The following is a 288,358-nucleotide window of genomic DNA, read 5'->3' on the forward strand; positions in this document are numbered from 1 at the left end:
TTCCATTCTAGTCCCAATAATCTTCTAGTTCTGATAGTGCTTGCCAGTCCTCCAAATGCTCTTATCCTGGATGGAATATTGTCTCAGATATAAGTCTTGGGTGGAAAACAATATCTTCAATGAATGTATTAATTATATATGTGTACATATATATATACACCCACACACAATATATATACATTTATTGGTGGAATGGAAAATAGTGCAACCACTAAGGAAAATGATGTGGAGGTTTCTCAAAAAATTAAAAATAGAACCACCTATAATTCAACAATCTCACTTCTGGGTATTTATCCTAAAGAATTGAAATCAGGCTCTCAAAGAGATATTTGTAGTCCTATTTTCACGACAGCATCATTCACAGTAGCCAAGATGTGGAAAAAACATAAATGTTCATCAGAGAATGAGTAGATAAAAAAAATGTGCTATGAATGTATTTGCACACATAGTAGAATATCATTCAGCCTTAAAAAAGAAGGAGGTCCTGCAATTTGCAATAACATGAGTGAACCTGAAGGACATTATGTTAAGTGAACTAAGCCAGTAACAGAAGGATCAATGCTGTGTGATATTACTCATAGGAGGTATCTAAAATAGTCAAAGTCATAAACCCAGAGAGTAGAATGGTGGGTACCAGGAGCTGGAGGGGAGGGAGAAATGAGAAATTGCTAATTGACAGGTATAAAGTTTTAATTATGCAAGATCAATAAGTTCTAGAGATCTGCTGTCCAACATAGCGTCTATAGTTAACAATACTGTATTTACACTTTAAAAGTTTGTTAAGAAAGTAGATCTCATGTTAAATGTTCTCACTAAAATAAATCAAATTAAATATATATATGTACACACACATATATATAAATTAACAAAGATTCTGAGCTCCAGTGATGATGTTACAGGACAGATCATTCACAACTGGCCCCAGATGCTTGAGAGATGGTGTCCTGGTAGTTGTGGTGAAGTTGTTATGGTACAAGATGATACCTCAGTTTCTTCTATCTGCTTTGAATAAACTAACAACTTGAGAAGGAGATGAAATCAGAGCCAGAATATAGAAAAGGTGGTTCTTCCTGGTCTCCACCCTAGTTTCTGAACTGGCAACAGGAAAGGAAGGGAATTTAAAGAGGAGGAAATCAAAATGCACACCACACAATTTTAAGTGCAATATTTTGTTTCTCAGTTGACTTTATGTTTTTTTAAATTTTGACATTTGGAGGTTCTAAAAGAATTTTAGCCTGCATCTGTACAGCTGAATAATATTATTTCAAAAGAATGTTTCACTCAAAAATTAAATGATGAACACCGAAGATTTCTCTAGCATCAATGGCAGAGGATATTTGCAGCTCGATTCTACCCGGACCTCTAATTTAGGGTCGTGAAGCCATGCTTTTATGATTCCTGGCAAGTGCAAATATTAAAATTCACATATTGGATGTTTCCATATTGAAATGGCGACCACAAGTCTTTTCTTATTCCATTCAAAACCACTTTGCATAGTCCAAACAGTTACTGATCCTCAGAGCACCCCGGTGAAAAAGGTAGTATTATGCTTTGGTTTCTAAATAGCCATATGAAAGTTTGTTAATTTGCCTACCAAAGGGAAAAGAAGTAGCAATTACAATAAGAGTCCAAAGTCCCAGGTGCTTTGATCAGACTTGAGACACCAACCACTATTTGCCAAATAAATTGACGTATTGAGTCTTACACTATCTAACCAATATGAGTTCTGGCTTTTCTAACGCTAAGTAATTTTAGTTTCCTCATTTCCCTTTGCTTTCCCTGCCTGGATCTCATGCTATAATTAGCCTCAGGGCTTGGGGAACTGGCTGGAAAGTTCAGTACCAACTCAGAATGTTTTCCATTATTTGACCAAACCTCGAATGCTGAACATTTCTAACATTCAAAGAGGGTTTGTTTAAGTTTTCCAGTTTTACCCTCCTGGTTTCAAATGCCACCAGAAGCAGAAAGGCCAAAACTCTGTAAGGAGAAACTATTCCAAACAAGCTTTCTGGCCCAAGGCAGGCCTGAAAGGATCCAGATGCATCAGAGAGGAGTGGCCACACTCCCGGGCGCCTGTCTAAATGGAATCTCTGGCCCCTGGAAGGTGTGGCTGTTACAAGGGGTGCAATCTAAGGGCGGGCCCCTTATTTTGGAGCAAAGCGAAGGGCATGGCATCCCAAGGCAGTGGTTAGAGAGTGGGGGCAGGTCCCCCTCTGGGGGGAGGACAGCCCGTGGCTGGACTGTGAGGCCACCTGCGGTGCTGCCTGCCATGTGGACACGTGGTGTGTGTCTGGAAGAACTCACAGGATTAATGTGTTTCCAAACAGCAAACTAGGTGAAAACTGAGAGTCCGATGCCCCTGGAGGAAAAAAGAGCCTTCTGTTTGCGCACACGTGGCCACCAGCGAGACAGATGGAGGGCATGGGGAGCCTCCTGCCTTGTGTGTCAGACCTCAAGCTGCAAACTTGGCCCGAACACGGCACTTGAGATGAGAGGTCCGAGTGACAATCCAAGAAAACGCCACCTTGGAGGACATGAGCCATGCCTCTTGTGGGTTTCTGCTGTCTAGAAACATCCAGGACTTAACGAAAGGATGCCAAGGCAACAAAATAGACAAGTTTCAGAAAACTCAAGGGGAAAAGACATCTCGAAGAATGTAAACAACTACCATATTATTCTTTCTTCACTGCATTCCAACATATGCAAGGCTTCCCACAGAGCAATTATCCTCAAACTGTAATGTGTGTAGGAATCACCTGGGGATCTTATAAAAGGATGGATTCTAATCCAGTAGTAGGCCTGGAGTGGATCCCAAGATGCTGGATCCTAACAAGTTCCTTGGTGATGTCAATGCTGCCCAGTCCACAATCCACGTGCAGAGGGCGAAGCAGTTCAAACTCTTCCATTTGAAACAATTATCATTAGCAGCTCTTTATATCATTAGTTAGCAGTCAGGTGATTGCTTTTTTTTCCTTTCTCTTTCCCTTTTGAAATCCCGTTTCCCCCACAGAACGATGCATCTTCATCTATGGAAAGTTAAGAAATAAATACTGAAACTCTTGTTTGCCTATGAAAAAAAGTCTGTGGACACTTCAGTTTAAATCGCAGTTTTATCTAAAGAAGCAGGAAACTTGTGCAAAAAAAAGGGGATATTCTGCTGACTGGGAACAGTCCTCGGAGTATTCAGGAGAGACCTTTAACAGCTGGGCCTCCAGGGCTCTCCAGTCATTTGGAACCATTGGTTTGCCGAGAGCAGGTTATATTCATTCCAGGGAGCTTTGATGTCTGTGTCCCAGCTTGAAAATCATCCCTGAGTTCATTGTCAGCATAGCATGGAAGTTTCCGAATAGCACCTCTGTTAGAAAATAAAGGTTTAGAAAACAATGCAAATCTGTGCTATACAGAGATAATTGGGCAGCATTGTCCTCCTGTGAATTTAGACTACATCTAATTTAAGTGGTCCATCTTTGCTTCCATTTTCTGGCCGGAGAATCTACTGTATAATGGACACGTGGGGTTCAGAGACACACATGATTACATGCAGTGATCATGTAATGAAAGCACCTACCAGAGAGTGTTTTCACTGGATTGCACTGCACACAGAAGTTTATACCTTAATTATAGTTATGCAATTATATGTCTTTCCACCTTTGCTGGTATTTTTAAAGGGCCATTAAAAAAAGACACCTGAGCATATTCTCCTTCCACCCCACCCCCAATAATGGCATTTGGAAGCTGCGGCAGGTCTGAATAAAGATGAAAACTGTCATTCAACTACTTGGCAAAGGTACAGTCCGCTGGGGTACAATTCCCAAACCAGCAGCCCCGGGTCTGAGTCACTTGCAGGAACTAGGACAGATGGTGTGGGTCAGTGCACAAACTTAAAGACTCCTAACCAGTTCTAGTTCAGATGGGATTAACTATCTCTCTAGGCGGCTCATTGGTGACAGGCGTGCCTTTTTGTCCTGGGCTCCTGGGGAAGTGGTAAAGCCGAGTTCACCAGCAGCTGGCTGAGACTCTGCTTATTGTCACGACCTGGAGGGTGCCCAGAAAAGCCCCAACTGTTGCCTCACCAGGCTGTGAAGTCACGCTGCGGCTGCCGTGGCAGTTGCCCCCACCGGGGAAGGCAGCTCAGAGCCGGCTCACAGGCCTTTGTACTCTGCCCCCTGGCGCCTCGTTGAAACCCCAGCTCTGAAAATGACAGCACATGGTGAGGTCTTGGCAAGCCCCAACCTTAGAGCAGCAGTCTTTAAATCCTCGTCTGTCCTATGAAGACACCACTGGGAGAAATGCACAGATAGCTATAGCTAGGATCCCAAAGAGAAGCCGAGAATCCAGGCAGTTAGCTGACACATCCAAACCCTCCCCCCAAGCCTCTGGACACCTAAAGGTAAAAGCATTCGGGGAGTTTCTAAAATGAAATATCCAGAGGATTAATCCACTTCGCCACTTGAATTGCTAAGTCATTATTAAGTCTGAGTCGACGGTGCAGTGGCAGCTGCATGTAACAGCCCTCAGCTCTTAGAACGTTTCCAAGGACTAGTAAGTGTAGAAGAGAAAAAAAAGAACCTGATTTGGGGTTTAACTCAGGCTTGACTTTATTAGGGAGTGTAATAGCACGGGAACATAATGTTATTACATTAACAAGGGATTTGCATTGAGAAGCAATAGGAAGCAGGCATTGCACTTAGATATTAATAAGCTTCATAAAAGAAATGCAGCCATTATTCTTTTAAACTTTAGCTAAGCGTCAACATATATATGCAAGCTAACTTCTCACAGGTCTAAGAGAAAGCAGTCTCTTGAGTTTCAATTCCTGCTTCAGTCAAAACAAGAGTCAGTAAAAATCATGTCTATTCGTTTTGAAAGACCCGTGCCACTGGAGGTAATATTGTCGTGGATCTTTGTGTGTGCAAAATTAAGCAGGGAAAAAATAAAACCGAGGGAATGTTCTAAGAGTTCAGACTTTCCAAAGTGCTCATCTTTGCAGCTTAGAATCCAGGGTTGACGTTTAGAGCTCATCATCACACAGGTTCTCTTGAGTGTGTGCATGGAAACTTCACGTGTACACCGTGCCGTGAAGGACGTAAGCAGAATGGAGCAAAGCAAATAAGTTAATTAATAAGGAAGGGAAAGTCTGAATTTCGGAACTACAAAAAGAATGACATTTTGTCAGCAGGCAAAACCAACGGGCAGAAAAAAGAATGGTTTGCCCACATGCAAAATTATCCTGTGTTTAGCCCCTCCAAACAGGATTGTCTTTCTAAGATAGAGGATGCGCTGTGTTATGTTCCTTAGTCAGCCTGGGAGAAGGGTTTTGCCCTCAGAGAAGTATCTCCTCTGGTCTCCCTATCTTTTGGGAATTCTTCTTAAGGTGCTCAAAGTGTAGTTTTACCTACAGGTTTCGATTAGCCTATTGATTTGAATTAAACTAGAGCAGTGGTCCCCAACCTTTTTGGCCCCAGGGACTGGTTTTTTCAGAAGATAATTTTTCCATGGATGGGAGTGTGAGGGGATGGTTTCGAGTTGATTCAAACACATAACATTTATTGTGCACTTTATTTTTCTATTATTATTACATTGGAATATATAATGAAATAAGTATACAACTCGCTGTAGGCTGGGCACCCCTGAACTAGAGAAAAGAAATGCCCCAAACCTCCATAGGTGAAAACAAAAATAAATAGTTGCAAAGTAATCACTGCTTTGTCCCAGTATACAGATACAGTCTTTGTCTTCCATTAGCTTCCTAATTGGAGAGAGAGAGAGAGAGAGAGAGTGTGTGTGTTAGGAGAGTACTATGATTTTATCTATTTACCGAAAGAGATACATACTAAAGATGTCCATTCAGGGGGAATAAAACCACATAATTTGGGTTTTATTAAAATGGTCTTTTTATTTCAAAATTAAAATGCTTTCCTTTTTCCAGGCTTTAAAACACCAGTAAGTTGTCAGCCCCTTTTAGGGTCAGACTCTCACCAAAACATTTCCTTTTATTTATTTTCCCTTTTACAGTTTCACTTATGCCATTACAGTCTTTACCAAGGACTGAGCTCTCCCAGAGCTGATGCCTGGCTTTTTAAATGATGGGATCCACATCCTGCCCGAGCAGCGGTTTGATGCCAGCGTTGAATTACTATTGAATAAGCAGCAATGAAATCTTTATCAAAATAATCAGTAGTTCCAAAAACCACAAGTAACAACAACAGGAGCCGAGTTGTACTAAATCAGCAAAGACCATTGAGATATAATAAGAGACTGAGTCACTTTTTTCTACATTCCCTTCTCTTGCAAACTCTCCTGGGCTATTTTCTTGCAGGGCCTGGGGGAGGGCAGGTGGAGGGAAGGAAGGGCATTGCTCAGAAAGAAAAAAAAAATTTGACATCACTGACGTCACGTGACCTGCAAGAGCCAATGGAGATGGGCTGTGGAAAGGGGAACAGTTAAATTTGTAATTTGGGTTGTGTGAAAACTTCTTTGGGCCTCATAAACAACCACAGAACCACAAGTTGGGTAGCCTGGCAGTGTCAGAAGTCTGAGCCTGGCATAGTGGTCAGCAGGCAGGACGAATCACACTGAATGCAAACCACAGGGTTTCGCAGAGTGGTAAGCATCAGCAACCCACAGCCAAGGCGCCGCTGCTTTTTTTTTTTTTTTTTTTTCCTTAATCTTTAACAATTTGAATATTTGTTTTCACTAAGGTACATTTTTTTTCCTAGGGCTTGGGTAGTCCCAGAGCTGTCCAGGGGGAAAAAGAGAGAGATGCAGGGCTGTGGGGGTGAAGCAAAAAACAGTGACCTTTCTTGGTTTTCGCTCCTAAGGTAAAAGAAATCATTGAGTCCCCCGCCTTCAGAAGAGGGTGCCTTTTCGGGAGGAAGCGATGGCTTCAGACAGCATATTTGAGTCATTTCCTTCGTACCCACAGTGCTTCATGAGAGGTGAGTACGCGCTGGTCTTTTAATGTCTCCTTTTGCTCAGCTTTGCATGCAATGAAATGGCAGCCTGGTCCCCCCCGGGTGCAGAGGTGCCCCGGTGCCTGCCGGCCCCCGTCTGCTCTGGGGGAGGAATTCACACTGAGGCGTATGATTACAAGGCGATTGGATTACTTATTCATCAGATGGCAGCTCTTCAGAAATGTTTTCATAAATACTCAGTTAAGCTGTTGGTGTGTTCGGTCGGTGCGTGAGAACCTTGTCAAGTCTTAGTAAGTTGTGCCGGTCTCGTTTAAAGACCTAGGGATCGTGAAGCTTGCACGAAGCTCCCTGGGTTTTATTTCGCAGCCCAGAGCGACTGTGTCTGAGTTGTCCTTAACTAAGCACGCTGTGTGGCCCAGAATGCAGCCTGCCCGGGGGCTCCGCAGACACATGCAGGGAGCCAGGAGGGCTGGTGCCAGCCAGCGTGGGGCAGGAGGCGGGGGCTCACGGCTACGCCTTCCACCGGCCGGGGACCTCAGGGCCAAAGTGGCCACCCAGCTCAGCGGTCTCCGAAAGGCAGAGCGTCCAGGGGCTGGGCAGACTTGGTTACTTTAAAATCATCAGGACGGGGCCGTGCTGTGTTTCTCCTTGTAGCCTCAAAGCAGAGAGGCGACTGGCATCTTTCAAGAGAGAAAAGCAAGCAAGTTGCAGCACACAGAGGGCCTTCTTGAAAAGAGTGATGAAGTTTCCTAAGTCGAGCATTCCCACGGCTTAAGTCATTAGATTGCACGCTTAGGATGGGAACGGCTAAGGTGGAAAACCTGTCTGCATTTTTGCAACCAGCGTCTTGAAATGTGCACAGCTGTGGTTGAGCCGTGAGCGTGTGAGTATGTGTGTGTGCATGTGTGTGTGCATGTGTGTTTTGTGTATCTTTAGTGGTAAAAGAGGGCTGTGCCTAAACAAACAAAAATAATAACATAAAAATGTCACAAAGGCATCGCAGTGTGTCAGGGTACGCACTTTGACCAATGCCCGCAAAGTGTGGCTTGCCGGCTTGGCAGAGCCGGGATGCAGGGCGATGCGATGGGGGAATAATTAATTTTCTGGCTACAAACGCTCTCCAGCACCCAAATAGTATCTGTGACTCATTATTTATTCCTACAGCCAAGTGAGCAGGGGAATGCAGAGGGCTTGCCAGCCACTTTGTCGCAACAAATGCTATTGTGAATGCACAGAGCTTCTGTGTTTCCGGGTCCCCAAAATTTAAAAATTTGACAAAGGTGTGTGTGTGCGCGCGTTCGGGGTCTCAAGGGAGGATTTAGGGAGAAGAGGAAGAAAGCGAGTCATTAACACCCATGCCCAGCTTTAAATTAAAGCGTTTTCAAGTGCTTCTTTCCTGGCAGCCGAGGGAATTTCAGTGAAGTTGAATCACGCGGACACGAGTGAGTCACTCAGCTCGCAGCGTCCTTGGGCTGGTGCAGCAGAGACACTGGCCGCTGGCGAGTGGCTGCAGACACTCCCCGCCTGCCTTTCCTCCCGGCTGCTAACAAGCAGAGGAAGCAGTATCTGTAGAATAACAGAAAAAAAAAATATCTTCCTGCCTTTACTCTGCTTTCAAATACCCGCTCCGAATGTTGATTATTTCCTATTTTATCAACTCAGGAAGGCAGATTCAGGAAATTTTTAAACATCCCACTGGCAGTAGCTTGGGTTTCAGCGTGCAGTGCTGGCCTTTGGAGCTGTCCTTACTGGCCAACAGCAAAGACAGTGAGGGGACAGGGTGACATGTGCAGACATCAGGAAGTAGAAGGAGCCCAGCCCCCAGCAGAGCCCCCTGGCTGCAGCCGACCTGCCCCCTGTTAGGAAGAAGCATCAGTTGGCTTTCACGGGGGCGGCCGGGGCTGCAGAGAGGGCCCTAGTTTGCAGCGAGACTCAGAAGAGCTCATCTGAAAAGGTTTTTCCACCCCTTCCCCTCAGTCAAAGGCACTCAGAGCCTTCTGGGACCTCAAACTGGACAGTAATAATATTGATATTTAATTTCAGAGGGCCACGTGACATTTGGCAATTTCCTGGTAGATGTCATCTAAATGATCCGTCCACATACAGGTTTCAATTGTCCAGATTAGCTGTCCACGCCCTTCGCCCAAGCCAGGGAGGTGGCAACATTTCCTTTCTCTTGGTACCGTTTGGACATTGCCTTAGAGCCCGATGCTAGAAGAATCACCATCCTCACCAGCAAATTGTCCCCACAGCCAGGCCACTGCAGTGGTCACTGTGGTCACTCTCACGACCTATAACTTATAGCATGTGTTCCCTCCCCAACTGGAACTGTGGGCTGGAGGGGAAGACACCATCTTGTTTTCTTCCTGGGATGGGGCTTTATCGGTGCACGCAATGCTCACAGAAGGAAGCCCGTAGTAACTCGGCGTTAGCCAGATACTCGTGTGCAAGTTGGAGGAGAAGAGGGGAGTGGAACCAAGAAAACCATTGTTCCCTTCCTGGTGAGTGGCAAGCCGGAGTCTGAGAGGCTGGTACTCGAAATGAATGTGGTCTACCACAGAGAACGCAGCCCTTTTTCTACCATACCACACCAGGTTCGTGTTTCATTTGCTCAGGGAGAAAAAAGGAAAGATAACGATTGAAATTCCCTGGAATGATCGCACGTGGTTTGCAACATAAAATTCTTGCCAAACCCAAACCGTGGTCCCCTTCAGAAGGTGCAAGGCGTTGGCAACAAGAACTGAGGCAAGCGTGGGGAGGAAAAACCTCCGCACGAACGTCTTTTTGCAAAATGCCTCAGGTAGCCTCGTTCTTAGAAGTGGCTTAGTGGTCTATGCAAAGCCTGAGCACTCACATGCCTCTGCGTTCCTAGAACCACAGGTAAAAATCTCAGCAGGGCTGACTCCTTGCTTGTCTTCTCTGAGGTTCGAGATGGCCCCGGCAGATGGAGTCTTTCAAAGGGAACCGGGGAACACGAGGCCGCACGTCTGAAATGGGCTTTTCTGTAAGCGCCGGCTCGCCAGTCTTTTCAGAAAAATATTTATTAAGACACTTCTGGCTTGACGGGAGACTTAAGATCACAGAAAGTTGAATCATAGATTCAACTCTCTGTGGCATGAGTCAAGGTGTGAAAGCTGTATTATTTTTCTAGTGCTGCCATAACAAAGTACCACAGACGGGGTGGCTCAAACAGAAATGTATTTTCTCACCGTTCTGGAGGCTGGATGTCTGAGATCAAGGTGCCAGCTCGACGGGTTTCTGGGGAGGCCTTTCTCCTTGGCATGTGGACAGCCACCTTCCCCCTGTGTCCCCCGATGGCCTGCCCTTTGCGCCTGTGTCCTAACCCCCTCTTCTTATAAGGACACCAGTCAGATGGCATTAGGGTCTACCCTGATGACCTCATTTTATTGTAATCGCCTCATTAAAAAACCTATGTCCAGACACAGTCACATATGAGTCTGGGTGGGGGTGAGGGACACATTTCAGCCCCTTACAGTGTGCCTTAGCAAATCTGACTTACCCGGGCCCACCAAGAAAACTGTGGGACAAGGCATCTCTCCTGGAAGTTGAAGAATCAGACCATAGTTCCTCCTTTGTGAGACTGAGTTTCACATCTGAAACTGTCCACGCATTTTGAAACTATGAAAAAAAAAAAGGTGTTAAAAACTATTTAAATCTATAATCATGCCTTTGCCATTTAGTCTCCTTGCGTGCTAAGAGGATTTTGAAAAATGACAAAGTCATTTTGAAATGTTTAAGTTTTAAAAGAGCCAAAAGCAGTTCCCCAAAGAAACCACGTCCTTGGCTCTGCCTCCAGGGGCAGGATTGTCCCCGTATTTCAGACTAGATTTACCCAGGGGGTCAATTTACTGGCTTTGCCAGTGGAGGTTGGGGAGGCCCGCAGGAGGCCCCCTGGCTGGTCACCCACCAAGCACGGGGACAAGGAGCAACCCGTAGCAGAAACACCTTCAGAAACAGCAGACAACCCAAGAAGCCTTTCAGAGCCTTTGGAAGCAAATGAGAATAGCAGGGAGGTTCCTCCGTTCTCTTGAAATGGGTCAGAAAGATGTGCTCAGAAAAGATGTGGCCCTTTACTGAGAAGGCGAGGCTGGCGGGGCACTGGGACCGAGGAGGCTGCAAGGCTGCTGCACTCGCGCAGCCTGTAAGAGAGAGCCCAGGGGCCCAAGGGTGCGAGCCCGGGGGTGTAGAAGAGCCCTCGGTGCTAGGAAAGGCAGTGGCAGGAGGTCTGAGTGTGGAGCATGCTCAGATGACACCGTGGTGGCCTTCTATTTCTTCTTCTGCTTTCTGGCTTTATCTAGCCAAATGGCATGGAGAGCTTCTCTCTTGACCGTCGGTTTCCTCACCTGCAAAGTAAGGACAGCAGTAGTCGCTATGGTTCAGGTAGCCGTGTGCACTGGATGGAATGATCTGTGCAAGGTGCTTGGCCCAGCCTTAAGGAGCAAACAGGAAATATTAACCGTGGCCACTGATAATTCAGTTCCCTACCACGGCAGTTGGTCAACCTCTGTCTGCTCTAGGAGGGGAGAGGTTGGGATGCTTTGGAGGACATCACAGGAGGCTCAGCAGGGAGGGTGACATGGGAGCCAGGGAGGAGGCCTGGGGGAGGGGAACAAAGAGAAGAGGGAAAGGTGTTCTGGGCCCAAGGGGCAGCCTGTGCAAAGGCCGAGCTACGGGGCCCCATAAGGGACATGCGAGGCAGGGAGTGAATCTGCCCACCTGATGGCTTTTCAGAGACAGGACAGCCCTCCTTTCCTCGTGAGCACCTGCAAACAGAAAAAGAGTGGCAGAAAAAGAGTGAGGAGCTTAACAGGTGGAACTTATTGGCGAACTGGGGCTGCCACACACGCGGAGTGTCAGGTCTGGACACACGGGGACAGCAGAGATGTCCCTCCTCGCTGAGAACTACTGCTGTAGCTTTATTTTCTCAAAGGTTCTTCTTGAAGAAAAAGCCATTTTGTCTGGGTTTTCTGGGGTGCCGGGACACTGCCGATTCCCTCACTTCCTAGATTTGTGATCACGCATTTTGTCAAAGCCCAAAAATGGAGGTGGCTTTTGTCGCCTGTCTAGTTGGGGACAGGCGGGGAGGCCCACACAGGAAACTCAAGCAAATTTTCAGTTTCTCAGGTAGCTTCCTAGTGACCTAGATGAGTCAATAAATGTCTTTCTGTCTCGTCTTAGTTCTGCAAAAGGGGCTAGTAATGTTCTAGATGAGCTCGCCTCCGAATTGCCAAGTTCCTGCTGGAAATCTGTGAATGCATCAGAGAAACACCATGAAACACATCGCCCATCTTCTTAGCTTAATAACACGAAGCAACTTCTTTGCAATACTTTATTTCCTGGTAGGAAATAGTTACCTTGCCATTTCTTACAGTATGCAAGGCTTCTTCCCACATTTTCTTAACTTTTATCCCCAAATCTCATTCTTTAGAGAAATCTTCAGAAGCTGCGCTGGTGCCTGGAAAGACATTAAAACCTGCAAAACACTTTTCCTACAACTCTTGTTCCTTAACCTGTCCTGTCCCTCCTCCTCGTGTGCCACCAGTCCCCTTCATCAGGCTTTTTGCTGAGAGAAACAAGCCTCAAGCCAACCCAAGATCATGTGTCTTTCTTGGCTGCCCCCTACCCCCAATACAATAAACACGATGCCCGTGAGTGGTAGAAAGGGGACATTTTCTTTAAGTTCTTTGCAGACCATGAACATGATCAAGGAGTGCTTTAAGAGAACCCAGGGTGGTTCCTGAACGCAAATCAGGCCGGGCGTGGTGGCTCCCGCCTGTAATCCTAGCACTCTGGGAGGCCAAGTCGGGCGGATCACTTGAGGTCAGGAGTTGGAAACCAGCCTGAGCAAGAGTGAGACCCCGTCTCTACTAAAAATAGAAATAAATTAATTGGCCAACTACAAATACATAGAAAAAAATTACCCAGGCATGGCGGTGCATGCCTGTAGTCCCAGCCACTTGGGAGGCTGAGGCAGGAGGATCGCTTGGGCCCAGGAGTTTGAGGTTGCTGTGAGCTAGGCTGATGCCATGGCACTCTAGCCCGGGAAACAGAGTGAGACTCTGTCTCAAAAATAAATAAATAAATAAATAAAATATACTGCTACCAGCAATGATAACGAAAAATAAATAAATAAATAAATAAATAAAATAAAACCACATGTCACCTTCAACGTGCTGGGAGAGTAAGCTCAGACACTCCTCTGATTGGTACAGCTTCACTCTTTGTTGGAGAGACGTATTCTTATACTCTCTAGCTTGCGGACTCTCTCCACCTCCTTCCCCTTTTTCTCTCTCTCTTCCCCCTGCTCACAATCAATGATGCCAGAGAAAGAGCAATAAACACTCAATCTGAAAGACGGCTGGAATTGTGCATTTTTAATGCAATGAAGAAAGATAGTTAAGCTCTTGGTCTGGTTTATCCATGAGAATTGTGCGTGGCTACCCATAAAGGAAAAGCTGACGGTGGTGGCTTAAGCAGACCCATATTGGTCTGGCAGCAGGACAGGGTTTCAGGAGGGAGCGGCCCAGGGCTGGTACTCCGGGACTCGGGGCATGCCTATGTTTTGGTCCCACTGTACTAAGCTCAGGTGGGACATGCACCTCTGATCTGTCCCAGCAGGAAGGACACTGGAGGCCTCATCCCTTCTTCGTGCAGGGCCTGGTATTTTTGTTCCGGCAGGGAAGCCCTTCTCTGCAAACTTCCACTTACCCGCCACTCAGGCCAGAACCGTGTCACAAGCCTCTGGCTGGAGGGAGCCTAGGACGACGGAGTTGCCGCTTTGCAGCCTGTGGAGTGGAGGGAAGCACTGGGGAAGGTGGCTAGGAGTGGCCGTCGCATCCACCAGACCTGTGACAAAGTCCGTTCCCGGGCAGGCTGTCCTTTCCCGGCCCTCTCCGGTATGTTTGTTTTCTGACCCCAGCTGTGCTCTGGAAATACATACGGAGAAACTCTGAGCTCTTCCTTCAAACCTTCTTAGAAATCGTGAATAGATGCTGAAAGTGGGTATGTAGCCTCAATTCACTGAAAGCACAGCAGACAGGAGATGGGTTGGCGTAGGGAGGGAGCTGGTTAAATGGACCCAAGGTCACACCTATTTTCAGAGTCACACCTAGTCTTTCACTATGTTGCAATGGACACAAGAGAAACAGGCAGCCCCGTATCTAAGGGAGCGTTGCCCACATCAGAGCTACCACGCCTGGCTGCGAGGTTGATGGACCTCTCAAGTAGCTATTGAAATAGTTTCTTTTCTTTTTTTTTTCTCTTCCTCACTCTTTTGAATTCTCAGAAGTCCATCACTCTAAACTGTAAGAAATTTTTTTTTTTATTTTTTAAGAGAATCTTTTTCTATAAAATTTCTTGAATAAAACTTCCTTTTAAATGGCCCTCTTTAAATGTACCTAAAAACAGGTAATGATTCTCTATCTAGGGTATGAACACTTATTCATACCTTGCATTTCTGCAAGTTACAGATTATTTTTGCTTTGTAATTACTGGCCCTGTCTTCTTCTCAGGGTGCAAATCCCTTTCTGAGAGAGTCAATGTGAAAGAAAGAAAAAAAAAAAAAAAGAAAGAAAGAAAGAGAGAGAGAAAGAAAAGTCTTTATTCAGTTTTAATAAGAAATACCGTAAACCTTTCATTTTGTTTTGCTGCGAGATCTGTGTTCATTTGGAGAATTGTCCATTTTGTACACAACACAGCTGCTCTCCCGTTCCATGGTCCTTATGCGTCTATTTTGGGGTCGACTTCTTTCTAAACAGTGAGTTACCTCCGACATTTTAGGGATCCCAAAGGGAAAAGGTCACCACAAATAGAAATCTCAGTTTGCTGGTTGGGCTTGCTCAATGTCTCTGCTGATTTCGAGACTGACGCTTCTTTGTGTAAATGCAAAGCCCGTGTTAAATTGATTCTAAGTCGAGGACTCAACTATTGAAACCACGTCCATTGGGAAGGAGAAATACGCATTTCTCAAATTTTGCAAAGCTTCTACTTTAGCTTCTTTGCCAGCCATCTGGCTTTTCCTCCTGGTCTCTTGGATGTCTTCTGTGGAGACTGTGACCAGAAACCTTGCTGGTCTTGTAAGGAGAATGAAATGAAAAAAATGTGAGCAATAAATCAAATATAGCCTGAGAGTAACACTGCAACGCAGCCTCTGGTACATCCTCTCGTTGGAGGTATATTGGTCTTGCTCAGCACTTATGTTCTTCTGAAAATGTGTAGGATTTCAGATTCTTTTCATTATTAGTTAGACCCCAAAGAAAGGTCTAGAAAATGTTGCAGCTGTCAGCTTGCCAGATAGGGGTATGTTAACAAGAGCCAACAGAAGTCAGTTAGAACTCTGAACACACTGCAGGCTAGTTCATGATCACATCTCATCGTGGGTGAATTTTTTAAGGGAGCCTAAAAGTGTTGTCAGAGTGGCTCTCATTGCTCAATGGAGGAACAATTTCCTTTTTCTACGCAAATTTGTATGACATATATAGCCTTTGACACTTCTTTTTTTATTACTGACTCAGAATGTGCACAAGTGCATTGGTCTGGGTGCCATTTCTTCCAGGAGCAGTTTTAACACCAACCACAGTTTGCTGCACTTTCTTACCCAGCTTCTGTTTGCACTTTGAACTCCGTGCACCAAGCCCCTCATCCACACCATCTGCAGCCTGCATCTGGGCAGCTTCATCCAACTCGCTAACAGTCACAGCTGAACTTGACATTTACCCACTTTGAAAGTATGTAATTTATAAAATCTGAAACCACATTTATGTATAAAACCCACTCGAGTGCCTGGAGGAAACATGAGGAAGGGGAAAATAGTTACGCCTTTCAGGAGCTTTCTCTATTATCTCAGCCCTTTTAATAATGTGTTGGGAATGGTGAAAATGAAATTATGTAGGCATACACAAGGATGAGCAGAAACTCTAGCTGCTGTTTTATTGAGTCTACTGTTTATAAAGATCAGAATGCCTTTTACTCCCCAAGTTCTAGAGGGGGGAAACCATGTTAGCGACCTTAAACAAATATTGGGACTGTGAAGGGTGTGAGTCATATAAAGAAGTATAAATGCCGACAATGGAAATTCTACTCAACTGTCAATCATTCCACACCATTACTTAAGATTTTTTTTTTTTTTAAAGGCTGTGCTTCCCATATGCTTCTCTCTAGATTGTGTTCAAACAAAGAAATAATTGTGTCACAGAGGCGGATGAATCTGTTTAAAAAACAAATAAACTATGAGACATATGAACTATGAGACATTGTCCCATATAACACTTTGTATGTTTCATGGATGTGTGTATACATGCTTTGTGTATATACATAGATATAGAGTTGTATATGGTTTCACTTGGCATCTGAGGATACATAACTATACATATGTAAATACAACTATATGTGCAACTATAAATATATATATATATATATATATATATTTTTTAAACTTCCAGAAAGAAAAATCAGCATATTTGGCTGGAGTGATTTTAGACATCTCTCTACCTTAGGGCACCAGAGAGATTCACTTGTGCAAGGTTTCACAGCTGATTAGTGCCTGAGTCAGAACCAGAAACTGAGTCTTCTTGACTTCTGTCTCCCAGAGCTCTGCAGATACTGAACTTAGGAGACTGATTCAATTCAGGAGTCCCAATAGTTAGCAGACACTTCTAATCCTCTGCAGTTACTCATTGCGTTGGTCAGACACCACAGCGCTTTGCAGGCTAGATCCTTTCACCACGTGGAACATTAAGTAGAGCAATGTGTATGAATCCCCAAGCCCTTAAGAACTTCCTTAGTCTGTATTAGGAATGCACTCACCTCCAGGAGCGTCTCCACCACCTGGAGCCCTTTGAATGTTCTCTCTTACCCACCAACCCAGCACCTCAGCTACGCACCCACCATGTGCCTGCCCGCCCCTCTCCTTAGGCAACTTTACAGTTAACCAGGTTTGTTTTGATGAGTATCTGCAGCAAAATCTGAACAACCACAACAGCAAATGTGCACGTCCACAAAGAGGGGTGCAGAAACAGTCTTGGCGGATGCTACCAGACCCCAGCTCTGGAAGAAACCTTGGGAAGTGGGAGAATGTCATCTTTTTAATAAAATTTGAACGCAGACTACAACTGCCTTCAGGAATAAATGTCCTCCCAGTACCCCTGATTCAAAGCTCAGAAGTGGACTCTCTCAGGAAAAATAAATGCCTCCCTCTCTCTCTTTCTATCTTTCTACACAACACAGAGAGGCCAGCATTCAAAATTCACCTGCCTTATGGAGTCCATTGGGACTTCCTCCCAGGATGGACTGAACTGGAGGAAGCTTTGTCTAGTGCAGCAGGAACTGCTGAGATTCTGCACATCAGTCATTGCCAGACTCCTGATCGTGCCACACATCAGTAAAATTCCATTCAGCATGCTCCACGTCTATGCACAGCCGTCTATATAAAAATTATATGCCTGTGCTCCTGCACTGATATAATTATAGCATACACATCATACAATAAAATACATGCCCCAAATAGAAATTAAAATGAGATTTAAAAAACACAAGTTATGATACTTTTTCTACCCTTCTATAGGCACCCCAATTGGAATCAGAAAATCCCCAGAAGCCTACAAATGTCACGTCTCCGCTTACCAGGACATGGCTTCTCTCTGCAGACCTTTATTTCTTCCCCCGGAGGCCTCAGTCCATGCTGCAGTGTAAACTCCACCCACCTCCAGAAGGACTCGGGTCTTCTTGACCACAGCATCCTCCTCTAGGAGCTGTCTTTGGTGGGAGCCCAGGAGGCAGACAGGCCTGAGCACAGAAGTGGGGTGGGAAGCAGGGATGGGCTTTGGAATCAGGTGGCTGGTCTCTCTCTGTCACCAGCATCCACTGCCTGCATGAACTTGAGCCGTTTACCCCACCTCCCGGAGCCCCAGGTTTCTTATCTGTTAATAAGGGGAGTGATTCCTACTTTGTGTGGTTGTCCAGAGGACTGGGAATACTCTATATAAAGCAGTGGACACATAAAGGAAGTCAATAAGTAAATGGTAGCTCCAAAAACACCACGGAGGGAGACGGGGTCAGGCAAGCAACCTCAGAACATGGCCCCGCCGCTGTTCCAGGAACCAGGCGTGTGTGAAGATGAAACATCGGGTCTACTCCCCTCACTGTGAGCAGTGCAGAAATGATCTTAGTGCTCCTTGGCAGAAGGTTGAGCTTACAGATATGAAAACTGATGCTAGCAACAGCTAGCATGTATTGAGCACGTGCTGCGTGCCTTTTCTTACCGTGGCACACTAACTCCTCAGCACAGCCGTGTGAGCAGGCGCTCTCATTGCTACTCCTACCGTGCTGAGGGAAGCGTGGCATGCTGAAGCCAGGTGATTTGCTTGCAGGTAGGCTGCTGGGAAAGCAGGGGGCCAGGTGGGCCAGGAAGAGGTGTTGCTGCTGCAGAGCCCGCCACCGACCTGTGGGGATAGGTGGATGTTCTGAATTTCTGTTTGGTACCAGAAAAAGCTAAGCCTTACAGAGTTAAAGACTTGCCCAAGCCACTGGACAGGGTGGGGCTGCTGGGTGGCTCCAAGCCCGGGCACTGTCCGCTGTCCTGGACTGCTTTCATGAGGCTGGATGCATTTGGTGGGCCCCACTGTTGATGTCAAGGCCTCCCTGCCCACTCATTTCATCCCCACCCTCCCATCAGAGGTGCCCCTAAGGGAGATATTCAGGTGGCTCCTGGGCAGCTCACAAAAAGGATGCTTCACTGAGCCAGGAGTGCTCAAACTGGTTCCCACAGTGGTGGTGAGATGCTTGTGGGGAGAGACCATTGCTGAAGCTTCTTCCCTACCGACCAGTTGTTTCTATTTATCAGTCTGAGAATTCATCAGGGGCAAGACTAGAGAGATATAAATTTGGCACTTCCCATGAAAAGCTCAAGGCAATGCTGGCCCCTAGGATCGTGCAAGGCTGACCCTGCACTTGCATGATCTTGAGACAGTGCCACCTTAAATGTGTGTCCCTGGGGCATCTCTTGTCCTGTCCTAGTCCAGGCTGTGGAACTTACATACAAAAGAACCCATAGAATGGTCCACCCAGTAGGCAGGGGCTGTTACCTGAGTTCACCTTCAGGAGTCTGAGGAGCCCCCAGGAGCCAGTGCTGTCAGCACCCTGTCCTCGACCCTGACCATGGCCCTGACCTTGACCATGGCCGTTGACCATGAACCTGAACCTGATTTTAACCCTGACCTAGGTCCTGACCCTGACACTGACCTTAACCCTGCCCCTGACCCTGACCCTGGCCCTGGCCCAGGTTTTCAGTGAGGCTCACACCAAATGCTCTACATTCACTTATTCCTGTGGTTAAAATGAAAATTCTCCCAGAAGCAGTTGACTCAGCTGTGACAGCAGGAAGCAGCCTGAGTCCTTCTTGTCAACAGGACCTTCATACCAGTAAGGACCGGTTTATAGTAAGAAATACACACACACAAACACACACACACACACACACACATTCTTACTGGTCGGCTTTTAAAATGGGTCTTTCTGTCTTTCTGCAGACAATTGTCATTTCAAAAGTCCACGTCACCTGTCCTCTGACATCATTACAAATCCTTTTTAAAAGTAGTTGGGTTTGAGGTTTTCTTCTTTTTTTCCCCCCCTTATTCATATAAAAGGCATTTCTCATATGATTATTCGACAATGAGTTACCGCACAGTCACAGAAAGTTCCTTCCTTTCTCCATGGGCTCCACGTGATGAAGGGCGCGGTAATTAATGGTTTTCTCCTCCCAACACATGGCGAGGTCCCTGCCGAGCGGCCGGCCTCTCGCTCTTGCTGTGCAAACATCTTAATGGGAACAGATTAAAGGGTGCACAAGCTAATAATTCTCTGCCATAAAAAATAATAAAATAATAAAGCCTCTTTGCAAAAGTCAAAGGCGTTGCTTTTCTTACATAAAGTGTGCAATTGACAGGAAAATAAAGATTCCATGGCATCCACTGGAGATTATATTCTGGGCATCCTTGTGATTAGAAAGTGCACTTCCGTCCTTCTTCCGGCTGAGTTAGCACTGTCTGTGCACACGCCAGGGTCTGGGGGCCAGCCGCTCCCTGGCCCTCTTCTGTCTCTTCTCGGGGGTCCTGGCCCCCAGGCCCACGCTGACAGGCTCACAGCAGCCTCCTCGGGGCCCCGGGCTTCCCACCATCTCATGTGAGGGGTTTTGCCATAACCACGTCAGTTTAGGGTCAGACACATCATTACTCAGAAGCAGCTGGAGTTGTTTTCAACAATCTCGTCTCTCCCACTTTTCCATTTCAAGCACACAGCCGAGCAACCTGCAGGTGAGCCCAGACACCCCCTGCCCCCTGCACCCCCGATGGTTCTCAGGGGGAGAGGGAGGACCCCTCGGTGACACCCGTGTCCTCGCTCTGCTCCGGCTGACTCACTACAGCTATGGGATGATTCGGTTACACTGTGGCTTGTAAATAACGAGGACAGCTAGCACTCACTCTCAAGGTGCCAGGCGCATCGCCTCTGTCATCTCTTTTAATCCAAACCCATATGATGGAGGCGCAGCTGCTAATCTCCCTTGGATAAAAAGAAAAAAAAGGAAATTGAGTGGAGACGGTTTACCAAAGCGGCCCGAGCCACGCAGCCTATAGGAGGCAGGACCCAGCTGGAGCCCGGGCTCTCCTTGGCTTACGGGCTCCCATCGGGCCTGGCCTGCGGCATGTTGGGGGTGGCGGTGGGGTCACTCTAGGGACAGCCCGTGGACTCCAAGCACCTGTGCTCACACGCCAGCTCTGCGCAGCCCCGCTGAGGCACGCTGGGCAGGCTGCTCACTGTGTTGTCCCTGCCTGGCCCCACCCATACAGATGGTGGTGGTGACGGAAACCTCATAGGATGGTTGTGAGTTATAAACACACAGAATGCCTCCTGACCGTGGTAAGCCTCTTGTTCATTTCATCTATCATCACGGGGGTTTCCTTTCCACCCTAATTTGTTCTTTTACTTAGAAACTGTTTCACTTGATTTTCCATGTTCTTTACGCATGGCACAGACCAAATCTAAAAGGTGAACCCTGAGTGTGTCATGCCAACGAGTGCATGATCGCCACGTGGATCCTTGCAGATTGGGTCTGTTCGCTCCTGGCAGCAAGTGGCCCATGCTTGGGATGGGGCGTGGAGTGTGGCAGAAAGAGCCCCAGGCTGAGCGGGGGTCTCGGCTCTGTCTGGCTGTGTGTACCCCAGCCCCGTAATCTTCCACGCCCACACCCCACCTGTGAAATGACAGGATGGGCACCTGCGATCTCCCAGCTCCCACGGTGTAAGTGAAAGGCATCGTTCAGGCTGAGGACTTGCCCCCCGCTAACACCGGACAGAGTTTCTCTACCCCATCACTGTTGACATCTGGAACCAGGTCATATTTTGTTGTAAGGGGACTGTCCTGTGTATTGTAGGGTGTTAAGTAGCACTGTTGACCTGCACCCAGTAGACACTAGTGGCAGCCCTACCGCCCTCTTTATGTCGTGACAACCAAAAATATCTCCAGACCTTGCCAGACGACCCTCGAGGGGACAAATCTGGGTGGCTTTCTGGAGAACCACAGCTCCAGAAAAGCCTCAGGAACCAATGCACTATCATTACTTCCCATTTATTTATGGACCAGGGAATGAAATGAGGTGGTGATTTTGACCTTCTTCAACACGTTAGGGTCCCACACACCTCGTCTGAACACCACCCCTCATGGTCCCCTAATGCCTGCTCGAGATGTCCACAAAAGCCGGCAGTCAGTGAGCAAGGGCCTGAAGCTAGGGCATTCAGCCACATCCCCGCAGCTGGGAAGCAGAAAGAAAAGGTGGCCGTGAATCTGGCATGCTAAGGATGACAACAGTATCAATACGATGCATGCTTTCTAGAGGAAGCCAGTCCTATGAACTGGGTCTTCTGTAGTATTTCTAGGGCAAAGGAGGAAAAATTAGAGATTTCTAGAACAACACTTCGAGATGGCTTGGGTTGATGTACACAATGACTAAAATTCAGAAGAGAAAGTCATGCCATAGGAAGCATTGTCAGAATGTTGAGTTTTGTTTAATAAACATTGACTATGGGCGGGCCCTGTTCTAAGTGCTTTAGAAGTAGGAACTCCTGCCATCTCTGTTACCTCCACAGTGGAGGACAATTAGTCTCTTCATTTCACGATAGGTGACCAGGGCACAGTGAGACCAGGTGATTCCTCCAGGATCACACACCTGGGAAATGGAGGGCTGGACACCACTAGCCTGGTTTTGGAGCCTGGGTGCTTGACCATGACGTTGTACATTTTCGCAAGAGATTGTCTTCTAGAAAGGGTGTGGCTGAGGCATTCTTGTCCTTTGGAAAAAATTTTAAATGAGTGATCTTGGTCCCTAATTACAGATGTCATGGGAAACAGGATGAGGACTGGGTGATAAAAGAGCCCTTAACCCTTTTTAAACTGCATTTGAAATGCAAAGTACTACAATTCTGAATCCTTCCCCTGCCTGATTTTGGGTAACTCATTTTCCTACTCTTTTCGTAATGGGAAACATCAGCATTTCTTTGATGAAGACTTTTAAAATCTAGGAGGAACATAGCCAGGAAGACCAGATGATGATAGATTTCAAGCACCTAGGTAGAAATAGTAGAAGATTTGGTCAAAGGTTTCAGAAATCTCAATGCATACTCAATTTAATTTTTCTACATGTTATTTTCGAATCTCCTCTGGAAGGTGAAATTTCTCCATGCTTCTTTGAACAACTTGAATATCTCCCAAAATGTCTGATAGCCTCCAATGACTCTCAGGACAGTGCTATTGAGTCAAGGAAAGTCACCGGGCAGGTTGTGAGAGCTGGGACCTGTGTCTGCATGGGGCGTTGAGGGCAAGAGAACAGACACGGCTGGACACACTCATCTGTGTTTGTTCCCTGAAGCAGTGGGACCACCAGAGTGATACTGATGATCAAGTCTTCCAGGATGCCCATTGGGAGCTAAGGCAGAGAGAGGGTCACCAAGTTAGGTGAGACTATTGCACTTCTGGCTGTGGTTTCTTCAGTTCATGTAGCTGCTTAAACACTTACCAAAACATAATTCAGGGTTTTCTGTTTATAAGTGTCTTCTCTCAGAGACTCTGAGCAATTTGAGAGAGGGGTCCACATGTTGTTTATCTCTTTATTTATAGCAGTTGGCAGGATGTGGGCTTTCAACAAATGTTGGAAGGCTAGAAAAATGAATGGATGGATGGATGGATGGATGGATGGATGGATGGATGGATGGATCTCCACTAGCTCTGTGCTTACTGTGTAGGCATAGAAACCCCAATAGGTATGAGCAGAAGAGGCCACAATGGTCTCCCCACCACACACACACACACACACACACACACACACACACAGAGCCAGGACAGGAAGCAAGTGACTGGGGCCTCAACCCAAACTTGATTCCCTTCTTAACTTCTGTGATCTGCTAAGGGTAAGAAGCAGTGATGGGAGGATATAAGAGCAGAAAGGAGCAAGCAACATGAGGCTGGTTCCATTTCTGTCCAAATGGTGTCAAGCTGCAAGTCTTGTAGGTGTCTCTTGTGGGAGGCTTGGCAAGTGGGCAAGGAGAAGCATGTGAGAAACACCAGTCAAGGGACTTATTTCTGTCCATGAGGTGATTGGTTTGTGCTTTAAATTGAATGTCTATGTAGAAAAATAAATGTCCATAACCATGAGTGTTCATAATCATAGGACTGATAAAGACGTCTCTTGGTCCATTTCCCATTGGGTCATTTCTAAGACATCAATCAAAGAATAACAGAAAGGATGCCCTCTGTTCCTCCAGTATCTGCTCAAGGAGACCTTTTTTTATGGAAAAACTCAACATTTATTTTTCCTCTGTAAAAAGGAAACTACTGGGAGAACAGAAGAGGTTGGGTAAATAACTTACAGTAGATTTGTCATTAAGTTCTCAGTCTCACCTAACTTGGTGACGTCTCAGGAAGCTGAGAGGGTACACGGACTGTCCCTCTGGGCTCCAGCCCCTCATGCCCTTTTTCCATATCTTTCAACCTAAGGGAAAATCTCCTTCAGTGAGATGTTTGGCAGGTGATGTCGCCCGTGTGTGTGTCCCCCTCCCATTTCAAGGCTCCCAGCATCTGTTGAACAACCCAGGGACCTGCTCCCAGCCACCTCTGCTCACTCCCCGAAGTTCCCCCTCAGCGAGGCCTGGCCCCCAGGCAGCCAGAAACACCCACCTGTGCCCATAGCCACATGCACATCTAGCATTGGGCCTCATCCTTTATCCCATTCAAGGATGTCCCTTAAGGGACCCTCTGCCCAAATAAATGTCTTCGTTTTTAAATTTTTTTATTGACAGATAGAATATTGTATGTATTTATAAGATACACCTTTTTTAGATTCTACATATAAGTGAGATCATGCAGTTTGTCCTCTGCCTGGCTTATTTATCTAGTGTAATGTGTTCCAAGTTCATCCATGTGGTAAATGACAGAACTTCTTTCCTTTTTAAGGCTGAACAATATTCCATTGTGTATACACACCATGTTTTCTTTATCCATTCATCTGTTGACGGATGTTGGGTCAACTCCTTGTCTTGGCTACCACGAAGAGTGCTGCAGTGCACATAAGATAGCTCTCCCCCAACATACTGATTTAGTTTCCTTTGGCTATATACCCAGAAATGGGATTTCTGGATCATACGTTAGTTCTGTTTTTAACGTTTTGAGGAACCTCCGTACTGTTTTCCATAACGGCTGAACTCATTTACATTCCTGCCGACAGTGTACAAGAGTTCCCTTTCGTTCACATTCTGCCCAACACTTGCTATCTCTTGACTTTTTGATAACAGCCATCCTAACAGGTGTGAGGTGATATCTCATGGTGGTTTTAATTTGCATTTCCCCGATGATCAGTGATGTTGATTATATTTGTAAATCTTCTTTTGAGAAATGTTTTTTCTGGTCCTCTGCCCATTTTAAAATCAGATTATTTGTTTTCTTGCTACCGAGCTGAGTTCCTTATGTATTTGGGGTATTAATCCCTTATCATATGTATGACTTACAAATATTTTCTCCTATTCTGTAGGTTGTTTCTTTATTCTACTGATTGTTTCCCTTGCTGTGCATGAGCTTTTTAGTTTGATACAATCCCATTTGTCTATTTTCGATGTTGCTGCCTGTGTTTTGGGGATCTATCTAAAAATCTTTGCCGAGATTCATGTCAAGAAGCTTTTCCCCTGTGTTTTCTGTTAGTAGTTTTACAGCTTCAGGCTTCACATTTACGTCTTTATTCCATTTGAGCTGACTTAATGCCTTCTTATCATTGCAATTTTCACACTTTCCCTTAAGATTTGGTCTCCTGGTTTCCTTTCCCATGGGCCTACTTGTTCAGTCTTCTTTTTATTTATTTAGACCAGGCATCCTCAAACTACGGCCCGCAAGCCACATGCCACCCACCGAGGACATTTATCCGATCCCCCGGGTGTTTTTGCCCCCACTGCCTGTCCTGCTTAGCAGCCGACTCTTCCCAGGCCCACAGTGCGCACTCTCCAATGGTCTGAGGGACAGTGAACTGGCCCCCTGTTTAAAAAGTTTGAGGACCCCTGATTTGGACCATATTTACTTATCTTGCCAGTTTAGTTTTTTTGTTATTACTTTTCTCTTCTTTTCCTTGCTTAGAATATCTTAGAATATCTGCTTGCTTAGAATATCTGCTTCTCACCTTAGAATATCTCATGCCAGTGGTTTTTAACTTGGGGGAGGAGGCAGTGTGTGGTGTAAGTGGGTGATCTGGCAATATCTAGAGACACTTGTAGCTGTGACAACCCAGGGGTGGGGGTGGGGGAGACCTTACTCACATCTAGTAAGTAGATGCCAAAGATGCTACTAAACGTGCTATGGACAGGATAGCCCTGCAACAAAGAATTATCAGGCCCAAAATGTGAATAGTGTCAAGGTTGAGAAATCCAACCTTGTACTATCAACAGAATTATGGCTGTAGAGACATGTTTCTGTCCTTTTTTCCACTCTTAGTGTTTTACTTTCTGAAAAGTGCCACCTCCCTCCCCCTGCAAAAAAAAAAAATTGGGGAAAGCGATTGTGCATGTCTTCAAAGCAGGGCACATGTACTGTCAAACAGTACAAACTGTAAACAGATAACCTGAAGGGTCTTAGAAATTAAGGTGGCTGTGATCACTTAGGGATCTTCAAGACCTTCCATGATCTAGTACCTATTGCAGGTATCTTAGCATTATAAATGGGGATCCTGATTGTTATATTATGTGGAAGAGAGAGCTATCACCTTAAAAATATGGTCTGAAGACTGTTGAAAGGATTTTGAGTATCAGAGGAAAAGGAAGAAGACAGATAGAAGACACAGAAGACAAGAGAACCCAACATCAAGAGTCAAGACTAGAGACAGCCATGAGAGACTCCAGATCAAAGGGCGGAAGTGGAGATAAGGAGAAGGCGGGAGAATTATAGGCTGCCCGAGCTGGTGAGGATGGGGACCAGATGACTGATAGGAATGTGCCCAAAGCCCAAGAAGGAAGAAATTCCTACAGAGGCCAGAAGATTCCCTAAGAGAGAAGCTAAACATTGGAGGGGAGCATGGTGGACCGGGAAGAGCAGTGGACTATGACTGTGACTACAGTGAGGGTATGTGAGGTGAGAAATAGCTGGGGCCACCAGGAAGTGTTTCTTTGGAACGCTTGGGCTTGGGTACAGGGCACTTGGGTTACTAGCACAGACTGTGTGCCTGGCTCTCCCAGGTGGTCTCCTCACATTATCCCACCTGCATGGGATATGCTGACTTCATCAATGAAACCACTGAGGCTCAGAGTTGAGAAACTAAAACAAGAATTTTGAAGCATAGAAAGGCCAAAGAAGAAAACCAAGGTTACATGGCCAATCATGCTAGCTGAGTCAGGATTAAAGCAGAGGTGTATTTATTGCTTTCCTCTAAACCATGTTAAGCTAACTCATTAATATACTACCATTCTTTTAACTTGCCTCACTATGTGTATTTTTCATTTGTCATTTCAGAATATTATGGTGGTACAAATGTTTCAGCTACACAAATTGATTTTGTACTGTTTGTGTCAAAGTTATAACTGTGCCCATCCCCCAGATAGTACCCGTGGTACCCATTAGGTGTGAATTTACCCAGCCTCCTCCTTCCCTCTCTCACCTGCTTGATTTCCAATGAATGTCATTTCCATATGTGTGCATCACAGTTGATCGATTAGTTCCAATTTAATGGTGACTACCTGTGGTGTCTGTTTTTCCATTCTTGTGATTCTTCAGTTAGAAGAATGGTCTCCAGCTCTATCCAGGTTAATACAAGAGGTGTTAGTTAACCATCTTTTATGGCTGAGTAGTACTCCATGGTATACGTATACCATATTTTATTAATCCACTCATGTATTGATGGGCACTTGGCTTGTTTCTGCATCTTTGCAATTGTGAATTGTGCTGCCATAAACATTTGAGTGCAGGTGTCTTTTTTTTATGGAATGCCTTTTTTTCCTTTGGGTAAATACCCAGTAGTGGGATTGCCGGATTAAATGGTAGTTCTACTTTCAGTTCCTTGATGTATCTCCATAATTAAATTTCCTCTACCTTGAGTTTGGAGTTGGCCATCTGAGCTGACCACCAACCAGGCAAAAAGGAAGGAAGGAGGCCAGGCAGAGCAGAAGCCATGGTGGGGAAGAGATGCAAGAGAGGGAAGAGATGGTGACTACTCAAGAGCTCCATCATTGGGTGGTGACAGTGAAGAGCAAACATCCACCGTTTGGTTCATAGGGTTGTTGATCTAGATTTCAAGTAGAACATAAACCATGTCTAACAAAAAGGAATTCCCTCTCCAATTCACACTGCAGAAAGATAAGCTGGGGGTCCACACTCCCTTCTCCCCACTTCCTCTGTGCTTGTCATGACCATGTAACCAGATTCTCATGACTCTCTCGCCTGCACCCCGTTTCCCTTCCCAGCTTCTTCTGCCCCGAGAGCCACAGAGAGTGTGCCTGCTTAATCACACTCCGCAAAGCATGTCAGTGATGAGCCGTCAGTGAATTTACCGCATGGTCCATGTATAAGTGATACTGTGTTAGAAATGGCCTGGAACACAAAGATGATATGGCATGAAGTGACCTTCAAGGAACTTACTGTCCACTTTAAGGAGGCAGAGCCCAAGCGTGAAAAATAGTCCCCAAATTGAGAATTGCGTAGCACTTCACCAGTACAAGAGCAGTCACATGCAGATCAGAAAAGCAATTGCTTGCTGAATGGGAAGCCGTGATCTCAGGAGGGGGTAGGGGGTAGGAGATGAAAACAGAAGTCATTTTATTCCAGGGCTGGGGAAGACAGAGGACATGAAATAAATGAGACAGCCAGTTTGGGGGCTACACAAAACACTAAAGGAGTTACTGCAGCTCACCAGTGAACGGCGGAATTGAAAGCTTTGAAGGCTGCGGTGAGAAGGGTGGTCTTGAAGCTGCAGAATAGGGAGTCCTAGACTTGGCAGCAAACAAGAATCCCCTGGGGTGTTTGTTAACATGCAGATTCCTGGCACCCAAGCTGAGAAACTAGGATGAGTCAGGTGGGGGCCCAAGAATCTGCATTTTAATAGTTCTGTAGCTCCTAGTCCTCCTAGCTTGAGAAAAATTTTGTGACAGGAAGTCTTTAACTGGTTTTGATGAAGTCAAAACGGAATCTTTATGAAATTTCAGGCCTGAGCAAAATTTAGCAAAACCTGTTACTAACAGCTGACAATTGGCACTGCCTCTGGAGAGACCTGCACAATCTAGATCAGGCATCCTCAAACTACGGCCCTCAGGCTACAAGCCGGCTGCCTAGCACATTTATCCGGCCCTCCGGGTGTTTTTGGCACCGCTGCCTGTCCTGCTTAGCAGCCAACTCCTCCCGGGCCCACAGTGGGCACTCACCAATGGTCTGAGGGACAGTGAACTGGCCCCCTGTTTAAAAAGTGTGATGACCCCTGATCTAGATGGTGAGTTCTGCAAGTTCAATCACGTACTACGGACATCCTAGGTAGTCTCTCAGTTCTCAGGTAACACTAACTGCTATTGAAATGTGACTCAAAATCATGCATTTTAAAGTGCATGCCTAAAGATCCCGCTGCAAGTCTGAGATCACACCGGGTCTAGAACACTCAAATACGGGCTCCGAATTCTGTACCATCACACAGAAACCATCCAGTTTCTGCAAAATGTGAACATGTGTGAGTTCCAACTGTGAGATGCAGATGTTTTCATTGCTTGGAAAGACCCTGGTTGGGCTGACGGGAGGGTTGGGGGTGGGGGGGGTTGTGCTTTTGTTTATTTGTGGCATGCCACCCCTCACCCACCATCTCCTGGCACAGAACCTAATTTAGGCTCTTCTAAATCCCTGAGGGTGTTCCCAGTTGAGACTTTCACATGCATCCCTTAACTGTTTCAAAGTTTCCTTCCCTCTGGAACATAAAGGAATTTCCTTCTCCATTAGCAGGGTGGCTGGTGTTAAACCAGGCTCTCGGGAATAAACACGGCTCAGCTTAAATATTTGCACTTCCATCCAGATTTACTCTAACGTGGCCTCTCCCAAAGCCCTTGTCATTCCAAGTGTGGTCTGTGGACCACCAGCGACAGCACCCCACCTAGGAACTTTGTTAGACGTGCAGAATCTCGGGCACCAGCCCAGACCTGCTGAATTATATAGTCTATATTTTCTTGAGCGCTGTGGGTGATTTGGGTGATTTTCACCCATATTAACATTTAAGGAGCACCGTCCTAAATCTCGCTCCTCCAACCAGGCCTTTCTGCCCCAGGGCGCTTGCAGAATGGAGCAGTGGAATCAGTTTCAGGGGGGCGGAGGGTTCACCCCTCCCCTCCCCTCCCCTCCCCTCCCCCCATTTCTCAATGTTCTCCCAGCGGCTGCACCTGCAGGGTTTTCACTTCTCTGGGAAACAGACCCCCGTCCTTGCCTCTAGGGTGGGGCCACCCTGCCTCTTTTCTCTCAAAGAGCCCGGGATGCTGACAGCCTCAGATGGAGGCATCCTGTTTGTCGAAAAATAAACCGGCAGTTAAAGCAGGGTTGCGAGAGCGAGAAAACCACAGGCCTGCGCGCCGCTGATAACGCGCGGCTGGCAGCTTTTGCAGAAGTTCCGTCGCGGCTGCAGCGCGGCGCACCAGGCCCGCGCCGCCTCCTTTCCTGTCCCCGCAGCTCCGTCCCCCGTTTCTGGCTGTTGCTCTCCGAGGAGTCGCTCTTTCAGTTACTTCACCCGCTGTTTTTTTCTAAAGGATCCCCTCGCTGGGATGGACCTCCCTCCCGGCAACTCCCCACGTGGATGCGAGCAGATCCTGGACCCTTTGGGGTGGGGTGGGGGCTGAAATTTATGAGCTGTCACGAAAATGACACAGTTTAGGAGAAGCTGAAGTAACTGAGGTCTATGCAATGCTTTGACCTGTTTTTAGGGGAAAAAAAAAAAAGAAAGAAACAACAAAAAGCAAATCCACGTGAGACCTGTCATGTCCAAGTCTGGAGTAAAAGGGACCCGAAACTCCAATATCCAGATTGTGTTCCGTCTTGGCCTGAGTTGCCCTGGCCTGATTCTATGCGGTGAATAACTAATGATCAATCTTTCCCTTTTGGGGGGTATTAAAAGCTCGTTCCCCATTTGCCTGTTATCAGATAAGCAAAGCAGATGAGAAGTCGGTGGGTAACCACAGGTACAACCACAATGTTCGCTGGAAACCAAAAGACTTGACCCTCCGAGGCGAAGGGTGTAATTGAGAATTAGCCTGAAAAGAGTTTTTGCACGAGCTGAAAACCTTAGTGTTCTCACGGCAGAAACACGACTTCTTTGAGCACTAAAAGGAACCCACACTACAAGGAAAGGGCATCTTGAGTTGCAGAAAAATGGCTCCTTTTGGGTTGACTGAGAGTCCCTACGGGAAGAGACGTAGGACTCTTCATGCATGTGTAACCATGCATGAAGGGGTCCCTGTCATTGCTGCAGCCCCTGCAGTCCTTTGAGCCACCCAGACGAAGGTCCTGTCACTGGAGTTTCAAATTTGCTTTTGTTAATCTTCTTTGTCCAAAACCATAAGACAGAAGCAGGCTGTACACATTCACTGATCTTTCTGCGTTTGTTACGAATAAGAATTCTAGATGAATAAGAACATACCTAATTTTCAAGGATTTGCAGAGAACCACATAATTTTCCCATTTCCACCCCTAGAAACATCACATTTGCTAACCTTCCTGTTGAGCAATTCCTGGCGGCAGTCACTCCGCACTCCCACTGGAGAGCCTGTCTGCGTGTCCCATGAACTTTCCCTCCTTTATCTCCCGGCCCTACTCTCTGAATTGTCTGCAAGTTATTCGTGTTTTCCTGCCAAAGGTGTCTTTGCTCGACTCAAATATATAGACACCCATCTATTTTGGCTACGCAGATATAGACCCTAATAATGAGTAACTCGATTTTACGGTGGCATAAAGGAATGAAAACTCAGGTCAAAGGATAGTTGATTCTTAGGGAAGGAGGAGAGGACTGGCCAAGGCCAAGGCTGGCGTGGGCCAGGAACGAATAGTCAGGTGCCCAGCCAGGTGGGGAATGTTGGCTGTCTCTTGAGACTGGCATAGGGCATGGAACACCCCGGGAGAGGAGATGAATCTGCTCAGGTTGAGAGCTTTGAATACACTCAAGCAGGAACCTCAATGTAGGTTCCTACGCTTTAGGGCAGGAATTTAACTTTAGTGGGCAACTGTCCAAACTGATGCATGGTTATTCCCATTATCTGATTTGCAGTCCTCGTAGAAATGCTCTAAATAGACTTCTTTCTCATTTAACAACTATCGTAAACAAATGAATACAAAGTTGTCTAAGCTGTGAATAGAAAATAAGAAACCTGATTTTTTTGCTGGTTTGTTTGTTGAGGCAGGCTCTGTCACCCAGGCTAGAGCGCAGTGGCATCATCATAGCTCACTGCAACCTCAAACTCCTGGGTTCAAGCAATCCTCACACCTCAGCCTCTTGAGTAGCTGAGTCTATAGGCACACGCTACCACACCCAGCTAATTTTTAATATTTTTATAGAGATGGGGTCTTGCTATGTTGCCCGGGCCAGGCTGGTCTTGAACTCCTGGTGTCAAGCAATCCTCTTGCCTTGGCCTCTCAAAGTGCTGGGATTACAGGCATGAGCCACCATGCCCAGTCTAATAAATCTATTTTTAACCATATATTTCAGAATTTACACATATATAATTGTAGTGTCCTTCAAAATAGTTCCTCCCCTATGATTGGGGTGGGAGGAACATTCCAACTGCACCATTATTATATTAAACATCTTCATATCTTCTGTTTTGAAATGACTTTTAAAGTCAGCTTATTGGTTAAACAAGTAAAATATCCTCCTGTTTTTATATTGCATTTCATTTTTGACTGAGATAAATATTACCTGGTTTCATTAGCCACCTTATTTATAACTAGATCTTCTGGCTGTTTCTAAAAACCAAATCCATCGCTTATGTTCCAGGCATTGTGGATATTATAGACAATATGCTCCACCCTATGAATTCCAGCTAGATACTAAGAATTTCAGCATCACTAGAAGAAGGTCAAGTTGCAAGGTGACTAGGTTGGAAGAGGCAATATTATCAGCCTATGACATCTTATATATGTGTTTAAAAAGCTGACTTCAAATTACAGTCATACCTTAAAAAGGAAAAAAAAAATCCTGATGCTGTAGTGATGCCGTAATGTAATACCTTTACAGCATGCACTTAACTATATAACATACTTTTTGAGAAGTTAAAAGGCTAAGACGAAGAAAGTAAATTAAAATTCCGTGAAGTCTTTTGGAGTTTGCTCAGAGATCACTTTCACCACCGACATGCTCTGGTTATTAGTAGCAGGCAGATAAATACATTGTGCTGCATTAGGGTATTGGTTAGGCTGCTGTCGCAGAGAGATTTCAAATTATCAAGGCTTAAACAAGATAGAAGTGTGTTTCTCTGTCTTATAGAAGTCTCGCCGCTGCCTTATTGTTCGACTACAGTTTGCAATGGTCTCTGTGCTCTTGGGACTACTTACGTCTCTGATCCCGAAAGGGTGGAAATGCTGAGGCATAAAGTGCGGCTGTAATTGGAACTAAGTGACCGGTGGTAATTGCTGGAATCCGTCAAGGCTCTCACTCCAGGCTTGGTGTCCTGGAGGGCTGGTTGTCACGCTCTCCCCAGCCCCGCGGGTTCAGGGCTAGGAAGGTGCGGCAGGCACTGTCCATTCCTGTCCCTTGACAACAGGTGCACTTCAGGTTCTCCCAGGCGGGCCCGGCTGGAGGACCAGTGCCTCCCTCCAAAGCAAGGCCAGGAAGGAGCCTCCTCTGCACCCCCTCGCTCTCTCCTTCCATGCCCGTGCCTGCACACCACCAGGGCAGCCTCTGCAACTCTCTTCAGTCTGTTCTAAGATAAGCCGCGTTCCTTTTCTCAATGTTGCTGTGAACCGTGGAACCACCAATTGGCTCCTTTAAGAAAATTTCTATTATATATGCCCCGTCTCAGCTGCCCATTAAGCGACATTCAGTCTGGATGGGACGATGCCCCCAGGAAACTGCTTCTGATGCTCAGGTTGCCTGTTGTATAGCATACTAACATGTAGTTCTTGCTGGCGTGTGTCTTAGAGACCATTGTCACCTGCTCCTGGAATCCTTGCCAGCCTCTTAAAGGGGAACTCCCACCCGTCTGGAAGCATCGAGAAAATGGCTCTGAGCTTCCTTCTACATCTGACTTCCTCCACCCTGTGGAAGGAGGGGCACGTCCTTATGGGTGAGATTGGGGAGCGTGTGGCATAGGTGCGCTCTCCTCTGTCCCTCTGTCCCCAGGAGGCCTGAGGCAGGGCCCACCTTCCAGATTCCTGTCCCCACCCCAGCTAAGCCCTGCTCTCAGGGCTCAGCAGGGGTGAGGCAGGTGCAGCCCCTGCAGCTGGCGGGGTGGTCTCTGCGGGGACTTCTCATGGTCCACACAAAGGTAGGGACTGGAAAAAACTCCATCTGGGCTTTTTCTACATCAAAACTAAGCCGTGTTCTCCAACTCATCTCTACAAGCAAAATGTTGATACTCTCCATTCGATTGCAGGGGTTTACTTCTCAGTTGCTTCAGAGCTTGACGTGGGGAAGACAGTAATGTTTAACTCCATGTATTTCCATAGTGTATGTGTGTGCACACACACAAACATGCATGATACCCACAGTGTCTACTGAACTTGCTGTGTTTGGAGTTTCTGTCATTATTGCTTATTTCACAAATAGCAAGCAAACAAATTTTCCCTGATAGCAAAAAAAAAAAAAAAAAAAAATCAGTGCCTAGAAAGTAAAAACCATCTCATTTATTGAGTTAGTTCATAACCATTTATGCTATGCCTGCTGTGTACCAGGCATTGTTCTAAATACTTTGCAGGTAATAACTGGAGTCATTCTCCAAACAGTCTCTACCTGGGAGATACAACTATTCGCCCCATTTTACAGATAAGAAAACTGAGGCACAGACTGGTGCCCAGGGTTATGGGGCCTGACCAAGACTGTCTCTGTGGCTCAGTTTCGCTTTGTTGGTCACAGAGAATGAGCATGCCTCAAAACCTAGGGACAGGGTGCCTACCTAGTGGGCATTGCCAAAATGGAATCTTCTTGTGAGGAAAGACTAAAGCCATACGTGCTCCTACCTTCCCAAAGTTGGTCCCCAGGTGCCTTGAAGGTGCCTTCCTGTCCCCAGCATGAAGGTAAGCCGGGGATGATGTGAAGCCCCGAATTCCACCAAGGGACCCCATTTCCCTTCTCCAAGGCCACTGAACCTTGGAAGAACTTTTCATAGATTTCCATAGAAGCAAATGGCTCTTCTAAAAGTTGTAAGTAAATTATATCTTAGTTAAGCAAGTTACTATTTTAAGGGCACTATTTAAGCACTTCACGAGCTTCATTTATTTAGTCACTTGTTTTTTTTTGTTTTTTTTTTAAATCAAGAATTTCACTTGCACCTCGGCACAGACCACAGAGATCCAGTCCTGGCTTAAATCTAAAACTGAGACACAGGGGAGAGGGGGCAAGAGATAGAAGTTGATGCAGCAGGTGACAGTGACATTTGCAGTTTCCCCTGCCCCATCCCTGCGTTTTCTCTGGTGCACGTGGGAGATCGTTTGCATAACCAAACCGCTCCAGGTGTCTGTGCCTGGCACTTTCTCCTCCCACTTCTCACCTCTGCTGGCTTTGCTTTCTGAATAAAAGAGCTCAGGAACATCACCTGGGGCCTCAGGGATTAGGACTAATTAAATCTGTCCTTAGTGAGGGCACACCAAACCGCTGTGTTTTCTCTATCCTAATGCTGTGGCCCAGGACTGCTGTCTACTCCACTGAAAGGGAAGAAATGTTCTAGGGATCATCCTTTGTGTTTCCAGGCCCCCTGGAGAGCAAGGTCAAGATCGGGAGGAAATGGTGAAGACTTTCTATAGAAAAGGGGCAAATTAATGCTATTTCTATTTTAAAAAACAAATCTAATTATAACTTCGAAGAATTTAGAGAATGATACTTTTTTCACTTCTTTCTTTGCTTTATATACAGTATCAATCATTTTGGGGGGAGGGACCCATGTCTTGTTTTGTTGTTTCCCATGTCTGAAATCCTTGAACTTGGGGAACCCTGGGGTCCAAGACGAATCCTGGTTTGCCTGAGACGGCGCAGACGGCCCATTTTCTGCACCACGGTTACCAAATTTGTCATAAATATGACAGCTTCCTGATAAGGGCCTTCCATTTCTACAGCCAAGCAGCCCTCTGCTAGAATATTCTGGGTGCAGGAGAAAGTTGTTGCTGCTTTTGTTCTGGCTACCTACCATCTTGGCTTCCTCGGGTTTGGGTTTATGATTAACCAGCCAGAAGGCTGACCCAGGTTGTCCCTTCCCTGGAAGGTTGTTTGAATAGGATCTTACTCATCTTCCTCGGGCGTGGAGCGTTCCGCATGATCCGTGTGAGCTGTAGAGACACAGTGTCAAGGAGCTTCACTGCATTTATTTGCTGCAATTACAGAACACCTTTCCTGAATATAGATAATCTCAAAATTTTTCCAAAGGACTTTGGAAAACACACATTGAATGATTTTAATAAATTATAATAAATTAAATAATATAAAGTAACAGCTTTATATTAAGCCTTTGCTAGATTGCTCCATGCACTGTCAGCATGATGCTAGGCTTCTTGCAGACACGAAACAAAGCTATGTAGCTTTTGTCCCCAAGAAGTTAAGGTATCTTTGGGGACAGAAGACATATACACGTGGGATAGTTGGGTAGCATCCTAAAAATGCCTGGGATTAAGCAGGACATGCAATAATATCACAGCCGCTCAGAGGACTGGCAGGTTAGATAGTGTTTGGAGCTATTAGAGAGGCCTGAGCTAAGTTAGGACTTAGCCATTAAGACAGAGAGCAGGGAAAAGTGTGCAGAAAAGGAGAACAGCAAATCCAAGGCAGGAAGTACTGAGAGTATACTTGAGTACAATGAGTTAATCACTTTGACTAAAGGGGAATGCCATGTTGGGAGGTAATGATGAGTTGGTTAGACCAATCTAAATTAGTCCAGGCCAGTCTAAGCCAGATGGTAGGACTTCATCCTGATGGCTGAAGTTGTTGTAGGGAAATTATTCCCTGCTTCCCTTCAACCCCAAAGAAAACCAAGCTGCTTTTTTTTCAAACAACTATTGCAGGCTGAGGGTCCTTGGAAAACCAGCCCCAGGCTAAGTCTTAGGGTTCCAAAAAGATTAAGATAAGCCCCATCCTGGTCTCATGCAGGTTTGCTACAGACAGTTGCGCAGGTTGGGCACTGCACAAAGGCACCCAGCTGAGGGGACAGTGAGGACTAAAATCCAGCCTGGGCTCCACTTCCCAAATCAAGGGTCCCAGCATGAGGTGTGACTGCCCAGAGGAAGAAGCCTGTTTTTCAAACAAAGGGATCATCCGCTCACCAAGCTGTGCAACCATGGAGCTGCGTGTGTCCAGAGTGCCTTATTTAATTCCCCCAAATTAAGTGATAATTCAGACAATATCAGATCACCTTAATAAATCAAATTACTTGGCAGGCCTACAGAGGAAAGGTTTCTCATGGAAGATTTGTAAGATGTATGTGTTAGTTTGCTAGGGCAACTAGGTGGGCTCAAACAACAGAAATCTGTTCTCTCCCAGTTCTGGAGGCCACAAGTGCAAGATCAAGATGTTGGCAGGAGGCCGGGCGCAGTGGCTCACATCTTTAATCCTAGTACTCTGGGAGGCCGAGGTGGGAGGATCACTCAAGGTCAGGAGTTCGAAACCAGTCTGAGCAAGAGTGAGACCCCATCTCTACTAAAAAATAGAAAGCAATTAATTGGCCAATTAAAATATATATATAAAAAAAATTAGCCGGGCATGGTGGCACATGCCTGTAGTCCCAGCTACTTGGGAGGCTGAGGCAGGAGGATCGCCTGAGCCCAGGAATTTGAGGTTGCTGTGAGCTAGGCTGACGCCACGGCACTCTAGCCCAGGCGACAAAGTGTGACTTTGTCTCAAAAAGAAAGGTGTTGGCAGGGTTGGTTCCTTCCGAGGGCCATGAGGGAAGGACCTGTCCCAGCCTTTCTCCTTGGCTTCTAGATGGTCATCTTCTCCCGGTGTCCTCACACAGTCTCCCCTCTGTCCCTGTCCGCCCAAACCTCCTCTTCTTACCACAACGTCAATCATATGGGATTAGGGCGCAACTATAGAACCTCATTTTAACTTGGTTACTTCTAGACATTTCCGAACTAGGTTTCATTCGGGGGTACTGGAGGTTGGAACTTCAACATATGAACTTTGGGGTGGGGTACAATTCAGCCAATGCCACACTATACTGTCCCTATGATTCCTTGATTTAACACACCTGTTATGGGTGCCCATTCACATGTGAGCCTCTAGGGTCCCCCCGTCCAGCCACCCTCCCCTTGCGCCCCCTTTGGAAGGGAAGCGGCCCCATGTGTGAGCACAGAAGTAGAAGCCAGCTCTGCACCTGTCACCCGAGTAAGCTCTTAGGGACAGGGGCTGCATCTTCATCATTGCGCAAAGGGAAAACTGGTTTCCAGGGTGTGATTTCAGAGTCCGGGTACCCTTTCTGTCCCCAAAGCTAGCAGTCCTTCCAAGCCAAGTGGACGGTTCCACGATTAAATCTCCATTCTTTAGCTAAAGACCTTTATTCCTCTCTGGAATAAAAGGCCGTTGGTCATTTGTACCCCGTGTGAACGTCCCGCGGATCATTTCCTGAAAGGCGGTTGTGATAAAAGGGAACAGGAGAACCCGGAGCTCTGAGAAAGCTGGAGAATACAGCCCACCGGGTGTTTCAGTCCCCAAAACGTAGACCCAAAGTGATATGCAGCAGGACAAACTTCAGGAACCCTGCCCTACACTGCTCGTTTTATAGATCAGCATCATCTGGCCCAGAGAGGCAAAGGAACTTGTCCAAAGTCACACAGGACAACAGGAAAACTAGACCTCAGGCGTCCTCATTTCCTTATTTCCAATTCAGTACCCTCGGAGCTTGTCACAACTGGCGCCGGCACCAGTTTTCCGATCGTTGCTGCGTGAATGCAAACGAGCCCAATCTTTCACTGAATCCTGGCGCTCCGGCCGACTGCAGACTGACAGTGTAATTGCCTTGCCCCTCTTCTTTCAGCCCTTTTATTCGCTCAGAGCAACCCGAGCACACCACGCTTTGTATTCTTCGGTCTTCACACACCAGGCAGGTTCCAGGAATTATTTACACGTGAAATCCGCGTATGCCGATGTGCTAGAGCATCCCCAAGACGTTGCTTGTTGACGTCTCTGATCTCGACTCTGGAAAGAAAGGCTGTGTCCCTCTCAAAGGCATGTCCTACCCTAAGGAAGGGAAGTCTGGGTGAGGAGAAGGCATGTCACGGTGGACAGGCGGGGATCACATCACGAGTGAGCCCAGCTTGATTGCAAGAGTGGCTGCCCGGTCCCCTTCGCCTCTCTTCCATTTAAATCCCCCGCCCCTGCCATCGCCTGCTCTCTCGCCCTCCCTCTGCCTTTTCTGGGCTTCCCCGGCTCATACCCGCGCCCAGGCCACGGTGACTCCGCTCACACACACAGGGCACACGCTGCAGGGCCCCCAGATTCTGGCACAACAGGCTCCTCACGCTGCTAACTTAGGACCCCTCTGCTGGGAAGGACCCGGGGGAGCCCCGGATGATGGCGCCTTGCATAAGTGGCAGGAGGTCCCTGGCTGCTTTATCAATACTGTCTGTGTCCTGGGAGGGAAGAAGGAGGAGGAGGAGGAGAAGGGAATGCAAATGTATGGATTTTACAATTTGCCTGAGTTCAAGAAAGGGAGAGGCTGCTGCTCTTTCCTCCTCCTGCACACACTCCCCTCGTCTTAGGATCCAGATCTTCAACCACGTCTGCAGCTGGCACATGGCAGGCAAAACGAACTCCCATGCGCCATTCCATACGCCTAATTCCCATAGAGGACCTGATTTGAACAGAAAACTTTACTCAAGCCCCAACCAACTGACTTTCCAAGGCTCTTTAGGAGAGAAGCTGTTTGTGAGAAGCTGAGAACTTCCTGCAATGCTTGTTCCACACGGGCCATTTCACCTTGTAGTCAGACCCCACGCGTGAGCAGAGCAGGCAGCCTTAAACGCAGTGCCGTGTTGCGTTGCAAACAGACAGCCGTGTGAGTGTAGTTAACTATACCCAGGGTCTGTCCTGGGCAAAACTGCAAAACATTGTTTCCACTGTGCCCAGCACCCCAGTTTTGTCTCTTTCCTATCAATGGGCTCAGCAGAGGTGTCCAAAGCTGTGTTTTGGGGACCAGGCTACTTGGGCACTTCTGAAGCCTGAACCACCATGCACTGAGGGTGCTACTGTAATCAAATAAAATGTGCATCAAAGGTAACCCAATACACATTCAATCATTTCTGTGACCGCGGCTGGGCTGCAGAGTGTGGGGTAAAATAGCTTATGCGTTGGAGTCATAAAGACCAAGGCTCAACTCTCTGCCCTATCCCTAACTAACTCTTGACCTTCAGTGACCTGTCCATCTCCCTGAGTCTCAGTTTTGTCATCTGTAAAATAGGGGCAACACTTAACCCCCAGGGATCTTGGGAAGTTAACGGGAAATGATGCACGTAATACACTCTTCTGGTCCGGGGCTTAGAACACAGTAGGTGCTCAATAGATGCACCTTCGCTTCCTCCTTCCTGTGCGATCCATCACTAGGGACACCTGGTAGGAAATTGACTTTTGCCCCGTCAGACTCTGTGATAAACTTCCTAGTGCTGGTTATGAGCACGTATGTGCGATGTTCACACCTTGCCCGACCCCAGGCCACGCTGCCGCCAGCTTTATACCTCATTGTTGGTGAGCAGGCAAATCCTTCTACTAGGGGGACACAGACGGTGTTGATAAAGCCCCCCATAATCCTTCCAGACCCACAGACCCCCCAGTAAACATTCTCTCATCTCATAAATATGCTTGAGAGCTTCTCATACCAAAAACAGGGGGGAAAGCTCAATACCTAAATATCCTCTCTTGACTTCCCGTAAGAATAACAGCAACAATGATTATCATTAGTATCGCAAGGTGCCTATTCTAAGCACTTCCCATATACTAAGTAGTAAAAATCCCCACAGCAACTGCTGAGTTAGGTGGAGCGATGATCCCTGTGTTGCAGGTGAGGAGACTGAAATGCAAAGGGACTCGGGGACCCGCCCGGGGTCTCGCAGCCTGGGGGGAGGAGGCAGAGCTGGTGCACGGCTCGGGCAGTCTGGCCTCAGAGTCCCTGTGCCGACCCGCTCCACGCTCCACGCTGCCGTCTTTCCTCCACCAGCTGCTTTCTCTCTTCGCTTCTCTGAACTTGCCGAGAGTGGGGTGCACGCGCTCCCTCGTTTCCTGGGTTCCTGCGGGACAGCTGTGCGGGTCGTGCTGCTGCGTGTGCCCTGCCACCCGGACCCCGGGGAAGTGGAAGGTGGGAGCCCAGGCTCTGAGGGAGAGATGCTCAGACAGTCACGACTGTGCAGCATCGGTCCCCCGAGGGGTCCCCACGGGAGCTGAGTGGTCTACGGCACCCGGAAGAGCAAAGGAGTCTCCTCACCTCAGCAGGGAGGGCTTGACCCCATTTGTGGCTGGAAAGCAGAGCCAGCCATATAAGGATGTCCTGACGGTGCCCATGCCAGAGGCTCTGATTTGCTAATGGTTGCTGTTATCAACTCACATATCGCAAAGCCCACTGGGCCAGTGGTTTCTAAGGGCTCCCCAGCCTGAACGTTTCAGGGTTCTGGGTTTTCAGTCCCACTGATGAGGAAAAAGCCTTTATCATACACGTTATGCTGGACCTTCCCGGGAACTCTTTGGTGGTAAACTAAGCAAGGATGATGAACTCTCTGTAGTCGAGGAAACTCACTGTTTTCATAACAGTGAGTTATGAAAAATGCCCAAGGCACAGAGATGACAGGCATTGAACCTGGACTAGAAGGGAGGTCACCTGACTTCCAATCAAGTGTGTATACCTCACTGCCTCCCCGCCCGAGCAGCTGCATCTCCTGAGCAGGATGTATCACAGGTATGGTTCAGTAGCTGGAGGAGATTGAAATATTGGACGGATTATGTATGGCACTCAACATGAAAACTGGACACTTAGATACCAGATGAAATTGTCCATTTCTTTAAAAAAAAATAAAAACAGTTAATCAAGGTTCGGCTCACTCTAGCTAATCAGTATATTGATTTTTAAAATACTGTTTACTTTCATTTCTTATTGCAAACGTTCATTGCAGAGATCTTGCAAAATCAGAAATGTTTAAAGATGAAGTTAACATTATCCCTAATACTAGTAATTATCCCAAATCTCCTGTTAACATTTTAAAGTCCCTTTTTCCACTATGTTTAAATGCACTTTTATTTGGCATTATGCCCAAAGTGCTGCTTAGTAAACTAATTTTATCCCTTTTAAAACGTTATGAATATTTTCAAGCCATTAAAAATTCTTCTAAACTATTACTATTGCTATATAAAACTATTATATTTACATGGATTTCCATAATGTAGTAATTTACTTGATTGTTGATAATTTAGGTTGTTTCTAACACTTCACTATAATAATTAATGTTACAATGAACATCTCTGAACGCAATCTTTGGGTGTATTTCTGACTATTGCCTTAGGATAAGTTCCTAGAAGTAGAAATGCTGTTTCAAACACTGTGAGCATTCTTAAGAGTTTTGATACTGACATATCGCCCCTCCTAGAAAGACTATACCAATTTACATTCCAACCCGCACTGCATGAAAGTGGCTACTTTTTCTTTACTCTTATCATCCCTGGATATAAACTTCATTTTTTTTTCTTTTCTCATTATAACTCATTTCCAATTTCATTATAAATTCATCTCAGAGGTAGCTTTCACCTCTCATTTCAGTGTCTCAGAGTCACTCTGTTACCCTGGTTCCTTACTGTTTGCAGGTGTACGAAAAGCATACAATGGATAAAATCAGTTGGCATTCAGTTAGAAACAAGACTTGCATGTGTATTTAAAGGTGCCCATGTGTTAGTCTTATTTAGATTAGATTTTATGAGATGCAAGTGCCAACCCTCAAATGTGACACCTTAGCCTGTCTCTGCTCTGGAATACAAGGGTAAAAATCCAGCTATATCTGTAGACCTCCAATATAATTTCATTTACTTACAAGACCAATGGCTTTAAAAAGGCAGGACATTTTAAAAAAGAAGGTAAACAATGTAGCTGTGTATATTGATACTGGGATAATATGTTTGCCAACATGTGATACCATGGACATTTGCATTCTTTAGTCATGGCAAGAACTGGGCTCAGCCAACTGTAGTCCATGGGCCAAGTCTGGCCCACCACCTGATTTTGTACAAAGGGTTTTATTGGAACACAGTCATGCCCACTTACTTAGGTATTATTTATGGCTGCTTTCTTGCTGCAAGAGAGTTGAGTGGTTTGGGTAGAGATCATACCCACAAAGCCTAAAATATTTCTTATCTGGCCTTTTACCATAAAAGTTTACTGATCTCTGATTTATATTCCACTTTGCAGTATCTAAAGGGTTTTCACTCTAAATACCTCCTTTTCTCTTTCCCATGCTGTTGTGAGAGAATGTGGACATTGTTATTCATCTCAATGTATAGATGTGCAAATGAATCTCTTCAAGGTTAAATTATTGTCCAAGGTCATGCTCAGCTTACATGAGGAGGAGCTGAAGTTTGAATTTCGATCCTTAGATATGAAATCTGTGATCTCATAGTTTCTAGATGCAAACGGCCACTATATTTTGCACCTTCTTTTGTCTCTCCTTACCAACTAGCATGTGCCATTTCCTTTCAAAATTGTCCTCATGGGCTCTTTTCTCTTTGGTAACGTATGTGTGGTCATGGTGATGATATATGTGAGTAGAGTTTATCCTATATCTAGGTCCATATAGAAATAAAACACATAGTTTAACAATTCTTTTTAACTGGATTACAATATATATTAAGAGACAGTCAACACTGCTAAAAGTAGATACTATTCAAGCCAATCTTTCTTCAATGATTCAGAGACCCGAAATATCTTCAGAAATATTTTTGAGGCATGTGAAAATCTATGAATTTCTCATGGCTCAGAATTATAGGTGTGGGAGACTATTCTGAATCCCCACCTTGTAATATCCCTTAAAAGTGATTTTTCACAAAAAAAATAATTCCCCACCATAAATGTATTAATATTCCACTTGCCCGGGCACGGTGGCTCACGCCTGTAATCCTAGCTCTTTGGGAGGCCGAGGCAGGCGGATTGTTTGAGCTCAGGAGTTCGAGACCAGCCTGAGCAAGAGCGAGACCCCGTCTCTACTATAAATAGAAAGAAATTAACTGGCCAACTAATATATATAGATAAAATTAGCCGGGCATGGTGGCTCATGCCTGTAGTCCCAGCTAGTTGGAAGGCTGAGGCAGGAGGATTGCTTGAGCCCAGGAGTTTGAGGTTGCTGTGAGCTAGGCTGATGCCACAGCACTCACTCTAGCCTGGGCAACAAAGTGAGACTCTGTCTCAAAAAAATATATATATTCCACTTGGTTTTCTCTCATAGTTGCAGAAAAGAAAAAAAAACATGGGCATTTGAGCTTCTGTACTGCTGGACCTGAAATGGGAATGGACTGGAAATCTCATCATTAACAACTAAAATCTAGAGTGAGGCGCTGAGACGCACGCACAGATAATAGATGCACGTGCCGACCAATGTTTTTTAACTTCACTGTTAAATGTGAACCTCACGTTAGATACGGGGGATTAAGCTAACGATCACATTTACTTTAGTAAACTATTTAAAAAAACAAAAAACAACACCCTAATTCAAAGTTTGTTTCTGACCAGCTCCCTCCTTAATCCGCTAGCACCTGCCAGAAGACATCCAATAACCCATTCTTTAGGTCCGAGGTAAACGTACAAAGGAGAAAGCCGTGCCTGGAAGGACTCGTGTTACAAGCCAGCTGCTTTCCAGAATCCGTTAAGCTTTAGGGTCCAGATCTCTTTTTGTGGCTTTCTACAGACTTTATTTGAACAGAGAAATTACGACAACGCCGCCCACATGAAAGCCACGCAAAGAAGCTAGTTGGGAGTAGAGAAGGTGCCCAAAATCTTACCTTGCTTTAAAACAAAATGGTAATTAGCAAGAATTCTCTTCTGCTTCACGGTGATTAATGCTCTTCTGCTTCCCATCACTGTCGAGGTGACGAAACGTGTCCATGACGGAGTCCCCCTGACAGTCGGCAGAGCTCTGGTCCCCAGGCAGTGGCTATCACGGGCGCTGAAACCTCGTCTGCCATGTTTTTATTAATGGAGGTTTATCACCTACCTTCCTCTGCTTCCTTTGACCAACACCGCGTTGTTTTAAGTTCTTCTTTTCTGTTTCAGCCCACCGAGGGATCCACCTAATCCCGATACATTAACACATGAGTTGACAGCAGGGAGCAATGCCTCATCCAGGGATGGAAACTCGATTTTATCCCAAGTGACAACTCTTAACAGATTAGTAGTAGCTGTCCCAGTGCCTTGAAGCTGGGGCTCGAGAAGGGGAGTTGCCAGGGTCAGATGGCCATGAGCACAGTGGGCTTGGGGTTGGGGAAAGGCCTGAGAAAGTAAAGGGTCTCTGCTATTCTGGGACTCCTTAATGGCCTGAGAGTGGCTCCTATGTAGGACTCTGTGAGTGAATGCATGTGTGTGTGTGTGTGTGCACGTGTGTGTACTCTAATCAGGACAATGTGACTGGCCAGCTCTTATGTTCACCTGTTGAGTCATTTAACAAATTTTATTAACCATAACTCTCTATCAAGTAGTGTCACAGAAGCTACGAATCGAAAGAAATGCAAAACGCAATCAGGTTTTTGATTGTCCTCTACACTGTCCTCTACAAAGGCCATGCCTTGATGTGACATGCAGAGTAAGAAGGTGCAGGATGCATGAGCCGTCGGGGCTTTGGACCTCTGTTTATTTAAGCAGTAAGGTAGAAGGGCTAGTGAAAAGGCACTGAACTGACAGGTTAAGCCCCCAGCAGTGGTCGTTACTGCCCCAGATCTATGGTTTTGGATATTGAAAACACAATAGTGTTTCTGAGGTTCGCGGGGTAGTATAATAATGCCTTGCTACTAATGTACGTGTAGGGGGGGAGCAGCTTGGAGCCAGAACTTTAGTATGGCTTCCATATACCTTCAAGCCAGAGATGAAGCAGTTTAATATCCCCAAACAAAATTCAGCTGTCACAAACTTCCATGCTTTCCCTGAAGAATTCTAACCTAGGACTTCGTTGCCAACGGCGTCCCTTTATGCAGCTCTGTGTAAACACTCAGGATAGACTTTCTTCTACAGCAGTGGTCCCCAGCCTTTGTGGCACCAGGAGCCGGTTTCATGGACGACAATTTTTCCACGGACCAGTGGCGGCAATGGTTTTGGGATGATTTAAGCGCATTACGTTTATTGTGCAGTCAAACCTCTCTGCTAATGATAATCTGTATTTGCAGCCGCTCCTCGGCGCTAGCATCACCGCCTCACTCCACCTCAGATGATCAGGCATTAGATTCTCATAAGGAGCATGCAACCTAGATCCCTCACATGTGCAGTTTATGACAGGGTTCGCGCTTCTGTGAGACTCTAATGCCGCTGCTGATCTGACGACAGGAGGCAGAGCTTATGCGATGATGCAAGCGATGGGGAGTGGCTGTAAATACAGATGAAGCTTTGCTCCCTCGCCTGCCACTCATCTCTCGCTGCATGGCCCCCACTTCCTAACAGGCCACAGACAGGTACCAGTCAGCAGCCCAGGGCATGGGGACCACAGATCTAGACTATTCATACCAGGGTGTGGTGTGGCTAACACAGCTTTAGCATAAACTGATAGGACTTTCAAACCTGGAAGTGCCATATGCTCATATGCCATATGTTCATATGCTCATTTTTGCACATGAGGAAATTAAAGCACAGAGATGTTAAGCTATTTGGTTCAAGATCTGTGTTCAATTTAAGTGTCAAAATTTTAATCTTATCTCCCAACAACAACAAAAAAAGGAACCTAGAAAGAGTCATCTTTTAAGCATTTGGCTGGCTTCCATGTTATTTACTTCATTCCACCTAAAACAGAGGCATCGTGTATCCCTGTTGTAGATGAAGGGGACAGGGATGAACAGAGCCAACACTGACCCGTCCAGGCCACACTGCATCCAGTGACAAGTGCCCATTGCTCCCTAGCTGGATGGCTCCATGGGAACCATCTCGGTCTCCATTTTTCAGCGATGCATGCTCAGGTGTCTGAGCTCATAGGTAAACACGTCAGGTCCCAGGAATATGACACAGTGTAACAAACACTAAAATTGCATTGACCAGAGTGTAATTGTTCTTTGAAGAATCAAACCAAACTTCATGGTCTTGTAGCACCTCAAGATCATCTTGGTGAACAGCTTGCAGTGAGTTTATACAAAAATGTTGATTCCTTCCTGGCGGATAGACTGCTAGAAAGCAGAGAGCACACGGAGCAGGCTTTATTGCCATCTTCAAAGTCACACAGCATTTTTACAACCCCAGGTTGGGCCCCTAAAGAACACGTGACCTGTAGAGAATTTTATCTGTACAACTATTTGTGACGTTTTAGGAATAAAATGCAACGCTGAAAGGTGCAAGCCCAGCGGAGTTGGCACAGGGTTAAAAGATGCAGCAGGGCTTCCCTCTTGAGAGATCAGGTTTCCCTTTGACACGGTTCTAAATTCTTTAGGGCCAACAGGGAGCCCACCGATAATTGCCTGTAATTCAACACACACACGACCAGCCCTCCCCAAAGCCAAGCAGCAGCCTCTCCATTACAGCTCTGGGCCTCCGTTTTTGTTGTGTGTGTATTTTTTTTCTTTTCTGTACTTATTTCCCTTTGAATCAGTAGCTCTTTTCATTCAAGGTCCTCTTGGACATCCTAATATAAGTGGAACTTGATCTTTCTCCAGAAGCCTTCCTTACTTGCACCCTCTAATGATCATTTCCTAATCGCTGTGGTTAGAAGCATGGAGCCCACCTCTGGGTATCCGTCCTATCTGTGGTGAAGGAGGAGAGGGTGGCAGTGGCAGAATAAACCGTGCTTGAGCATCATGTCCTGGGCTCCCCACTACTGCAGTTTGATCTTGACATTAAATATTCTTGCAGTGCACGTTCAACAAATATTGTGATGCAACATAATTAGGAGGTCTGCCTAAACAGACGTGCACCATCTGATTTTTCCCCTTTTCTTTTTAAATGCTATTGTGGTCTACCCCCTCCTCATCAGTCCTGAAGTAATTCTCCCAGCCCAAGCTGAGACAAGCCCTGGTGGCGATCCTTCCAAGAACATGCTAGGTGGACACTTGTCTTCGACTGGACTCACTCTCATGTATTGAGCACCTTCCAAGTGATGGTTGGAAATCGGTGCTAGTTGTTATAAAGGAGAGAGGGTCAAAAGATGCATAAATCACTACCAAATACTAAAGAAGTCCTCCCCTCGGTGAGAATGGAAACACTCACATACGTCAGGTTAACACAGAGCCAACCTGAATGTGCTCTCATGGCGCCGTGATGAGCGTGCTGCTGGACGTGGGAAAGGAATTTTCACTGTGGCCTCAAGTGGGATAGAAATCCCCAAAGCAGACAAGGGAGTGAAGCCGAACTCGGTGGCAAGAAGCACCACTGATCCAAGACTTAGAGGTAAGAGAGGACAGCAGTGGCTGTGGAAATAGCATGACCTAGAGCAGGTGGGGACGGGGTAGACAGGGCTGGTGAAAATAACAGGGAACAGGGCTGGACCCATGCAAGGGGGCTGAGCTCTAGAGACTCTGAGTGTCGTGATTAAGAGCTCAAACACAGTGGAGAGCCAGGGACAGGTTCCAAAGCTGGGACATGAAATAGTTCTGTGAGAGGTGATGGGAAGGTCTGGAATCCAGTGACTGAAAGGACCGTTATCCAGGGGGACCAGCACAGAAAGGAGACCACACGAGAAACAAGGGGGTGGGAGTGATGGGGTATATTTGAACATGCTGCATTTGGGTCCTTTTTGAACATCCAGAGGAAGGTACGGTGTGGAGAGAAGTCAGGGCAACAGGCAGGGATTGGGGAGTGGAGATCCAGCCAGCCCAGGGCATCATGGCAAAGCTCCTTTGGGGGTGGGTGTCAGGGAGGGCATTTTTCCCCAAAGTCTGGGAGAAAGCTTGGTAGCAACCCACAGCCTCTGTCCAGAGCACAGCTGTGTGTCCACGACCCACACAGGGCTCGGGCTCCGGGACAGCCCTGTCCCACAGAGCAGAACACAGGCCCACGTAGTAAATGTTCCGGGCTCCACAATCCAGTAAGTGCAAAGAAACGTGAGATTAATTTTAATAATATGTTTATTTAACCCAATATAGCGAGACATTGACATTTCAACATGTATTCTATATAGAAAGTATGGATGCTACGGTTTGCATTCTATTTTTTTCTGTTAAGTCTTTGAGATCTGCTATGTCTTTGACACAGGCCGTCTCAGTTCAGCCCAGCCCTTGTGAGCCACGTGCTTGTCAGCCGCATGCTTCTGTGGCTGCCATACTGGACAGTGCAGCTCAGGAAGCCACCTAAGGGACCTCATAGACAGGGCGACCACATCATTTGTCTTTCTCACCCCGGGGAACTTCCCAGCGTGGAGAGGGATGTGGCAGTGAACTGGGACGGTGCCAGGAAAGGCAGAGGGGCAGTAACCTACACACCTGCTCCTCTGTGAGCCCTCTTGTTCCTCACTACTGTCCCCCCGGCGCCTCCAGCCTGAGCCAGAAGGGCCCTGTCCAGGCGTGGAGTCAGGCCCTGCCCTCGGCCACTCTGCAGCACCCCCAGCCTGAGCCCTAGGATCAAAAGACTCGCTGATACTACTTCCCCATGCTCCTGTTCGCCACTCTGAAAAAGGAAATATTGATAACAACAGCATCAGTGAGCAGGTACTGAGCACCTCTTTTGTGCCTAGTGCTCTGCCCAGCACTTCCTAAGTATCAATGACAATATTGGCATTATTGCTACCCTCATGAGGTCCAGAGAGGTTAGGTTACTTGCCCAAGGTCACACAGCAGAACAGGAACTCAAATCCACGCCTGGCTCTAAACCTCTGAGCCATGTGGATCACTTTCCTCCACGTCTACTAGAGGAAGGGTGCTTTGGGGGACTTGAGAGAGAGAGAGCAGTGTGGCTTTATTTTGTTCACCAGATGGAGTGCCCTTCTCATTGTGCTTCCTGAAAAGGACATTTAGCTCGGTTTGCCTACTTGAGGTTTTCCTGGGGCAAAGCAGATTTTCAACAAAAACATTGAGGATGTTTAATTTTTAAATCTCCAATCTTCGACGTGTGGGGTTCCCTCTCTCAAAAGCAAGGCACCCAACAACTACAAAATACAGCACCTGACTGCAAAGCTGCGGTTCAGCTCCCCATCTCTTAAAAACCAGGTGGAATAACCGATGAGAACTTTTGTCTGCCTTGTCTTGGAGGATGATGTGAAACTGCAAGGAGCCTGCCAGAGATGGCATGAGAAGCTTACTCATTATCGGAGACCCCAGGGAGGCTCTTCCCAGCTGTGAAGATGCCCTCCAGCAAGATGTAATCCCAGGCGTCCCCGCTGGGGCCGGGTACTGGCTGCCACACAAGCCTGCCAAAGAAAGTAACTTTAAACGTGTCAGGGCCACGTGGCAGACCTGCAAGGGTAGCAGGAAAATCGCATAACAGTGCCACCCCATAACTCCCCAGTATTGGCATGAAATTCAAAGGCCACTTAAAAGGTACGAGACGGGTGGGAGCTCCCAGCCCAGCCGAACGCCGCGTTCCCGCTCCGTGCGGCACCTATGGCCGGGGAGGTGTCCAGCCGGCAGGTGCGGATGGCGCGCTTCGGGGAGTCCCACCCGCTAGAGGCCGAGCTTTTAAGAAGGAAGCTATGGAGGCAGCTAGCATCATGCGTGTCCTTTATGGGATGATTAGGTGCCAGGGACGAGGATGGACGTGTGGAGACTGTCTTTTAAGTAGTATAGTATGTCTGGAAAACCGAAGGTGCCTAGGTTTAAAAATAGAGACCATGTGGTGTGGAGTTGCATAGTGTAGATTAGTTAAATTATTGGTGGGGGTTCAGGGGGTGGGCACTGGTCTGATCTGACTCAAGAATGGAATTTAAATGTGCTGCTTTAGAGGACAGAAGAGGCTATTTCCTGGGACATAAAATGAGTCACACAGAATTCTAGTGGTGTTTATGGGACTGCAGACAAGCGGGAGGGGGGGGCAGTCATTAAAGAGTAAAATGCAGCCTCTCAGTCTCTCTCACTTTCTGTCTGCCTCTCTGTCTCTGTCTCTCTCATTTTCTGTCTGTCTCTCTGTCTCTCTCTCTCTCTCTCCTTTCCCTATCACTCTATCAAATGGGGTGAGCATGTTGCTATGAGGACAAAAATCTAACCCTAACAAAGAACATGATTTCTGGAGACCTCTCACAATCTATCTACCAAGACTGTAAGAGGTCTCTTGCAATCTCTCAACAATTCAGTGATGACAGCAGGTTTAGATGATTGTGCTACAGACAGGGAAAAAGCAGGAGTGAGAAATTGAAAGTGAAAAGCAGGATTTCCCAGTTCCATCTTAGGAAGAGCCCAACCAAAGTCCCTCTGTGATGGGGAAGTGAGACGGGTGTGCACACGGGCACTGTGTCCGAGTTGCGCTTTTGGAGGCCTGGGTCGTGGTCCAGGGCCAAGGGCAAGCTGGCATCCCAAGCCATCCTTCCAGGAGGCAGACAACAAATGAGGTCCTGAACTTCAAGCTGCCACTGTCATGAGCCTGAAAGTTGAATGTTTCCCTTTCCCCAGAGACATGATCCCATCACGTGGTCAAATCTGCAGATGCGGAAGCAATGGGATGAATTGGAAGTGGAATGGAATTAGGTGAGACCCCACTTCAAACAGTCCCAGATCCATCTGGGAAAATTAAATGATTGATGCAACAATGGACAAGGGGAGAAAAAACAAGGTCAAAGTTTCTGGGCTCCAGTGTGAGCTTTATCTGTGACTTCACTCTCCACACACCTTCAGCTGTGTCCTGAAATTGCCATGGTGTCCATGGAGCACAAATGGGGAGGTGTCTTCTTCATTCAGGGTCTTAGAGATGTGCCATGGCACTGAGGTCTACAACTCAGGGGCCTTGGCAGGAGCTACCCTTGCAGAGTACAGCTGAGGTCTTGTTAATCCATACAAAAGGGGAGTCTTTGGTTCTAGCCTCTGGGCCTCTTGTTTTCTAGGATTATTTGATACCATAAAATTCTGGCATAAGCCAAAGATACCTTGCCATCCCATGGAGTGTCACCATCATGGTCAAGTGTATATAAGTAGCCAATGACTGGCAGGCCTGGATAAATAACCACAATTCTGTATTTCTAAGTTCTCCCTTCTGTGTACCATGTCCTGAAGGAGTTATAATAACTTTCTCATACCTTCATTTTCTCAGCAGCAAATGGTAGTGAAAAAGGTTTTCTACTCTAAAGAAATCGTATATGGGTGGGATTACAGAATGTGTGTGGATTATTTTAAAAACATGTTGCATCAATAGGTAAATGCTGAGTTGGAAGTTACACACCTGTGCTCTACTCAAAGAATGTATTTAAAAGGAAAACTCTAAAGAGTATGTGTTTTATTTTCATTCCTTTTGCTCCATGAGTAAAGATGCTATTTTATCGGTGGGATCCCGGGGCTCACTTCAGGCACCCCAGTTTTTTCAGTCCCAGGGTAGGAAGTGCTCGTTTCTCATTGGGGGGAGGTAGCAGGCTCCTCTTCCTCAGTGAAGCAGCCATCCCCCTGAGAATGGAAATGCAGCAACTGAGCCTCGAAGAGGGCCCATCACTCTGTGTTGACCCTCAAGGTGAAGCCGTGGCGTTGTGGTGTTCTTCTGGAGATTTCATGGCTTCCTGAGGTCAGTGATGCAATTCAGGAGAATGTTCCCAAGATCTATTTAAAAGAAGACATGAATGAGTCACCTCTTTTAACAGACAGCTTTTCTCCTTCTTGTTCACTCATCATCATCAAAGAGAAAATCATAAGTTAAGTATGTGAAATGGTACATTTGTTTGGCATGTAATCGCGTCTACTTGTACTAAGTTTCCCACTTGTGGGAGTCTCCCGTTACCGTCCGTCCTCGTTACTCACCCGCAGGCCTCCCTGTTATTTTCCTACCAGCTGTCTGCTTGCTCCCTTGCTATCGAGACTTGCTCTCGCCCAGCCAAAGTCAAGTTCTTGGCACCCCACGCTCAGCAATAACTGCATCTCCATTCACACAGGGTCTGTTGCCATTGCAGATTAAGATGAATTAAGATACCCTGATGACTTTCTCAGACTGGGAAATGATTTCAGATGTATTGCAGTTCGGAGAACAGTGCACTGGAAGGAGAGTTGATGACTTGAAAACAGCCCAAAATAAACTTGCTTTGCAAATAGGAGGAAATATATGAACTCACCACTTCTTTGGATGCATAATGAAGTCTTGTGGTTCTTGCACCATCGTGTTTTGCCATAATGCTAAATTCTGTTAAGGAATTTAAGGCAAAAATCCCATTAGTGGTCACTTATCTGTCTTGTTTTGTTACAAAAATGATAGACGTGGCTGTATTTGTTTTTCTTGTATGTTTTATACTCATGCTTGCATTTGATAAGTATTTATCTTGAGTGCCTACTGTGTGCCTGACATGTTCTACGTGCTGGAAATATAGCAATAAACAAACAGATGAAAATCCCTGACCTCATGAAAATTATATTTCAGAGGGCAAGTCAAAAAATAAATAAGTAAAATCTTATATAGTGTGGGGAAATGATATTAAGAGCAATGGAGAAAAATAAGACAAATAAAGGGCACCTGGGTGTGCAAGGGTGGTGAGGGATGGCCACACTGGCAAGGTGACAGGTGACATGTGGCATCCTAACCTGAAGAAGGTGAGACATGGAGCCATGCAGATATGTGGCCCAAAAGCATGCCAGGCAGGATCAACAGCAAGTGCAAAAAGCAGTTAGAATTTTAGGATGGGTCTTATTTCTGTTTTAAAAAATGCCGTTGGGATTTTGATGGGGATTGCATTGAGTCCTTCGATTGCTTTGGGTGTTATGGCCATCTTAACAATAGTAAGCCTTGCAACCCATGAACATGAAATGTCTTTCCATTTATTTAGGAAAGTAAATGGAAAATCTTTTAATTTCTTTGAGTAATTTTTTATGGTGTTCAATGTACAAATCTTTTGCCTTCTTGGTTAAATTTATTCCTAAGTATTTTACTCTTTTTGATGCTATTGTAAATGGAATTGTTTTTAATTTCCTTTTTGGATTGTTCATTGCAAGTATATAGATACACACTTGTGTGTTAATTTTATATCCTGTAACTTTGCTGAATGAGATCTAACAGGCTTTTTTGTTAGGGGGCATTATTTAGGGTTTTCTACATATAAGATCATGGCCTCTGCAGAGTTAATCTACTCCTTGCTTTCCAATTTGGATGCTTTTCCTTTTTTCCTTACTTAGTTGCTCTGGCTAAAACTTCCAGTACTCTGTTGAATAAAAATGGCAAGAAGTAGGCATCCTTGTCGTATTCTTGGTCTTAGGGGGAAAGCATTCAGTAGTTCACCATTAGGGACAATGCTGGCTGTGGGTTTTTTATATACAGCCTTTATCATGTTGAAGGAGTTGCCTTCTATTCCTAATTTATTGAATGTTTGTTTGAGTGATGAAAATGTTTTGGAAACGGTTCGTGATAATGATTGCACAACCCCGTGAATGTAATTAGTGCCAAGGAACTGTATACTTAAAAATGCTTAAAATGTCAAGTCTTATTTCATATATATTTTATCATAACTCGAAAAAATTAATAACATAATAGACCCAAATCTACTGAATTGTACATTTTAAATAGGTGGATTGTATGGTGTGTGAGTTGTATCTCAATAAAGCTGTTTAAAAAAAAAAAAAAAAAACTTTTAAAAAATCCAAACAGGAGACTATTACATATGGAGATAGGACATGGGAGTGGTTTGGGGGGACAGCAAAGAGAGTGACCGTTTTGGAGGTAAAACCAGTATCAACCGATGGCAGGTTGGATGGGGGGCATGAATGAAAGAGAAGCGGCATGGAAGGGTCTGGTATTCTTTAGCATACGGAATCTGGAGGCTGTAGTTGCCATAGAGGACTGTGGGAGGAGGGGATCTCGGGGGAAAGACCAAGAGTCTGGGCGTAGCCACAGCTGAGGCTGCCTTTTGCTGTCTGCTGCCCTTTCCCCAGCCCTGCCTCGCACTGGCAGAAGAGGCCCGGGGACAACCTGGTAGTCAGCTGTCCCCTGCCTGCAGAGGGTCACTCCATCCCCGTCTCTCCTGGGACAGAACCCAAGGAGGCCACACCAAAAGGCAGTGACACGCCAGACAGTTGAGAGAGGTGACAAAGACTTTCCAAACATGGAGAGTAGCTATTGCTATTTATCCACGGGCGACGAGCACAACCCACTCAGCTGTGGGAACTTGCATCAGATAGCTAACTGTGCACCCTTACAGAACCTTGCATACAGCAGGTGTATGGTAAGTGTTTGCTGGTTGGTTGCGAAACTTCAGTTCCTGCTGAAACTCTTGTGATTATCTTCCCTGTAGTGGACTCAAGTTTCCTCTTTGGGAATCATTATGGTTCTACCTTGAGGCAATGATACCTTCCAGCCTTGCATTTTGAGGTGTTTCCGGAGCCTTGTATTGAAAGTCCTAACTTTGGACATCGTTTTCCTGTAATTATTTGAGTTACAATTAAAGAATCATTTGTGTAAGAGTCAACTATTATAAGTGCGCCTCCAACATCTTGTGTGAAAGCTCATCTCATTCCGCCCAGCGAAGATGAGGTTTGCCCTGGGTAGAGCCAGCTGAAACCATTTGGAAAAATTCACTTAGCTTTCCTCCAGCAGTTTCCTCATTCTATTGAATGATATCAGTGGTGAGTTACTTAGAAAACTCAGTCTGATGTGACGGTCACCTTTGTGTAAAGGAAGAAGACCAGGATCTGCCTGGTCTTATGCTTAATGTGAGAAGAGAGAGGGTGCTGGCTCTTCGAGTCATTTTCAATCTTCATGTGCTTCCCATGGGGTGAAGGCCTAACCACGTGTGGTCACAAAACCCAGTACTGAAACAGCCATGCCCTTTCATCTACATCCCCACATGCCGAACACTAGATTGTGTGTGTGTTTTTAATACTCTCTTCTAGGGAGTTCAGAACACACGTGTTCCTTTTAATTCCTACCACACCCTGAAATCTGCAAGCCAGAAAGACCATTCTGGAAGGAGTCTGGAAAAGCCAAGGGGAGGCTGGTGAGCAACAGCCCGAGACTCAGGAAGTGCAGGTCTCCCAGGTCAGCCCCTCACTCTCCCACACTCAGGCACTCCTCGACCTTGCTGTAGCTGGGTTTTGTCGCCCATAAAACACAGATAGCAACACTTGCAGAACAGACACTAAATGGAATGCACTTTGTGATCTTCAGAGAAAAGGCAGCCTGTTATCATATGCTAACAACGTGTTACTCTGGGGCGGGCCTGAAGCCATAGCCTCCCATTGCCACCGGAGTCGTTTCTGGAACCTCTGCCAGGACTAGCCTGATCACTCCAGCCTCCAAGCCCCGACTCTGGGTCCAGCTGGCATGACATAAAGGGCCACTCGGCCCAGCTGTTTGTGCCCTGCTCGCCCACGGCTGACGGCTACCACAACCCACCGGTTCAACCTGAGACTGGACCTGCGTACGTAGCCTTGAGGTCCTGCCTCAGGTCGAGTCTATCCAATCTCCCCGTGGGATGGAGCACTCATGGCTGGCTCCTTCCAAGAATGATTTTTTTTTTTTTTTTTGGAACACAGATTTCTTGATTGTACTTCATGGGTGGATTCTTAGTAGGGTAAGGGCATTTGTGGCTCATTTTGGTCTTAATCAAAAAGAAATTGATGAGATGAGCCAGGGTCTGAGCTTGCCTGTTCCTTCTTCACTTTGCAAAGTTGAGGCCCAGGGTGCTTAAAACGAAAGAAAGATCCTCTGGGGAGAAGGGCAGATGACGGAGGGGAGGGCCGGAGGGACGGAGGGAGCAAATGTTGCCAGGAACTGTCACTGTTATCTCTGAAAGTCACACGGTGGTCTCTGGACGTGGTGTGGTCCTTCTGAGGAAGCCACAGGGACATTCTCAGGGAAATGGGCTTGATGTCTGTGGCCCCCACCCAGGCTCCTTTTCCTAAGCCCCCTTCTTCTCCTCCATCCCTTCTGCCAGCCTCTCTTGCCTCCCCTTGACTGTTTCTAGAAAGGAAATCAGGGCAGCAAAGATATTAATATTAAAGGGCTCAAGCCTTTCCTGATGGACTCAAAGCTTAAAAGAGAAACACAGAAGAAGATGCAATGCTTACCCCAAAACAGAAATCTTGGGTGGTAGAAGTCTAGATGCTGCCACCAGTGCAAGGAGGGGGAGAGAGGCATGGGGGGCGTAGAGATGCTCCTAGGAAATCTGGTGACGGCTTGCTCAGCCCAAATGCAAGGCGGGGCCTGGCCCCCCCACGCCATGTTGCAGGACCCCTTCCCACGTGCGTCCCGAACCCGCAGAGCAGGCCGAAATGAAGCCTCCCAGATGCTGGGGGGCGGGGAGCGGTGAATGATGGTCTTGGGTTATGAAAACCATCTTAGAAAGTCTGCAGGGAAAGAACAGTGCCTGACAGCTCCCCGTCTGCACAGAGCTCCGAAGCAAGGGGAAATCAATTTGAAGATCAGCATGAAGAGTTTCAGATAGACACAGGGAAGAGTCTCCAGACAGAAAGAGCTGCTCAGCCCTGTAAGTCATGCCTGCCTGTGGTGCAAGCCCTTCTCTTTGAAGGGACAAGGATGGGTTCTATCATCTATGCAAGCAGATGATCAGCAAGATCCCTTGCAGGGCTGAGACAACCCCGTCATCTAATTTTAGCAATTCCTCTTGGCAAAGGAAGGGTTTCCCCCTTCCTCCGGCTATCTGCTGTTCCCCACACCATCTCCCACTGCGTCCTTTGATGTCGGGCTCTGTGGACTCCAGGCCAGATATGCCACAGGAAGAGACATGCTCAAAGCCATTACTCTGCCCTATCTCGCTAGAGCAATAAGAGGCCTATTATTTTTTTTTTTAATAGTGCAGTTGAGGCACTCAGTTTGAAATTAAATATGGGCTGTCAGGTTTGGGATTAAGACTCAGAGTCAAACGCTGTGTCTACAGCCATCCAATATTCTCTCTTTCTTTCTGGGCTAAGATGTTTAAACCACGATTTTATTTCAACTGTTAATTTAAAGATTTCATTCATATTTTTAACTCATTCTAAATGCACACAATTTAAGCCCATCTCATAATGACAGAAAGTGGCTGCAAGCCATGAGAATGTGTTTCTCATTGTGGAAACTACAAGTTAGTCATTTTCTTCTCCCAAGTAAATTTCTTCAGCTTGGCTAAGGGATTTAAAAAAAAAAAAAAGAAAGAAAGAAAGAAAGAAATCATAAGTTCCAAATTTGGTTTTCATCTCTAAAGTTAACCCTATGGAAAATGTGGCGATGTGTCTGAGTTTTGCAAAATATTGTGATAGAATCTACGTCCTATTGCTCAAGATCTAAACTCTTGTATTGGGGGGTGTAGGGTTTGAGGGGTGTATATGTGTGTGTGTGTGTGTGTGTGTGTGTGTGTGTATTAACTTCCTGGCCTCATAATGTACAGAAAAATGATTAGCTCAGGAGGCAAGCTGTACTGCAGACACGTCTAAGTTTTTAGATAATTTATGGTAACACTTTGGGCAATAAGGATCTTTATAAAACAAACTTTTTTTTCCACTTAACAGTTTCAATAAGAGGAGATTGGTTATGAAGTTAGTAGGAGAAAACAGCAGAAAGGGGGGAAGAGTTCAGTATTCTTTTTCAAGCTAGCTATTATTTAAGAAGTGTCAACACTGTTCCAGGAACTCTGCTTCTTGGGCCAAAGATTCCACCCTGGTCTTTGTCTTCCCTGCAGCGCCAGCACCTCGTGGGTTGACACGTCCCCAAGGTTTGAGAAAGGGACACAAAGGGTCAGACACATGACACAGCAGGAACTGAGGAGGGCACCCCTGCAGCTTTCTCTCTTCTAGCGGATGTCCCCCAGCCCCATGCTTACAACCTCCCTTTCTCTCCATTTCCCCTCCTGCACCAGATGCTAGGCTTTTCCCACTTTTCCTTCAATTTAACTCCCCTCCTCATGCCTCCTAAGCAGATTGTCACAGTTGAGCTCTGTCACTCAGCCGGATGATCTAAACAGAAGTCAAGCCTGGTTAAGTCAGGCCTGACCCCTGGGAGCGCTGAGGTCTGGTGGTGACTGGGAGAATTCCTGCCGGAGGAGGTGGCGAGTCCTTATCAATGGCGCCATGGTCCTCCCAAGTCTGAGATTCCACTCTTGCCCACACCTGCAGGCAGGCTGCACACATGGCAAGTGACACGTTCAGGTATTAGAAGACAGACCAGGAGCTTCAAGTAATTCTCAGCGTCCAAGATTCTGAAAAGAAGTCTCTGCTGAATGCGTGGCGGGGGTGTTGTAAAAGATAGAAACGCGGGATGCAAGAAACTAAGTGTGTGAAGACATCTTGCATATACACATACACGTATCTACATGTGCACATCCCAAGAGGCTGAGAAGAGACAGAGAAGACCCAAGACACCGTTCGTTCCTAAAGGGCCTTTGCTGTAAACTCCATGTGAATAGGGGACGACGATGAGTAAATTATAGCATCTAAAGATTTAAATCCCAAAATAGCACCCGGAAAGTAACTGTCTTCATTCCAACGAGGTCAAGTCTCAAACAGAGTTGCAAGACTTTTTTTTTTTTTCTTTTCTCTTCAATTAGGGAAAAGATGATTTTAATGCATTACTCATTCTATCACTTTTAATTTACCAAAACCAATGAGAAATTGGTTCCCAGCTCATTAAGTTCCACCCTTTGCGGTCAGAGCTGAAAGGGTTGGAGAGTTTGCCGGGAAGGGTGGAGCGTGGCGCGTAGGGCCCCTGGGGACACTCTGGCCTGCGAGGTGGGGCCTCCCTGGCCACTGGCCGTGCTCGGTAGCCAGTCCCCTGGAGCCAGTTCCCCGTCCCTGCCTCACCCAGGACGTCACAGCCTGCTTTGTGCCCACTGTTGACTTCGGCTACTGGTCAAGTTTCCTTTCCAGCCCCAGTGCCAGGGCCATCCGTGCCGAGCTGACTCATGCTGCCCTGGACTTCCTGCCGCCCCGTTCACCAGCTTGTCTGGAGCTACAAGACACTCGCCTGCAACGGCATTGCAATTCCCGGCAGGAAACCGAATTAACCACCCCAGAATTTGGCTGAGGTCTCCCAGGGTGTACGGGAACAGAGGTGCCCAGTCATATTTAGGCGGGAAGTTGATGCCTGTTTTCTTAGGTCAACTTACATATATTTACCAACTCTGTACATATGAGCTCCTGTGAGTGCATGAGCTTACAATACAGAGCCCTTCACTATGTCCTCATGAAGGGAAAAAGATAATCGACCATTTCCTCTTGATAGTTTACACTGGAGGTAAATATCTTATTCTTCCTCCAAGTTTATAAAATGTCTTCAAAGATGTTTGTTGTTTTTTTTTAATTTTCTTTAAGAAAAATGTGAATGGCAACGGTCAGGGAAATGTTCTTTCTGGAAGATCTGAGGCCACTTAATGACGCAATGATTGTCCAAGTTCAGGCCATGCCTGGCATTGCAACCTTTGTTTTCTCCTTCTCCTTTTGCTGGTGACCTTTCTTCTGCCGCTTAGCAGGGCTTTTGAAACAATTCGGCATATTGCCAGCCAGCTTAGAGGGAACATGACTTTCAACCAAAACCACTTACCTGACTTCAAAGGATATGAAAAAGTCAGCTTTTAAGAAAATTAGTGAGCGGGGCATCTCAATGAAGGATGTGGAAGAAATTAGACCATTGTGTTTATTCCAGGTCTTCCCCCCAACATTCTTTAGTGACATATCCGTGTGTGTGTGCGCGCGGACCCTGCTCTATCTCCTAATAACAGTGTTTTACCTAAGAAGGCAAATCAAGTAGAAACTCACTGCTGTTCATAGGAGCTCCGATGGTGCAGTCCTGATGGCCCCTAGAATTGCGTTCTTCTCCAAAATTGTTCTCTTAAAATAACGGTTTCTACTATCCCATCTCTAATGTGAGCCTATATTTTACATAATCCTATCCTATAGCTAAGGCACCGTGCTTGCACTTAAAATTATCCAGGTTTTCGAGTGATGTCACTAAGGCATCTATACTCGATTTGGAAAGTTTGCCTTTTGTTCTCCTGGGAGGTTTTAGAAGCTCCTGAAATTGGCTGCCTGTTTCTTTCTCGAAGCAGCCACCGTAGAAGTACGCCCAAGGCTGGTGGCATCGGCCAGCATTGAGGCATGCTGAGCACCCAGCCCCTCTCGTGGGTGCTTCCCAAAGGCCCCCAGTGCTTGCTCTTCCTGGCAGGGGAGGAGGGTGGCCCTTTCGGGGAACTCTCAACCCTGCTGCCAGCTCAGCCCGGGGAGCAGCCCTGGGGAGTCTCTGCTGCCCTCCCCGCCGAGGCCTGGCAGGCCACCTGCACGGTCATCCTTTTCATTGCTGGCCCGAGACAGAGACACTGGACTTGGATGGGCCCGTCTGGCCACGAGTTAGTCTTCCCTGCACAGCCCGGCCAGGCCAGCTCGAGGACATGCCTGGCCTGGCACAGAGACATTTGGGAGAGTCTGTGACCATCGGTACAGCCAAAGGGCATCACCGTTCCATTTGTGCGGTGTTGTTTTTAATGTAAAATGTTTAATTTTGTGAAACCTCATTATCTTTTGAGAAGGGAGTTTTTCTTCATATCCCGTATTGCTCTCTGAAATCATCACTTGTTTATGTATTGATTGATCTGTGGCCTGTCCCAGCGTGGTACCTATGAAGGGAAGAGTCCCTAAAGCAGGGGTCCTCAAACTTTTTAAACAGGGGGCCAGTTCACTGTCCCCCAGACCGTTGGAGGGCCGTTGGAGAGTGTGGTGCACATTCCACACATGCGCACTGTGGGCCCGGGACGAGTCGGCTGCTAAGCAGGACAGGCAGCGGCGGCAAAAACAACCGGCGGGCCGGATAAATGTCCTTGGCGGGCCACATGTGGTCCTCGGGCTGTAGTTTGAGGACCCCTGCCCTAAAGTGTGTGTGTGTGTTGGTCTCCGTGGCTCACGATAAAACAGCAGCAGAAAAATGAGTCTCGGCATCTCACACGCTTTCAACTAACACCCTGCCTCGGGTCTGCCTTTTATGACTAAGCCCATCACATTTGCTCATCTTTCCCTGCTGTGGCAAAGACCCACCATCGATTCTTTGTAACACGAAGACTATCACACACTGGCACACGTGTAGCTCTCACATTTGTGAGATTCCCTGCTCCTCTCTGAGGAAGCTTCTGGAAGAAACCACCTTGTCTACAAGCCCCCCATGGTGTGTAGGGTCTAGACCCTACTCGCATCACAAGCAAACTCACTATAGAGTTTCTGGTTCAAAACGGGATCTTCCTATTTTCCCCCGACCCGCTGCATGGACCCGTCTGAACTTTCCTGGTGGCCGGGGGTCACCTGACGAGCAGGGACAGAGAGAGCTGTCCTTCAGGTGAGGAGCAGCTCAGGAAAGCAGGAGAGGCAGAATCCTAGAGGCTCACATCCGTCTCAGAAAAATGAACCGTGGAGTCACAGGCGCTCAGAGAGGGAGGGGACCCAGTAATCGTGCACACAGCTCCCCTTTCCTGACCCGGATGTTCCATTTGTGCCATTTCATCCGATCCTTCTTACACCTTCTGAGCAGCCTCCCCAGTGGATGAGGACACTGAAGCAGAGAGAGGTTAAATTACTTGCTCCTTGGGGCTCACACAGTGATCTACCTTCTCCCCATTGCACAGATGTGGCCGGTGAGGCCCAGGGAGGCCACGGGGCCCACGGCAGGGGACACAGCACTGTCAGAGCTCGGCCCGAGGTCCCCCTTTGCACCATTGCTACGGCAGTGCTGTGGTGAGAGTGCTCACTAGACATTGCAGTTTTTATAACACGCAGACATTTAAATTATACCAGAACAAACACACCCATGGCCAGGCTTTCAAAGTTTTTCTAGAAGCTACTTTTGGTGGATTTGATGTGTTTAGACTGGGCTGGGTGGGGACGGTCCAGAGAGAAAGAACCATCCTCAGAGCTTCCCAAGTAAGCTGGAAGGAGGGAAACTGCATGGCCGCACCATGCCAGCTGCCAGAGGGAGGCGTGGTTTCAGAAGCCTGAGAAAGACCCTATCCTCCAAAAGTAACTTTCTCTTCTACTGACCTTCTGGCACAGCCTCATACCCTAAACCTCAGGCCTGAGCCACCTCTGAAAAAGCAACTCTCCCAGGAAGCATAAAACTATCAGTCATTTACACCTTAGTATGAACTGAGGGCTGCCCCAAGCAGGGTAGAGAGAGGCAGAGGTCAATATAAAGAGACCTGGGCGTACCAAAGGCAGGTGTTCTAGATCTCCCAACTTTGCCTGAAGCCGCACCTATTAGTATCATTTCAGTCGCCTTTGAGGATGTGGGGGCTCAGAATCTGCAAAGATGCCCCTAGTCTCCTCCCCAGGGGCCTGAGGCTTCCCTGCCCACTATCAGCAACTGGATCTGAATCCAACAACTACTGGCATTCAGCCAGTGTTCCTAAACAACCACACATGCAGGGCACCCACCGGGACAGGATTGTGGATGTGGGAGAAGGCCACCCCAGGGATCATCATGATAAGTTGACTCATCCACTGCCCAGCACTAAAGTTAGGGAGCGACACAATAGCCAAGATGTGGAATCAGCCTAGGTGTCCCACAACAGATGAATGAGTGAAGAAACCATGGAATATGTACTTAATGGAATACTATTCAGCCATGAAAAATAATGAAATCCCGTCTTTCACAGCAATTTGGAGGGGGCTGGAGCACATCATGTTAAGTGAAATAAACCAGGAATAGAAAGACAAATATTGCATGTTCTTACTCATATGCGGAAGCTATAAAAAGTGGATCTCATAGAAGTAAAAAGTAGAACAGAGGATTCTACAGGGTGGGGAGAAGGGAGTGGGGGAGATTTGTTAAAGGAAACAAAATTACAGCTAGGTAGGAGAAATAGTTCTGGTGTTCTACAGCACTGTAGGATGACTTTAGCTAACAATCATGTATTACAAAGTTTCCAAGAGCTAGAAGGAAGATATTGAAATGGTAAGTGTTTGAGATGATGGATATGTTAATTATCCTGATCCGATCACTGTATATTATATGTATCAAAACATCACTATGTACCCCATGAATATGTACAATTATTATCTGTCAATTTAAAATAAAAGTAAAATAAAATAGCCACTGATACCAGAAAAATAATAATAATAATAATAAAGTTAGGGGGTAAATAGAGAAGGACCAATGAAATGCGGGAGCAACAACAGAAATAACAAGCAAGAGTTCTCAGGGAGGGCTTCCTGGTGGAGGCAGCATCTCAGCAGGACCTCCGGGCTCAGGAGGAGTTTAGTAGATGGGGACAGGAAGGACAGGCCCTCGCAGGTGTAGAGGAGGAGCCAAGTCAAGTGCCCACAGTGCAGTTTTTGAAAGTCCCAGATGTTGCTGCCACACAGAGCAAAGCCGGGCCTGTCCCCTCCCCGGGATGCTCGCCGCCCTGGACCATGTGGGCTTGTGTCAGCAGGAACAGCCCCGGGAATGCTGGTGCAGGACCGGCCTGCCCTCCGGGGGTCCTGGAAGGTAAGGCAGTGCCAATCGCTCTCGGCAGCCGTGTTTCCCACTGGCTGTGTCCCAAGTCCTTTGCAGATGCAAACGGGGAAGGAGCAGTGCTGACCCCAGGGACGCCTGCAGCTGGGCTGTGTGACCTCCCTTAGCTGGCCCCTGACATGCAGGGAAACTGTGTAGTCCAGGGCACCCTGCGCCCACCCTTACATGTCCATATTTGGAGGATGCTTAGAAATTTACAGAGTGAATTCACAAACCGAATCTCCTCGGAGCCTTACAAAAACCTGCAAGGAAAGGGAGGGAGGCCAGCAGGAATCGCCTCATTCTACAGATGAGAAACCAACCTGAGGTTCTGAGAGTCTCCGTGACGTCAGGGCCGCCTGTGCACTAAGGGTGTGAGCCGTTCCTCTGCCCTGGAGCAAGTCTGCCTGCAAAGCCAGCATTTTCCAGGCTCTTGGAGAAATCCTTCTCTTTATTTTTTTTCTTTTCCTTTTCTGAGTGACTTGGGTCCTGCCGAATGCCTATTTCTGCAGAGAACTGTAGCCTTTTCTCATTTCGATGTCTTTGCTGCTCTCCTAGCTAGGGTAAGATGCTCTTTTCTCTCTCTCTCTCTTTGTTTTATGAGGATTTTTAGCAATGTCAGACTTCAAAGGAAGCCTCCTAACCATAAAGATCTCAAGCAGACTCACATTTGGGGCTCCTTCTGATTCCTGCATGAAAAGGACAGTAGTGCGAACACATGTCTCCTCTCCCCTCGAGGTTGAGCCTCTTTCAAGTGATTTAACAAAGCCCCCTCACTTTCTCTCTCGGGCCCTAAATTAGTATGTCAAGAATCACCAGCTGTCTCCCGGGCCAGGAAGCGAAGCTTTGGTGACTTCATTCGTCACCGCCGTCTCGAGACCCCTAATCTCCGCGCTCCCCGCCTCGTGTCAGCACTTTGCTCCCTCGAATGTCTGGCTTTCTTCACGAGCCGGCTAAATGCTCCCGTCCTCGCTAAGTCACCGAAGTCCTAGCCACAAGGCGGATGGAGCAAGATTTAATTGAATCTTTCAGCAATGATTCACAGAACAAAGCCTGACTGTCTGACCTGGAAACCACACAGTGGGGAGTTTAGAAACCGTCAGTGTAGTCAAAACAACATTCCTGGTCCAGCCCTTGATTGAAGTTCAAAGGGACAAAGATGTAAGTCAGGACGCTGTAATGGCAAGGGTGGCCCAAAGAAAGACACTTACCTGGCCATGAAGCCTCGTGGGGCTGCTCGAGCCTTTAAATCACGTCAGTTCCATCAGGACTGGCTCCAAGGGCAACGTGGCCTTTTGGGAGAAGCTTCCCAGCTAGGCAGTGAGGAGCTCAGATTAGAGTTAGGGGACCGCATTGGTTTCCTTGGGGCTTCCAGAACAAATTGCCACAAACTGGGTGGTTTAAAAGAACAGAAATTTATTCTCTCACAGTTCTAGAGGCCAGAAGTCCAAAATGAGGGTGTCAGCAGAACAGTGTTCCCTCTGAAGGCTCTAGGGGACAATCCTTCCTCGTCTCTTCCAGCATCTGGTGGCTCCCAGCAATCCCTGATGTTCCCTGGATCATAGCTGCATCACTCCCACCTCTGCCTCTGTCTTCACGTGGCGTCTCTCTCTGTGTCTTCTCTTCTTATAAGGACACTGATCGTTGAATTTAGCAGCCACCCTAACCTGGTATGACCTCATCTTAACAAATCACATCTGCAAAGACCTTACGTTCTAAAAAGGTCATATTCTGAGGTTCTGGGTAGACATGAACGTGAGGGAGACACTGCAGGAACCATGGCGCATTTGCTAAATCCCACACACCACCCCCACCCCCAGCCTGCAGAGGTAGTTATTCCTGTCCTCGGTTTTGAGAGCACCTCTACAGACTAAAATCTTGTTGTATGATGTTGAATCTTGACCTTTCCACTTTCACATTTGAGAAAACAGTGCCGACCTTTGACCCATAACCGGATGTGGTTTTATGGGAAGAGCAATGAAAGTTCCTGCAGAACAGTAGACAGCACTCAGGGACTTAAATGGTCAGTCGAAAGAGTCCAAAGAGTTATAGCCCAGATAGACCACCAGGCACTTTTCTCTAAAGCCATTTGTTACACCGGATGCCACAGTATTGGAGAAGGAAATATTGATTGCGGTAAAACAATGGCAATGGCATAATGTAGGATAATAACATATGAGTGAATGAAGTAGGTGTTTACCCCATTCATGGCAGTCCCTGTCTGTACGGGACAGAGGAAGATAAGCCCACCGAGGAATATTAAAGGAACCCCTCTAAGGTGCCTCAAGAACTCCACGCTTAACTTTTGGAGTAGGGTCCAGGACTGGGGTTGGGGTTTGCTTGGCCTTGAAATGTTCTAATGCTCACCATGGGCTAACAGATTTAAGAGCAAAAATGGCGTTGTCTGCAAGATCTCACATTCTGGAATGTTCCTCTAGCCACTGCTTCTACGCTTTCTCATCTACCATCTTCACTCCTGTATAATGTGCTTGCCATCTTCACAGTGACTCCAGATGCTTGTGTCCACTTTTGCTCCCTCAGCCGGTCAGCACCCTTGGATAATCTTTGCTCTGCCTTGATGGGCCTGGACCTAGACTAGGTCATTCCAAGGAGATCTCACTAGCAGCCTGTAACTCTCCTCTCCATCAACCTCATTTCAAAACACTGTGGTTTCATCTCTACTATAAATAGAAAGAAATTAATTGGCCAACTAATATATATAGAAAAAAAAATTAGCTGGACATGGTGGCCCATGCCTGTAGTCCCAGCTACTCGGGAGGCTGAAGCAGGAGGATCGCTTGAGCCCAGGAGTTTGAGGTTGCTGTGAGCTAGGCTGCTGCCATGGCACTCACTCTAGCCTGGGCAACAAAACGAGACTCTGTCTCAAAAAAAAAAAAAAAAAAAAACACTGTGGTTGGACCATGAGGGACCTTTCCATCTAATATTCACATTAAATACCTTCTATCTCTCCACGGAGTCTGAGTTCTTTACCTTTGGTAATTTATTCACTCAAGATGACCTCTAACTTTCTCTACTCTCACTCTAAGTCTTCTAAGTTTTATTGGAATCACAAAACCACTTCAACACAAATTTTTTTCATTCTAACCTGCACATTCCCTACTCAGTTTATCCCTGCTCTATCTTTGGGGGTTATTCCAGCCATGGCCGGGGCTGCCAGCAATGGGCTGACCCCATACTGGGCAGCCCCTGCTCTTGGGAGATCCTCTCACTCAGTGTTCCTGAGAAGAGCAGTGAGCATGAGGAAAGTGTCTGCTGACTTCCTTTAGTCCCAGGACATGGTCTATCTGCACCACGTGTCCTCTCGAAAATGGGTGCTGTGTTTGCCCCACTGCTTTGCAGAGACGCGGCACGTAACTGTGCTACACTAAACCCTCCTGCGTCCTCCAGAACTGCTCCATCGACGCTTCACTCCCTTCTTTTCCTTCTCTGCATTTCTGTCCTCTCCTCTCTTGTTCCCTCTCCACTGGCAAGGCATTTTTCTTGTCTTAAAATACTCTTCTTATTGACCCTGCTATTCCTGCGAGCTACCATCTTCATTCTCTTCTTCCTTTTGCCTCCACGTTCTCTGACATAGTGAGCCTCAGACCACGTTTCCTCTGCAACACCCCAAAGATTTGCAGCTTTTGCAATGGTCTTCTCCACGGGTAAGTTAAGCAGACTATGTGCAATTCTGGAATTCTTAGTAATTCCCTCCCTTTTTCCTGCCTTCATATGGGACACTCTGGTGCACAATGACATACTAAAATTGAGCCACTTTGCTAACTGATTTCATACTCCAGGGGCCTATGGTCTAAGCCATCTCATCCTTCAAAAACAAATTCTCCTACTCTTGGCCTTGCTTTTTCACACCATGATGTTCTCCTGTGTATATTATTGTTATTACTTTTTCCTGCTTCTTCTCTGGATACTTTTCCTTCTGTCTTACTCTATATACATCCAAGACCCTGTCCTAGACCCTCTTCTCTTTCTGGTCCACCCCTTCAGGTATCTCATTATCTTGTCTTAAACACCATAGGCCCATCCCTGATCTCTGGCCTTGTTTTCAGTCAACTTCTAAACACATCTATTAGGAAGCCCCTCGCCAAGGAACCTTGGAGCAAATGTGTCCCAAATGGAATGTATCATCTTCTTCTCAGACTTTCCAAATTCACTATTTCTGCAATGGCACCATTGGCCCCTTTGTCAGCAGGGCTAAACTTCAGATTTCATTTTGATGCCTCTACCCTTCACCCCCAAAGTCTTGTCTACTACACCTCCATAATATTTATGAACCCCAGCCCCAGCCATCCAAGAGCCAAGTTTGTTGTAGGTCCAGGACATGAGAAAGATTGTACGAGTGAGACAAGACTGGAAGAGGTTGTGTATCATTACTAGTTGTTGCAATTAGCATTTATTTGACACTCAGAACATGCTGTTAGATGTTTTGATAACTCAAGAGTCAGACATGTTGATAATAACTTATCAAAAAGTAAAAGCTGTGTATTATTGGTGGTAGTGGTAGTAATAAATTTATTTTAGCATTTAGTAGAGTAGTACTAAATTTAAGTAGCTTTTCTTCTACCCCTATTTGTAAAAGTCTATCAAGAGTTTTGGAGAAATAAGGACCATTGTCTCTGGAAACAATGACTCATTCAGGAGCTTAGCTTAGCTCTGCCTATGATTCACATCACCATTAGAGCTTCTAATGCTTAACCTTCCTAGAAGCCACAGTGAAAAACCAGACAGATGCCTGGGTATGATTTGGTGGGTCCAATGAGGACTTAATCCTCCAAAAATTCTACCTCATAAACTTGCTGGGCAACATCATATTTAATGCCTTCTCCCATGATGACTTACTGGACATCGTGGATGGTGAAAAGAAAACCACAGAGGATGAAGGACTAGGTGTCTGGAATGTTCATGAAGACTCACTTGGGAAACATCTGAGTGCCGTGGACTTCAGCAATAGACGAACTTGGCTTCAGATCTTGGTTCTGCCACCTATTGGTTGTGAGACCTTGGGGAAGGGTTTAACTTCTGAGTTCATCCCCGATGTTAAAAGTAGAGATCATAATATCACAATGCTTTAATTAGCTAGATTTTTTTAATCATAAAGAGAAAATTGACAACTAGGTAGGCTAAGAGTCTAGCGAATGGTAGTTTTCTCAACCCAATCTCTCTCTCTCTCCTATTTCTCTTTCTCTCTCTCTCTCTCTCTCTCCCCCCCCTCACACACACACACAAACACACACACACATACACTTCTGACTTCATAATTAATCATTGGACTGACCTTGGGACCCTAATAGGAGCTACCCCTCCATCTACAATAAACCTTCTTCATTTTACTTAATATGAGATGTAAATGGTGGTAGATTGGGTAAATTGTACTTAAAAGTCTGTCCCTAGAAGAGTTCTTTCTACCTAGTCTGTGGCAAAAGAGATTATTTAGATACTTGATAAGAAAGGAGATAGCAATTTGTAGTCATAATCATTTCAGGAAATAAGCACTGATACATAAGTAATAAAGAAAATGGAGAAAATGGGCCAATGTGCTTAATGACTTGTGGATAATATGAGGCGCCTTCAGTCTACATGGCTGCCTTCCACACTGGCAGGTACTAACGAATGTGCCTGGCTCCCTGGCAGCCAGCACTCCCCCTCACTACAGCTGCATGTTCTACAGCTGTTTGTTCTAAGACCCACCTTTCCAGGCTTTTGTCCAAGCAACAGCCCCAAATAAAGAAGAGAGATTTGATAGGGGGCTCCTGACTGCACTTATGGCAATGACCATGGATAACCACAAAAACAGGCCTCAGAACCATTTTGTTACTAAGGAAATAGACAAAGCCACTGTGAAACTTAAAGCCACATTATTATGGTACAAGGAGATTTTTTTAAAAAAACAAGTCATCAATAGGTCGTTTAGAACATTTATATGATCAAACCAAATGGGTTCAATTAATTATCAACTAAAATCTACTGTGAAAAATCTGTTATGCCTGTAACAGGAAAAATATTCTTCTGAATTCTGTGGGTCTTATGGACCCAAAACTTTGTAAGGTCCAGACGTTATTAAACCCGTAAATCATGAAGGATAGATAGCAAATCAACAATTAAATCTTCTTTAAGATTCTCAAACAAACTTCCAGGGAAAAATAAATCCATTCTTGGGAGAGCTAAATTGATCCATGTGAAATCTATTCCTTGGTGCCAGGGGATTCTAGAATAGGTCCATGGACTCATAGTGTTGCTTTTGTTTATTGTTTAAGAGGAAGCTAGAATATTACTGTGATAGATGTTCACATCCAATATCCAGTGGGAAATCAGAAGAGTATTGCCACACCTCAGTTATCCTAAGCAATAACAGATTTGCCATTAGGTGGACACCAGAATTAAATCTGTGGCCTGTGTTTCTACAGCCAGATCAGGACCCCAAGAGGAACCATCTGTTTCTCTCACATCAGCTTGGTGTGGAAGTCTAGGAGTTCAAAACTAACTCCCCCCAAAATGCCGCTAAAGCAGCTTTCTCCTATTTAGACCCTCAGCTACTGTTGATCTTAAGGGGGCCCTTCCACAAATTCCTCATCTTCTCCTTTGATATTTTAGCCTCTTAATCATTTTAGGTCAACAATCCCAAACTGACAGTTTTGCTGATAAAGTACCTTTATAATGATAGACTTGCTGTTTAAATTTCCGCCTACGTCTTCTCGAAGTTGGTGACCTCATTGTAGCTGCTTCTTCCAGTAGAAATGCTCACTTGTTAACCTCGAGTTATTTCTGGGCACAGCTGGAATAAAACAAATTGCTTTTTAAGCTTATGATTCCAGGTTCTGTGTCTTATTTTCCATTTCTTCTTGCCCGTTTTTCCATGTAAGTTTTATCTGCTACCTATAAACCATGCAAAACAAATTATTCCATTCAAATCGTTGGAAAAGGCTGCTGGCTGGCATAGAATCACGTCGTCTGATACATTTGCTCATTTTGAATTTCTGGAAGGGAAACCCTCCAGATGAGGAGACTTCACTTTCCATCACTAATGGGGAAAACCATTTCTCTCGAGATACGGGCGGTGGTTCTGAAAGAGAAAACTCAGCAGAAATAAAAATCCAAGCAACTGATCTTTAACTCCAGTGTCTTTCTTGAGTGATGTCGAGACTGATTCTGCCTGTGAGGTGGGAATAAAGAGAGATGTTGAAAAAAAGTATGGGGCCACACCATGAGTGCTAATTAAACACCACTCTTACAACTTGAGGCAATATACATGCCTTCCCAGGAAGAACCCCCAGCCCCATCTCTGCAGGGCTTGGCACGTTGCCTGCTATGTGTGAAGCCACCAAACTGGCGTGGCTTCTGCCCATTGGCCTGCATTGGTGGACAAATTGTATGGTCCCTTCCTTTGTGTCACTTTCTCTAGGTATTCACAAGATGCCTTATTTAGGGAAAAAAAAAAAAAAAAAACAGGGCTAAATGGTTTCAGAGAACTTAGTCCACTGTTTATACAAAGAGACTGAGACTTAGAGGGGTCTCTGCAGTGACAAAGCCGAGATCAAAGTCATAACAGCAGGTCTTTACAGAGCACTTTCTGTGAAGCCAGGCACTTAGACATAAGTGCTTTATGTATATTGACTCATTTAATCCTTCCACCAACCTTCCGGATAGGTGTCGTCACAATCCCATCTTACAGCAAGTGGCATGCTTCAGGCCACACACACCAGCTGGGGTGGAGCTGTGCTTGGGAGCAAGCACCCGGCTTCTAGAGTGGGGTGAGCTCAGCAAATCACACTCTGCTCTGTAGAACCAGCACTTCCGACTCTCAGTCCTAACCTCCATGGTATGTTGCTTTAAGATCAGGGGGAGAAAAGAGTTTGTTCATAAACATTTAGCCCAACTTTTCAAAGCTGATATTTTTATATTACCATAAACATCATCGAAGTACTAGCAAATGCACTTAAAAGCAGATATGGCTTAAACACAGATGTGAAATAGCTTTACCAGATAATACATATGTCTTTGGGGAAGATGATCAAAACACTGGGCAAAAGGAGCCGCACAGGTGACAGCCATTCGGAAAGGAAGGAAGCGCTATGGCCACCTCCACGTCGACTGGCTAAATGTTAGTCCGGTTGTTTCTGTACCAGCATTCTGTGTCAAGACCTGTCTGAACAAGACCGTAAGTCCCTCTGAACCACATATGTGCCTGCGTAATTCTCTTGTAGAGCAGCTGGTAAAACACCCTTGGAAGTATTATTCTTAATAAATATTGTTCGATGGTGATTATAGAGAATGCTTAGCACTGACTTCTGAGTTACCAACCTACTTTTGCAAAGAAAAATGCATTGGCCATAAGGGCTGTGACTAATAGAAAAGATTTAAGAAAGTTTACAGCATGCAACGCTTGGAGCCTAAGGGCTTGGAGCACATATCTAAGGGCAAAACCAAACCTAGAAAGAATCTTTCTCTCCTTCCATGGGCTGTGGGTCATAAGTGATATTTCAGAACCCAGGCATGGGAATATATGCAGCATCCTTGAACCCTGACAGTTCCCAATTAGCCATGCATGGCTACAAGCTTCAGGGCTCAGAGCCTGGGGGACAGAATGGAAATCTCAATGTGTCTTTACTCTCCCCTACTCTAGGGACAGCAGTCTGTCTCCTAAAAGATGCAAGAAGCCTACCTGGCCCCTGATGGACAAAGGTGTCCATGTTGTTGTGTTGTTGGTTTTTGTTTTTTTGTGTTTTTTTTTTTTTTTATTTGAGAACTCCGGCAAGAGAGATCCCAAGGTCACCTAAAAACTCCTCTTGCATCCAGGTGGCTTAGGAAAACATGACTCAATATCAGAAAAATAAGCCTTCAAGCAGACAGAGGTTTAAATAACACAACAGCCCACAGCTTATCAGAACTGGCAGGAACATCAGACTATTCCTCAATTACCCTCTACAGCTGTTCATAAATACTGGAATTTCCTTGCCCTGATCTGGCTCACAAAATGAGCAGCAAATGTTGAAAAGTTTAGTGCCTTTTAGCCAGCAGACACACAACTATGAAATATGCAAAGCTGTGGTAGACAAGTAAAAAAATAAAAAGAGAAAAAAAAAACTTTCCAATAAAGTAATGTTCTCCCAGTGACATCTTGTTATTCCAGTAAAAATAGATTCTTAGGTTTGACAGTATTTTTTTCCTGCTGAGAAAGTACAAACAATAACATCAAAATTAGGGTTTTTGTCATTATACTTGAGGAAGTAGGAAAGGAAGAAAAATTCATTTATTTTTGACTTGTAGAACAGCATTCTCATTCATTTACCCCATGAGGACCACCTGTTTTTGAGTTCTGTAGACAACTAAACTAGAAGGAGCTCCCTCCTACTCATCAATGGGAAGGACATTATCGTGGCAGGACTTTGTGACAGATTGCTCGTTTGCACATAAAGCATTTTTTATTAGATGAAAACACCGGACATTTTCCATGTTGCCTCATGGACCCATGGTGAACACTGGGAAGTAAATGGGGAAACAGCCACATCTCTTACACAGCTATGGGACACACACGGAGATGGTGGGTCAAAAATTGGGACAGCTTCTTAGTCTCCTCAGTGACAACCCACATATACAGATTTATGCCAAGTCATTCCAGTGTGTTTCCAAACTCCAAACGTCATTGTAGGAGCAACTTCTAAAGTATGTGCGAAGTTACACCTAATCCAATCCAGATAAATACCTGAGTGTCCCACTTCCGTGTGTGTGAGTTGTAATGACAGCTTAAATTATGTTTTCGGGTTGGATTTCTACCCTCTTCTCTGCTAACATAGGTGGCTATAGGTTAGAAAAGATGAGCCATTAGATTGGAGCTTTGACTGATAGGATGGTGTCTTAGAATGATTTGACCAAAGTCAAATTTTATAAAATTCTCCAACTGCTCAGTACCTAAACCCATAGCCCAGGCTCAATGAACCAAGATAATCCTCCAGCGACAGTTTTCCAGAGCTTTGGAAAGAAATGTGTTCTCCTCTAAATCATTGAAAGATCACTGAAATATAATAACACTCTCACCAATTATTATTATGTTGTCTCAAAATTCATCATTCTTCAGAATGACGAACGATTAATTGATCTTTAGGAAAAGTGGGGAATTCAACACCACACAGACTCCTGTTGTTTTTCCAATTTTTCATTTTCACTTTAAAGATGAAATGGATAATTTTGATTGACAAAACTGAAATTCACACTATAGCCATAGTCAGTAAGACAACACTACCACCGCTATATGCTCAGCTATCCTAATCTATTAATTTTATTGAGATCTCTCCAAGAGATATCCATATAGTTGGTTAAAATGAATATTTGCACAGCTGTCACTTAAAGGAAGGGGCATTCCCTGTATATGTGAGAAAGTTTGGAGAACCGGGGTAAATTCAAAACTTCAGAAGTATATTACATTGATGATCCCCCTCGTGTCGTTGTGTTTTGTGGGATCTACATCTAGCATCTTCCTGACTTTTTCTACTGACATCATTTGGCAGAGTGCACGGTAAAAAATAAAGATTATTTTACAGGGAGCATTAGCCAAAGGGAGGTGTAATCAACCAACGTGTGAATGACAATGATGCTCCAACAAGATTGCCTTTCCCAATAGTTCTCTATGTTCTCTGATCTTTGAATCTAATCTTTCATGTTGCATCCCTCAATTGTCAACCTATTGGTCTTGGAGATTGTATTGTCATCCCTTTGGTGATACGAATTTCACCAGATATTAGAGCTTCCATTGTGTCCACCAAAATGGCATGCCAAAGCAAGCTTGGGTGTATATTGTGCATTCCCAAGGAGGGTGATGTTGTGCCCAAGGGAATGAAAATCAGTTCTCACAGTTGAAGACCACCTTAGACCTCATAATGGCTTGTGACCCTCCAAAGCTCAATCTCAGCTGACAAAATCTTACTCCTTAATATTTTACTTCTCTTATTAAAGAGAATTTAAATTTAACTTTGTTTCTTCCCTGGGAGAATAGCAATTATGAAAAAAAGAGAACTCATATATTTGAGGAAATTTGTCAATTTGGCAAAGTAGACAGCTGACAGTATATTCATGCAAAATAGGTGCTAATAAATACTAACTTCAAACTTCAAGCAAGAGCTTAGTATTAATCTATAATTTCAAATACATCTCATTGTTGAGCACAGTGTGAAAATGATTAGTTTTTCTACAGTGATTTTTTTTAAAGAGGGCCAATTACTATATTTTAATCTTCCTCTGAATTTCCAATGAAACACAAATAAGTTTCAGACTTAAATCCAAGGCTTTTGCTTTCAATTTGTACTGATTTTATCAATCCTGATTCAAAAATATTTGATGGTTTTCTTCTGCAGATAGAATACAACTCATTGGCCATAAAACCAAAAGCCCTCATAACTTAGTCTTAATCTGTCTTTCCAAAATGAATGTCTTCAAAATGAGTTTATAAACTTTGCCTCCAACAAATAAACCTCTCCCTTCTCTGCTTTCATCCAACCTCTTTCACGAAGACTATTTTTCCCTTCCTCCCTTCCAACATCTATCTGTTCTTTAGTGTCTCCATGTCACTGCTTTTGCAAAGATTTTTTTTTTCAATCACTACCCCCCACCCCCATCCTGCCTTCCAAAACCAGAAGTTTCTCCTCTAAACTCACAAGCGCTTGATATTTGGACAACTCTTATGACATTTACCACTTTTCACCAATTACTACTATTTTAGGTACAGTTGTTCCTCAGTACCCAGGGCAATCCCTTCCAGTACCCTGCTCAGATACCAAAATCCACCCCTATATAAAGTGCTGTAGTATTTTCATATAACCTATGCACATACCCCATGTATTTTAAAACATCTCTAGATTACTTATAATACCTAATACAATGTAAATGCTATGTAAATAATTGTTATACTGTATTATTTAGGGAATAGTAACAAGAAAAAGAAAAAGTCCCTACGTGTTCAGTGCAGACAAAATCATCCTTTTTTCCCCTGAATATTTTCCAGCCGTGATTGGTTAAATCCACAGACATGGAACTCACAGATTATGGAGGGCCGACTGTGTGTATTTTAACTTCTTTGCCGATTTAAAACCTCTTGAAGGGACAAACTTTGGTCTGATTTCTAAGCAACAGAGCCTAATGGAGATAGCTAGAGAAAAGACCTTGGGGAGCAATATTTTCCTCTATCACTCATTAGCTAGATCTACCTGGTGTTACACTTGCTTGCCTTCCCTTTTAGTCTTCATGCAAGTTATCCAATCACTCTGAGTCTAGTTTCCTCCTCTGTATAATATTGTGATACAGTGTGAGCATTTGATAAGTCAAAATTTCCAGTAGTAGATGCTTGAAGCATATTAAATAAATTCGTGCATATTTGACATCAGAGTCTGTTGTTTAAAATGTTTTCCTCCAAAGTTTCAAAGTTTGGCTTGCAAAGACAGATTTGTGAATGGATATGTTAGAATAAACAAGAGCAAAATGGCCTTTGCTATTTTTGGGTGGTATTAATCATTCTCTTCCTTTAAAAAAAAAAGAAAAAAGTCCCAGGGAATTATCTAGTGTAGGGAAGGAGTGCGGGGAGAAAGCCCCCCAACGCTGGTGCTGTCTTCATCTGCACCAGATTTCATGCCCACCTCATTTAATCTGTTTTGCAGCCCCTCATCTGAACCCCAGATTTCAGGTTTGGGAAACAGAACCAAATGGAACATACAATGTAAAACAAGATCCAGCCACACATAGTCGGCTCTCTCTGGCTTCAAGTCAAAACGTGGCTGAACCACAAAGCTTCACCTGGTTTTGAGTAAAAACCACACCGAACCACCTTTTTTTTTTTCATGGTTTCAGTTTGAAAATGGGGTTTCATGCAGAGCTTGCCCTAGTTTCAGGAGAGTTCCTTGGCAGAGCACAGGCAAGTCTGTAGCCAACGTGGACCCTGCGTCTTCAGCACCCCAGGTCAGCCAGGTGACCACTTGCTAGTCTGCCCTCAGAAGGCCCGAGTGCGGAGCAGTCTTGCTCGTGTGATGATTAAGATGACAGAAAACTATCAGGCATATCGATAAGAAATGCAGCCAATGAGTTTATATCTTTGCATTTAGCTTTTACAAAAACAGAGAAGAAAATTTTTGAAAAGCAATGAATGTACAAAGCAGTGGGAGGAAGCAAAGTCTCATGTTCTATCTATGTACAGAGGCAAAGAGGAGATCTGGAACAATTGTTAGGATGACCCAGGCCCAAACTGCAAGTCATCAGAAACAGCGAGAGAATAAGGGCAAAGTGGGCTGTAACAGTACCCTGCCAGGAGGTGGGAAACAAGCTCAATTTTCCCCTCGCTGCTGTATTTAGACAAAGCCATGGTATCAGAGATGCATTCCTCCCTGGAGATTTGTAGTGGATTTGGTGTAGTTTATGTGCTATGCTGGCAATAGCAGAAAGGATTAAAATGTTCCTTAGAAGCTAACAGTGTCAGATGAGCCATTTGCCCCCAATGGCAATGACCCGTGGTAACAGGGCCTAACATAATGGACCTCCAAGCAGAGTTTTTCACAGCACAAAGGGAGAAAATTGTTCCCTTGGCAAATTAAACCAGTACTTGGGACGTACACGGGGATTTATAGGAGGGTTATAATAATGCACACATAGAAGAATGGATTGGATCTGTGTGTGATAAAACATTTATCACATCAATAGATGCAAATAGAACTAACTAGAAGAGAAAATAAACGGCTTGTAAAAAAAAACACTTATGTCTGTGTAGTCTCGTAACATTCACTTAGGAAAATTTCCCACACATGACAACACTGGATATAGGTCCTGGGGAAATGATATGACTTGTCCAATTCTGATCAGGAAGCCAGTAAGTCGCAGGGGTTTGACCTTCCCTCATTCAACTCCAACCACCAATAAAAATCGTCCTCAGCATAACTACATGGGTAGGGAGACAGACAATCCAATACACCGACCACTGCACTATAACGTCATGGGTGTCAGAGTGGAAACATCCTCTAGAGAGTTGAGGGCCAGGAACCAAACATTCCTACATCTGCCTCATGCCTTTGTATTAATACATATAAGCACGTAGGCCTGAAACCCAGGAGACAGTCACCAGGAGGCAGAGCTAAGGGGAAAGAGCCTTATCACGTGGTACCATCCAGTGAGCCAGGGAATCCATGCAAGAGACGGGCTCAGTTTGGAATATGTTGGTTTTTAGGAGCCCATGAAGTATGCAAGCAGAGCTGTCAACGTTCTCCGGAAATTTAGGTCTAAAATTCCAGGGAGAGTTCTCGGCTGGGGCTATGAATTCGAATCACTAGTGTGAAAGTAATAGGTTAATGACATCACCTATACTGAGAGAGAAGAGCGTCAAAGGGACCATCAGGGTCTGTGACCCACGGGTCCTATACGTGCAACAGGACAGCACAGGACTATCTTAGGAGCAGACGCCTGGCAAATGATGCCTTTAGTGAAGACTGCACTCCACCAACTCGAGTGGAGATTCTTGTCATTCTGCAGAGTGCATCAATGTGAAATCCCCAAACACTTTTTCCTTAAGAATAAAGTCATGGTTCACTTATCCATTGCAGCATATTGTCTATAACAAATAAACCTAACATACAAACACCTCATTTACGCAAGAGATTAATCAAAGGTGATGATGCTTTATTTTATGATAGGATTCACAATAGAATTCTATCAAATAGCAAATGCCTTTAGCAAGGGTAACATATGACTCATTTTACCAAGCACAAAACAAAAATCATGTTTAGCCACACTTTTTGGAAACATGAGACACGAGTTTGCTTTTGTTTATTTCCATGTGTTTGCTTCTTAGGGCAATGCATATTATGCATTTCTTTAGGTAGAGAACGAGCACGTGGACAAATGGGGCCAGCAGATACAATCAATTTTCATTTCCAAAGGTCCTTTGGCACAAAGCCTAGTAAAACTTCAATTTATTTAATTACCATAGAATTGGAAGATGTTTTTGCTCTAAAATATTGATATGAAGGCAGAAACCAAATAGACATTTCCCTAGATGAAAAGTATTAATTCCAAGCCCCCAGGGGTCAGTGTTGGACTCTTTAGTTCAATATTTTAAGAATGATCTGGAAGTCAGGGCAGTGGGCAGTGAAATGTCCAGTTTCTCTAGTAAAAATGAGCTGATGCAGGTGCCGTGTAAATAGAATGCAGAAAGACCTGGGTAGTGGGTATAAAAATGCCACATAAACTTAAAAGCTGGCCTGTCGGTGAGCTTAGAAGAAAGTGTTCTAAACCCTATTTTTGAAACGGTGGTCTCTAAGTGATCAGTGACACCTCTGCAAAGGATCACTGAAATGGTCCCAGAGATTGTTCTTCCAGTAGGGACATCAATGCAGTGCACTGCATCATCAGGGCAGGCCGCAGAAATCCTTTCTAAGGAGCTGGTGAACCGCACAATATGTTGTTATGCTTGTTCTGTAAAATATGTGGTGCTTGAGGTTTGATTGTTGCAACTCATGGGCTCCAGAGAAGAAGTGTTTCTGGCCCTTCTGAGCTGCCGGGGTTTACCTCTGTGTCTACCACCCTCTCATTGGCTGTGCTCTCCCTTCTGGTATTGCTATGTGAGTACCTGCCCCTTCAACCCAGTGAAAGACAGATAGGTACCTTCCCTTTGACAAAGACCTTGTTCACAGAACCTACACCATGCCTAACGGATGATGGAAGGATGGATGAGTAAGCTGGTGGATGGATGGATGGATGGATGGATGGGTGGATGGATGGATGATAAAAATTTTAAATGTGCCTAGAAGGTGATAAAAGTGATCAAGATAATAAGGTGCTTTCATAAGTTAAAATAAAAGAATTATTCTTTAAACTATAACAATTACGAGAAGGAGTTAAAACAAACAAAGTTCCAAATGTTTAGCCTTTTCCTAGGTTCTCCTTATCTACCTATTATCTAGAAATAAATTAAGGGAAATTAAGAAATTTGAAGTCACATGCTGCATCTTTTAAGCTCAAAATCTTGATTGACAGCTACAATGTGTTCTCATAAAACTTTCTTTGTTGAAAAGAACTGACCGAACATTATATTTCCTCACAGCTCTGGGGAACTTAACACTTTGTTAATAAGGCAATTCAAACAGCAGATGAGCACAGCGTAGTGTAAATACGCACATACTTACTCCACATGCTCCACACCAAGCCTCTCCAAGCCTCAGTTTCCTAATAGGTATGGTTGGGATAAATCTATAATACCTGCACAGATTTGTAATGTTATGATTAAAAAATTGTGATGATCAAATAAGCTAATATATGTAAAACCCTTAGTTTGTGAATAACTAGTAAATGCTGAGCCACTACTGAAATCCAAAATTATCTAACTCCAGAGACCTTTTTTTTTTCTTTTCCTTTTGAAATAATTCGAAGGTACAGGAAAGTTGCAAGAGCAATACAAAGAACCGCTGTATACTCTTCACCCAGATTGACCAATTGTTGGCATCTTGCTACATAAGCCAGTGGTTTTCATCAGTGTGCCAGGGGTCCATAAACGGACAAGAGCACGGTGCCCACCTCACAGGGTTATTATGGAGGGGGGGCAAATGAATTCACAGGTGCAAAGAATCAGATACATGCATTAAATAGCTGCAACAAAGCATAACAGGGACTCTATTAATAACTGACTTAGGAGCTCAGTAAAGATACAAAGGAGAAAATGAGTCTCTCCTCTAGGATGGAGGGAAGTGGGAGCTGAGAAGGCTCTGTGGAGAAGGGGACCTTTGAGGCCAAAGGTCAATCTTGAAACACACATCCGTCCAGGCTCAGAACAGAACACCAGGTGCCCATGTTCCGCCACATCTATCTTCTCCCGGGAAAAGGGCTGAATTTGAAAAATCTCAAAAGGATCTAAGCTGATTTAATTCGGAAAAGTGAGACTGGTGTGCCCAACCTAATTTTACCATCCTTAATGGAGTAAGGGTCATCGGTGGTGCTTCCAAAACTTGTTACTGTGGTGGGTAGAACATCCTTGCACCATATTTCCTTCTTGCAAACCCAGCCTTGAAGTAGAGGTTCAAATTTCCTAATGCTTTCATGATTCTGGGAAGTGGAAGGTGACCTCTCCAAAGCATCTGTTTCATTTGGCTGCACGAAGCCTTGTCAGAAGGTAGGAAAATGCGAACATCCCATCACCCCATGAACAAGCTCAGAGCATAGCAAGTGTGTTCTCAGAGGCAAGACGCAACTGCGGGAAGGAAGAGCCACACCTGCCACCCAGCCCTTCAAGAGCACGCACGACACATACACATGGCCACGGCAAGACACGTCAAAATACCCAGAACAGGACACAATCCATACCTTGTAAAACGTTCTGTATCCCATAAAAACAGCCCTCAAGATGATCAATTTTGCAAAGTAAGCGTGATACCAGCCTTTTGTCCTTCCTTCAGTTCTCATTCTACTTTTGACTTATTGGTGGCGGAAAGTTATAATTAGATTGTGCCTGGCCTTTTTTGCTTTAACTGACAAAGTGCCATAAATCCTGGACCTCATCCCTGAGTGCAGTCGCTTATGAATTTTGCTATTTTTTTCTTCAACATTGCACCATATGCGGACCCGGCTGAGAGGCACGGTTCCGTATTCCTGGCATGCAGGAGAGCCACTGAGAGATATCATATGGTCTCCTGGCAGAAGTACAAAGTGCCTCTTGCTGTTTGATCTACTGTCTTAAACTTAAATGCAAAATCTGATAATTGGGTTAGGCAGGAGAAGAAAATGAGCAGTAAAGTTCTTTTCATTTCCTTTTGCTATTTCTCCACGTTTCATCTCTTCTTCCTTTCTTCTCCTCTCCTTCTCTCAGCTCTATTTCCCCTTTTTTTAATCTCAGCCTCTGCAAGAGACAGGCTGCCCTGCAAGTAGCGAGGATTAGAAGAAGAGCTGGGCTTATGGCTGGAAAACCTGGGTTTTCCCAGCTGCCTCCGTCAGCTCCTTGCTGTGTGTGCAGATTTCTGTTCCATTAGCAACTGCACTGGGTAACTATCTTCAGCTTGCAAATGCCGAAGTCATGGCAGGTTTACTTGTTTAGAAATATTACTGCCTTTTCAGACATGGGTTTGTTTAATGTGAAAGGAATTCCTCCTAGTCTCCCTGGTCCGGGCCATTAAGCAGACAGAGGCTTGTACTTCAAAGGGCGCAAGAGATAAATGAAAACTGAACTTCCTCTTCACACAGAAGGAGCCTGTAATATGAAAAGCCTGACTTAGACCTCTCTGCTCCACAGTTTCTACATGGAGAGAGAGAACTTTTCGTTCTTGATTTCATCACTCCAAGACCGATTGCAGAATTGCCCATGTGGTTACTGAATTGTCTTAGCTGGATGTAAACCCAAAGATGGCGGCCTAAAATACACGAATTTAGCACTGAGGAGAGTACAAAGTTCAGAAATGACACAACTTTCTGTCAGCATCACTCTTTCAGATCACAGAGGGCAATTACTCACCCTCAGGTGAGTCACTAGAGTTTTCCGAAGGTCAGGCCACCCGCTCACTGTGACGGACGCTTCATGGACACCCTACCGTGGCGTTGGAATGTTCCAGAAACTCCTGAGGTTTGGGAAGGGGGTGCCTGGGAGCCAGGCTCACAGGCTCTCTTCATCTGCACCCCATACCAATATTGGTATAGACCAACCATTTAAACTCAGGATAAAAGAACATTCTAGACAGTCTTAGTCTTGAATTGAAAAGGAAGACAACAGGGAGGGCACCCGAGGAGCCAGTGAGACAGAGAAAGGAGTTTGCCTCAGGGAGGACGTGGGGTTAAGTAGCAAAGCCACCCTGCTCCGTGCCGGCCGCCCCACTCCCGGCTCCCAAATCGCTGCTTTTAGAGGGACCCGTGCCACATTCAGACTGTTCAGACACACGCCAACCCAACAGACCCTTTTAACCAGAACCTACATCTCTGAAGTTTCCCAGCACCCCACTCTGACTATCCCACACGGCCTTGCAGGTCTAAGGGACCCTGCGGAGGCCTCACCAGGCCAAAGTGACAGTGGCACCACAGCCCAGCCAAGAGGGTCTCAGCACCAGCTCCCTTCCCCAGGCCTGGACCTCGGAGACGCTGCAGCCTGCCTCCTGAGGACGTGCCGGCCCTTGGGAAGGCTGCAGGAGGCTGGGCCCAGGGCAGAGTGGCGGGGAGGGAATACAGCTGCCTGGAGATGTCATCTGTGTTCTTCCCAGACTTCTTAGTGCTGGCGGAGTGGGGCCGGGGAGGCGGCCACTGTTTCCCTAGTTGGCTTAGCCTTAGTGCCGCCATTTAGGAGGAGGCTTCAAGACTGGCTTGGATCTGATATGGAAAAGAAGATATTTCTTTGAAATGGGTGATGGATGGGAGCTGCCTTGGAAACAAAAGACTGTTGCTCTGGAAGAGCGTGGCGTGGTTTTGGCAGCTTTCGATTGCAGTCCTTCCATCAAATTTCCAGGACCCTACCAGGCAGGCCCCAGAGGGTCTCGGTGCTGGTATTAGTTAGTCACTCCTGCTCTTACAATCACATCCTGCCTCATTGTTTTATTTATTGTGATTTTGTGTCACTTCTCATCACTGTGGGGCTGGAGCACCCTTTGGTCTCTAAAACACTAAATCAGACCTTTTCAGCTTAACACCAGAAATGAGTCTCGGGTGTCTTGCTCACGCCTGCAAAAGGGCTGATTTGCGACAGCACCGGGCCCTGGTGCCTGGGCGTGTTCCGGGAGAGTCCAGCCTCCCCCAAGTTTGCAAGAGGGACTTCCTGCTGGCGAGGCTTACTCTCAATGGCCTGCAGAGGGCCATCGACTACTCCTTCCATCCAACCCAAAGCTTGATGGAAAAGCATCATTAAAAAAAAAAAAAATAGGTTTGTGAATTTGTTTTAATTGCATCCATCCCTAAGACTTTTTTCCAAGTTACTGCAGAAATTGTATAACTATCTGAATAATCTTGTTCAAATGTGCCCTCACTCTGGGGGTCCTGTGCCCTCCTTCCTTCCCCTCTTCCGGCATGTTTGAGTAAAGAGAACGATTTACAGTAATTGCAGTTTCCTTGTTTGTGGCCTCCATCGCCATAAAAAGTGAAAATCGAAGACTCTCGGGTGGAAATTAATTTAGAAACATTACTACAATTCTTGTATGGCATATGTAGCCATAATAGCAATTTCAGCGGGAAAGGCAAAAATAAATAGAAGGCAAATGACATTAATTTCCATTTGCAGCCAACCCATAATCGGATCAATTGCATGATCCTCGGGGAGAAAGTAAGTTGTCATTGATTTGTGGGGTGAAGCCCTCTTTGGACATCCCTGATGGAGCCAGACTCTTGCAGTGCCGCATCCTGAAACTAGCCGGGAGGGCTGGGGACCCCAGACCTTCCTCTGGACAGCAGAGTAGTTAGGCCAAAGCAGCCTCTTCTCCCTTCATTGACCACAGGGCTCTAGACAGTGGCTTAGCCCCTGGGGGCTCGATTTCCACATTTGCTAACTGAGGATAATAAAAATGCCCACCTCATAGGATTGGAAAGATTAAGCAAACTGATCCACATCATGCACTTAAAATGGTGCGAGGCACTGGGTAAACCCTTTAGAAATGGTAGCTTACTATTTATCACAATTGCTATTATTCTTTATTATCCATGATGCAATGGTAAAAGAACTAGATTTGTGCTTAAATAATGCAAATCAAAATTTAAGCTCTACTACTTTCTTGCCATGCATTCTTGGACACATTAATCGTGCTAAGGCTCAGTTTCCTCATCTGTAAAACAGGGCTAATATCTAATGTATATGAGCGTGTAGACAGAATCAAGTAAGGCATGGAAAAGTATTTTGTCACTGAATGTGAGGCCGCAGAACTAGCCTTTCTCCTGACGACATCACAGTTCCACTGGAGGAGACAGCTGTATCGTGGCCACCCTGGGACGTGGCCAGCCCAGGGCAAGCCTGGTCCCCATGCGCAGGAGTGAGGACGCTCACTTTCTGCAGGGCTTTCCTGAACTGTCAACCATGAGCCATGCAGGTGTCACCAGGCGTGACCCTCAGCAGTGTCCTCCTCAGCTTCCCTCTGTGGCTCTGGGGCCATGCGAGCCAGTGGCCAGGAAGGGGCTGGCTGCTTGATGGGGACATGCCCCCGGTTTCGAGAGCCCAGCCTCTCGGGACTCCCCAGCCCTGGTGCGCGAGTGCACTCTCTGTGTCTCAGATTTTCATCTGAAGAGCCCCGAAACGAGTGAGTATGACCACCAGGAATTCTAGAGAGGAAACGGGCTCCACAGAAAGTAAACAAGGACATGCAGTTCTTTATACAAATATTCCGAAAGTGCACTCCAAACATCCCTTTTATTTTTTTGTTGTGGATAGGAGAAGGGCTTTTTTCTTTTCCTTTTACTTGCTGTTTCTTTTGTTTTAAATTTCTTTCCTTTAGTTCTTTTCTCGTACTGCCTTGTTTCCCTGGAAGGTGTCTTCATAAAAACTGCAGTGTCTGGCCCTGCACAGTGGAAAAAGGGACTAGACCAGAGGCTGCAAGATCATCAGGATTGTATAAAAACACTCCAGATGATTTTTATTTTCATTTCCTGACCGGTCTGTTACTGCTTTCTGAGAATTTGGAAATGAAGTGTGGAATATGGGACACTCAGATCTGTGTGTGTGTCTGTATTCGTGCGCATGAGAGAGTGCGTATGCATGTGTGACGGTGTGCACGTGTGTGGGAGTGTGTATGTGCACATGTGAGTGCCCGTAAGGAAGTGTGTATGGGTGTGTGCACGAGCACATGTGTGTGTGGAAGGGTGCGTGCATATGGGTGTGAGCCTGTATGTGTGTACATATCCATACCTGCATTTGTGTGTGCAGATATGTAAGTGTGCATGTGCATGGAAGGGCGCCTGTGTGAGTGAACATGTGCATGTGTACAAGCACATGTGTGTGAGTGCTGTGTACATGTATGTGCCTGTGAGCCTTGTGTACGTGTGCACAAGCACATGTGTGTCACTGCTGTGTACATGCGTGTGCATGTGAGCATGTGTGTATGTGTGTACACGCACATGTGTGTGAGTACTAGGTACATGCATGTGAGCGTGAGCCTGTGTATACGTGTGCACAAGCTGAGAGCACTTTGGGTGCTGAGGCCGATTGTGCAGCCATCGTGCCCTCAGGGCGAGCCAGAAGGGGCCGTGGACACTTCGTGTTCAATGCATAGATGAGGAAGCTAAGGCCCCAAGAGGGACATAGCTCCGCTGGTCAAAAGCTGGTTTGTGGCAGACGCTGGATCACAAACCAGAATTTCTCTTCCTGCTTCCCTTTCCATCACGCTACCTTCCCTTACAAAGCCCCTTACCTCTGAGACACCCCACCTATGCGGCTGATTTCTCACCTGCCCGCCTCGACTCTGCTTCTCCCACACTGGCTCTGAGGACGTGCACTCTGGCCTAGAGGTGTCCGTCATCCTGGGTTAGTACTAACATTTCCTCATATGCCATGAAGCACTCGCCTTCCTACCTCGTTCTGAACTCCTTAGGGAAGAGAGCGTCGACGTGTTACCGCTACGATCACAGGTTCTGGGTCACCTGGTTGAGTTAGTTGGTTCTTCTCTGTTCCCCCAGCAGTTAGCACATCTCTCCCAGCGGGGCCAGACCTTTGTCACAGCGGGCTGTCATTTCCTCTCTCCGATCAGTCCTGTGAGTGCAGGGTAGGACCTGGAATGAATGAGTGAATGAATGAATGAATGAATGAATGAGTAGTAGTCCCAGTCTTCTATCTACATATATAAGCTTTGTTTATTTGAAATCGGGGAGAGCAGGCTCCTAGGCTCTGCAGAGCCGGAGAGCAGGGCTTGGGCGTGTTAGTGCTCCTGGTGTCTGACAGTCGTCCCCAAGTCGCTCCAAAGCCTTCGTTCTTGAGGAATCTGCTCTCCACAGTGACTGCGCTCCGAGTCCCCGCTCCCAGCATCGTGACGGAAACAGCCGTGCTGAATAACTGAATAACGCCTCCTTCATTCCCTGTCGAAATCCACATCTTGTCTGGCCTCTCGGTCTGCCGGTTCTGATATTTCTTGGGGGTGGCCTGGAGCTCAAAGGGCATGTCACATGGGGGAGAAATCAAGGCCAGCCCTGGTTGTCAAAGTTCCCCCAGTGCAGGCTTTTTTTTTTTTTTGTCCTCCTCCCATGGTTGGCAGTCCTGGCATTTTAGGGAGCGGAAGGATGGATGTGTAGCATCTGAGTGCAACCAGCTCGCATTGTATTGAGGGCGTTGAGGCCCAGTGAAGACCAGTTCTGAGCCGGTCAGTTGGCGGCTGAGCTAGGGCGAGCCCGCGATCCATCCGCCCTGGGCTTTCTCGGCCTCACTCGGCAGCTCTCCTGGTCTTAAAGCAAGGCCTCCGCTCTGCTGGAGCTTTAAAAGGCCACTGCTGTCCTGGAAAGGTTCTCTGCAGGTAGCGGGGAGGGTGTCATCTTCCATGTGGCCTCAGCACCTCTGCCCCAGTTGGCCATAAACACAGAGCAGTGGCTCGGGGCCCAGGGAAGCCAGGACTGGCTTTTGGAAACCGAAGAGAGGGCTTGTTCACACCCACGGTGCTTACTGGGCATTCCTTCTCTGCTGTGTCCTGGGCTCGGGACTGGACATACGAACCCACTGGGTCAGGGCCCTGCAGTCTAACCTGCCGACATAAAGCGTTCTGAGTGACAGAGCTTCTCAGCCTTGACTGTGCCTTAGAGCCACACGGGGAGCTTCTAGAATGTGCCAAGAGCAAAGTGCTGATGTCTCGTTGTGCATGTCCCATTCCTTCCCTCCGTTTGCTGCGGGCTCTCGTAGAGGGGACGGTAGGGCAGGCTTGTCATTTGACTGGCAAAGTACAAGAACCTATATTCAAAATCCGTCCCCGCAGCTGTGCTCGCCAAGGTTGTCCGGAGAGTGACAGCTGTCAGGCAGGAAAGTGGCAACTGTAGGTCAGGTCACTCGTTGGCTCCCCAGAAGGAACATCGTGTCTGCCATCTCTTAATCGCCCCTCGCAAGATGATAGCAGGGACAACGTGTGTGTCTGTGGCCGAGGAAGTGGAAATTTGCACGGTGCGTAAATCTGGATTTAGACCGCCCGGCCAAGATCCTCTGGCTTCACTTTTAAACCCAAGCAGAACCTCACAATGTCCGGCTTTCACAAAGAGAGAAAAGCACAAACACGCACAACAATTGCATCCATGGTTGAGCGATCTTAGGATTTAACGGAATAGAGGGGGGAAAAGCCCTGCCAGACTGTTGCAGATTTCTCTACGTCATTCCTTTTCTGGCTGTCTGATGACATTATCTCTCAAATCCTATCAAAAGAGAAGAGTTAACAGGAGAATTAAAACCAGAGGAAAAAAAAAATTTCTTTTGCTCAAACAGAACATCCTGTTTTGAGTTCTAAGAAAACTCTTAAGTTGCAGAGGGTTCTCAGCCTTTTGCCTCTGGCGAAACATCCTCTTCTTTCTGAATGTTTTAAAATGTTCAGCAGGAGCAAAAAGTGCATTGAACTTCTCAGACATCAAAAAAAAAATCTATAAATGAAAAAAAAATAGAATTTAAATAATGATTTCCGTTAAAAGGAATGCGAACTTTTAAATGCAGAGGAATGTATTCTGAGAGCACACCGGTTCGGAAACATAATTTACTGAAAAAGAGTCATCTTTCAACACCAAATGTGCCTGGTCCTCCCACTTCTTGCAGAACGTTTATTTGGAAAAGAATATTGTCTGTGCATCGTGACTGGAGTGGTGGCTCACTCTAGGAACGGTAATGACAGGCTGATTTAGGGTCGAGTATCGGTATTGATGAAACATATCAGGGGCTGCTGGTTGCCCTTAAGTCACCACCTCTGTCCTGCTAATGCAATTTTTCGGGAAAGTTGCAGGGACTTCAGAAGCTACCAGGAAGTGAAGTTCAGGTTATCAGAATCACTACATTTCAAAGTCTATTGTAGAAAATTTTACTGAGACTTTTCTTCATCTATCACAATTTATCCCTCTCTCAGGTGGTGAGTCAAAACATTTAGAAAACTTATGAATATCCTTGCTTTTTTAAAATGTATGAGATTTTGTGAAAATCTTGTCACTGACAAAGGGCTTCTTGTGGCAACCAAATCACAGCTCCTTACGCTGCAAGAGTGTTTGATCTGCACAGCTGCCTTCTAATTCCACCAAGGAGTTAGCCAAAGACAGGATTCCTGAATGAGAAGGGAACTTTGCAGGGAAGCTCCCCAGGGACACCCCTCACCTTCTCATGGTCACTCACCCCAAGACATTTATGAGGCTTTTGTCCCTTCTTCACTGAGCATCCTTCTCGCACCTTCTCCCAGTGTGCTCACAGACACGTTAAACACGAAGAGTCTGTTCATTTGGTCATACCCGGTAACTCAAATAACTCTTGGGATAAAAATTATACGTGGTTGACCATAAATAAACTCTCTCCTAGAGCTCAGCCACTTAGCAGGGCAATGACCAAGCACCAAAGAGCCCCCTATTGCTTCTCAAGATTGGGCAGGTCTTAGAATGTCTTTGACCTTGACCTTGACCTAGATGGACTCTATCCATGGGAGCCAGTTTACTGGTTCAGGTAACCTTGGCTGATGTAACGAAGAAACCCAAAAATCTAAATGGTCTGTAGCAATACAGTCCAAAACAGGTGTTCCTAATCGGATTCAGCAACTCAGGTTTCTCCTGTCTGCGGCTCTGCCATCTCCCAAAGGTGCCATGCTGGACTGCACCTGGCCTGCAGAGGAGAGCAAGGATGGAGGATGGTGCAAGGAAGGCTTTCAGGCCAGGCCTGAGATGTCCCCACTTCTGATCAGAGTCCGCTTGTCAGACTCAGCCAGCTTCTGCCTGTCTGTTGGGGAGACCGGGACATGTCTCCAGTCGTGGGCCCTGAAAGAACAGGAAATGGATTTGGTGAACTCATGGTTTTGTCTCTACCACATGCAGAGCAGCTTGCTACTGGAGACACCCAGAGTTTGCCCTGAGCTCCCCTCTTGTGACGGGTACCCTGATCTGTCGCCGGAGCCTTGCTTGTGTGACTGCACCCGGCTCCTGTCACTGCTGTTCTTGCGTTGAATGGGCTCCTAGCAAGGGGCAGCTTCCGCAGGAAGCCCAGGGTTGGCTTGGCAGCTCCAGCCCCGGCCAAGTCACTCCCCGATCCAAGCTGCTTCCCCGTCTCTACCCCCAGCCCCAGCCGAGCTTTCTGGGGTGCTCATGTTCCCAAAGAAATGAACTTCCCTACCACCGTTCATCCAAACCTGGGTCCTCCTACTCCTCCTTAGCTTTTCCTAAACATTCGTCTTCTTTAGTACATTGAGAAAGTCTTTTTATCTTCTCTCCCCTTGTCTTATTTTAAATGCATCTGTGGCGTGTCCATGGGCCTTAACTCTCTGTGTGTCTCTCTGGCTGCCTGAGGAATCTATAGTTTGTCTTCTTTACATTTATTAATGAACATCCTCACAACATTTATTGTGTGTCGGGCCCTGTTCTGAGTGCTCCGTATGAGCTCGTGTAATTCCCAGGAGCCTATGAGGAAGGTGCATTGTTCCCCCATTTCAAGGCTAAGGGAGCAAGGCCAGAGAGGTTAAGCACCTTGCCTGGGGTCACACAGCTGGTACTTCCTCCCATGCGGGTCCCAATTCTCTCTCCCTTTCCCCTGGCAATCCCATTCTAGACCTCACTGGAAAGACTTTGAGTCTTCAGAGCGGAAAGGAACATAAAGTCAAGTGCCTCGCTATGCTTCGTTGTACGAATGTTAACACCACGCCTTAGGCGGGGAAGGGGCTCACGCGCCGCCACACAGCTGGGTGCCGGCAGATGTCACCCCTAGGGTCCAGCGTCACCCCCCCTCTGTAGAAGGCACCATATCCGCTCTGCTCTGCTACGAATCAGCCTGTCAGAGAGCCTCTCACCTAACGTGAGGTGAACACATTGCAGTCCTTATAAATGCCCCAAACTCCTCTCTGTCTTTTGCAAACGATGTCCTGGGAGGAGTTTTTATTTCACCACCATCCTTTTGCAAGGACACGTTTAGTGGGAAACTCGTGCAGACAAGCCGACAGCAGGACACACTGCCCTGGGTGCCTTGGGGACACAAGGGTTGGATATTGGCGCTAGCATCCTGCCCCGCACCCCTCCCCACCCCCCCCAGAGAAGGCCACAGAGTCAACCACCCACACTCCATGTGCCGACAGGCAGACGCGCCAGCCTGGGGACGCCGGGTGGCCCTGAAAAGGTTAGAGATGTCCAGGGTGAGCAGCGTAAGCTCGTAACGCAACTGATAGCCAGGGGAGGGCGTGCCTCGTCCCGGGAGCTCCATGGCGATGATGTGAGAATGCCGTCGTGTGCGGGCCTAGAACGTGCATATCTGAATGGCCCACAGGTCTTCACTCCATAACGCTGTTTTCCTCAGATAATAGAAAAGGCTGAGGAAAGAGCCCAGGCCAAACTCGCAGTGGGCTGTTTCTGTCGCCGCACCCATGTGTCGCCGTGTTCCTCAGGCGCCGAGCTCTGACCCGGTCGCTGTCAGGAGGGAAGAGGTGCGCAGGTGGCCTCTGCCCAGAATCCCACGGCGCTTGGGAACGCGCGTCCCTGAGGGGGACTCCTTCCCATCCTCCCCCGGTGCCGCTATTTCGGCTCAAGGAAGCCTTCGCTTTCCAGACACGCACGAGGCCCTGGCTCGCCCCAGGTGAGGCCACCGTGTGTCGAACCCTTCCCAGTCCACAAGCCGCCCTGGCTCCTGGCTTCCTCTCACACACAGTTTATATTTCCTGCCCGTTTGTCCTTAATTTTCCAGGGAGTTGTGTGAGGTTCTGTAATTGGTAATTATTATATTTGGTGCCCAGTAATGCTTTTCATCTTCAAAGCAGTCAGCGAATATTAGCAAACACACCCACGGTGGCCAAGTCAGCGCTTCTCTCCCTGCTTGGCAGCCGGGTGCCAGGAGGCCCCGAGGACGCTGCCCAGCCACGGGTCAGGGCCAGCGAAACGTCCCGCGGCTCAGGGCCTCGGTGGCTGGCTTCTTGCTTCTGTCCCCTTTCCCTAGCGTCAGACCTACTTCTTTTGTGACATGCCACCCTTCAAACAAGAACAATATGGGTGCCTGCCCCAGGGACACACGCTGTGCTCTGTGGCCTGTGGCCCTGCCACGTGGAAACTGTTCGTTTATTTTCAAGCTCATTCTTCACAGCAAGCCTGGTGGGAATATTCGAGACTTGGGGGGCGGGGGGAGCAGCGGAGGGAAGCAAGTTTACCTCACAAATGGAAGCAATTGTGTAAGCTTTGGGGATTGAGCTATATGGTGTAGTAAGACGCCCTGCATATTCCGGTGCATGTGAGACAGAAGAGGAAGAGGAGGAGAATGAGGAGGAATGTGGGAGGGCGGACCCCAAAATGCTAGAAGCTCAGACAGATCCACTTTGCTCGGCGTCCTTGCGCCTTGGAACCCCAGCCCATGAGTGAGGTGGCCACCCATCCTGGCCTAAGAGCACAAAAACTCACAAAGTTGAGTCTAGGGCATGGCAGAAAAACACCATGTGTCAGGCCATTGGGTGACAAATTGGACTTTCTGAGAGATTGACGTTGCGTAGACAAAATGGCCCAGTAACTGTGTGGCTCTATCTCCGTGAAGGTGCAGACACAGAGTGGCCTTTGGAAGACCCAGAGGCCGCCTGGAGATCTCACAATAACAACTTCACCCAAAACCGATCATTGTTTATCTACTTACAGTCTTGTGCTGTGTGTTCACGATTTTCCTCCAGTTAATCTTTCAACTGAGAGACCTTTTTGACTTTGTATGTTCAGGAAAATCCTGCCAATTGAAAACATCCTAGCTAGAAAAGGTCTCTCTCTGCTTAGGTGGTAGCAGAATGCCCAACAAATGTCCCTGCAGTTAGGGCTGGAGGTCCTTCTCATCCCACCTCTGTTGGTTATTTTAGGGTTTAATGCTATGTCCAAACCCACATCTCACCCTCTCCCCTCAAAATAGGGAAAAAAAAAAAAAACATCTCCTGCTAAATTTCATTTCAGAAACAGGCAGGAATGTACTGTTTTGTTTTGACTATTAATTGACTTTATTTTTATACCTCTGCTCGCATATGTATGAGGGAAAAAAAAAAAAAAAGATGTTAGTTGAACTAAAAGAAATTTGAGCCAAACTTCTCTTGACAGTTAACCTGGTTGGAGTACAGTTGACTTCTTGCCTATTCCGGAAAAGCAACCAAATGTTCCCAGTAGCTCCTTAATGCAATTACTTGATTAGAGAAAGGCATTTCATTTCCTAACCGCTACAGGAATAAGCAATATAGCTGTCAATAATTTTTCAACAGAGCTTCAGGCACAGTGGCCACCATTCAACCACATTTGTATATCCTCATTAACGCATTTCCATCAATGCTTAAAAATTCACCTCTATGAAGCCTCGGAGTCTTAAGGGATTTAGGAGAGGGACCTTCTCCTTCGTTTGTTTTCAGGTTGTTACTCTGTGGCTGAAAACTCAGCCCATCACAGCGACTGACCTCAATCTTCCATTTAAGTCAAATCGGGTTACATTCAGTGTGCCTGCCCCTCTGGCTCCCTTTGAATCCTGGGAAAGAGTAACGCCATCTCCCATTTCACCCTTCGCATGCTTGCTCAGCTTTTCTGAATAAGTTAGAGTCTTCATCATGCTGTGGGCTAATGATAAAGATAATTGTACCCATTTAATGAGCACTTACCATGGGCCAGATACGGTGCTAAGCTGGTTGTTCATATTGTGTCATATAATCCTCACAACCCCTTAGGATGGTCCTTCTCAAACCTTAGCATGCGAGTCAACTTGGGGAGCATGTTAAAAAAACAGTCTTCCAAGCCTCTCCCCACCCCACTAACATCTGGGTCCAGGAGCGTCTGGATGGGCACCCGCTGATTTGCAATTTAACAGTCCTGAAGGTATTTCTGAAGCAGGTGTTTTGTGCAACCACACTTTGAAAAAAAAAAAAATACTGTCCTAGGAAGGAGGTACAACCATTATTCCCATTTTATAGATAAAAATCTGGGACTGAAGAGGTTAAGAAAACTTACCCAAAATCACCCAGTAGTCAAGCCAAGCCTATATTATGCCAACTCCAAATCCCAAGCTCCTAATCAAAGGCACACCGCCTCTCACTTATTTTTCTTGCCAGGGAGTAATGTCAAAATCATAGTAATTAATGCTTGCTGCCATTACAAATAACTCCCAAGTTCCAGTGTCCTCATACACTGAGGCTTCTTTCTGTCTCACACAAAGACCAATGCTTTGGGGCACCTCCTCTGCGGGCCTCTCTTCCAGGCAGTGATTCAGGGGCCCAGGCTGTTCCTGCCTTGTAGCTACATCATCGTGAATACAAGATCCAATGTCGCCACAGTGGCAGTGGGAGGGGAGAGAGCAGGATGATCACATGGGACACTCTTTGGTCTCAACCTGAAGGAGGTGTTAACACATCCCTACTTACGTCCCATTGACCAGAATCCAGTCAGTTGGCCCCAACCTAACCGGAAGGAAGGCTGAGGAAAAGGTGGGATCCCATGGATGGATATTTGGTGAGCACCAGAGGGAGAAGTGTGGAACTTGGCTCTCAGCTCCTGCAATTCCCCAGGTGTCATTAGCCCCTGGGGTTAGAGCCCTAATTCTTCACCCTCCTGCCTTTGAGGATGCACAATCCAGCGTGGTCCCTGCAATGAGACACTCCTGCCACAGGGAGTCAGGCGTAAAGGGGTCCCCTATAAACATTTCCCCCTCCTTTTCTCATCCTACCCCAGTCAAAGAAAGCCTTTTAACCAAGACCTAAAACTGTGAAACTGAACCTTATGTAAGTCATTTCCACTCACTTCTAGCCAAGTGTGTAAAGGAAGACTGCTCTTTCTATAGTTTAAAATATCACCACTAAAGTGATCTGTTTAAAGAAAGAGACTTGAATGCACCAATAGACAATATCCCAAGTGACACATACTGATTTGTGCTTTGGCTTAGATTTTGGCCCACAGAGGAAGTCCAATGGTCCATAACTGTCTGGTGGTCAATGCTTTGCTGAAAACTCCAAGAAAATCATTTCGAAAATATCGGTACCATTTGTCTCAACCACTACTTAAACTCAACTTCTTGGTCTCCAGGCTTTTGCTTACTGATTTCCTCTTCTACTTCTTATACTCCTCCATCCCAAGGGTGAGAAACCTTCTTGATACCTTCTTCTTAGCAGAATTAATTTCTTCTTTCTCTGGGATGCTTCCCCAATGGATTTGTGTTTTCATCAGATCAAATCACATTCAGACCATACCCTAGTGAGTTGTGGATTTGTCTTTCCTAAAAACCAATAAATGTATCTTGTTTAGATTTCCTGTATCCCATCAGTTAGAAATTACATTCAGAGATCAGAAGAAAGTAGTGACTTAAACAAGATGAAGGTTTATTTCTTTCACATGGTAATTTTAGATTCAAGTAGTCCAAGGCTGATCTGGGAAACCCCACCGTGTCATCAGGGGTCTAGCTAGAATCCTTATTTCTTTCTTCTCCATCATGCCTAACACTTGGCTTCCATTCACAATGATGCTTCATGGCCCAGGATGGCTGCTAGAGCTCAGGACATCATGTCCACATTCCAGTCAGAGGAAAAGGGAAAGAGGAGAGGGCCCTTTAAAAAGCTTCCCTGGGAGTCCCATCCAGAATGTATTCCCATGACTATCCCTAGCCACAAGGAAAGATGGGAAATGGCATTCCTGACTAAGCCTATCATTGTCCTCCACAAAATCTGGACTCTCTTTCTAAAGAAGAAGAGGAAGTGGATGTTAGGTACCAATTTTCACAAAACAGGCCCTTGTAAAAGCCTCTAGGATTGAATTAAATTCATGTGGGCAGCATAATAGTGCTACAAAATGTACATTTAAAAAAACCTCCCCAAAACAGAGACTCCTCGAATGAACTATCATAGCTCTAATCATGCCTAAAGTCAGCTCTATGTGCCATTCAGACTTTTAAAAATGGGAATAGCAATGGCCTTATGCTTTAGTGGGAAGGGCAGTTGGGTGACAGCAGGAATATCACCTACTCTTGAGTAGAAAGCCCTGTGATTACACCCCAGCTCTGTCAGCCAGAGCATGGGGGCTCTAATTACATAACCTCATAGAGACTCTATCTAAAAACTCGAGATAGAAAGACCTACCTCATGGTGAGAGGAGGTCATGCATGAGGAAGGAATGCAGTGATTCAGTATATACAAGGGACCTAACATGCCAGCTCGCAGGGTTTCCAGTAAACAGTAACTGTGATCAGAAATGAGAAGGCAGCTGCAGCCCCTGGGCATACTAAGCCTCCCAAACCTCAGTTTCTCTTTCTGTAAAGCGAGAACATTATGTTTTACCTTTCAGAGTGGTGATGATGAGGCATTTAAATGAAATCATTAAATGAGAGTCGTAGAAGTCATAATGTACTTGAAAACTTAATGATGAATTCACTCCTTCAGATAGTCTGTGTTGACTCTCTGACCCGTGCCAGACAGTATTGGATATGAATAAGAAGCACCAAGTAACACCAAACTGTGTTCTTGGGCACCCAGCATAATGACAGGCCAACTCCACACTTTAAAAAAGAAATTCTCCTATTCAAATAAATTACAGCTCGTTAGAAAGACACAAAAGAAATATCGTGCTTCTCAAATTTAAGTGACAAGGGCCACTTTAGTGGGGTTGTTGTCGTTCTTCCTCTTGCTGACTTTTAGAATCCATTATGGTGTGGCCTCAAAACATCTGAGCCGCCTGTGTGAACTGTCCCTTTGGCAGATGAGGGGATGAAGGATCCCCACCTGCAAGAACGTGCCTAGCAGTCGGTGACACTGTAAAACGCAAATGCCATGTCACTTGATTTCCAGGGGCTGTTGACAAATTGCTGCTAATGTCTTTTCTAAACTTCGTAATGAGCTATTAGAAAGCCAAGCAGCAAGTAGTACTGTAATCATTCACCAAATGTCAATAAAGGATTTATAAACAGAACTTTAATTATATTCTCTGGGATTCTGGAGGATGTCGGTGCTTCTCCTAAGCCATGATGAAAGTTAGCACAAAGACGGCCACCTGCAAGGACTGGAGTGGGAAATCTTGGGGGGGTCTGTCCACAGGTACTCTGCCTACTACAGTTCCTCTCTGAAATGCAACCAAACCATCACATACTTATATACATAATTAATTATGACTTAAGGGCTTCCTTAGAAGGGCTTTAATTTTTTTGCTTGTGGGCTATTCCTGTTAATCACACTTTTTGCTACACAGGACGAAACCACTTCCCAGTATTTCCTCAACGTGGCTTCCTTCTTATAATTTCTATCTATCTGATATTTATAATATAACTCGGAAGATAAAATGTGTGTTATGTATGCTAAACAACACCATGAGTTATGGGTGATGAAGGTTAAACGACCTCTGTAACAAGGCAGCTGTAAGGCCTTGGGGCAGTCCCTTAACTTTATATCTGTCTCCGCCCTTCACGCACAGGGGCTCAGACCAGATGATAATAATGTTTGCTTAGCTTTTGACAGTTTGCAAGGAGCTGTAACAATCATTTAATTTAATTTAAACTCAATTTGCTAAAAATCTCTAAGCCCCTTTCATGTTATAAAATCCTATGACCCTGTGATGTCATTTGAACAGTGACTCTGTAATTCTGAGCACAAGATGCCAAGGCCACTGTCACCCACTTTATGCAGTCAGTTCCAAGGGACACCCAGTTTGGCTTACCTGGAGGAACTAGAAACCCTTTGAAGAGGGGCCTTGTATAGTATTCATCTTTGTACCGCCCCGGGGCCTAGCATTTGCTTGCCAAAAAGGACACGACCAATAAACACTTGCTATCAGGTGGCTTAACAAGGATGAATGACGGGATTGAGGTTCCACTTGGGTGGGCTGTGGCAGGATGAGCATCTTCGGACAGGCTGTATCGGCCTTTCCTCGCTGGTGTGGTTGTCGAGCTCACTGCGGTTGTCCCCGGAGCCTGGGGCTTCCTTCTTGGTTCTGCTCTTAATTGACACGTTCACCTGGAGACGCCACGGCGGTGAGCAAAGTGCTCTTTCCCCCTTTCATTGGCTGGTCACAGTTTCAAAATGTCGCCTTCACCATTCCCAGGCCAACCAAAGCATTCAACCTGGCCCCGCTGGAGTGCTTTTCCACCGAAGTTTACATCTCTGCTTTTATTATGGAAAATTACATGTAAAAAAATAATAATAATAAAGTCAAATTCGCCTTAAGAAATTTACTTTACAGTTCAGTAGCTGAAGAGCATTGATTCAGTAAGACAGAGGTTACTGTTTTCAAATCCTGCCACTAGTAACAGTCCCCAGTAAACCCCAAAAGTGGGCTGATGGGAATATTTAAACTAACTGCTATACTGGTATTGGTTGTTTAACAAAAAGGACTTTGGGGTATCATTTAGTTCATTCTTCCACTTTTAGATCGAACTGAACTAAAATATCGCAAACATCTGCTCGTTCCTTTCTTCCCAATCTCCAGAGAAGTCTAGTTTAGCTGTCTGCGGGGATAGGGCAGGGAAGTAAGGTACAAATAAATGAACCTCCCCAGGCAAGAAATTCTGCATGTCCCCTTGTTTCGGCACCCTGGAGACAGGCAGGGAGCAGGCTGCTCTGCGCCACTCCAGCTGCCTGGGTAGGCCAGTCCCTGTCAATCACCCGTTCCCAGATCAGGGAAGCTGGTCACCACTCCTGCAAGACACGTCCCCTCCCGTGTTCCCGCAGCCCCAGCGCGAATGTCTGTGTGCCACTGCCCCGGCGCTTCGAGCTGGGCCTCGATAAAGTAAGCAGAGACTTTGGGCCTCTTCTGAGAAATTCTCCGCCCAGAGCCTGTTCCTCTCCAGAACTTTTTTTTTTTTTATTATTTCAGCATATTATGGGGGTACAGAGTTTAAGGTTTCAATAAATGCCCATTTCCCCCCCTCCCCCCAAAAGTCTGAGTCTCCATCATGACCATCCCCCAGATGGTGCACATCTCACTCATTATGTATGTATATACCCGCCCCCCTCCCCCCGCCCCCCTCCCACCTGCCCAATACCCTATTACTGTAGTACCTATGTGTCCACTTAGGTGCTACTCAGTTAATACCAGTTTGCTGGAGAATATACCTGGTGCTTGTTTTTCCATTCTTGGGATACTTCACTTAGTAGTATGGGTTCCAGCTCTAATCCTCTCCAGAACTTTTTAAACTGCTTTTGCGGCTGAGAGAATGAGTACGCACAAATGCAAGGCTCTCGCGAGAGGGGGAGCATCGGAGGACTGATGCTCTTCCGCAGGGTAATTAGGTCCAGTTTCTGTGGCTACCATGGAGGAGGTCTTGTTGCTGTTGTCATCTTGCCTTATAGTCCTCTTTTTAATTTATACTAAGCGATGATTTTTTTTTAAATGTACCCATTCTAAATCTAGAGCTGGAATACTAACCTTCATTTCAAAAGTGAAACCAAAAAAAAAAAAAGGATTTCTTTTAAATTAATGTCTAAGTGGGAGGGGGTGATGAGCTACAGGGGAGAGAGAAGAAACAGCACCCTGGAAACCTCACAGTGTGTACTGGGGCCCCCCATTGTGTACTGGGGTCCAGGGCTCTGGCGTGAGCAAGGGGGTGAAATGTCCTGGAGCCCTGAGTCCAGAGGTCTGCACAAGCTTCTTCACAGGGCAACGATTACTTTCCAAATGTTAGCAAAGCACCATGTTCTCTCTCCACGAGAACTTCCAGAAAGACCTCAGAGGACACGCTATAGGGAAAGCTTAGAACCTAAGAGTACATTTAGGGACTGCACAATGGTGAGGTCCCTTCAGACCACGGTGGGTCTCTCAGGGGAGTACAGGGAGAAAAATAAAGATGTTTGTGGAGGGAAAAATATTATTTGTATCATTTACCATGATAGATAGGGCTTCTATAAAAAAAAGTATTCATACTACCAGAGAAAATAGCTGTGGATTCCTGTCATACATGGGACACTTTTATGAACGCATCAGGAAAAAAGGAATTGACAAAAAAAAAAAAAGTGACATGGACAGCCTTAAAAGGATGAGATATTCCACTTACGGGAAATAAATGAAGTTTCAGCATATTCACTTCTATTTATATAAGTAATAAAGTTTGAGATCGTTTAGTCATTTATGGGAGAGTGTGCGTGTGGGCGTGTGTCTTTATTCTAAAGGCTGCCCTACCTAGAAGCCCTATAAAAAGTCATACATTGGAGCAGCAGATTGGTAAATAACACACATGTTTATACGGCGCACGTGTACCGTGATGTCAAAACATCTAAGGGTAATGGTGGCCAAATGAATCTGAAACTTCATCCCTCGATGTTTATTCAACCAGCATTTATTAAATCCCCGCTATAAACAAAGGGCTATGACAATGAATAAAATTTAGTCTCTAAACTCAAAAATGTGATCATTCATTTGGTGAGGTGACACACGTAAAACCAGGGAGAACAGTCACTGAGCCAGTGGAGGTGCAGATATGGTGCCATGCGTGATCAGAAGGTTAAAGAAAGGCCATGAAAGAGGACTTGGCCTTTAAGTTGGTCTTAAAGAATGAGCTCACTTGACCTAGGTGAGGAAAAGTGCTGATTACAGACTCGGAGGCCCAAGCGGGATGCAGATGGGTGAATTTGAAGGTGAAAGAGCTTGCCTTTTCTCTGGGGCTCAGATAGCATGTGATGGCCACATGTCGAGCCCTGTGGGGCTCACCAGTCCCTGTGATGAACAAGAAAGTCTGGAGACAGTCAGGATGTCACAGCCCACACTTGCTTCTGACTGCTACCCCATGTCTGTACATCCTCAGACTGCCCTGACCAGAAAGCTCTTGTACCCTCAGCTTGCAGAATGCATCCTTGTACCAGGATGGTGGCCAGGGTGACAGGGCCATGCTCAGACCTAGAAAACAAGGAAGAAAAGATTCTTGGGGAGAGTTTGTTTGGGGACATGTTGAGTTTCAAAACTCATCAAGAAGAGGTGAGGTGTCCAGCTCACAAGTGTAGACAGACATGGGGCTGGAGTTCAAGGAGAAGCCAGGTGTGGAGGGAGAGTTTGGGCAGTTCACATTAGTAGATACAATAGTTGACACCCAGGACATACCCAAGTTCAACAAGCAGGGTGCACACAGAGAGAAAAGAAAACCTTAAGGGATGCTTTCTGTAGGAGGCAAGAGCAAAGAAGGTGGGAGGAACTGTCAGGTAGGTGAAAAAAAGTCAGGCTAGGACTGCGTGCCGGCTACACCAAGGGTTGGGGGCATTTCAGGGAGGGTATATAGCATTGAGGGTGTTGCAGAGATGTCTGCGAGGGTAGAATTGAATCAGCAGCTGTTAACACTGGTGACATTTGAGAAAGCAATTTCAGGAGAACAGTGGGAGTAAAAAGCAGGTTCCTAGAGCTGGGGAGTGAGAGGAGGGTGAGAATTTGGAGGTGGAAAGTGAGGGTGCTCTTGTGGGGTGTGTGGCAGAGAAGTGGGCACGGAAGAATGCAGTCTCATAGGAGAGGTAGGTGGCAAGGCCAAGGGCAGCTGGGTGCTGCACCCGTTGGGCAAGCCCGAGCATGTTCGTGAGCACAGAGAGATGGACCTGCAGGCATCTGCGAGATGGAGGAATTGTCTTATTCTCGAAAAAGAAGAATTCTAGGATGCCTTTTGTCATGTTGTATGTGATTACGACGTTGTAGTCCATCTGCAACTATGGATGTGCACGTTTCATAGTTCATGTCCATGTGGTCAGTAAGTGTTCACCACAGTGTGGCTGGCACATCACCGATATTCAACAAATATTTTCTGGCAAATTCCACATCTTGATAATATCTATATTGGCATTCCCATCCTCAATGAAATGATTTATTTAACTGGGCTTATAGTAATGTCAGGCATCAAAAAGATAATTTAGATAGTAAGATTGAAAACAAAAGATTATACTCAAATATCATACATCATTTGCCAGGCTACATAAGCCATGCTTTGATGTTCTAACAACTCCTAATAAGTCAGGAGCCCTCTGTTAAACAAATAATTCATTGGGAGTGGAAGTATTAACGTTGAAACTGTTTGTCACTCACATAGTTAGCCATAAGCTGATTAATGAGCATTAGCCAAATTATTAGAGTTACAAATTTAATCTCAACAGTGCTCACTTACCACTGAAATTCCTGAAAATAAAATAATTACCTTTATATATATATATGGCCACAATATGATTCTGATGGCTAGTGCATTGTCTCGCCACATAAGTGCGGACCCAATTCCCCCCGGTCTGCCACTCACACGCAGCCTGTGCCTTCTGACTTAAGGGGAGACGACAGCCTCTCCATAAATTCCATTTGAACTGTGACAGCCAACTTTGCCAAATGACATTCATGCTGGAGGAAGCACTCACATCACACCAACCAACCCAGAACGATCCCACGCTTACCACTTATTCCCTGTGCTGGCATTCTTACATACACATATAGTAACCAATCAAAAAGGTCTTCCTGCCTGATTCTCAGAAGAGCTGCTGAAGAAAAAAAGATCTGAGTCTACACAGTTTTACCCGGATTCCTACGCAATTCAGGGGAATCCCTTATTTTTGTTCAATAAGTCTGAGACACTCAAAGAATGAGAAAAATTGCTGGGGGCTGTTGTAAGCCCATGAAATCATTTCCTAAATCTCCGTTTTTTCTTTCTATGCTATTAAAAAAGAAAAAGAAAAGGCTTGGTGGGGGGAGAGAAAGGGTATTACATGAGCAAATGCTCTGTGTAGGCAAATCTCTCCACACCTTGCACTGTCTCTGTCTCTGTCAAGTGACGATCAAGTGGTCCATTACATGTGTAGACAATGGATTTGGGAGGGTTACAAGTTTTCTCCCTGCAATTTTACAAGACCCGGTTGCTAATGTACTACAGGTAAAAAATCTCTATGTAATTTTTACTTGAGTGCATCAGAGCAAGCCCAAAGGCTCAATCTTATAAATTTCCAACCCCTTTGAGGGGTGGGAAAACAATAACACAGACAACCTACGGAAGATCACCTGGTCTACTAACTTTACCAGCACCAGGACTCCTGGCGCCATGTTCATTCCTCATGACCACATTGGCTTTCTATGATGACTTCTCTCTTTTGTATTAAGTAAAATGGATGTTGACTGGTTGGTCCCCTTATCCTCCTTCGGTGTGACAACTGAAAAACTGGCGATTTCATTTGAAGCGCTTTGCCGAGAAGATAGCAAAGAGGCGTTTTGTGCTCTGAGAATCCTTTGTTCTAGTTCCTGTGCGCTGGAACGAGCCTGCAGGCCATCGTGTGGTTCTTGTTGGACCCCAGATGGGTAAAGACTGCAAAGACTCAAGGGGGAGAAAGGTTCCTCAAGGCAGATTCTTTTCTGTTTTTAGTTCCTGGGCAGTTCTTTGTATTTTTCCACGCAGTGTGAAAAACACGATCATAAAACCCAGAACTGTAGAACAGTCAGAGTGAAATTAGTTTATTTTCGCTAAAGCATTTGTGGTTTTTTTCTTCAGAAGCTGATCTTGACGACATGACTGATTGGTCCCCATGGACCTGCTCCACTTATGCTTTCCGTACACCCCAAGTACCAGGAGATAGGCAGTAAGTGCCAACACAAGCAAAAGGGACATGTGTGTTAAAAGCTGACTCACTTTCTGCCCTAAATCCAAGTTGGGGAGGTGGTCCTAATCGCCTTACAGAACTTCAGGGTTCGCATTTGATGCGGGTATCTGGTCAGGGGAGGAGGAGGGAAACCTTTCTTCAACCTGACCAGAGGCTTCAAGCCTATTGGCTGTCTTGCTGTTTTTCTTCAGCCACAAAAAGTTGTGCCATTGCTAAGTGGAGCTGGCTCTGAAACCAGCATGATTTGCTACGTGGATAAATGCAGACTTAAGCGTGCCCGAGCGCAAGCAAGCAGGGGCCATCTGGTGTCATCTCTCCGCTGGAAAGAGTCCATTAACCCTAATTGTCCTCACCACCCTGCCTTGCAAATCCCTGCTCACCCTCCCATGTGGATGAATAGGATCTCTCATATTCAATTTGTGTCCGATCCTGGCATTTAATGCCATTTGTATTCATCAGACTAATGGAAATATCAATTAAGCACGATCAACACTAGCTCTCAGAGCAATAATGGACACTCGTACCTGAACTTAGAGCAGAGTGAAGGAAGGTGTCTTGAGGCATCTGGTGAGTGGTTGTCAAGTGACTATGAAACCTTCACAGTGGACCAATAAAGGGAAAAATATTTGCACAATTACATTTGTATGTTCTGGCCAGCCACAGTCATCAACATACAGGTCAATGAATATGCAATTTTTCCTTGAGTATGTTACAGCAAGTCCAAAAATACAGTCTGATAGCTCTTGGAAAACTGCGCTATAAATAACCTGTAGAAGATCATCTAGCCTAATAAATGAACCAACACTGGGACCTGGCCCCACATTCTATCCCTGTGAGCACAGAGGTCCACCCCAACATAGGCGGGTGCCTCAGGGAATGATTTTTAGATATCCCATTACCATAACATCTCTGGTATTTGAATCTCACTAATTCAACCCTGGGTTGGATTGAGCTTGGAGGGAAGCTCATAAAGTTTGAAGGTACTTTTTCTTCATTGTTTTCTAGTTTTCCTTGAGGAATCAGATCATATTTTACATGGTTCAAAGTGTCCTCCAAAAGAAAATCAACAGTTTAAGGAGTTTTCTGCATTACTGAGATGAAGTAGGCTTGCAAGCTTTAACTTGCTGCATATGTCTCTCATTAAATAATCCTCCAAACTTCAAAAAAAAAAAGAATAAAAAGAAATCATCATGTATAGCAAAACATCAAACAATAAAACTATTATCAGCCTTCCATGCCATTAAGAAATTAGATTCTATACATTAATCTTCCGGTTATCTGGCTTTAGTAAAATGACCTTCAAAGAGAATGCAGGTGAGAAGAGCTAAAACATTTTTTGCAGACTATATGGGCTGACATTTTAAGAGAGTTCTTTAGTAAGAGTCTTAACATGTCATACATGAGAAGACAAGAATTTTGAAAGACTGATTGGTAGATTATGTTAAGAATCACAAAGCAAAGCATGTTTCTTTGGTCCTATGTTTGTGTAGGTCTGTGTGTTTCATATTCAGGCTTTCTCTGTAGTGAAGTCAGACACCTTGCTCAGGATGTGTTGAACTGGGCAAAAATCTGAACCCATATGGAAAAGTAGATAGCTATTCGTTTAGGCAAAGGGATTTTATCTTGGAGGAGCTCCAGGAATTGCTGCAGGAATAAAGAGGTTGATATTCCAGAAGGAAAGTGTCTTAGAATACAGTCAGCATCAGAACCCAATAGCTTTCTCTTCTACCACAAACACCCTAGAGGCTTCAGAAAGCCAGATGGACTCTTAGATTGTTAGAATTAACATAGAAATTGTCATAATTCTGGATTAAGTTTTGTCAGAAGGATACTTTGGTTGTTCATACATCAATCAGATGAGTGAGGCCAGAGAAAGGGACAGAGTATCTCTCTCCCCAGACCTTTAGAATACAGGGACCTGCAGAAGGACCCTCCATACTCTACCCTCCAGTGGTGGCCACAATCCAACTATAGCACTGACAGGACTAGACATTTCCAGTTCTCTATGCCGATACTTTAATAGCAATGGGTCCTCACTTCCATCAAGAAGACAACCTAGGCCTGAATTTATTTGATTTCAAGTTGAAGGGGGCAAATATATTTTGGAAGAGCCAAAACCACAGATCAAACTTTTCTGAGTCCAGTGGAAGAGATGTCTGCTAATTATTACTCTAAATTTCTACACTTCCTTATGAAAGTTCTAGATATAGCACCATCTTACTTCCTTTGGAGAACAGAACAGTTCAAGGCTAAATGGGACTGGTTAATGGTGAGAATTCTACAGAGTTTAAAAGCCTTTTGCTCCTCGAAAAAAAAAAACTGAATATGGCTGACTTCATTTCTTCCTTCAACTCTGATTTAGGATTTAGAAAATACATTGGGTGTAAATTCTTTTTAATCTATCACTGGGTTAAAGTATGTATATGTGCATACATATAATAGCCTGTACTCATACTATAGGAACATGAGCATTGCACTATCAAAGGACTGAGAGTAAAAATCACAAAGATAATTATTCCTGCTATGTATACTTTACTATTTTCTGTGTGTTTGAAATTGGCTTGAGAAATTCTAGATTTTGATGACTAACATAAAACACATTTAACTGGGATATTAATGAACTAATAAGTACTTACAACTTGGTAGACCACACGCAATACTTTACTGTGGTCCAAGAATTCTGGGCTGGGGCTTATGTGAAGCTGCCATTATTAATTTGCTTCATAAATCATTAATGCTTCTCCTTCCCATTGACAGTTTCTATCCTACAAAATTCTCAGTAGCCACTCATTGGTATTAATTCTCAACCCTTGCCACCCATTGGGCATGCAAAGCAAAAGCAGTAGGAGTTGACTGTGTACCAGAAGCAGCTAACATTATTATTATTATTATCATTAGTTCTTGGACGCTGAAAAGAATCCAGAAAAGTTATGAGGTTAAAATGCTTCAGTCTCCTCATTGCAGATCATTAAATGGGCGGTGGCTGTTGATTTCCCTTTAAATTAAAAACAAAAGAAAATAGAAAGGGGAGAGTCATACTTGGTTATATGTTATGCAATGGTTGGGCTAACCCGAAAGGTCTTGTCTGGCAGGAAGAAAAAATAAAAATTAAAGAACCTGGAAACAAAGTGATGCAAAGATCACAGAATTTGAAATGTTCCAGAGTTTTCCAAACCACCCATGCAGAAGCTAGTTGAGGTCTAACATTTTCACTAACATGTGCAGCTCTGCTTGCACAAGCTATTGTTTTTGTAGATCTATTTAGACTCCCTGGGTAAAAAGTTTTAGGCACTGTCTAATTAGCTCCTGTTATGGGGGGAGGATTCTTGGTGCTTATGCTTCAAACTGTCCTGGGAGGCTGAGCACTGGGCTCAAGTACTAGTGTTTGTTAAGATATTCAAGACTGAGACTGGGGAGCCCTATTTATTCTCTCATTTTGACACAGCAAGTGTTCCTTGGTTTGCTGGGGCAAACCCTCTCTCAAGTGTTTTCTGCTATGCATGGGTAGCCTTCCCACATATCACACATGACCACTATGCTTTTCTCCAATGGAAGAATCAAAGTCTATTTTAACAGTAGGTAAAACCATTAACAAACAACATAGAAGCAAACTGACTGCATCAACAATTGGCAGTCCAATATACATGGCCATTTCTGCTTTGAAAATAACATTTGTTCATCTGATGTTATGGTCTACAAAACAGCTGTTAGAATAAGAAAGTGTATCTGTTGAGCCTAGCAAAGTATTAAATTATGTTTCTTCAGTTTTTTGTCCCCTGGAATAATTGGTTTATGGAAAACTCACTATTTGATACATTAGGATTCTCTAATGTAGAAAGCAACTATTAGTTATATCAAACACTTACTTGTTTTTACAAAGTATCAAATACTGGCATAATATGTTCCTGGACTGCTCATCTGATATTTTTATAAATTTCACCTGTGAAATTTTTGTGAAGAAAATATTTAAAATGTGAAATTTGCCTCTATATAAACTGAATCTAGAAAAATAGTCGTAAATATGAGTTTAACTTAGAAGGATCTTTGCCTGTGGAAGACTTAAGTCCTTTTGGCCCCAACACTTTGCCAGATGAGTAACAAAATCAAGATCATACTTTACCAACAGAATATTCTCAAGAGCCTCCTCTTTTCTTCTACTCTATGTGCAGGCAAAGATATAAAGAAGGATTATTATAAATGATAATATCAAGCACAAAGAATGTGTTGGGAAGAAAAAGAATGGCATTTGTTATAGGGATTTCATGAAGGGCCAAGTTTCCACTCTTATTTTTAAACAGTGTGCGTTCAGCATTTTGACAGATGTGGCATTTGGCAGGTGAGCAAGATCACCACATATAGGAAAGTATTAATTTCCAAGAATGAAGAAGAGCAATAGCAACAGCAAATGCAGAGCAGGAAAGAAACTGAGAGGAAGTAGGAAGTAAGTCCTTGCCACATAGGACCCTGAGCACGATGTCAGACCAAGAGAATTTATCTGGGCTTAAGAGAAGAAGGCAGTCATTCCAATTTTTCATTCTAATGACAACTAATTTAACCTACATTAGAAACTGGAATGGTTTCATTATATATTAAGTACTGAGAGAGAATTCACTTATTTTTCACTTGGATGGAGGTGACTTCTCCCAGTGACAGCAGACAAATATAAAAAGCTTAGTTCTCCCAGAAACACAATCGGCATGACGCTGCTCCAAAGCAAATCGTATGCAGTACAAATAGGCATTTAGTATCTCAATCTCTTTACGGTAACGTTGGGGCTTTTCGCTGTGACTGTTCTACAACTCAGAATTCATTAATTGCTCCTACGAATCAAAATGTAACCTTCAGAAGCCAAGAACCGCACTCAATGGCATCACACTGCGCACACAGTGACATGCAAGACTTATAGACGCCCCCGACGGCTCCTGTGCTAAGGTTCGGCATGTTTGGGGAAAACATGTAAAAGAAGAGATGATAAAATTCATTTCTCACGGGGACCTTTTGCATGACTATCAAATCTATATGAGTCATAGAAAAAGCAATCTTAGTAAAAGAAAGTTCAACCTCCCCTGGCATTTTCTACTGAAAAACTGGGAAAAGGCAGGTAACAGTTAGGATCACTGAGTCCGGGATTTTCTCCTCCTAAACCCAGGGAATAGAATTATTTCTTTTTCCTTTTTGTTTTGTCAGTAGGAAACCACATCCCCTCGTAGAATCAGACATGATGTAAGAGATGAACCCAGAATCCCCCATATTGAGCATCAAAAAGTTTTCCGATCCAAGTTTTCAGATTTTTTTTTTCCCAACTGAAGAAAACAGTTCCTTGCATATTTAGAGTCATCACAAATAAAAAGTGACTGTTCATGAGCCAGTCTTGCAAGGTGCTCGCTGGTTATTGAACTCACTCTAAATTTGAGTCTTGCCAAGGAGACAAAGCGTGGAAACTGAGGAACGAAAGAAAAACTAGTCAATTAAGTTATTGGGATGATTTCCGGGACATTATCCCCAGCTCCTATGAGTCACCAGGGGAGCTCCAGCTCAACAATAGATCATTGTGATTTTTTTTGGCCAACGGCCACAATGTTACAATGGCATGTTACCAGGTCCCATCTGTGTTTTTAAAATAGTACAGTAACAACAACAATAATAATAACTATAATTGTTTGAGTAATAAGAAAAGACTGCAGTCAGGACAGAATGTTGCATGAGTCAGTCCGGCAGAATAAATGATAACCTGGCCTTTGATTCAATGAATCTTTATTAGGTGACAAAGATTGGACCCATGTGTGCATAATCTTGCGTGCCTCAGGACAGGCCCTCTGTCTGAGCACGGAGCAAAGAGACATGGCACGCCTAGGTCAGTAGGACAATAGAACCCTTTGTCTCTCTCGCTTCTGTGAAGAATTTTTTTAAATACTTTTTTTTAAACCCAAACAGAAAATCCTTTTCAGTGTTTAAATCAAATTAACCCCTTTTCCTACTACACCGCCATAAAGAGTAGTCCGAGTAGGGTGAAAAAAAAAAAAAAAAAAAAAGAATTCTTCTCAATTGGCAAGTATTTACATAGAAATTACAGAAGATATTATATGTTCTGCTAAAAATCGGAGGCGAATGCTCTGAGAGCCTTAAAACAGAGTGGTTTCTTATCCACTCCGGCTGGCTGCCATCATGAGCAGCCTGTCCTAACGGGACCCGCCAGCCATGGTCCTGCGAGACATTCTATTTGTCAATATTTCTTGCCTCGATGAGAGTTTCTTTTTCTCTCTTTTGCACGAGCCAGTCTTCTTGCAAGCTCACCTCTGGGCAATCAGAGACGAAATGTCACACCTGCAGCAGACTCATACGTTTACGCAGTTAGCAGCTTTTTATCACAAATGCCTTCTACGTGGACGCCCATCCTGTTTCCATTTAAATTCGTGGACATCTGTTCCACAGGAGATGGGGCAGCTACCAAGCACTACTGTTAGATTTCTCGCCAGCAAGTCTCATTCCTTCATGTGGTTTCTGTTTTCTTCTTTAAACAGTTAATTATGTTTTATTCTTTCTTCTATAAAAGCTAAATTTAGCCAAGTTTTGTACTAATTTAAAACATTTTCTGGAAATGACAGAGTGCTGTTGTTGAACACACACACACACAGAGGCTGAATTCAAAATGGGTATCACAAATGAATATAAGGGGAAAATGAACACGGCAGCTTGTGTCTTGAAGTCTCAGATTTTATTTGATGCATGCGGACACATAGTGTTTGGGTCGTAAATCAATTCACAGTTGTTACTCACTTTGCCTTATGATCCAGAAAGGGGGCTTCTGGGAGGGGCGTCTCCTGGCTTTTCGTGCCGTCATGTTAGTCTCTTAGCGTGGACTGAAAGTAAACTCTGAATTCTGTATGTCGCTGGCTGTAGCTAAGGATAGCCATGTGTTATGTATAAACATTGGCAAATGCACTGTTGTATATACCAACTGCATTAGCCCATTTGCTGTTTATGGGGATATCTGTTATGTTTGCTTTTTAAGTTTTAATCAAAACATTAATATGAGGGAGAAAAACTAGAGCTCTCCTGGACATGCTCTATCCCAGTGGTTCTCATCTGGGAATGATTTGGGCCGGGAAGGGACATTTGGCGTTGTCCAAAGACATTTTCGGATATGACACCAGGAGAAGGGGGTGCTGCTTGTATCTAGTAGGCAAAGGTCAGGGATGTATCTAAACTTCCTGCAGGACTCAGTACAGCTCTCCAGGACAAAGACTCATCCAGCCCCGCCCTCCCAAAAAAATCTGTAGTTCCCAGGCTGAGAAACCCTACTTTAACCAGCTTACAAAAAAAGTCTCAACTTATTCACTGAGAGGCTAGTTCAATTATTATTATCATTCATAGCACTCATATTATTACCACCAATACTAAAATCCCTGAACCTGGAGTGCTGTTGAAGATGTTCTAAGTCATATTTTGCCATTTTATTTCCTTTATCCTTCTCATATTTCCATACTGCATATGTTTGTGAAGGTATTATCTGTGTAACCAATGAGAAACTAAGAGGCCAAGCGCTTGGCCTATATAATGTTTGAATACCAGAGTCAGGATTTAAACCGAGGTTCAAGTCCAACCCCGTCCCAGTTAGGAATAACCACTGCTGTGTTTCTGCCAGGAACAGTGAAGGCAGAGGAAGGACAGCCCACAGCTGTGACACCATTCCTTGGCTGTCTTTATGCTTCTCGAGAACACATCAACTAGAATCAGTTAACAAGAGAGTGACACGTTATTTTCATTATAGCAGTATATTTTGGTTTCTTCTCTAATCCCCTTTATTAATTTCACTCTTTTAAAAATGTCATTGGGTTAATAATTCATTAAGTGTAAAGAGGACACATTTTGAATCATCAAATGTAGAATGAAGACAAAGTATGAAAAAGAAAGACAGGGAGAGAGAGGGAAAATGAATACAGGACAGTTCAAAAAAATGGAAAGAGGCCAGGCATGGTGCCTCATGCCTACAATCCTAGCACTCTGAGAGGCCAAGACAGGAGGATCACTTGAAGTCAGGAGTTTGAGACCAGCCTGAGCAAGAGTGAGACCCTGTCTTTATTAAAAAAAAAAAAAAAAATCAATGGCGTGGTGGCATGCACCTGTAGTCCCAGCTACTAGAGAGACTGAGGCAGGAGGATCACTTGAACCCAGGAGTTTGAGGTTGCTGTGAGCTATGATGATGCCACCACACTTTACTCAGGGTGACAAAGAGAGACTCTGTCTCTAAAAAATTAGGAAGATAGGAAAATGCTGGGCGGCTGAAAGACTTCACCCTGTGAGGCCTCCTTCCAGAATAGTCAAGGTCCATCACAGTTTTGACCCACAGGTCCATCACTCCCTCCTCTGTCACTGCCAGACCTGCAGGGCCAGTGGTCACAAAGAGGGCCCTGTCCTTGCCTTTTCTTATTTAGGCCCCAAGTTCATTTGTTACCTCTCCCACTTCAGTCCGTCTTACATATGGCCAGGTTGGTTTTCTAAAATTTCAAATCTGATCATACTGCTGTCATGATCTAGACTCTTCCATAACTTGCCCCTGCCTAAGAAATTCTGTGCGAACTTCTCAAGTCCCTTTCAATGTGACCCCAACCGTCTTATGCTGCCCCATCTTACACTATCCTCTCCACATGTTTGATTCTCTATGCCAGAGATTGGGACTATCTCGTACACCTGCAACCACGTCTTCCCCTTTTGCCTGTTGCAGACATCAATAATTGATCACAGCACTCCTTCCTGCTGTGCTCAGTTGTGGTCTCAGAATTCTTCCCAAGCCAGTTCCAGTGAGTCAGAGTTAGGACTCCAGATGAACCTTATTTGGCCATCCCTCCTCTGGTCATCTCTTCCAAAAAAGAAACAGGGCCTAACATAGGTTCAGACTATTCAATTGTTGACATTAATTGTCAGAAAGAAAAAAAAAAGTCATGGTGATTAACTTTTCTTTCAAACACAAACAATCCTTAGCAAACAAAGGCATTGCCTTCCAGACACTTAGAAAAATAATAATATTATTGAAGGAATTTTAAAAGAGTGAGTCAACTGTAGGGTGCACAGGTGTGTAAGGACAACTACCACAACCCAGGTCAAAATTACTTTTGTACATTCCTCAGGATGCAGGGCAAATATCACACAGGACAACTCAGAAGGAAATTGGATAATCCTTATACTACACAATACGACCCACCTTATTCCAGCCCAAATGAGAAGTAGATGGCAGTGATGGGGCTTCTCTTGCCAATTCTAGCCAGCTCTGTTCAGCACCACTGAGACTTCTGTGAGCTCTAAGTCACTGAACGTGAATTGCCTGGCAGATTCAATCATGGCGCATTAGGGGACAGGGGCAGGAACTGTCATATTCTTTTAAAATTTTTAAAAATCAAGCAAGAAGTGAGTATGATCTTAGAATTGAGCAACTACCTCTAGATATGGTTCACTTGCAATTTTTTCCTTGTCTTTTCTCAAGTCTCAAAATTTCACCTCTGAAAAGAATTGGATGGAGTGAGATTTATATAAATATATATATATATATATATATATATATATATATATATATATATAATGTAAAATTTATCCTTACTTAAAGAATATATCATTCATCTTTAGATAAAAAAGAATTATGTCTTATACTTCTTCTGTATCTGCTATAAATATTACTACTTAAAAGGGGATATATGAATGTTTAAATATTAGGAAAGTTCCAGGATTTCCTAAGGTGACAGCAGTTCACAGACTACCTGGGTGGCACCTCTCAGATCTCTGAAGAACTTCCTGTGAGGAGTCCTGTCTGTGTGGGGGGTGCATGCATGTTTGGCGAAGGGCATAGAAAATGACAACAGAGTTACTTGAGTAGAGATGGCTAAAGTACAGCCTCTTGAGGGGCCTATAAGGTGGCTCTTAGCTTTATGTCTTGAAGAACTAATGTTATTCATGTCACTTGTTTTTCCTCAGATTAATAATATATTGGGTATTTTAAAAATTGTTTCCTCATTGATATTTTACCAAAACCAGCCCCAGTCTATCCACCAGTGGTCATTTTGTTCAACCAAAATGTACTCCCTCAAGGCATTGATCCAGGCACCTTGGGAACCATGAGACTTAATGGTAAGGTCCATGAAAAGTCAAAAATGTAGGAATCTGTCATAGATAAAGAGCAGAGAAATCAACATCCTCCCTAGGATCTGTCTTTCTCTGTCATTCCTTACCTACCACCACCACCACCCCAAAATATTTCTAGGAATAGATCTATTTCTAAAAGTTCAAATGGAATCAAATTACCAAAACTATGCTGGTAAACCCCTGGCCCCAGCTTTGTGCTTTTCCCTGAGATGGTTCATTCTATAGTGTTGCTATAGGAGTGTTTTATAAACCAAACCCCTAAATAAATACATCGTGATGAAATCAGACAGCTTGTTGAGAGTCCTGACATACATACGATTTTCCAAAGATGGGAATAATTTGCATTATTAGGTTTGCAAGGAAATCTGCTTCTCGTCTTCTATTTTTTTGGTGACAAGTTGCTTCAGGCTGATCTACAGAGTTGGGATAAATGGGACATGCCTAAATGCTTCCTACAGATTCAAGAATTCAGGGCAGAGAATAGGAACTTCTAAAGGGGATTTGTTCACAGAGATATCTAGAAAAATAAGAGAAATAAGCTTGCAAGACCCTAGGGGCCTTCTGAGCCACAGAACTTATCACTGTACTCCGTGGAGACGGTCTTTTTTAATGGGCTTGGCAATGAAGTAGAAATTGTCGTCATGGGACAACCATGGACACCAACCACAGCCATGAGCTCAAGAAAAAATATTACTACTTTGACCTGTCTATCAGATTCTTTCTCCCAAAAGGACATAGCTTTAGCCAAAAAAATCTTAAATGATTTTAATTAGCCTTCCAGTTGTAACTTGACCCTTTCAGAGATGAATATCAAGAAAAAGAAATTCGGCAAGAATGTTTTACTTAAAAATTCTTATTGGCAGTGTGGCCATTCAGTATGCATTCAGATTAAATAACTAGATATAAATCCAGAACTCTAGACTTTGTCCCCTAAGTCTAACTGTCCAATATGGTGGCCATTAGCTCCACGTGGCTATTGAGCACTTAAAATTTGGCTGTTGCAACTGAGAAACCAATTTGGAATGATACTAATTTAAATGCAAATTAACGCATGAGACTAATAGCTATTTATGGACATTGTCACCCTAGCACAGTGAGTAATTCTCTAATGTGGCTGATTACTGTAATCACTTGGAGAGTTTTTTTAAAAATACCAAAAGCTGGGTCCAACCCACAGGGATTCGGATTTAATTTGGTATGAGAAATAGCCTGAGCATTATGACTTTTAAAACCTTCCAGGTAACCATAATGTGCAGTGCATTTTGAGAACCACTGTTCTAGAAGACACGTTGCCAGAGCTAGCCGGCTAGCCCATCCATTGGCTATGGATGGATGAAAATTTCTGAATATTATCAATGCAATATACAGTTTGATTTTTGTCTCCAAAGCAAGCTCTTTTTCAGACAACATGTTTCAGACACCTACTATGTGACAGACACTCTGTTGAATCTATTTTAACAGCACCCTTAATGTGCTCTAAAATATCCATTATATGGGGTTACGCTCTTGTAAGCTGCTATCAATGTCAAGAGTAAATGGCAAACTCAAGCCAAGAGACCTTCACTGAATTCAGAGGCTGAATATACAAGTAAGTCATCTATAGTCAGAGGATGTGGAGTTGCCCCCCAAAACCACCCAAGGCACAGAGAAAAAGAGGCACATCTTGGGCATAGGTCCCTCACATGCCACCCGCCAGATTCTATCCGAGACAAAGCATAATGTCTGGAAAACTAGTTGGATCATATAGACCCCAAATGGAAAATCCAATTATCAAATGAACACCAGGTTGCCCTTCACTTGTGTGCCCCAAGAAATCACACATGCAGCTTGATGTGCAGTGCATTCTGTTACAGAGAGCATGGTAAGGGAAAAGGAGGCTGAAGCTCAGACTGTCATCATTAAATTCTCTAATGGGACTTCCCAAGCCTGACTCCTCTTCCTGCGTCAGAATCTTATAAGCTACAATTCTTTAATTGGCTCACTTTCTTTGTGAATTTTCTCCCTGCTCTTATAAAATAGGACACAAGCTTTCTGAAATGCTTGAATTCACACTTTTTTTTTTCCCACTCCTGGCTGAGCAACTCCTTGTGCAGGCAACTGGTTTCTCAGCACTAAAAGACTCATTGCAGGAACTGACCTTTGGACAGCACTCCTAGCCTAAGGAAAAGACTCGTGACCTCTGGGGAAAAGAAATGCAGTAAGAGAAACCACTCCAGAGCTGCCGAACCACCCTCTCCAGGCACTAGCTGCATCTCTTCCTAGCCTCGCATTTTTCTGTTGAGTGGCTTTGATCTTCTATACAAGGTGCTGAAGTCTTCAGGGAACTTCTGTTTCATCTGTGTGGCCAAGAGTAAAAGCTAAATGCTCCACACAAAGAATGATAAACAACTACCTGATTCTCCCTATGCTTAGGAAAGAAATCCTCTATTAAATCTTCAGTTCTTATTGCATTACATTAAATCCCACTTGGAGAGACTATTTCACATACCTTAACCTGATATGTTCAAAACACTGGCTAAAAAGCCTGCTTTATGAGAAGCCCCTAGGAGCTTTAGAAAAACCCAATTTGTGTTTGCTATGGATCAAAATGCTGACAGTTTTAATCAATCAATAATAAATATGTGCTGTCTTTTCATATTAGGCACTAAAGACATTTACCTGTTTAAAAATATATCTTTTATTATTAAAGGAATATGTGTTCATTTTTTTTTAAATGAGAAAATACAATTAAATCAAAAAGTTGATCAAAATATCACCATTTAGAGATAACTTCTGTTAACAGTTGTATGCATGCTCTGCCCTTATTTTTGCTTTTAATGACCATGGAGAGGCTAAGTTAAATGACAGAGAAGCACAGCTCTGCCATGGCCAAGTGAGGGGCACAGCTATGCACAGCATTGGCATTTGGGAAACACAGGCAACTCTACATTCTTCTGACTTTTGTAAACCCCCACCTCCACTTATGCACCTATTCAATCATCAATTAGTAAACACTGTTTGAACATCTTTCTGAGCTGTGCTATAACAATGCTAAAATATTTGTTCACTTTTCTGCCTCTAAGAAACTTATAATTTAGTTGGATGTATTAGTTTCCTAGGGCTGCAATAACAAACTGGGTGGCTTAAACCAACAGAGATTTATTGCCTCAGAATTCTAGAGGCCAGAAGGTCAAGATCAAAATGTGGACATGCCCATCTTCCCCTCAAACCCCTATGGGAGAATCTTTCCTTGCCTCTTCCCAGTTTCTGGTGGTTGCCAGCAATTCTTGACATTCCTTGGCTTGTAGCTACGTCACTTGAATCTCAGCATTTAACATTCAGTGGCTTCTCCCGATTGCCTGTGTCTTCCTGTGGCATTTTCCTTTTCTTATAACAAATACCAGTCATATGGGATCAGAGCCCACCATAATGATCTCATCTCTACTTGATTATAACTGCAAAAGACCCTATTTCCAAAATAAGATCACATTCACAAGTACCAGGAACTAGAATTTCAGCACATCTTTTGTGAGGGAACAATTCCATCTCCATAACACTAAAGAAGTAAAAAGTAAACTCATATGATCCAATGAGAGAATAATAAAAGATCTGTAAAATTAAGTTTTCAGATATATGACCCAAAGTACTAGTGCTATGGAAATTCACACAATTATCCTAAAGGATAACATAGTTTGGGAAGAGTTTATGGATTTCATTGCACTTGGGTGGGTCTCAGTGGAAGACATTAATGAGAGGTTATGGACTGAATTTTTTTCCCAAAAAAATTTATGTATTGGAGCCCTAACCCCCCAATATGATGATATTAGGAGGTGGGGCCTTTGGAAAGTAATTAGTCATGAACGCAATTAGTGCCCTTATAACAATATACACGAGAGCAATGACAAGGTGGCCGTATGCAAATCAGGAAGGAGGCCCTCACCAGAACTGAATCTGCCAGCACTTCGGTCTTGGACTTCCCAGCCTTCAAACATGTAGGAAGTAAACATTGGTTGTTAATGCCACCCAGTCCATGCTCATTTTTTGTAGCAGCCCAAGCTGACTGAGACAGGGAAGAAAAGGAAATTCCAGGGGAAAAGATAAAATTTAAACTCTTTTTCATAATAACCACGGTACTTTTTCATCTGCCTCCCAGCTTCCTCTGTGGTCTCACGCCCAAGGAGACTTTCTCATGATATTAACCACACAGGAGTCTCCCTAACACCTTCTTCTTCTGCACCCCTGCTCTAACTGGAATGTCTCCTCTTGTCACCACCAATACCACCACGGCCACAGACCAATTTCCTATTTGTCCTTCAACAAACTCAATCCTGATAGCACTAACTCTAGGAATTCTGTACCTTCCAAGAGCATTAGTCGCCAGGCACCTCATGCCACCACTACGCCTTGCAGATATTGACCATTGACCTGGTGTACCTTGGGGACAAGGACAGTGTCCCATTCATCTCCATATTCCCAGCACATATCCCAGAGCCTGGCATGTAGCAAGTGGTCACCAAAAGTTTACCGAAATGTGGCTGAACTGAATTGCTTTTGAAAAGGAAATGGGGAAATGAAGTTAACTGGGACCCAGCAAAGGGACGGGATCCCAAGATGGGTCGTGGCCAAGCCGCTGTGCAGAGAAGTGATTCATCAGAGAGGAGGGGGCGAAACACACCATGCAGAGTCACGGAGTGAGTAAAGACCCTGACTTGGAAACTGGCCTGACATGCTGGGAAAACACAAAAGAGTCGATATGAGAGGGAGCACTAGATTCAAGCGGAGGCAGCTGCTGATGTGCCCCAGCGTGCAAGGCCTCCAGGCACTGCGGACTGCAGAAGCTTGGGAGCAGGGCGATACGTTCAGATTGTGATATGAGAGACACAGCCCAGCAGCATCTTGCAGGGAAGATGGCAAAGAGGGAGTCGAGGCCAAAGGCAGGGGATACGCTAAGTAAACCCTAGAGACACCGGCAATGCAGAGGAGGGAAGGGATGTGAACCAGTGGATGGGGAGGAAGTAAAATCAACAGGGTTGCAATGGTGGGAAAGAAAACTTGAGATTTTGCATTTGAGTGATGGGTGGCAAAATTGCCGTTCAATAAATGGAGACTATAGGAAGAGCAGAAGGTGTGGGGTTTGGCCACACGTTCAGGTTGGCACTGTGTGCTTTGAACTCCCATGGGATGTCTAGGTTTTATAAAGTTAACAACTAGGCTATGGTTTTTAGGGTTTGTGTTTTGGGTATTTTTTTTTTTTTAGTAACAACTATAATTAGAATTTTGTTTGAAATCAAGTTCCGACTTCTTAGATGTGTGCCACGGGTTTTCACGACGTCACAACTTAAAAGTGTACATAACTGTCATCAGAGGGAGCCCAGCTCATCACTACTCAGTTTGTTCACAAATCCAGTTGTGAACTGGAAAGAAATGAAAACCACAAAGCTAACTGACAGTGACAGCTCACCTCTTAAAGAACACGATTTAAATATAGACATTTCATTTTCACTGTTGCACAAGATGAAAGGGAATCAACAGCCCCTGGGTGCATGATAATCTTCACTTTTCTTTCTGGGCACAGTGAGCTATACAGCCACCTGCCCTAACTGCCAAAAGTACGTTGTCCCGTAAGACTTAATCAAGAATCTCACTGTGTCATGCTAAGGAGAGAAAGTTGACCTTTAGGGTCTGACACATAAATAAGACATTGATAATGACCATCTGCAGTTTTGGGGGGGGATGGCATAGGGGGATATGTAGACTTCAGATCATGGCCCTGCCAATTACTAGCTATTTTCTTCCTCTACAAAATGGGATAATCATAGAACCTACATCTAAGGGTTGTAGTGAAGATTTAGACTGTCACTACAGGTGAAGTGCTTAGAATAGTGTCTGGCTTCGAATAAGCACTCAATCAATGGTAGATACTTGTTCAGTAAAAATGATTCTGATGTTTCCCATCTGGTAATGCCAGAAGATTCCAAGCAGCAGGGACTAAAATTTGGCAGCAATATCCTGTGGTTTTCTAGTGTCCAGTCTCTCCAGATGTCCCTTGTGCCATTGTGCCCCAAATGACAATGAGGAAGAGATGAGGGGACAGGAGACCCCACCAGGCCTTGCCAATGCGGGTGGGTCCCACAAGCACATGTTGCGACCTTACTTGCAAGCCATCTGGAAGGGTGCCTTGTATTCTCCAAATTCCCCCATGCTCTTCCATCAGTCTCTGTGATCCAGATCACTGTTTCTCTTTCTGGAATGTCCTTCACCCCTCCTCTCCTTTACCTTGTCAACCCCTCTTCCGAACATCAGAGTAACAGTATTTAAAAGCTATACAGTAATGTGCTTCTTACTAGGTGTGTGATCTTGGCCACATTAGCTAATCTCTCCACGCCTTAATTCTTTATCTATAATATAGGTACAATAAAGTACCAACCTCATAAAACCACAGAAAGAATTGCACAAAATAAGATATATGAAATTATTAGCCCAGGGGCGGCACATTGCACATGTTCCTCTTCAGATCTGGTCTCATCATGGCTGCAAAGCTCCCCCTGACAATCCAAGAAGGGCCGAGCCCAACCGCTCTCTTCTCCTTCCTGTCCCGCACACCCTGTGATGACGGCGGGCAGAGCCCCAGCCTGGAACCCCTGGCTTAGAGGTCTGTCTCCTCTGCTGGGGACACCTTCAACAGCACAGGAGGCACTCCTGCTACACCTGGAGTCCTCAGGCCCTGGTGCAGCCCAGTGGTTCACAGTGGGCACTCATCACATGTCTGCTGAGCAGATGAAGGAATCCATCTAAAGGGTCAAAAGCATCCAAGAAAAATTAATTAACGTAATCTTAGCCTGCCACAGATGTTCAAAAGGGTTTGATCCTAGTTGAGTCTGTCACATTCTAAATCTATTTATGTCAGTAGAGGGAATAGGAATGTTTCCATTTGTGCACTCATGTTCACAGTAGCGTTAGCCACACTAGCCAAAAGGCGGAAGCACCCAAGCCCAATGACAGATGAATGGATAAAGAAAACGTGGTATATACATACAATGGAATATTGCTTAGCCTCAAGAAAGAGGGGAGATTCTGACACAGGCTGCAATGTGGATGAACCTTGAGGTTCATCTGGTTTCTCTGTCTGAACCTAGACGGCCAGCTCTCCAGAGGAAGCATTTCTTGCATTCGATCCACTGCTCTAGTCCAAGCACCTAAAACGGTGCCTGGCACAAAGCACCGAGCCAGTTGCTACATTGAATAAACGGATGCTTAAATCTCCTCTCCACTATGTTTCAAAAATACTCTGACACGTTCCCTTCGCAGTTTGATTCACATCTAAAAAGGTTCATCTGAAATAGTCTTTTCCTAAGTCCTGCACATCTCGTTTCAGGCAAAACTCTGAATCTAATAATAATACTCAATTATCAAGCCTCAGTTACCAAAATACCTGCCACTTCCTGGCTCTAATTTTGTTTCAATTCTATAAGGAGACCACTCAATCGAAGAAGAAAGTATTTTTATCTCCATGCTAATTTGGTAAATCATTTTTTTTTTCCCCGGAAGAGTCAAGCTCTGCTGGGTGGAAGCCAGACAGGTGGTAGAGAACAAGCCACCGAGGACCGAGTAAAGGCCGCCGGACTCGCTGAGCAGAGGGCAGGCCGATGGTGCCTGGTGAAACCCACACACAGTGGGGACTTCCATACAAATTGGAGAAAATAGCGTAGTAGGTCAGCAGGTCAGAAAGTCAAAAACACTGGGCGGGTCCCTTATCTGTTCTCCAGTAGCAGGGCTCAGATGTAAAACGCAGTCTTAAATGAGTTTAGCTGCCTTGGTTCTTACTGGTCACTAGATCAGAGATCTCTTCTCTCCTAAGTCCCTTCTCTCCATGGTCAGACTGCACTCACCAACCCAAGCTAAGGATTAAAGTTTTGGTAGGAAGGGAAACAGTCTAGAAGGCTAGTTAAGAGCACGCACCCGGGAACCAAGTTGTCTGGGTTCAAGTCTTAGCTCTGCTACCTGCGTGACCTTGGGCAAGTTTAATAATCAACAACCATGGGCCTCAGTTTCCTCATCTATAAAATGTGCATAATAGTAATAACCATCTCACAGCACCTTGCCTTTCCTTGATGTGAAATGCAAGGAATTGATGTGTTAATTTGTAATGAATTGATATACTACAACAGTGTCTAGCATAGACTCATCATGATGATATAGCTGCAATTTCACATATATATATTTCATGCCTCTTGTCTCATGCAATTTATTCAATTTGTGAAAGATTTGCCCTCATGATTACAAAGCTATAACATGCCTTCCTGATAAAGAATAAAATCAAATGTGGTATATGTATACCATGGAGTACTATTCAGCTCTAAGAAACAATGGTGATATAGCACATCTTATATTTTCCTGGTTAGAGCTGGAACCCATATTACTAAGTGAAGTATCCCAAGAATGGAAAAACAAGCACCAGATATATTCTCCAGCAAACTGGTATTAACTGAGTAGCACCTAAGTGGACACATAGGTACTACAGTAATAGGGTATTGGGCAGGTGGGAGGGGGGAGGGGGGCGGGTATATACATACATAATGAGTGAGATGCACACCATCTAGGGGATGGTCATGATGGAGACTCAGACTTTTGGGGGGTGGGGGGGAATGGGCATTTATTGAAACCTTAAAATCTGTACCCCCATAATATGCCAAAATAAAAAAAAATTTGCATAGAAAAAAAAAAAAGAATAAAATCAAGGGCATCCATGAGAGCATAACATATAAGAGAAGCAAATTTTTAAAATAAAAATCTGATAAGCAATAGCTCCTTCCCTGGGCCCCTTGCACCTGGGGACAGCTGCTTCACTGAGCGCCAGCGCTAATCTGGCCATGCTGGTGCCACACCGCAGTTTTTCAGCTCAGGCCAGGGGCCTATTGTGGTGAACCTACGCTGAGAAGTCTCCGCAAGAGGTTTTCAAGGTGAGAGGTATTGTCATGCCACAGCATCCCTCATCTCATGAGCACCCCCCAAGGGAAGAACTCGGATTATCACACAGTGATTTCTAAGCTCAGCCTGACCTTAACATAGCATCATAACTTGGGTAAAAGCCAAGGACTTTATAACCATCTTTTATCCTTCTGTTTATGCGTCTGGGGTCCGGTCAAGCCATCTTACAAATTGATTCCAACTTCCAGCGATGATAATGGACTTGCCTTTCTTACCCGCCAAGCTCCGCATTCATTCCAGCACGTGTAGGAGGGCTGAACACGCTCTCGTTTGCTCTGTGCGTCTGCCCACCTTTCCATCCACCTTTCTCTTTAAGATATTTCTGCCAAAAACAAGAGAAATATCAAGGGATGCTATCATTTCATTAAATTTCTCACCTGGCAGAAATGTTCCTGACTTGATTTAGTATTACAACTTTGTCCAACAATTTCTCTTATTGTCTAATGATCAAATACTCATGCATTCAGAATTAGGGACGTGGAATGCTAATGTAGAGTTCTAGTTCTTTTAGTTCAACTGAAAGCCACCTGATGATTTGTAATGTTATTTGTTTGTTTGTTTTCCCAGTCCCCTGCTTACTCAGGCCCTCACAGGGACGTTCCCCAAATCCCCTACCTGGGCTAGGGGCTTCCGATCTCTGCCGTCTCATCCTTCTCACCGGTCCCTCTGGGTCTTCCTGAAGCATGACTGCTTAGGTGCTGCTCAAAATCCTTCTATGATGCCTGCCTGGCTTTGGGAAAGAAATCTCCAAACTCCCTAGCTATAGGCTTAGTTATAGGCCTTCTACTGTATGAGGACAGTATGGGCTCACAGTATGAGCTTCACTATTGACAGTCTTGAGTTTAGGTCCTGCCACTCACTGGCTACCTGAGCTTGGGGTATTACTGACCCTTCACGCACCTGCTATTTACAAAATCAGAATAATCATGGTGCCCTTCCCAAGGAGTTGCTGTGAGCGTACAATTAGATAACATGCATAAAGGACTGACTCAGGCCCTGGCATTTCAGTAGTGCCACCCCGTCATGGGGCTACCTCCCCTTCTAGCCTTGTGTCTTGCCTGTGCCCTCTCTCCCCAGGCTAGTGTGTGCTGCAGCTGCAACCGACATGTGCCCATTCCACGGCGTCCCTGTGCTATCCCTCTTCCTTGGCTTTGCTCATGTAATGTGAGCTATTTGAAATTCCTTTCCCAGGTTCTCTTGTCCAGACCCTACACTGCTTCCAGACTCAATCCACTCATCATCTCTTCCAAGCTCTCGCAGCCCTTCCATATGGGACTCATTTCTCCCCTTTCCTGTGCCCCAGTGACACTTGGCTTATACCTCCATGATCACATTCATTGCACTCTACATGGGACTGTCAGTATTTGGTGACCAATCTGCCACCCCTGGTAGACCGTGCATTTGTTAAGAGTTAGGGACCATGGCTTTACACATCACATTTTACTACCTGAAAATGCCCAGGTAGGACTTTGCAGGTGGGAAGTGCTTGCATTATTGAATCCATATTTTGTTGTTTTCTTCGAGAACTTTACAGGGTGCATTAATTATAAGGTAACAGAGATCACCTGCCTTTCTCCCACCCCTGAAACACAAACTTCTAGCTACTGAAATGCAGCTCTGCACTTAACAGGGAGCCAGGTGTCTGACACGCAACACGAATGCGCCACTTCAGTTCTGTTTCACTTGCTGTGTCAGAAAATCAATCAGTGACTTAGGCAAAATCTTGAGGCTTTCTTCCATCTCCAGAACCATGGTAAATAATTCATGTCTGTTTCTCCACTGCCCCCTCACAAAAGAAAAAAAAAATACTCTTCTATTCTTAACCTAAATAACTTTCAGAATATGCATTATTGAATCTGCCTTGGATCTCTTGTTACTATACTTTTAAAAAGTAAAGAAGCCAACCCATATCTCTGGGCAAAAGCTTTTCACTTCCAAAATGAGGAAGGTTGGCTACCAGCGTAGACTGTTGATATTCAACCCTTCAGACCCCCAAGGATACTGTTTTATACATATTTTTATAATTTTTAACGTTTGTTCTCTGTCTCAGCAAAATAACACTGACCTAGAAAGCTGGAATTCGCAAGTGTTAAAATTTGAAGATAATTCTGAAATGAGTCGCCCAAACATTATTGATCTCTTGCATTTATTTCTCTAGCCTGACTACACCTTCCACTTTGCCAGGAAACAACAAATATGGTAATAGACATGATTACAGTAATCATATGATTACCAATAAGAATATTGTATATTTATAACACATATGATGCTTCTTCACATAATTTTAAAGTTCCTTTCTGCTTTTAGACTCATAGAACAACCATTCTATGTAATTAAAGCAGGTACGATGAACATGGGTCTTTATGCCCATGTGGGTCTGGAACAGTAATGCAAACAGCTGTCAAAGGAATGTCACCCACCATGCTCAGTAGGACCAGACCAGTTTTGAACTTGGCTCTACCTATGAGGTGTTTCCTGCATCTCTTCTTCCTCTTAAAGGGTGCACTGCCTTCTCTCCATGTAGACAGCAATTCTTCCATTACATTTTCCTCCTCTGGGTCTCAAAATACTAAAAAGCAAAATAGCACAATATGTAAAGATTTTAAGGCTTTTAAACACTTCTTCCACATCTTTCTTCTGGCACTTTGCAATCAAAAATAGTTCAAGTCCCATTCATTAGGCAACTTCTAGGTAAGCACGGTCTAAAAGTTGTCTCATAGACTATTTCACTGAGTCCTCACAACAGTGCCATAATGGAGGAATCATTACTCCCGTTCTATAATTCAGGAAACTGAGAGGAAATAACCAGCCCAGGGTAAGGAACACAGCTGGGAATCCAGGCTTCAGGTCATAGTACCTCAAGTTCAAGTTCAAGTGGGCTTGGTCTGCCAGGTTTATGCTCAGATGGAAGGAAGTCCAACCATGGCAGCCTTCTCGAGCTTCAAACTGATTATGAGATAGACGAGAAGTGGGGCACATGCACATTGACGTGCCAGCTTAAAGCCAGGCTGCAGGAGGGGATCTGATGTGCAGTGATATGAGCTTCCCAAAGCCGGACTCACTGGCCTGTCTCGGCACAGCTGAACCCGCTCCAACCATGCCCCACGAAGACAAGAGACAGATGTCTGCTTCCTGCAGGCACTAGCCCCAGGGGAGGAGGAAGGAGGGGGCTGAGTTCCCCAAGCTGCCACTTCCTTCTCCCACACTCCCCAACTGACCACGTGAAGGGCAGAGAGGCCAAAGTGATAGTTCCCTGCACCCCGTGTGGCAGGAAACAGCCTCTGAATGGGGGAGAAATGCTGCTCCCCCTGAAATTTCCTGTAAGGACTTTTGTATTTTTGGGTACAGTAGGACTTGAACTATACACGGTGACTTCCTGGCAGGTACAATACCACCCTCATCCCAGAACTGTCACACAAATCCCTACAGAAGCCAAGATGTCAGGAAGTTTTTGTTTCCAACGCTCCACTGACTCGGGGCGTGACCTAGGGCAAGCCACTTAACTAATCTGTGTCTTAATGTCCCCATTAATAAAGTCTGCATTGTTGACGGGAATCCTCCCTGTGCATAATTCTTCTATCTCAGACATCAGTGAACAGACCTTGCAAACTCAGCTACACGAAGAGCCGGCCTACCAGGAGAAAGCCACTCCCGGCACAGAGCTGGTGTCTGCCTTCTTCCCAGAGTCCTTAGCGAGCGTGTTTTGATGGAGTTCCTCCTGTTTTACACTGAGAGAGAATTCCCTGGGCATAGCCCGGGAGACTTTAATCCGGAGTATTGACCGTGTTGAGTAACAGTAGGTTATTTCATGCCTCCCGACTGTTTGAAGTCTAAGCAGCTCCACACACTGGAACCTATATTTTACCCCATTGACAGCCCAGGAAAGGACATATGGTTTAGATTTTTAGACAACACTCCATGTAAAAAGCCTTTCCTTTTATAGAGGCATATTTTTAGAGTCTCCTAAGCTCAACTCTGGGCTGAATTTAATCCATGCAGCCCTCAGTCCAATCAAGAGCCCAGGCACAACTTTGTGTCAGGGTAGTACACTGTTAACTGATATGTCAGAAAATCAATTAATTACTTTTAAGAAGCAGTTGAGAGTATCCCTATGATGCTGCCACGTGAATTATTAAAGCACACGACGCAAAGGGCCCCTATGCCCGCCCCAGACTGAAACCCTGCGGCGTAGGCTGGTGCGAAATATACATTCCCAATCGAATCTTAATTGAAATTAGTGTAAGGCTGAAAGGGGGGAAAAAGCAAAGAGAAGGTGACAAGGCTTAAAGATGTGTGGTGCCTGGCAGATGCGGGTCCCCAAAGATGACACTCCTGTCCTGGGTTTGCCAACCTGTGCACTGTCTCTGCAGAAAATCCACTTCCTCTACGCTTCTCCAGCCATTTGGGGGACTGATGGGTTTCTTCTTTTCCCTGAGCCCTGCTCATCCCAGAGAAAGTTCCAGCAAAGCCACAGCTCCCTCCTTCCCCTGCCATTTCTAAACTAGACTAGGGCTGGTGAAGCCCACCCCTCCCCAGGTGGGGGCTTCTCCCCACACCCTGGTTTGCGTCGACCCGGAACGTTCCGCTCAGATCCAATCACTGCTCATCCACACGTAGCCTATGTGTCATCACACACGTCCGACATGTCTGGAAACGATTCCAGGGCTGCCCTGGAGTTTCAGCTCGGCATCAGATGTGTGTTCCCCACATGCATGCGGAGAGATCCCTTCCCACCCCGACCTAGCCTGCACCCCCAAAGCCTAGCACAGTGCGGAAATTGTCCTCTGTAGTTGTCAGAAGAGGGCAGGAGGCCAAGGCAAGGGGACAGGAGGGGACTATACAGATGAGTCTTCCTTGTGTTTCTTTGGTTTTGATTTGACCAGGAATGTTACCACCCAAATGAGAAAAACCATGTATTTGCATAACCAAAGCATGGGCAGCGACGTGTTAGGAAGAGGCCTCTCTCGTCTTGCTGGCCAGTGTGGTTATCACTGCGTCCGAAACTCAGATGTGGCCTGCGGTGGTTTCTTAGGTCATTGGCTGCATCAACCTGCAAAGCCCTCAAGCCACCAAGAGAGTCTCAAAACAGAGAGGAAGAGTAAAGGCTTCCTGGGTTCTAGCCCTACCGTGACTCAGTGACAACAGCAAGTAGCAAAAGGGAAATGTTTCTTTTCACCACTCAGTGCCTAGATATAGTTATGCCCTTTCTTGGAGATCTGAGCTGCCTCAGCGCACCGACAGGTGGAGGAGGTGGCAACTGGAGTTCATTGTCATTGGTTCACTTAGTCATTCATTCATTCACACATTCACTCACCTTTCTTGATGCTGGACAGGGAGCAGGACAAAGCCCCCCACACACACACTACATCCACTTGGACGATGGAGGCAGAGAACAAAAGAACAAACACAGACATGAAATAAGACAAAAGCAATGGTCATAATAAATCAGTGTGTGTGATGGGACACCAGTGATGTCACAGGGGCAGGGAGTGGGGCTACTTTAGCCATTACTTTAATAGATGATGCTGGAACAGCATTGAAGGGGGTCCAGGCAGAGGAAAGCATGTGCAAAGGTCCTGAGGCAGGAAAGGCTTAGTGTGTCTGAAGGCCAGACAGAGGCCATGGCAGAGCAAGAAGCTGAAGGACCCAGGTGCTCCCAGCTCGAGGGGACTGGCTGGGCCAGTGTATCTAGGGCTTAGAATTCTGAGTACCCTGGAAAGCCCTCAGAGAAGGCTCAGGTGGAGGAGAGACAGGATCCAATGTTCCTTGCTCTCTAGCTACTTGACTACAATGGGGCGAGAGCAGAACTGGAAGAACGGCCAGGGGCTACTGGAGTGCAGGGGGGGGCCCCGGCCCCTTGGCGGGTTGGCCGCAGAGACTGTTCCCATCTCTCCCCACCCAAACTCCAACCCTGAGCAGACTGCTGGCCACTCCTCTGTCCAGGTGTGGGCTGGAACATGACGGTCAGGTACCCAACCCTGACAGATCCCCCGTGGTGTAAGAACCCCTCCCAGGGGCGCCGTGTCCAAGGGTCTGGCACTAGGTTCTTCCTGTAATAGACATTTGGTGGCTGCTATTGTTAATATTGCCTTTACCCCTTGCACTATCCCCATAAGTATATTTCTCATGCTGATTTTCTGTTCAGCAAACATTTACTGTTCAGCTGAACCCACTTCTGTCCAGCAAACATTTACTGAGCACCTACTGTGTAACCCCTGGGTCCTGTACCACCACTAGGGGCAGCTTGATGAGCCCAAGTCAGGAAACGACCCCTCCCCCACCCAACCAGATAGCATCTGCTCCCCAGTGGACCCCAACAAATGCTTTCTGTGCCCTCTTTGCGGGCCTTGTTCTGAAGTGTTATGCCATATTTAAATAAAACGCCATCATGAGCACTGGGAGTCCCGACGGGCATGCGATTGGGGAGCAAGCCCACCCCAGGCACGGTGCCCACCCTGGTGGGGACTCGGGGGGGGGTGTCCACTCAGAGCACAGCGTCTGACCCCTGTCCAGCACCCAGAGAGGACTCTGCCTGGCACACTCAGGACAATGGCAGGGTTTCCTCCCTCGCCCTCGTGTCCAGGGCTAGAGAGGGAGAAGACAAAGGGTGAGGGCGGCCTTTGCCTCTGCTTTCAGTTTTCATCATTCAGTCCTTGATTTCAGAAAGACGGTTCATGTGTTCTTGGTTCCCAGAAGCCTACACGCATTCTCTACAAAAAAAAAAAAAAAAAAAAGTTCTGAAAATTGTCTCCATCGCTGAAGATTCAATCAGGAAATTACAAAAAGGAGAAAAATAGGACCTGGGAGAATCCTTAGTGCTCCGGTCAGTGGGGAGAAGTTGGGGACAACAAAAGAAGTGACAGCCCTTTGCTCACCTGCCGGACACCGGGGAGCCATGCGGTGACTCAGCCCTGCAAATGCCGACTCTGGTTGCCCCGGGGAAGAGGGTGCTGAACATGAACGTGGCCAGCCTTGCAGCTAGTGATCGCAGAGCCAGGTTATGCACATCTTAACGTTTTTAAAACTTGAACCCGTTGGCTTGTTTCAGTGGCCAAGCTGGCCTGCGGGAGTTCCTCCCACCACAAGACACCGCGGGGCAGCCTGTTGAAGACCTGGCAGGTAATAGAAAGAAAAGAAAAGAAGGAGAAGAAGGAGGAGGAGAAGGAGGAGATGACAATGAAGATATGATGTGAACAGAGGAAATTTGGTGAAAGAATCCAGAATCTTGAAGATCAATTTCGATCTTGCTCCTCTATACTTTGCGACAATGAAACCAGCTCATCTCTTCTCATGAAACATGGCCGTATTGGAGCCGGAGACCCAGGGGACCTGCCCAAGGCGAGTCCACCTGAAAAGGTCACCACCCTCCATACCTTCCCTCTGGAGAACGACAGGTCATGAAACAGAGCACCATGTGTTGTTGTTGTTGCTGTTGTTTAATTTTTAAGGAAAGGTGACATGGTGTCGCTAAGAGAGTGATTGTGTCTTTGCAGCAGCACGTGAGCTGCATTAAGAAGTTGGCTCCATACCCAGAGAAGGGAGGAGCACCACCTTCTTCATCCATCCCATCTCCTTTCTTCCCAGTCCTATTTTCACAGTCGCAGCGTAGCATTTGATGTGAGACGTGCAAACGAAAAAATGAAAAGGGAGGGATGAAGTTATAAACCTATCTAATGTGCTCCAGAGAGTCCATGTGTTTTCCACATTAAGAAGATGTAAGTCATAGAAGCAAGCATGAATTCCTCGTGCAAGGATTGACACTCAGCCCCAGAGATGATCACCCCATCCAGTGAGAGCAAAGCAGGAGTCTTATGGAGGCCCCAGCTATGGTCTGACCACAAACTGCAGAGGGGAGGGAACAGGCGGCCAGGTGTACTGCCAACGCAGGGAGCTCCGTGGATCAAACCCAAAGTCAGCCCCATCCACAGTGGGGTCTTTAATGCAATCCAAGACACACTGATCCTTAGCATTTTTGCACCACCCCAGGATTCAGGTTTAATTTGTGCAAAACCACGAGGCAGAAAATATTTGTATAGGACCATCTATTGCACTCTGCCCTAAAGATAAATAACAAGATTATATGTCTTTCCCCCCAACACACACACACACACACACACACATACACACACACACCAGCCCAAGCAGATACATTATAGCAGAGAGGTCCACGGCTCTGTTCCTCTTTCTTTAGAATTATAAGATAAGTCTTTTACATATCCTGAATCATTGGTCCCGTTCTATGTATATGCAAAAGAAGTTCAAAGGCTGACTTTGACAAAGGGCAGTTTTGGAGAAGGATGATAAACTATGTCTGATAAAACAAGCACAAAGGACTTTAGCAATAAAGACCTACAAATTGGGAAAGGGGGACTTGGGCAGCAGGGTGTGAAAGTGTGTTATCTACAGCTTCAGCTCTAGGAGATAGTGGCTGGGGGCAGGAGGCTTTATCTGGCCTTCACAAGAATAGAGATTGCACCTCCCCCAGCCCCTGTCTACAAAGCCCAGGAAACACCTTGCAGAGGAGTTGATGCAATATTTGCTATCCCAGCTCTCAGTGACAGTTAAAATAGTGTTACAACATAAAATTGAGCAACGACCTTGCTGTATCATCCAAGACTATGTTTTATAGCACTTCTCCCGCCCCAGAGAAACAAATAGGACATTTTGGGTGACACTTTTTGGTTCTCCCCCTACTTTCAATTTAGACCATTAAAAGGAGGAAACATCCCTTTCCAATACAGTTTTAAAATGCCTTCCTGATTGACATTTCAGGCAGGAGATTAGTAGTATTTACTCTTTGCGTACTTATTGCATTATTGCTTGAGAATTTGAAAGAATTCTTGGTATCTCCTCTTGGAGATGTGTTATTACTTAGTTTCTGTGACTTCGCTGGAGCTGGAGCTTAATTTATGTGATTGCAATCAGGAAACCACTTTGAAAGGGAAGAAATCAATTTAGCTTTTTATGAGTTGTAAATTTTCCATAAATAAAACTTCACAAGACCCTCCATTTTTTTTTTTTAAGAAGTAGCAAAACGAGCTGGCTAGTGGGATAGAACACTAATTTGTATAGGTCAGGGGGTCCTAGATTGGCCACTTTCAGGAGCTTGGAAAAGCCACTCATTTTTTAGAGCCTTCCTTTCCCTCTATAAAACAAATGGCTTGTGCAAAGTGTTTCCTAAGAATCTTTTCACCTCAAAAAGAAAATAATTCCATGCTCTTCCACAGAAGGATGGATCTTCAAAACAGCTTCACCCTGATTTATTTCATACTAATCAATTCTTCACCTTTGACGACCGTATTTAGCTTTTCTAAGTGCTTCCACAGTAAGGATTTAATATGGTCTTCCTGATAACTTTTTAAAACTGGCACGGTTTTAGATTTGGCAAAGGAAGAAACTGAGGCACAGAAAGGTTAGGAGACCTGTGGACAACCACAGGGAGCCACACACCAAGGCAAGTAACAAAATGAGTACTAAGAATAAAAAGACATTGTAAGCCAGAGGCTTTCAAACTTTTTTGAATGGTAAGCAGCAGTAAGAAGGAAATTATATGCCGTGACTCCGGGGGTTAATGTAGCAATCAAAAAAGAGCTTCAAGAAGCAGGACTTGCCCTTAATACCTGTGAAGCATTCTATTTTCCAGTTATTCTGTTGTTGTTTCTTCTTCCCTTTCTTTTATCTTTATTATTATTGTTAGTTAACAGCCAATTAATGGATGACAACAGTTTATAAGTCAGTGTTTAAACACTCTGCACGTGGCAGGACACCTCTGCTTTTGGCTAAGTTGGAAGTAGAGATCTACTTCTCCACGCCCCTTACCTGCAGGCGAATGTTGAGTGGGATCCTCCTGTCCTGGTTGTCCCTCTCCCCAAAGAGCCCTGCAAGGCTGTAGAGAAACGCTGTCCTTACAGTCAAGTTTTTCCCTAAAGGAGGCGCATGATGGCTTTGAATACACCATCCTGTCCTAATAAATAATGGATGCTAATGACAATATCAAGACACCTATTTGCATTGTACTCCCACTAAAGTCAGAAGGAGAATTGGGGCTGCTCCCTTAAAAGGGCATATGGCTCTCTAAATAAAGGGCTTTAATGCATTTTATATTTAAACCAGAAGGCCGTGGGCTCCAACCCAAATTGAGATGGGCTTTGCTCCTTAAGTACCATCCTGGAAAAGTCATTGAAATATTTAACCGTCTATCTGGGTTCTGTGTTCCTAAAGCAACTCATTTCCTTGAACTATACTCTAGAGCGGGCTGGCTTGCAAATCCTCTTTCACTGGGGAGGGGCTGCCCTTGAGAAGCAAAAGCAGGCCTTTTGGAAAGTCATTGTCTATGAAAGTTCTTCAATAAGGTATATGAAGAACCGAATTGTTTTTTTTAAAAATGCATGCCATCCAAAGATTGTCTACTCTGTTCACCAAGGGGGAGGTCACATTTTTACTTTCACTATTCCGTCTCTAGTCTCTATGTGGCCTTGGGGAAGTTGTTTAACCTCTTTAAACCTTACGAGATAATAGTTCCTAACTTAATGGTATTAGCAAGAGGAATAAATGAGATGATGTATGGAAAGCTTTTGCCACAATGTCTGAAGCACAGAGTAGTTTAGTAAATGTTAGAGACCACTATTATTCATCCACTGAAATTTTTCCAGATTAGCATAAATAAGCCTTTCACTTTTGAGAAATGAATTCCACAGCTTTCTCTGTTCTCAGCGACTAGGAACCCAGAGGCCAGACAATCCAGTCTCTTGTCTTTGAGAACCCCCAAACCTGTCGAAACCCACATAATCAAAATCCAATGCATCCATCAGCTGCTGTTCTGCTATCTAGGCTGTTCCTAGCATGATAAACTACTTCTTTAACTTACTACACCAATTGCATATATACATATTTGTTAGTTTGCTTTGCAAAAAACAGAAAACAACCATAGTTACTCCTGAAGATCTAGAAATTTGTCTCAAAGGGGGAATATAGCTTTTTTCAGGAATACCAAATCCTCTTCCCTTTTGTTCATAGCAAAACACCTGCAGCAGAGAGGAGATTCTGGTTTCATAGGTTGCTATTGAGGAATGACTTGAGGTATTTGTACTCTAAACTTCAACATTCCAAAATCTTAAAGATCAATAAAGAGAAGATTTTTTTTCTACAGAAATTTTAATTTTTAGATTCTGGGGGATAGTGAGTGAGCTACTTGATAAGTTTCAGATGATCCAGCATTTTCTAGATATCTATCTACATCTTTTTTTTTTTTTAGATCCAGATATTTTAAGCTTATTAAAAACCAAGAAAATATTCTACTTTTCCTGAATCCCCTTCTCTACAATATGAAGAATTAATGTGGGGTTTTTGCTTCAGTATAATTTCCTACCTCATGTCTGAATTTCCTAACTTTACTCACAAGGATTCTAGAACACTTTAAATATAAAGATGACAAGTTAACAGAATAACATTCTGATTAAAGAAGCTTTTGCTGTATTACCTTAAGGCAGTATCGTGTCTCTAAAGGAATGTCTTTTGGGGAGAGTATGATTAGTCAAACCTAGGTTTATCACCATCAGAAAAAATATATCATGCACAAAAGTGAAAATAAAGCTTGCATGTAACTTTATTTCCTTCTCATTCCTGGTAACAAAGGGGTTAACCTGAAGTCTAAATCCATTTCCACTCTAATTGGGAAGGATAGTGGGGAATCATTCCGGTAGCAAAATGAAAATTGCCAGCCTCTATGTGCCCGAGGCAGAAAGAAAAGAAATGAATTCTCTTGTGAGCATGCTTAGTGAGGGGGAAAAAATACCTACATCTTGCACTTCACTTCATGTCATCGTTCAATTTTCCAGTGTTAAATAATGATCTTCAGAGTAGTGCACGAAGCAAGGGACAGGGTTGTGCAGGCCTCCTAGAGGGAGTTGGCCAGGCATCGTTTCCGGGCACTGCTAGTCCATCATTCTGCTAAATCAGGAGCCCACTCAAATCGACAGCTCAGCCCCCACGTGCCAGGTGTGGTGTTTGCAGACTAAAAGTGGAGCCCCCATTGGCACATTTAGTAAAATTTCCTTCTTTACTCCTTAAAAGTCCACTTCATTATATGGTGCTTTGGTGAAAGAGAAGGCTAAACAAAAATACTTTTTCTTTTAGAAATTATACAATGTCTGTGTTAAGGAAAAAAGACTTGATCTAAAATATTTTCCTCTAAAAAGAGAGATAGATGCTCCCTAATTTGAGGACTTGACAATCACAGAACTTATTAAACTTAAATATTTTTTAAAAATTATTAAAATCCACATTTATGTAAAGATTTGCTGCAGTCCCCTCTTGAAAACTTACCCAAGAGTGCTGGATTAACCAATAATGCATTTGAAATTCTCCTCAAGATGGGTATCTTCATATGCATTTAAATTAAGGTAACTAGAAAAGAAGAAAAAAATGAGAGTGTGTTATTTACAGTCACTCAGTTGGTCAGTGGTTAAACTATGAATGAAGTAGGATTCATTTGGAGGCTCATCTGTGGTTGTGCGTGTTTGGGCAATCATCTATTCCTTTGCTCTGGCTATTTTTTTAAAACTACTTACTCTGCAAAAATATGTGATAACATTTTTCAAGTGTTGTCTGTATGCTTAAACATTTTTCATAAGTTTTGGATGATCTCTGTGTATTGTTTTCATTGCACAGATAAGTAAAAATCAAAATTCAACCATCAAGTAATATCTATTTTTTCAGATGTTTTTGTTTAATTTTATTAAAAATTCTTTTCCCTCTATCTTTCAAAAGGAGGTAAACTCTGTAGAAAATTAGCACCATTTATTTACTCAAAAAAAGGTAGCAAAATTTGCTTCATTTTTTAAGAAAATATTTAAATGGTAGCATTTTTTCTAAGTAAGTTGAAAGCAATCATGTCAGAAAGTTTATATCTGACTTAACTATTATTTGATTGAAAACTTGACAATGATGTTTTATGAGAAGTCTCCACAAAAATGTTTAATATTCCATTTCAGTGCATGGTGCATTATCCATAAAAATGACATTATTTCTTGAATATCAATTACATAATATTAATAATATAATCTGAAAATATGCAACCATCATAATGCATATTTCAGCAGTTTTATGAGATTTAGAAAATATAATTATGTAATTAGAGAAGAGAATTGTTACTGCTATTGTTACTGACTTTTTCTAGCTTTTTAAAATGCTGCAACATGAAATTTTAAAGCTTTTCTGGTGTATCGTAATTCCATGACCTCACAAGAAAGCAGGACAGTGAGAGTTTTAGCCCACAATTTCATATAAAAGTCTGTTTTCCAAATATGAAGATAACAGGATTAAAATGAAAGTATTTGCCTTCTTATCTGAGTGCCTATAAAATACTCTAAGGCCAATATTTGTCAAATTATTATTTAATTGACCAATAAAAATATTTGGGCAATTCCTTCACAGATTACCTACACTTCTTATTCTTGTTTCTTGCGTAGACTTATTTTCATAACAGATGGGTACTTTGGCATCCAAAATCTAGCTCAGTCTTCTGTGTTACCTTTCTAAGGAATTCTGCTATATTTATGGGAAATTTCTCTATAGTCTATATGAGATCATAAATAGGAAAATTTTTATTTCAGTGAAAAAAAGCACCAATTTGAGGTACTAACTGTTGTAACAATAATCATGAACCTTATAGGTGTTTATTCTAAAGGAATTAGACGATGGTGTACATCCGTCTTATTTTTAGGTTATTATTTCATAATACAATACATAGTGAAATCTCATTCATTGGGTGGACATGTTAAAAACAGAATTAATGAAAAGGTTGAATTTTAACCTTAGCCACTTGGCAATTCTATTTTAAAACCACGGCCTATTAAAAATAGAACTTCCAATTCTGTTTCACATTGCCTGTATTTAAAAACCCCTCAGATGAGTTTCATAGGAAACTAGTTATACCGGAAAGGAAAGGGACAAGAGGTGCTTTTGTAATAATGTTTCGGCAGAGCTCACAGAAACCAAAGCACTGTTTTATAGGCTGAGCCATCCTCGGCCGGTGAATGTTAAGTGGAAATGAACAATGCATGAGATTAACTTGTGGCTCGTTGGTGGCTGTAAAAATGCATTAGTGGTGTTGACAGTGGTTAGTGGGCCTTTGCAATTCAGTTATTGTCGCTGTGTACGTATGTTCTTCCGCCTTTGAGTCAATCAAGTGATGCTGTAATAAAAACGCTGAACTTTGCTTCGGGACAGCTCAGAGGGAAAACATGAGTCAAGAAAGATGTGGTATTTAATAGTTTTCACTAATAGGAGGTTAAAAACAGGACTCACTCAAGCACTAGCAGAATACAAGCAACATTGCAATTCAGGAGGAATTGTGTTTTGAGTGGTCACTACAGAACTGCACTGCCCCGTGTCGTAGCCTCTAGCCACAAGTGACTCTTGACCACTTGCAATGTGGCTAAACCAAATTGAGATGTGCTGCAAATGCAAAAAGACACACAGAGGCCGGGCGTGGTGGTCCACACCTGTAATCCTAGCACTCTGAGAGGCCGAGGCAGGAGGATGGCTCAAGGTCAGGAGTTAAAGGCCAGCCTGAGCAAGAGTGAGACCCCTTCTCTACTAAAAATAGAAAGAAAGTAGCTGGACAACTAAAAATATATAGAAAAAATTAGCCGAGCATGGTGGCACATGCCTGTAGTCCCAGCTACTCGGGAGGCTGAGGCAGAAGGATTGCATGAGCCCAGGAGTTTGAGGCTGCTGTGAGCTAGGCTGATGCCACAGCACTCTAGACCAGGCAACAGAGCAAGACTATATTTCCAAAAAAAACAAAAAACAAAAAACAAAAAAAAAACCCACACAGAATTTCAAAGACTTAGCACCAAAAAAAATAAAATAAAATAAAATATCTCATTCATAACTTTTGTATCAATTCCATGTTCAAATGGCAATGTTTTCAATAGATTGGGTTAAATAAAACCTATTATTAAAATTAATTTCACCTATCTCTTTTTACTTTTTTAATGCTGCTATCAGAAAATTTTAAATTACATATATGGCTCAAATTACATTTCTATTGGATGGTGCTGCTCTGGAATAAGAAAGAATACCCACAGGGTTTAAAGTCAACTTGTCAAAATCTGAAGTAGAAATTGGACTGGTAATATAAAGACGTGAGCCATCCTGAAAAGTGACTTATTAATAGCTAGCAGGTTACAACTGGGCACTCCAGAGGCAAGCTGCGTGGACTCAAAATGGACCAATTCCCAAATCTTAATGTTCTCATTTGCAAAGCGAAAGGGAGTCATGGACCACTCACTGCTAGAGGGTTAGATGGGATAACGAGAAGCACTCAGCTCGAGACCCGATAGCAGATGCGCTGGCGGCTTCCGTTACCATACTTGCTAGTAACGTCATGGCGACAGTCTGTTCTGGCCGCTATAACAAATTGCCACAGAGTGGGTGGCTTAAACAACAGACATTTATTTCTCACAGTTCTGGAGTGTGAGATCAGGGTGCCAGCAAGGCTGGGTTCCGCTGAGGGTCCTCCTCCTGGCTTGCACATGATTGCCTTCTTGCTATGTCCTCACGAGGCAGGGCGAGGGAGAAAGGGGGAGAGAAAGAAGGAAAGAGAGAGACACACACAGAGATCCGTCCATCTAGTCTCTTCTTATAAGGACACTAACCCCATCAGGAGGACCCCACCCTCATGACCTCGTCATAATCTAATCGCTTCCCAAATGCCTCACTCCTAATACCATCACATCGGGGATTAGGGCTTCAACATAGGAACTCCAGAAGGACACAAGCATTCAGTCCATAACATCATCTTACAAAGTCCAATCAGAGATAGTTCTGCTATCAGTTTGAAATGTTGGTTGCGAAATCCTTTTAGATGCTGCAGGCTAGTGTGTGCTGGACACGGTTTTTGCTAAAGCCCAGGCAGTATAGTGGGACCCTGCCCCCTCTGAGCGCAGACCACGGCACCGCAGCAGTAGCGGCATCTCTGGGTGCTTATTGGAAATGCAGGTTCTCGGTCCCTCCGCAGACCTGCTGAGTCGGAATCTGAGCCAATGAGACCCCCAGGGACTACTGACACACCTTCGATTTGTGCAGTGCTGCCTTGGGAATGTAAAGATGAGTAAAGCATCGCCTCACGAGCAAGGTGTTCAAAATCCAGGGGTTATGTGATTTGTGTGGGGTAAGAGTGAATCAGGAGAGAGTAAGACAATTATATGGTGGGCTTTAAGGGGGCCCATAAAAGATACCCCTGCTCCCCAAAGATCCAGAACTAACCGTGAGATAGAGGAAGGAGTCAAACAGAGATCAAAATAGCGGCTTTATTACTGACAGAGCATTTGGAGAACATGGCTTAGGTACATGGCTTCCTGCACTGAGCCCAGAAATAGGGAAACCTACTCACCAATGCATAGGCTGTGTCCCCCTTCCCCTCAAAAAAAAAAAAAAAAAAAAAAAACAGTAAGAGCAGGGGAAGGGCAGGCTCAGTGAACTAGTTTTCTATTGCTACCAAACTAGCAAATGACCAAACTTAGCAGGTTAAATAACACCCATTTATTAGCTCATAGTTCTTTAGGTCAGAAGTCCAGCAGGGCTCAACTGGATGCTCTGCTCAGGGTCTCACAAGCCAAAAATCAAGAGGTCGTCCAAGCTGAGCTGTTACTTGGAGGCTTTAGAGAGAAATCCACCTCCAAGCTCCCACAGGTGGTTGGCAGAATGTGGTTGTATATGGCTATAGGATGGTGGTCCTGTTTCCCTGTTGGCTATCAACCAGGGTCACCCTCAGTGTCTCAGCACTGCTCTCTCATTCTTGCAAGTGCCTGCTCCATCTCCCAGCCAACAATGCTGACTTGGATTCTGCCCTAGCCTGAGCAAACGCTCTGTTTTTAATGGTCTCCTATTTAGGCCCATCCGGATAATCTCCCCACTGGCTGACTCAAAGCCAACTGATTAGTAACCTTAATGACATACGAAAAAATCCCTTTTTTTTCTATGGGACATAACCAAAGCATGATATCTCATCATATTCACAGTGGCAGGGGTTAGGGTGGGAAATCTGGGGGGTTCCTTTTATGATCCTGCCTTCCACAACTGGTTTCTGCTTCCAGAGCTACTAACCAGGTAATTCAATCTTTCGTGGTGCAGGATGAATGAGGACATAAAAAGAGGTCAAGAGTTTAACGCTAAGGAATGTTGTTCCACATAGAAACCTGAAGCCCAGGAAGGAGCGGTTCCACCACCTCCCTCTTACCCACCCCACCCCCCAATAAATCCAAATAGCTCCAACACAAAGGGAGTTATATATAGTTCAAGAGTCAAGCAAGAGATGTGGGGACCATGAGGAAGCACATATTTGGCAGAGGGATCTGACCCCCCACAAGATAAGGACAGGGAGGGTGGCCCTTACTCCTCCAGGACTCTGCTAAACAGCTTGCACCAAATTCATGATGCACAGGGGGACATGGCCAGCAGAACTGTGGTATGGGAGTTTCATCAGGAAGCACTGTATAAAATTAGCGGGAACCCCTTTTTAAGAGACCTTTGCAAGAAATCTGCTGAGAGGTCATGAGAACCTGAACCGGAACGACGGCAACAGGCATGGGGAGAGGGATAAACAAGCAAAGAAACCAGAAAGAGGAATTGGCAACAAGTTGGTTGAAGTCAAAGATAAATTCATGGATCCAACCCTGGCAACTGGGAGAATGATGTTGCAGTGGAGAAAACACTGGTTTGAGGTAGGAGATGATGGGTTTGAGCTTCAGTATAACACACATTGTGCAATGTCCATTTTCCCAGTCTTTTCCATTTTACACACACACATGCACACACACAAACCCGCATACACACACCTATCAACATTGGTCTTTAACCCCCTCCTGCCACCCTGCCTGTTCCCTCCCTCCTCTGAAAACCTCCTACCTCTCTTTCCCTGCATCCTATCCACTTCCCAACTCTCCGCCCCATTTCTGCTGCTGCCTATTCTCTGATCTCCTCTGGCAAAGGCTCCCTGGCTCTCCCTGTAGACACATCCAAAGGAATCTTTTCAGTCCTTGTTCTCATGGCCCTTTGTTGGCCTTTGGGCCATGGCTTTCCTTCCTCTCCAAGCTCCCATCTTCCTTTGGCTTCTAAGACCCTCTTCTCTCCTCTTTCTCTTCCTAGCTCATGCTCCTTCATTGCTCCCTCTTCTCCTGCCCATCCTGGAATGATCTCAGGCCCTGTGGATGCTCTCTTCTCACGGGACCCAGTCTGCAGCTACCACGCTTATTCTGAGGATGTTCAACTCTCTACTCCTATGGGAGCCCTCGCCCCTGAATTCCTGTCTTTCCCACCAGCACTTCAGTTCTTTCTATACATCCAAACGCGAATCCCGATGTCTGTCTCCAAACCCACCCACTCTGGTTGTCTCTACTGTGACTAGTGGCCAGATCTGGGGAGACTGCTCCCCCTCCTCACCCTACTCCCCTTCCCCCTCCATTGCTTCTACCTTGATTCCGATCCTTGCAGTCCCTTGTCTGATGACTGCTGGGACTCCCTGCCCCTCAGCCCTCCAGTTCACCTACCCACCTTTGACAGACTTGTTTTTCTAAAATATGCATTAATTATGTTACTTTCCAGTTTCCAAGGCTTTGGTGCCTTCTCCTGGCCCCACCCTCACCTCTGTAAGCCCTTCCTCCAGCCCTCCGAATCACCTTAAAATCTACCCAGCCTCCAAGAGACAGATCAAATATCCCCTCTTCTAGGAAGGAAGTCTTTCCTGAGCCCAACAGGCAGTGCCAGCTCCTCTTCTTTCTAAGTCCCCTCCCACCGGCTCCCAGGCCCCTGCACATGTGTCCGTCACAGCCATGTTGCTTCTTTACTCGCATCTGTTTGTCCTTTGTCAGCAGCCAGCCCGGCACCCTGCCTGGCACATAGAAAGCACTAGAGGAATGCTGAAGGCAGGCAAGTCAAATACTTCCTATCTGAAAAAGTCTTAAAGATGAAAGTGAATGAGAGGAGGTAGGAAAGGTTACAACGCCAATGTATATCTGTATTATGAATTTAAAAGCCAGGTGGACCTTGACCTGCTCCCCAAACTCTGTGGGTGACCAGACGTGACTTTAGGATTTACTCCTAAAGATGTGAGATTTGCGTTTGCATGAAGAATTTCAGAGATATTTTCTGATGGAGACCGAGAGACAGGGGAGGATAAAAGTGAGTGATGAGATCAGAGTTAATTTTTCAGAACTCTGCAAAGAACACCCATAAAAATACACAGTGGTGATCAAGAAGGAGCACAGCTCATGGTGCATGTGGACCCCAATGTAGGGGTGTGTGTGTGTGTGTGTGTGTGTGTGTGTGTGTGTGTGTGTAGAGGTCAAGTGCAAAGTGATATTGGGCAAGTTTCCTAAACTTCCCAAGGGTGGGGTTTCTTACCTGTAAAATGGGGGTTATTACTGGTGGTGTTGGAAGGATTAAATCAGGCAAAGCGAATAAAAGCACTTTGGCCACTGCCTGGCGTATAATGGCATTTATGGGTAATGGAGGGTAGGAAGGAGGGAGAGAAAGAGAGAGCAAGCCCTGAAGGATGAGCTGACAGCCAGGTTCAGCTGTCACTGTCATGGGCACATTCAGCCTCTCCTCTGTCACAGGTCAGGTTGCCCTTCAAATCTCCATGGTGCTACCTCATCTACCCACCAGCTTCCCACCCTCCACCTCCTGCCCCTGCCCCAGTGTAATCTTGTTGGCTGTGTTCTCAAGGCCACTACTGATTGACACACAATAAACTAAGAAGGTTTTTAATAGCTAACGTGCACACTTTTCAAAATCCACTCACTTTTGCCTATGTTTTTAGGTTAAAAAAAAATCTTGACTTTTTCCTCCTAATTGCTTAAATATTAGGTGTGTAGGTAAACAAACCCTTGTTTTCCCACTTCAATACTCCAATTTCTCAGCCTCAGACATGGAAAAGCTCGGGGTCTCTGGAGAGAATTTCCAGGGTGTTTCGTTCTACTGGGTCTCTTTAGCATAAACTTGGCTGTCTAGTCAATCTTACTGTGGTGGATTCCCCACTCCCCCATGCCTGTGAAAACTGAGTGTACCTAACTTCAGGATACATTGATTATTTCTTACTTTATCATTCATAATTAGTGCAAATGATTCTTTCCCTGCCCTGTTCTTTTTATATAAAAAAATATCTTTATGGAGTCATTTTATGTACTTGTAAACCACAATCTTATTTTTTTTAAGGATGTTCCTTCGAGACTATACATATTTAATTCCTTTAACCTTTCATCATAGGGCAGTCCTTCAGAACCTCTTATTATCTTAGTTGCTCTTTTTGCTTTGGCAAAAATATAAGACTAAGGAGCTGCAAATCTTGTTCTCCTGCCTATTTAAATAGCATCTGGAAATCTAAAATAATTACCTCCTTTCTTATTTAAAAAAAATTTTTAAAGCCATATTATATGAATATTGTGGAGTGGAGTTCAAAGCTCTAGGTCTGCAACATTTGAAATGCTCAAATCCTGTTTTTGAAAACTAGTATTTCCTCTTTGTCACTCAGTGCTGACCATTACCAATAGCTAATGCTGATGGCTTTCAAATTCCTAAATTTATACATAGATATTCAAAGGAAAGAGAAACAGCTTCATATGACTTTGCTTAATGGGTTTACCCATAGCTGCACATACAGCAGTAGACAGTAAGTGATCTATATTTGGGAATTTTCGTATGATAAATTATTTCCAATAATAATTGATAGCATCTGTTATTGCAAGAATGAGTGGTTTTTGTAAATAATCTGCCCTCTCAGCAGAGAGAAGTAAAAGAAAGCAAGTAAGGGGAGAATATTTCTAAAATGTCTTATCATTGGAAGTAAATGATCATAAATGTTTGTGCATTAAGTTTGGGTTTGGTTTTAATTTCACTTTGAATTCTGATTCATTCTTACATCTTCCAAATGTATGTTTGAACTTCATTAAATAAATCACATTTGCATAACATATAGAGTTTAAAAGAGGTGATTCTATGATAGATAAAGATTCAATATTAGCAATTGATTGAAGGTACATAAAACCATGTTCATTTTTCATTTGATGATTTACTGTTTAACTATTTTTGTGTCAAAGCTATCTGCTATAAAAATCTAGTACTAAAAAGTGTGAGAAACAATGAGCTTGCAAAAAAATTAGGAGAAAATTTGTTTTTTAAATTTGCATTTATTGCAATTAGGATGAAAATTCACCAACTATCATTAAATTTGGTGTTTACTGTCAGTATATTCATACAACTATTTTTATTTTCCTACTTTCTATTATTTCAGAATATGTACTTGGAATGAATCCTTCTAGAGACATTCATGGCATGTTAGATTCCAAATTATATTTTTTATAAAGTATGTACATCCATACATGCATATATGATTTTTTATCTATGCATATCTCTATGTAACTTATGATTTAATTTAACCAAATAACTAAAAGCTGTTCTCCATATTGTAAGTGTTATATACCATATAAAATATTCCAGTGAAACCTTAAATGATACCTTCAGTTCTACATCATTTACCACAGGTGCATTCTGCTGTTATTAGATGACTCTACACAACTCTCTAAAAGAAAAAAAAAGAAAGAAAGCTAGCTTGGCTTCTTTCTGTTACCACCCAGTTTATTACCTTTGTTATAGCAGTGCTGATGCAAAAATTTTATGAGGGTAAAATGTTTACTAAACGTCCCTAAATTTAAAAAAAAAAAACTATGAATTTTAAAATTTTCTCAGTTTGCCACTTATGAGGTGCACAATTGATCTATGAAGTTAAAGTAAAATAATTGTACATTAACCACAGCATCTCATGGAAACAGTCCTAAGGAAGAAGGATGTAGTGAAAGAACTAAGGAATCTCGTCCCCATAGTAATTAGATTCCAAAAGTGATGTAATCTCAAAGCCATTTCAGAGGGAAAAAGTGATTAATTAAATTCCAATGTCCCAAACTGGACAGTGTGCATAGCAGGCTATTTGAACATACGTGTTACTCTACATTGAAATTGTTCTCTATCTCTGTGACATAAGTACCAACTGTAGCAATTTGGTCCAGAGCTATAGCAGGATACCTTCTCTATTTTTTTTTATTTAAATGATCATTTAAAATAGAAATAATTCTTTTAGAAATATCACATTTTTGGAAATGAAATTTTAGAAATATAACATTACTTACAAAGGCTAATTTTGATTTGAGAGAAGTGTTGAGATTCTAATCCCATCTTTGCGTTTCTTTTATTTTCGAGGGGATTTTGAAAGAGCAAAAAAAAAAAAAAAGTCAACTATTTCTCTTCTGAGATCACCTCTAGTTAATATTTACCTAAATTTATAGAAGAAAAACGTTAATAAACCATTACTGTTTTCCAGTGAAATTGTTATTTTTATTCCAACTAACCAAATATTACTTTTTAAATTCACTGTGGAAATTTACATTTTATTTTTATGAGCTATTTTCAAATCCCTCCACACTCTCCCCCCGCCCCACTAAAAACCACAAATTTGGGAGAATCTGTCACGCAGCATCCGCCCAACGTATCTCTTCGTTGTTATTTTTTATTTTGCGTTGTGACAAAAGTAAATTTTAGTGTCATTGCAGGGAAACACTGAGAGTGAACCTGGCGATGTTTCCTTTGCTTTCTCTCTTAGATAGGCAGAGGAAGGGAACTTCTATATAGTCGCTAAAATGCGCGCTCTCGGTGGAAAAGGCTTCCTCCCTTCGTAGACAGTGTTACTGGATTTTACAGCGTAAGCTCCTAAAAAGCTCTTCGGACTCAGGGGTTCCCTGGCCCCCTCAGCCTAGCCCCATGCTGCCTCTTGCCATTCATTTCGGTTCCTCAAAAGGAGGGCGCAGTGGTTTTTCTGTTTGTTTCTAGTTTTCAGGAGCGCACGGGCGCGGCGCACTTACTACCCGCGCGGCGGGGACGCAAGTGCCCGGTGGTCCTCTGCGGAGACAAGCAGCCAACGCTTCGGTTGCTTTTATCGCCGTCGGGCTTCGAGCGCATTTATCGGTTGGGACTCCTAGCTGAGCAGCGCCCACCACGCTGCCTTTTGAAGGCTTAACTTGGTGCATGCACTGTTGCCACTAACTTGCCTCGCTCAAAAAAGGGAACTTGACTCCCTCTGGGGACGACAGCAGGAGGGTCTGACTCGCAGCCCCTCGCAGGGGGTTCGGGATTTTAGGCAAGTGGCCCGAGCCCCAAAAAAGTCTCCTTTGACCTTTTTGAGGGGCAGGTTTCCAGAGTCAAGCTATTTCCCCCCGAGTCAAAGCCCACTTTTGCCTCCGCCACTCTCTCGTGCTCCATCCCCGTCCCCGGGGTTCCTCGGTGGCTTAGGGAGATGCACTGGAGCCTAGGCGAAAAGGTTTCACTCGCCCGGACCGCGCCCGGACAGCAGGCAGCGTCCAAGTCCGGGCGCAAAGACACGGTGGCCCGGGAGGGAGCGGCGGCGGGCCGGCGGGCACAGCGAGCCTTGGCATCACTTCGCCAAGGTGGAGAGTGAGTTAGAGACGTTTGGGATTTTCACATCTGAAACAGGGCTTCTTAAAAAAAAATCATTTTAAAGGAAAAACAGAGAAGTGTTCTTCCAGAGACCTCAGACCCCTTTAGAGAAAGAAACCTGCAGATGGGTGCTAGCGGCGTCCTGGGTTTGCAGGCGCGAAAGGAGCGAGGGGACCGGCCCAGCTCCGGAAGGCTGGAGGGAGCCGAGGCCGCGGGCCAGGGCGCGCCTTTACCCGGGGCTCCTGGGAACAGCGACAGCCCTGGGCGGGCCGACGGCGGTGCCCAGGCAAAAGGGCTTTTCCGACTCGGGCAGAGCCGAAGGTTCGCAACCAGGCCGGCCGCGCCGCCAGCTCCCGGCCTCGAGGGCGCGAAGTGGCGGCTCGAGTAGGCTCTGGCGACCGACTCTGGTTGGGGAACTCGGGTTCTTCCCGGAGCAAATGGAGGCCGCGAGGCAGGCCGGCAGAGCCCCGCGCCGTCGGGGGCGTTCCGGGCGCGCTGCGCCGCCGCCGGGTGCCCGGGACGGCCAGCGAGGGCGGCTGCTGCCCCCTGGCGTCTGCCCCGAGCGGCGGCCGCAGCGCCTCCCGACGCTCAGCACCGCCGGCCCGCCCGCCGACCGCGCCGGCCTGGGGCGAGGGAAGCAGCCTTGGCGCCCGGGAGAGGCGTCGGCGCCCGCCACGGCCCCCTCCCCCGCCGGGCCGCAGCGACGACGCCCGAGGGGAGTCTCGGCGCGGTGGCCTCCCGCACCCCAGCCGCGCGCCCACGGGGAAGGAGGCGGCGGGAGTGGGGCCCTCGGAGGGCCCCCTGCGCCCGCGAGCAGAAGCTCAGGGGCTCCGCGAAGCAGCCCTCGGTGGGGAGGGGGGAGGCCCCGGGGGCACACGGTGGCGTGGGGGAGAGGCCCCGGGGGAGGAAGGGCCGCGGGGAAGCGGCTGGGGCTCCGCGGGGGAGGGGTAGACTCGGCGGGGTGGGGTCGGGGCCGGGGCCGGGCCGGCCGGGGCGCTCTGAGGTCCGTGCAAATGCCCGCGGCGCCGCGAGGACGGGCGCAGGGGGAAGTTGCCGCCCGCGCGCAAAGCTGGGTTCGGCGCCGGGGCCGCTGGTGCGCGCGGGGGCGGGAAGGGGAGCCGGGGCCGCTTCCGGGGAGCCGGAGGGTGGACGCGGGGCTGGGCGAGCGGGGGCGGGCCGGGTGACGGGCTTTCTGCCTGCGGGGAGCCGACGCTCCGAGGGCCGCCGGGAGCCGATCGCATGCTTTCAACTTTCCCTCCAGTCGCCTGTCCCGCGGGGTCTTCTCCTTGCTAGGGAACTCCTCTGCTGACCGCTGGGCACACGCAGCCAGCGAGGCGCGCCGCACGGGCAAGCCGCGGCGGCGAAAAACACCAATTAAAGAAAACAAACCAAGAGACAATGCTAAAGGCACAAAAACCGTGTTGTGGAGCACCATCTGGCCTTATTAAAGGAATCAGTCCCACTTCGCCGCAGCTGCCAAGCGGGCCGCGGGGGCGCTCAGAGCCGCTCTCCCGCCCCCTCGCTGCCAAATCCCACCCCCGCCCTGGAAGCAGAGGCTTGGCCGTGGGCGGCCGCGCAGGGCCTGGGGCTGCCCGGGGGCTCGAGCCCGGGTCCCAAGAGCCCCACCGCGACCGCTGCGTCTCCAGGGCGCGCGGGGCGCCTCCCTCCAGTCGGTCTCCGGGCCCGGGCTCTCCTGGCGTGGCGCGCGGGCCCGGGCCTCCCGGCCAACCGGGCCTCTTTCTCCTCCTCTTCCCGGGTCTGCGGACCGTGGCCGCCAGCGGCGCCGCTGCACACTACAGGCCCGGGGCGGGCGGCAGGGTCGCGACAGGGCCCGGTCCGCACCCGGGCGGGGCCCTGGGCAAGGCGGTGCGTGTGTGCGCGTGGCCCCGCGTGGCTGCGGGAGCGCGGGCGGCGCGGGGGTGGCCGCGGCGGCCGCGGCCTCCCCGCCCGGGCTGCGTACAGTAGCGCGCGGCGGCGGGGGCGCGCGGGCCAATTCCAGGAGCCGGCGGCCGCGAGCCGCGCCCTGGCTGATACCGGAAAGGCCTGTGATTGGCCGGGGGCCGCCCCTATGCAAAAGAGCTGAGGGAATGGAATTCCTCGGGCCGGGTTTACAGTAAAAGCACGTTCATTTCCAGGCACTCCCATTCATAGAGCCAGCGGGCGCGGGCGGGACGGGCGCCCCGCGGCCGGACCCAGCCAGGGCACCACGCTGCCCGGCCCTGCGCCGGCAGGCACCTCTTCCCCGGGCTCCTGGAAACGCTAGAAGGAAGTCAACCTTTGCTGCTTCTCCTTGACCTGCGTTGGACCTTCCTTTTTTTTTTTTTTTCCTCTTTCTTACTTTTGAATTAACTGGCTTTTTGGCTGGATGTTTCAACTTCTTCCCTGGCTGTGAACTTTTCCCCGATTGTTTCCTTTTACAACTGCGGGAGAAAGTGCGCTGTGGTTCGAGGCAAGCCGTGAAGTTGCGTGTGCGTGGCAGTGTGTGCGTGCGTGTGTAACCCGAGCCGCCCGGTCTGTTTCAATCTGCGCTGCGGAGCCCCCCTCCCGCCCGCCCCCAGGCCCGCTCCACCTGCTGCGGTTACGCAGTGCTCGTGGGTACTTGTGGGAGCAGCTAACCGGCGGGCGCTGGGGCGACGTTGGAGGAAGATCGTCTGGCTGCTGCCGGAGCCGAGCCGGGGCTGACTCACCCAGCCGATGTAGACGGTGGCTGGCTTCCGAAGAGTGCGTGTTTGCGTGTGTGTGACTCCGCTGCGGCTCAACTCCCACCAAACCACAGGGGCGGCCACAAACTTAACCAACATCCCCAAACTCGAGTTCGCAGATGTGGAGAGCTGTACTCTGAGCATCAACTGGGACCTTTTTTTTTTTTTTCTCAAGATTAGCTGGAGATCTTTGAAAAGCTGAATTTTCTGGACTGAACATTTTGACAGAATTTATTGAGAGAACATGACAAGTACTTCTAGCCCAGCCCTGCTCCAGCTACTGAAGCTGATTTTCAAGGCTACCTAAAAAAAAAAATCTGCAGCGAACATTAATGGATTTCTGTTGTGTTTAAATTCTCTACAGATTGTATTGTAAATATTTTATGAAGTAGAGCATATGTATATATTTATATATACGTGCACATACATTAGTGGCACGACCTTTGGAAGTCGCAGCTCTTGCTTTTGAGGACCAAAGCCAGTTTTGCATGGTAAAAGTGGCGTTGCGTGTGGAAGGTACTCCGGTATTTTGTGTTGTGTTGGGACTTTAAACAAAACTCGCCCGCAAAAAAAAAAACCCCAAAAAAAACCTGACAGCCGATTAACTACCGGAACTTCCAAATCATACATATGCTGGTCGTTTTGCTCTCTGAATAAATATTTTAGGAAGTGTATGGAAGTTTTGCCTCCAAGAACTTTTGTGACAGCCAAAGACTGAACTTGAAACTCTCAAAGCAAGACTCGGAGAAGATAGTGTGGCTTTGGCACTTGACTTTGGATTCTGGTCGCCCACTTTTTGATGCACTAAGCGGTCGGTCGCTAGGAGCCCTGACCTGGGTCTAAGGCCGGCCGATTGGCACAACTTAGAACCTACCCCCCGCCGCCCCCCCGGACTGTTAGTAATTTAGTCTCCCCCCCCTCTCCAGCCCCCCACCCCCCGCAGTAATAAAGGCCCCTGAACTTGTATGTTGGTCTCCCGGGAGCTGCTTGCTGAAGATCCGCGCCCCCGTCGCCGTCTGGTAGGAGCTGTTTGCAGGGTCCTAACTCAATCGGCTTGTTGTGATGCGTATCCCCGTAGATGCCAGCACGAGCCGCCGCTTCACGCCGCCTTCCACCGCGCTGAGCCCGGGCAAGATGAGCGAGGCGCTGCCGCTGGGCGCCCCGGACGCCGGCGCCGCCCTGGCCGGCAAGCTGAGGAGCGGCGACCGCAGCATGGTGGAGGTGCTGGCCGACCACCCCGGCGAGCTGGTGCGCACCGACAGCCCCAACTTCCTCTGCTCCGTGCTGCCTACGCACTGGCGCTGCAACAAGACCCTGCCCATCGCTTTCAAGGTACTGGCCCGGAGGGGGCGGTGGGAGGCCAGGCGGAGGCCAGCCGAAAAGCCCGGGGCGACCCGGAGCGCAGCGGCTGGGCGGGCGCGGCCGGTGTTGCCCCCGAGCCGCTGGTCCATCTTCCTGCTCTCGGGATGCTGTGTTGCCATGGAGACCCTAGGGAGGGACCCACCTCAGCCTGCCAGGCTGCCTCCCGGGAGGGATGGACAAGTCAGGATGTCCCCGGGGACATCCACTGAGGGCCAGCCGGGCCCTCCCTGGCAGGGGTCTTAGCTTCGATACAAAGTAGGAAAAGTTACAAGCCAGCGGAGACAAGGCCATCTGCTTCCATACAGCCGCCCTCGCTTCTGGAGTAACACCCAAGCCTTTTTGTCTCCTTCAGAGGAAGGCGTCAGGAAATAAAAGAGATACTTTTATACCTTGAGGTCAGTGAAAATAAACTAACAAGGGAAACCGTCAGGAATTTTTTTTTTTTTTTTACCTTTTCTTTAAACGCCCTATAGGAATTAGCATGTCCAAAGTCCACGGCGGGCAGCGTAGTGAAGTTTGCAAAAGTTTTCTGAAGACTTTTGCGAGCTTCTAGCCTGCTCCTTCCTGCCAGAAGCTGCAAGTAGCGAATCCTGTTTCTTTCCCTGGAACCCTCCTGAACCTTATCGCCGACTCACCTCGATTAAGCCGGGGGCAGCGAGAGGTGACGAGGCTGTCCGTCTGCGGAGAGCCCCGAGGTCCGACCCCCGCGCCCTCCGGCCGGCCGAGGAGGGGCGGCGTGTCGCGGGCGACCTCAGCTGAGCGGCTGCGAAGGTCTCGGTTCCCTTTGCACCCCCATCGTCCCCTAGCTTTGAGCAGCCTTTAAAAACCTTGGCCTTCAACGGGTATATAAAAACAACCCCGGGTGTTTTTAAACAACCACCCTACTTCACTGGCAACAAGAAGTAGGAGTTTAATTTCTGCGGCGGGGATTCTGTTCTGTCTTTGGTGGGTTTTGAAAAGTGCAACTTTTTAAAAACTTTTTCAGCGCAGGTCATTTCCTGTTCATTGAAAGGGCTAATGAAGGCAGACGATTCAGACCGTAAAGATTGGCTACTCTTTAAAAAAAAAAAAAAAGAAATTTTGGCTAAATAATTGTCCCCTTTAAGGGGAGATTAATTTAATATAAGCTTTTTATAGTTCGAGGACTCAGCTGGGTCTTGATCTAATTACAGTGAATAATGTTCACTTTAAAAAAAAAGTACTGTCGGAGTTCTTTATTTTTAAGTTTTATAGACTTCCCAAGCTTACATTGTGATTTTTAAAACAAAACAAAATTTGCAGTTGCCTATGGTCTATAGAATTGCCTCCTTTTCCACTCAGTTTTCTGAAAGCAGTGTTTTGTTTTGTTTTGTTTTATAGTGAGGATAAGAATGAGAAGGGGAGCAGCCACTTGAGTCTTTTCCTTCCCTTCCAGCGGTTTATGTAGATTCCGTTGGGGAGCCCATTTCAATTTTAAATCATTCTAAGCCTTCGCATAAACAGAGGCAGCCCTGACTTCCTTGGCCCACCCATGGGAGAGGGGACCGCAGGGTGGGGCCTTGGGGTCAAGTTCAGATAAGAGCAGAGGGAAGACAGGCTGTTGATAGTCATCCCAAGGGCCCTTAAACAAACCAGGGAGCTAAGAGATTTGTGGCTTTCTTTGGTGGAGAATCAGGGTCTCTTCTGAACTTCCTCTGCCAGGGAACCCAGACCCAAATAGACCAAAACACTTAAGAATGAATCTTCAGGAGTTAGAGCGATGCAAAGTCTTGAGCCACCACGCAAAAGTATTTTGTTTCTTTTAAAAACATGAAAAAAATCATACAAATTGCTTTTATGAGCCATCAAGGAATTCTTTTTAGCAGAAATCATACTAACCATAGTTTCCTTTTAAAAATGACTTTTGACGATTCATTTTTTTTTTTTAAGATTAATTTGTTTTACTGAGTGTCAGTCTGTAGGTCACTAAAATCAAGGTGTAGATCTCTTGAAGAAAGTTCAAGTGGGTCTCTTGAGAACATACAGGGGGTAGGAAAGGACAGCAGAGAAATCAGACCACTTGATTCATATCTGTCACCACCCCCCAGTCCTCATAAAGAGAGGCCTTTTCCTCAAGGAGACCTGCTTGCTGAGTAACTGGGAGAGGAGACAAAATTTCCAGTGGGAGAACAAATGCAAATGTTAGGGATAAAAAGCAAGCTACACTTCAGACCCTGCCTGCATGGCAGATTGATTCACTGCGTCCATATTCCCACTCTATTATCCACCCACTCAACCACCTCCCAGGCAGTTTCTGCAGAAGTTATCACTTTAAAATTTGGATCTTAAATTTAAGCCTCGGTCTCTTTAGGAGGTTCATCAGTGAAGAAGTATTACACTCCCTATGTTAAAGCGAAGAAAGTGTGAAACAGTGACAAAGTGAGATAATATTAATGAAAGGAGCATTTAAGGGCTTCTTTGGGAGTCTTCTGAAATTCTGTATGGAAATTTAGTACGAACTAAAGGGAGATTTGAAATTATGAGTTTTGTTTAAAATAGACTAAAATCATCCAAATTGCTTATCTTGAACCCCAACCTGTTCTCTCTTCGCCCCTTCCTCCTGTGGAACACCTTCACTTTGCTGCGGGAGACAGACATATTTTGACTACTGAGAAAATCTTAAATTTGCTATGTGTTATCCAGTGTTTGCAGAAGCAGCCGTGCAGAGCTGTTTGGATGACTTAGGATATATTTTGTAATACTCTTAATATTACAGTTTGTTTAGGCCCTGGTACACCAGAGTCCAAAGTCATAAACATGCCTTCAGCAGGGAGGTTCAGAGGCCTTGGATGCTGCTGGTAATATTCGTTTTATATAAAAAAAAAATTGATGATAATAATAATAATGTTTCTGGCAGCAAGATCCTAGCTGTGCATTAAATGTCATCTCGGCTGAATTCTGTGTTCCACTCCACAGCCTTCTTTGAAACACTGAAAGATTAAGGGATTTGAAGTAAATGAATTGTAACTGTAATTTCAACCTAATTAGAATTGGTTTAAAATGTCAGTTTGAACTGTGAACAGGCTAGGCAAGAACAGTATTGGGAAGTCCATGTAGTATATAAGACAGTTGATATTTTGCCCAACTTCCTGATACTTTAAAAACAGAAAAGCAAAACAAAATATGAGATATCTTTGGCCAGCAAGTCCCTTCTTGTCTGTTTGGTCTGTGTTAAAATGTAAATGTTTGTGTTCCCTTACCTATTGTTTATAGCTTTTCATCCCAGTTGCTTCTTTTTTCTGTTTGAAGTTAGATATTTTTACATTCTCTTCACATTGCCCATCAATGGCAAAATCTGGATCAAATTACCAGACATGTTAGGTTGAAATGTAAAAAATAATTTTGAACCTAGCCTAAGTATGCTTGCTGACAATTGGATAATGTACATTATTAATGAAATTTCCCTAGATTTAATATTACCCTTTTCCCCATCCAAAAACAAAAACTAAATTCCTCAGAGGTCGATACCAGTAAATGATATATGAATGCCCAAATTATCTTTTTTGAGTCTTGCATTTTGAAAATAATTCTGCATTTTAAAAATAGAGAGAGTAGTGGGAGTTAAACTCCTAATTTTTGTATTCTTAAATACCAGCATCAACAACCTTTTCTTATTTAGCCACCATGGTAATTTTATTCTATGTTTGTTTCTACTTGGTGAAGAAGGTCTCATGAATTTGCCAAATTACTAATGAGGATGATATTGGAAAGATGAGAGGGGCGTAGACATGGAACTCTGTGACGGGAACAGCAGTAGGAGGAAGGTGGCTTAGAATACATTTTGGTAGTTATAAAACAAGATTTATTTATTTTAACCTTTTTACAGACTCAGTCCCAACAATGAGTTATTCAGTTTGAGAGCCACGTAGTCGATGCAGTCCCTTGTCTACTCAGTGAATGTTGAGTTAAAGTAGAGAAGCCTGGGCCACCACAGGGGATGGGGATGAGGAAGTAGAAATATGTGCTCAAGGAGGACATTTCAACACTGTGAGCTAATCTGACAGAGGGAAGTGAAAATAGTGAAAAAAATGGGAAAATTTCTAAGAGACTAAAAAAGAGCAGAATAAAGCAAGCACATTTTGTAGGAACAGAAGAAATTGGGAGCAATAATCAAACAACTCATAGGGGAGGTTTATTTCAATGATGTCTTTTGAAAATGAAAGGGAATTATCCTATTACTGCTCTTAATTAAATGGCAACAAACACACTTATAAATGGGAACTAAATACCTAATTAGAGGGTGCGTGGGGAATAAATAGCACAGTGTCTTAAAATCTCCTATATAGAAACATGTCCAGCAATTGGAATGAAAGGATTAAAAAGAGAGATAAAAGGCCCAGACTTTGACAGTGCACCTTGGATAAAATAGAGAAAAACGCCTACCTACTTCCATGAGGATAGAGGCTCCTGGGTGTATCTTAGGCTTGGAAGTATGTTCATCTCTCCTAGGGGGTTGGTTCATTTTCTCTGTCATGCTCCTAAGAACCCAAGCCCTGGAGGAGCTGTGATGAACAAAAACAAAATGTAGTCATCTGGAGAACACAGGGAAAGGGTCTTGACTAAACAGTGAAGATGGCAATTTGCAGAAACATGACTTTGCTATCATACAAGTGAGTCAGCTGCCGTCTTATTTACATATAGAAAAAGAGGACTGAAAATAATAGTACTATGAAAAATTATGTAACAATTATTAGGTAAAAATTGGGAGACAGAACGGAGGAAGGAAAAATAACAGGAAATTAAGGAATGGTTTACTGTCACTAATTCAAAAACAACAAAAAATGATTATATAATTGGAATGAATAATACAAATTTCACTACTGGCTAAGAAGGTCCCATGAAGCATGTGAGAAATGATAAGAATAAATAAAATGGGGGCATTTCAATTTGAAATTTTCTATGACTGCTTTGAAAAATGGAAACAATGGAAATATAGCCAATAATAAATGTCTAGACCAAGAAAATGGTTTCTAGAACGGTCAAATGATGGCCAAGAAATGGATACTGTTGCAGAAAGCATCTTCAGGGCATGCTCTTTAGAGCATTTTACCTTGAAATTCCTTTTTTTATTACCCAAGTATCAAAAATATTTATCCACCAGTTCTCTTCAATAGCCTTAAAAGAGCCATACTATTCAATTACATTAAAGGAATTCCTCATCCAGATCAGCTGGGTTCGCAGAAAAGCTCAGTCATCTATGAGGTTAACACATGTTAACCTTGCAGATGTAAAAATGCAACCCAAATTCGACCCCTGAGTTGAGGGGAGTGCATACAAGTGAGTGCCCGTTTTCTCTGAGGTCTGTTGATTTTGTGATTAGAAATAAACAAAAGGTATAATTCCGGTATTTTTTTTTTTCTGTGCACGCTGGAATGCACTGCTAGTGAAACTCAAGATCATGTAAGTGAGGAGGGGGTTCTCAAAGATGAACCACAGAGGGACAGTTTAATTTATTTAAGAATCGTCAGCAAAGATGGAGTTTAATTGTAGCAGACGTAAGTTTAAACACTGGATCCTGTTAGGCCTGTCAGTAGAGGTCTGGGCAAGTAAAAGATGGGTTAGGCTATAAACTTACAAACACAAGACGTTCTGTTTCTCAAACATGAGGAATTAAGAAGAGATAATTGTATTCATGAGGTGGCATAGCTTTTCAAAGTTCTTGCTACCATTAGTCTTGTTCCAACTGTACTTTTTGACCTTTTGTGGCTTTGTTAGGTGAATTTATTAAATGTTTCATTATTTGAAAATTTATATTTAAATTATGCATCCTGGCATAAAAAGTAAATCTTGCCACTAATAATTTTTCTGTTGTTTGCTGAAGTTATGATTCCTATTCCTTGGCAACCTAAAAAGTATAATTTAGTGTACATTTAATTTTAGAACAGTTATGACACAAACACATTACAAGTGTTGTGTGACATTCCTGATGTCTTCATTTGTCTTGTCTGGTGTGTAGGTGGTGGCTCTTGGGGACGTTCCTGATGGCACTCTGGTCACTGTGATGGCCGGCAACGATGAGAACTATTCCGCCGAGCTGAGAAATGCTACCGCGGCCATGAAGAACCAAGTCGCAAGATTCAATGACCTCAGGTTTGTCGGTCGAAGTGGAAGAGGTATGTGTCTGTCAAAACTGAACTTGAAACACATGTTCCATGGCAACAAACCCAAATTTCAAAACCTCTAGCGGTTTCTGTGATGGAATCCCTAGAAATGAAGTCTTTCTTAATGTTATTACTGCTACGCCAAGCTTTTTAAAAAAATACTTATTTAAAATTTAATATTTTTAGCAGAATCTAACTTTACAGTCTTGCTTTGCGTTACTGAATTGGTTTAAGACTGATTTGGAACATGCAAAACATGAATTGTGAATCTCAAAAAAAGTCCTCAGATTTTTATTTAAAATGTAAAAATGTAAAATTTGCCATAGTGGAAACCAAGATTATACAACAGGGGTTCTTTCTGATGATAATCAGAAATCTGTCTAATGGAAACCTTTAACTTATAATCTATGTGTTATCTGTGACAAATGACAGAGTTTCAAATGATCACTTCTAATAGTTATTAGAGATCTCTAGTGTATGATGTTGCAACACAGTTTTAAGCATGCTTACCTTTTTAGGATAAAATGTGAAGACATAGTGTTAGTAACATTGATAGCAGTATGACCTTCCTGTCAGTGGAAGGTCATATTTATTTCTTTTGAATCTCCTATTATTATTTGGGGCGGAGTGGTTAGGCTTGGTTAACATTTGAGGTGCTAATAATACTAGAGACTAGATTATCCAAGGATCTGTTTTTGCATCAGTTTTGTTCTATGTGTAGTATTATTTTTCTTTGCCTTTAACTCATTATCAAAATATTAGAGAATAGAATCTTGGCTCATTGTAATTTCCTCTGCTTTCCAATTATTTTCGAGTATCATGTTTTTTCTATATTGTAAGAACCTAAGTCATAATTTATAAACAGCAACAAGTCCTAGAAGTTTCATTGAAAGACATAAGATAGTTTTTCTTCAATCTCATTTTTGTGTAATAATATAGCACTGAATATAGTCTTATAAATAAGCTATTTTAAGTATAATAAAAAGATATAATAAATACCTAAATAATAGTAATACCTCTTGAGTTCAAATAAATAGAAGGTGCAACCAAAGAACATTTAAACATAAGAGTGATCATTTCTCTTTATAAATGCATATAAAAATATAAGAAAATTTCTGTTCTCAGGGAATTTGATTAGTCAGAGAAGGGAAGGAGGTAAATGTGTGTTGACTTTTTTGGCTATTTTGTTTGGTTTCCTAGCTGTCTGGAGCATTTTCATAATAGAATTGTAGCTGGAGAAAATAAGAAACATATAACATGATTGAAAATATGTGCTCAGAGTACTATGTTTAATAATAGGGTAAGGCAAAGAAAATTATATCCACTTATTGAAAGCATGAGTGACGCTATAAGATGTAAAAGCCTAAGTCATTAAATGGGTTCACTTGTTATATTAAAAGTCCCCACCTTTCTGTAAATGGAATTCTCATTATGATTCAGAGATGTGTGTTTAGAAAACATCTTGAAGGCTTTGGATGAGTAGCTGGCAGAGCGGGTGCGAAGCCAGTAAAAAACAGAGGCCCTGCAGCCGGGTCCATGGCCATCTGCCTGGCTAGCGAACACTCCTCATTCAGTTCCTGTGGATTTCTACTATTAGGAGTCCATAGCTGAGTATCATTTGGCTGCTTTTCCTGAGATAGTATTATCAACATAATATGCATCTGTGTGGGTCTATGTGTTAGGTTTTGGTTGTAAACGTTTTGAAAACTACTTAATGGTCCATGCCAGTGGCATTTCCTCCTGAGAAGTTCAGCAGTGGCTTTCTGGCAATACACAGTAAATCGGTGATCATGAAGAATGAGATTTTGAAAGCAGCGTGCTTTCTTTTCTGGCGTTGAGAGCTGGTCTCTCCCCTCTCATTGGCCATTTCTGTTTTGAGTGGGTGACTAATAGGTGCTTGTGTTTACTTGGGTAACAGTGAACTGTTTCCCCAAGGTGTGGATTGTTTGCGTTTGGCTGCCTGATTCGTGCCAGTGTGCCCTTGAGTTTGCATAAACCCCAAAACATAAAATAGCTGCCACCAAGGCTGGGCTGTCTTCTCATACCCTGGAATGAGAAAATTAATTGAAATGCCATAAATGGACAATGTTTGTTTTGAACTGGCTCTCCTTCCCACCTGTGATAATATGCAGTCGAAAACACAGGAACCCTAATTGAATGTTCGACTCAATTATGGTTACCGGGTATATTGTTAATCTTGAGTGATTTTTTTTTCCTTTTTTTTTTTATTTTTTTGGTCAAAGCTACAAAACAAAATGAGCTGTCAAGAGGCCTGGTTTGACCCTGTCTCGTAATTTCTCTCCATCGTCGTAAAATACAATTTGATTTTGCTCTTTCAAGTGTAAGTGTCAACATCAAAGCCTGCCAGATTTTTTTTTAATTTTTTTTTTTTTTTTGCAATTTGCTTCCCATTAGGAAGAGAGCAGATGATTCTCACTAATTTTGACAATTAGTCTTAATCTTCCTCACGGAATCTTATCCTTTAAAAGTTTCATTATGTTCTATTAAATGATTTCAAGACTATCTACTGTTTCATTTTTGTTTTTGAAAATGTGCCTGAAAATATACCCTTGGCGTTGACACGGCACACAGCGGCCCAAAAGGTCCTGGCTATGGGCTCATCCACACTTTCAATGCCAGCTTTGAATTCTGTCAAAATCCACTGGTCCATCCAATAGATTCTCAGAGAGGCCCTGTACTTGCTGCAAAAAGGAAAGGTGGAAAAGGAAGTTCCCTTTTCTTTACCCAGCTGCCAGTCCGTGGGGATCGTAAATCTTGCAGAAATTGCCAGAGGTTGAGCATGGAAGGGTTTTTCTCTGTGCTACAAAACTGATCTGTCTGGGCGCTGGCTGAGGTCCAGGCTCACAGCTCCTAACCTCAGGTTCAGCCCGCAACTGGGAAAACCTGCCCGTCCGGCTTTTAAGGGCCTTTCTGACTACACTGGCCCCTCTCTGCAGCCTGAACCTTCTCCCTTTTCTTCCATTCCCTCCTTTTTCTCCCTGGCAGTTTAATCTTGCTCAGGGCAGATCTCACCCTTGGAATGTTTCTCCCTTTGATTCAGTATCTCCATGTAAATTGACCTTTTCTTTACAATCGAAGAGGAGATAGAAGCTCCCAGGAGATGGGACAGTTAGGGACCTCATCTTAGGGAAGTCAGAGTGAACTCCAGAGGTTACACGAGCACACAGGTGGTTGTTCCGAACAATTCAAATTTTAACCACATGGTCTGGGACTATCTGTCACCTATAGAAAATCGAAGTTCTGAGTCAAAGGAATTCTCTTTGGTGAGATTAATTTGCTCAGCAGTTTACATCAGTTTATGCCCGCAGTTGGTGCAGGTGCTACTGATATTTTTAGAGTTCTAAGAAAGTATATCATGGCTTCAGCAGAGAGACATTTAAGAAATTTTAGCAATGAGCTCTGTGAGTGCCTCATCCCTGTTGGAGTATTTAATCGCTTGGGAAAAGAATCAATCAATCAGTGAATATAGTTACTTTATTTTAGAACCAAAGAAAAAAAATCTACTAGACCCTGTCACTAAGTACATCATACATGAATCTGCAAATTCCCTTCTCATTTTCTAAGAATATGATTTTTAGTCTTTTGGGAATATCATAGATAAGTTTTAAAATCCTTTGGAAGACTTTTCCCAAGGGGGAAAATAATGCACATGGGGACTCTCACACAAAGTTTCATGTACCATTTCCAGTTTTCAGGCTGCTGGAGCTCTTTTGTGTAACTTCCAGGGACCCACAGTCCCCAGGGCAAGAATCTGTGAGTTTGGAATTTTGCATTGACCATGGAGGGCCAGCCTAGGACTGCGCTGCACATTGTAGATACCTGGAAAATGAATGAATAGATGAATAAATGAGGTAGACATTTTATTGCACCCCATGCTGTTTTGGTAACACACCCGTTTTTATTATAGCCAAGACCTGGTTTGTATTATTAGGGAAGTGCATCGCATTCAAACTGCTTAGTCCAAGCCTTGGGACGGCCACCAGGGGTGCATACATTCTGTCATCGAAAGGACAGTGTCTTCTCTAGGAGGGTACGCGTCAGCTCCTGGCCGGGGACCGGCAGTGAGCATTCTACGCTAGCCCTGCGAGGCCAAGTGTTCTGTGGCCTGTCAGGATGGGGTTTAATTTCGTGGTGGCATTTGTGTTTACATTGACCTCCCTGGCAACTTTAATCTTGCCCACTGTCAAAATAGTACCCTTTCCCAACGCTTTTATAAAATGAAATTCCTTCAGCATGTTCTTGCTGTGGGTGTCTTTTCAGACATAATATTTATCCCGTCGCAATCTGGGTCAGTGCATATTTGTGTAGCGGTAGTTCTCTAAGGCATTTTCATTCTTAAGTTATTTTACGCTGTTTGGGAGAGAGCCTGGGGAGGTTACCTTTCAGATGAGTGGCAGACTGGTGGAGATGAAGAGAAGGTACATTCAGAAAAGGACAAACTGTGCTGGTATTCTACACAAAAGACATACATCTTTCTGCCGTGGTTACTACCGAGAGATGGTCTGAACAATTCACGATATTATTAGAGGATCCCAGTCATTCTCTGTTCAATCACAGATTCATGTAACAGGGGAAGGAAACATTTATCTGACAATCCCAGAGTTATTTCAGGGATAACGTTCACAATACAAGCTGGCAATCACACCTCCTAGTGAGAATACAAGGAGTTATGTTAAAAATCAAAACTCTCCCATTTTCCCTCTTTTTTCTCTATTGTCATTGATCTGCACTTTTAAGATAACATATATATACTGAAATCTGCTTTCAGATTTCAGTGTGAGCAAACAACAGATGAAAAAAGACCCAGCCTCTCAGCCAGCTTAGCAACCACTTCCTTTCAATGGGAGACCAAAAGCTTGCATCCATGATCTGACGTAGAATTCATCTCCAGAGATCAGGTTTCTCATTCTACTTCACATTTGCCAATAAAAGAGCAGCGACACTTTCTTCAAGCAAGTTGCTCCCTGCCCTGCTTAAAGCCTGGGGTGGCCGAGCCATGGCAAGGACCAAAGAGAAAAAAGCTTTCTTGAAAACTGCTTGTGCTTGCAACAAACTGTTTCACAATTTATCCCTTCATGGTTTTCTTGCTGATTTTATGAAGTGTCAGGCATTGCCGAGGGTGTCAGACAGGTTTTTTTTTTTAATTGAGGTTATTTGTATGAACAATATTTTACAGCTGATGGGCAGAAGCTGGGATTTTCTCCACCCACCCTTAGCCCTTCCTTGCCAGTCGGCTTGCATTCGGTGGAGGCCGCTCTTTTGGGTCGGGACAGAAGGCTATCAATCAGAAAGTGCCTCCGAGAGAAATAATGGTTGAGTGATTTTTAGAGCTTCCTGTTTCAGCAGCAGGCATTATAGACATAAACAGTGGTCCAGCCAACGGCTGCAACACTGCTCTGGTTCTAATAAATCAGTTTTGTATTTTCTTTTTGTGCTGGTTGGCGAGGGGCTAGAGAGGGTGGAGAAAACTGGTGTGTTTTCTGTTTCTGGTTGGTTGGGTTTTTTTTTTTTTTTTTACTTTTAAGGAAAAATTACTTGTTGAAAAGGAGAGATGGCATACTGTCTGCTGACTGTTTTCTTTCTGTTGATGATTATGAAACAAGTTCAGATCAGTAAGGGGATGTTTATGACTTAACTATGTACTGCCAATATGGAGAGGGTATGTGGTTTTTGAACGTGTTGGATTCTTAGCCAGTGGGTGAGTGTGTATGTGTGAGTGTGTGTGTGTGTGAGAGAGAGAGAGAGAGAGAGAGAGAGAGAGAGAGAGAGAGAGAATGTCCATACTTCCATTGAGAGACTTCTTGGACCCCGTTGTCTTTGAGGACTAAATTCATGCTACTAACATCTTCTCATCTGAAGCCCACATAAAACAGCAGAAATTAATAAGTGAGCAGCATGGATTTAATGAGCTACCTGTGAATACTTCCAAATGTGCCAGTTTTGTCAGCTCGCTGTCAGGGCATGGGGCACAAATTGCAACTCTTCAAAGTTTGTATTTATGAACCTGCGTTAGTAGACTTCAGGCGATGCCCACCCTCCGTCGTTGGTTGTGATGCGAGTCCTGCGTCCACCAGGGGTGTGTTTCTGTCTGCAGAGAACGGAGCCACTGATGGTCTGCATTTCGCACTGTGCTGACTCGGGACCCCGGCATGCTGCCCAGCCCCCTCTGCCTATATTAGGCAACACGTCCCAATCTGGAACTCCATTCGACGTCATCAGACTTGCTCCAGCGAGGGTGTGAGGTGTTTGAGGACCCATAAATTCTACAGCCATCCCAGTGACCTCCTTCGAGAGGCTCATGGCTATTCTGCTGCTAGATTCAAAAATGTGTTTCCTCCGATTTGCTCAGTGAGGAATCATTCATTTGAGAGCCATTTGAGCTGTGTTTTTTCTCAAAGAAGATGAAAGTAAATTTCCTGTTTATTTTTCAACTTAGATCAATCCCTGCTTCCACCTTCAATCAGTAAGAATCGATCAGTAAGAATGTCTGCACTGTGCAAACTGCAGAACTACCCCCCCTCCCCCATCACCTGACCCAAGGAAGAGCCTGTTGGGTTAATGGGAGGGGTGGCCAGCACCCTCAGGGGTGGTGTGTGGCCCTGTTCGAGTCACCTTATGCAAACAAAGGTGACTGCACAGGAATAGGGATGGTTTAATCACGGCTGGTCATCTGGGCGCTTATCAGACCTCAGCAGCCCAGGCAAGGAGAACCGGCTTTGTTTGGAAATGGAAACACTCCGGTTTGCTCAAGGCACTGGTTTTGGGTCTTCACAGATTTTTTTTTTTCCTTCATTCTGTCGGAAACCATTGTACGGAATATAGTCAGTATCAGTCATCTATCTATTATCTGTTATTATTGAAGAGTTAGTCTAAACTCATATGAGACTCCGCCTGTCTCTTTAAACGTCTGTCCAGTTCCTATAACAAATGTCCCGCCACTGGGCAGTTTCTAGTCAGTGTCTTATCTGTCTGTCTGCTTATTCATCCGCATGATATTCTCTCTCATTGGTTCCCAACTAAAGGCAATTTTGACCCCCAGGGGGACATTTGACGATTAATGCAGACCTTTCTGGTGTCGCAAGCTGGGCTGGTGGAGTGCTACTGGCATCTGGTGGGTAGAGGCCAGGGACCCGCCGAACGTCCTGCTGTGTACAGGACAGCCTCCCCCAACCAGGACCCAAATGCCAGTCCTGCCGAGATTGAGAAACCCTGACCTAGCTCCACCTGCAAAAAATCCTAAGTTGTAAAATGTCTCCCTTACCCTTCTTTTTTTTTTCTTAACACTTTCTGCCTCCCTATAAAATTTATTAAAAACTTACCTTAAAGAATTCACACAGAATAAAAAAATAAAATTAGAGGGCATCACTGAATATTAGACTTTTTTTTTTTTAAATGAAGTCAGCCCAGTGTTCTGTGTGCATAGAATTGCGCCATCTCTGCATATCTGCCAGCTGTGCCTGGTGTCCTGGGTCAGGTGCGTGTGGCGGCCGCAGGAGAGGCCGTGGTGAGGGTGTCCGGGCAGCAGGTGCAGCTCCCCACCGCAGGCGCAGGCCCACAGGGACCGCAGAAACCGTGAATGTCACACAGGTGCAGGTCCACAGGGACCGCAGAAACAATAAAACACTCCGCTAGATGCTCAGCGCTCTTTCCTGAACACTTCAGTTGAGTGGCCACTAGTCCACCGATCCGGGAATGTGAGTTGATGTCAGTGGACAGTGTCCACCTGAATTAAATAAGTAACAAAAGCAAGGTCCTGGTGTGTGTCACTGACAACTTCCAGACACCAAAAAGGGTCCAGTCCGCATATCTGAAGCCAGAATGGAGGCAATTCGAGGAAGGAGGGGAGCTTAAGGGACCAAGGCCCAGCTTGCCGGGCCATCTCTGAGTACGGCCCTGGCTTTGCAGGTACCACAGGCAGACAGGTGGCTGGGTTCTTCCGGAGCCTTCTCCCACTTGTCCCAACTTGTTATTATAGTTTTGCCATCACCCGTTTTCCATACTGAGATTCAGGGAAAGAGGATTTGAAAACAAAAGTCAGAACAAAGATTCCTCTAGGTGTTTCCCATTGCAAGTTGCATTCTGTGAGTAAGTTTGGCATTGCATTGTCTGTTTTTCTGTTTGCTCACTTGCTGTTATGCTACACGGAGACCCTCACTCCTAACTTTCCTGCCCCGTGTATACCTCTGCTTCCTTTAAGCTCTCCACGGTAGAGTGACAGCTCCCAGACTCGACATAGATCAGTCGTGTGGCAGATAATCTGTGACCAGGAAGAGTTAACTATGCAAACGGGAGGTCACAGACGCTGCCAGAGCAGGGACTGCACGGGCCCACACGCTGCAGGCGGTGTGCTCGGGATGAAGGTGGCTGGGGGATAAGCTCAAGTGTAGCTGTGGCATGCAAGAGGGGCACGTTGCCATGGGACTTGAGACCCAAGCACCCTGGAAAAGCAATGAAGACGTGCCCAGAAGCCCCCAGGAGGCAGACTGGCGAGAATTTTCTGATAACAAAAGACCCAGCCCTTAGCTAGAAGAGCTCCGTGCTGTATCATCAGCGACTAGGTGGCAGTGCCTAGGTGACACATGGTGGGCGTTCGTTAAGTGTCCGCAGATGAATGACCCTTCCTGGGCTGTCTCTTCTCTAGGCAGTGGAGCCCAGTGGTCAGTACACAGACTTTACTGGATTCTCCACCAAGAGGAAAGTGTCTCAACTTGGGCACTGTTGACATTTAGGGCCAGCTATTCTTTGCTGCAGGACTCTCCTGTACGTTGTTGAATGTTTAGCAACACCCCTGGCCTCTACCCACTGGCCGGCAGCACCCACCCTCCCAGTTGTGACAACCGGAAACGTCTGCAGACATTGCCAAATGTCCCCCGGGGGGAACACGGCCCCTGGTTAAGAACCACTGGCTTAGAGCCCTGTGTCTTTGAGCAAGTTCTTGATATGTCTGAGCCTGATTCTGCCTTTGTGCATGGGAAGAGGGGGCACAGGGAGGGTTGACTTACCCGAGATAAGACATAGGTTAGAGGTTATTGCTTTTTGTGGTAAGATCTGTTGCAGTGACACTAACTCCATGGAGTAGGTGGTGGGAACTCAGAATGCACGGCAAACAATAGCAAACAGCAACCACAACTACCGGGACCTGCTTCATTGTCTAAATGGATGAGTTTTCCAGGGACACAACCCTTATCCTTATTTCTCAGTCCCATAGAGTTCTGAGGTCACGAAAGGGTTATGTGTAGCAGGCACTGAGATTTCAGATTAGCAATGGAAGAAACGAAATTAAATATGTACTGTAATTTGAAGCACTGTTTTTCATGGGAAAAGAAGTTCTCCCAACTTAGCCTTTCCAACTCTTTTGTCCAAACATTAATGGCATGCAAATATTTATGATTCATACATGCCCTTTTTAATTCCCAATCGTATTTTAACAATAAACACTGCGTTTTAACAATGAAGCAGAATAATCCCTTTGTCCTGTCTCTGGGCTACGCAGGCTGGCAGCCGGCAGCATCACATTCTTCCCGAGCAGTAATTGCTGCCTCCACCCAGGTTGAAGGGAGTTTGCAGGAGTGCCACGGCGGCCTGCCTTGGACCGGACTTGAGGACAGCCTGGCTGTTCCACTGGAAGACATTCTTAAAGTTGCAGCTCAGCATTTTCATAAACTGCAAGTGAATGTCCACGCACATTTTGCTCTTTTGGCCACATGTTAACCTAGAATTGGTTAATCTGGCTGTTACTTGGAAAGGTATCTTGCTATGCTATTATCTTGCATTCTGAACTAATTCCTGGGCTCTGGATTACACTAAAGCCATTGTGTCCCATTTAATATTCCTCTGATTCATAATAACAACGTAGAAACACACACATCTATTTGTGACGATTCTGCAGGTCTTTGGAAGGTAGGGTGTCAGAAAATGAGTAGTGGGCACACTTACAGGACTTCCTTAGATGTGCTGGCCTCAGTCTCCCCATCTGCACAATAGACATAACAATGCCTTTCATTTACACCTCACCAGGTTGTTAGGACGATGATGTGTATGTAACAAGACTTAGGAAGAGGAGCTGTGACTCACCTCTGAATTATTCTTCCGTCTACAGCAAAGAAGGCAGCGTCTATCTCAGTCAATCAGAAAGTTAAGAATCGTGCCATTTCCCACTATCCACTCCTTGGTGGCAAGGGATGTATATTCCTTCTTCTTACTAAGGAGCTAGTAAAATGACAGTGCCTGAGCCACAGATGGAATCCATAAATATTCATAAACAAATACACACATAATAATAATATAATTACAAACGTCTGTTGGGCACTGGCCATGTGACGGGAGTATAGTATCAATTCTATTTTATTGTAACTATTTCTCCACTCCATACTCCTCCCCAAGGTCATTTACTGGAGGCATTTCATTCATTCATTCATTCATTCATTTTCATTCATTCATTCTTCAGGTACACATTGTGCACCTGCTTCATTCCAGGCGGTGGGCTAGCGGTGGCGACACAGAGCTCAGACGAAAAGAAGCCACAGCCTGTGGGGGCTGGCGAGGGGAGGCCAGTTAGACAGGCCACCCCTGTCCTGAGTGGGCAGTACGTGGTAAAGGACGGGTGCCGCAGCAGACACAGCGCAGTGGCGCATAACCTAGTGAAGGTTCAGAGGGACCAGTTGTCATCTCAGCTGAGACCTGCAGGTGACGAGAAGGGTGCCCAGGCAGAGCCGGCAGAGTGCCAGAGGAAAACACGACCTGTTGGAGCTGAGAGAGGCTCCTTCGGCCTGGCGGGGGGCCTTGGGGAGGGGTGGGGCGGGGAGTGCCTTGAACTCCACGCTGGGAATGCGGTCTGATCCTAATGCAGTGGAGAGCCGCCACCGGGTCAAGCAGGAAACAGATAACACCAGGTACAAATTGTAGAAAGATACTCAGATGGGTGGAGATGGGGGAATTTGGAGGTGCCAACCAAAAGGCTGTCCTGGATGGAAGAACAGGTTGGCAGGTGTGGCCTTGGCCTCAGGAGGGCTGTGAATTTTGAGCTGAGGGGCTTTTGGGCTAAAAACCTAATTCCCCAGCTGAGATACTGGGAAATGGTGATATCAATAAAAAAAAAAAAAGGAAAATTAGAAAGGGGCTGTGAAATCTGGGGAAAGGAAATGCAGAATTGCATGAGAGCATCCTGGAGCTTTGCGGGTTGGGCGATATTCCTCCTGAAGAACGAGGCTTGTCCCCCGTGGGTGCCTTCTGCAAGGCCCAGCGCCCCTGCCCTGCGGTTGAGCAGCCGAGCCTGGCACGCCCCAGTGCAGCGGAAGAGAGCCGAGCCTTCCAAGTGGGATTACGCGTCATAAAGAACCGGCTGTCAAACTGAAAGCACCTCAGTGATTCATTGATTCATTTATCAAACTTCTTTTTATTGCCTCCGAACAAAAGGTACAAAGATGAATAAAAGGCTGCTCCTGTCCTCAGACAACTCATTTTCTTAGAACATCTCCGGAGAAAATGCTTTGCAAGTCTTCATGCCTTCAGTTTTCTCCAAGTGAAACAGCTATTTTTCAAACACCCCGCCTTTCCAAACAAATGCTGTTTCTATGGAAAACCAAGGTTGGTATTTTAAGAACCTGATTTTCAATCTGACTTTTTTTTTTTTTTTTTTTTTTTAACAAGACAAGGTCTAGCTCTGTCGGCCAGGCTGTAGTGCAGTGGCACGATCACAGCTCACTGCAACCTTGAACTCTGGGATCAAGTGATCCCCCTCAAGGAGGATTATACGTGAACAGTGCCATGCCCAGCTACGTTTTTAATTTTTTGTAGATACAAGGTCTCGCTATATTGTCCAGTCTGGTCTTGAGCTCCTGGCCTCAAGCAATTCTCCCACTTTGGCCTCCCAAAGTGCTGGGATTATAGTTGTGAGCTACCAACCCCTTCCTCAACCAGACTTTGGAAGGTTGTCCTCATACCAATAGCGTGGGCCTTTGGTCTGCCTTTTGCCTATGTGGATGCTGGTACGATTATAGGTATCTACAAACACAGGGCACTTTGCACAGAAGTGCCCACGGTGCTCCCGCCATCTCAGTTCAATTCAATTCAGAGCTCCAGGAAATTATTGCAAGTTGAAGGATTTATACCTTGTTCAGAAATCCCCACATAAATTAATTATACAACTCCACTGTCAAAAATAGTGGCAAATGTTTGGGTAGGGAAATGGAAGAGGAGCAAAAGCATGAATTTTGGCTCTTCCAGTGGAAAAGTGAGAAATACAAATTAAAAATACTTTGTGAAAAATACTCCAAATGAGGATTCCTCCTGGAATCTGAGGGTACATTAATTTTATTAATACTACGTAGTTATTCAAGATCAAAATTAGGCCCGGAGCACTCTATGGCAAAAGGAGAAATCTCCCTGCAACATTTCAGAATCTTGTGGGATTTCCCGAATTTGCAAAGAGCAGAACTTGAGCCTTCATTGGCTCTCTTGGTTTTCAAAAGCTGCATTTTTTTTTCCCTTTTATTTTTCCTTTCTCACTCTTGGGTTTTTCAAGACCAGGAGGGAACACTCCTGGCTTTCCTGCAGCAAGGGAGTGAAAAATGTTGATTGCATTTCCTGAGGAGTATGACCCCCAGAGCAGAGGGATCCTTTGTGCGTGCAGCCTTCCTTTGCGTGACAAAGGGCAAGTTTCACATCCCCTGAAACTGCCCCCAAAAGGAGAAGAGGACTCACAGATCCAAACCTACCCTGTGGAGAGTGACAGAGGAGCCAAAGCAGGTGGACCGGCTCCCCACGAACGAACAAAGCCCAGGGAGGCACCGTCATGTCACCTCGGGAGTGACAGGTCACCCCTCAGACGCTGGCCGGTCTTAGGAGGACACTGCACTGCTGTGACGTGGCCCAGGGCCGAGCTTTCAAATAAGTTATTCCACACCTGAGGACGGGGAAAGGGTTTTGAGCCGAGCTGTATTCCTCCATCCCGCCCTTGGCGTTTTGGGGAGCCGTGCGCACGGTTGCAGCAATCCTGAGGTTTAGCCACTTGGCGACGTGGTGAGGAAGTGGAGTGTGTGCCGGGCCATGCAGAACTGCAGTGTCCAGCCGCGGTGGCTTTATTTGACCACAATCAGCTGTCAGAGTTGCCCTGGGGCCGTAAAAGTCAAGACTGATCAAGCCCGGACCTGGGGCCTCCTAGCCGCCCTGCCGGGGAGCAAGTGTCCCAGCAGACTCACCCGTGACTCTCTTCCCAACTAAATAAAGCAGCTAGTATTTTGCCCTGGCATTTGGGCGGACAGACTGGCGTCGGGGGAGACAGCACAGGTTTCCGAGAGGAGCGTTCAGCCTGGCTTATTTACGTGGCATATGGGCCCCGGTCACAGTTGTGCCTTACAGAAGTCGCCAACTGGTGGAGCAGGAGTGAACTTGAACTTAGAATTGCAAGTCGAACTCGGGCCTGGTAGCGGCTGCGTCACCTGCTGAACACTAACACACACACACACACACACACACACACACACGTCACTGGCCACATCCCCAGCTCCTGCGCAGAGTATCTGTCACAGCTCTGGGCTTTGTGGAATCACATCTATCACGTCTTTATTGATAACTTAACTTGACATTTACTGAGAGCTTCCTCTGTGCCCTGCTTTTATGTCCGTCATTTCACTTAACCTGCATAACAACCGCTATGCGGTGGAAGGGCTATTGAGACGTCAAGTATCTTGCCCGAGGTCACACAGCTAGCAAGTGGCAGAGCTAGGCTTTGAACATACATAGGTAGGTCTCCGTCCTGGGATTTTATAGTGAAGTTCTTATCCCTTGTTGCTGCCAAGCATAGGTCAAGGCCATCCTTCTCTCCCCTGTTGTTTCTTCCCACCTTTGTCCCCAGCCCCAGTGTCTGTGCTTCTGAGCGGTGGTCCTCCTGGAGCCCGGCCACTGCTCGGGGCTGCGGCTGCTGCGGTGGTCTGTTTCCAGGAGCAGGAAAAGGAAGGTCTCAGTGCTTCTCCCTTGCCTTGGCCCCTTCCCATGCAGGGCACCTGTGACCCCGTCGTGTGCCCCTTCTGTGCACTGGCCAAAGCTTCCACCGGCCTCACGGGCCAGGGCCTCCCTGCTGGGCAGGCTACAAACAGGGGAATGTTCCTTCTCCCTAGAGCAGCCCAGCCCTCCGGCCCCTGCGTTTCGTCCCGGAGAGCCAATTTGGGGGCTGTTGTTTCTTAGCCAATCTGTGTCCTCCTTGCCACGCTGGCCACGGCTTGCTGAGAAAAACACTTGAGAGCCTTTCATTCTCCACACCCACGTACTTAAAATACCAGGCCCGTAGGCCATTTTAATGAGGGGATTTGGCTATAACACGTGTGCCCTGGGGCACACGTCCCACTTCTGCAGGTGCCGGCCAGCGAGGGCTGAGTCCCGGCAGGGCCGGGCCAGAGGAGGGCGGGTGGAGGGCAGAGCCCCGGGGCCCGTCAGGTGTGCCCGTTGGCGAGCCAGGGCCCATTGTCATGAAGGGTGCCAGGGCTGGTGCAGGACGACAAAGGCAGCAGAGGGCAGGGCCGTCGTGTGGTGGAAGAATGCCCCATGCACGGTGAGGAAGAGCCAGCGCTCTGCCTATGAGATGATAAGCTAACGTGCTTCCGCCCCAAGCTGTAAGCGAGAGCCCATTGCGAGGGAGGGAGGGAGGCCACGACATCTCCTCTTCGGTGAGCCACGTGACTAGGGCCTGCCACCTAGTAGGTAGCGTTTGCTGGGCATGAACGACCTGTGGCTACACACCAAATGAAGGTGTAAAATAACAAGAATTGTGACTATGAGCAGCGACTTCACAGGTATTCACTTTGGTCGAAATCCATTCCTGATGAAGCAGGCTAGTCTGTGGTCAACCAGGAGGGCGTCATAAGCGCTCAACTGCCAGAAGCCCAGATTCAGCTCAGTAAGAAAATGCTTTTGAACTATTTACCTGGGTTTATAGTTGGCGGTCAAGTACAGCTTGTACAGGAGAGTCACTGGGACAGTCTTCACTTTTTTGGGCAGTGGGAGAGCACGGATAAAGTACCATGAGCCCAGATTCCTGGTGCTTGTGCCGCTGGGTTTGCAGGTAGAGATTTATGATCTCAGTGACAATATCAGGAAGAACAGTAAACATAAACCTCAGGGATCTGGGTTCTGTTATATATATGAGCTGTGTGACCATGGGAAAATTACTTAACCTCTCTGAGCCTTTGCTACCCACATTAATCAAGGACAATAAAATCTGTCTTGCTTATTTCATGAGATTATTGTGAGGACCAAATGAAACACTATATAGGAAAGTATTTTAAAAGTCCTAAGTTCTACACAGACATAAAAACACCAATATTAAGAATACAGTACTTCTTTGTTGTCCTTTAGGAAGTCGTGGACAGGGCGGTTGTAGGAGAGCCACCATAGGAGCGGGACTGTTTAAGAGCACAAAACACACGGGTGCCTGTAGAGCAGTTGTCTTGTGTGTAGCACCTTGACTGGACCTCTTGTGACATTTCGTATCTGTACTGGGTTCAATGTTGTTCCCTAAAATTTCATATCCGCCTAGAACCTCAGAATATGACCTTATTTAGAAATAGGGTCCTTAAAGACATAATCAAGTTGAGACAATGTCGGACTGGATTTGGGTGGGCCCCAGTCCAATGACTGATGTCCTTGGAGAGGGAGATTTGGAGGCAGAGGGGACCGCGGCTGGAGTCCGTGATGAGCTTGGGGTGCTGCAGCTGGGAGCCAGGGAGGGCCCAGGGGCGCTGGGACCCACCCAAAGCTGGAAGAGGTGAGGACGGGTCCTGCCTGGAGCCTTCAGAGGGAGTGTGGCCCTGCCGACACTTTGTTTTGGACTTCTGGCCTTCAAGAACTGCGAAAGACTCAATTTCTGTTGTTTTAAGCCACCCAGTCCTTGGTAATTTATGACGCAGCCCCAGGAAACCAGTACAGTATTTTTATGAGCTCTGAGATGCTGGAGTTGCCGGCAACAAGGGAAGCACACGAAGGCCCACACACCTACACGGCCACACACTCACACATGAGCTGGCCGCGTTCTCGGAAGACGAAAATCAGAGGGCTGAAAGTGACGTTGTGTGTGTCCCACTAGTCCCTCACTTTGCAGACGAGTAAACTCGGATCTGGAAAAGTAAAATCATTTGTACAAGATCTCAAAGCTTTTAACTCTCTTGCTGGAAGAGCCACCTGTCTCTCTGTCCCTTTCTCTCCTACACATACACCCCCAGACCTGTCAGGCCTGGGGCAATGTCATTATCCATTGCTGGTGTCTTCAAGGTCCTTTTTTTTTTCTCATTTTAATTCCCACTTTACCCTGGAGCTCCTTCTCCTTCTCACCCCTTCCCACCTTCCTGTGGGGGACACATGGGGGTTACAGGACAGGATCCCTGCCCTTGGGGAGACCAGCCCTATACAGCCACAATCCCGGTCAACCTGACATGCTAATTATTCAAAGGCAAAGAGTGACTTATGAGGCAGCTCCAACGGCCACCACGAAGCGACTGGTCATCAAGGAAGGCTGGCTGACAAACGAGTGCCTGCTGGGCCCCGGTCGTTGGAGGCAGGAGGACTCGAGCAAGGGGTGGCCTGGGTGCTAGAGGGAAAAAGACCCCAGAGTCACAATGCCATGGCTTATAGGGGAACTCAGAGGACATGGGCCAGGAGTCAGGCAGGTAGAAGAAAGGGAGCGAGTGAGAAATAACTCCAGACAGAGTTTTACTAGTGAGAAGACTCTAAAAGCTGGGACTCAATCTCGATGGTGCAGGTAATAACCCTTGTGGGTTCTTGACAAAGTGGGGGGGACAGCCTGACTTGTAGGACAGTGGTTTGCCAGCCAGGGAGTGGTCGCTTGCAGCTGCTCCAAGGCCACAGCTACCATCGCTCCTCCATCTGTCCTTGGAAAGCCAGCAGGTGAGCAGTGACGTGGGTGGCTGCCCTCGACACCTTCCTCCACATCACGTGCCCTTCTCGCAGGACCCAGCCAGGGCCTCTTCTGCCCGTTCCTCTGCTTCAGCCAGATGCAGGGGAGGACCCCACCTGGGTGTCGCCTGGTAACATCTGAAGGCTGTCCCAAAGGTGGCAGGTCCCTAAGTCTCATCTCTAGGTTCCGGGGAGACCTGGGAAAGGCGGATCTGGGCACAGGGCCCCCTGGCACCCTGGAGCTCTGCTCCTGGAACACCACTACCCAGACGACAACCTCAAAGCGTCACCTCCTCTGTTAGACAGGACAGCCGAGACCGCACCGGGCAAAAGCAGGCTTCCTCGATCCTCACTCGCTATTGTACTTTTTATCGCAGACTTTAACTTAGATAGGTTGCAAATCCCCGGGGATTATCCGGTGGAGGTTTTTCATGATTAGGAATTGTGCCTTGCTGTGGGCTACAGCTTATATCTTCATTGAGCATTTTTCCGTAGGCTTCCTTTATATTAAAACTACGTGGCAGTTGAAAATATTCTACTCTTTCTCACTTGGAGAAGAAAGATAATTTGAGTTTTAAAATGGTAAATGGCTTTTGGAGCAGATGAGACAGTGGATGAGCATGGTTTGTTTTCCTTTTGTGTATTTCTGATTTCGTTTCATGCTACATGATTCAGGGGAGAAACGGTGATAATTGAAGAATGACTGTATTAATATACTTAGTCAAACAGGGTTAAGACCCTGTTACCGAGCTGCAGGTAACAGAGAAGAGAAATAATGAAGCCAACACAACACACAACACATGCACACACCTTTGAATACCACGTGTTAGGTACTGTTTTGACAGTTTTACCCATTTCAACCCATTTAATCTCCCCAAGAACTCTATAAGGTAGGAAAAGGTGCATGTACCCACTTTCCAGGTAAGGACACTGAGGCACAGAGAGGTCCAGCAACTTGCCAAAGGTCAGCCCAGACACAGTTCAAACCCAGAGTCCATGCTCTGGACCTCTTGGCAAAGAAGAAGTGTTTTTAAATTATTAAACTTAGGCAGGGAAGATGCTCTCGCCTTTTGTAAGACATCTAAAATGTTTACATGGCACTTACGTGCGTATTTTTATTGCTAGTACTTCCTGAATCTCAGTCTATCAGTCCTATCTCCTTACATCCATTTGTTGACCATAAATTATGATCTGGCCAATCCTAGGAGTGCCTCTAATACCATCTGGCATTTCTAAATAGTATTTCAAATCACCCAGAATTAGTATTTTAAGAATACAGAGAGAATAATTCTAATGTCGCCTATTCTCAAACTTAGAAATTCTATCTTTTCTAATCCTCAGCGGTACCGAGCTGGAGGGGAGCGATGGACTTAGTTTCTTTCACTCCTCCTCGGGCTGCGTTGTAAATACTTGGGGGGCTGCAGGGGGCTGGGGGTGGAGAGCCGCCAATCTGACTCGATGGTTCCCTGGAGTCTTGAGCAGACAGAAAATAAATTCTACTCTTTCTTGAGCCCACGTTATTTATGAATGATTAAATTAAAGCCATATAACTATGCGAAGTGTCACACCTAGACTAATACCGTAAGTGTGCAGGATGTAAGGAAAGCCAAACTCAAAGGCGCATTGGAAAAACCAGGAGTTTGTGCTGAAGGACGGCCGTTTTTTCCAGTGTAGGTCTGGAAAGCTTAAATGAGTGATCGGTTACCCTGTGGCTGTATTTAGGCCATCTTGCTTCAGTCTTTCTTGTTCTCTTTTGTGTCTCAACAGGGAAGAGCTTCACTCTGACCATCACCGTCTTCACGAACCCACCACAAGTCGCCACCTACCACAGAGCCATCAAAATCACAGTGGATGGGCCCCGAGAACCTCGAAGTAAGTGGGGGCCCCTTGACAATGGAACATCTGCGGGGCTGGGACACTGAGGGGGGGGCAGGGACCGTGTCTTTAACCTCTGCACCTGCAGGGCAAAAAAAGTAGTTCAAGGTCAACACTCTTACTCCTCTTAAGGTTATTTCTGAGCATTGGACTCTTTCTGAAGCATCCTCTTAGACGGCGAAAGGAAATTAGGCCGACTCAAATGCATGCTAGAACCATTTCAGGGCTGCATGAGACTACGGGCTGCTTGTTCAAGAGGATCAGAAAAAAAAAAAAAAAAAAAAAAAACAGTAACTGGAAGATCGGCCAAGCACAGGGGCAGCCGAGGGTCAGAGTGGACCACTGAGGTCTGATAAGCATCCATGTTGGTCTTCAGTTAATTCATTAAGGCTGGAGATGAAAACTATGAAAATGACCCTTTTCTTTCTGTGGCACAGATCAAAATCTTATGACGGGACTGTTTCAGATAGAGAGTGGGAGGGTAGGAGAATGCCTGGGGAAAACCAGTAAATATAGAAAGTGGTACCAAAAAATAGCTCCTGTGAGGAAAGCTTTTAAAAAAGGAATGGGGTTGTTTAGTCTGCAGAAAAGATGTCTTCACAGTGACTTAATGACTATCTTTGAGTAAACACAAGAGTAATACTCTTTTCCAGAACCACACCCTTGCCCGGGATCTGAGGCCGGGCTGCAGTTCCAGGTCTGTGCAGCCGGCCGACCGGAGCCCCCGCCCAGCACCCTAACGCCTCCAAACCGTATGGGGTCCCTGGCGGAAAATTAATTTTCTCTCTTCTCGGAGTGAGGGATATCGTAAAACAGGGTTTTCTACTATCCCCGAAAGCTGAGATGAAAAGAGGTCAGGTCATAAAACAGAATGGTTAAGAATTGAGGCTCCAGGCACAAGCAAGTGGAGTTCTTAAGCCTTCACTGAGTTATAGAGCCTCTCTGAACCTCAGTCTCTTCTTCTGCAAAATGGACATAATAGTGAGAGCTTCTTTACAAGAGCAAATGAAATGATGCTATGTGCCTGGTGCGATGGAATGAGGTCAAGAAATGTTAGTGGTCCCAGATGGAGCATTCCTGTCTGTGGTTCTCAGCGTGGGGGTTCAGTGGGGGCTCTCAGGTAGCTCTCTACCAGCCATCCTGTGATCACTGCAGCTTGTAGCTGACTTCCCTGTGGTCCTGGCCACAACCCCATGGCGTCTCGATCACCTGCTAGAAGCATCCCCTGTGCAGCTTATAAACTCTCCCGATGCCCTGAATGGGTGGAGCCCAGCAGAGGACCACCGTGCCCACCAGGGACAGCCCCTTAGGTCGTGGTGTTCTTTGTCTGTCCCCTTGCTTCCATTTGCTATGCCTGGTCACTCCCTCCACTTCAGACCTCAGTTTCCCCAGAGGGCCCTCTCGGCTTTTTCTCTTTAAGCCCAGCAAGACTTTCTGACCAGGCCCAGACTTGAGCAACTCTGGGCCTTGGTGACCTCACCCAATTCCTCTTTATATGTGAAAAATCAGGCCACAGGCACAGGACCACAGGGCTCTAGGGGGTGACGGCGAGCACCTTCTAGGCTTCCAGAGCCAGAACGGCAAACCAGAGACTAATAGTGACCTGGCATTAAACAGAACATAAACACCAACGTGCCTTTGCTCTCCACAGAGGACCAAAGAGGAAGTCAGGCTTAAATTATAGCAAGGCGCAGGGCTGGGAGGAAGGCAGTTTTTAGGTGCAAGGAAGTCGACTTTGAGGGTAACTAAACTTAGAGACGGGCTCATTCAGGAGGCCGTAGAACCTCCATGTTTAGAAATAGAAGCAACAGCCCTGTCTTCGTTCAAATGCTGTTCTGCCCTAGGAAGAAGCTTCAACCAGGTGACCCCTGGGTACACCTTCTACTTCTCTTATTCTCTCATGCATTCAAAAGGCTGGGTTCTGCCTCACTGCCAGCATTTCCTGTAGCATTCAGAGAAATACCAAGGTGGTTGGGCTTCAGAAACTAAGTGGTGGCTGCTCTGACTTTTAAGAATTGGCAGTCACAGGGGAAAAATACGTCGACGTGATTGTAATGGCCTGCCTGTGTATACAGTTTTCTCTGCCCCTGCTGTTTTATAACTTAAGAAAACAGTCGTTATGGGGCAGGGCCCTTTGAGCAGACAGAAGAGATTTGGCTCCCAAGAGCCGCCCATTTTTATGCCGTCTTTCCTGCCAAATAGAATCGGGGGTCTAGGGAGAAATTAAAGGGGTAGCATAAGTACGATTTTATAGCCCCAGGTAGATAGTCTCACGTTTAACAAGGGACTTCTAGAAAAAAGTCAAACGCATACAGACTCCAGGGCGACTTGAGTAATGTTGACTTTTCTATTCACCCTTGAAGCCAGGGTGGGCCATCACGGCTAATTTTAGTATGCTGTTTTCTTCTTATTATTTGAACATCTTGACTCAAGGTGGGAACTTCTTTCTGGAGGAACTCTGCTCACAGCCACTTTCCACTGTGATGTAAAGGGAGAAAACTGCTTGTAATGCAGCCCCAAGTGGTCTCAAATCTCTGGATGAATAAGACCTCCCATTGTGGTGCCACGAATTCTGGGCAATTATGGCAAAATGGCATTGGAATGGCCAAGTCGAATCGTTTTGAAAAGTCCTCTTGTTTCATAGAATCAAAGAGTGCAAGAGCTAGGAGTGGCCTGAGAGAGCTTTCAGGATAATCACCGCACAGATAAGAGAAAGCAGCAGAAGGAAATGAAACAATTTTTCTAGGTTTAAAAGAAATAGTTGGTGAAGAAGCCAAAAATAGGATGAAGAGTTCCCAGTATCTATTCCTATACTCTTGTCCTCCATCTGCCTGTCCGTTCATCTGTTCATCTCTCTGTCTATACCATACCGTGTGCATAGTGTGTGTTGTAAGCTCTTTGACCTGACCTCAGAATCGTTGTGTTTAAAACGAGGAGCCAGGCCGGGCGCGATGGCTCACGCCTGTAATCCTAGCACTCTGGGAGGCCGAGATGGGAGGATTGCTCGAGGCCTTCAGGAGTTGGAAACCAGCCTGAGCAAGAGCGAGACACCATCTCTACTAAAAATAGAAACAAGTTAATTGGCCAACTAAAAATATATAGAAGAAATTTGCCAGGCATGGTGGTGCATGGCTATAGTCCCAGCTACAGAGGAGGCTGAGGCAGAAGGATCGCTTGAGCCCAGGAGTTTGAGGTTGCTGTGAGCTAGGCTGACACCACGGCACTCACTCTAGCCTGGGCAACAGAGTGAGACTCTGTCTCAAAAAAATAAATAAATTAAAATAAATAAACTGAGGAGCCGGCTTATGTGATTTTGCACATTTCCCAGCTCTAAGGTTGTCTAGCAAGGACAAATGGGAGTGCCTCATTTCAAGCATGGAGCCTTCGACTTGAAGCGTGCATGCAAGCTCAACTCACTCCACCTGCCATTTGGGTACTTAAGTCAAGCACTAAGAATAACAACCTGTGCCATAGCCCACCTGCTGGTTGTGCCCCTCTCCTCTTCCGTGGTGTTCAGTGGTGAAACTGTAGCACAAAGTGTATGCCAAAGAGAATGAAAAGTGTTTCTCATTGCTGACGGTGACTTGCTCTTTTATAGTAACTGAGCTGCCTGTTAAAAAGTCAAAATTGTTTTTTCCATATTCCATGGGATTTTTTGTTTTACATCTTAGACCAATATATAATTTATTAATTACTCAAAAGTTAGCTTTATCCTGGAGAAAGAGCACCATCAAAAGGTATTCTCTGCCCAGGATGGGTTCTTGCAAGCAGCAATGAGGGCTCTGTTTTCCGTTAGCAGACGGAGCACTTAGAAGCTTGTTAATATATTGAAAGAGTCTTCTCTTTAAGCATGAACAATATAGTGAAAGGATTTTTTTCAAGAAAAGGATATTTGAGAGTTGTTTTTATGTATTTTTTACATTTCTGAGATCTAATGAAAAACTCCCACTCTCAGCCCATGCGTCTGTAATTAGGTGTCTCTGTGCTAATAGTGAGACACAGAAGCGTATTCTCTGCAGATATGTCTCTAAATAACTCAAATTCATGCATCGGCTCAGTGCCATGGAAATAGACCTTTCGCTAAGGAGAGGTGGAGCAGAGTGAGCAGTTGGAACCCTGCTGACCGTCGGGGGTTCCCGGCCTGGTGCTGTGAATGGAGCAGATGTCCGTCACATCTGGAACACTGAGAAATATAATTAAAAATTAGATTTTTTAAAAGAGGTCAATTAAAACAAATATTGGCCATTTCTGGGACAACTTCTGTCCTTGGGTTAAAGGAATTCTTCACAGTGACTACGTTCTGCTGGAGCTTTTGAGGTTCACAGGCAGGGATGGAAAGAGGAGCCACTGCTTCAAGCCTCTAGAATGCTCTGTGGGGCACCAGGCTCCTCGCTGACTAATCTTTTTTTATAGGGAGTTACAGTTAAAACATGTCTCTTGAAGGGCCTAACTCTTCAGCTCCCAGGTGCTTTTTAAAGTACTTAGTTGAGATTATGTCACACGGATATAATTTTTCTCTTTCTTTAAGGTTTTAAAACCAATGAATATAATTTGCTTCCATGGTTTTAAATGTAGATAGTGAACCTATTTTGTACATAAATATGAGAAATGGGATCTTTGTATATGGAGAGTATGCCTCAAATGAAGAAGAAAAATGTGTGAAAGGTAAACTTATGGTGATAATACACCTAAAAATACTGCAAATGAAGATTGTCCAGAAAAGAGTGGGACAGGCTTCATAGTTATTGGTTGCTTCTATGATTAACACTTTGTTCTTTTTTAAAACCTTATTTTCTCTTAGTGATAAAAATACCTGATAATAACAATAACTAACGTTAGATGGTGTTAATTACTTGCCAAACACCTTCAAAGTACTTCAGACCTATTAATTTATATATAATCATTGAAAGAATGGATAAGGAAATTGAGGCAACAAAAAGTTGAGTACCTTGCTCAAGATCACAAAACTAGGAAGCCAGGATTTAAACCAAGCAGTCCAGATAATGGCATTTGGAGATGCCGATGTCCATTTTTAAGAACGGCACTAACTGCTATTTGAGCTCCATTGTGTTGTAATTTCTGTGATTTTTATTAGGAGAGTTTATCAGTAAAGTTCTGGCTCACATGCTATTCTTCCATAAAGCAGAGCCCTGTCCTTTGACATTTGTCATTTTTGTCCCGATAGGAGGGAATCGGCATTTTCCCCAGGCAGTACCCCCCCCCCGCACCCCCCCCCCCAGGGAAGTCCCCAGTGCATGGCCACCACCATGCTGGTCGCATGTGCCCGCAGTTGCTTCAGCATCTGTCACCAGGCTCTGCTTGGGGACCTGAACCAGGGGTGATGCTCCCTCCACTGTCGGCATGCAGGAAGGATGAATGACTCCCAGGACAGGTGCCTGAGTAGGGTTCCCCTTTAGCAAAGGTTTTCTGGAAGGCCCTGTGTGCACAGCCAGCAGCCTGCAGGAAGCATGAAAATACATGTCACTCTTTGCTCCCGAATGGTTATCAAAATGTCAGATGGTTTTACGGATCTGTGACCTTAGGATTGTAGTTACCAATCTACAATCACATCGTTCCCTGGGGATTGCTTCCAGCGTGTCTTCCAGGCCATGCACTATGATCTAGTTAATGCCTCTTTCCTTGGAGTCTTCAAATATCAGATTTAGACTTTAGTTCTTTCTAGATGAAATCCTGAGCCAGGAAGGAAAAAGGAAATAATTATTCCGTCCCTCCGATGCAATTAAGCAAGAGTGAGGCACAACAAGGTCACAGAGGAGGGAAGTTCTGCACATACTTACTTCCGTCCCCCTCCTCCCGTTCTGAAAGGTATTTCAGGCCAAGGTGGAAGTTCTGGGAAGCTTCCCCCTGGGACTTTAATTCCTTCTGTGCCGAGCTCCCGGCTACCTGAAGACTTAGCAAAGGTAGTTTTTAAAGTACTAATAATAATCATGCCTAAATGTGTCCAGTGCATTTTAGAATCTTTCTGCTTATAATTTTTAGTAGTATCAAACTAGACCAACAAGAAGAATTTTATGTGTGTAAGGATTTTCCTGACCCTCGAGTTGAGTCTGAGGTATGAAGGGGCCCCTAGGGCAAATGGGAACCTCAGGGGACCCTGCGGGACATGAGCTTCTGCCCCAGAAGCAGCAAGCACCCAGGTGACACAACTCTGGGGGAGCAGGGGCCAGTCCATGAATTCTTGGCAAATTTTCCTACCTTATACAGAAGCCACTGTGGTTTTTAAAGATGGCATTTGTATTGTTGTAGAAAGGAAGAAAAAAAAAAAACCTTTCTTCCAGGTACCATGAAAACCCAAAGAAATCACCTAGGTACTTTCTCAGTCTAATGTCGGGTGTGGAGAGGAGACAAGAAACATGGAATGAAATGTAACCCATTACTATAAATTTCTCTTTCCATCTGGACCATTGCAAAACTGTATCAATATTTTGAATGCCACACCAGTGAGGCCTAGATCTAAATTAATATGTCACAGTCCTTGTTAGAATTTCTTTTATAATGTGCTAAAGGAACAAAAAAAAGGATCTTGTCTGCATTTAGGATTCAGTTTCTTAATCTTAAAACACATGTAAAAAGGTTTCTGGATCCTGTACTCGGGGGCCTGGGTTTTCACACTGGCGCCACCGAGCCAGTGGGTGTGAACTTGGGCAATTATCTTAAATGCTTTAGTCCTCATTTTCCTCTTCTGTCCAAAGTAGGCAAGGGGTTGAGATAATCTCTAAATTAGTTCTCACTCAAAAGGGGTAACAGAATATTGTCAGCAAAACAGAGCCCCAGATCCCCACACACGGTGCCCCCCCCCACCAGAGGCCAGACCCTTCTTCCCTGGGCAGTGCCACCCTAAATCACATCGGCCCAATCCACATGCACTCAGGTCATGCCTCAGATAGATTTTGCTGTCAACTTTTGAAAGCGTTTTGCAATTTGTTTTCGAAATTCTCCGGCTATAGGTGGCCCTGATTTCTCTGCCATTGACATGTGGTCAAGACTAGGGTTGAGATCCCCATTTTGTCCCTTACTGTGTGTGCTAGTACCTGGGGTGGGGCTGGGGCTGGTCCAGCTGAGCCACTGTACAACAGAAACAGGGGTTGGGAGGCTGAATGCAGAGGCCTCTTCCATGGAACGCTTAGAACCAGGCCTGGCACATAATACGTGTCCGGAAGAGGTCTGCTAAGTATTTGCATCTAGTCTTGAAATCTTTTTGGAAATGAGAAAACTCCAAACAAAAAAGATCTGTGACTCCTAAGTTTAAAAATTCATGAAGTTCTGCTATAATGTTGCTTCTTTTTTTTTTTTTTACATTTAATTAAACATTTATAATTTTTGATTTTTCTCCCCCTAGTTTTCATTTTGTGTTCAGACCCCGTGAAATTTCTTTTCTGGCATATTTATGGGACCTTGGAACACCCTGGGCACTGTTCCTAAGTCCCTCGTGGGTAAATGGCCTTGCCCCCAAATGTTGCATTATGTGAAAAATTCAGGAAGAAAAATCATGTCTCAGTAACTTCGAAAGTTAGTGCTTGAGATCTAACACATGAGACTTTTCCAGTATACGTGTGGCAGGTCAAATGTGACATGAAATGAGGCGAGTCTCTTGGGGTCAGAATTCCTATATTCGGCTAATTGAAGCGTATCTCCTAAGGGTGCTGGGATCTCTGGCCGCGGCCAAGCTTTGCAGGTATAGAAACATGGTCAGCTACACTTTGAGTCTCCTAAACCGGCGTACGGCGCTGGAGACCCTCCCATGTGCGCATGCGCATGGTGGCTCGGTCAGCCGCCCGTGTTCTCTGGGGCCTGATGGAGCGCCCCCTCCTGGGCTGTGTGGGCCCCGTTGCTTTGGGTGCTTGTCCCATGAGGACAGGTGGGCCCACCGCTTGCTGGTGGATTGAGGTTGGCAGTCATAGCGTCACAGCACATTATATAACACGTCTGCTTCTCCGCTTTCGGTGAGATTTAGAGCTTTATTCATACCCTCGCCACTTTCCATCTTTCTTTTTGAAAAAAAAAAACTCTTCCTTGAGTTTTTCCCGGAGGCTTGGGTTTTTTCCTATAAGCCATGTAGCTAGGGAAGGCATTAGGAAGAATTTGATAAACTGGGTCTCAAAAAAAAAAACAAAAAAACTCCACCCCACCCTACACCACCAAAATAATAAAAATAAGAATTCCAGAAGTTTAGCTTAAATAAGGAAAAGCGCTCCCCCCCACACACACTAGGTCTGTGTTTAAGTTCATTTCAGCTAACTGGCAATTTCTGTGTTCTCCTGTTCCTTTCAATGTTCTTACCCTTTGAAATCAATTTTTGAAGAAGGTTTGCTTTTTTGCTATGAAAGTTTTAAAAGTTAACAACACGGAAAGGATAAATCAGGTGTAATCTATTATTGCATGTTATAGCTGTACTATCAGGCATATCACATTTGCTTGGATGTGAAATGTCTTTTTCACAGTATGATTTACATGTGGTACATTTTCACCAAGTTCCACATTGTAAGTTAGGCAGTATCAGTGGGAAAATTTGCTATAGCCAATAGCCAAGCATTTTGGACATACGTCCATGGGAATAAGAAAAGGTAAAAAGAAATTTAAGTATCCAAAGCAAAGAACTTTTCTGTTTGACTTTTCTAAAAGTAACACAATGGCATTAATCTGCCAGCTCCCTAAGCGCCTATAAAGTAAGTTAATGGCCATATATTAGTTTGGTACTTTCGTGATTTACATATACTCAGGTTCCATTAAAGCAAGTATTGACTAAAACCCAGACTGTCATTGAAATCTTTCAGCATACTTTCATACACTGAAATGCTGAACATCTTGTTTGTTTTTATTTTTGTTTGGGTTCACCATGGCTTAGAAGTCACCTTCTGATCGTTGAGATAAAGAGCAAACATTTGAAATGAGTGAGTTCTTAATCATATAAATTTATGGCTCTTTTGGATTTGTTCATGGTTTCACCTTATTTTCACTTACCTTTGAAGTGGTTTCATGATATTTCCAGTTCATTCATTTTAAAGAGCGAGGAGAGTACTTAGTACTCAGAGTCACATCCTTCACGCCTGACATTGCTTGTAGGGCACAGCTCAGAGTCCCAGAAGTGAGCCAGGGAGAGGAGTTTGGAGCCACCCAACCTGGCTTGAAGTCTGTTCTCTGCTACTTCCTAGCTGCGCATCAGTTTTCCCATCTGTAGAATGGGCTTCATGATCGCTACCTTGCGCATTAAATGAGATGGCCCCAGAGGCAGGCTGCAGCTTTGGCTGGCGGCCCAGGCTCCAGGGCCGGCTGCCTGATTCAACTTCCCCTCTCCTGGGTGATCAAATGAACCTCCCCCGAAGCTCAGCCTCCTCAGATATAAAACCAGGAAGGTGATATCTTTATCTTGGGGATTACTGAACAGATTGAATAAAACAACACACGTAGGAACATAGCACAGTGCTGGGCACAGGGGTGTTCCTTAAATATTCGCCACTATTAAGTACACGCTCTGGGCAGGCAGGTCCCTTTGCCTTGTACCAGAACTCTTACCAGGGGAAACACAGGAATTCTGGCCAAGTAGGGGCCAGATATTTGCCATTGCCAACTTACTTAAAGAAAGAAAAAAAAAATCCTGGCAGATTGGGCCCCAGGATACAGTACAATGAGGGCTTTTTTCTCTTTTTCCTCCCACCCTACCTATTATTAATTCCAAATACTCAGTCACTGGACTGGCTTCAACAAATGTATTCCTCATTGAAGCATAACCTTGTTAACCATATTGCCCTACTTCCTTGAGGGAAAAGTGATCTTTTGTCAAACAACTAAAGGTTTTATCAAAATATAATGCTTCTTAACTGAACATTAAGCACCTATGCTGTTGTGTGACTGTGAGGGCTCTTAGCATCTAGAAACTTCTCCTGAGTCATCATCTATAAGATGGGAATCATAATATGAGCTGTGTCTACTGCGTAGGGTTGTTTTGGATGTCTTGAAATAATATACAGTAAAGTGCTTGTTAAACAGCCTGTCAATTAGATAATAGAAATATAATAGATATATAATTAAGTAATTAAAAGAATAGAAAAATCTATTACTGCTTTGCGTGTAATATACAAAAATCTTAGGGATCTTAAATAAAATAATTGGTTTCTTAAAGGTAGATCTTTATCTCATCATGTTTTTTAAAATTGGTGAGAAGAAAATTGTAGAGAAAAATTAGCGGTATTTAAATTAGCCCCGCTGTGAACCCATAGTTTTATACTAAAATTTTACCTTTTTCCGTTAGAATATCTTAATATTTTCTTTGGCTACAACTAAATGCCCTGTTAAAATGTTGGAAACAAAAGGAGCAAACAGTTGAGAGTTGCGCTGTGTTTGAATATATGTGTTTCTTTTCTAAGACCGAATATATGTTTTTCCCTTAAAACTCTATTATTCCACTTTATTTCAACGAAATGCTCACTCACACAGGCAGCAGCCTTGGGAAGAGGCGAGAAACACGTGAGATTTGCTGAGTCCTTATTCCTTTCCCCCCTCGGGGCTTTTTATATACGCTGCTCGCCTGAGATTTCTGGATTCGGTTTCAGGGAGGTGAAATGTTACACGCTGAGCCGGAGTGCCAGTTTCCCAGGATGAGTCAAAAGACTGCAGCTGCTTGGAGGGAGGCGCTCGGGGCTCCTCGCTGTCCTGTTCATTTGCTGACAAGCCACTGGGAGCAGCTTCAGAGAAAGCCGTTCTATTCTTTGGGTGATTCAGACGCTCTCAAAATAAATAGGTAGCCGAGTACAGGGAGAAAGAACTGGAAACCACTGAAATTTGAGTCTGGAGGGCCGGCCGGGCTGTTCTCGGGAGCTGCTCTGGTGAACTCTAAAAGGAATCCTGAGCCCCGGGCAGCAGAGCAGCCAGCCCAGTGGAAAGACCGCCCGCCCTGCCAGTCGAGTCCTCACTCTGGCCCCGCCTGGCCCTGGGAAGCTGAGCAATCACATCTCCACTCAGACCCTCACTTTCCTCATGTACAGAAGGAGAGAGACAGGGATTTAGTGACGTTTAAGGTCCTTATCGGCTCCTTAAAGTATGATTTGATGTCTGTAGGGGCAACTTGTGCTTTCAAAGCATCGTCTTCTATCCTTGAGAAGGGGGGTGGGGCGTGGTTGGCCTGCCAGGCTGGGAGACTGGGAAGGTGGAGGAGGGGCAGGCGGAGGAAGGAGGACAGAGGGAGCATGGATCCCCGCACACCCAGGCCAGTTAAAGAGATGAATAAAGGTCCGCTGCAGAGAGACATGCCCTAAGCAGGGGAAATCATCCTAACTAGATTTCCCAGGAGTTTGGCAACATGTAAGAAGAAAAAAAAAAAAAGAGAGATCCTTGAAGCCACAAAGTGCTCAATTGTCCAGGCCCCAGCACGGCCAACTTCCCAAAGCTGGCCGGTCAGAGACCTCGGTGTTAATTCCTCGGCCAACTGAGAAGTGATGGTGTGAGTTGTGTTGACTTAATTGTTGGAGTGTTTCTGACTTTGCCTCCTCACAGTGTTCTGGGCTGTTCTTCATTACCTGCCCTACCTATCTTCACAATCTAGCCGCAAACAGCTTTGGTTGACCACACCACTTCCCTATTGAAAGTTAATACTGTTTGACTCATTCTGTGTTACTAACCTGAAGCCAAAGAAAACAAGGCAGAGAATAACCGGCTTGTATGGAGCTTGGAAAGCTCTCAGAGGCCCTGCCTTCAAAATGCTATACAGTAGCTTTACTATATCTCTCTGCTGCAGCTGCACAGAAAATGAAGGAAGCAGAAGTGGTTGGGAAAAAAAAAAAGAAAAATTGGGGGTAGGGAAGAGACAGCGAAGGGAGTGGGGCGGGGCCGCTCTCAGGCCGGGCAGAGGCCCAGCGCGAGTGCCGCAGTTCAGGAAGGTTCTCACCGAGCCCAGACCTTGTGCTGACACACCAGGACATTCACACAGAACAGGGACTGTTGGTGGAGTTAAAAGGAGAGAAAAGTTCAGAACTCTGCTGTTGTATGCGTAACAGAGAGGAGCTGGGGGGGGCTGGACGGGCCAGGCCAGCCTGCCTGGTAGGCAGAGCCCATAGCATTCAGATCTGGAACGTGCTGGGGAGGGAGAATGTTATCGGGATTTGCTAGGAAAGCATGGAGGCCCTGGGCGGCCTTCTCTTCCTTCATTCCCTAACTGGCTCGGGCAAGGTCACGGGGTGGGTGTTGGGGGCACTTGTGTCTTGGAATAAATAGAATTTCCCCTTGCAACATCACCAGGCAGACAGGGGGGCCAGCATTCTCAGCTCCACGCTGTGGCTCTTTGGGACTCCAGGCAAATAGCCGCTGGCCCATTCAGGTAACTGGTGGAAGAGTTTCCCCTCCCCCAGGCACCCCTCCCCCGTTGGCGGCTGCTGCTAGCGAGTGTGGACAGCAGTGGATAAAAGTTAGCCTGACGCATGAATGAAGTTGTCATCCCCCAAACAGCGTTACAGTTTCTTCTCTGGACAGTGTGAGGGAAGGCCACTGGCCCATTAAAAACAACAACTAGTTAGTCTTGGCTTGCTCACTAGTGAGTGCTCAGGAGCTGGGCCTGGCCAGGGCCCACTGTCTTTTCATACCAGCCAGGGCCTGCTCAGCCATCTGTCCTAGGGCTTGGTGAGGCCAGCCTGGAACGTCGCTGGCATTTATGAGGAGAGAGTGGGCAGACCCAGGTGCCGTCCCCCTGCTTCTGGGAAGGCCCCTGGGATCCAGTGGGCAGAGGCTGCAGAAAGGAGAGAATTCCCTTGCCCGTGTTTGGAAGCACAGAGGAGGGGCGCCCCTCCGGCATGCTGCTGGGGAGCACCCCACAGTACATCGGGGGGGAGAGGGGCGCTCAGTCACCCAGTCATCCCTTCGTTCCTGTGCTCATCCAGCATTTATCGGGCCGTCACCCAACCTTGGAAGGGCCCGCAGTGTGCCTCGGTCCTGCTGGCTAGGCACTCCGCCGACTCTCACCCTACACACCGTCCTCCCCGTAGGGCGCCCCGCGAGGGGCCACTGGGATCAGCAGATCCGTGTCCCTGGCAGTCACCACTCTCAGGTTACTTTAGTTACCCTCTAACCGGAGGGTTTCCCTGGGACAATGCCTACCCCAGGGAGGGTGGGTCATGCTTGCAATGACAGGCTAGTCGAGGATGAAGAATCTTGAACTTGGAGTCTTCTGCACCCCTCTTGAGACGCTGTCTCCAGCGCCCCCACAGAGGGTTGCTGTGGTCAAGAGGAGAAGCCACCAGGCAGGTCCCTGCCCTGAGCTGCAGTTACCTCCTTGGTCACCAGACTAGAGACCGGCAGTAACCAATGGCAACAGTGGTGGCCAAGTTTGACTGGCCTGCTTTCAGGGCGGTCCAGGTCTCCACGAGCTCGCGTGAGTGGGCTAAAAACTCACCTGCTCGTGACTGTGAGTCTTGAACTCGGGGAATGGAATTCTGTTTTTATTTTTGTCCCTTAAGTCTTGGGGGTGTGGTGTGGGGTGGGGGACTCTGTGTGGGTCTTCGTCCCGAAGCTGCGTTGAGTTGAGTTGTTGACCTTTCTCGGCCTCCTTATTTACTGTTGCTCTCTGCACCTGTCCTTTTATGCTTGTCTCCAGTGGTTGTGTCTTAGCCCAGCCGTCCTCAACGTCTTTGGCACCAAGCACTGGTTTCACGGAAGACAGTTTTTCCACGGCGGGGGAGGGGGGAGGTGGAGCTCAGGTGGTGACTCAAGGCATGGGGACCGTAGGATGAAGCTTCACTCGCCAGCCCACCACTCACCTTTTTCTGTGTGCCACACCCGGGTTCCTAAGTTTCATGGAAGACAATTTTCCATGGACGGTGGGGGGGGGGGGGTGGCGGTGGCGCTTTGAGGTCCCTAACAGGCCACGGACCGGTACCAGTCCACCAGTCCATGGCCCAGGGGTTGGGAATCAGGGTTTTAGCCCATGTCTTAGGGGCAATCAGAGGACACTTTGTATGTAGGTGTGTGTGTTTGAGTGTATGTATGTGTGATGGATTTATCTGTGTGTCTCTATGTGTGTGTATGAGTGTATGTGTACATGTTTGATGCATTTATCTGTGTTTCTGCATGTCTGTGTGTGTATGAGTGTATGTATGTATGTGTGATGGATTTATCTGTGTGTGTGTGTTTGTGAAGGTAACTCACTACAAAGAAACCACAGAAGCTGCACTCCGCTTCACTTACGTTGGGATTCTATGCTCAACTAAGCACAAGGGCCTTTTATCCATTCTTTTTTTTAACTTTTAGTATGATAAAAGAAAAAACAGAGAAGATGAGTTTTGCTGGCTGATTTAACTGCCAATGAGACAATTCTCCGTGAATCTTCACATGCTCATTTATAATATTTTTCCTCAATAAGCAGTTTTTCTACAGTTACATTTCAGCTGAAAACTTTGGTCCCAAATTCCTTTGCCCCAAGTGAATTCTGTTTTCCCACAACCTAGTGGAGGGCGGGTGGACGGCACCAATCATGAAGGTCGTAAGTCTTCCTTCCTTCCTTCAGTCGGTCAGTCAGTTATTTGGGCAACATTTAGTGACCCTACTGTGTTCCAGGTGTTCTTACAGGTGCAGGAGAGATGGTGGTGCAGAAAAGGTACAAAAGGGCCATCCTCATAGACTGCACAATCCAGGGGGTACACACAGTGCATAGGTGACATTTATGTGTATGGTGGAGAAAACCAAAGCTGAAGGGCTAGGGATTGGCTGGATAGAGAAGAGTTTGCAACTTAAAAAGGGTCTCTGGGTATTCTTCAGGGAGAGGATGACATTTGGGCAAATACTTGAAGGGTGAGAAGGATCAGGTCCACAGGAATCTAAGGGAAAAGAGTGTTCTGGGCAGAGGAAACAGCAAGTGCAAAGGCCCTGAGGCAGTGAGTGATACAGGAGCAATAGCAAGGTGGCCAGTGTGGCAGGAGGAAAGAGGGGAGTTCAAACTGTCTGCCTTCTAGTTTCAAGTTGGATTACTCCAACAAGAACTGGTTGAGTAATCATGGCAGATGTAATTGCCGTGAATGTTCTTAGAGCCCCTCAGAATAATCCGTCTTAGTCCCTTAATTCCAGGCTTCCAGATAAGGAGGCTGAGCGATGAAGAGACTTGCTCTTGTCCAAAGCAAAGTTTGTTAGAAAATCAGACTTGAAACGGAGAATTCTTCTCGCCCAGACTGGCAGTCACCTTTCTCTGGTGCCGTGTCCTTTCTCTAGAAGGGAGAAGGATTATGGCATCTGCATTAACACCCTGATCCCTGGGCACTAAGAGGTCTTATCTGCTACGTTTCTGGAATGGAATAATAGGTTCCACGTAACCCTTTCCTGCCAGTCCCCAAAGCCCTTCCACAGATGGCGGGAGCTACTTCTGCTTGATTTCAAAGAGGAGGCCATCCGTCAGAGCATGGCCCCGGCTCTCGCCCCAAGCCATGCACAAACTGGGAACGGAACTGAAGTTGTACAGGCAGACAGTGCAAAAGTTAAAGTGTTCTCTTATCCCTGTGATCTACTGATCTAAAACTGTGTAGCATGGTGTGCCTCTCTGTTCACTTTGGCTTCACAGAAATTTGTATTTGAGGGTGTGTGTTTTCAGACCTGCCCTCTTCCTCGAACTGGCTGTGTGAGACTGAGTAAATGACATAACCTCTCTGACCCTCACTTCCCACACTTCAGCCTTAAAAATGAAGGCTGATTGCTCTGGCCCTCCTCCAGTTCTGAAGCACTCCAACCCTGTGTTATTCTCTTCGATTAAGGATATGAAAAAAAGTTGGGGGGGGTGGGGAGCAGAGAGTGTGGCTACCCATATTTATACAACATTGGATAATATATAAGCATGCATATATAATATGTATTATAATATTTACTAGATCTATATATTATTATATATTTTGCATTGCATTATATGTTTGTGTATGATATATAAATTATATATGATATTAAATAATATTTTCCAACATTAAATTGGCTAGCAGATGGTTAGGTGAGCAGTTACAAAGGTTTATTTCACCACCTGCAAGGGGCTTCCAGGAAGGATCACCTTCACATTCATTACCATCGCTTTAAAATCCTAATGACCCTGGAACCTAGAGGTTAGACATTTATACCAGGAAAAGGGAGCTGTTCTCTACACACAGCGATTTCTTTGTCATAGTTATAAAACAGTAGCAAATCGAAGGAAGAAAAGCCCATGTTTTTATATCGAGATCCAAGTAGCTAGTATCAGGATGACTGGCAAACATCTTCTGAAATACAGATATCCTTTTAAAAGTGAATATGTGAAATTCATGTATTGATTTAGAAGAACCTCAATTTTATATACATATATACACTGAGAGATATATCTTTTTGGTATTATCATTTTGCATAGGTTTCTGTCAGCTGCTCATGATGGCAATGCTTTGAGTATATGCCTCCTGAATTTTTCTGCTGAGACTCTATAAAGAAAACTAGTAAACTCATATCAGAAACATGAACTAACATGTTGTTGACTTCCAGAGAATTCTTTACTCTCCCTAGTCAAAATTTTCTAAGAAAAGGTGGCAATTTAACTTTTATCTGTTTCCTTAAATGGAAGATCATATACTATATTTAAGTTGCTTACAGCCACAGATCACAATGGTGTCTTGAAAAAGACAGTTCAGTTATCAATGACATATGCATGCCTGCTCAGTCTAGTTATTGCAGCAGTAAAGTGAAGGCTGGTCTCATTATCCATTACAAAATGTCACAACATTCAGGATACCCTAATAGGAAGCCATCTCAGGAAACAGGAATGTCTTTGGAATGAAGTAAAATTTAACAAATGGCATTATTTCCCCTTTTTTAGGATTTATATAACTGTATACATTAATAAAATCCCAACCAAGCACTTATTTCAAAAAAATGAGAAAATACTAGAAAAATTTAGGACCCTTTTCAGTTCTGCTTAAGAGTTCATTAAGCTATCCCAGTATGAAATCAAGGTAGCCCACTATTTTAAGCACCACCCTGTAAACATTCACAATTGATTTCTAATATGCTCAAAATGCCAGGCTGCCAACATGCAGATGTTCAGGCCGCTCGGTAATTCTACCAGAAGGTTTGATTCAGGCTTGAATTCCCTGTTGCCCTCCAGAACCCAGGACTCAGTAAGAAAGAAGAAAAGTGAATTCGAATGTGGCCATTTTCCATAATCCTCTATTTAAAATTCAGGGGGAAATGGACGTTTTAATTGAACACAGATACAGGAAACTGGAGACATATAAAGCATTCATTTTCCCCAGCTTGAAAGTTTATATCGGAAGTTCCTATATATTTCATGCAAAATATTGCTATTTGGCACGTGAAATCTGATGGTTTCAGAAAAGAAGAATGAGGTGTTCCTTTGACCTGGTTTATAAATGCATCTTAACCACACCTTGAATATGATAATGCTTCTCATTTCCCCTGTGCCTTGGTGTTACAGCTAGCCAGCACCGCTGTGAGCATGGGGCCAGGACCCTACAGAGGCAGTAACAGTCCTGAGGGACTGTTCCCGCTCCCAGGAACACGCGTGGGGAGAGTGTGGAATGAACCGTCGCAATCCTCCGACATTAAACTCAGCCCGAGACTCTCAAGGCTTAGGAGGCAGCTTAGAGTGGAGAGTTGTTTTCTCGGAGAGTGATGCCCGGGCATTCCTGCTAAAGCAGACAATCATCAGTTAATCTCTGTAGATGACTACAGAGACTGTTGGGTTTTGGCAGGTGTCAGCTGGTACAGAAATTGCTCACATGTGAAAACTTTTTTTAAGCAGGGGGTAATGAGAGGGGCTAATTCAAAAACCCAGTAATCTCATGGCCACAGGAGTGGCTTGCCTGAAATGACTTATCCCTGCTCCGTTTCTCAGTGGCACGTGTCCCCACACTTGGTGGCTGAGGCAGGCACAACGGATGACAGCCCTCTGGCCGTAGACTCCACCATGCCCGATGCCATGTATTCAGAATGACCTTGTACCCATCATTGCCCTGGCTCACCACTGTTCTTGACACGGTGTTTTCTAAAAATGCCACTGGATGCCCAAGGAATGTGAAGTTTTAAAATGGGTACAGAACTTGCTGGAAGCCTTTGTGACTGGCATTCTTTCCTGAGTCAGCAGAACTCTCTAGAATCATTTTCCCTGCCTCCTTCTTTCCTTGACTTCTAATGCCAGGCATCAGGCTGTGGCGAGCATTTAAAGGGCTGACTTCTTATGTTCTGGATGGGTTTTAAGTTGGAATTGTTTGCTTTTCTGCAAGAAAACTTCAGATTTTTCACTTTGGTCATCAGGAAGCCAAAGCTCTATCACAAAGATGAGAGGAGGGAGGAGCGAAGGAGCGAAGCTAAAGCATCCTTCCAGACACTGAATTAAAACCATGATTGACCAACAGATTGTTCTAGAAAAAAAGCCATGTTTGTACTTTTGAGGGATGACGGGTTGCTCGGGAACCTGGCCCCACAGCCTTTCGTCCACAAAGCTGGTGCTTAAAATACTGAGCCCATAAGAGGCCTCTCGAATGTGTGCAGGACCTGCGTGACTCAGGGTGTTTGCGTTCGAGTCGGGTGTTGTGGGCTGGAGCGCTGAATCAGAGTCCAGATTTGCCTTGGTGACACATGAAAAGAGGGAGCGTTGCATTTGAACTGCACAAATATTATGCTTAAGTATTTTTCCTCATTTTGGAGCCAAACAGGTCTTGTTAATGATAAAATCACTGCAATATAGTGGGCCCTTTTTCTGGTCTGGAATTTGAGACAGTGTTAACTGTGCCAAGGGGCCGGGCGGCAGGAAGAAACAGCAAGCCACGGAGATCTGGAGCCATGAGACAAGTCATACGATTTAATTTTACAATTGTAGCCAGTGGGAGCTGGGCTGACATGCACTTCCCCCGGGCCGCGCCTACCCGGGGCTGGCCGGAGTGGAATCGAGGGGTCCTCTTTCTAGTCTCGGCTCCGGCCAGGGCATGTGAAAGGGCGCTTTTGGGGGCCTCAAGCGGGCTGCTTCTCCAAGGTGGCCTTGAGGCTACTTGCCTCAGTCAGGGTCTCTGCTCACATCTCAAGGGTAAGGAAGCAGCAGGCGGCGTTTCTCTCTAAAGGAGGAAATGAATGGCCCAGGCCCGCTGTAGAGACATCTCTGCCTAGGAGCCTCAGCTCTGCTTGACAGGGCTGTGTCTAGTTTGAAGACACTTTGGGCTGGGCGTGGTGGCTGACGCCTGTAACCCCAACACTTACGGGAGGCTGAGTTGGGAGGATCACTTGAGCCCAGGAGTTTAAGACCAGCCTGGGCAACATAGCGAGGCCCCATCAACACAAAAAATAAGAAAAAGTAGCCGAGTGTGGTCATGCACGCCTGTAGTCCCTGCTGCTTGGGAGGCTGAGACAAAAGGATGGCTTGAGCCCTGGAGTTCCAGGCTATAGCGAACTATGATCGCACCTCTGCACTCCAGGCTGGACAATAGAGTGAGATCCCATCTCTAAAAAAAAAAAAACACTTTGATGAGGGATTAAGGGAGAAAACTGCAGGTCCATGTCCCACGTGAGTGGCCCTGCTTGCTGCTTCCCGGTGACCGTGTTTTTGGTGAGGAGCAGGGTGAGGACACTTACCGTCTGCGAAGACAATGAGGGCCCCCACCTGCCCATCCTCATCCCTGAGCCCTGGGGAGTTTGGCCAGCCCGGCTGCGGCTCCCTCCGGGCTCCCGTGGGTGGCCCAGCCTGCCGGGAATATCGGACAAGGCCCAGGCTGCGCCTTTCTGTGGGCTCCCCCGCACCGGTGTACCTGGGGAGCTGGTTTCAGGGAAGAAACATATCTGCAGAAAGCTTGTGAGCAGAGGGACAGGGTGAGGGGCTGCCGGTGCCTGCGAGTAGCAGGAAGTGCGGCCTCCCTGGGGGCTGTGGGTTCGCGGCCACACCTCACTTCCTGTTGGAGGTGCCTGCTGCCAAGCTCCAGGCCCGCTTTGCTGCCGCTAAAACCTGCCGGTGGTTGGCTTTGCAGTAAGGAGCAGCCGTTCTGATGCCACTGGGAGAGACCTTTCCTGACTGCCACTGCTCAGCCCGAGTGGCCAAGTGCCAACAGTTGATGCTCCTCTTTCCCTCCCGCCATCACCACGGTCACCGGCGATCCCACTTCATTCCACCCAGGGGAGGTGGATGCAGAGGGTTGGGGTGGGTGCCGGGGCCCAGACTCTGGGAGCACCCAGTGGCCAGTGTGGTGAAAGGAGCTCCAGCCAGCTCAGGGGACAGCCCCCAAGTTCCCACTGGCAGCCGGCCCAGTGGGCCGATCTCTAGCGAGTCCATGTTGGGGGCAAGGGGAGAGGGAGGGGACAGACAAGAGCACCCCCAATTTTAGAAAACCCACAATACATTTTCTGATCTCTTCCCTCCCTTCCTCCCCACCTCCCTCCCTGCCTCCCCGCCCCCTCCCCTCCCTGCCCCGCTCCCCACAATAGGACATCGGCAGAAACTAGATGATCAGACCAAGCCTGGGAGCTTGTCCTTTTCCGAGCGGCTCAGTGAACTGGAGCAGCTGCGGCGCACAGCCATGAGGGCCAGCCCACACCACCCAGCCCCCACGCCCAACCCTCGCGCCTCCATTAGCCACTCCACTGCCTTTAACCCTCAGCCTCAGAGTCAGATGCAGGGTAAGTACCGGACGGAGTCCCCTCCCACCTGGCCCTCGCCTGGGCCGCCACCCCCAGCTAGGCCCCACGTGCAGGGCCCACCCAGGCCAACCGTGGTCTGCCCCTGATGCTCAGAGAGGTCCCCAGACCAGCAGCACCGCCTGGGAGCTTGCTAGAAATGCAGAGTCTCGGGCCCCGCCCCCGACCTGCCAAGCCAGATCTGCACTAGAACAGGATCCCTGGATATGGGTGTCCACGTGTGGGGATAGCCCTCTCCTGGATTCCTGAATATTTTAAGAGTCAGCTTTGGCTATGCTGTGCTATTTCTTTACCCATGAGGCTTGAACACACACACACACACACACACGCGCGCACACACACGCGCACACACACACATGCACACGCGCGCGCACACACGTACGTCGGGCAAGGTGAAGGTGGGGATGTTTTCAAGTTCTTGTCTCCAGATCACTTGTGAGCTTTGTATCTAATACATGTTTTGTTTTGTTTTAAATTAAGAAATAGTAGATGCCATCACATCAAGGGTATTATTTGCAAATCGATAAAGAGCACGAGTCCCCCCTCCCATGGGGCTAGCTGGCAATGGCAAAAACACTAAGATGCAATAATTGCCTAAGACCCACTGTGCCAGGTTAGATAATACGAAAGTTCATTTACACTGTAGAGGCACTGGCGTCAACGGCTGTTGGCTCTGTGATACCATTTCAACCATCCGAAACGCAGTCTCTTCTCTGTGCCGTGTAGGACACAGCTGTATATGACATGGTCACAGTAATATTCCTTTCTCAAAGTAGCAGGCTTGTTAAACTCAAAGGAAAAGATACACAACACATCTGGAGAGAGGGGCGGGTGGCCAGCAGCGGATATGGGGCCTCTTTGCCCCTCTTGGACAACACAAATTAGCTTCCCCACCCAGGCATTTTCTGTATGTGAGTCGTACTGTGGGATGTATGAGTGTCGTCTGTTGTCTGTTTCTGGGCCAATAGCTCTCTTTTGGGGTTCACACACGTGGGGCTCTCAAAAGGCATTGCTGCCATCTTCCACAGCATGACAGCCCATGCCATTAGCTCTCCCAGTTATGTTTCTGGGGGCGGTTCTTTTATTTGAGTGGAAAATTCCCAAAGAAATCTTCCCATAAGATGCTATGCACACAGCTGTTACGTGGCCGATCTGCAGAGCAGCCCTTGTGTAAACAAACAGGAATGAAAGCTTGATGTTTTAGGGGGCTGCCTCTCATCTGTAGTCATATCTTAGGTGCATTTAGGAAGAGGTCCCTTGAAATCATCGGTTTCCTGCTGCTTAATAATCGTTAATAATTATTTAAGATATGCCAGTTGATTTTTAGAAATTCCAAAATGCAAGTGTATTTGGTAAATTAGGTCAAACCGTGTATGAAGGGTGAGGTGGGCTTGCCGTGAAACGATGCTTTTCTTCTAAAGAGAATAAAACTCTCAAGGAGATTCTTCCGTCTTGTGTTTAAGGTCATTTAAATTAAATCATGTCATCTTCAGGACTCTGTGTGTAAAATCAAAGGGAAGACTTATGTTTTCTTATTCTTTCTTTGCTTACCTGTTTATACTACTAAGGTGATGAAGGTGTTTGCCTTCTGGTATTGGAACCAAAAATATTAAATATTTTTAAAGGCAGTGGGAAATTTAACCACAGAGGGGCAAATTGAAATGGTCGCCATTGAGTCTGCTTTGTTTCAGACAGTTTTGGTGAGGAGTGAATCTAATCTGATTTCCCTCTTCATCAGATATGCTTCTTTACGAGAGAGAGAGAGAGAGAGAGAGAGAGAGAGAGAGAGAGAGAGAGAGGAGAGAGGTGTCATGTTGAATTCTTGTCTTTAGCGGCTCTCAAGCATTGGTGTGGATCATGTCATGGGCATTCTTCAGCTTTTTGGAGTATTACATGCTTTGCAGAGTATCAGGTTTAATACCAAGAATCACCCCCTTTCTTGTTCCTTTTAAAAACTTTTTACTTCTGCAACATCTAAGAAATCATAACTCGCTTTTTAGAGTGCCCTAGGGGCTCAGTTGCTACTCTAAAGAATGTGTTAACTATATTGTTGATGTTCTTTCTTTCCAGAATATGAATTTGATATTCAGTACTTCACTTGTAAAACTGTAGGAATAACTGTTTAAAAATAAGTATCCAGAATGTTTTCATGTGAAACTACTTTTCCTTTTTCATTCTTTTTTTCCTATGAGAAAGTGCTATTTTATTCTAGTCATGTTTTGAGTGGAGTCTTGGGCTCCCCCCCCCAACCCCCGTTGAAATTAGAAAGTTAACAGGCATAATGTGAAAGGCTCTTGCAGCCAAAACTTTCATTTTGTTCTTGACATGTAGGAAAATGGTTATTTTCCAGGCTTAGCCCTAAAGCTTCTGTGTTATACTTAAGAAAATACTTTAAGAAATGAAACACATAAACAGCATGTGTTTATGGCTCTCTTTGAAATAGCAGCAGTAGTTTTAAGAAAAATATCCTAAAAGTAGTTAGAGCAGTTCTACAACGATGCCATATAGGCATGTGAATGTTTTTCAGCTTTACAGAAATGGCAGTAACTGGGGGCTCAGAGAGCTCGCCAGGGTTTCCATAGAGGCTAAAGAACTCTGCTTTGCTAGGGCTTCATTGGAATGGCTATGCCAGCCCCTCTAACTCTGTCAGCAGGAAATCACATAATATAAAATAGCACCTAGCTTATCTAGAATCAGATGTGCTTGACAATCACTCCAAATAGACATCTCAAATTATCTGAAGCAGGGTAGAGATCTGCAGGGAAGCATGTTGCCATGCCTCCAAACCACTGTTTATTTGTTGAGGTTTTAACTATGAAAGCACTGAGGTTAATTTCAACTTCCTATTTTACCAGGTCTCAAAATTGCATAGAAAGCCATTTTTGTCATGGCAACATGTTTATGCAAGTCAAGACATCCTCATTAACTTCTCCAGTTGCCGTTTTAAATTCTTTTATATTTCTTTTCAAAGATGGAAAGGGGGAAGATTCTAGAGCCGGTGGTACCAATGCCTGTTTGGTCACAACTCCCAGTTAGAGATGGCTTCAGGCAACCTGAGCATGTAATTTTAAGAATTCGACTCCGGATTTACCAAATATGACAAATCACGCTTGTGGTGGCATAACTTCCTCCTTTCTGGGAAGACGGGGATACAGTGATACCTGCTGGTGCAGAAAACTGTGAAACCCAGATAAACTAGGAGGTCAGCTTTGTTGTGCTTATGTGTGTGTTGGTTGCTGTGAACACCTAGGTGTAAGGTTTAACTTTTTAATTGGATCAGTTGAGTTATATTTTGGCATGGATCAGACCTTCTGTATATATTATTCTGTTCCCCAAACAATTCTGTGGTATGGTTTATTGACAGAGAAGTCGAACCTCAGAGTTTAAAAATTGCCCAGCATCTGCAAGATTGTAAGTGATGAACTTGGACTGAAACCCAGACCTTTCTGGCTACAAAGCCAGTGTAGGCGACAGGTTCTCCAGGGTTTGCACTCTCGGGTCAGAGATCGATCAGTTTCAGGGCTGACCAGTATCGAGAAGAATCCCAGTTGCCAAAGGAGAGATGGGAGAAGTGTTGGCTGGTCACTCATTTGGCAGTTCTGTATTGAATGTGTTCTATTATGATTAGATGTTGATAATGATGTTATAATAACAGCCTTTGGAGCCAGGCTCTGTGTTGGGAACCTTAATAAACTGTCTCCTTTTGAAATACACACATTTGTTTTTAAAGATGGGGAGAAAAGAAAACTTAGACTGGAGATTCATTAATCTCTAAGCATGGGTGAAAGAGGAATGTATGTGCAGAGAGAGGGCTTCCCAGCCATCCTCTGTTTACTTTACTGGGGCTACCACCCTCCTACATGTAAGAGTCTCTCTTACAGGGTCCACTGGGACCAAGCCTTTCTTGGTATTCAAACCCAGTCAACATCTGATCCGTTTTTCGCAGTTTGGGTACTTTGCTTTGAGTTCTGTATGGCCAAGAAGGGCCACTGACCTACAAATCATCTCCTGATTTTTAGTATTACAAATACTTTTTTCTTGCTAGTTATTTTCCCAAAAGTTAAAGTTACTTTGGAAATCCCATATTCTGGTGCTACTGTCTGTGAAACTCTTGAGACACTGAACCAACTTTGTTTGTCAGTTGGACCTGATGACCTCTATCAGTCTGATTCTCTCTTTATTAGCTGGATAAGCAAAAGAAAGAGAATATTCCCACCATCTGGAAGGAGGAGAAGGAGATAAATCCCCTTTCCAGGCTTGGGAGTAAAATATTCAACTGCATGGTATTGCTTCTCTCTCTCTCTCTCTCTCTTTCACTCCCACCCACCCCCACTTCCTTCCTTCCTCCTCTAGCAATTCTAGAACTTTAGAAACAAAAGGGGTAGGGACTGTACCTTGAAAGTGGAGGCTACAGTCATACCAGAAATTCTCACATGTAAATCTATAAATGGTCATTTAATGGTTACACAAAGCAAAATATTCAGGGTGCTGGAAATCAACTTGTAAGGCGTGTTATAAACATGGAAGGTGGATGATTTTATTTAAATATAACTCTTACCTAGGTGTAGTAGGGTATGAGAGCCATTCAGGGTCTACAGCATTAGAATCTTACCTTGAAACCAAGGCTGAGTCAGGTGTTCCCATGAATAAATAGGGAGGGAGGGAGGGAGGGAGGGAGGGAGGGAGGGAGGGAGGGAGGGAGGGAGGGAGAGACAGTGTGTAGGGCAAGGCCAGCGGGATGAATGTGGAGTCCAGAGGGCTCTGTTGGTGTGTGGGGTGTGAGCTGCCCCTCTCCCAAGTGGGCAGAGATGTTACAAGTTAATAGAATTAGAAGTACTCAGAGAACTCAGTTCCTGTTTTCTGTGTTTTTAGCTGGTGCAACATAAACTATAAGCGTAAGGAAAGTTTGAAAAGCTAAGTAACTGCGTTGTAGACATTCAGAAAAGAAGAAGGATGGGATAAAGCTATGCTTTGTTTTCTTCTTTAAGACTCCTAAGGCCCTTGCAGCCAGGTGTGCCCATGCCCTCCCTTTGTTTCTTGAGTGTGAGGCTGACCCAGTCTGCCGTCCCTGCTTTCTGGTCACTCAGCTGAGTTACTTCACGGTGCTTAGAGTGGCAGCCAGACCATATATTTATTCTGTGTACTCTGTTTATGGATAGGCACAGTTACCAACGCAGTGCTCCCTTGAGCAGCACTATGCAAATACCTGGGAGGTATTTACAAGCACCCTTGTAGCTAACTACTTAATTGAGCAGCCCTTCAAAGGAGCCACCAATGTCACAGCTGTCAGCACCCTAGTAACCATGAACTGCATTTTAGTGGGGCTTCATTTTCAGCCCAAACACTTTCACAGACATCATTTTAGGGGATTAGACCATATTTTCAGAAGCATGTTGTTAGTACCTTATGGACATCCTTTCTAATCAGAAAAGAAAAAAAGGCTTCACTTTGGGCTTGATGGGTTTTTTTTTTTTTTTTTAGAGGCAGGGTCTTACCCTATCCCCCCAGGCTGGACTGCAGTGGCCTGATCATAGCTCACTGCAGCCTCAAAGTCTTGGGCTCAAGTGATCCTCCTGCCTTAGCCTGCCGAGTAGCTGGGACTACAGGTGTGTGCGACCACACCAGCCTAATGTTTCTTATTTTTTATGAAGATGGGGTTTCACTATATTGCTCAGGCTGATCTCAAACTCCTAGGCTCAAGTGATCCTCCTACCTTGGCCTTGCAAAGTGCTGGGATTACAGATGTGAGCCACTGCACCTGGCCATAGGGCTTGATCTTAATGATAAAATATTCCTTCCATGGACTGCATATAGACTGCATATGTTTTGAACTTTACCCTCATGCTTGTAAATCTATAGGCCAGCATACACAGCATTAAAAGGTTTCATTCAGAAGAGCAATAGTTTTTAACAAAGACATAGCTGGAACACTTATTTGATATCGATGACTAAATGGCATGAGAGCTCAGCTGTGAATCTAATGGTCAAGAGAGATAGCAAAGCATATTGGCTAAGAAAGAATGAGGGATCAACAGACAGACTGTTACTGTCCAAAACTGGCCTCCACCACATATACTATACCCCATCAGACTTTTGGCAAGTTACTTAACCTATTAAAGCCTTGGTTTTCCCATCTGCAAACTAAGAGTAATATTTATGCTTGCAGATCCTACGAACATTGTTAAATACACAGCAGTGCATGTTAGAGCCAGCCTATGGTTAATACTCAATAACTGTTAGTATTATAATAATCATCAACAATACCAAGTTGTCATAGTCCATTTTATGTTGCTATAACAGAATACCATAGATTGGTAATGTATGAAGCAGGGGTCCTCAAACTTTTTAAACAGGGGGCCAGTTCACTGTCCCCCAGACCATTGGAGGGCCGTTGGAGAGTGCAGCACACATTCCATACATGTGCACTATGGGCCCGGGATGAGTCGGCTGCTAAGCAGGACAGGCAGCGGCAGCAAAAACACCCAGCAGGCCAGATAAATGTCCTAGGTGGGCCGCGTTTGGCCCACGGGCAGTATTTTGAGGACGCCTGGTATAAAGAAAAGAACTTTATTCAGCTCTTGGTTCTGAAGGCTGGGAAGTCCAAGAGCATGGCACCAGCATCTGGTGAGAGTCATCCCATAGCTGATAGGTGGAGGGCCAAAAGAATGTACTCTTCGAAAAGGATCACTTTTCGAACAAAGCCACTCCCAGGTTAACTAACTCATTCTCTCAATAACAGCATTAACTCATTCCTGAAGGTGGAGCCTCATGACCCAATCACCTCCCAAAGGCCCCACTTCTCAATACCATCATGACAGCAACCAGGTCTCCCACACATGAACTTTTAGGGGACATTCAACCCATGGCATTCCACCCCTGGCCCCCAAAATTCATGTCCTTCTCACTTTCAAAATACATTCACTCCATTCCAGTAGTCCCCAAAGTCTTAACTTATTCCAGCACCAATTCAAAAGTGTGAAGTCCAAAGTCTCACTTAAACTGGACATGCGTGAGACTCAAGGCACAATTCATCCCAAAGCAAATTCCTCCAGCTATGAGGCTATGAAATCAGAAGAAGTTATCTACTTTCAAAATACAATGGTGGGACAGACACAGAATAGACATTCCCCTTCCAAAATGGAGAAGCAAGCAAGAAAAGAAGGGTAACTGATCTGGATTAAGTTCAAAACCCAACAGGGAAAACAGTATTAAGTCTTGCAGCTAGAGAATAATCCCCATTGGCTCCATGTGCCACCTCCTGGATACACTGGGGCTGGGCTTAGGCCCCAAGTCCTGGGAAGCCTTGCCCCTATAGCTCCGCTGGGCTTAGACCATGCTTCAGCTCTCTCAGGTTTGAGTCTTGTGCCTGAAGCATTCCCAGGCTAAAGTTGCACGCCGGTGACTCTATAATTCTGGAGTCTCAGGCATAGCTCCACTTCCACGTCTCCACTAGGCATAGCCCCCATGGGGCCACTCTGTGGCAGCCTTGACCTCATATTTCTGCTCACTATTGCCCTAGTAATTGCTCTCTGTGGCCGCTCTGCCCTGTGGCCAGTCTCTGCCTGGGCTTCCAGGTGCTCTGCTGCATCTTTTTCAATCTAGGTGGAGGAAGTCATGCTTCTACAACTTTTGCATTATGCATGCCTGCAGAAATAGCATCACAAGGATGCCACCAAGAGATACCATTTGTATCCTTTGGAGTGGTGTCCCAAGCTATACCTGTGCCCCCTTGAGCCACAGCTGGGTGGCTGAGGGTCATGGCAGTGGGATGCAGGAAGCAGACCCAAAATGTCCCTGGGCAGTGAGCCATGGAGGGTGGGCCAGGACTATACTCTGAAATTATGCTACCATCCTAGAGCTCTGGGCCTGTGATGGGAGGGGCAGTCTTGAAGTTCTTTGAAATGCCTTTGGGGTCTTTCTCTCATTGTCTGGATGAAGAGAACCTGGCTTCCTTCCATTCATATTAATCTCTTTAGCAAATGATTGCTTGGTCACACCCTTAGTATACTTTCCCAAACATGCCAGGCTGTGAATTTTCTAAATCTTTCCATTCTGTTTCTCTTTTAATTGTAAGTTTCATATTGAAGTCATCTTTTACTCTTGCATCTCACTGTATGTGGTTAAAAGTAGCCACACGACAGCCTGAACACTTGGCTGCTTAGAGATTTCTTCCACCAGATAGTCCACCACTCATAAATTGTGCATTCCATAGTCCTAGGACATGGACACAATTTTATCAAGCTCTTTGTGACATTGTATTATTATAAATATGGCCTTTACTCCAGTTTCCAATACCTTGTTTCTCATTTCCATCTGAAACCTCATCAGAATGGCTTTTATTGTCCATATTTTTACCTGCATTATTGTCACAACCACTTAAGTAATAACAAAGACTATTCAAACTTTTCCTGGTTTTGGGATCTTCTTTTGAGCCCTCACTAGAATTGCCCTTAAAGGCAATTCCAGATTTTCCCAGCCTCTGCCCATTACCCAGTTCCAAAGCCACTTAAACGATTTTAGGTGTTTTTTGTAGCAGTAACCTCTCTTCTTGGTACCAATTTTCTGTCTTAGTCCATTTTCTGTTGCTATAATGGAATCCCTGAGTGTGGGTAGTTTAGAAAGAAACTAAATTTATTTCTTACAGTTCCATAGGCTGGGAAGTCCAAGCGCATGGTGCCAGCATCTGGTGGGGGCCTTCTTCCTACATTATCCCATGGTGGAAAGCAAGGATGGCAAGAGTACGCATGCAAGAGAGCTTGCTTTTATAATAAAACAATTCCAAAGATAACTCCAAAGCCACTCCCCTGATAACAGCATTAATCTATTTATGAGGGCAGAGTCTACATGACCTATTCGCCCTTCAAAGGCCCCACCCCTCAACACTGTCAAAATGGCAACCTAGATTCCAACACATGAACTTTTGGGGGACACAGTCAAACCACAGCAGAAGTGTACTAGTTTCCTGTTGCTACTGTAATAAATTACTACAAACTTAGTGGCTAAAACAACAGAAATTTATTCTGTTGTAGTTCTGGAGGCCAAAAGTCCAAAATCAAGGTGTCGGCAGGGCCATGCTCCCTCTGAAGGCTTTAGTGAGGATCCTGCCTTGTCTTTTCCAACCGTTGGTGGCATGCTTTGGCTTGCGGCTGTATCACTCCAAGCTCTTCTTCCCTCTTTACATAGCCTTCTCCTCTGTGGTCATCTCCTCTGTCCATCTGAGGATATATGTTATTGGATTTAGACTCCACTAAGATAATCCGTGATGATCTCAGGATCCTTCACTTAACTATAGCTGCAAAAGCCCTAAGGTCACATTGACAGTTCTAGGGTTAGGACATGGAGATATCTTTCCTAGAGCCACCATTCAACTCTCTATGTCAAGGTACAAAGAATAGGGGACATAATAAGGCCATTAGTCAAAGACATCAGATGAGTCCAGCAATAACCTTCCCAAGTTCATGTCACAGAACAAACACGGCTGACAGGTAAATGGAAACTCAACACCTCATACACCACTGCCCCAATCATGTCTTCTGGCTATTTGCAGCTCAGATCATCGTTTGTTGGAACTGGGTATTTTTGTTTCCCAGCCAGGAGAATGTATGATATTTTTTTTTTCTAGATAAGATATTTCTTAATATTTTCTTAATGTGCAGATGGCCTAGACAGGGATGGAGAAAGGCAGCTGTTCCCTGTGTCCAGGGAGCAATGCCAGATGAGGAGACTGAAGGCCTGGGTGCCTCTTGCCATAGCCTTCAAAAATCTCCTGACAGCATAGCTGGTAGTAAGCACGGGAACAGAAGATGACACAAAGACCAAAGCCAGCCAGTTGGGACGGACTCAAGAATTTGACCTCCTGAAGCCAGGCGTATCCCTGTTGTTTTGAAGCAAGCTGCCTTTTTTAAAAGTGGCTTTATTGCAGGGCATTTTGACCACACATCCATTTTGAAAGGATGGTGATTAACTTTGCATATCTCATTATCCTGAATTTACAAATCACCTGAAGATAGCCTTTCAAATTTGGATATTTAAAAAAGAAACTTTAATCGCAATCATGAGGTAGTATCTAAGTTTACCAGAAGTTTGTACTGAGAGAAGAACAAACAATATATGTTGGTATAAAAAACAGATCTGCTTAGAAAGCTACTCCTTGTGTTTTCTTGTCAGGCGCAGTTCTCCAAACTGAGTTGGTTTTACTCATTTGCACTATTTTCCCGCAGATGATGGAACAGAAATGCGGGCCCACTCTAATTCAGTTATTTTAGGGCTCTTTAAAATCCAACATTTGCGATTTACATTTTGCTGAGGAACTATAATGACTTTGGTCTTTCCTTATTTTCCTCTGGCCCTCAGAACCCCCCAGCCTGACTTTTTGGGGAGAATGGGCACAGGCAGTGGGCTTCACCTCCCTCAAGTGACAATAATCACCTCAGTGCCTATTTGTACCATATGTTCACATTTCCCTTTCAAAGCCTTAGCCCCACATGGAATTTCTTCTTATGGAACAACTGCCTTCCAAGCAGTAGAACAGCCCAATTGTTTTGGAGATTTTAAAAATACCAATTGCAAAACTCCTGTAAATAAAATCTTTGCTGACAGACCCTGTTTCTTTTCATAGACTTTGCTTCGATAATCTCTTTCTGGCAGAACATTTTATGTTTTGATGTTAGAGATTCAGTTACCAACCACAGTAAATAAAACAAAACAATAATTTTAAAAAGTATAGGATTCATCCTAAAAACAAACATTGGCCAATCATGTTTATTTTTTGTCTCTCTGTGCACTCCTGAGAATCAATAGGAAAAGCAGGGACTTCGTATCCAATAGGAAAAGCAGGGACTTCGTATTCTGATTAGCAAGCTATGGGAAGTCTTCAGGTTGAGTTTTAGCAAGTTCAGACTCTTCTAAATGGCATGGAATAGAACATCTACTGTTTAAAAAATATAAGCATTTTAAAGAGAAAACCACCATGGCACTAAATCTTTGAATGAGCCATGGGTAAAGGTTGGGCAGAAAAGAGAGCCACTTCCTCTGGACAGGGGATGAAGTGCCACAGTCCTGGGCACCATCATTATTTCACACCGCCTCAGAGTCATGTTTAGGGTTTAGAACTTTCAAAATATATTTTCAAGACTTTGAAAAGCAGCTTCCAATTCTGATCTCCATAGAGCCTACCATAGGAGTTAACTAACCCTTTTAGAAAGGGGATTCCCCTTCTAGAGGTGAAACGCCCCACTTTTCCTCCTGTAAGGAATTGGTGTAGACAAAGGGAAGAGGAGACAGTAACTTGAACATACGTGTCTCATGTCACCCAACAGGTATGGGCTGGCACAAACCTGAGCTTGAAAACACACCTTGAGCTGAAATGGTGCTCATTTCTTCCCACCATCTTGGGTCTTCCACCCAATCTGAATTGGGTCACTGAATCTGAGCCTCCATAAATCAACATGATCGGTTCTGTTTAACAAGATTTGGGCCACTTTAAGGGCCAGCCCAGTTCCTCTGGGAGTATGGAGCAGGATGCACTAGGATCCTTGGGTGATCCCCAGGGAAGGTCCATGAGTCAGGTCCCTGAAGAGCCTGGGCAAGTCAATGCTCCCTTGGGTGTTAGCAGCCGCCTGTCTGGGACAGTTAAGTCTCTCAACTCTGTAAATTGCTGGGTCCTGCTATGGAAGAAGTCTTTTTACCTTACAGCTTTATGTGTTCAACCTGCGTCATTCCAAGGCCAGATCCAAGACCTAGAGAGCTCATGCTACGCCAGTTCCTCCTTGCATCATTGGAAGAGAGCTGCATACATATACTTGCTTTGGGATTTTGAAAAGAACATCTTGAGATAAAAAGACAGGGAGAAAATAATGTGACTAGCGATTGCACTTCTTGGAGTTGCAGGTCACACAAAGGAAGCGAACATGGTTGTTTTATTAAATCTCATAGGATTATTGCCCTGTTGTGGCCACTCTCACTCCATTAGTGCATCTCTCTGCACATATCAGATGGCAAATTATATAATGATAAAGTTATTAAAATATCTGTAAAAGTCAGCACAAGCTCAAGGGCTCAACTCGGCCTTTCTGCCCGTTAAGTGGTTTGTTTAGATCTCTTGTCTCAAGGTCTGTTGATCTTCATCTGTATTTTGTTGTAAATTTCCCGCTATGGGGAACAACCATAATTGCCTGAGTTTGAAGCCGTGCTTCTGTTGGTTGTCCAACAAGGCTGGTATCTTAAGGACAAATGTAGAAGCTTTTGAAGTGTGATACTCCTATGAATCGCTACCTGCCGCCTCCCATTTTAAAACTACAGCATTTGTTTGTGGTTGTGTCTATACCTGGGTTGTCCTTAGAGCAGTCACAGCAGCTAGATTATGGCAGGGACATTGCCGGATTCACACATTTACCAAAGGCAGTAGTAAAATAATAATAGCTCACATTTATAGAATGAACTGATGTTGTTCGTACATTGAATCCCTACCAGTGTCACCCATAGGTGTGCTTGGCGAACTTGGGGACAGCACTGCCCAGAAAGTCCTGCCTGCCATGCCTGTTCTGTCTTCACGTGACCCGGCACTGTGTTCTTTACCAACAGGACCCAGGCCCTGCGCCTATCCTGGAAGCGATTAACCGGGTGGTATTAAATACTAACATTTTTGTAAATGTGGGCACTGCAGCTCCCACCCTTGACATTCTCAGGGAAACCAGCAGGGATACCCCAGAGTCCCTCATTTTTGCTGCTCTGATTAAAAGGCTATTTTGGAAGGAGGGTTCGTATTTTTGCTGTGTGATCAAGCTTTGAGAGGCTCCGAGCCACCATATGTTGCTAAATGAGAGAAGTCATTGCCCAGACGTGGATCTGTTTAATTTAATATGATTTTCCACAAATTACAAAGCATGACTTTTAAATTGAATTTGTGCAAAATTACAGATGGCCAATTCAGGTGGAAGGGAAGGGAAATCTTGTTACTCCTATTCCAGAATCTCTTCCCGATTTCCTCATTTGATTCTTTCACGCCTTGGGGTGGGGGAGGGGAATGCATTAGTGGGTCTATAAGGAATTTCTCTTATTTCCAAACTTTCTCCTCGGTCATTCCCGGCTCCCTTAGAGGAAGACACAGCAGCCTGGAGATGTCAAGACAGAAGCCAGTGCCTGTGTCCATCCCTGCCCCCAGCCAGGATAGAGCTCTTCTTCCCACTTCATCATCAGAAGGGACTCAGCACACATACAAGGAAGGCAGAATGTGGGTCTATGATACTAACGCTAAGATGTATGTGCAGGATTATGGATATGGGCTTTGGAGTTCAAATCCCAGACTGGCCACTTTCCACTTAGGTGACCTTGCAGGAATCAGTAGGTCCCCTGTGCCACTGTTCCCCACCTGTAAAATGGGCATAATAACAATAATACCCGACTTAATGGATAGTTATGAGAATTAAAGGAGTTAATGTGCATAAAACACTCAATGCCCAGTGCACAGTGAGCATTGTGTATATTTTTATTATTACTTCACAAAGTCATTGAAAGGATTGAGATATATTTTTATCAAATATTCAGCATGGAGCCTGGTACACTTTAAATACTTAATAAATGGTGAGTGTTATTATTTTCACCGTTGCTGCTGTTAATGTGCTCTTACTGGTGGTGGTGGTGGTGTGTCACCAGGGTGTCGCACGTCTGTCCTCTCCTTTGAGCCACACAGCTACTCTGCGACAATTAGCTTTACCGGCTCCTTATTTGTTCCTCAGGAGTGATTATTGCCTGGGGTGGATCAGGGTAGTGGTGGTTTTAGTGGCGGGTTTGATTCAAGTTGTTTCCTTGGGTAAACTCAAACGGGGGCACCCGTCACCACTGCTCCACGAGACCCAATGGTGAACTGCCACAGCTGAAAGGGACCTGAAGCTTCTTCCTTCAAAGCCCTGTGTTGACTCATGAGACAGCCAGGCCAGGGAGTTTCCGCAATCTGCACAGTAGAGGCAGACCTGAAATCCAAGTCTTGGATTGTATCATTCATTTGACACTTGACCATGCTCCGCCTTACGTTGCCTCTCTAGAAAGTCACTGTCTCCTCAGTGACGTGACAGCCCCACGGTAGGATTCTGTATCATATGCTTCTTTTGTGTCTCCATTTTTTAAATGTTGAATTTCATGCTAAGGAGAAGGGATTTTTAAAGCAAGCAAAGACATACTATCCTTCTTAAAACCATCCCGCATCCTCCTCTGTCCCACCGAGCACCTCCAGCCCTGCTCCCTGCGGGGAAACAAACAGCTGCAGTGAGGTTGACAGGTCACTTCCTGACCACAGGGCCCACGTGGGCAGCAGACGGGGATGAACCCTGACCCCGCCCATTACTTGCATGAATTGGACACATTCAGCAAATGTGAATAGTCAGCCTCTTCGGAGTTTTTAATGAAGCAGCTACAAAAGGATCTCTTTGAACCAAGTTTCACCTTCCTGTGTGATTTTAAGTAAATACCTCCCAGTGCCGACTCCGCCCACAAGCCCGGCCTTTAAGCCTGCTTGGGGCTGTGGCTCGGGCTGTCGCGCCAGGAGTAGGACAGCAAACAGGTGTGTGAGTGTGACGGGGCAGAGCTCGGGAGCCACAACTGTGGGAACTTGAGGCGGCTTTGGCAGGCCAAGACTGGGAAGAGTCAGAGGCTAGTGCTGAGTGACAGTCCCTCGTCCCAGTGTCCCAGTTCAGGACGCAACTGCCAACATCATGCCATTTGCTCCGTAAAGAGTGCACGGCCATGACAGTGATGAGCTAGGACCAGATAAAGGTGTCCCTGTGACAGCCACATCTTCGTCCTTGAATTCAGAGTCAGGGTCATGAACGGCAGGGCCAGAAGCTGCCCTGGAATGTCACAGGAATTTGCAGAGATCAATGCCTTTCTCTCAGAGGCACCAGAGAGGAGGCTCCTGCATTGATGGGTGGCTTCTGGGCTCCCTTCCTTCACTAACACGTGGTGACTCCGTAATCCTCTCCCCTGCATGGAATGGATTGAGTTGCTCGGGAGACACGGGGACTGGAGCACCGCACCGCCTAGCTAGGCCGCCGTCGCCATCGCCATGTCCCATAGCACGCGCTTCTCGGTTTGTCATGACTGCGCTCTTGGGGGTTCCGGGCTTGCCTTAGCAGTGTGAGAACAGATAAGAGGAGGAGACCCCTGAAAAGGAATGCTGTGAATGGCCCTTTCTTGCTCTTGCTCAGAGAAATGGGTCCACTTGGAAACAGCATTTGGTGGGGTTACGAACTTTCTCCTTGGGCAGTTCTTACCGGTGACTTTGAACTTCTGCCCGTTAGAGATGGGTGAATTCTAGAAAGCTAGACCAGAATGAGGTGGCCAGCCACCTCCTGAGATAGGTGAGTGACTACAAGCCCAGAAAGGCTAAGTGACACAGACACCGGCCGCATGCAACCGCTCGGCTTCCCTCTGCCCCCCTCCCCAGCATGAACACGTTCCTAGTATTTGGATGTAGCGATGTGAACCGTCCCGAGCAGTCGCTTCAAAACAGCACTTAGGCAAAAGAGGGGCTGTCGGAACAAGATAGGGCAAACACCGGTGTGCCTCTGCGGCTGCCCCACCCAGTTTCTCATCTTTATATTACAAAAAAAAAAAAAAAAAAAAAAGGTCTCAAATAACCCAAACAGGCAGGGTCTGATCTGCAGACAGTCTGCAGGCATCTGCCCAAGAAGCTGCCGGTCGGCTGGTCCATCCTCCCCTGATTTATGTTGTGTGTGTTAAGCCTTAAATTGTTGAGTCTCTGGCTGGCTGCAGTGGTATTACTGGAGGGCTGGTGCATGTTTTCAGCTCAAAGAGCTGGCTCTGGTACTGGAGGTGTTGGCCCCAAATCAAGTCCAATCTCACACCTGTCTGAGACAATGAGGGCCTTGTTAGACACATCGCTAGCCGGGGAGGCTCAGGCTGCTTGTTTTTCACATTCAGAACCAGGAGGAGAGGGGTCTGGGAGAAGCCAAGGGGAGGCTTGGGAAATGCTGGGGTCGGCTGCCCTTTCCTCTTCCTTCTCCCTCCTCCCTGCCCACCCCCCATTTTATAAACTTTTCCTTATTTTTGGAAATCACAAAACAAACAGTATCAACAGTGGCCCTCTTATGAAGGAGAATTTCCTGCTGCAAAACAAGGAGCTCGTGGCCTGTTGTAGAATGAATTCCCAGTCAACACGGGGCAGAGCGGATCAGTGCAGAAGTTGGGGGAACAGGCAGGGGTATAGCCCCACCCCACCCCAGCACCGAAACTTGAGGCCTTTGCGCACTGCCGGGGTCTGTCTGCGAGAGGTTTGCTCTTGTTTTTCCCTCCATTGCTGACATTTCAGTGACTGTAGCCGAAAGCAGAGGGGAACTTTTCCTAGTGCTGTATTATTCACTGATGAAACTGCAAACGTCTGTCCCCGTTCGGCAGGCTTGTCCCTTGTGAGCAACAGAGAGAACAGAGCTGGCCACCAACCTCTCTGTGTAGGCCCTTGCAAATCCAGCTCTCCAGAGGCGCTGATGCGAGGCAGCCACTGGGCAGGAGCTGTTCTGGGCCCAGGCTGCACCCCCCAAGGCTAATGGCTGTGAGGGATCATTATTCAGTCAGAGCCCCCCACAACCCTGAAATGACTTAGGACCATTTATAGGACTATTCACAGGACACCACGTGGATGCCCGTGGGGTAACAGTCAAGAAAAGAGCTTCCCAGAGTTATAAAATCCACCCTTTTACTGCAAGGCCCCACAGAAGGGAGCCCATGTCAGAGAGCCGGGTGTAGCTGCCCTGTCTTTGGGGGTTGGGGGATACGGTCCCAGCTCCCTTCGCAGAAGGGCAGGCTCTTACCTGAGCTGCGAGGCAGGTGCCAGCAGTCACTCCACTCTGCCTGTTCTCAAACTAGAAACGGGCAGCCCCGTCCTTCTCACCCATAAACAACTTATCTAAGCACTAAGCCCCATTGCTGACTCATAACTTCAGCCTCAGAGACGCAACAGGGAAAATGCGTATGCTGTTGATTCCATTTGAGACCGAGGACTTATCAGAGTTGAAGTTGGGCCCGTCTGTTTTTCACAGCGCACGTTGCTTTAACTCAGCCACCCTTGCATCTCTGTATGTCAGCTTTGGTCCATGCCGGTTGCCTATCCAGAAAGCCCCTTCCCATCATCCCCTCCACCTTCCCGATCCTGCCATTCTTCCGGGCAGCTCATCTGCCCCGTGGCCTTCAGAACATCTTTGTCCCCACCAAGGCCCAGACTGACTCCCCCTTCAGACTCCTGGACCGCTCTGTCAGCGGGTGTCCCTTCGGCATCTCCCCGAGCACTGCCCTCTGTCGTTACCCATAAGCTGCGTGTTTGGGTGCTGCTTTGCCAGCTGTCACGGGTGACAGTCCCTCTGTGCTGCAAGAGAATCCAAACTCAACCAGCAGCTGATGAGACTCGCCCAGGCAGGCAACACTGAACGTGCCCCGAGGCCCCGCACTCTCCTCCCCGCCGCACATTGGGGCTCTGAGCTCAGCGAGTCAGAAGGGGCGTCCCAGGTGGGCAGGAACTCCCTCTCCTCCTCCAGACCGCAGCCTAGGTCTTCAGAGGAAGGTGTGAGCATGAGTTGTTGAGGATTTTTCCTGCTGTCAGGACAGCAGGTCACAACTGTCCTTTTGTAGTTTTAAATCCAATGTCCTGCCCTAAATGATTTCCTTCCTTCCAAAGCACCAACTCTCAGGGCCCTTTGGATTCTTACTTTCCTCATTCTTCCTTTCTCCACCTGCCACACCTGGGATGTGGCAGGTGGAAGGGGACAGAGGAGCCCGTGGATCATACCACCCACCCCTCCCTGGGCTCTTTCCCCTGGGGGTTGTGACAAGAAGGAACATGGGAAGTCTGCAAGCTCCTCCACTTTCTGACCCCCACCACCCTCTGCAGCCTTCTGTTAGCTAACGCTAGTGCATTCCCTTCTCTTCGGTTCCCTCCCCCAGGCCAAACTCTGTCTCCCCTCTTTCCTTCTCTCTTCCTTCCTGCTCAGCCTCCCCTGGGGCAGTCTTCCAAATACCTGAACCTGGTTTGCACATTTAATTAGAGATCTCGACCCCTAAGTAAGAACATGTTATTTACCCACTATTCCCTTGGAATCCCACCCCAACCTCACTGCGAGCTCCTTCCCTGATGTCCAGGCCCTGTGTTCCTACCTTCTCTAAAAGTACTCCTGGATTTTTCCAGCACTTTCCAAACTCATCATTCCAAGTTCACTCTTTGCTCTGCTGTCCTGTCCCCCTGCCTTCCCAACCCTCATCACAGCCTCTTTCCCAAACCAACCCTCTGCCTGGCTGGGGGGCTTCAGGACCCCCACCCCCAGCCCTGAAGCGTCTCACTGCCCCCCTGCACTCTCTGCCACCTTCACACCAACTATGGAAGCCAGGGAACCTTCCTCACCCTCCCCCCACCATTCTCCTTCGCAAGTCACATTTTAGTTTTCAGCCGGGTGGATGTAGAATCATTCCAGCCCATCTGTGTCACCCACTGCTCGCTGTCTGGAAAGAGTAACAAAACGTGGACCCACTGAGGGAAGACTGTTGTCACTCTCCTTGTCAGCCTTCCCTTTGCGCATTCTCTGTCTCTCCTCCCCATACCTCAGAAACCTCTTTTGTTCCAGTCCAGGGGAAAGTACTTTGGAGGTGCTGTTCAGACTGGTTTGCTTTTTTTTTTCCCCAAAGAAGACGGGAAGTTCCTGTTTTTTGGAAAGGTTGTTCATTTCCAAAGACGTTTCAGAGCCAATCAGCTACAGGATAATTTCTGGCTGCATTTTTTTCGGGGTGGTACACAATGCAAAAAAAAAAAAAAACCACACAAATCAATGAGAGAGATAGTCAGTGAACACAAAGGGAGATGTTATAATAGGCTTTTGTTGGTACTTGCATTTTCTTGTTGAAAAACAGAGCAAAGACCCTGAGGTGCTGAGGTGCGGACAGAAGCCTGATGTTATCAGGGCCCAGAAATCCTGCCCGGAGTCCAGTGGCAGGCGGGATCCAGAACTCGAAACGGAGGCAACTGGCCCTGCTCAGTACAAACGGTGCTTTTAGTCTTTCATAAACAGCCTGTGCCCCAGGGCTCAAATCCTTCAAAAATTTGCCTAGGTAATTGCGTCTCACTGCTGTCTGGCGAAGGCTCATCACTCTAATCTGGAAGTTCAGACAGCCAGGCCACAGCTACGAGACCGGAGAGGAGCGAGCCTGTGAATTTAATCCACTTGAAAGACAGACTAATACGAGTGCGGCTAACTCATTATTTTAAGTGACGTGAGCAGAAAAGGGGATGGGGCTTTCCATAAAAGCGTTTAAAATCAGCACATTGCAGCCACTTGGCAGTTTAAGGCCATTAGACGAAAAGGCGTAAGCAGGGAGACTGCGCGGTCCCTGTAGCTGGGGGAGGGGGCGGGGGAGGTGAGACAGAATGGTAACACCCTCTCCAAGTCTGACTTTGGGTTATTCATGAATTTCCGGCAACAGATCCTAGCTTTTATCTGAGACCTGAGGCTGTTTTGAATTACTTTCGGGGCGGGAAGGAGACACAAATGGAGTCAGCCCCGCAAAGCTCCGAGAGCTGGAAGCAGGCAAAGGTCCTCCTATGCAGCACCCATCTGGGCAGTGTGTTTTCCAATTTCTTCTACCTTTTTTTGAGGTTTAGATCAGTCTTTCTGTTTTGTCAGCATATGGTACTAGATTGAGGGGAAGAGAATATTCTCTAATCATCACATAGTAAAAACAGGAGTCTACAAAGAGCCAGAGGTCTGTCCCTTCCCTGTCACTAACCAGCCGTGGGAACAGAGGGAGTCTCTTCACCCCTTCTGCACCTCAGCTTTCCGAGACTGGGCTGGCACGGCTGTCTGGGAGGCTGTTTCTGCTTTATCATTCCATGAGATGTTGGAATGAAACCTTAGAAATGTTGACAGCGATTTGCATCATTATCTAGTTACATGTGACTCATGCCCGGGAAGCTAGGGAGAGGCAAGTGCTAGCCTGTCCCTTCCCAGGTGGCAAAGCTGAAGGTCAGCTCAGGAGTGATCTTGTTGGTCGTTCACACCTGCAGCTCACCCAGCTCCACGTCTGGGTGCCAGGCTGTGAGACTGTGAGAAAGGAGTCGTCTTAAACCCTGACATGGAGATGACAGAGTTCTCCCTGGGTGCACGATGACTGTAGCCACTCAGGGGTTCGCACAAGGGCTCCAGAAGGTGCCTACCTCATTCTCTGTCTCTTTGCACCCCTCAGTTCTCTTTGTACTCCACCCAGGGCACACTGCTATGCTAAGTTCCTCTGAGTCTGAAGGCATCTCTGGAAGTCACATTTTGGGGACTGAAACCACTGTGGTGGTTGTGTGCTTTCCCTGCGCCAGGTCTCCCTTGACACTTTAGGGCACTCTTGAGATTCGGAGCCGGGTCAGTCTCTGCCACAGAGGCCATCCTGTGCGCTATAAGATGTTAAGCAGTATCCCTGGCCTCCCCGACCTCAGCCGTGACAACCAAAAATGTCTCCAGACATTGCCAGGAGTCCCCTGGAGGAGAGATCACTCCTGTTTGATGACTGCTGGTTTAGACCAATTGGGAAATTCACAGGGATTAAGTCAACACACACAGGAATTGAGACAACCTGTCTCAGTTGTGTGTTACTTGAATGTCTATACTTGGTAGTAAATCAATTTTGACTCTTAACTTCTTTAGGTCCCTAGCATCCTGTTCTCCAATGGGTCTTTTTTGGAGCAAGAATTTCATAATTGTCTGCTATCTCACCCTCTAGATTTAATTTTCTTAAAATTCTTCCATTTTAGTCCAAGTCACTGAGAACGTATTGCTTCTATGAGAAAGGCTCCCTTGACCTTGTAAATCAAAGCAGTCCTCTGGAGGGAGGTTTTCCAGTGCTGGGCTCAGTATCATCTTTCTCAGGGTGACCTCATCTATTAAAGTATGAAGGTTGTATTTGAAATGCCATTTACTTTCTCTAAGTCAATAAATGAAGCTGTGGATCTTTAGATCATCAGAGGTCTGCTTATTACCAAGAGTTTTTGTGTGTGTGTGTCATTTTTTTTTTTTTTAATCGAGATCTGTGCTGGAGTTTAAAAGAATTCTGGCAGATTTCCATTTGCCTTTCTGAATCAGAGTTTAGGGTGATATTCCTCTGCGAGTGTAGATTGCCCCTAGATGAATCTGACTTTATTAGTTTATGTCCTTTGTTCAGAGCACCAGGGATGAGCTTGTGAAAGCACAAATGGCTCTTATCTTCAAAGGTCTCCTTTATGCTACAAACTTCACCTCACCAACCTGTGTTATTAATCTATTGCAATCCCGATTAGTTCACGTCAAGGTCAGTTCTTTGGGGCCTGCAAAACGACTGCAAACTTAAGTGAACAAATTCCTCCTGTACAGATCTCACATGAAGGTGGGGGAGAAGACTGTGGCAGAGAAACTTAAAAGAAATAGGGAGGAGTCTGATAGCACAGGAGACATCCACAGTGATTCCCCTTGGCTCAAAGGCCAAAGAAATCCAATTATTCCAAAGAATTCAAAACTTGCCACTCAACGAGGGTACAGTTTAGACTCTTCCTCACTCTTTCTTGATTGCAAATATTAATATCTAAGTAACTTAGCAGTTTTTTAAAAAATGAAGTGTATAAGAGCTATTTCTTAGGGGCTTTTTCTGTATGGAGAAGCATTGAGTTTAAGTATGATAAACACTACTCCTTGGGAAATACGTCTATGCAAAATAAGCCAGAGCTGGTGGGTGTGCAGGGCATGATGTTTTAGGAATGAAGGCTGATGCTGCCCTCATGGTGGCCTCTCCTGCTGTCTGTCTGAGGCTACCTGCAGAGCAGACAGTATATGTGTTAATGGCATGTGTCCAGTTGGGGAGAAAGGCCCCTCCTCATGTGAAACGAATATACTTCCCGGATGTATCATTATTTCTAGCAGAGCAGAGGGAGGAATAAAAGGACCAATTGGCGTGGCAAGGCCCTGGTAAAGGAGAAAGTCACTGTTCTGCACATTCGGAGATTTCCCCCTTGTTTTATAAAGTCCAGAGGTGTTGAAGGTGAACGGATGGCCAGAATCACACAGTGCCACTCCTTTCCCAGGCAGGCACTGGATTTCCCAGACTCCTCTGAGAGACAGGATAAGAGATTGCGTGCAGTGGCCAGGCTAGGAGTGTGCAGAAGAGGGCACAGAGCGTCCCTACCTACAGTTGTCTGAGGTTCCAGCTTCCCAGCTCTTGCTGCAGGGAATCCTAGGTGTCGAGGCCCGAAGAGTGGGAAAGGAAAACCAGAAGGTGAAGAGGGTGCAGGTAGGAAAAGAAGAGTTGTGCCGAGACAGTGCGGGTCAGGAGGGCTGCGTGAGAAAAACTGGAGGAGATGGGAAGCAGGCACTTGACCGCCAGCAAGCATGTATCAAAGGGGGCTAAGCTTCAGCTTGGGGGATTACTTCCCTTTGTCAGAGTATTCTTCTTCGAGTTGGAAGCATGGAATGGAAGCTCTTAAAGAACGGTCACCATGCAACATGAGTCACACCTAATAAGACAAAGAACAATGAATCTTCGATTTGCAAAAGGCGGCTTTTGGATTCTGCGTCATGTCTGGCACTGTGCAACTCTGCTGTGTGCCATGATGCAGTTGCGTTGTGCAGAGCGGCCTAGGTGCTCCCTCTGAAGGAGGCTGGTGCTCAGCGGAAGGGCTTATCGTTCGTCTTAGCAGGGTATGTGCTACCCTGCTGGAACCACACGCTTAGAGATCGTGAGACCACGGTTTGCATTTCGGAACTCTGGCTGTCTGAGGAAGGTCTCATTCTCAGTGGCGCTTGGGAGCTGAGCCTCTCCTTCCTCTGTCACATGGAGCACCGGCCAGCTGAGCAAGCGGTGCTGTCCAGACACCGTCATCCTTTGCTGAGAGGGCAGGGGAGAGAAGACTGTTTCTTGTCTCCAAGGTGCCAGGTACTGCACTGACAATGCCTGGGCTCAGGGTCACATTTCAGCCTCCCAGTAACCTAAAGGGCAGCTGCAATAACCTCTCCTCACTTGGGGGGAAACTGAGTCTCCAAGGGGTTGAGTCAGTTACCTCCGCACACAGTGAGTGAGAGGCTGAACAAGGTCTCTGTCCTAAATGTCTCAGACTTGCAAAACCAGGCCCTTACTGTATCCTTGCTCGAGCCCTTTTGGCTCCTTGGGGGACAACTACACGGGGAGCTTCTCAAATCCTGGAAATGTTTGGGGCCAACACGAACCAAATCATCTTTATGTTAAGTATCTTTTACATCCTCTTTCCATACTCTCTAGATCGTCTTGTCTTGCATTCTCTTTTTTCCCCCATTCACGTGAGCTTTTCTGCTCCTTTTATTATTAATAGAATTCCATGCTTCAGAGTTGGCTGCCTAAAACTAGACTTTCTGGCATTAAATTCAATAAGGATGCATTAGGGCCTGTGGCACGTGGGAGAAGATGACAGAGAAGACTGCTCTATGGGCCTCAAGCCATTCTAGAGTCTTTCAAAAAGTTCTAACATTTTACAAAATCACAAAAATGCTGAAGTGAAAACTAGGATTGCAGCTAGGAGAACACACACACAGAGCTGTGGTCAGGTTGGCAGGGAGGGTGCCCGGGGGCAGCACTCGGGCACAGAGGGCTGGGGGCTGCAGAGGTGGGTGGGGTAGCACCCAGAAGAGGCGCAGGCTGCAAAATGCTACGCCAGATATCTGCTGGGGCCCAGATCTTGTTCTGAGCTGGATTCGAGGATCCTATTCTCCAATACTGACAACTCGTGGGGAAGGGAGTTCATCATTTTAAAGCCACTGCAGTCCCAAAGATAACGTCACTTGTTTTTTTTTCTTGCTTGCTGCCACCCTGATGGATTACAAGGACCCTGGCAGAGTCTCAGCCACATTAGTTAATACAATCTGCCCAGGGGACAGCTCTTTCTGTATCTGTCTAACCAGAGAGGTCACTGGTGCCTCTGGCAAGCCCTCGTCAGCACACAGTGGAGGTGGCCAGCCCGGACCACAAGTTGGCTCTGCTGGTCTCTCACCCTAGGCCATCTAAGCAAAGACCGTCATGGGATGTTCTTGAGAAAATTCAGTTTCTTCAGCGGCGTGCCATCCTGGGAGATGCTGTGCCCCTCCCACTGGAGGAGTCAGTAATGTGTCATATTACAGTGAGGGTCCTCATTCTCCACCAAGGGTCCAGTCCCACAATCGGGGCATCCTGAGATGTCCCAGCCCTCCACACGGTATTTCTGGCTCATCTTTTTTCATGGAACTAAGAAAGAGGGCAAAGGTGCTGGCGAAAGAGTGGTTGAGAACAGGAAGTCATCTTTACCTTCCACGCGCAGAAAGTGGGACATGTAGAAAGTCCTTACGGCAAAGGTGTCTGCAGTGGATGTTTATTTAACAAAGTACAGAGACATAATCTGTCTGCAAGGGAGGACGCCGCAGAGACCAGAAGGTGCTTTCTGTTCCCTCAGAACTGTGGTCCCTCTAGCCCACGTGCACCGAAGGCCACTCTCCCTGCACCACAGGGGCGCAAAGCCAACAGAGAAAGAGACAGGTTATCAAACGCCCATCTTTTCTAGAAGCTAGCGACTTATCCCTGAACCCTTCCTCAGAGAGAACTCGGCCCAAATACAGAGACCTTTTCCAGACGCGTCTCAGACTGATCTGGCCGAGGGGAGCGGCCTGGTGGGAAGGGTTGAACTGTTTCCCCTGGGAACTGTCTGGCAGCCCTAATGAGGAATAGCACTTTGCATTTATAGAGAGCCTTTCATCTGTGGATCTCAAAGCTGCTCCACAAACATTAATTAACTCTCACACCTGTGAGGCAGGTGAGTCTGGTCACCCCCATTTTCAGAGAAGAGGAAGCAGAGGTTTGAGAGGAAAAGGACTCTGGGGTGAACCACCCGGGATGGGGGCGGCCCTGATGTTAGGAACCGGTGTTTGGATTCGCAGGGCCCTGACCACAAAGCCACAAAGCCTGCCCTGCCGGGTGAGGAATACGAGTCCCAGAAGCACGGGGTGATGGAGCCGTGGCCACACAGCTCCCTTCTTCCCTCCCGTAGGCAGACTGCCACCTCTCAGGCCTGCAGGTCCGAAGCAAAGACCAGCTCCCTCAAAACCCTGGAGGCCTTTAAAACTCAGCAAACCCAGGCAAGCCTCTGTCCCGGCTTGGTCTGAATGCTTCTCTTCAAAGTCATTGCTGGAACAATGAATGCATCTGAGCTGCACATGACTAACCAAGATGTCTGCAGCCAGCCAGAGACAAACGGTTGGCAAATCCCCGAGCTCTTTCACAATCTCCCCTTTTTTTCCGGACCCAGGGCTGGTGCTGACTGACTCACGTTATCATGGGATTTCCGTGCTATAGCAGCAGTGTGCTAACCCAGTGTCTGCTACCTGGGGCTACTCGGAGGTGACTGCTATTCTCACATGTGCTGTATTGCAGTTGTAACTGTAAGAGGCCAGAGGAAACGTTGCTTCTCAAAAACAGCAGAACTTTCAGGAAAATGTCTCCCACGGTCCACTCCAGGGGCTGTGAGAGTTGACATCACATAACTCTGAACGTAGCTGGGAAGCATCTGGGGCACCCCTTTTATTTGTACATGAGTCCAGATCCTTCTTCCCAGGGGTTCCAGACGGGGAGATGTAAACCACCACTGGGGCTCGCCCTAACACATCACCTTGGAAACTGACTCACATCTCTGAGTCCTGAGTCACATCCTGTTGTGTGTTCTGAGGCATCCAAGAGGGCATCACACCAGCTACCCATGACTGAGGTGAACTTGGAGGGAACCCTGGGAACTTCCCTGCCTTCTTCCAAGCTGAAAAAGGAAAAAAAAATTCATCTAGGGAAAAAACCATGGCTGCCCCTAGGGTTTATATGTTCACCAAGCAGGTCTGGCTTTTTCAAAAATAGATGTTCAAGCTCCGTGGCATATGTGACTGTCTATTATTTATGTTTAAATGGTTCTGACAAGTGAATGAAAGACCGGGTCTTTTAAAGGTATCAGCCAAATAGCTGAGGAAAGGAAGGGCTTTTAACTGTGACAACCAAGCACCAGAGCCCCTCAACCCTCTCCAGGCCCAGGCTGAGGGAAGGCGGCATGGCTCAAGGGGTGCTGTTGGTAACCCCGGTTTTGAGGACGGGTGTTAACATAACCATAGAGATGGGTGGTCAGAGTTAAGACCAGGAAGTGTCTCTACCCTTCCTCTCCTGTGCCCTGAGAGGAACATGAAGACAAAGCAGGACGTTTCAAACTTTTCAAAGAACAAGATTTTGGTTTCATTGATTTTTCTCTATTATTTTCCTGTATTCAATTTCATTGACCTCCATTCATTTTTATTATTTATTTTCACCTGCTTGCTTTAGGTCTATATTGCTTTTTTCTCTAGTTTCCTAAGGTAAAAGCTTGGATTACAAATTCTGGGTCTTTCTTTTCTAATATATGCATCCAGTGCTATAAATGTCCCTCTAGGCACTGCTTTTGCTGCACCCCATGAATTGCAGTAAGTTGTATTTTCATTTTCGTGTAGTCCAAAATACTTTCTCTTGAGACTTCTTATTCAACCCACGTGTTATATAAAAGTATGCTGTTTAGTCTCCAAATATGTGAGGACTTTCCAGCTATCTTTCTGTTACTGGTTTCTTGTTTAAATCCATGTGGCCTGAGAAAATACTCCGCATGATTTCTATACTTTTAAGTATGTTAAGCTGTGTTTTGTGGCTCAGAATGTGGCCTAGCTTGGCGAATGTTCCCTGTGAATGTAGGAATGCGTATTTGGCTGTTGTTGGATGGAATATTCTACAGATTTTAGATCATATTGATTGGTGGTGCTATTCAGGTCAACTATGTCCTCTCTGCTTGCTTGATGTAGCAATTATTGAAGCACGGGTATTGAAGTTTCTAACTAACATAGTATAGTTTGTCTATTTCTCCTTGTAGTTCTAACAGTTTTCAACTCATGTTTTCTGACATTCTGTTGTTGGGTAGACACATGTTAAGGATTATTTCTTAGAGAAATGACTCCCATTATTATCATGTAATTCTTCTCTTTGTCCCTGAAAATGTTCTTTCTTCTGAAGTTAGCTTTGTATAAAATTAATATAGCTACTCTGGCATTCTTTTGATTAGTGTTAGCATGGTGTATCTTTCTCCATCCCTTTACTTTAAACCTATCTGCATCTTTAGAGTGGGTCCCTTGTAGACAACATGTAGTTGGGTCTTGTTTTTAAACCACTCTGATACTCCCTCTTTAAATTGGTGCATTTAGACCATTCATATTTAAATTATTGATACAACTGGACTAGTCTCTACCAATTATAACTTTTAGATTTGTTGCACCTGGTCCTTTTTTCCCCCCTCTTTATCTGTTTTCCTTAGGTTTAATTGAATATTTTATATTATTCCATTTTTATCTTCCCTGTTAACATAGCAATCATACTTTTTAAAAAACATTTTAAGTGGTTGCCCTAGAGTTTGAAAAATATATGTATAATACATGTATAACTAATCTAAATCCACCATCAAATAATACTATACCACTTCTTCCTTCCTGTCTCTGTCATTATTGTCATTCATTTCATTTATCCACATGCCCTACCACCCGATACATTGTTACTATTATCACTATAAACCAGGAGTCCTCAAACTTTTTAAACAGGGGGCCAGTTCACTGTCCCTCAGACCATTGGAGGGCCGTTGGAGAGTGGGGCGCACATTCCACACATGCGCACTGTGGGCCTGGGACGAGTCAGCTGCTAAGCAGGACAGGCAGCGGCAGCAAAAACACCCGGCAGGCCAGATAAATGTCCTCAGTGGCCGCATATGGCCCGTGGGCTGTAGTTTGAGGACCCCTGCCATAAACAGACAGTTATCTTTCACATCAGTTAAGAATAAGACAGGCATGGTGGTTCAAGCCTATAATCCCAGCTACTCGAGATGCTGAGGTGGGAAGATCAATTGAGCCCAGGAGTTCAAGGCTGCAGTGAGCTATGATGGCACCACTACACTCCAGCCAGGGTGACAGAGTAAGATCCTGTCTCTAAAACAAAACAAGAAAAAGAATAAGAAAAATAAAATTTTATTTTACCTTAATTTATTCTAATGCTCTTCCTTTATATACTTCCAACATTTCTTACAGGGCAAGTCTGCTGGCTATGAATTATTTCAGTTTTATTTGTCAAAGAATGTCTTTATTTCTCCTTCACATTTGAAGGATAATTTTGCTGGATAATTTGCTGGAACTCTAGGTTGGTGGCTTTTTTCTTTCCACACTTTACTCTCTTTTTGTTTGCATGGTTTCTGAAGAGAAATCTGACATAATTCTTATCTTTGTTTCTACATAGGTATGGTGTTGGGTTCCCCCCCCCCCTTTAACTTCTTTCAACATTTTTTCTTCTCTTTGGTTTTCTGCAGTTTGAATATGATATGCCTAGCTATAGATTTGGTATTTACCTTGCTTGGTGTTCTCTGAGCTTCCTGGACTGGTGGTTTGCTGCTGTCTGTCATTAATTTTGGAAAATTCTCAGCTGTTAACACTTTGAATATCTCTTCCCCTCTGTTTTCTCTCCTCCTTCTGGCATTCCAATTATGCATATGTCATACCTGTCTCACAATTCTTGGGTGTTCTGATTTTTTCTTTTGTTTTTCTCTTTACCTTTCAGTTTGGGAAGTTTCTATTGTCATGTCTTCAAGTTCACTGATTCCTTCCTCAGCCACGTCCTGTCTATTGACAAGCCCAAAAAAGGCATTCCTCATTTCCGTAGAGTGCTTTTTGTTTTTAGAATTTCTTTCCAAGTCTCAGAATTTCCATCTCCCTGATTACATTGCCCATCTGTTCTTGCATGTTGTCTTCTTTTTCCTCTAGAGCCTTTAACATATTAATCATAGTTGAATTCCCTGTCTGGTAATTCCAAAATTTGTGTCACATCTGAGTCTGGTTCTGATGCTTGCTTTATCTCTTCAGACTGTGTTGTTTCTTGCTTTTCCCTTGTAATTTTTTGTTGAAAGCTGGACATCATATGGTAGGTGATAGGAACTAAAGCAAATAAGCCTTTGGTGTGAGTTATTATGATCATCTAACTAGGAGTTTGCTGTAGGTGCCAGAGACTTCAAATTCCTCTAGTGTTCTTGTTCTTGTTTGGGCTTCTCTACAAACTCCTCCTTAAATAGTCTATGCCTTGAAGCTGTTTCAGCTCTAACCCACTGTTATTATATTGCATCCCAGGAGAATCTGGTGGACTTCCTGAATAAAAAAAACCCCACAAAAGTACTCCTGCCCAACAAGACTGTAGCCCCAAGGAGATTCTTACTCTCACACTAGTCTATACTCAGCAGCCAGCAATTTGACAAAATCACCGTGAAGTGTTCCCCTCAGTTTACGGATTCAGCAGCTTCTGCCCCCAGGAAGCAGACCTCACTGTGATTGCATTTGCCTGCCCCTCAAGATTTGGGGGTGGCACATTGCCCTAAACTTCAGTTCTCTTGTGGACTCAAGAAAAGTCATGGATTATTTCAGTTTCTTCAGCTTTTTGTTGTTGTAAAGAGAAGAATGATGACTCCCTCGCTTTTTAGATTGTGGAGTTGAAACTGGAAAGCAGCAGGACATTGTGACATGAATTATCTAATAGGGTCATTGTTTTCTCTGGAGACATTTTAATATTGTTACATCGAAAGATAAAAGCACTCTACTTTCTTATCAAGCGATATATGTCGTGTATACATCTGAGCTCAGCGCTAACCTCAACCCGCCTTATCCCTAACTTCCCATTTCAAATGGAAGGGAATGGTGCTCAAGAATGTAGAAAGGGGGCTTTATTTCACCTATTAATTGATCCAAAAGTTGAAAATAACCCATCACAAAATAGTCTTGGTAAAGTGGCTGCACCAAAACATCATTTGCCCTGGAAAACATAGGAAGAAAGGCTCAAATTTAAATTTTCGAATCCAGTGTATTCTTTAATGGAACTTTGAATTGGCTGAGAGATATTGAATTCTTGCCTTCTCCATCCTTATCCCAAACTTCCATTTTCTCTTCCCCTTTACCATTTTATTTATTTATTTATTTATTTATTTATTTATTTATTTTTGAGATAGAGTCTCACTCTGTTGCCTGGGCTAGAGTGCCGTGGCATCAGCCTAGCTCACAGCAACCTCAAACTCCTGGGCTCAAGCAATCCTCCTGCCTCAGCCTCCCAAGTAGCTGAGACTACAGGCATGCACCACCATGCCCGGCTAATTTTTCTATATATTTTTAGTTGTCCAGCTAATTTCTTTCTATTTTTTTAGTAGAGATGAGGTCTCACTCTTGCTCAGGCTGGTTTTGAACTCCTGACCTTGAACAATCCTCCCACCTCAGCCTCCTAGAGTGCTAGGATTACAGACATGGGCCACTGCACCCAGCCCCCTTTACCATTTAATCTCGTGAGCCCAGCTCCTCTCCAGTCTGAAGAGTATGGCTATCAAGCCTTAGCTGTGAGTAAAATAATACCTAAGCCTCATCTGGAGCAGGTGTGTGTGGTCTTACCAATAAAACATCAGAGGAGTCCCTTGGCATGGATTTCTTTTCCCTTTTAGTAACATAATCATAAAAATTACTCAGACTTACTGAGCATTTACTATAGCCAGAAATTGTGATACTTCATTTACATATAGCTTATATTACTTATTCCTCACTATTACTCTTTGAAGTCAGAAAACTAGGGATCAGAGAAAATAGTGATTTTAATAATAAGGTTATACACTTTGTGGTGAAAGCAAGATGCAAACTGAAATCTGTCTGTGACTTAAGTTTGATGCTTTCCTTAGTCTGATCCTCTCGGAGGCAGAACACAAGCATGTAATAGATACCACTAGGGCTCTTGTTTCTACCTTGGGGACAGTTGTTGGCAAGTCCAAATTAGGCAGCTCATCTAGAAGTTAGCCCGGATACAGCCCTAGGTCCCCCAGTAGCTGTAACTCCCAGAAGGCAGAAACCTTCCATTCACTAGTGAGTAGGGCTTATACTAATAAATATGTGTGTTCACATATTTATTATGTGGCCCTAGTAAAGCGAAAATGTTTGTTGGAAAAAAAATGAATGAATGAACAAGCAAATAACTTCATGCACCTATGAATGAATAAATCCATGAATGAAGCAACACTCAGTATAGTAATTTATGCAACAGGAAGAAGCCTTTCTAAGCGTCACACAGTCCTAGGATCTTTACTGACTGATGTTAAGTTCCAGTAGGGCAGGGACCATACTGATGTTATTCATCCCTTTGTTAACAGGGACGTGGTACATGCCTGGCACATAGTAAATGTTCCAAACTTTTGTTCTTTTTGATGCACTGACTTATCAGAGGCAACTCCTTCCAGAACAAATGGCCCTGTGCTCTGGAGAATGACTGACAGTGGCTCTCTTCCTTAGCCTGTGGTCTTTTCTGGATAACTCCCCTTATCCCTCCCTACTTCCTCTTCCCAGAATACACATATTTATTATTACAAACACCATTCTTCACCCCATACACCACACCTGACTCTTCCCTGACTCTGCTTAACATACAAGTAACATACAAGGTAGGCAAAGAAATACTGGGTAGGACCTATTTGAATTATTATAGAATCCTGTCCTGTCACCATTGGAACAAATTTAGAGATCATAAGCTTTCAGAGATGAAAATAAGAAAGGGTCACCTAGTAGCTACCCACACAGACAGGCTCAGAGCCCACCTCTCCTGCCTATCAGCCTACAGGGTGGCCCACAGCACTGCCACTCTATACTTGCCTTCGTGCGTTCATGCTGGCCCCATCAGGCCAAAGATGGTAACTGAGTATTAAACCCAGAAGGCATCATTACTGGGCCTTTTTTGTTTGTTTTTTTTTTTATTAATAATACACGTAGAAGGAGAAAACATCCAAAACCCAACACGAGAGGCTCACCATCACCACCTTCTGGCCCACCACTGGCTATGAACCCAAGCACAGATCCCTGGTCAAATGAATGAAAACTGATAAGGAGGTGGGTGAGCTTCCGGATTTTGGTGCCATCTCCACCCCCAGCCCGCACCCCTACTCCAGCACCTGGAAAGCTAAGTTATGGTGTGAAGTAAGAAGATTTGAATCTATAACCCTGTGTTTAAAAAAAAGCTCATAGAACTTGGACTTTAATCATAAAGATCATTTTACCAAAGCATATTTTTAAAAGGCTGTGAAACATTATGCAACGTTTGCATGGTTTAATTATGAGTTTAGAAAAGCCTAGCACAACTTTTTCCCTACAGTAAAACATGACAGAGCATGAATCATGGCATAATACTTTATGCTTAGTGTGGTTTTAGACATGGGGTTAGGGGTGCTAGGCTATCTACACAACAAGGCATGAATTACACCGCAATTCACAGCCCGGAGGGCTTTATGACAATTATAAAACCTTTTTTGTTTGCTTTTTAAATGGTTAAAATATTTGAGTACTATATATTCACTTAGTAAATGTGTGTATCTAGGACATAAACATGTCTTATAGAAACTGAGTATATGATTTTTTTTTCACTTGGAGCAAAATACTTGAAGTAGCAAGGGAATACTAAACAGTCTGATATTTCTGTTTCCCTTCAGTTATTGAAAACACTGTCGGTTGTAAGATTATTCAGGATCTTCGGCTTGAAGTTGAACGTATTTTAACTCTTTTGAGTTTAAAATGGACCAGCTCTCTTACTCGTTGCCATCTCTTTAAATCCTCTAAAATTTGGAATGAAATGAAGACTTTTTAAATATTAGATTTCAAAGATACCAAGTTAAAATATTTGCCTCGAAACTGTCAGGTTTTTCAAACTTAAGAATTCAGTTATTTTCAAGAAAAAAAAAAAAAGGAAAAGAAATGGATCAGTATGAGTTTGGGAGGCTGTTAGGAGAAGACTGGGGAGGAAGACTGGGGTCTCCAAATGTCTGATTCTGTTGTCCACTGTGGCAATTTCAAAGAGGTAAACAGAAAAGGCAAACTTTAACTGCTGGAAATAAAAATCCCCTGGAAAGAGCAGATGTGAATATTTTATAATGAGTAGGAATGGCTCGTTTCTTTATGTCATAGCTTATACAAAACCTACACCCCGTATTTTTCTAAAGAAGCCTGCTGTTCCTAGATTGTTACTCCCAGGATCATGAAGCTCTGGCTGTGAATACCCTTGGGAGTTATGGTAGTTTGCTGTTATCTTTGTCCACAGGGAAAGTGGGACACAAAGAAAAAATTAATGTTTAACTCTAAAGAAGTATATAACTGTCTGGTGGTAGGACAGTGTCCGATTCAAATTTGCTCATACATTCTGCCTTAGAGGTGGTTTGCCCCCTTCTTTTTCACCTGCAAACATCGTGATGTTTTTGAAAACTAAGACTCCTCCAAATGCTGGAGTCAAATGTACAAAATTCATTTTGTCTACATCTTTTGAAGTCGGATTTTTGTCTTCTCGATCCGAGGCCTCCTATAAGGGCAATCTATAAAATACTTGCTCAAAAATCTGCCCTTTAGAAGTTGCAAACTTGAAGTTTTGAAAAGGAGCAGGAGGCCTGGGTTGATAAAGCCAGCTCTACTGCTGGGTTTCTGAACAAAGCGTTAGACCTCATCACCAGTTTCCCAACCAGACCTTCTGTCCGTCATCCTTGGAAGAGAATTCACCTAAGTAGAAACATTTACAAACCCAAGGAATATTTTTGCCAAAGGTATATATAAAAAAAAATCCCAAAACTCTACATTCTTTCTGCTTACTGAGTACAGATAGACAGGTGATCACTTGAATTTATAAAATGTTTCTGATGATAATTATAATGATTAGTAAAGCTGAAATAGTCTTAGCAGTCAGATTATACTTGGTACCATCAAGAATTATACTTCAACAATTTGAACATTAACATTTCTACCATGAAAGCATAATCCACATCTCTCAAAATTAGTGTGATTAAATAAAATCTTTGGAAGGAATGATTATCAGATGAAAATCTCCAAGAATCAAACATAAACAATATTTCAATATCTCTGGGGGAGAAACCATCCAACAAAGACAGGTATTTAGAGTTAAGTAGGCTTATTAAACACTTGTCAATAGGCTACGTACAAGTATAACATATTTTAACAAAGGTTACTAATTTCTTATTAAAACACTTTTTATTTTTTAAATCCCAACCCATCATACATATAATTTACCTCCCTGATTCTCTGCAGATACAAGGCAGATCCAGCCATCCCCACCATGGTCCTATGATCAATCCTACCAGTACCTGGGATCAATCGCCTCTCCTTCCGTGCACCCAGCAACACCCATCTCACCTGGACGTGCCAGTGGCATGACAACCCTTTCTGCAGAACTTTCCAGTCGACTCTCAAGTAAGGCGCTTAAAAACACATTCTTTGCAGCTGAGCTGAAGTGGAAGGTTCGGGAGACTAGAGGAGATGCATGAAGGAATTGACACAACATTTTTAATTGAATAAAACATGGTTTTAAAGACAGGCCACCTACCTCTACAGCCCATGCCCATGCCCATGCCCTGATTTATTTGTTTATTTATTTTTACATTCAGAGGCAGAGATTATGGATGTGGAGGCAGAAATGGCTTGGAGAAGTTGATTCCTTAGGCATTTGGGGGGTTGCTCACATTTGGCAGGAAAGGCTGGTAGCTGAAGGGTTAATAATATAAAAGCCAAAGTAGTCAGCTTCTAGGACTGTTATTCCAACTGACTTCTGGACTGATGTGACTGGTCCATCTGGTGGTGGTGAGTTTTCACAGATCTTGTAAACAGCACACTGGGGTATGTGTGGAATGGGAAGCCAATACACTTGTCCCTTGGTATCCATGGAGGATTGGTTCCAGGATCCCCCCCTGATACCAAAACCCACTGCCGCTCAAGTCCCTCAAATAAAATGGTATATTTGTATATCACATCAGCACATCCTCCTATATACTTTAAATCATCTCTAGATTACTGATAATACGTTATATGGCATAAAATACTATGTAAATACTTGTTATACTATATTGTTTGGGGAATAATGACAAGAAAAAAGTCTGTACATGTTTAGTACATATACGACCATCCTTTTTTTAAAAAAAATATTTTCGATCCGCAGTTTCTAAATCCATGGATACAGAGGGCCAACCATATACCCTAAATTTCCAACTAAGAGCTATTCATACTGAGGTTAGAGGAACAGTGTCAAAAGCTCAGGTGTCATGGTTAGCATAATTGTTGTTAATACGAGCTCATTAAATATTAGTCATTTAACCTATGGGCCCTTTGGGCTTGGCACTGCCTTTGCTCATGGGCAGGGAAATCGGAGTTACAGAGAAAAATTCCTTTGTTGAAGGCAGAAGAATCTTACTGTTTGCGGCTTTGAAATTGGAGCTAGCCAAAACTGTGAAAACACTTCAGAGAACTCCAGCATTACATGCCTGCAAACACACTTGCATGTGTGTTGGGGGAAGGGAGATAGGTTTTGCTTTTCAGCTCTTGGGATCAGATTATAGCAGATTAGGGGGCAGTCAAAGGGGCAAAGAAGTCATGTCTGCCATATTTAAATGTTGTATAATGTTGTTTTTTTCCAGACACTTGTGATTACTTGAGGTTTCACCAGAGGCCTTAGCTGCTGCTTAGAGCTTCACAGAATGCCTTCCCAGAGCTGCTCACTATTGACACTTTGGGCCCAATAATTCTTTGTTATGGGAGTCTGTCCTGTTGCAGAATATTCCTGTTGCATTGCAGAATATTTAGCAGCATCCTGGCCTCTAGATGCCAGCAGCACGCTCCCCTTCCCCCCATGTGACAAACAAAATTGTCTCCAGACATTGCCAGATGTCCCCTGAGGGGCAAAACTGCCCCCAGTTGGGAACCAATGCCTTCCAGTATTCTTGGGTGCTATAGTAAAATAGGAAAGCCAACCTAGGTGCTCAGTTTTCACATTATTTTTGAACATTAATGCCAACATTTTCATGGTACCTCCTAGTTAAGGAGTTGAGAGAGTAGCACAGGGATTATGGCATCAGTTCATCTTATGGTTTCTAGAAGCTTGTCCCTCAGGAAGAAAGTCTGAATCCAAAGGCCTTTGCCAGCTTTTACTGATTCTTCTTAGTGGCACTGCTCTGCCCACTTGCTGTGGTCTACACCTGAAACTATTACTGTTCTCCTTGGAAATGTCCCTGCAGTAGGTCTGTCCCTTGGAATTTACTACATAAGTCTTTTGACTTGGTCACCACCCAAAATCGGCACCTTGTAGTCCAAGAACTGCAGGGGCCAGCTCCTCCAGCTGACCAGTGTTCAGATTAAGGGTGATTTTTTTAAAAGGAATGAGTAACATGTGTACTCCAAAATCCCATATCACAGTTACACTTTTGAATAGCCTGGACTTCAATCACCTAAGTAGTAAGGAAGGATGTTTTATGGCATGGGAGTGTGAAGTAGATAAAAACCATGTCCCATTTCAGCACCCAAGAATGATCCTCTGCTGTCTTGGAGGGAGGACCAGAGAATTCCAGATGAGCTTTCACCAGTGGCAGAGAACAGCACGGGAGACTGCTCTTCAACTTGGCAGAACTCCCTCTGAGAAATCAAGCCTGGAGCACAGGCCTGAAAAGTGTTGTCATAAACCTGGGGGCAGGAGGGGGTTGGGATACATGAAAGGAAAGTGGCTGCCTGGCCGACAGCTTTGAGAACCTGACACTGCTCTATGGCTGCTTTACCTTTTAATCCGACTGCCTGCCGACAGCTCTATGTGCTGCCCCTCTCCCTGCCCCCAGCCCCACCTGGGTTTCCTTCTGCACTGGGGACTTGGACTCTGTGTCTCTCTCTTTCTATCCTTTGCAGACAGACTCCACACCTTGTCTGAAAAGAGTTGTCATCTGGAGGTTTACTTTTCTTTTTTTTTTTCTTTTTTAAAAAAATTAATGTTTAGCTGCCAACCTGGGCGACAGACAGCATGCATTAATCTGAGTCATGCAAAGGATCCTTTTAAGGCAGCCATTATCTGCTCAGGTTGTTTAATCCTTTTGGGGCAGTGGGAGGGCCCTGGAGTGGGGCTACTTTCATTCATGTCAAGCTGTAAAGTGAAGACTTGAGCTGTCATTGCAAATATTTAGCCCCATCAATGGGGAAACATTTCCAACCAAAATACCTGAATCTCCTAATCCCCAGATTTCCTACTCTTAAAAAACTCCCTATGAATATCAAGGGTCCCCACCTCTGCCCATACTGCTACTGAATAAGGGGACACCAGGCCAGCCAAAAGGATAGATAAGCTCTGGGCAGATGGGTGAATCGTCCGTGACTGATGGGTCTTAATAAAAGATGTCAGACAAGAACTAAAAATGAAAACCAACATTTGAATAGATCATTTGAATCTGAGCATATCTAGGGGGCCTAAGTTGTTTTATTATCAAAATGTGTATTAAAAAAAAGATAATTTGAGCAAATGGATGATCTTTTTTAGTATGATGTTGTTCATGTGTAGAGAGAATAATCACAGGCAATATTTCGGATCTTTCAAATGTTCTGTCCACAAGTGAAAGAACTATTTTCCCCCGACAGCTAAGACCATAACATCATTCCAGTACTTACGCCCATGACAAATCATGGACTCACTCCGGATTCCTGTAACTTGGTACCATCACCACATTACCATGTAGTAGTTGGAACGGACTGGCAGAGCATGTCCAGACACTGCTGTGAAACAGGGTGACCTTTCATTCATTTTCCACTGGATTCACCTTTTTGTCTCAGGGCAAATGAAGCAAGAGGAATAATGGGCAGAGTCATTTATTTGTGTCCAAAGGATTGCATCAGATGACAACAAATTGATTTTATTTGCCTAATGCTTTTCCTCCTACCTCAGCTTCTCCCTAGACCATATAAATCTAACTGGAAAAATGAAGTAAAGCTTCCTGTTAACTCTCAAATATGTCACAGCTCTCCATGTAAGCAATAACAAGTGACACAGGGCTTGCTCACAGATGGCTCCAGCGAGCGGGCAGGGATGAACCCTGTGGAATGAGGTGTGGCCTGGCTTGAGAGTGAGCTAGAGAGTGGCCAAGGAAGGGCAGCCCCAGAACCACTGTCAGTTTACAACTTTTTCCCTGCCCACATGTCTGACTTGCTTTGAAAATATTAACAGGAATGTTTGTTTGAAAGTCAGACTCCTGGTTTCCTCATTAGTGGAGGGATTTGCTACAGACTTCGGCTGTTTCTATAAACTTTAATTACCTCTCTGATGAGGAGTATATCCCCTCTCACATTCACCCCAAATGTACAGAGGAATTCAGTTTTACAAAATGTGCCAGAGCAATAAAAGACAATTAGAAGGAGGGAGGGGTAAGGGGGGGTAGGGAGGGAGAGGGAGAGAGAGGGAAGGGGGGGGAGAGAGAGAGAGAGAGAGAGAGAGAGAGAGAGAGAGAGAGAGAGAGAGAGAGAATACCACACTAGCAGCTCTCCCTGCTGGAATAATAGGCCTGAAATATGAGGAAGTTGATCAACTGCTGATGCCTTCCAAAAACAGATTAATCCACCCTGGTAGCTTTCCTTTCACAGCAAGCTTTTGGATCCATCAAGTTTCTCTTTTGGCCAGAACTCAAAAGGACACAGGCCACATGCCATCTGAGCTTAAGAGTTATTTTGTATGTCGATTTGAGAACTTCAAATTTTAAAACATTTAATACGTGCTTCTGCTGTTTGTTGCTATCTTTGGATTTGCTGATGAAAAGATTATATAGTCCTAGCCTGGTCATTTAATGAATAATTCTGAGGAACTAAAATCACCCCAGGACACCATCCTACATCTACAGTGGTGGTTTTCAGACAGGGGTGACTTTCCTCCCCTCACCCCAACCCTCAGAATATTTGGCAATGTCTGGAGACTTTTCTTTTTTGGTTGTCACATGGGGTAAGGGGGATGCTACTGGCATCTAGTGGGTAAAGGCCAGAGGTGCTCCCAAACATCCTGCAATGCACAGAACTGTTCCCATACCACCCCAACAAATGATTATCTGGCCCAAAATGTCAATAGCGTCACTGTTATGAAACTCTGATCTACAGAACACAGGGTACCTTTCCTGGCACCCAAACTCTCTAGGAGTTCCCAAAGGCAGCCTATAGGTAAGAAAAATACAGGAGGCAGTGAACCACAGGATAGCCAAAGCCAGTTTGTGAAACTGTAAATGCACAATCCTAACAAAATGATGCATGATCATAACAAAATAAAGGCAAAGCTTTGTCATTCCTGATAAAATTTCAACATGTGCAAAAAATGGAGTAGATAAATCAAGGCCCTACATCCATTTGTGTTAACAAACCAGTGAAGCACATATTAGAGAATGCCAGCAGAAACTGATTCTGTTTTGTTTCTAAAAATGTGTGACTAGTCTGACAGCAGATATGGGAAAAGAGAAGAGTAGCAATGTTATTCACTGACATTCACTCAATAGTGACTGCTATGCCATTCATTAGGAAATTACCAACATTTTTAACTATTGTTCAAGCCTAAAAAATGGCAATTTTCTATGATTCAACCTAAATATTATGTGCAAAATATTTTGTTAGAATACAATATAACATATTGTATATATTGTATGAAAAGTAACATTACACTAGTAATTATATGTTAATAAATTATCATGTTACTATCACAGATTATGTTATTAATATGTTGATTAAATAGAGGTTCAGCAAACTTTTTTCTATAAAGGGCCAGAGAATAAATATTTTATGTTTTATGTACCCTATGATCTCTGTCATGACCACTCAACTTTACAGTGGTAGCACAGAAGCAGCCATAGACAATACATAAAATAATGAGTCTGAGTTTCTATGTATAGACACTTAAATTTGAATTCCCTACAATTTTCACATCACAAAATATTCTTTGGATTTTTTTTCAACCATTTAAAAAAATTAAAACACATCCTTAACTCCTGGGACATGCAAAAATTGGTGGCAGCCAGATTTGTTTGGCAAGCTGCAGTTTGCTAACTCTGGGATTATATGAATATTTGATTTATAGTATACATATTATAGTATAACTATGCATTTATCTATACTATACATACTGTACAATATCATTTCATATATTGTATGTCATATTACATTAACTGCTATCTTATGTTACTATCTTTTTTCTTTTTTTTTTTTTTTTGAGACAGAGTCTCACTCTGTTGCCCAGGCTAGAGTGAGTGCCATGGCTTCAGCCTAGCTCACTGCAAACTCAAACTCCTGGGCTCAAGCAATCCTTCTGCCTCAGCCTCCCGAGTAGCTGGGACTACAGGCATGTGCCACCATGCCCGGCTAATTTTATATATATATATTAGTTGGCCAATTAATTTCTTTCTATTTATGGTAGAGACAGGGTCTCGCTCTTGCTCAGGCTGGTTTCCAACTTCTGACCTCGAGCAATCTGCCCGCCTCAGCCTCCCAGAGTGCTTGGATTACAGGTGTGAGCCACCGCGCCCGGCCTATGTTACTGCCTTATATTACTGCATCATGCCTTCCTCCTGAGCAGGAGCGTCTGGGTAGTCCCCCATCTTTGCCAGTGATAGTATTCTGGATAGATGCCCGTCTTCCGGGGCAGCGGCATTCTGGGTAGACCCCAGTCTTCCGGGGCAGCGGCATTCTGGGTAGCCCTCATCTCCTGAGGCGGGAGCATTCTGGGGTGGAAGCACGCGCTTCCCGACTCCTTACTGACGGGGATTTTTTTTTCTCACCCACCCCGCAGCCGCGCCAGACCTGACGGCCTTCGGCGACCCGCGCCAGTTCCCCGCGCTGCCCTCCATCTCAGACCCTCGCATGCACTACCCCGGCGCCTTCACCTACTCCCCGACGCCCGTCACCTCGGGCATCGGCATCGGCATGTCGGCCATGAGCTCGGCCACGCGCTACCACACGTACCTGCCGCCGCCTTACCCCGGCTCGTCGCAGGCGCAGGGCGGCCCCTTCCAGGCCAGCTCGCCCTACCTGTACTACGGCGCCTCGGCCGGCTCCTACCAGTTCTCCATGGTGGGCGGCGAGCGCTCGCCGCCGCGCATCCTGCCGCCCTGCACCAACGCCTCCACGGGCTCGGCGCTGCTCAACCCCAGCCTCCCGAACCAGAGCGACGTGGTGGAGGCCGAGGGCAGCCACAGCAACTCGCCCACCAACATGGCGCCCGCCGCGCGCCTCGAGGAGGCCGTGTGGCGGCCCTACTGAGGGGCGGCGCGGGGCCTCGCCCGGCAGCAGCGGCGTCTTCGTCCGACGGGCCGGCCCTTGCCGCCTGACGTCGTGGAAGAGCCTCCTTCGCCCGCCTGCCGGGCCGAGCCGTCTGTTACCGAGAAGCCCCCCTGGGCCCGGCCGCGGGGCGAGCGCGCCTGCCGTCCTGCCCGGGATCTCGCACCCGGCCGGCCTCGGGCAGCCTCCTGCGCCTCCGAAGCCCGTGCAGTTCGCTATCGCTGTTGGCCCGTCGCAGATTTTTCGAACCTGACGCAACTTGAGGGTGTCCGCTAACCACCACCATGTGGACACGTTGTAAAAAGCAAACAGGAAGATTCCCAGAGGGAAACTGTGAATGCTTCTGATTTAGCAATGCTGTGAATAAAAGAAAGATTTTATACCCTTGACTTCACTTTTTAACCAAGTTGTTTATTCCAAAGAGTGTGGAATTTGAGTTGGGGGGGAAATGCAACTCATCCTGTTTGGCATCTAATTCTTATTTTTTTAATTTTTCTTTTCCGCACCTTATAAATTGCAAAATGCATATTTGCATTTGGGTGGTTTTTATTTTTATATATCTATATAAATTTGAGCTTGCTTCTTTCTTGCTTTGACAGTTGAAAGAAATATGATTCCCTTTTCTGTAAGTTTTATTTAACTTTTGGACTTTTGTGTAGTTGTTTTTTTTGAGAAACATCTACAGCTTTGGGTCATTTTTAACTACTGTATTCCCACAAGGAATCCCTAGATATTTATGTATCTTGATGTTCAGACATTTACTATTGTGTTGATACTTTTTTAATTATTTAAATGTACTTATATTAAGGAGAAAAATATCAAGTACTACATTTTGTTTTGTTTTTTGATAGTAGCCAAAGTTAAATGTATCACATTGAAGAAGGCTGGAAAAAAATGATGGTTAATGTGATCACTTGGTTATCTAGAAGTATTGTTTACATTAAACTCCCTTTCATGTTAAACAAGTTGGTAGCTAATGCAGCAATGTTTTTAACAGGATTTTTTAGGCACTGAGGGTCACTCAGAGGATCAAAAGTATGGAATTTTCTGCCAGGCTCAACAAAGAGTCTCATATCTGGCTCCCTCTGTTCAGAGAAGGTCAAATCTGGTCCCAAAGGGTTCAGACAGGTGCCAATGATTACACCTTTGGAGAGGATTTAATTTCTGCCTAGGGATTTGCTCACTCCATGGCCTTCTGATAATTTCACATAGGCTTTACAACAGCACACATCCAAAGTAAACTGTGTGGAAAGGTATCATTTACATAAAAAGCAAATGAATGAATTTAGGGGCCCACCAGAAGCAGGCCTGGAGCAGCCAATTCTCTCAGTATGCCTCAGTGGAGTCACTTGGGAGAACATCATCCTACCTGTGCAGGACCCCAATCCATGCTGCTCACTCACCACCATCTTTGTGTTGCTTTCACCAGGCTGAGACCCTACCCTGTGGGGTGTGTGCACTTTCACCTGTGCACCAGCATGACAGGAAAGATTCGTGTCACTGCTGTCCATGGCTACGATTCAAAGGTATCCAATGTCACTGTAAATTTTATGGCACTATTTTTATTGGAGGATTTGGTCAGAATGCAGTTGTTGTACAACTCATAAATACTAACTGCTGATTTTGACATATGTGTGCTCAAAATGATCTGGTTGTTATTTAATGTACCTCTTAAAATTAGTTGAAACAATTTCAGATCAACTCTGAAGAGTATTTGAAAGCAGGACTTCAGAACAGTGTTTGATTTTTATTTTATAAATTTAAGCATTCAAATTAGACAAATCTTTGGCTGCAGGCAGCAAAACAGCTGGACTTATTTAAAACAACTTGTTTTTTAGTTTTCTTATATATATATTGATTATTTGTTTTACACAGATGCAGTAGCACTTTGGTAAGAGTTAAAGAATAAAGCAGCTTGTGTTGTCAGGTCGTTCTTATATAGGGAAGAGCTATAGTAGATCTTGGAGAAACTCAGAATATATTCATTTTCATTTGAGACATAGCTCCCTCCACAGTTCAGTTTCATACATTATTCCATATTACATTTTTGCAGCTGGATTACCATCAAATGTCAGAAAACTTAAAAATTTAATTTCTGAAAAGGATCATTAGCCCATTTCCCCCAAAATGAACTTAAATGTTCTTTTCAGCACACGTTGCCATATCTGACCTGAGAAAATGCTGGGGGAAAATGAAGGAAAACACTTAACATTTTTCAGTTCAATTCTGGTACATAAAGATAATCCCACTCAAAACCAGCCTACCACCCCCACAAGGGGAATCAGATAATCTCTCACATTGAACCTTCACTCTTAAAGCTGTGTATGGGTAGGGCTGGTCACTTTGTTGTGGACTCACTGGTTTGGTCATTCAGAGCTTCACAGACTCTTACCAGCATATATAGTATTTAATTTTTTCAGAAAAAAAAATCAAACCTTAGTTATTTTGGAGATAGGTTTCAACTCTTTTTTTTTTTTTTTTTTTCCTGAGGCATTGCCTCCATTGCCTTCAGGTGAATGAAGGTGTCTTTTTAGTCATTGCCTTCAGGTATAGTAAGGTATTAGTGAGACACTTAAAGCCAATCCTGTGATAATCGGATGTATCTGGGAGCTTTGGTTCAGGACAAGAAAGATTGAATAAGCTATTTCTACTGCTTATTCATGCCCTTATTTGCGATTTCAACATGGACACATATTTCAGTTCTTTCTGTTTTTCTCAATATCTGAAAATAAATTTCTCCCTCGCTGCCCCCCAGTATCTCTTTCTCTCTCCTCTCCCTCCTCCATACCCCCACTTCCATTCCCTCCTCCACTCTCCCACATTCTCTTAAGGAGATAGCACACACCCCCATCCCAGTACCAAATGTCCACAACACAAGGAGATCCAGTTCTTCTCCCTTTACATAAAGGAACATGGTGAGTCAGCCTTCTCCTGTTTATGGGTTTCTTCCAGCAGAACAGAGACATTGCCAACCATTTTGGATCTGCTTGCTGTCCAAATGCAGCAACAAAAACCTTCCTGGGCAAATTACAATAGTGAGTAAATCGCCTTTCTGCTGCCTAGGGTTTCCATGTAGACAAACAGAAATGCTCTGATTAGAAAGGAAATGAATGGTTTCACTCAAATGCCCTGCAATTTAGGATTGCAGATTTCTGTCTTGAAATGCCTGTTTCCTTGGGACATTCCGTCCTGGTGATTTTTTATTTTTGGTGGTTTTTATTTCTGGGGGCAATGACATGTTTGGGGGTCTTTTATACATGAAAATTGGTTTGTCAATAATCTCAGAAAACTTTTTTTTACATCTGAACAAAATGCTTTTTTGTTTACCCTAACATATACATTTGTTTGGGTTTTTTGTTTGTTGGGAATTTTTTCCTCCCTTTTAGCCAGGTCAGTATTGATAAGGCTGATCATTTGGCTATTTTTTTCCTTCCAGAAGAGTTGCATCAACAAAGTTAATTGTATTTATGTATGTAAATAGATTTTAAGCTTCATTATAAAATATTGTTAATGCCTATAATAACTTTTTTCAATTTTTTGTGTGTGTTTCTAAGGACATTTCCTTATGTTTGCTACATACTGTAGAAAAAAATGCTTCTTTTTACTTTGTTTATTTTAGACTTAAACACAAGCTACTTACTCATTTTTGTAAACAGCTAATAGCATGGTTCCAATTTTTTTTTTTAAAGTTCACTTTTTGTTCTAGGAGAAATGAATGTGCAAAAACCAAAAAGAATTGTTGGTTATTTGTGTTATTCTGGATGTGTAAAAATCAATGGAAAAAATAAACTTCCAAATTGACAATGAAATGACAATATAACCCATCTATCCAAAAAGCAACAGGAAATGTAGTCATGATTAAACAAGCCCCCACCTAGCGTCTATTTGTGTGGCAATTATTAGATCTGGTCACGAAGCATCCTGAAAATTTCTGTGTGGGTTTCATTCTCTCCGGTAATAACGTATCAAACACCTCCTGAGGGGAACTGTCAAGCTCAGGTTTTAAACCAGATAATATTAAGAGAATATTCCAGAACCGCACCCCCCACCCATCTCCAGGGTGTTTCCGGACAGCACAGGAGAGCAGGCAGTCCACTGTGCATAGCTGGGGCTTCCCCTCTTCCGGGAGCAGTCACCGTGCCCAGCCTGTGCAGGGCAGCTGGACTGCTGCTGCCCAGGAGCCATTGCAGCCTTACTTTCTTTGTACCACAGTTTCTTCTGTAAATCCAATGTTATAACTAGTGTGAACCGCAAATAAACAGCTTGACAAGTACGTACACAATATCCAATTGGTTTTGTCTTTCTCTGAGCTGGAGGCTTGGGAAGCCAAGGGAAGCCCATTGCAACACACTATGAAGATACCTCCAACAAACAGCATCAAGCCACAGCTGTGCCCTCACCCCCAGGCCTTCCGGCACACCCTGGCTTCCAAAGGCACAGTGGCCAGAAAAGGCCCAGGCTCCCTGGGGCCGCTGCTTTGCATATCAAGGAGCACTGAAGCATGCTTTAATGCTTGTTTAAAAAAAAAAAAAAAAAAAATTTTTTTAAAGGAAAAAAGAAACTAAAATGAATTACATGGGATTAGCAAACACAAAGTGGAGCTGGTATATATTCACTCTGGGGACGTTCACTCTCATCTGCCTTCATTTCTGTCATTTACAGGAGTCAGGCTTGGGTAGTGGTTGGGAGTTTCATAAAAGAAATTCTTCCCTCACCACTACTCCTATGCAAAGTATTATTAGTACTTCAGTCTCAAGACTCTGTGTGACCCAAGTCACCTTCCCGCCAAGACACACCGTCTAAAGCTTTTCCCACTTCTGTCACTGCCATTTCACGGGCCCTCATGACTAATCTTCAGTGGTCTGCAGGGAGACCACGGACAATGTCAGGAGCCAAAACAAGTGGGGTCGGCAAGGGAGGATCTGACCCAGGAAGTAATGGCCAATGAGCAGAGGTGGGAATGGCGGTAGGTCAGGTTGTGGATGGTCACAGCCACGCACCAGGAACAAGAAAACAGAAACTCACCAGGTAGATGATTAATTGCCACTGTCCGGAGCAGTTTTTCAAAGCAAGCTTTAATGTCAGCGAGATTATCTACCTTCTGAAGAGGTCAGAGTATTTCAGAGAAGAAATCTAGGCCTGAAGAAGAAAATAACAACAAGCATTTACACTTTGATGTTCACCTGATCATCACCTGGCTGAAGTAGTAGTTGTCATAGGTCTCCTCCGAAAAGTTATCCTCTTACTTGCCCCCTTTTTGTACTGTCCTCTTTGGAAGGAAGTCACTGTGCACAGCCCACATTAAAGAAATGGGGAGTTCCACTCTCCCTCCCTTTAGGAGGCAGGAGTCCTTGGCTGAGAGCACTAGGAGAGCCCCCACCAGCAGGCATCGTGCTGTGTGGGCTACAGAAACCTGGTGGCCAGGGGCTCTCCCTGCTCCAGAGGGGACAGGCAACTCCTTCCCCTGCGACAGTGCACCAGTACCTGGCCCCCATCCCTCCAGCCGAGAGAATCCAAAAGGTCAGAAGGCTCAGGGTTCCAAAAGCAGCTCATGTTGCCCAGTCACTGTGGGCCCAGTAGCTCTCTTTGTACCCAAGGCCAGTCTTTCTTCCTCATCCCAAATGATATGGATAAAGTCCTCACCGAGTATCAGAATGCAGCTCTAGACTCCAAGAAATCACCACCATTCTTTTTCTCACAGGTTCAGCATAGCTAGCTGAGCTTTACCTCATGACCTCACAGAATTCCCCACATCTTGGTTCAAAATGAGCCCAGCCTGTGTTCACGACCACACTTATCTTGGCTCTCCAAATCCTAGAGCCCAGAATCTTAAGGGAACTCAGAAGTGAATAAATGCAACCCTCCCTCAGATGTATAAATACCTCTACCACCCCTTAGGTGTTCTCAGCAGAGAGCTTTGCCTCCTTCCTGACTGATACGATAGAACTAAGTTCCCATGTTAATTTTGTGGGGGTTTTTTTCCAGAGAGAGAGGAGATGCCACGGAATGTGTTTACTGCCTTAGCGGGAGGAGTGTTAGTTGTGTGCCAAATTTTAATATTGGTAATTAAATTTTGCATACCTCAAATTCTCCCTCTAGTTTCAATTTCATTCATGCTGTTGTAAGGATTAATTAATGTTTTGTAAGTGTTTTGAAGATGAAAACTCTTACATGCATACAAAGTATGATTATTTGTTATTACAAATAATTGCATATAGCCACTTTTTTCCCTCTCACCTCGGTGATTCTGTGAGGGTTTCTGCAGTCAGTTAAAAACAGCGGTATCTCTCTTACAAAATGGCTGCCTTTTGTCAAAAGCTTATTCTTGTAGTCATTCATCTATTGATTCATTTATTCATCCAACACTTGTGGAGTGATGGACACTGGGGAACTGAGGTGCTCACACACAGTCCATGAACCAGGCAGACAGACAAGGCCAACTTCATGGGACACGCTCTTACGAGGGCCCCACACTTAGTGTATTGTCTGCTGTCTCCATTGTGACATTCTTCATAACTTCTTTAAAAAGGGGCCCCACATTTTCATTTTGCACAAGGCCCACAAATTATGTAGACAGTCTTAAGAGGTAGGTAAAAAGACCACCAAAGTATAGCATGTGGGATCGTAACATAGGTGTAAAAACTCCAGAAAGGTGCTAATGAAACTCCACCTAACAAAGTTGGGGAAGACTATAATGAATAGGTGACATTTGCTTTCAAAAGACAGAGAGGAGCTGTTGTGCAGAGAAAGGAGAAGTGCAGTCTGTCTAGATGGAAGGAAGGCCTGAACCAGTAACACACACTGTTTCCTAGAAATCATGGTAAGATGACCAGGTTGACATTGAGGCTGCAGCTCTTTGCATATGCACTTGGGGAGAAATGTACGAAAATGTTAGGAAATGCAAATGAAGAAACACTGCACCTAATGAAGCAGAGAATAATTTTATCTGATGGGTAACAAAGGGATAGTTCTCAGAGCTATTTCTGTCTCCAATGTTATGTGTACACAGTTATATATGCCCACAACACTCACATGTACACACACACACACACAGCACTGTTAGGTCAGCTACGTACAGCACCAGGCTAATAAGGACAAGGTCCTCTGAGCCACTGAATGCACTGGATTAAAATATCATGGGAATGAAATTCTGAGTCCAAATTCCTGTGAAAGCCTACCAACTTTGCTCTAAGTCATAGTCCCAAATTGCTTCCCAGCCCCAGGCTGCTGTCTCTCAACCACAAAGCAAAACAGTACTAGAAGTGCCTGCAACCCCAGACAGTAGACTTGGAAATATTGAAATCTGGAAATATTCCTGCATGTGATCATCACTGTGTCAAAAGGGATAGAGGGACAAAGTTGCTGGTACAGGTCGAATTGTGCCCTCCCCCAATTCATATGTTGAAGTTCTGACCCCCAGATCCTCAGAATATGACCTAATTTGGAAATAAGTTTGTTGCAGATATAATTAGGTAAGATGAGATCATAATGTAGTAGGGTGGACTGTTATCCTTATAAAAAAAAAAAAGAAGAAATTTGGACACAAAAGCAGGCACGTAGAGAGAATGACACGTGAAGATAAAGACAGAGATTGGAGTGATGCGTCTATAAGTCAAGGAGCGCCAAAGGTTGCCAGCAATCCTTCAGAAGCTCACGAAGAGGCCAGGAACAGATTCTCCCTCAGAGCCCTTGGAAGGAACCAACCCTGCCAGCACCTTGAGCTCAGACTTCTGGCCTCCAGAACTGTGAGACAATAAATTCCTGTTATATAAGCTACCCAGTTTGCAGTACCTTGTTAGGGCAGTCTTAGCAAACTAATACAGTCACAGACACGGGAGGGTCCAGATTTTCTCCTAAGAGACTCTGGACAGTGGCGTGGGAGCCCCACCTGCTTCCTGCCTCTGCTGCTGCCCCACACCTCACCTCTGCATTATCCCCCTGCACGGAATGGGTACAGCAGGTGCCATCGTTGATGTGAGTGTTCGAGCATCATGTTTGTCATCGATTTTATTTCCCCAAGAAAGGTCCCGGGAAGGGGCGTGATCCCAACACTCCCCTCTCAAGCATTCACGGTGGATTATCCACTGGTGATTCAGCAGAGTTTAATCCTGTTTGGCTTGCCTTTGTCACCCAGCACCGCTCCGCCGTCAACCCCTGTGCACTCAGGGAATGCCAATGAAATACCATGTTAGCTAAGCAAAACATAAGTAGTAGCGTAAATTTGCTAAGAGGAAAAAATCATAAACTACGTTGGAAAGAAAAGGGGGAATTATTCCAGAATTGTGCATAATTTTCTCACTTAGTACAAATATAATCGACTAGCCCCTGAGTATGTTCCCTCCAAGTTGCCATAATAAGAGTTTGCAATGAAACCTTCTAAGCTGTGGGGATCGTAAAGCCTAAGAGAATGAGTCCTGAGACCAAGTTGTACCTCCACCACAGCTGGCTGGCATTCTTTGGGCTAATTACAAAACATCTTTGTGTTTCACGTTCCCAATCTGTAAAACTGGGATAATGTGTTTATTGTGGGGTTCTTTGACCAGTGCCTCTCACGGTATAAGTGCTCTAAAAATGTAAGCTATTGTTATTCATTAATTCATGCGACAGCTATCTGTTGAGTGCTTTCTATCTGCCCATTACTGGAAATTCCAAAGTGAGGAAGACCCAGACTATGCCCTTGAATAACTCACACTCTCCCCAAGTCCAACTTCCAGAGAAAAGAGCCACTTCTCTGGAGGGCAGGACCTAATAAGCACTGTGAGGCCCTGGCCTGTGAGCAGGCTGGAAAAATACGAGGTTCAGACATCCACGTAAGATGTGCGTGTGCCGATTGAGTGCAGCTGCTCTGTCACCAATGGGGAAGTCACCCACTATAGGTGGGACAGCCAAAGCATGCAACAGAAAGTGACTACATTCAGTGCTGGGAGTCCCACACAGCAGACCCAGCTAAGCGAACTTCTATCCATTTATCCAGGAAGTATCCGTGGTGTCTGCTCTGGGCCAGGCACCATGCCAGCCACGGGAGACACAGCAATAAACCACACACAGAATCCTTTCCCTCCCGATGTGGATGCAGACCCTAAGCACATTAATACGTAATATATCGTATGTTGGATGGTATAGGCAATTCCTAGGACTTCTGTAGCAAAGTGCCATCAATTTTGGTGGCTTAAAACAACAGAAATGTACTGTCCCACAGCTATGGAGACTAGAAATTTAAAATCAAGGTGTCAGCAAAGTTGATTCCTTCTGAGAGAATATGTATTCCAGCCCCTTCTCCTTCTCTAGCAATGCTTTGTGTTCCTTGCCGCTGCGGTATAAACGTGCCCCCAAAATTTATATGTTGAAACCTAATCACCGATATGATGGTGTGAAGAGGTGGGGCTGTTAGGAGGTGATTAAGTCGTGAGAGTGAAGCCCTCATGAATGGGATGAGTGCCTTATAAAAGGTGGGAGGGGACTAGCTAGGCCCCTTTGAGCCCTTTCATCCTTTCTGCCATGAAAAAACAGGGTGGTCCCCCCTCTGGAGGACACAGCAATAAGACACCATCTTGAGTACAGAGACTAGACCCCCATCAGACACCAACCCTGCTGCCTTGATCTTGCATGTTCCAGTCTCCAAAACTATGAGAAAATAAATTTCTGTTGTTTATAATGACCCAGTCTCAGATATCTTGTTATAGCAGCACAAACAGACTAAGACACTTGCCTTAACACATCACTTCCATCTTTGCCTCCTTAATTTAGGCATTCTCCACTGGGTGTCTCAGTGTCCACATTTCTCTGTTCCTGTAAGGACAGTCATTGGATTGGGCCCACCCTAATCCAGTATCTTACCTAGGTTATATCTACAAAGACCCTATTTCCACACAAGGTCATATTCACAGGTACTAGGAGTTAGGACTTGAGCATATCTTTTAGGAGACACATTCAGCCCACAAAAAGGTGGGGATATGGCTGTGGAGGGTAGGGGATGTGGGGCACACCAGGAATAGAGTGTGAGGGTCCAGGGAAGGCCTCCCTGTGGAGATACTTAAAGGATGTGGAAGACTGATCCATTTTAGACAAAGGCAACAGCGAGTGTAAAAGCCCCAAGGCAGGAGCTTGCTTGAAGGCCAGTGAGGCTGGAGTGGAAGGAGATGGCATCATAGAGGTAGCCAGGATGAGTCACATAGAGCTGCTGTTGTAGGACTTTGACTTTTCTTCTGAGTTGGTGAGTTTTGAGCAGAGGAGTGACATAACCTAACCTACTGAGAAGTCGCTAGTCTACAAGGCATCTTAGCACACATTGCAAGAGTACCCCTTCTTCCAAGTGGATGCAACCCTGGAGCAAAGTGCACAACCTAGTGAGCGAAGTGGGGCTAAGTTTCAGTTCTACTCACCCACCAGAAGCTCCAGGTAGGAGACTAGTGAAGTAGAGGAGATAAGAAGTGTTTGGATTCTGAATCTATTTTGAAAGTAGAGCCGATAGGATGTGCTGATGGATTCAATATGGTGTGTGAGAAAGAAAGGGTTTGGGCCTGAGCAACCAGAAAAATGAAATAGCTATTCTTTGAGATGAAATTCGGGGAGGAGCAGGCTTATCTAGGGACCCTAGTCTGATGGTGGGGCAGAGGGAGGGGAGACTGAACTAAATGCTCTTTCAGATTTCTTTCAGATCCAACTATGGAGAATCCACCCAGGTGGAAACTGTGGTAGCTGAAAACCAAATTGTTCCACGCTTTCTGGGAATGCCATTTGAAAGCTACATATGTGGTTTTAATAGGAAAGCAGTATCTCGTCTTCCAACAAGTATTATCTAAACTGAGCCCTTTGCAAAGCCAGGAGGAACCTGACCTTTCCTCCCATTTTCTCCTCATTGTCCATGTTGACAGGTGAGGCATTTCCTCTTCCTTCATTCTCATTGCCCGGGGGGCAGGCAGACCCACAGGAGTGGCCTGAGTGTTGGCTTCACCTTCTCCCTGCACCAGCTGGCACCCAAAAATGAAGGGAGGATTTCACTAAGCCTATATATGCTTTGATTTTGATAATCAAACAGAATGCCCTATACATTAAACCTGCATATACAATAGGATTTGTATAGCTGAAATGCCTGTGTCTTCCTCCCATTAATGAACTTTAGAGAGGCAAAAATTGCTAGGTGTTTACCCCAATATCTGTTTTCCTTAGTAATAGATCCCACTGGGGACATGACTGCCTATTGAAAGACCATGCCTCCCGCCTCCTTACAGCTTGGCATCCCCTGTGACAAATTTCTGGCCAATGTTATCTAAATAAAGGTGGGGGAAAGTTTCCAGAAAACTTTCTTGAAAGAGAGTTCATGTGCATACTTTGCCCCTCCTTCTTCATCTGTTCCCCAGCCCTGCTGCCCAGAATGAAGAGGTTAGAGCAATAACACCCCATCCCAAGGAGGGCAGATGGTGTTAGGTGGAGCCTGTCCAATGTCTTTGTGGAGCCCCATCCCAGCCCTGAACTGCCTATATCTGGATTCATATCCATGAAATAGAATTAAATTTCCATCTCTCATACAAACCACTCATATGTGGGGTTCTCCATCACTACAGACAAGCCCAATCCTAACTAATGGACACATAAATGTTTTCTGTGCATCATCTTTGGCAGAAACACCAAGGGGGAGGGGGAGTGCTTTATTTTCTTTCAGATTCTGATTCCTCCAGTTTCTTTCAGGGTGTTCAGGGACTGCAAAGTGAGGAGGAAGGGAGAGAGAGTAGGAAGGTCGCTCCAATCTGCCATGAAGTACCTCTACTTCTAGCTCATCCCCAGCCTGCCCTAACAACACAAATTTTGTAACAGCAAATTTTGTAACAACACAAAAATGTCTGGGTCAGTTTGTCAGGAACCACTTTGCCTGTGATCCATCTGCCTGATAGTCAGGTTCCCTTAAAATTCCATCCAGCTTCAAAGGTTTCTGCATTTTTTACTGTGTCCCATCCTCATTTGCCATCTTGCTTTTTAACTCTTCAATATATCTAAGGGTGTTTATGACTTCTTTAAAATCTTTGATAAGCAGTCATCAAATTTGCAGTGTTTATGGATGATTTTTCCCAAACATTTGGGTGTTGTCTTAGTCCATTCAGGCTGCTGTAATAAAATATCATTGACTGGATGACTCATAAACAACAGAGATTTATTTCTCAGAGTTCTGGAGGCTGGGGAGTCCAGGATCAGGATGACAACATAGTCAGAGTCTGGTGAGGACCCTCTTCTGGGTTAGACTGCTGACTTTTCACTGTGTCCTCACATAGTGGTAGGGGTGAAAGAGTTTCCTCAAGCCTCTTTTATATGGGTGCTAATCCCATTCATGAGGGCTCCACCCTCATGACCTAATTACCTCCCAAAGGTCCCACCTTCTAATACTCACCTGGGGGTTGTGGATTTCAATATATAGATTTAGAGGGTACACAAACATTCAGAACATAGCAAGTGTCCTTTTATCATAGTAAATAAATGAGAGACTTTTTGGCTAGTTTCTGTAAAGATAATTTTCTCAAATTTTAATCAATATTGTTTTTTCTTTTTAATTTAGTTTTATACAATTACATTGCTTTGTATTTGGTTTCACATTAAGAGCTTCCAAACAGAGGCAAAACTTTCAAAGAGGCAAATTTTAAGAGAATTGGCCATTAGATGATGACTCTTTAGGCTGGTTTTCTGTGCATTGGATCTGGGTGATGCAATCACCAGAAGCTATGCTCTATAAACCAAATTGAATGACTTCCAATCTCCAAGTCTCAGCTTCCACATCTTGCAAGGTACAGATTTTTAAAAAGTCAATTTCATTTAACTATTGTAAATAATAAATATTTACAATAAGTAAAAGGGGGGAAAAAAGGAAGAGCATAGAAAATGTTGGAGAGGATGAGGTGGAGCTACAACTCCCACACTTTGCAGGTGAAAGTAGAAATTGACATAAATTCTTTGGAAAATAATCTGACATTACTCCTAAAAACTGAATACATACTTACCCTAAGTCCCAGAATTTTCACTACTAGAAAAATAACTTCATAAACTCCCTTCATGTGCACCAGAAGATGTGTGCAAATGCTTGTAGTAGCACCGATTGTATTAGCAAAACCTGGAAATGACCCAAAATGTCCATATCAGAATGGATAACCAAGTTGTGTTACATTCCTACAACAGCATATAGTACACAGAGGTAAAAGGGAGTGGACTGCCATCGCATAAAGCAAGATGAATCATGGTGACAAAGATCAGAAGAATACATAGAGTATGAGTCCATATATATATAAAGTTCAAAAGCAAGCAAAACTAAATAATGTATTCTTTTAGGGAAGCATACACATATTTTACAAAAAAACTGGGGGAATGCTTAACACCAAATTTAGGATATTTGGTAACATTCGGTGTCAGAGGGAGGGACACATGAGAGATTCTGTGATACAGTTGTATTTATTCGCTTAGGTGGTGAATGTATGCATATTTATTTTATCATTATTCACAGAACGTGGTTCAAGTAGACTTCTAGTGTGAACAAAACTCAATTTTGGACCAATAGAGTTTGGTCTTGTCCATAGTCTCCTTGGACTCCCATAAACCAACATGTGGTGTAACCAATACATACCTGGGGTCACCAGGGGACATAGGAAATGGCTGCTGTTGGCACCACAGCTCAGATTTCCCATCCCGGTGCGTGTGGTTCTCATATGCGAGGTGGAATTGACTCTTCTCAAGGACTGGATCATTTGGGTGAGAGTAAGAGAAAACATCGACATGCTGTTGAAACCGAAAGTATCCATGGGTGTGAAGTCACATTGTTATTTGCCTTCCTGTGAATGCCTCTTAACAACAGCCATCCTCAAAGCCCCTACAGTGTCCCCACAGCTATTTATGAGCCCTCTCTGGTTGTTCCATCAAACAGAAGAATATAGGCAAGTTGTCCATAGATTAACTCTCCAGATGTGGTTAATGATTTCAGTGCTGGAGGAGGGGATATGTGAGCCTGGGTGGTACCAAGGAGAAGGAGATAGCAGGAGACCCTTCATCAAAGTAAAAGGGGATGGCACCAACCGCAAATTTAATTCAGAGACAAAACATTCTTCCTTTTGGTTTCAATTGTCTCTTTCTTTCTTCACAAATATCTCATGTCTGTGTAATGATTGGTTCAAGCCCCACTTAAAAAATCAAGCCCTCACCAAGATTCCAGCTCGTTGGTTAACAAGAAGGGAAGAAAGCTTGCTTCATGCTGTAAAAAGTTTGATGTAACCGCCCTCATCCCTGCCTGTTTTCCTCTAAACTGCAAACTCCTGCAGTCCTGAGACTCTGTTTGGATTCCCTCCCGATATTTAAATACATAAATATAGGTTTGCAAGTACACTGCCCCTGTTTATGAGCCTTTTAAAGATCAAAGAGTCATTTTCAGCTCTTGGGTTTGTCACTTTAAAACATACTGTACTTTGCCATTTAACGGGTGGTTCTTTCAGAATGGCCCATTAGGCTCTCCCCATCTCTGTCTCAACACTGAGTCCTACAGTTTGTATAAAGAACGCCTTTAATGGACAATTCAACTCAATTTGAAACACATTAAAATGCTCAGAGCCTCCCTTTAATGGAGCTGAATTTTAAAGGGTGCAGGCCAGAGCCACCATATTGTCATTCCGAAGATGCCATGACTCTGATTCAGAATTGGTTAGTCACATTGACAAAAGAGAACATCACAAAGTCAGGAAAAAAGTAAAAGCTCACAGAACACCACTTCTCTAAGTGCTGCCAGAATGACTCCAAAATTATGCACAGCCTTGGGACATGGTCGCGTTGCTTAACAGCTTAAATCGTGGTCCTTACATATTTACCTTATGTTTTTTGGACAGCACCTCTAAATTCAACACCGGGTTCAAATCTGAACTTTTGGACAGCTTCTGTATTTCTTACACAGACTGAGATGACTGTGGAACAAATAAGACAAAGAATAAAAACTAGAGGATAAAGAAATCAAACACCAGAATTTTTTAGTTTAAATTGATGCATTTACTGAAATCAGAAAGCATGATAAATGACTTCACAGACCTGGTTCTCAGAAGAATATCAAGCTTCCCATTCTGGAGCTAGGCAGAGATATGCATGTGGTACGGGAAAAGTAGATTTCAAAAGACTCTGCCTCCAGCAATGGTGGAATAATGCATTGCAGATTAACACTCCCACAGAGAACAATTTTAAAATGCTTTGTGCACGTGTGTGTGTGTGTGTGTTTGAAGACATCAAACCAACATAGCATGGACTATGGATTGAGGAGCCCACATCATGGGAAAAAAGGGAAGTGAAAAGAGGTAAGAAGCAAGATAAGTCTGACATATGGCCCTGACTTTTTCTCCTCAAGGCATTTTCTGTTCTGAACAATAGTGAGAAGCTAAGAACTTCTGTTAGTCTTAGAAGGTGCAGAAATAAAAATTGGAGTTCAGGACTCTTTAAAGAAGGGAGGTGGTGGTAGACAGCCCGGGCTTTCCACTGGTGCTCAAAGTGCTCTACGTGGGTGAGCAGCCTCCCACATACTGAAATCCAGTCTCTACTCACCTCAATATCTGCATGGATAAGTTATTTTAAACACAACTGCCTTCCAAAACACACAGAGCCTCAGATTACCTCGGCATTTTTTTTATACACAATGCTTGGTGTTTAGTTAAATATTACTTAGCATACCAGGAGACATGAACAAATAGCATAAAAACAAGAAAAGTTACAGGGAAAAGAAACAGTCTCATAGGAGTTATCAGACATAGACTTTAAAATACACACAATTAATAAATCCAGGGAATTAGATGGCCAAATGGAGACTCTCAGCAGAGAATTTGAACCTATGGGAAGAAAAAAGTGGACATTCCACAGCTGAGAAATACTTGACCTGAAATTAAAAACTTAATGAGTGAATTTAATAGTATAGAGAGACAGCTGAAAGGAGGATTGGTGAACTGGAAGATAGGTCAGGAGAAACATGATAGCCATATTGAAACATAGTTTGATTTTGTTTTGTTTGTAAATGGTACATGCAGAAACATACAAAAAGGAACATAAGAGATGTAAGGTACATGGTGAAAAGTCTAATATGCATATTATCAAAATTCTAGAAGGGGAAAAACAATATATATGAACAATATTCAAAGAGATAATGGCCAAGAAATTTCCACAACTAGTGAAAGGCAACAATCCCCAGTTTAAGAAGTACTAGAACACCAAGCAGGGTAAATACAGTCATGTGTCGCTTATGACAGGGATACATTCTGGGGACATGCATTGCTAGGCAATTTCTTCATTATGCAAACATCATAGAGAATAGTTACATAAACCTAGATGGTATGCATACTTTTATTTATGCATATATTTCTCATATGGAAAGCCAAACATCCCAGCATCATTATTAAATATCAATCATTTCCCCCACTTGATCTGCAATGCCAATGTCAAGTGTCATACATCAGGTTTCTGTTCACGCTGCTTTGTCATAGTCTGGGACTTTTGTCATAGTCTGTGCAGTCTATCATTGACTGAAACGTGGTTATGTGGTGTATGCTTGTACCACGATAATTACACCTAAGTACATTATAGTAAAACTCTTGAAAACCAGAAACAAAGAAAAAAACTCTTAACGTCAGCCATAGAGAGAAAAAAGACAAATTATTTTCAAAGGAACAAACCGTAAGATGGACCAATGACTTCTAAAGAGAAAAAGTAGAAGCCAGAAAATAATGGAGTAGCATCTTTAAAGTGTTGGAAGAAAAGAACTGCAAACTTAGAGCTCTTTACTCAGTGAAAATATATTTTAGCATCAAGACAGAATAAAGACAGCTTCAGACAAACAAAAACAGAGAATCTGTCAATAGTATTGCAACACAGAACAAGCATAAAAAGAGCTCTTTGGGTAGAAGGAAAATGATTTCATATGGAAGCACAAACGCAGGAAAGAATGAAGAGCAATAGAAATGGTAAATAAATGGATAGAAAACACTACAAATGTTTTGTGAGGTTTAAAAAATAGAGAGAGAATTAAAATATGTGATAAAATAATGCTAAGGCAGGAAGAAATAAATAAGGTTAAAGTACCCTATGATCTTTGCATGCTCCAGTATGGTTTTTTTTTTTCTTTTTTTTTTTTTTTTTGTTTTTTTTTTTGAGACAGAGTCTCACTTTGTTGCCCGGGCTAGCGTGAGTGCCGTGGCGTCAGCCTAGCTCACAGCAACCTCAAACTCCTGGGCTCGAGTGATCCTTCTGCCTCAGCCTCCCGGGTAGCTGGGACTACAGGCATGCGCCACCATGCCCGGCTAATTTTTTATATATATATCAGTTGGCCAATTAATTTCTTTCTATTTATAGTAGAGACGGGGTCTCGCTCAGGCTGGTTTTGAACTCCTGACCTTGAGCAATCCGCCCGCCTCGGCCTCCCAAGAGCTAGGATTACAGGCGTGAGCCACCGCGCCCAGCCAGTATGGTTTTAAAAATACTAATTTACATTAGATTTTGATGTCAGAGATGCATGTTGTAATTAAAGGGACCACTAGAAGAAGAGTAAAAAAATATGTAACCGACATGCACTAATAGTGAAAGAATAATTAGAAATAATTACTCCAACTAAGGCAACAACTGTGTATTAGCTATCTTCTGGTTTGTAACAAGTTACCACAAAACTTAGCGCTTAAAACAATAAGATATTTAGTGTTTCCAGTTTCTGGGATTCAGGAATTCAGAAGCAGCTTAGCTAGGTGGCTCTAACTCCAAGTTTGTCATGAGCTTTGCTGTCAAAGCGTCAGCCAGGGCTGCAGTCACATGAAGACTCGACTGGGGATGAAATACAGTGTCCCCCACTTATCCACGGTTTCCTTTTCCAAGGGTTCAGTCGCCTGCAGTCAACCATAGTCTGAAAATATTAAATGAAAAATTTCAAAGATAATTCATAAGCTTTAATTTGCACATTGTTCTGAGTAGTGTGATAAAATCTCATGCCACCCTACTCCGTCCTGCTCAAGACGTGCCTCATCCCTTTGCTCCGTGTATCCTCACTGTAGACACTTTGGTCACTCAGTAGCCATCTCGGTTATCAGATCGTCTGTCGCAGTGTCACAGGGTTTGTGTTCAAGTCACCCTTATTTTACTTCATAATGGCCCCAAAGCACAAGAGGAGTGATGCTGACGATTTGGCCATGCCACAGAGAAGCCTTAAAGTGCTTTTAACGAAAAAGTAAAAGTTGTCAACTTAATAAGGAAAGAAAAAGATTGTATGCTGAGGATGCTAAGAGCTAAAGTACAATTAGATATTCTGAGAGAGAGAGAGAAAGACCACAGTTGTATGACTCTTATTGTAATATATTGTTTATATTGTTATATACTTATATTTTACTAATAATTGTTGTTGTTAATCTCTTACTGTGCCTAATTTATAAATTAAACTTTATCATAGGTATATGTGTATAGGTAAAAACATGGTATCTACAGGGTTCTGTACTGCCCATGGTTTCAGGCATGCATGGAAGGTCTTGGGACGATCCCCCATGGATAATGGGAACTATTGTCCCTACTTTTGAAATGGCTCACTTATAAAGCTGTTTGGCAGCAAGTCTCAGTTTCCTGCAACATGTGTCTCTCCATAGAGTTGCTTGAGTGTCCTAAGGGTATGGCAGGTACATGTCTTTTATAATCTAGTCTTTAAAAACTACTCGCTGTCATTTCTCCCTTACTCTATTTGACAGAAATGAGTCACTAAGTCTAGGCCACACCCAAGGAAAGGGGAATTAAGCTCCACCTCTTGAAGAATGAGGTATCAAAGAATCTGTGGACACAGTTGAATACTATGATAAAAAGAGAGAAAAAAGAATTGTAGAAGGTGAGACAAATGGAAAACCACATATATGAGAAACTATATTAAATATAAAGACTAACTATTTCAATTAAAATGACAAAGTTTAAGTGTTTAAGTGACTGGATAAAAAAAATGTACTGCACAACTTAAATATGACTTTACAGAAAGATTTAAAATAAAAGGATGGAAAGAGATATACCCCCATGCAAATACTAACGAAAAGAAAGCGTGTGTAGCCATATTAATATTAAAGTAGTCTTGAAGCCAAGAAGCATTACTAGATAAAGGGGGAAATTTCATAATGATAATGACGTTTTGTTAAAAAAAGGGTTAATCCATCAAGAAAATATAATAATCTTAAACTGACATGCCATTAATAACACAGACCCAAATATAGAAAACAAATTTGGTGGAATAAGGAAAAATAAACAATAGATCTGCAATCACAGTAAGGATATGAAATATTTAAAAACGCAAACAATAGACTTGGCCTAATACAGCACTGCATGCCACAAGTGTAGAATATGCATTCTTTGTAAGTGGCACAGAACATTTTCCACAAATTGACCATATTCAAGTTTACAAAGTAGGTCTCAACAAATTTCAAAGGATTGACATCACACCAGGAGTGTCCTCTAACCTCAGCAAGATTAGGTTGAAAATCAATAACCAAAAAGTAATTAGAAAACTTCCAAATGTTTAGAAAGTAGGCAATGCACCTATAAGTAAATCATGAATCTATGAGGAAATCTTTACAGAAATGTATATTAGATGGAAATATATATAATATAAATTATATATTATAGATTTATAGAGAGATGTATAAATAAATATAAATTAAATATGTAGTATGTATTTTTAAATATAAATTAGAAAATACGTCAAAACTGTAAAATGTACCTAAAGCAGTCCCTGGAAGGAAATTTATAGCCCAAAGAAAGTAAATAAAAGGAAATAATGCTGATAAGAGCAGAAATAATTAAAATGGGAAACAAATATGCAATGAAATTAAATTTTAATTGCCCAAGATTAGTTCTTTGCAAAACTTATCAAACTCATAAACTCCATGCAAAATTGACCAAGAAAAAAAGAAGAAAAAACATCAATATCATGACCAAAAAAAGAGACTTCACTACAGACATTAAACAGATATAAGTAGCTCTATGCCAATTAATTGAAAGTTTAGATGAAATGGACAAATTCATAAAAAAAATGCAACCTACCAAAACTGACAGAAGAAGAAATAGAAACTGTCTAAATAGATTCCCATGTCTATTAAAATAATTGGTTTCATGATTTAAAACTTTCCCATCAAGAAAACTCCAAGCCCATATATTTCATTGATGAATTTTTCCAAACATTTAAGGAATTAATAACACCAATTTTACAAAATTTTTTTCAGAATATGAAGAAAGAACATTTCCTTTTATTAAATATTTTATGAAGTCAACATAACATCAATACCAAAGCTTGACACAAACACTGCAAAAATAGGAGAGTATAGACCAATCTCTCTCATAAGCACCTAGACCAAAAGCTTAAACAAAATATTATCAAACTCAATTTAGCAATATAAAAAAGCATAATACATCAGAACAACTTGGGTTTGTTTCAGGAATTCAAATTGGTTTACCATTCAATAATCAATCAATGTATAGACTAGTATAAATTGTGATGCATTTATCCAATGATGCTATACAGTCATGAAAATTAATAAATACTTCTGCAGCAACAAGATCTAGCTCACAAACACAAATGTTGACTTTGTAATACACAAATGTTATCTTTTTTGTTTAAGAAGCTCAACACAAAAGAATACATAATGTATGATTCCATCTACATAAAGTTCAAAAATAAGCAACACTATAGTGGCAGTGGTTACCCCTGGAAAGAAAGAAGTGGGTAGTGTCTAAGAGTAAGAGAGGCTTGTAGGATCCTGATAATGTTCTATCTCTGATATGGGTGAAAGGTACCCAGGAGTGTGTTCATTTTGTAATAATTTATCAAGCTAACTCATTAGTTATGACTTGTATATTTTTCTATATGTATAGTTCAATGCAAAAATATACATAAATGGATTTAAATATTGGAACTAAAAGCTGAAATTTAGATATCCCAGCTCTAATAATCCAAGATCTACACAAAGTCAAAATTTCTCAGCATCTTACCATGCAAAAAGTGCATTTATGCATGACCTGCTTGCTCTTCAGTCATCAGAGGTAGTATAGAGTGTGTAGGTAGATGCTATTATTCTTGTTATACATATGAAGAAACTGAAAACTAAAAAGTTCAGTGACTTCATTAAGATGAGATAGCTACTATCACAATACCAGGTCACCCAATAATAACAAAACCAGACAGGATTATTGAACCAGTGATCATGATTTTCCCACCAACTCCAATTTAACAAAGCTCCTTTAAACCGTTTCAGTGAAATTCATGAACATGGCTATGCAGACTCCGTGTTTCTCCTTTGCATCTTAGAGCCAGATTATCTGGCGTGGCATGTTTTTGCAGAACATAGACTGCAGTGAGATCAAATCTGGGGGGAAAGATCCATCCCTCTGCATGAGTTAACTGTGTCATCTTGGATATGGTACTTCATTCTACACATCACTTTCCTAATCAGCAAGATGGGACTAGTAACGCCCCTCTCACAGGGTTGTCACCAGGAGTAAGCCAGATGACCTCAGGAAAACCCCAGCACAGGGCCTGAAAGTAACTGGTGCTCAGATATGCTGGTTCTACCCTCCCCCGGCCACCAACCTCATGAAAGAGGAGAGTCCTCTGCCCCAGGGAGGCCGACCCAAGAGCCCTTCAAATAATTGTGTAATAAGGCACAGTGGGGGGGATATCTGAGCTGATCTAATGCACAGATTGGGGCAGCCAGGGTCACAGGGACATTGGGGTGAGGAGCTGCGGCTCCATTTCCTGCACAGAGAAGGATCCAGATGGAGCCCCTCCTGCATGGATCTACAAGGGGGAGTTAAGAGGAGCTCACTTTTTATTTTTTCAAGGCTCAAGTCTACTTAGTGGCCTCTATACCAATGGGTGATTTTCTTAAAGGGACCACACATACCTTTTGGAAAGGGAGACATGCATCCCCAGAAAAGAGTAACAGAAGTTCTCTGCAGCAAGAGCAGGATTGCACTTAGCCATGCTCCTGCCAAATGGCAGCGGCAAGGGCAATGACGGCGGCTTCTGGCAATCAGCACGATGAACAGCAAACAGATTAAGTTTGAGGCCTTTATTAATGCGGCTGGCCCTTTATGAATCACTCTACGTGGATTATCTCATTTAATCTTTAAAATAACCATACGAGGGAGAGATCATTATATTTTCACATTAGAGATGAAGCAGCAGAGCCTTAGCAAGGTTAAGCAGCGTGTTCATGGTCACACAGCTGGTGAGTGGCAGAACCAGGGTTCTAACCCAGGATCTCTCTCCCGAGCCCCTGTTCTTGGTGCATACACGGCACACCTCCCTGCAGTAAGCTCCTGTGTGTTGAATGAATAACGAATGAGTAAACGAAGAAGTGAATGAAAAGAAATGTGGGTTGAGGGTTTGCTACACACCACACAGGAAGCTAAAGCTACTGCTAGGTTTCTAGGTTGTGCAACCAGGCAGACAGTGCCACCAGGCCCCAAGATAAGGAACAAAAAGAATTGAGCATCTGTGAGGAGGAAGGGGGCAGGATGGAGCTGGGGTGTCCAGGGGAGGCTCTTTATAATAATCTCCCACGTGGTACCAGCTGGTCTCTCTTAGGGAGCAGAGACCTTGCCCCACACTTCTTGCAGATCCCATATGTCTACTCAGCGATTCAATGTGGATGTTTGCAAATTTGGGGTGTAAATCACTTGGGGGAGCTAATGTCTCGGGTGTCCACCCATCAAACTGCTGCCCAGTGATCCCATACATAGATTTGACCAAGCGGGAAGAATTCTGCTGACTCTCCATGTGAGACACCCGTGACATGCTGTCTGAATTACACGTTTTCAGTTACTTGTCACTGGGCTTATTCCAGAAGCAGCAGCCACCAGGGCTCAGTGCAAATCCCGCCTTCTCCGCAGAGCACCGCCGCCCGCAGCCATCTCTCGGCCCTCCAGACGACCACCAAGACCCAGCATCTGCACCATAACTTGGCACTTGCCTTTTGTCACTATACTTAATCTATACTTTGTACCAACTGTAAGCTCCATGCAGGTGAAGACCGTGGCTTCTACTTCTTTGAGGAACAAGATAAGATTTTTAGATGTGTGTTGATTACACAAATTATTATTGAGCATCAGTAAAATGTCACCCAGGAAAACAACAGAGACGAAGCAGATTCAAATTCCTTCTCTGATGGAGGCACTCTGTCCCCCACGCTGCCCCTTCTCCCCACCCCTCCTTTCCCTTGGTGCTACAGTGGCATTCTCTAAGTAATGAGAAGATATGTGGCATTCAGAGGCCAGAGTCAAAGCCATGCCTTTCGAGTTCCAAGCCAGGCCTCTGAGTCTCACATCAGGACTTTTAGCGGCCAAGGTTTATACTTTGCAAGAGGAGAGTTTAAACTCCCAAAGAATGTGAAGTCCAGGTCAAGCACATTGGGCAGAATAGAGCACAGACGAGAGCTAGAGGACCCTTTCCCTGGAGACTGGATAAGGTCTGCCCAAACTAGGGAACGAAAACTGACAGGGATAAAGTTGTGGGTGTCTAAGGTTGGTGGGGGGGGGTGTGCCCTATCCCACAGGTGAGCTTGGAGCTGGCTCATGCTGGCAGCCAACTGTCAAATCTTCAGGAATTTTATGAACTGCTTGAGGTTAGTAGCTTGAAATTGACCTTGATGGGAGTTTTCATGTCCCTGAAATCAGCAAACACCACAGATTCCGGTCTCTCTGCACACCTCTCCCCTCGCCACCAGAGCCGGTTGTTAGACATCTGCCAGCACACCAGCGCTGTCTCCCCTCCCCCAGCAGGGGCTGGGGACTCCCATGTCGCTCCGGCCTCCCTCCCCAAAAGCAGCTGAGTAGCAAAGGCAGCAGGGCTGAGATAGCACCGCAGAGCCTCAGAGAGCAGCAGAGCTTGTCCTCTCTCCTTGAGAGGGGTGTGCCCAGGTCCTCGCAGGAAAAGAAGGAAACAGAGGCAGGGCCTGAGCACTGGAGACCTCAGTGGCACCACAGTGACAATGACTCTCTCTCTCTGACCTAACGCTAGCCAGGCACCTTGGAGCCCTCTTCTTGACCAGCCCCCAGCGTTGGTCTACAAAGACTTGCACAAACTCTAACATAGTTTCTAGCAGCTCAAGGCCACATCCCCAGGATGGCTCTGCCCCCCACCCCAAAGTGGCTGCCTGAAAACACTCAAGGCTGCCGTAAGAATTTACTGTCTGTTCCAGCCCACACCTGAGCGCAGGGCTTCTGCCTCCCAGCCTCTGGGGGAGGACGGGATCCTAACTTTGATAACTGGCAGCTGGCAGACACAGCTGGCCTAATCACACGTGACGGACTCTCTGCAGTTTCTCACTGCCTGGCTCCTGCTGCACCCCCGCTGTCCCCCTCCCACCCCACCCGTTCCCTCATGCTCCCTTTAAGATGCACGGTCACCCCATACAAATCCAAGCTCAGGTCACACCTGCACCCTTTTCCCTATTGCAATAGTTATGTCTGATTAAAATCTGTCCTCGCCACTTTAGTGTCTGGCTTTGTTCATCTCCAACGACCGGCATCTCATAACATCACTAATGATTTTAACCATTGTTAGAAATAACTAAGCCAAAGAGGACAGAGAATGTTAGACCCAAGACGCTGTGACTGTGGGCAAATGCTGCCCTGGGAGGACAGGGAAGACTGAAACTCCTGAACTCCCTGAGCTTGATCCTAAATCATCCAAGAAAAATCCAGGGTAAATAATGAGTTGATGCTAATTTGACTAAGATTGTTTCTACTGCTGGTTGGGGAGGGGACACTGGGCAGGGATTGAGTTGACACCAGTAGGCACACTCTCACCAGGGCTGGTGCCAGTCTAAATTGACACAATCCTGTGGAGGGACACTTGAAAATACCTAAAAAACGTATGAAAGCATTTACCCTCTATTCCAGTGGTTCCATTTCTGGGGTTTTTTCCTATGGACCTACTCTCACCCGTGCAGAGTGGCATGTGTGCTTGGTTATTCACTGCAGTTTATTTATAACAAGGAAAGATTGGACAATGCCAAGTGATCATCAATAATGAAATGGTCTGCAGCTAAAATAATACAGAAGCTCTGTACATAATAATATGGAAAGGAAATGAAGAAAGCAAGGTGCAAAATAGTGCATGCAATACGCCACATGTTTTGCATAAAGGGAAAAATAAAAATATATATTTACATTTGGTCATATTTTAAAAAAGAGTCACAAAAAACTAATAAAATGGGAGATAGACGTATTAAATTATACCTTTTAAAAATTGTTTTCCTTTTATGTAATATGATTGTATGATCTGTTGAAAAATTGGGGAAAAGGCAAATTTGCATTTTTGCACACCTGAGTTTGAGACTCGTAAGAAAAATCACTACCTTCTCTACCTGTATCTTCCTGTAACATGTTCTTCTACCTGTAACATCAAGGTGTTCAAGGAGTGTTTATTGATTGACTGATTGTGATCCTACTGAGTGATAAATATGACATTCTTAGATCTACAAAAACGTGATGGGATCTAGGCTCTACCTGACTGGCCTGAGAAGCTGTGTGGTTTAAGGGAAATAGCACTGAAGTCAAAGTAGACAACTTAAGCCGAGATCTGCTTAATTAGCCTATGACTGGAGGCAGGTCACTGTCCCTCTAGTGGCTTCAGTTCTTACATTGCAAAGTCAAGGAATCAGCTCAGTCCAGCAATATCTATTGGGAGGTGACTGTCATACTGAGACTCAGCACTGCACTAAGACCTGGTGCCTGTCCTCAAGGTCTTGAGAACAGGTGGAGGTGGCAGCTCAGATGAGGACAACTCAACAGAGTGTGGCAGGGCTCATGTCAGAGGGATCTCCAGGGAGCTCTGGGGCCCAGAAGAGGGCAGCTCCCTCCCCTGGGCTCATGGGAACCATGTTGTCTGCGGGAGAGGGGCTGGAGGAGAAAGTATCCCAGCAAAGAGAATGGCAGGAGCCAAGGTGTGGCCTGGGGCATGTGGGGAGGCCCAGGCAGCAAGGATTCCTCAGGTGGAGATGGGGACAGGAGGGAACGGCAGGTGCAGCCGTACATGTTCCCTTCCAGAGACCCAGCTGGCTCCGACTCGCCGGAAGCTGTGTTCTAACTGCACACTTCCATCGGGTGGTTCAGCCATAGCATAAGCCAAATTGGGGCAAATGAAACAAAATGGGGCTCCACAGAGGACTGGGGACAATGGAAAGGTCCCCTTGCATCCCCTATGGCTGGGTAGACAGGAGCCCTCCCCCCACTTTGCTGAGCTCTGCAGGAGCTGCCTCCATCCATGTGGAGGAGTGGGAGATGGCCTCTGGCATCATGTCCCTGGTGCCCAGGCCTGGTTCTGCCCTCACGGACACCCTAGATCTTCTGTTCCGCCCACTCCCCCAGGGGCAGCACTGCCTCCAGTGCTCATCTGATTTGATTCCCACAGCTCTCCTTCAAGGTGGCATCACTGCATTCATTTCACAGATGAGACAGGGAAGCTTACAGGGGTTACTTCGCCCAAGGTCTCAGGGCTAGCTAGTGCCAGAGCTAGCATTTGATTCTGCTCCTCCTTTCCAAGCCCGGGAGCTAAAGAAAGGTCTTTCTCTGCCCAGACGAATGCATCTGCTTGACCAACAGGTTGGCCCTTCCAGGCTTTGTTCCCTACCACCTTGGCTGGGCCGCCCAGCTCCTCCCAGGCCCCAACCCACCCCATCCATCCCCCAAATCCAAGGCCAGCTCCTCACCCTCCCCTGAGCCCGGCTGGATCAGATTAGCAAAAGAAACAGCGTTCACAAGATTGCCCCACTTGGCTCCAGCAATTAATTAAGAGCCGTCTGAGAGCCTCCAAAGGGCCTGCAAGCTCCAGCAAGATACGGCACACATGGCTTAATCCAAAATATTTGCTGTGTTTTTCCCCTAGCCGGGGAACCAGTCCTTACCTGTTACCTGAACCTGATTAAATTTTCAAGCCGCTCACTCTTGGTGCCAGCCATGAGCCAGCCTGCTGGTCATATGGAAGGGGGCGGGAGGGGTGGCTGGAAACCTGACAATGATAATCACCGACCGGTAAACATGACCTTGTACATGGGCTATACCATGAAGCCTCCAGGGTCCGCACCAGGCACTACTTATTCTGGTCAACAGGCACACGGGGGACCCGTGGGCTCAGCTGCAGTGTGGCACTGGCTGGAGAGTCTCAGCCCAGTGAGGCCTGTGGGGACGGCTGCTCCATGGCCACACTGATGTCCTCATGGCCACAGGGGCTGCTGGACCGTGGACCCCTCACAGTGGTAATAGAGCGTCCGGGATCAGGTGAACCCACGTCCCACCAGCCCCTGAGGCTTGTGTTCTATGTTTCGCCCTGTTAGACATTAACTTCCCACTGGCTCTTCCCCTAAAGTGTATCTGAACCCATCCATTTTCTCCATCTTGGTGCCAGCACCTAGGCCCGGGGTCAGCGACCCTTCCTATAAAGAGCCAGGTGGTGCGCATTCCAGCATCGTAGGAGGCAAAATCAAGGATATTGTGCGGTTACCTCTATCGTGAAAAAGAAAACACATTTCTCTGCATTTTTATTTATGAAATTTAAGACATGATAATATTATTAATTGAGAACATTTTAAAATGCAGCTCAGCTAATGAGAAGAATGGAATCCTTTTTTTTTAGGGAGGATGACATTTCACCTGATTGGGGTTCAATGTTAGTGTTCTCTCATCAAATCAGTCGAGAACGTTCACCATTCTTACCTCATGGGCCGCACAGAAACCATCAGACTGGCCCACGGGTTGCAGTTGGCAGACCCTTGCCCTTGATGGAGGGTGTTGAACCCGGGTTTTGCCAGGACACTGAAAGAGCCCCCCTGGGAGATGTCCCCGGCCCCATGCCTGTTCTCTGATGGCCCCACTCCATGCGGCACCAAACGTCCTGGGTAGTGTATTCGGTCGTTATTCTTCTGCTTAAGCCCCCCGGTGCCTTCCTGTTGACACTTGGCCCTTCAGTGTTGGGGTCTGAATTGGACATAGAGTGTCCCTGGACAGCTCTACGTGAAAGACACCCCAGTACGAGGCTCTCGCCTGCCTTAAGGAAGCTGGGAGCGGCCCTGGAGGGCCAGGCACAGGGAGGGTGGGCACGCCAGGGCCCCGAGGCCACCTGGGCAGGCAGCAGCTGCTCTACCCGATACCTCCGGCAGTGACGTGGGACAGTGGCGAGGAAACTAGCCTGGCTCGCTACGTGTCTGCCGGACGCTCACTGTAGAGTTCAGTGCCAACCAGTAAGGACAATGGGCAGCGCGGTGTACGACAGTCTGCTCTGAGCGGGGTCAGGAGAGCTGGGCCCCGTTCCCAGCTTCTCAGCTAAGCCACGGGTGGCCTTAGCCAAGCCACTCTCGCTCTGGGCATCTGTGTCTTCAGGAGTAAAGAGTGAGGAGGGTCATCCCCCAAACCACCGGGGATCAGTTATCGCATGTGGAGCTTTGAAAACACGGATTCCTGAGCCCCACCCAGAACATACTGAATCAGGAGGCAGGAGATACATCTATACATATATCTACACACGTTCATATACGTATTATACAACATTTATGCATGTAATTATATGCATGTGAATACACATGCATATGTACATATATAGTTGTGTATAGTATACATGTCTATTGTATATTTCATACATTCACATATTCATGTGTTGTATATATGTGCATATATCGATGTGAACATACATACACATGTGTGCACACGTGTGCATATGTGTATCCTTTTCATGATTTTGATGATTAGATTCATTTTAGAAAACACTGTCCCTGGCCTTTCTAGCTTTAAGAGCCTATGTGACAAATAAAGATGTGGTGCCTACAAATTCTATATCTCAAATGATCTAATGATAAACATATTCATAAACAATTGATAAGCCTAGAAGTTGAAGCCACATGAAGAATTCTCATCTTCCTTGGGTTTAAGAAAGCTGCTAATGAACAGTAATTAGGTTTATGTTCTATAAAGCACTCCACAGTTCGTAGTATCCTTTTCGCAGCTCCATGCTCTCAACAAGCCAGAGTTTTACAGACTGCGTGAGGCTGTGTGACTCTTCCCAGCTCCAGTGGCCAATTATTTGCCTAGCTGGGATTTGACCCTGGGCTCCTAAACTTTGGATTCAGTGTTCTTTCCATCAGGAAAAGAATTATTTTGAACATTTTTTCAAGAAACATTGGTAGGACAAGTACAAAATTACTGCAAATTCCAAATTAATGACTTTATAGTTCTAGCAGAGAATGGCACATGAGAAATATAGTTCTCTTTATCAATATTATTTTAAATTGACAAATAACTATATATAATTATGAGGGTACAAGGTAGTGTTTTGATATATGTATACAATGTGGAGTGATTAAATCAAGCTGATGAACATAGCCATCACCTCACTCACCCATCAGCTTTTATGGTGACACATTTGAAATTTACTCCTGGTAAATTTGGAAAAATTATAAAATCCCTTTATAAATTTAAAAATTCCCTGTCCCTACAAAATTTAACTGAGAAAACTTCCCACTTGCTTCAAGGTTATGCGGTTCCTGTTTATTTATAAAAGCAAAGTCGAATTTTTCAGCTGGACTTCTTTTGACAATCACATTAAAATAAAGAACAGCCCCTGAGCTCAGTTATTTCCCTTCGATCCCCTCTGGGCAGAGTGGACAGTTGAGACAACGGCACTGACACAAATTCCATTGCCACGTGTGTTCATTCATTCATTCAGCGCGCATCAGAGTGCTCAGATGCACCGTGCTCCGGCGAATGACTTTCACCATCTCATATCTGAATAACCATGAGGAGCAGAGACGCAAGGAGACCTGTGTGAGCCCTGGCTGGACCTGGCAGGACACGAAAGCAGTGGGGATGTTGAGTCACTTGGCAGTCACCAACCAGCTTGGAGCCTCCCCTTCCTCTGTGGGCACTGCCCGTGGACAGAAGGGTTAACATCCTTGCTCCCTCCCTCTGCTCACCTGCTTGTCACAAGCAGCAGGGATGAAGGCTGAAGACCATGGTGGGTCTACAAGTGTTGATATGGGTGAGGCTGTTGTTAGAAATGCTTCCCAAGGGGTCTATTATTTAATCGCAAACCCTATAAGTCTTAATTAATACTTGGTACAGCATATATAAGACCCAAATCTGTAGTCCTTTTTCATGCAGGCTTTAAATCTCCCCCGCACCATTCGCCTTTCCCTCTCTCTCTCTCTCTCTCTCTCTCTCTGTGCAACCAGCAGAAGGCAGGCCTGCCCGGGGCCCCAGTGAAGTCCTGGGATCTGCTTCCTACGTGCCCTGAGAGCTCCAGCTCTCGACCTGGGCTGCATGAAATGCCAATAGCAGGCGGCACCCTCCCCCCCAAAGATTCCCATTAGGTGATCTGGGCTGTGGCCTGACCATCAGGATTTCTGGAAGCTTCTGGGCAGTGCTCACATACAGCCAGCCTCAGATCTAAGCTTTCTCGGAGCCAAAGATGGTAATTCTGGGGGCTCCAGCTCTAAGTAAGAGAAGAGAGCAAAGCTTTTATCGATTTGGGAAGGCAGCAAATATGGTTAAATGACTGCAGCCCTGCAGACCATACCGACTTCCCGTGGCTCTCAGAAGGGGCCGCTCAGCTCCGGCCCCAGCCCAGAGCCACCTGCGCTGTTGCCTCTTAGCTCAGCGTGGCGTCCCACCCGCAGGCCACCCGCCCCAGCGCCTTTCCTCAGTCTCTTCTGGTTCAGGCTGGGAATCTAGAAACTGACCCTCACTCTCTTGCCTTCAGCTTGTCTGGCTTCTCAGCTCTTTAAAATAATATTGATAAAAAGAACTATATTTAACCAGAAAAAACTTCTGGTTAAATTAGTAAATTTTTTTTTTTACTTTATTCCTATATGAATTTTTATTTCCCTCCTTTTCGTCTCTCTTCCTTTTTCTCCTCCTTTACTTGCCTCCCTCCTTTCTTCTCTCTCTTCATTTCTCTTCCCGTATTCTCATGTATTTTCCCCTTTTTCTCTTCCCTCTTCCCCTTTATCCTTGCTTTCCTTCTCCTCCATTTCTTGTTAAGGATCCCCAGGGTTTTCCAAGTGGCAGACAGGGACCTGCTCACTCCAGGACAAAGCGAGAAGACAGAGAGAGGCTGCCGGGCACAGAGGCGGCCGGAAACCCAGATGTCCCCAGCACTGGCTCTGGAACTGGCCTTGCACGGGGCGCCGTGCTGAGCCCCATAGCACGTGGGGGGTCAAGGCCAAGTTGGGGAGACAAGACACAGCCTTCAGTGGTGCGACAGGGAGCACAGGGGGTGTTCAACCAAAGGCCAGGCAGCGTCCCAGAAGTTGTTTGCAGGTCAGCGCCTTAGAACTTGAACGGGATGTTACACATTTTCCCGTAAAAACAATATTCTGAGCAAGGCCAGGTTGTTTGGCTAGCTCATAAAAGCCAATGCCATCATCACGTATTTAAAGCGCAGCTCTCAAAGCACCTTTTCAGGTACACCTACCTATAGAGCACTGTTTACCTCAGCGGGCAAATTGGCTTCTCGTTCCAACTTGCTACGAAAACATTCCCATTTCCCCAAGGGTGGGGGCTGCAGGGCAGGAAGAGTGCCGGGCGTTCCGGGCCCCCAGATACTCGCTCAAGTCCTAAATGTGTATAAAAGAACTCCCTTCGCTAGGCCGAGCATGCCCCTGGTGGTCTCAACCGGGAAACAAACTCGCGTGTGGCTGTTCACTAAGCAGGTGTCATGGGAGCAGGGCCCCCCTGCTGACCCACCTGCTGGGGTATGGGGCAGGAAGCAGGACAGAGAGAACTTGGTCAGGGACGCTTCGGGAAGGAGGCAGGGCTTGAACTGGGCGACAAGGACAACAGGGTGGAGTCGGGAAGGGCACAGAGAATGACAGAAAAGGGGACCTGGGTGGCAGACACCACTGAGAGTTGGGCAGTGTGCCCTGAGCAAGAGGCTGGAGAGATGGGGGCAGGGGAGGGGAGGTGGCAGGTTGGTGAGGACTATGAGAACCGGGCTAAGGACTTCACTCTTTCCCAGAGTTCCAGTGAGGGAATAGCCCAGTAAGGGGTCTTGAAACAGCGGTAGTGGAGCGCATATAGCCCGAATTGTGTTGAATCAGAACCGCAGTGGCTCATGCCTATAATCGTAACACTCAGGGAGGCCGAGGCGGCCAGATCGCTCAAGGTCAGGAGTTCGAAACCAGCCTGAGCAAGAGCGAGACCCTGTCTCTACTAAAAATAGAAAGAAATTAATTGGACAACTAAAAGTATATAGAAAAAATTAGCCGGGCATGGTGGTGCATGCAGCTACTCGGGAGGCGGAGGCAGGAGGATCACTTGAGCCCAGGAGTTTGAGGTTGCTGTGAGCGAGGCTGATGCCACGGCACTCTAGCCTGGGCAACAGAGTAAGACTCGGTCTCAAAAAAATAAATAAATAAAATGGAACAGAATAGACTAGGATAGCATAGGAAATGTCAGAGGAGATGTCACACAGGAAAAGTAAACATTATTTCAGGAATCTTGCTTGTGTTTTTTAAGTGTGTGCATATATACACATGTACATGTATGTATATAAGCATGTATATTTGCACATGTGTGTATATGTTGTGGGTCACATCCTAAATTGTGTTTCTTTACTGTGGGTTTTTGAGGATTTTTGAGGAATGACCCATTGACATGGATGTTTTAAGATGAATCTCTAAGTGATTTGGGGGATGGTTCAGAGGAGAGGGTCGAGCAGGGAGTGGCCCAGCCAGGAGCCAGTTGGAAGAGTTGAGAGACCAGTGGTGGAAGCTCAGATTCGTGTGGTGACAGCAGGAACCAGATGAGTGGCCATAAGCCCCGTTGACAGGAAGAAGGTCAGACACACGGGTCTGCAGGGTCAGGGGAGAGAGAGGACTCTGCCGTGGTGAGGGAGTTCAGCGCCCAGGCCAAGCACAGGGCTGTCATTGCCAGAGCCCCGGCCCAGGTGCAGCCCCTGCAATCCCAAGGTGCCGGGGCCATGTGTGTGTGTGTGTGTGTGTGTGTGTGTGTGTGTGTTTGTGTGTGTGTGTGTGTGTGTTTGTGTGTGTGTGTGTGCACATGCACTTTGCAAAATAACCTTTATTTTTCCTAAACTCCCAGTGTTCTGTGTTTCCTCCCAATTTCCTTTTGGATTATTGAGCTTGCAATTTAACAATTGCTTACATTTGTGAGGATATTGGGGGGGGTTGATTTTTGTTTTTTGAGACAGGCTTTCGCTCTGTGCAGTGGCATCATCAAAGCTCACTGCAACCTCAAGCTCCTGGGCTCAAGCGATCCTCCTGCCTCGGCCTCCCAAAGTGCTGGGATTACAGGCGTGAGCAACCTCGCCCGGCCTTAGATTTTAAATACTACATTTTAATGGTATTATGATGCACAGGTAAGCATAACACCTGTTGTCCATATAATACTTGTTGAAGATTCTCAACCTTCAATGACCTAGAAGACATTTTTATTCAAAGTTTTGAATAAATGCAAAGAATGAAAACCCAAACTAGGATACAATGGACCAAGGTGTATCTGTGACCTATTCCAGCCTCTTTATTCACTCATGGGAGGAAAAAAAAAAAAAGCACACACGGATTCTTTTATTCAAAGGTGTGGTAACTTATTCACAACCATCTAGAGATCTTTTTCTCATGTTAAATGCACACTTGAGAGCCCAGGGCCAGGCATGGTAGGAGCAGCCCAGCAAACGCACGCAATGGGAATACTACTTTGTTGCAAAGGAAAGCGTGAGGCACAGGTGGGGAAAAGGGGTAAACAGGCCCACAGGATCACACCTGACCCAAGAAAAAGACAGAATGACACGGCCTCAGAAAACCCTGAGGTGACAGCCTGCTACCTTAGCCACAGGTGCAAGAGCACGCGCCGGGCTGTGCAGGAACAGAGTCAGGAGCCAGCCCGCCTGGGTCAGAAGCCTGGCTCCACCGCAGCCCTGGGACCTTGGGCAAGGCATGTGAGCTCTCTATGCCTCGATGTCCTCATCTGTAAAATGGGACTAACAATAATATCTCCCTCCTGAGGTTGTCTTGAGGATGCAATGACCAACTTATATGAGTTATATGTGAAGCACTTGGAATGCACAGCGCAGTGTTAGTTATTACCATGATTTCGGGGATCCTCTCTCAAAAATGGGCATAAGAGGGGTCTTGAGCATGAAAGGAAGAGATGCTGAAAGAGTGAGATAAACCTTTGTCTCCAGCACCAACTCAGCTTTGCACTGACAGGACTGAGCTAGCAAAGCGACCCCCACCCGAGCAGGGGAGGCGATGAGGAACGAGGCTGGGGACGCTGCAGCCCCTGAGCCCCGCTGAGGACCGGCGGGTGACCACCAAGGGGTCTCTGCTGCTCGTGGCCCAGCAGCATCGGAAACCTTGGTCACACTGCGTCCTCTCCCTGTGAGAATCATGACGGGCACACAAATCTCCTTTAAACAGAAGGCAGCCACATGATAGAATGAAATTGCCATTCCAAAAATAATTGTAAAAGGGGACACCACAATGCACGCCAGCCAGCACCCTTGGAAATGAGTGGTCCGGTGGAAAACCCATGAGATGATAGACCACAGTGGCTGAAAGTCTGAGCTCTGGTGTCCAACAGCCTGGGTGTGAATCCCACCCTGAAAATTACGAGCACCGTGACTTTAGCCAAGGTCTGCAACCTCTGTGTGTCTTCGTTTCTTTTGTGAAGCGTAAGGATTGATGAGATTATATATAAATATAAAACCCTTTGTAGAGTACCTGGCCCATAGAAAGGCTTTAATACCTGATAGCATTTAGCATTGCTTTGTCTAAATAAAAACATACACGTGTTGGCACCACATACAGACAAGTGTTATAGTAATATAGAAAGAACTCCTAAAAATCAATAACAAAATAACCTCGATACAGAAGAAGGGTAGAAGGCTTCTTAAACAAGCAAGTCAAAAAAGAAGAAACCCAAACAGTCGATACACGTGGAACAAAAACGATCAACCTCGCCTGTAATAACAAAAAATACCAAATAAAAATAAGAAAGAAAACCACCAGAATATCTGAAATGTAAAAGACTAAAAATACTACACGCTGGCAAGGATGTGGAGCAAATGGAGCTCTCACACACTTCTGGTGGGGGTGTAAACTGATACAACCACTTAGAAAAAAATATTTGGAAGTATCTACCAAAACTAAATATACTGTCTGACTCAACACCTCCACTCCTGGGCACATGCCCCATGGGTATGAGTGCTTTGTCCACCGAAAGACGTGACAGGAACATTTGTCATAGACCCAAACTGAAAACAACTGAAATATCCTTCCACCAAAGAATGGCTAAATTGTGGTTTAGCCGTACCACGGAATATACATGGCTATAAGCAGACTGCTCGTACAGCACGTGGGCCGAATCTCATAGACATCACACTGGGGGAAAGAAGCCAGACACAAAAAGGTAGATACTTACGTTTCCATTTATACGAGAGTCAAGAAAGGCAAAACTGTTCTAAGGAGAGAAGAGTAAAATAGTGGTTGCCTTTGAGTGAGAAGAATGAGCTGGGATGGGCACAGAGAGCCTTCTAGAGTGGTGGCAATGTTCTATAGCTTGATCTGGGTGGTGGTTACCTGGGCACTTCTATACACAAAAATTCATTGAGTTGTACACTTATGATGACAGCATTTTATATAAATTATATCTCCATAAAAAGTAAAAATTTTAGAAACCTTTAACAATTAAAATAGCAATGAGATGACATTTTTCTCCTATAAAACAAGGAAATATTTTATAAATAAATAACACTGAGTATTCCCATCTTTTCTTAGCATGGGTGGAAAGGACACTTGGCACATTTCAGAAGAGCGTTTGATCCTACTTATCTAAAAAACCTTTAAAATGTCCATCCCTTAACCCAGCACTGTCACTTGTAGAAATTTATACTAAAGAAATCATCCAATGGATATACAAATATACTTTCTGGAGGATGTTTATCACTTCATTGAGTATAACAGCAAAAAACAAATTGAAGCACCTAAATGTCCAACAATGAAGGACTAATTAAATAAGTTTTGCCGCACGTGTGAGAAAGAATACATTACGCACCCATTTAAAATGATGGAAATGAATATCTAACACAATGGAGAACACAGCAAATGAGGAGAGAGGTGACAAAACCATGTGCTCAGTATAATCACATTTTTATTAGCAGTATATATGTGCATATGTATATGTTTATGCATGTATGTATTTATATACATAAAACTGGTGGACATAGACCATTGGTCAAACATGGTCAATGGTCACACATGGTCAGTGGTCAGACATGACCATTGTTCTCTCTGAATGGTGGATTATGGGTGATATTAACTTTGTTCTCAGTACTTTTCTCTATTTTCTAAATTTTTTATCAATAGGAAACCTGGTAGCCCTTAAAGAAAATATACTATTCTTGTAGGAAACATGTAGAGAGTTAAATGAGGAACATCCCAGAAAGTGGGGCTCTTTCCTGCTGAGTTTAGCATTCAATGTGGAAAAAAAAAAAAGTAATGGCCCTGGCAGGGTTATGATAGGATTGGACAAGATAATGGATGAAAATGTCTACCATGAGCTAGACAACTTATAGAGGGAAGGGGTTCCCTGAGATTTCCCCAACAACACACACACACACATGTCCCACAATGCCTCTCTTGCCACACCCCATCTATCCAGTGAAGTTCAGGCCCCTGGGAGTCTGTGATTGGGCAGATCCTGGCAGTTGAGGCAGGTTCCTGAGAGAGGGACACCTGGGCACAGAAGGAGCAACTCAGCTCCCCACTGCCACCTCTGAGCCTGTAAAAACCTGCCTCCTTCTGGCACTTTCCCACTTTCAATTACACGATGATGAGACGGATAAGCCAGAATGCACTTCTCCGGTTTGTAACCAAAAGAACCTGAGTGGTGTTTGCTGTTTTGATGCATGTGGGCTCTTCCCCTTCCCCCGAGCCTGGGCGGTCACCTCTGCTCTCTCGGCACAGGGGTGGGAGACAGGCCACAGGCAGAGCACTGTGCTCCGTGGCTTTTGGACTTTCAAGTGGCGAGGGTCAAGGTCTTGCTCTTGAGGTTGTCATAATCCCGCTGAGGGAGCTGTGCATTGTCTCAGAAAATGACACGAAACTGACTCATCAGAGTCCTATTAAGCCACAGGCGACAAAAGCCGCCGGAGGCCACTGTGGATGGAAACACCCCCCCCCCCAAGCACCTGGGAGAGGAAAACATCACACTGGTTTTTTTTGGGGGGGTGGGTTTGGGATCTTCTTCTTTTCCCTTGAAGCCTTTTACACAAAGGCTAGACGTTTTTAGTTTCTGAAATCATTCCATTTGCTCTTGGGTCTAGATGCAGAGGAGAGAACTACCTGCCTCTCGGAGAATCACCTCCCTGACAGCAGCAGAATGTGTCCAGTGCTTCCCCGGGGTTAATGTTTGATTCTGTTGACACAAAGGCTAAGATCTTAGACAAGGTCACAGTTTTAGGACGTTGGTCTTTAGGATGTGGCCTTTTTAACCACTCTGGCGTGCAGGGCGGCCGGCAGGGAGGCAGCTGCGCTTTCTCTCCTGGGGAGGGGGCAGCTCTGCCCTCCCCAACCCACACCCCCCACCCTGTCCTCACTCCCAGCCCCCTCCCTTCCTGGCTCTACGTCTCTCCTGCCACTCCTTCCACATCCTCAGCCACTTCACAGGCTCTTCATGGGGCTCAAGTGAGATAAAGTAGGATGTGAAAGTTCTTTGTGAACAAAAGCATCAGCTCCTTGTTCCATCTGTTGTCATTATTTCCTGTGTCTTTGTTCTATGTGTGCAGGAGTCACCCCGGTCTCTCCTCTTCCCAGTCCCCTCACCCCACTCTCATGGGTAACGACCACCTGTAGCCTCTGCCAACCCTGGCAGAGTTGGCATCGTGCTTGGAGGTGCCTGTTTGTCCGTGTGACCCACACCCTCTGCCCTGGCTAGGCCACAAAACCACCAGGGCACCTGTGTGAGTTTGGCCCAGCCGAGCACAGAGCCTTGCGTGAGCCAGCACCCTCCGCACAGTCTCCAGCACCTCGGGGGGGCTGGGACATTGTCAGAGCCAGTGACAGCCACGCGCCAGCGTCACTGAGCCATTTGCTGGGACTCTGGGGGCAGCTTGGTGCAGCTTGAGAGCAAAGAAGTGTTTGCAAGTGGATTCACCTACCAGACACGTCCTTGGCCCACGAGGATGGGATGGGTTGTCTGTGCTTACCAGAGAAAGTCCCCAGAGTGAGAGCGATAACTTGAAATTGATGCTTGGAGGAGCCCCCCAGAGCTGCTCAGGCTGCGGAGGACAGACCTCCCCACTCATACGGAGCTTGAGTCTTCAAAGTTCAGCACCTCAATTAAGTCATTACTAGGTCTGGTCATGTTTGCAGCGCTCCCCAAAAGAGACTGATGGAGCTCTGCTTTTCCTCCAGGAGAAGCGCTTTCATGTCAAGCCCGGAGAAGCCCCCAGAAGGCAGCCAGTAATCCAATAATCATTCCCTCTCTCACCCAAGTGCAAGCAATTTGGCGACTGGCAAGGACCGGCCCCGAACAGCCAGAGGTTATGGTTTGCTGCCCCCTGGAGGATCTCCCGAGTATAGCCAGCAAACGGACCCACACAAACAATGCGTCCAGTAACGGGAAGAAAACAGCCGTTTTTGTCTGAGAAGGAGTGTCTGGCATGCCTAAGACTTCTTAAAGAGAGGAAAATATTAACCTGGAGCATAATAACTCCTCTCTCTTTTCAGTCAAAACCTAGACAGACTGTGTTGATATTGAGTTAACGAGTTCCATGGGCTAATACCTCCCGAGTGAAATGAGAGGGTTCTTGAATTAATGGATGAAAACTTCCCTTCATACATCAGAGAACTAAAGAAAGGTAATTGCCCTCAATATTTATTTTCGATTTGGAAAATCCAAAGCAAGGAGGCTTTGAAGAAGTCAAGATCTGATTATAATTCTAGGCTTGGTGCCAATGGGATAAATCGTCTGGCAACTTTTTGCAGAATTATCGACTCCATTTGCATTTGACGCCAGTGGCCCAGCATGGTACAAAGCCGCCCAACTCGCTCGGGAAAGGGTGTCATTCCTACCTCTTTGATAAAACGCAGAGTGGCCCCTACCTGCCGCGACAGACCCAGTTACCTCAAGGGGCCTCCTCAATCTACACTAGGATCGGGGAGCTGGATTTGCCCGTGAGGAGTCTGGTCTGCCGGCTTTAAAGGCTGTCTGGCCTCAGGGGTCCCTGTGGTGTAGGGCTCTGGGCTGGCGTGTGTGGGCACTTCTTGCCCTAGACAAAATTTTCAAATAAATAAGCTCCCAACACACACACAACATACACATTTACATACATAGATCACATAAACACATGCATATACATATGCATACAACACACATACACACACACAAAAACACATGCATGCATATACACATATACACACACATACACCTATATACACACACAAACACATGCATATACACACTCATATAAACACATACACAAAACACATGCATATATGCGCATACATACAAACACACACATATACACACAAGCACACACATGAACACATACACAGACAGCATGCCCAGAGAGTATGCCCAAGCTATGCTGTCTTCACTTGAGTGTTGAGTACAGAAGTTTCGGCCTGGCCAGGCCTGGAGTCTCGGAGAACGGACTGCGAGTGGGTCTGCAGAGGGTCCCCAGGGCATGTTTAAACAGCGCCCCGCACCCTGGAGAGTGGGGGTCAGGCAGACCCCCACGAGAGCCGGAGAGCAGCCTAGAGTGAGTGCAGTGGCACAACCTCGGTGGGGGCGTCGGGAACCTTGGACCAGAGTGAGGACGCGTCTGTCTGGGGCTCCTGCCTCTGTCTCCCCCCAGCACAGGCGGCGGGGCGTGGGGGGCACTGGAGAAGGGACCTGTGGCCGGGGAAGCGCAGGGTGATAACAAAGGCGCAGGCGAGGCCTAGCAAACCGACACAGCGGTGCCCATGGCCTGGACAAGGCAGCAGCAGTCGCGGGAGCTGGTGCCGCCCAGACATAGGTCGGCTGGGGGCTGCAGGTCAGATAAGGCGCTTCCCCTAGCTGGCTGATGACCCCGCCCCAGAGCAGCCTTCCCAGCCGACGCCCAGAGTGACCCGAACGCTCCAGTCCTAAGACGGAGCAGCTACCCGTCATGGAGCAGCCTGCCCGAAACCACAGGGGAAAAACTCCAATCACCAAATCCCGGCGACCACGCCCTGTCTGCAGTTACCCGGAGCTCGCTGGCCGGGGGCCAGGGAGCAGCCGAGTCAGGCTGAAGTCTATCCAAACGTAATTTTCAACCGAAAATGGAAACATGTCAAGCCAAGACAAACCTGGGGCCTGATTTAGCAGCAGCAACTGCCATGGCAAAGACACTCACCGCAGAACCGCTCAATGGCATCGTGACTGTTATGCCCCTTGTTTTACAGGCCAGGAAACTGAGGCACAAAGCAGGCAGGCGACTGGCTAAAGCTCTCACATCAATGATAAGGTGAGTTTGAACCCCTGTGTCTGGCTCTTTGCTTCTGCACGCAATAGGTCCGATGCTGATGGAAGCCCGGGTGACTAGACATTTTATCTGGAGACTGTGGCCAGGGAGGACAGCTGTGACAAAGTGACGGTGGCTGCCCTGGGCAGTGGCGCTTGGTCTCACCTAGGACCCTCAGGTCCTCTGCCGGGCTGCCGTGGTGAGCACGAGGGGTGAGGTGCCGTGCACTTGGGGCTCTCTGTGCCAGACGCAGGACGCAGGCACCATGGCTGCCCCCAGGTAGGCGTTCCTGCCGGTGGGACATTTGCACCGAGCTGAGCCCTGCTGGTAGCTCCGTCCCTGAGGGTGGGGGACGTGGCAACGTTTGCACTCTTAGGTCAGGCTCAATGGGGAAGGCATCGTGGAAGAGGATTTTGGCTTGAGGAAGAAACAAGGGGCTGCGTCCAGGGACACGGCCATGCCACGAGCAAGAAGATGCCTCTGCTTAGGCCTGGCAAATTTGACACCAGAAAGGGAGAAGCCACCACAGGGAAGGGCTTGGAGTCCTGCTCCACCCATGCGCCCCCCGGAGCAGGCAGGGGTCCGAGGCCTTAGCAGGCGTTGACCGCAGCGGGGTTTGGCTGTGGCCCAAGCGCTCCTCCGGGGTGAGGCTTCATTTCCCGTGTCCTGGAGGCTACAGTGGCATCCTGAGAGCTACTCTCATTGTCCTGCCTCCGGTTTACTTCTAAGACAGGGGACTGTGTCCGTCCCTGCTGCCACGCCGGCCCCTGACACAGGGGACTCAGGGAGAGTCAGCCCGCAGCTTGGAAATGTCTCCCAGCCTCGTCACCTGCGTCTGGTCCTCCTGCCATGAGGACCTTGACTTCTCTGAGTGCTGATCTTCTCTGGAAGGTGGCCACCATGAGGCTGGGTACCTATACTGGGTGGAATTTTAAAAAACTGATTTAGAAAACTATATGCAATTATGACAAATAACGCCTGTCTCCTGTGGGAGTTACCAGCCTCTTACGTGTAGAGAGCAACTGTCTGTCTATGTTGTCTGTCAATCAACCATCTATCCATCATCTATCTTGTGTCTGTCTACCTAAGCTCTCATCTACCTACCTATCCTTTGTCGTCTACCAACCTATCTACCTACCTAGCTATCGTCTATCCACTGTCTTCTTGCCTACCTACCCATCTACCTACATGCATACTCCTCGTGCTTCTCAGACATACAAGGTACCACGTAGAATTCTGAGCATTCACACTCCCCACAGCACCTGCGGGAGAGTCCCGTTTCTGCAATTCATTACCCACGAAATCTGGGATAAGTTACTTAGTATCTTTTTGTTCGTTTTTTAATCCATAAAAGGAAGCGCGAGCACTAGCTACCTCTGTAACTGGATGGTTGCAGGAACTACGTGAAGACGGGTGGAAGAGGCTAGTCTGCTAGCCCAGACCTCGCCAGCGCTTCACCGAGGGCAGGGAGGCCACCGTGGGCTGCAGCAGCGGGGCCCGGCTTCACTGCGCTATGGGGAGAGAAAGCAAAGAGATCCCCAGAGCTGCTTAAACCGTGCCTTTAGGGGAGAGCCCCGGCCTGTGCCTGCTGGAACTGGGCTAAGTTTTAGTTTCCCTGAAGGAAGATAAGGCCAGAGAAAGATCAGATCAGGCTACCGGCGAGGAGAAGCGTGAGAAGCCAACACAGGCACAGCGGAGCCGACCCCAAGCTCCACGAACCGCAACGCGCAGGCGCGGAGCACGGGCGGGTGCAGCGCAGTTGGGGAGCAGCAGCTCCCTGCACCCGACAGCCAGCAGTGTGGCCTAACGAGGTCACCCCCATGCAGGATGGTGGCCCAGGCCTGGGCCGTCTCCGAGGAAGCGTGGGAATGCACGGCCTCTCTCGCTCCGTGAGGATCAGGACGTGTTGGGACCGTCTGCGTTCCCACCCCAGGCTTGGGCACACAGAAACTCAGGAACTTTCCACCGACGGATAGGAGAGGGTGTCGTGTCTGGGGCTCCAAGTTGGGGCTGCCATTTAGGCTCGCCTCGGGGTTTGCAGGAAGAGGGTGAATAGCAGGGAACAGGACACGTTGCTGGGCATTGGAAAACCACAGCAGGCAGACCAAGATGCCCTTCAGGCTGGACCCAGAGGTCCCTTCCGAAGTCCCAGAGGTCTGGAAATTTGCAGAGCTCCAAGCAGGTGAAGATGGAGACGGCTCTCACCTCCTGGGGGCCCACCCCGGGTGGCCGGCGCTCCCAGGGGTGTGTGTCTGCTGCACCGGGCTTGTCCTGACTGGACACAATGGGACAAGCAGGTGCAGCGGACACAGCAAAGAACCAAGCACCCACAGACCTGAGTTTGAATCTTCCTTGGCTGCTCTCTAGCCACGAAGCTTCCGGCAAATTCCCGGACTTCCTGTCTGCAAAGTGGGGACAAGATTGTTACAATAGTATCTTCCTCAGAGGATCTGGGTGAGGACAAATGGGAGAAGGTTTGAAAGGCCTGGTGTGCGATTCACGCACCTGTCCTTGGCTTTTCCCTCCTCTTTGCAAGGCCGGGAACAGATTCTTCCTCGCAGCAGGAACCGGCTCTGCCGACACCTTGCTCTCGGACTCCCGGCCTCCAGAACTGTGAGACGATGCATTTCTGTCGTTTTAATTTGCTCTTGCGGCCCTGGCAAACAGAGACAGCTGGGGACTGATCTGTCAGGCTCCTGGACGGGAGGGGATGCCCAGGTCCTCCCGGGTCATGTGCCTGGACCTGAATCCTCAGGGAAATCCCAAGGGTGGGTGTGCACGCTGCCTGTGGCCAAGCGTGTCCTTTCTGGAAGCCTCAGGGACGTGGCAGGTGGCAGAGGGACCACCGGGATGAACACAGCAATGTGTGTTCTCTCTGGGGATCGTCCCCTGAGGGGGGCTCTGTGGGCTTTTCCCGGAGCTCCTTGCTCTGTCTAGATGTTGACTGAGTGGTGGTCAGGGGCCGGGCAGTGACCCATGGAGCCTGGAGTCAAATCCTGGCTGTCACGCCTGCTAGCCTCACCACTGAGGAAAGTTCCCTTCCGGCTTCTTCCTCCCTAAGGCACAGATTTGGATGGTTCCACCTTCTATGGGGGCTGAGAAGACCAGATGAGAAGTACACAGATGTAACTCGCTTAAAGTGATGCTTGGCACACTTGTGAGATGTCCACACAGTGCCCATCAGTGTCAGTTCCGAGGGCTCTTCCTGGGCTGGGCTGTGGGGACAGTGGCTGAGAGATTGTCTTCCAGGTGTGATATCCGGGGAAGCACCAGCCACCTCCTTCCCACTGAGACCCTAAAATCCACTTCCTCCTTTCACTCCCTTCCCCAGGAGCTGCCCACAATGGCCCAGAGTCATAAGAGTGATGCATGTATGTAAAAAAGAGTACACCACTTGCAACAGGCCTCTCCTAAAATAATAATAATAAAATAAAATGAGAAAAAAAAGTGATGCATGTGTTTGAGGCTGTTAATGAATCACTGTCACAACAATGGCCTCCTGTAGTCGTTGTAACTACCCTGTAAAGACGGTATCGGTATGACCTTTGCTTTTCAAATTAGAGATGAAGTGGTTTACCGTGTTCTCATAGCATGACACCAAATTGAATGCCCCCTGTAGCCACTGTGTTCATGGCAGGTGGGGAGGAGGACAGAACAGCAGGCGGTGGGGGACAGGGCAGCTGTGTGGGCCTCTGGGCTCCTGCACGTGGGGCTCAGGGCTCTGGGCCAGGCCTGGGTTCTGCTGCCTGCTGCCCCGCCTGCTGCTCAGCCCGAGCCCCCAAGTTGGTGCCATGTCCAAGGTCTGCAGTACACGCTGGGGTGCCCACTGCTGGGAAGGGGCCGGGTGGGAGAACACTGGCGAAAGCCAGGCTCTCACTTGGCACACACCTGCAGCAGATGCACCGGTGGGGGCAACATGTCTTCATTCAGAAGGGTTGGGTGCCGCGTGGGGAGTGACTCTTAAGGGGAATAAGAGCCACTGCTCTGAAAGCAACTCTTCCTTCGAAGACCACCACAATTCATTGCACCCCAGCTGCTCTGGGAGTGGTCCTGGTGTGGCAGTAGCTGAGGGGATGTGAGTGTGCAGTGGAGATTGTTGGGGAATGAGAACACACCAAGTTGGGCTAAACGCTGCCTTTGCTAGTGATGTACACCAAGTTCAAGTTAGCAAACACTGTGCTGCATCATCTTCCTGTGTACTACAGCATCCAACACTGGGCAGCATAGGTATTTGTATTAATATTAACCCTTGATATGTGCTAGAGGCCCTAACTCTCAGGGATTTTGTGGCTGGTCCAAGATTGCTCAGCTGGTAGCCCAGTGACCTGCTACTCAGAACCTCTGCCTCCAGGTGGGTGACACAGGGTGCCATGGATCAAGTGAGGGGACTCTGGTCAGGTCTGACTGCCCACCCCACTGGTGGGGGTGGCAGAGGAGGTCTTTGGCATCGATTCTCCAGCCTCCCTCCACCACCCTGGTGAGGGAACAGCTGGTTTCTTCCAGATTCTTCACTATTCACTCTGTCTCTTGCCCTCCTCTTAGACTAGATACTGGCTTCAGTGACTTAGTTGGAAATTGCTCCTTTGAGTGAACATCGCGTGCAGCCAGTGCCAGCTTCTTAATGGCTCAGTGCCTGCCCTCTCCCCTCCACTCCTGAACCCCAAGCCCACACATCAGAACCCTTTCTGTCCTAGCAGAAATAACAGGAGGTGATGAGTTTGCTCAAAGAGAGAAAGGGTCTTGGACATGAAGGCCATTGGGCAAAGCAGGACCATAAAGGGACCCATCTCTGGATGGCCGCACAGCCAATGTGCTTGTGGGGAGCTGGGTGGGGAAAAGTGAGTCACCAGGACAGTGGCAGGAGGGGAGAGAAGGGAGAGAGAGGAGAGTAGAAAGAAGGTGAAGGTTAAAAGTGGGTGCTCTCTGCCGGGAGAACCCACCATGCTGGGAGCACCTGCTCCCCAAGGCCCTGGGTGTGGCCGTGCCCTCCTCTGGGAGGCAGTGGACAGGTGCACATTGCTGACCTAACTCTTCATGACTTGTATGCACATAGCCAAGGTCTCACTTTTTGAATCTGAAAGCCTGCACTGGAAGATGCTTAGTGATAGGTGACACAGGCTATTTCAGGGACAAGACTGAATTTGGCTTGGGCTCTTTAGAGGAATCGAAGGTGTGCCTGAGTAGGTAGTGGCCAAATCTCATTCATCCTTGTATTCTTAGGGCCTAGCTGTGGTATATGGATGGATAGATGGATGGATGGATGGATGGATGGATGGATGGATGGATGGATGGATGGATGGATGGATGATTTGTTGGATGGGTGGGTGGGTGGATAGGTGGATGGGTGGATGGATGAATGGGTGAATGAGTTGGTAGGTAGATGGATAGATGAATAGATGGATGGTTAGATAGGTGGATGGGTAGGTGGATGGATGGATGAACTGGTGGATAAGTGGGTAGGTAGATGGATAGATGGATGGTTGCATAGGTGGATCGGTGGGTGAGTGGGTGGGTGGATGGATGAATGGATGTTTGGATAGGTGGATGGGATGGGTGCATGGATGGATGGATGGATGATAAAAGAAGGAAGCCAAAGGTAGATTCACTCCTGATGTACTCTAGGCCTCTTTCCTCACCTGTCAAATGACATGGGTCAGTTTAATGATCTCTAAGACTTTTCCATGTTTGTCATTGCATGTTCTTATGGTCTCATGACTCTGAGCTTCCTAGGACCCTAGGAATAATTTGTGGGGCAAAGAGTGTAAGTGTTAGAGAATCTCTCACCACTATAGGTATCAAGGAGCTAAGACTCAAAAAAAAAAAAAAAAAACAAGTAGAGGAAAGAACTGACTTCTGGGACCCAGAAGGGACGAGAGGCACTTCTATTCATGCACCCAGAGGTCCCCAGGTGGTCCCCCCACCCTCTCAAGCCCACCCTGTGGGGAAAGGCCCTGGCTTTGGCCAGCACAGCACTTGCAGAGATGGTGACACTATTCTCCTACCCTCGCAGAGGACAAAGGCTCCTTCTGGAAATGCCTTGTCCCGATCAACAAGGGAAGGTCCTGAGACTTTCATCAGCATTAGAAGCAGCTCCCCCAAAATGTTGACACCAATGAAGTCCCAGGATCCATGATATATTTATAGGACTTTTCACCAAGTTAAGAAAACATAACTTAAAAACAAATAAATAACATATAGCTTTACACCCTTAAATGATTTCTAGATAAGAAATGCTTACACACAGCCTTTGAACTAGATTCTTAGGAAAAAGAATTCTTAGGGAAAAGTAAAAGGTGTTGAGTGCTATGTAGTTTGAATCTTCCAGAAACAGACACCAAGATGGGACTGGACACGTATGATGTTTCTCAGGGTGGGGGGCGGCTCTGGGAGGAGCCGGAGGGGGCGGGAGAGTCACCAGACTCTGATGCAGGTCTGACCCAGTGAAGGAGGCAGCAGGAGGGAGGCTTGTTTAGGCAGAGTTCCAAGAAAGTTCCAGACAAACCCACGGGGCGTCCTCGGGCCATGGCTGCCTGTCACAGGAATCCCACGTTTCTCTGGACAGGCCTGTCTCAGTAACCCTGTGGCGCTCAACCCCTGCCCGGAGCAGCCGTGGCCAGTGTGGCCCCCACGCAAACCCACCGGTGGATCCAAAGGGCCGGTAGGTAGAGCCATCGACAGTCCCGAGCTGCATTGACAGCTGCCACGGTGTTTCCTCCAGGGCCAGGCACCTCCTAAATGTCTCCTGCAATCCTCACCTGTTGCTGTTGAACAGTGGTATTATTAGCCCATTTTACAGATGAAGAAACTGGATTTTGGAAAGGTCACAGTGCCAGGGATTGTATAACTGGTTGCCAAGGCTCTGCTCTCAAACCCCATTGCCCTGGTCACCAGGGCCGGTCCTGTACTGAGAACAGGGGAGGGGCCCGTCCTGTACTGAGAACAGGGGAGGGGCCGGCGTGGGGGTAGGGGCGTGGCAGAGCGAGGTCAGAATTGGATTTAGGGGAGAAGAGGCGGAGGAAATGAGAAACGCTCTCTGGGTTAGAGGACATAGGTGACACGTTTGCAGGAAGCTGAGGCACCCACACCTCACGGCCACCTTGTGTGAAGCCCCCTGCCCGCTCCCGATTCAATACTGAAACAAGGACCATCTGGGCATCGTGGGAGACGTGGCGAGGAGGGTTGCCCAAGTGCGGTTCCCATGGCAAGAAGGAACGCAGGCTCCAAAGCCATGCTGCTGGCAAACTGGAGAAGGCCGCCCGCCGAGGGCTCCCTTTCTCTGGGTCTGCAGCCTACCCGAGGGCTGAATTTCTCTGCCCACGTTTGAAATGATGGATGGAAATGCACCGCCCACTCAGCCGTCCCACGCGGTGATCGGATCGTGAATGTGACAGCCGGGCAAGGCCGGCTGACCCTCCCAGCTCCTCCCAGCTCGTGCTTGGCAAGGCAGGGAAATCACTCTTTACATTTAGGGAGAACTGGGGATGCAGTCGGAAGGAAAAGCTGCCCTCTTCCTGCACCCACACAGAGCAGATGTCAGCTGCGAAAGCCAGGAGTGCTCAATGGATTAATTGACTACCAATTAAGGAGAAATCAGATTCTTCAGAGACCGAACCAACTTGAAAGGCACTTTTCCCAGGTACCTTTAAAAGTTTTTTAAAGGAGCAATCAAAGGACACGAGGGTTATAATTTTTGCCATTGGCTCTCACGTTGCCTCCCAGGATCAGACTCTGGGGTGCCCAGCTACCCCCCCGACTCTGATGAGCTGGGAGAGAGACAAGAAAGGACTTTCCACCCCAAGCCCTGCTTTCATCCCCATCGTCAGAATTCTCATCATTCTCTGGGGCTCCAAGAGCCACTCGCCGAGAGTGCAGGGTCAACAGTGGGGAGCGGAGGCAGGTTGGACCCCACGGTCTGTACCCGAGATGTGGGGGGCATGCACAGGTGTGACAGGAGTGAATCTGTCCTGAACATCCCACAGCTCCGTGTAGCAAAGACGCTCAGGGAAGCAGAGCCCCCCACCCCTTGGGCAAGTCACCGCCTTGGTGCACGTTACTGGAGAGAGAGGACACACAGGTGGCATGGAGGTGCCAGATGCTTTTCTTTCCTTTTAGGAGACAAAACCAGAATAATGCTATTTCTTAAACATATGAGCAGACGTTCCAATGAAATGACACTCAAATTGGAAAAAAAAAATACAGAAATTGGGTAACGAACTCTGTGATGGAGGCTTTGTCACCAGCAGAAATGTAAATTGGTACGACCCCTGCAGACGGCAGTTGCAGGAGAGCTAACGACTCACTCGTCTTCTGGGCGTTTGTGCTGGGGAGACACTTGCGAGAGGACACATGTGCGACATAATTCACGGCAGCGTTGCTGGCGATGGCAAACTCTTGGAAACAAACCCAGATGTCCATCAAGAAAGGATTAGCTAAAGCACGGTACATCCACACAACAAACTACGACGCAGCTATAAAAAGGAACGAGGAAGCTCTCTGTGTGCTGATACCAACAAAGTTCTAGGACATTTTGTTAAGTGGCTAAAAAGCAAGGTGCAGAATACTGTGTGTAGAATGTCACCTTTCATGCAATAAACGAGGGAGATAAGAATGCGTGGCCTATTTGCTCGCATTGGGATCCACATGTTCTAGAAGAATCCATATGAATCTACAAACAAAGGTGTTATCTGTGAGAAGGGCTGATAGGGGAGGGAGAGAGGAAAGAACCTTTCTATTCTGAAGCAACGTGAATGTACAGCATGGTGGACGTTTTAAATTAACGAACTGGTCTAACACGAAAACATCCAGAATAGGCAAATCCGCAGAGACAGAGGGCAGATTAGTGGCTGCCCGGGGTTGGGAGGAGGGACAAATGGAGAGTGACTGCTTACTGGGTACCGGGTTTCCTTCAGGGGTGATGCAAATGTCCTGGAACTCAGAAGTGGGGAGGGTCTGTACAACATTGTGAAGGGACTAAATACCACTAACAGTAAATTTTATGTTATGTGCATTTTACTATGATAAAAGGAAAAGGCCTGTTTGGATGGCTACATTGCAAATTTCATAAGCCTTCTTTTGGGAAACATTGTTAATTCAAGAACTCTCCCCTCTATCCTTAAAACAAACTCAAGGAAATATTCCAAATGCAAACAGGACTTGCTAAAGAGTATTTCCAAAGTCCTGCTCATTCTGGAAAGCTGGAATGCAAAGATGTGTGTCTGTTCTGGGCATAAAACTCCTTCCTGAACCGCTGAAAGACACAGGCCCACAGGAACTTCTATTTCACTTAATTCATCAAAAGCTAGAAGCCAGTGAGCACAGGGCTGCAGGGGATGTGGGTAGAGGGTTAGTCTGTGGCTTCCTGAGACTTCAGCTGCTAGAGAGAGCAAGGCCGGGGGGCAGGTGTCCCCAGGGCCCTGACACACTGGCTGCAGTCACCGCAGGAGAAGCAGAGGAAAGTGTGACTTCCACAGAGTGGAGGAGTGCCTAGGTAACCAGACACACAAACCCAAGGACAAGACATCTTTATTTTCAGGGATGCCGGCATCCATCTGTCAGAGCACTGAGCTGGTCCAAGTCTGCGTCAGCACGCTTGGCTCCCCAGAAAGCTCCATGTCAAACTGCTGGTTAACTGACCAGTTACCAGGACACCTGGCTAGACAGATGATTATGTATTACCAACTAGCTGGCTAACGGGTTAGGGACAGAATCAGCCCATGTGAGTCGGCAATCTACCAGCAAAAACTTAACTTCTGGGTATGCTTGTCGGGAGGTTAGTTTAAGGAGCAAAACTTCTCAACATATTATCTCATTTCTTCCTCACAATCAACCTGGGAGTAAGGGACTCTTTCTACATTACTAATTAGGCAACCAGTATTCTAAGAGTTTAAAAGTTGCTCTGCCCCAAGTTGCTCTGCCTGTTGGAACTCAATCACCAGTAGTTAACTTGAAATTCTCACCTCCGTCCAAGACATGATTCTTTGCCCTGCCAGGAGTGTGAGTGTCGTGTGTACAGGTGTGTGTGTGTGTGTGTGTGTGTGTGTGTGTGTGTGTGTGTGTGAGATCTGGTTTTCACCACTCACTCGCTGCGTGGCTTTGAAGATATTATTTGTCCTCTCTGATTCCATTTGCTCCCCCGTAAGATGTCAACAATAATAATGCTACTTCACAGGGTAATTTTGAGTATGATGTAGTAATGAATTTGAAGCAGCAGCATGTGCCTAAGACAGTGCTAAATCAAGATTAGCTAGTATTATTTTCAAAAATAACATTAAATAATATTAAATAATATAATGTTAAATAATAACATTAAATAACAGTGGTAACGGAAATAAATTCTCTATTACCCACCATGGTTGAAAAGAAAGTTTTCTGATTAATAAAAAGAATTCTGATAACTAGATTTATCACATATATCACAAGCAGATTATTATGTTTCATAAATTAAAACATAATAAAATATCCTGGAGCTAGGTATTCAATAGATGTTTTTCTTGGGCAATC

The 288,358-nt window shown here is 45.5% G+C and overlaps 1 protein-coding gene across 2 annotated transcripts; it reads left to right on the plus strand.

The window, feature by feature from the left end:
* The first annotated feature begins 6,477 nt into the window (after positions 1–6,477).
* Positions 6,478–241,641, plus strand: RUNX1 (RUNX family transcription factor 1). 2 transcript variants are annotated; one of them, XM_012782933.3, is made up of 8 exons: positions 6,478–6,606; positions 6,822–6,938; positions 150,319–150,572; positions 156,577–156,733; positions 175,415–175,519; positions 195,950–196,141; positions 230,344–230,505; positions 236,870–241,641. In XM_012782933.3, exons 2-8 carry the CDS (start codon positions 6,881–6,883, stop codon positions 237,337–237,339), a joined length of 1,398 nt encoding a protein of 465 aa, XP_012638387.1. In that variant the 5' UTR covers positions 6,478–6,606; positions 6,822–6,880; the 3' UTR covers positions 237,340–241,641. The 2 variants fall into 2 exon arrangements, with proteins under 2 accessions (XP_012638387.1, XP_012638389.1); XM_012782935.3 differs by lacking the exon at positions 195,950–196,141.
* The last annotated feature ends 46,717 nt before the right edge of the window (positions 241,642–288,358 follow it).

The sequence above is a fragment of the Microcebus murinus genome, chromosome 1, assembly GCF_040939455.1.
Source record: "Microcebus murinus isolate Inina chromosome 1, M.murinus_Inina_mat1.0, whole genome shotgun sequence".
Taxonomy (NCBI): Eukaryota; Metazoa; Chordata; class Mammalia; order Primates; family Cheirogaleidae; genus Microcebus; species Microcebus murinus.

What these genes read in the sequence shown, in the direction of transcription:
- RUNX1 (XM_012782933.3), top strand. Translation starts at nt 6,881, where the DNA reads ATGGCTTCAGACAGCATATTTGAGTCATTTCCTTCGTACCCACAGTGC. An exon ending in TGTCGGTCGAAGTGGAAGAG is followed by an intron (nt 156,734 to 175,414) that starts GTATGTGTCTGT and finishes GTGTCTCAACAG; the next exon opens with GGAAGAGCTTCACTCTGACC. An exon ending in GCCTCAGAGTCAGATGCAGG is followed by an intron (nt 196,142 to 230,343) that starts GTAAGTACCGGA and finishes GATTCTCTGCAG; the next exon opens with ATACAAGGCAGATCCAGCCA.